The following is a 272,500-nucleotide window of genomic DNA, read 5'->3' on the forward strand; positions in this document are numbered from 1 at the left end:
TCCACTTGACCATCACGACCGGACATAATGAGGTGATAGCCGAGGCTATTTGAACCACCCCACCGCCGGCACTCGGATAGTAATCTTGGGCATAGCATTTTACCAAATCACCTCATTCTTTGGGGCACACGTGAGGAACACAAATGCGAACAAGCCTGAATGGTCCCCAGGACAATATGCAACTGAAAACTCACACCCCAGAAGTGACTCGAACCCATACTCCCAGGAGCCACGCAACTGGTATGTACAAGACGCCTTAATCCACTTGACCATCATGACCGGACATAATGAGGTGATAGCCGAGGCTATTTGAACCACCCCACCGCCGGCACTCGGATAGTAATCTTGGGCATAGCATTTTACCAAATCACCTCATTCTTTGGGGCACACGTGAGGAACACAAATGCGAACAAGCCTGAATGGTCCCCAGGACAATATGCAACTGAAAACTCACACCCCAGAAGTGACTCGAACCCATACTCCCAGGAGCCACGTTACTTACTTAAAAGTAACTATCCGAGTGCCGGCGGTGGGGTGGTTCAAATAGCCTCGGCTATCACCTCATTATGTCCGGTCGTGATGGTCAAGTGGATTAAGGCGTCTTGTACATACCAGTTGCGTGGCTCCTGGGAGTATGGGTTCGAGTCACTTCTGGGGTGTGAGTTTTCAGTTGCATATTGTCCTGGGGACCATTCAGGCTTGTTCGCATTTGTGTTCCTCACGTGTGCCCCAAAGAATGAGGTGATTTGGTAAAATGCTATGCCCAAGATTACTATCCGAGTGCCGGCGGTGGGGTGGTTCAAATAGCCTCGGCTATCACCTCATTATGTCCGGTCGTGATGGTCAAGTGGATTAAGGCGTCTTGTACATACCAGTTGCGTGGCTCCTGGGAGTATGGGTTCGAGTCACTTCTGGGGTGTGAGTTTTCAGTTGCATATTGTCCTGGGGACCATTCAGGCTTGTTCGCATTTGTGTTCCTCACGTGTGCCCCAAAGAATGAGGTGATTTGGTAAAATGCTATGCCCAAGATTACTATCCGAGTGCCGGCGGTGGGGTGGTTCAAATAGCCTCGGCTATCACCTCATTATGTCCGGTCGTGATGGTCAAGTGGATTAAGGCGTCTTGTACATACCAGTTGCGTGGCTCCTGGGAGTATGGGTTCGAGTCACTTCTGGGGTGTGAGTTTTCAGTTGCATATTGTCCTGGGGACCATTCAGGCTTGTTCGCATTTGTGTTCCTCACGTGTGCCCCAAAGAATGAGGTGATTTGGTAAAATGCTATGCCCAAGATTACTATCCGAGTGCCGGCGGTGGGGTGGTTCAAATAGCCTCGGCTATCACCTCATTATGTCCGGTCGTGATGGTCAAGTGGATTAAGGCGTCTTGTACATACCAGTTGCGTGGCTCCTGGGAGTATGGGTTCGAGTCACTTCTGGGGTGTGAGTTTTCAGTTGCATATTGTCCTGGGGACCATTCAGGCTTGTTCGCATTTGTGTTCCTCACGTGTGCCCCAAAGAATGAGGTGATTTGGTAAAATGCTATGCCCAAGATTACTATCCGAGTGCCGGCGGTGGGGTGGTTCAAATAGCCTCGGCTATCACCTCATTATGTCCGGTCGTGATGGTCAAGTGGATTAAGGCGTCTTGTACATACCAGTTGCGTGGCTCCTGGGAGTATGGGTTCGAGTCACTTCTGGGGTGTGAGTTTTCAGTTGCATATTGTCCTGGGGACCATTCAGGCTTGTTCGCATTTGTGTTCCTCACGTGTGCCCCAAAGAATGAGGTGATTTGGTAAAATGCTATGCCCAAGATTACTATCCGAGTGCCGGCGGTGGGGTGGTTCAAATAGCCTCGGCTATCACCTCATTATGTCCGGTCGTGATGGTCAAGTGGATTAAGGCGTCTTGTACATACCAGTTGCGTGGCTCCTGGGAGTATGGGTTCGAGTCACTTCTGGGGTGTGAGTTTTCAGTTATATATATATATATATATATGTATGTATGCCATATACATATATATGCTATGTTGTATGCTACAACTTGGCTGATAATAAAGCCATTCACAACTGCAGGCCTAATAAAAAAAGGAGGTGGCATAGCAATATCTTACAAAGATACCTTCATCTGCAATAGTGTCATTAGTAATAGAGACGACTATTGTGAATATACCTTTGCCAAGTTCTCCAGTAAATCCCTTAAATCCTCCTTGAACAAGAGGGTTTTTACTTGATCGAACCATATTCTTAACCTGCTGCAGGTAATTTTCAAATGGAAATGCTGAACATCTGTCCAAGCTACCAAACTCTTTGGCATCAGAGGATATGTGTGTTAGGCAGTGTACATTGTACACTAAAAAATCCTTACCATACAGCTCACGAGCCTTTAACACAAAGTACAGCAAAAGATCATGTGCATATTGGCTGTAATTTAACTGAATCAATTTAGGTGATACAAGAATAGAAATGGCTACACTCAGAGTCAGGAAATGGTCATACAATTCTTTGGGTAAGATTCCCTTCAGTACAATCTTACCGGTGTAGAGAAGGAGTTGCCTGTATTCAGTCGCTTTCCATCTATCAACCTCTGAAAGACTTCGAGGTTTACCTGTTCTTTTAGGCGTCGCTTTTTGGCCCGTGACATACGCTGCCATCTTGTGTGGTATTCTCTTCTTCTTTCTATAATGTGTGCATACATTCTGAAGGAGAAAGGCCAAGTGCTACATTACCAATTACTATTACAAGATTATTAGTAAAGTATTGTACTGCAAAAAGCAAATAAAATGGGGTAAACTAAACTTTGAAAACAAATAATAATTAAAACAGGTAAATTAGTAAAATAACAAAGGCTTAAGCAGACATGACTCTGCTTAAGCCATGTAAAGCAGACAGATAAGATGGCAATATATAAGGGGAAAAAATTAAAAAGCTAGGATATAAAACTAATTGAGATCAAAAGCATAAATTACTAAAGTAGGGGAAAAAATAACAAATGACTTCATAAAAAAATTATCCAATTGCCAACAGCAACTTGGTAGTACGAGTCAAAGTCTAAGAAACAAAAAAAATTTAAATGCTGTTATCTGCAATGAAACAATACATACTATTGCACGTACCGAAACATTGATGAATGTAAAAAATAGAGAACTATTTGCTGAATGTCCCATAAATGGATTTAAACTATTTTACACAAAGAGGGGGGAGAAGCCATGTATGTTAGGGAATATTTGAAATGTAGTCTCGAAAAGTACACAACTGTGATAGGAAAATTAGGTCACATGGAGGAGTGGGTCTGTATACTATGGAAGACCTTGTATGCTCGGAGCTCCTTAACATTACAAATGAGGTGGTAGAGGTATTGGGATTAAAAATAGAGAAAATAAATTTAGTGATTATTCTAATATACAAACCGCCAGATGCAACGGCCGAGGAATTCACAGAACAGATAAACAAAATGGAGAACTCGATACCTCATATTATCTTCCTAGGTGACTTCAACTTGCCTAGTCTAAGATGGAGAATAGCAAACAATAATATTATACCAGGAAATTTATCGAGACCTACCCACTCAGCTTCCTGGCAATACGTTAGTAATGAATAAATATGATATATTTACTCATTATAATGTTGGTGCTGAATGTACAACACGAAAAAACATAATTTTAATCTGAAAAAGGATCTTTTTATAAAGAAATTAGACGAAAATAAAGAGCTGGTGATGCCAAATCAAGTCGACGATCCAAGCGTCGGTTAGGTTAAGTTAGGTCAACCTAACCTATTATATTTATTCATTACTAACGTATTGCCAGGAAGCTTTGTGAAGCTTGTGTAGCTTGTGGTAGCTTGTGGTAATTAGACGGACCCTCATTTTAACAGAAACTTGGCTAAGTAAAGACTATACCCAACTCTACAACTTAGCTGGTTATAAAGGCATTCATAATTGCAGGCCTAGTAAAAAAGGAGGTGTTATACCAAAACAGATGCAGAACTAGGAAACAGGATTTCTTCAACAGAAATTTTGAAATTGTTCACAATTTTTGTTACACCAAAGTTGGAGTATGCAGCAGTTGTATGGTGTGCCCATATCTTAGAAAGCATATCAACAAACTGGAAACGGTGCAGAGACATGCCACTAAGTGGCATTAACTAAATGCCATTAAATATGCCAAATATACTACATAAATATACATACTACACATGCAGAATAATTGTCCTGGGACCTCTGATATTCATAATATATATATATATATATATATATATATATATATATATATATATATATATATATATATATATATATATATATATATATATATATATATATATGTATGTATATATAGGGCCATCAACACACCTCCAGCCAGGGCCACCAACACACCTCCAGCCAGGGCCACCAACACACCTCCAGCCAGGGCCACCAACACACCTCCAGCCAGGGCCACCAACACACCTCCAGCCAGGGCCACCAACACACCTCCAGCCAGGGCCACCAACACACCTCCAGCCAGGGCCACCAACACACCTCCAGCCAGGGCCACCAACACGCCTCCAGCCAGGGCCATCAACACGCCTCCAGCCAGGGCCATCAACACGCCTCCAGGGCCATCAACACAACACCACCACCAACACACCTCCAGCCAGGGCCACCAACACACCTCCAGCCAAGGCCACCAACACACCTCCAGCCAGGGCCACCAACACACCTCCAGCCAGGGCCATCAACACGCCTCCAGGGCCATCAACACAACACCACCACCAACACACCTCCAGCCAGGGCCACCAACACACCTCCAGCCAAGGCCACCAACACACCTCCAGCCAGGGCCACCAACACACCTCCAGCCAAGGCCACCAACACACCTCCAGCCAGGGCCACCAACACGCCTCCAGCCAGGGCCACCAACACACCTCCAGCCAAGGCCACCAACACACCTCCAGCCAGGGCCACCAACACACCTCCAGCCAGGGCCATCAACACGCCTCCAGGGCCATCAACACAACACCACCACCAACACACCTCCAGCCAGGGCCACCAACACACCTCCAGCCAAGGCCACCAACACGCCTCCAGCCAGGGCCACCAACACACCTCCAGCCAAGGCCACCAACACACCTCCAGCCAGGGCCACCAACACACCTCCAGCCAGGGCCACCAACACACCTCCAGCCAGGGCCACCAACACACCTCCAGCCAGGGCCACCAACACACCTCCAGCCAAGGCCACCAACACACCTCCAGCCAGGGCCACCAACACACCTCCAGCCAAGGCCACCAACACACCTCCAGCCAGGGCCACCAACACACCTCCAGCCAAGGCCACCAACACACCTCCAGCCAAGGCCACCAACACACCTCCAGCCAGGGCCACCAACACACCTCCAGCCAGGGCCACCAACACACCTCCAGCCAAGGCCACCAACACACCTCCAGCCAGGGCCACCAACACACCTCCAGCCAGGGCCACCAACACACCTCCAGCCAGGGCCACCAACACACCTCCAGCCAGGGCCACCAACACACCTCCAGCCAGGGCCACCAACACACCTCCAGCCAGGGCCACCAACACACCTCCAGCCAGGGCCACCAACACACCTCCAGCCAGGGCCACCAACACACCTCCAGCCAAGGCCACCAACACACCTCCAGCCAGGGCCACCAACACACCTCCAGCCAGGGCCACCAACACACCTCCAGCCAGGGCCACCAACACACCTCCAGCCAGGGCCACCAACACACCTCCAGCCAAGGCCACCAACACACCTCCAGCCAGGGCCACCAACACACCTCCAGCCAGTGCCACCAACACACCTCCAGCCAGGGCCACCAACACACCTCCAGCCAGGGCCACCAACACACCTCCAGCCAGGGCCACCAACACACCTCCAGCCAAGGCCACCAACACACCTCCAGCCAACGCCACCAACACACCTCCAGCCAGGGCCACCAACACACCTCCAGCCAGGGCCACCAACACACCTCCAGCCAGGGCCACCAACACACCTCCAGCCAGGGCCACCAACACACCTCCAGCCAGGGCCATCAACACGCCTCCAGGGCCATCAACACAACACCACCATCAACACACCTCCAGCCAGGGCCACCAACACACCTCCAGCCAGGGCCACCAACACACCTCCAGCCAGGGCCACCAACACACCTCCAGCCAGGGCCACCAACACACCTCCAGCCAGGGCCATCAACACGCCTCCAGCCAAGGCCACCAACACACCTCCAGCCAGGGCCACCAACACACCTCCAGCCAGGGCCATCAACACGCCTCCAGGGCCATCAACACAACACCACCATCAACACACCATCCAGCCTACCACCACAAGCTTATAAATATACTACACATGTCTAAGAGCAAATAAAAGAAAACAGTTACCTTAACTATTGAAGATGCAGCAGGATTTTGTGGATAAGCCAGCAGCAGTCCCTCTCGACACGGTTTTAAAATGGCGGCGACTACCACAACATGCAACGAGCCTAAAGAATGTCCAGCGCTAGCATTATCTAAACGCTATTATATATTATCAAGCAATACGGAAATCTAAAATAAAAAAAATGATACAAATAATTGTATTAAATATTTATTTGCAATTACAATACCTCGGGAATATATTTTTGCGTTAGCAAAACATATTAAGTTTGTATTTAGTTTAACTCAAATTAAAAAATTCTTTACAAATTCATTCATGTTGTTCATGTTTTTATGTTAAAATGTTTTTGTTGATTTGTTTGTATATTTTCATAAGTAAAGCATGCTTACCGTCTTATTCCAAGTTTTATGATAACTTTACAAGGTTTAAAACATAAAGTTCAATATATATTCTGGTTTTCACACAGGAATTATACGTTAATATAACATCATAATAACGTAATGATGTCGTGTAAATAACGTTATACTGACGTCATATAAATGTTATATTTATGTTATAAGAACGTAAATTGGATAGCTTTACAGAAAGTAAACAAAAAAAACTAAATGTTGACTGAAAATTATTTATTCTTAAATATAAAGCATGAAAACATTATAATTCCATAGCATTTACTATTATTTTTAAATTTTTACATAAATCTTAAAAAATTGTGTCTCAAGAATATATGTTTTTAGTTATATCCTTTGGTTTTAAGAACGTCAGATATACGTATTTATGTCAAAAGTTACAGTATTACCTTTGTGGGACCATTTAAAAACGTCCACAAACGTTCTGTGTTTGCTGGGAAAAGATATTCTCAGAGCTAACAAAATTATTCTCGAAGTCATCAAAAAGGTATTTTCACGTACTCAAAAGTTAATCTCGGTCATCAAAGTTGTTCTGTAAGATATCTTCGAGACATCAAAATTACTCTTCAATACATAAAGACACAATAAAAATACTTCTCATGTCCACAAAAGTTTATCTCAGAGCTATCAAAAGTTATTCTCAGACATCTTCATCCATAAAAAGTTATTCTCAGAGACATCATAGTCATTCTCTAAGTCATCAAAGTTGATCTCTAAGACATCAAAGTCATTCCCAGAGTCAAAAAAAAGTTATTCTCAGTCATCAAAGGTAATTTCTAAGTCACTTTCCTTCATCAAAGTTATTCTCTAAGCCATCAATAGTGGCTATCCAGTGGTGGGATAGCCTAGCTCCTTGTGTGGCGGGGACCCGGGTGGTGGTGGGATAGTCTAGCTCCTTGTGTGGCGGGGACCCGGGTGGTGGTGGGATAGCCTAGCTCCTTGTGTGGCGGGGACCCGGGTGGTGGTGGGATAGCCTAGCTCCTCGTGTGGCGGGGACCCGGGTGGTGGTGGGATAGTCTAGCTCCTTGTGTGGCGGGGACCCGGGTGGTGGTGGGATAGTCTAGCCCCTTGTGTGGTGGGGACCCGGGTGGTGGTGGTATAGTCTAGCCCCTTGTGTGGCGGGGACCCGGGTGGTGGTGGGATAGTCTAGCTCCTTGTGTGGCGGGGACCCGGGTGGTGGTGGTGGGATAGTCTAGCTCCTTGTGTGGCGGGGACCCGGGTGGTGGTGGGATAGTCTAGCTCCCTGTGTGGCGGGGACCCGGGTGGTGGTGGGATAGCCTAGCTCCTTGTGTGGCGGGGACCCGGGTGGTGGTGGGATAGTTTAGCTCCTTGTGTGGCGGGGACCCGGGTGGTGGTGGGATAGTCTAGCTCCTTGTGTGGCGGGGACCCGGGTGGTGGTGGTGGGATAGTCTAGCTCCTTGTGTGGCGGGGACCCGGGTGGTGGTGGGGTAGTCTAGCTCCCTGTGTGGCGGGGACCCGGGTGGTGGTGGGATAGTCTAGCTCCTTGTGTGGCGGGGACCCGGGTGGTGGTGGGATAGGCTAGCTCCTTGTGTGGCGGGGACCCGGGTGGTGGTGGGATAGTCTAGCTCCTTGTGTGGCGGGGACCCGGGTGGTGGTGGGATAGTCTAGCTCCTTGTGTGGCGGGGACCCGGGTGGTGGTGGGATAGTCTAGCTCCCTGTGTGGCGGGGACTCGGGTGGTGGTGGGATAGTCTAGCTCCTTGTGTGGCGGGGACCCGGGTGGTGGTGGGATAGTCTAGCTCCTTGTGTGGCGGGGACCCGGGTGGTGGTGGGATAGTCTAGCTCCTTGTGTGGCGGGGACTCGGGTGGTGGTGGGATAGTCTAGCTCCCTGTGTGGCGGGGACTCGGGTGGTGGTGGGATAGTCTAGCTCCCTGTGTGGCGGGGACCCGGGTGGTGGTGGGATAGTCTAGCTCCCTGTGTGGCGGGGACTCGGGTGGTGGTGGGATAGTCTAGCTCCCTGTGTGGCGGGGACTCGGGTGGTGGTGGGATAGTCTAGCTCCTTGTGTGGCGGGGACCCGGGTGGTGGTGGGATAGTCTAGCTCCCTGTGTGGCGGGACTCGGGTGGTGGTGGGATAGTCTAGCTCCCTGTGTGGCGGGGACTCGGGTGGTGGTGGGATAGTCTAGCTCCTTGTGTGGCGGGGACCCGGGTGGTGGTGGTGGGATAGTCTAGCTCCTTGTGTGGCGGGGACCCGGGTGGTGGTGGGATAGTCTAGCTCCCTGTGTGGCGGGGACTCGGGTGGTGGTGGGATAGTCTAGCTCCTTGTGTGGCGGGGACCCGGGTGGTGGTGGTGGGATAGTCTAGCTCCTTGTGTGGCGGGGACCCGGGTGGTGGTGGGATAGTCTAGCTCCCTGTGTGGCGGGGACTCGGGTGGTGGTGGGATAGTCTAGCTCCCTGTGTGGCGGGGACTCGGGTGGTGGTGGGATAGCCTAGCTCCTTGTGTGGCGGGGACCCGGGTGGTGGTGGGATAGTCTAGCTCCTTGTGTGGAGGGGACTCGGGTGGTGGTGGGATAGTCTAGCTCCTTGTGTGGCGGGGACCCGGGTGGTGGTGGGATAGTCTAGCCCCTTGTGTGGCGGGGACCCGGGTGGTTGGTGGGATAGTCTAGCTCCTTGTGTGGTGGGGACCCGGGTGGTGGTGGGATAGTCTAGCTCCTTGTGTGGCGGGGACCCGGGTGGTGGTGGGATAGTCTAGCTCCTTGTGTGGCGGGGACCCGGGTGGTGGTGGGATAGTCTAGCTCCCTGTGTGGCGGGGACTCGGGTGGTGGTGGGATAGTCTAGCTCCTTGTGTGGTGGGGACCCGGGTGGTGGTGGGATAGTCTAGCTCCTTGTGTGGCGGGGACCCGGGTGGTGGTGGGATAGTCTAGCTCCTTGTGTGGCGGGGACCCGGGTGGTGGTGGGATAGTCTAGCTCCCTGTGTGGCGGGGACTCGGGTGGTGGTGGGATAGTCTAGCTCCTTGTGTGGCGGGAACCCGGGTGGTGGTGGGATAGTCTAGCTCCTTGTGTGGCGGGGACCCGGGTGGTGGTGGGATAGTCTAGCTCCTTGTGTGGCGGGGACCCGGGTGGTGGTGGGATAGTCTAGCTCCCTGTGTGGCGGGGACTCGGGTGGTGGTGGGATAGTCTAGCGCCTTGTGTGGTGGGGACCCGGGTGGTGGTGGGATAGCCTAGCTCCTTGTGTGGATGGGGACCCGGGTGGTGGTGGGATAGTCTAGCTCCTTGTGTGGCGGGGACCCGGGTGGTGGTGGGATAGCCTAGCTCCTTGTGTGGCGGGGACTCGGGTGGTGGTGGGATAGTCTAGCTCCTTGAGTGGTGTGGACTCGGGAGCTGGAAGGCAATTACATTGTAGAAATCTTCTACGTAACTAATTACAGACATATCTAATAATACGAAATTCATCCTAATATATAAAACGATATATCTGACACTGCAGAGTTCTACAGATATTAATGAACATGAATTCCTAAAATAATTACGGAATATTGTTAGAGAAAACGTACTGGATTTTTGTGTAAATAAATGGCTTAACGACAACTAGCCTAAATATAAACATGTGTACAGCAGTGCTATATATAAGGTAATTAATAGTTGCCGGGCCAAGTGTCCGTTGATGAAGGGAACGACTCCAAGTCCCTCGTCTTAAACTGTTGTTGCTAAGACGTCAACTAAAAAAAAAAAGTAAAATGTTTATTTAGGTAAGGTACATACATACAATAAATATTTACAAGGATTGTTTGACTTATAGGTAGAGCTAGTAAATACAATGCCTAAAGCCACTATTACGCAAAGCGTTAATCGGGCATGATAAACTTAAATGACAAGCTTAATACTAATTGAGCATAATGAGTAGAATGAAAACAAGAAATGAAAACATAGATGAAAAAGCAGCACAAATACAATTATGTCGACAAACAGCGCTCTTTAAAAAAAACAGACATTGGTTGACAATAGAAGGGTAAGGTAGGTTACAGGGAATTTATTACGAGCTGGAGTGGTAATTAGTTCCAGGACACTGCCGTTATGTGCAGAAAGAACGTGGCACCGCTCTCGTGGTTGTAGGAGCGAATAAAATGACACCAAGCAAGTTCCTTGCAATGGCGCCTCTCTCTTGCACGCTGCTTATATGGCATCATTAGTAGGAATGGCGTCTCCTTCCTCCCTGGCTGGGATACGCGCATGCGCAGAAAGTTTCAAAGTATTCTCGAGCGTAAAATATTTCATTTACTTATAATTAACTAGGGAAGTAAGGAATCATGACAAGTACTGATGTCATGGATAAATATATTAAGGTGCACTATAATTTTGCATTGTGCAAGTCAGCTTATTAAGACTGCACAAAATAAATTAAAGGAATATTATATTGAATGGTTTTACATTGCAATATTTTCCACTGTAGTTGTTAATTCAACTAAATAAACGAGTTCAGTAAGCAGTAATATGCTATATAAATAAAACAACTAAATAAACGATTATCCTTAGTAAAGGAGAGTAATTAACTGGACTGTTTAGTTTCAACTGAATGTAGAGTTATTTGCTGTGACTTCCTCTCGCAACACGGAGCTGCGTCATTAATACTACGAGGATATTGTCAAAAATGGCTTCGCAATAGAAAACATTAATTGGATTAATTCTATGAATGAGTAATGTTAGTAATTACTATAGTTAATACAATTATGATATATGAATGTTATATAATTTCCAACATAACTCCGGGAGAGAACTCGGGTCGTAGTTCAGGGTTTTAGTACTAACGTACACCTGTCTCTATCCTGAAGTTATATTCATGGGTTAGTAGGTTAGTACGCACCTAACGAATGTCCTGAATCTATTGTACAGATGTGACTCGATCTAAGTCATTATTGGAACATGAATTAAATACTGGAAATGTTGAATAATTAAGGTATCAGTAATCAAGAACTCTCTAAAGTCTGCAGCAGAATCAATGACTAGGGTCGCCGTGACGTGTAATGGTTGAACTATTCAGTCGCTGAATTGTTCTGCAAACTCAGAAAATGTTCTCAAGAACTGATAACATTATTGTATAAGTTGTATTCTACATTGTTATACAGTAATTAAGAAATATTAATCATTGGGAGCTTCAAGATCAAGGAGACTTCGATACTACAGTAGGGTCGCTGTGTTAGTAACTGTTGAGTTACTAGACAATAACACATCACTCTGCATCATGATCACCCCAAACTCAAATGTATAAATGTCCGCACTAAAGCAGAATTAAATTTGATTTAAATTTGCTCTATGGAGCAGTAGTCATTCTGACTAATATTATAACTAAGTTTCTAGCTAGCTAAAGGTAATGTAATGTTAGAGAACTGAATATTGTTATTCATTAAAATCAAGGAAGACTCTTGAGTCAACAGTGAGATTAGTAGCCTAGTCATTCTGACTTATAAGCTAATTGTATTACAGCTCTCAGGATTATCACTGAAAAACTCATTAATACATCCTCAATTTTAGATGAGACATATATTTGATTAAATCAGTCTCTATAAGTAGTCAACTGTATTTAATTGTGAGCACAGACTAGGCTGGTACTCTGTTGACAATAATTAATGTCCCTAATACCTACCTAAATTGATGGTTTAATTTTTCCTAAACTACTTAAGTAGAGGGCTAAACTAATTGTGACAACTTACTAATTCTTAGTAATGTCACTCTAGTTGAATGTTGAGCAGGGGGTTCTACTCGGTTTATCATGGTGAGCATAAATATTTGCAGGTTATCATGGTGAGCAAAATAAACTCTAAATGTCGCAGTGAGCAATAAAGCGTTCAATTATCATGGTGAGCATTAGGCGTTCTTATTATCGTGGGGGAGCAATGAAGTGTTCAAATGTCATTATGAACAATAAGGGCTCAATTATCACGGTGAACAATAACACGCTCAAATTATCATGGGGAACAATAAAGCGCTCGATTATTACGGTGAGTAAATATGCTCATATGATGGTGAGCAACATGGGGCTCGAATTAACGTGGGGAGCAATAAAGCGTTCAAACATCGCTATGAACAATAAAACGTCATTATGAACAATAAAGCGCTCAATTATTACGTTAATCTTTAGGTGAGCTGTGGAGTCAGCTCAGTTTATTAGTGCAAGATCCTTCTTGAGGGATAGCTGAGCACGAATCTATGAAGTTTCTGGGTTGAGCAGTGATATGCTCGAATTAGCGCGGGGAGCAATAAAGCATTCAAACTAGCTTTATTGTTCATAATGAACAATAAAGCGCTCAATTATTACGTTAACTCACCGGTGAGCTATGAAATGAGCTCGTTAAGCATGTTATGTTACAATGCTTAAGGTTTAATGGTAATGCATTAGACGATGGGAAACCTAAGGTTGCTGGAAATTTAATTGTTGCTACGATTAATCTTATTTGGGAGTTAATTTGTAACGGTTTATCCCAACCAATACGTTTCACGGTTTATTAGTTCTCTGTTGTATGTTCACTTACAAATTGGTAAGTTTGCACTTTTTCCTCGTGCTGCGTTTCTACAATAATAAGCAGAAACGTAATAAAAACAGCTCAAACAAAAATTAATGCAAATAACTCACTAGCTCCTAGTGCGGAAAGCGTTAAATGAATGTTGTAGTCTGATTAAGACTAGTATATGTTATAATCTGGTTAAGACTATTGTAAGGTTTTCTTGGCAGACCTCAATGCGCAGGTATAATGGACCTTCGTCCTGGTGAATTTGCAAGTGTAGAAGTTTCTTGTTAACTTCGTGTTATTACTAAATTCACGAAATGTTGGGTTGCATTGGGTGCTAGATAATCTAGCCTAATATTATTAATTACCTAGAAAGTGCTAGATTCTCTAGCCTAATTTTATTAATTACCTAGGAAGTGCTAGATTCTCTAGCCTAATATTATTAATTACCTAGGAAGTGCTCTAGATTCTCTAGCCTAATATTATTAATTACCTAGGAAGTGCTCTAGATTCTCTAGCCTAATATTATTAATTACCTAGGAAGACTGAGTGTGGTCAAATATTACTTGTCGAGAATAATTCAAGATATGCAGTGGATCCAGTGGCTTGGTCGCCGTGACATGTACCTGTTTAGGTTACGGACCACTTATTTTCCACTGAGAGCTATAAAACATCTCGGCGAATACTAATTGTACTATACTCAATCTGGGTTTATTATTCATCTGTTTTTCTCATTTAGCTTGTTGCTAGATAATTGATTTACTGCTGATTAATTTATTAATGTCATTGTTGGTATTACATTGGTTATTAGTACCCTTATTACCTAATGACTGTGTTACTTTAGGAGTTTCAGGTAAGGAACCTGATGTGGGTACAGTTCCTGTAGGTTCAGAATAGGCATTAAGTGCCTGGTTTGCTTGTTGACTGTTAGTCATATTACGCAAACCCGTAAATATATTCTGCATTGACAAGACAGTACCATTCTGGTATAAATATAATTCATTGAGTATCTCACCAGACAATTTTCTCTGGATGATAATTTTAGTCATCCGCTCAGTAGTAGGGTTGATACCTGGTTGATACCTGGTTGATGGGGTTCTGTGAGTTCTACTACTCCCCAAGCCCGGCCCGGGGCCAAACTTGACTAGTGAGAGTTTGGTCCACCAGGCTGTTGCTTGGAGCGGCCCGCAGGCCCACATACCCACCACAGCCCGGTTGTCCGGCACTCCTTGAAGGAAGTAATCTAGTTTCTTCTTGAAGATGTCCACGGTTGTTCCTGTAATATTTCTGATGCTCGCTGGTAGGACGTTGAACAACCGTGGACCTCTGATGTTCATACAGTGTTCTCTGATTGTGCCCATGGCACCTCTGCTCTTCACTGGTTCAATTCTGCATTTTCTTCTATGTCGTTCACTCCAGTACGTTGTTATTTTACTGTGCAGATTTGGGACCTGTCCCCTCCAGTATATTCCATGTGTATATTATTTGGTATCTCTCTCGTCTCCTTTCTAGTGAGTACATTTGGAGAGCTTTGAGATGATTCCAATGATTTAGGTGCTTTATCTCGTCTATGCGTGCCGTATATGTTCTCTGTATTCCCTCAATTTCAGCAATCTCTCCTGCTCTGAAGGGGGAAGTGAGTACTGAGCAGTACTCAAGACGGGACAACACAAGTGATTTGAAGAGTACAACCATTGTGATTGGATCTCTGGACTTGAAAGTTCTCGTAATCCATCCTATCATTTTTCTGGCTGACGCAATACTTGCTTGGTTATGCTCCCTAAACGTTAGATCGTCGGACATCATTATTCCCAAATCCTTGACATGCTGCTTTCCTTCTATGGGAAGGGTGATCCACCTCTTTGCAGAAGGAACTTAACAGTGACTCAAGCTGAAAACTAAAAGCTTGTAAGGAGTCAACTGATTGATCTGGTTGAGATAAGTCTAGTAATTGGTGTATGAGGTTTATAATAGTCTTCTTATTATCAGCACTTGCTCTAGAGAGCTGGATGGCTTGACTGATGCTAATGGGTTCAGCATCAACTCTAGGAGGCTGGCGTGAGTAATTATGACTATCACTAGTTTTGCTCAAGGCTTCTTGTTTAGCCTCAGCTTTAATTACAGCTTCAGCCTTTACTATAGCTTCAGCTTCTATTCCAGCTTCAGCTGCTTCCTCATCTTCTGTTTCAGTTGCATTGGGAGCTTCATTTGCAACTTCACTTGGTTCTCTAGGTTCATGTGAGAGACTGGTTAATTCAGTAGCCTCATGTATTGAATTTACAGAATCCAGGGAATATTGAGATGATCTGTCTGAAAATTGATCAGACTCTGTGAATGAATCATTACGCGAAGTTGTATTATATAAGACTGTAGAAAATGAAGGTTGAACAATTGCAGATCCAGTGTAAGGATCTAATTTAATTAGAGGAATCTCCTCATTTTGAGGTAGCTCATGTATTTCATCTGAGCTGAGTGCTTGCTTGGGTATAGGATAACTATAAAAATGTCTAAGGATGTCTAATGTCTAAGGATGTCTAATGTCTAAGGATGTCTAATGTCTAAAAATGTCTAAGGACTCTCTAAGGATGGCCTTACTCCGTCATCTGACTTAGAAATGGCGAATGAATTTAATAACTTCTTTTCATCGATTGGTGCTAACCTTGCAAGTAAAATCCCACAGACTCAGACACATATCAACACATATCTCTCAGGCAGCTATCCAAACTCTCTTCTCCTCTCACCAGTCTGCCCGTCAGATGTTGTGTCCATCATACACTCACTAAAAACCAAAGCTGGGAACATCAGTGAAATCCCATCCATTATATACAAGAGCGCCTCCCATGCCCTTGCGCCACCTATAGCTCTGCTGTTCAACAAATCCCTTGAGTGTCATACCTTCCCTGATATCCTTAAAAACGCAAGAGTAACGCCAGTTCATAAAGGAGGTAATCCGTCAGACATAAACAACTATAGACCAATATCGAACCTACCCATACTATCAAAAATATTTGAAAAAATTATCTACAAACAGCTCTACTCCTATCTCGTAAAATTCGACATTCTTAGCCCCTGTCAGTTTGGCTTCCGCTCTCAAAAGAGTACCAACGATGCAATTATTAGTCTCCTTGATATAATTTACTCAGCCCTTGACAAATATGAGCTTCCGATTGGACTCTTCATTGACCTGAGAAAGGCCTTTGATACTGTTAATCACGATTACCTCTTATGTAAACTCCATCATTATGGAATCCGAGGCCATGCACTGGACTATATCCAATCCTATCTTAGTGATAGACACCAATGTGTAGCCATCAATAATATAACCTCTCCCATTCTACCAATAACCGTTGGAGTGCCACAGGGCAGCATCTTGGGACCTCTTCTATTTCTTATATACATCAATGATCTGCCTAATGTCTCTAACATTCTGAAACCTATTTTGTTTGCTGATGATACTACCCTCATCTAATCCAACCCCAACCCACATACACTAAATAATGTTGTTAATAATGATGAACTAAAAAAAAAGTCCACTTATGGATGTCAACCAACAAACTAACACTTAACATAGAAAAGACCTACTACATCTTATTTGGAAGCAAATCTACAAATGCAATTCAGCTTCAGATAGACAATGTAAACATTAGCAATAAAAATGATGGAAAGTTTCTTGGCCTATTCCTAGACAAGAGACTCAACTTCAGTACCCACATACAACACATAACTAAGAAAGTCTCTAAAACAGTTGGTATACTCTCCAAAATCAGATATTATGTACCTAACTCTGCTCTCATCTCTCTATATTATGCACTAATCTATCCCTATCTCAACTATGGTATCTGTGCATAGGGTTCAACCACTGCAAACCACCTCAAGTCCATCATTACCCAGCAAAAATCTGCTATCAGAATAATATCAAATTCTGCTTTCAGGCAACACTCAGCCCCCTTGTTTAACTCCCTAAACATGCTAAACATAATCTCACTCCATAAATTCTCTTGTGTCAACTACATTTACAAAACCCTGTTCTTAAATGCAAATCCTGCTCTGAAACTCTTCCTGGACAGATGTAATAGGACCCATTATCACCACACCAGAAATAAATATCTTTTTGATATCCCCAGAGTTAAACTTAATCTGTGTAAACACTCTATGCAAATAAAGGGACCCAGTTTATGGAACTCACTCCCTATTGAATTGAAAAGCTGTCCAACATTTACATCATTCAAAATCAATACTAAAAAGTACCTAATTTCATCTTCATAGTTTTTCATCTTTTGCCGTAAAATTGCACTGTATCTATTGCTACCCAATCTCCCAACCTTTATGTTCCCAATTTGAACATCTTTACCATTGTGATCATTGCTGTTTTCTTATATGTGCTGCCAATCTGTTGTATGGTGTTTATTAATCTTGTTTATCTGTATCTATTGCTACCCAGTCTCCCAATCTTTATGTACCCAATCTGAACATCTTTACCATTGTGATCATTGCTGTCTTATATGTGCTGTCAATCTGCTGTATGGTGTCTATTAATCTTGTTTAAATTACCAATCAAGCTGTCAATGTAATCAATCAGAGCTTTAATATAACAATATGCTTTAATATACTTACTAAGCTCTCTCATCTCATTTTTCTCTTGCAGTGTATTTGTTATCATTTATCAATTCTGATAGAAATTACCTACTTAAAATTATCTGCTAGATTAAGGACCTGCCCGAAACGCTGTGCGTACTAGTGGCTTTACAAGAATGTAAATACTGTACTATCCAATGTATTCTCACAAACCCAATGTACCTTCTTGTATATATATAAATAAATAAATAAATAAATAATTAAATAAATAAATAAATAAATAAATAAATAAATAAATAAATAAATAAGTGATCTTACATTCAAGTTAATTACAGAGATATTGTGATTATGTGTTAATACATTGTTTACATCATGTGCTGTATAATATCTGCAATTTTGATCATTAAAGTGATGATTGTCATAGATAGTGGATAAAAGGTTTAGTTCTGGGTCTATACTTGTCTGCATAAGAAGGCTGGTTGTAGGAAAACAAGGCAAGAATGGCAATTACAAAACAAAATTTTGATATAAAAGGGGGAAAATTAAAATATAAACAAGACCTATACAAGACAAACACAAAATGAACAAAAATAAAATTGAGGTAGATTGCTTACAAGTTCTCTCAGGTACACTGTAAGTAATAATTTGCATTTTGAGACACAGGCAAAGCCAGGGGTACAATGGAGTAAGGGAGTATGGCGAGGCTAGGCAACCTAGGTAATAAATGAAAGCAAAGAAAAAGTTGAATAATGAACATAGGAAAGTTTAATCTAATGATTATTAACTATAAATACTTTAGTTATGATCCTATAATTAATAAGAACTAAAGAAAATATTAATGCACTCAAATAATTAAGTCCAATAAATGATTAATATACATTAAATTAAAATTTACTTTAAAAAAGTGTAACAAAGAGACTTAGGATACATAGCCCGCACTAGGTGACAAGGGGGTTAATTATGTTGACTCAATGAGAGGGATAATAAGGTGAGACAAACCACATTGGGAGAGGAAAGTGTTGAGGTTATCCTCATTAGCAATTGTAAACATTTTACCTTCTGAAGTCTTTCTCGTTTTAATCACGCCATCTCTAACGAAGCACTGATGAATCGCAGCTGGGTTTTGATGACGGATTTGACGCAGGCGGTGGAGGAGTTGCTGTCTTTTTCTAGTCAAGCACTCGTTGATGTAGATTCCCTTTCGTTGGGCTGCAGCTGTCCGGACAAGATGCGATTTTATGGACTGGGAAGCTAGCTTGAGGCGAATTTTCCGCTGGTTTAGACCTGATGGATTCTTTTTGCCTACTCTGTAGGCAGCAATAATTTGTCTGTTTTGTTTACAGTGAACTGCAATTCGTCTTTTATGAGAGCATGAACTATTTCAATACACTTTTCACCTTCACGTTCCACAGGAATATTTTGCGACGACACAATAACACACTCAAACAGCTTTTTCTGGTCCTGTTCATCCTAGGAGATGTAATGCACGAATGCAGATGCACTAATCTACCCCTATCTTAATTATGGTATCTGTGCATGGGGGTCTACCACTGCAAACCACCTTAAGCCCATCATCACCCAGCAAAAATCTGCTATCAGAATAATAACTAACTCTGCTTTCAGACAACACTCAGCTCCCTTGTTTAAATCCATAAACTTGCTAAATATTAACTCCCTCCACACATTTTCTTGTGTCAACTACATTTACAAAACCCTGTTCTTAAATGCAAACCATGCTCTGAAACTCTCCCTGGACAGATGTAATAGGACCCATTATCACCACACCAGAAATAAATATCTCTTTGATATCCCCAGGGTCAAACTTAATCTGTGTAAACACTCAATGCAAATTAAGGGACCTAGTCTATGGAACTCACTCCCTAGTGAATTGAAAAACTGTAAAACTTTTGCCTTATTTAAAAGCCAAACCAAAAAGTACCTAATTTCATCTTCTTAGTTTCCTACACTGAGCTTTAAATTTGCTCTGTACCTAGTGTTACCCAATCTCCTAATTTTTATGTAATATCAAACAACCTTATCATTGTGTTCATTGCTGTCTTCTTTTATGTGCTAGCCATATGCTGTATTGTGACTACCAATTTTTGTCAACTACCATTCAAGCTGTCATTGCAATCAATCTTATATTGTTTCTGCTGTATTGTGCCTACCAATTTTTGTCAACTACCATTCAAGCTGTCATTGCAATCAATCTTAGCTACCTATGTGCTTTAATATACTGTACCTACAATTTTCTCTCATCTTCTTTTTTTCATTTCATGTAACTGTTATCATTTTTTTGTCTATAAATTTTGCAAGTATTTACCTCCTTAAAATTTTCTTAGATTAAGGACCTGCCCGAAACGCTGCGCGTGCTAGTGGCTTTACAAGACTGTAATTACCATATTTGTATCCTCACATTCTTTATGTACATTCTTGTATATGCACAAATAAATCAATAAATAAATAAATAAATATATTAAAGGTCGGCAAAGATCAGTAACCAAAGAAAATGGGAAGAGCACCGTGGCGGGTAAGCGAGCGAGCGAGTGACGTCATCACAACAAAGGTTGCTATAGACGTCTCCACGATTCGTGAAGTTCGCCTGTCTTAAAGACCTGTGTCCACAATACCCGCCACATTGTCCCTCCCACAGTACTCTCAGGACACTTATGGCAGTGTGTGTGGTGAGGCCACACCACTGAAGACATTGAGGATATACCACGAGGGAGAGACAAAACTGTTGAAGGAAGGAGTCACTGGCTCCACCTGACCACCTTGTTCCTCGCACTCTCATCATCCTCCGTAAGTACTTGAGTGCATTACCTGCTTGATGGGGTTCTGGGAGTTCTTCTACTTCCCAAGCCCGGCCCGAGGCCAGGCTCGACTTGTGAGAGTTTGGTCCACCAGGCTGTTGCTTGGAGCGGCCCGCAGGGCCACATACCCACCACAGCCTGGCTGATCCGGAACTTCTCTTAGAAAACAGTTCAGTTTTCTCTTGAAGATGTCCACGGTTATTCCGGCAATATTTCTTATAGTCATTAGGAGAACGTTGAACAACCGTGGACCTCTGATGTTTATACAGCGAAGAGTTAGGGGTAACATGATAGAGGTTTACAAGTGGATGAATGGACACAACAAAGGGGATATTAATAGGGTATTAAAAGTATCAGCACAAGACAGAACACGAAACAATGGGTATAAATTAGATAAATTTAGATTTAGGAAAGACTTGGGTAAATACTGGTTCGGTAACGGTTGTTGATTGTTGATTTGTGGAACCAATTACCGCGTAACGTGGTGGAGGTGGGGTCCCTCGATTGTTTCAAGCGTGGGTTGGACATGTAAATGAGTGGGATTGGGTGGTTATAGATAGGAGCTGCCTCGTATGGGCCAATAGGCCGTCTGCAGTTGCCTTTGCTCTTATGTTCTTATTTTCTCTGATTGTGCCTATGGCACCTCTGCTCTTCACTGGTTCAATCCTGCAGTTTCTTCCATATCATTCACTCCAGTACGTTGTTATTTTACTGTGTAGATTTGGGACCTGGCCCTCCAGTATTTTCCATGTGTATATTATTTGGTATCTCTCTCGTCTCCTTTCTAGAGAGTACATTCGGAGAGCTTTGAGACGATACCAATAATTTAGGTGTTTTATCTCAACGATGCGTGCCGTATATGTTCTCTGTATTCCCTCTATTTCAGCAATCTCTCCTGCTCTGAAGGGGGGAAGTGAGTACTGAGCTTTCTGCTCCACCATTGTCTGCTCCAACATTGTCTTACACCCCCAACATACAATTGTTAATAATAAAAATAAAAAAAATTATTTAGGAAAAGTACATACATAGTTGCAGAGTTACAGTACAAACATTCTGTTTGATTTAAAGATAGAGGTAGTACATACAATACCTAAAGCCACTAGTACGCATAGCGTTCCGGGCAAGGTGAGGTGGGGAAAAAAAAACACTTAGACTAAAACTTAATAGTAATTGAGCTTAAAGTATAATTGCATTGAAAGAAAAAAATAAAAATAATAAAAGATGAAAAAAGGGGGGGAACATGGTAGAAAATAGCTAATATACAAGTTGGTCAACAAACACCATTTTTTTTTCTTCAACAAAAATGTTGGGGTATGGAAATAGGACTATGGAATTGTTGGAGGTGTAATGTAGGCCAGTAGAATTGTTGGGGTAAATTATATGCCAATGGCATTGTTGAGGTGTGGACATTGGCCTATCGAATAATGATAACTCTTATAATAATAATAATAATGAGAAATTCCACTGGGACTGTGTGGTGTTGCAAACCCATGACCAAGGCATTGCCAGCTGCATACTCTACTACTGTACCACCACTGACTTAATTACAATCGGATTTCTACTGATATCACAAGAAGTCTGTGATATCCTGATATCACAGTTCTGAAGCCAGTCCAAGTTTTATGTAAGACCCCCAAGCACTCAGGTGAAGGATAAAGTACTGTAGTTCAACATTGTATGCACAACTTCAGATACACAGAAAATCACACTAAGATGATATACATCAATGAACAATCCACTGAGGCTGTGAGGTAATGCAAACATTGCAGGTTTGCATCATCTCACAGCCCGAGGAAATTTTCTCATTGATGTATATCACTTTAGTGTAATTTTCTGTGTAAATAATAATAATAATATTATTATTTATTCAAAAGATTGTGTGTACAAAGAACATAAGAATATTGTTCAATTGAAGGGACAGAAGTTACACATACTAATGAAGCCACTATTACGCAAAGCGTTTCGGGCAAAATTAATAATAATATAGAAATTTTTTAATTAAAGTTGTGACGGGATAAAACACTTAATACTATTAGAGAAGTAAGCTAACAAAATGAGAATGTTCAAGGAAAATAAAAAATTAATACAAAGAAGGTGATACTTAAGGATGACAAGCATAGATTATTACATTATGGAGTCAGTAGTTCTAGCAACAGTACAATAGTTTATTTACATTAATTATAGAATGGAAATACAAGGTGTAATTTAGAAAAGCAAGTGAACTATTCCTCATAACATTTTCTTTGAACATATCAGAACATAGAGTAACATACTATAATTTAAGGTTAATTTGGCCAACAGTTTCAAATAACCAAGACCATAAAGGACACGAGTAAACACTTTATCAAAGAAATGCATGAAATTAGATGACATTAAATGTAGACAGTAAATGTAGAAATTAAATGTGTGTACTCGCTTGAATGAACTATATGGGGCATAGCCGATTCATTCCAGTGTGGAATTCATTCCATCCGTTCGGCCCCAGCAACCCCCTTCCCCCCCCCCCCAAAAAAAATACAATCACATTAATGCATATGCCAGTCCACATTTGCCTTATGAAAAATTTAAATAATAAAGAATTTGTATTGCAATGAAATAAATTGATATTGCACGTTACAGTTCTGTACTTACCTTACCAGTTGAGTTTTGTAGTGCAAACTTTGTTAGCCTTAATATCCTGTGAGTGCCACACACATGAATATAAATTGTTTAAAGAACAGTAACTCTTCTAACAAATGTACATTATACACTACAGTCTGTACATAAAGTACAGACCACTAGAATCACACTACTGCAGTACACTTATATCATATAAACTACACTTTGTACATTTAATGTCATTAGAACTGTGCTGTACAGCTCAATTGTTACTCCCAGGTAAGTTATGGCTAGTGCTGGGTGCTGGTCTAGTTGCCTGGACATCCTTGGAAGGTGAGTCCTTGCTAGTGCTGGGTGCTGGTCCTGTTGCTTGAGCATCCTCGGAAGGTGAGTCCTTGCTAGTGCTGGGTGCTGGTCCAGTTGCCTGGGCATCCACAGGTGTGTCCTTGCTAGTGCTGGGTGCTGGTCCTGTAGGCCTACTGTGAAATCGTACCAAAAACTTTGGAATCTTAGTTTGTTTCTTTGTTGTGAGCTTCATTATAATATCTTTCATGTCCTTTAGGTGCAGGTAATAATCTGTCAGCTCTTTATTATCAGTTACAACAACCAAATCAAGCAGATCATTAACCTTTTGCAATGATGCAGCATATGGAATAGGTAACATACTATCATCTTCCTCTTCCACATCTTCATCATTATTACCAGTAACACACTGGATAATCTCATTATCAGTTAATTCACCATAACCTGGATCATCACCATCATTATCTAACCATGCCTTCACATCAGAAAGTTGCACATCTTCCTCACCTGCATCTCTGAATGTCTCAAAAATCACATTATCATAGCCCTCAAAATAATAGTAATCTTCATCTTCATTCTAACCAGGTACCGCACTCAGAATTTTATACCATGCATTCTTTAATGAGGTGACCTTTAACTCGCTCCATTCTTTGGCCTAGTTGTAAATTGCATCTTTAATTGAATATTTCTTGAAGTTTTCTAGTGTTTTGCTAGCCTTTGTATGAACAAATCCACAAGGGGCCGTGACGAGGATTCGAACTTGTGTCCGAGAGCATACTTTGTATCCTTATTAGTCACTGTGTTGATCGGGCTCCAAATATGGCACCCCCCCCCCCCCCCCGCCCCTGTGTGCAGGAAATAAATTCTTGGCAAAATTTTTTTTCTCTTCTAATGTTAAAATAAAGTCTCTGATCACGGGAAACTAAAAAATAAATATTGTACGTGACATACTTTAGCCGTGATGGAGCTGGGAAGTTGAGCTAATTTTGGGCACTAGGCGATGGAGCGCTCGGGGTTCATCGCTATGCTCAAAATTATGGGGCTTATATATGTGACACACATATATATATTATATATATATATATATATATATATATATATATATATATATATATATATATATATATATATATATATATATATATATTTATTTATTTATTTATATACAAGAAGGTACATTGGGTTTGTGAGAATACATAGCATGGTATTTACAATCTTGTAAAGCCGCTAATACGCACAGCGTTTCGGGCAGGTCCTTAATCTAACAGATAATTTTAAGTAGGTAAATTCTAGCAGAATTAATAAAATGATAACAGATACATTGCAAGAAAAAAATGAGATGAGAGAGATTAGTAGGTATATTAAAGCACATTGGTATATTAAAGCTCTGATTGATTGCATTGACAGCTTGATTGGTAATTTAAACAAAGATTAATAGGGACGATACAGCAAATTGATAGCACATATAAGAAGACAGCAATGATCACAATGGTAAAGTTGTTTGGATTGGGTACATCAAGATTGGGAGATTGGGTAGCACTAGATACAGTGCAATTTTAAAGCAACAAGGTAGAAAACTATGAAGATGAAATTAGGTACTTTTTAGTTTTATTTTTGAATGACGCCAAAGTTGGACAGCTTTTCAATTCATTAGGGAGTGAGTTCCATAGACTGGGTCCCTTTATTTGTATAGAGTGTTTACTCAGATTAAGTTTGACTCTGGGGATATCACAGAGATATTTATTTCTGGTGTGTTGATAATGGGTCCTATTACATCTGTCCAGGGAGAGTTTCAGTGCAGGATTTGCATTTAAGAACAGGGTTTTGTAAATGTAATTGACACAAGAGAATGTGTGGAGTGAGATTATATTTAGCATGTTTAGGGAGTTAAACAAGGGGGCTGAGTGTTGTCTGAAAGCAGAATTGGTTATTGTTCTGATAGCAGATTTTTGCTGGGTAATGATGGACTTGAGGTGGTTTGCAGTGGTTGAACCCCATGCACAGATACCATAATTAAGATAGGGATAGATAAGTGCATAATATAGTGAGATGAGAGCAGAGTTAGGTACATAATATCTGATTTTGGAGAGTATACCAACTGCTTTAGAGACTTTCTTAGTTATGTGTTGTATGTGGGTGCTGAAGTTCAGTCTCTTGTCTAGGAATAGGCCATGAAACTTTCCATCATTTTTATTACTAATGTTAACATTATCTATCTGAAACTGAATTGCATTTGTTGATTTGCTACCAAATAAGATGTAGTAGGTCTTTTCTATGTTAAGTGATAGTTTGTTGATTGACATCCATAGTGGACTTTTTTTAGCTCATTATTAACAACATTATTTAGTGTATGTAGGTTGGGGTTAGAGTAGATGAGGGTAGTATCATCAGCAAACAATATAGGTTTCAGAATGTTAGAGACATTAGGCAGATCATTGATGTATATAAGAAATAGGAGAGGTCCCAAGATGCTGCCCTGTGGCACTCCGCACTTTTATTGGTAGAGTGGGAGAGGTTATATCATTGATGGCTACACATTGGTGTCTATCACTATGATAGGATTGGATATAGTCCAGGGCATGGCCTCGGATTCCATTGTAACACCGTAAAGGTGTTTTGTTTTGTTGTATTTAATATATATATATATATATATATATATATATATATATATATATATATATATATATATATATATATATATATAGTTCATGAGTCACAGACAAGGATTTGAAAGGTGCCATTCAGTCGGCCTGAAACTCACACCTCTAAGCGTTAATGACCTCAAGTTGACCTGAGGTCAGCTCAAGCAAATTTCACCTTGCTTCTGCTAATCTGATAATTGTAGCCTGATAGCCTTCAAACAAGCCGCCAGTTTTAGGTGTGGCTTGGTTGAGTGCCTGGGGCTATCTACTTGTGGGCGGAGTTAGCTACTAGGTTTCCCAATATGTACTTGGAGAGCTGTAGATTCGGGAGGATAAGCAATAGGAGAACAGCCAGCAGAGCAGAACAGAGGACAGCATAGCCAGGGAGGCTGTCAGCCGGACGGGGCGGGACTGTTTCTGTCAACTACAGTCCCCCTCTCTCTCTATCCAGCTATTGGCAGACACTTGGTGAGTTGAACATGGAAGGTGACTTAGTCGTGTTTACTAGTGTTGTGTGACTAGCAGGGGCAGACAGTGGTAATGGTCTCAAATTCTTGGGTAATGGCTCACTTTGTAATTTAATAGTGAACCTTCAGTTTGTTTGCTTGAATTATGATATCTATCCTTTTAAATATACTTGATGAATTTATTGAGAAATTCACTTACTTTTAATCTGATTTTAATTGTTCCTAGATTTGGGATTTTTGGATACAATATGCAAACTAAAGTGTAGAGTACTCTTGAGACTATGGGATTAAAGAATCTTGCCTGGAACATGATTCCAGTTGACATATGCTAATAACATCTTTTGATACAGACAAGTTCCATTCCTTGTCATGTATGTACTGTCTAGAATGGATGGTGGCAGCACTACTACTTCTACTATCTACTTTTGTACTTCTACCTACCTACCCTTCTACCTCTACCTCCACTCATCTCCATACTCTCTCTCTTCTCCCTCCGCCCCTCTCCAAACTCTCCCTTTCAACTGACGACCCTCCTCGCTCCTCCCACCTCCCTACCTCTCTCACCCCAAACCCTCACTCATTACTTCATTATCCATTTCTTCCCTTCTGGTTCTCGTATACGTTTGTAGCAGTGAAATGGTTCTGGAGTTTCTCTAGAGTTTGCGGGTAGCTGATCAAGTTACGGTGCCTTGTAGTTGTAGCACCTAGGTAATCAAATACCTGGGTTACAAGGTGTTGAACAAGAGAGGTTGCAGTAGGAACTCTGGGGGGAACTCTAGAATAGTTGACTAACTGGGGGGCGAACTAATGGACTAAAGACAGCTATTTCCCCCACCCTCCGTTACACCATAATGATGGAGTTTAAGTAAGAGGTAGTTGCGATTAACAGTATCAAAGGCCTTTCTCAGGTCAATGAAGAGTCCAATCGGAAACTCATTTTTGTCAAGGGCTGAGTAAATTATATCAAAGAGACTAATAATTGTATCGTTGGTACTCTTTTGGGAGCAGAAGTCAAACTGACAGGGGCTGAGTATGTCAAATTTTACAAGGTAGGAGTAGAGCTGTTTGTAGATAATTTTTTCAAATATTTTTGATAGTATGGGTTATCTTGAGGTTATCTTGAGATGATTTCGGGGCTTTTTTTTTTTAGTGTCCCCGCGGCCCGGTCCTCGACCAGGCCTCCACCCCCAGGAAGCAGCCCGTGACAGCTGACTAACTCCCAGGTACCTATTTACTGCTAGGTAACAGGGGCATTCAGGGTGAAAGAAACTTTGCCCATTTGTTTCTGCCTCGTGCGGGAATCGAACCCGTGCCACAGAATTACGAGTCCTGCGCGCTATCCACCAGGCTACGAGGCCACCGGATGGGTAGGTTTGATATTGGTCTATAATTGTTTATGTTTGCCGGATTACCTCCTTTATGAACTGGCGTTACTCTTGCTTTTTTAAGAATATCAGGGAAGGTATGACACTCTAGGGATTTGTTGAACAGCAGAGCTATAGGTGGCGCAAGGGCATGGGAGGCGCTCTTGTATACATTGGATGGGATTTCACTGATGTTCCCAGCTTTGGTTTTTAGTGAGTGTATGATGGACACAACATCTGTCGGGCTGACTGGTGAAAGGAGAAGATAGTTTGGATAGCTGACTGAGAGATATGTGTCTGAGTCTGTGGAATTTTACTGGCAAGGTTAGCACCAACCGATGAAAAGAAGCTATTAAATTCATTTGCCATTTTTAAATCAGTTGACACTGTGTAGCTATCCTTAGAGAGTATTTTCTGGTTGTGGGAGTGTCGTTTTGTTCCTAGGATATTAGAGATGGTTTTCCATGTGTTTTTCATGTTGCCTTTTGCTTCTTTGAATCTATTCTCATAATATGAAAGTTTAGCTTTTCTTATGATTCTGGTAAGCACTGATGAGTACCTTTTAACTACTTCCTTTGTAACTAGGCCAATCCTAGATTTCTTTTCATATTCAAGTTTTTTGTTGATTGATTTGAGTATGCCACTTGTGAGCCACGGATTCACACACAGAGATCACACTAACGTGATGCATCAAATGAACATATCCACAAGGGTCGTGACGAGGATTCGAACCTGCGTCCGGGAGCATCCCAGACACTGCCTTAATCGACTGAGCTACGACAGGGTAAAAAGGGTTGAAACCAAAGTTCTACTGAACTTACTGGAGCCCATAGCCTCTCCGAGGCACAAACCAGGCTTTTACACCCCCCCCCCCTGCACCCGAGCTATGTCAATAGGCCGTTCTCCCTCTTCGCCCTTACATCATCACACACAGAGATCACACTAAAGTGATGCATCAAATGAACAAATTCACAAGGGCCGTGACGAGGATTCGAACCTGCGTCCTGGAGCATCCCAGACACTGCCTTAATTGACTGAGCTACGACAGGGTAAAAAGAGTTGAAAGGGCTTTTTTAGGGCTTTTTACTGAGCTACGACAGGGTAAAAAGGGCTTTTTACCCTCTCGTAGCTCAGTCGATTAAGGCAGTGTCTGGGATGCTCCAGGACGCAAGTTCGAATCCTCGTCACGGCCCTTGTGGATTTGTTCATTTGATGCATCACTTTAGTGTGATCTCTGTGTGTGATGATGTAAGGGCGAAGAGGGAGAACGGCCTATTGACATAGCTCGCGTGCAGGGGGGGGGGGGGGTGTGTAAAAGCCTGGTTTGTGCCTCGGAGAGGCTTCGGGCTCCAGTAAGTTCAGTAGAACTTTGGTTTCAACCCTTTTTACCCTGTCGTAGCTCAGTCGATTAAGGCAGTGTCTGGGATGCTCCCGGACGCAGGTTCGAATCCTCGTCACGGCTCTTGTGGATTTGTTCAGCCACGGATTGTTTATTCTTTTGTCAGTTACTTGTTTGATAAGGAGGGGACAGTGAGTATTGTAGAAGCTTAGAGTCTTGGAGAGAAAGAGGTTAGTTAATGAGTTTATATCCTGTGTATTCTTGAATTCAGATTCTCAGTTAATATTGTAAAGTGCATTTGAGAGATTGCCTAAAGCTGATTCACTGTGTAGCCTGAATGAGAGTTTGCTTCTGGTGGTGTTATGTCCATGTTTGCTATGAGGAAGGTACGATAGTGGTCAGTTGTTCAATCATAGATTATACAAGATGTAAGGTGTATATTATATTCTACGATCAAACAGTGTTTTTGCTGTTATTACACTATATACACACATTGTATATAACCATTTACATGTGTGTTCACCATAACAAACCACTAAGTTGGTATGGTGAGCCCAAAAAACAAGATTGAGCTGCCACACCCAGCCAGCCCTCCCTCACTTCTCCAACACCTTACTCGCCAACATTCCTCCTCCCACCATACTGTTATTGTTTTTATTACACTATTTACACACATTATGTATAAATATCAACGTGTTTTATTCACCATAACCGTACAACTAAACTGGTATTATGTCCAAACAGAACAGTGGCCACCATACACTGCATGACAAGTCACACAGCAGACGACAATGCTACAAGTACGACGCCACCTCTCTCACCAAAATGGTTCCTCCCAATATACTCCTGTTGCTGTTATTACACTATATACACACACATTATATATATGTATCTACATTTGTGTTCACCATAGTGAACCACTAAGCTAGTATGGTGAGCAAAACAAGAGTGGCTGCCACACACTGACGCTACCTCGATTCCCTCCCTCCCTCACCAAAATTCCACCTCCCACAATACTATGCACAGCACTAATTATCACCACAATCCTGCTATTATCGTCCTATCATGGCTAAATAATACCAGTTACATATATATTTTGACATTATTTGGCAATGCTGTGGTCACAAGCTGAACAGCAGTGCTGTGAGCTCATGCTGCATGCGCCAGCCTTGGTTGCTCACTCAGTACTGAGGCTCTTACACCCGGGAATGTTGCCCACAATTTTTTTTTAAATGACGTCTCTTTATAAGAGCCCTGAGGAGGCTGATGTGAACCCCATGTAGCTGCGGGAGTTTTGAATCATACGCTATACCTATAAGATCCCTGAGGTGTGTTACGCACCACCCGTCGAGCGCCTACAAGCTCGTTGCGCAGTGCAGTGGTTAAGTATCTCGTCTTCCTCAGAGAGCAGAACTTCCATAATGTCTAAATTCATAGCTCAGGCATTAGCCTCAAACATTAGCCAGACAAAGCCTTTTGAGAGCATAGATAACCCTTAATCCATGGGCTGTATTACAGATGTAGTGTTTGGTGGTAAAGCCATACATGTTATTTTGCCATCAGGCGATGTTAATTTAGCAATGGGGTGAGCTGGGGCATTATCTGTCAACAGCATTACCTTTACCTCATCAGGATGAATTCTACACTCATTGATCTGCTGCTTTTTTACTAATTTATAAAAGTGATTCTGGAACCAATCCTCAAAAATAATCTGTGTGAACCAGGCATTTTTTGAGTTGTAGTAGATGACAGGTAGTCTGTTCATGCAGTTTTTCAATGCTTTTGGGTTGGCAGATTTCCCAACAATTGCGTACTTTGTTCGGTGACTGCCATCTGCGTTAGAGCACAATCTTGTTAATGATGCCAAGCCTCTCTTTAAATCGACATTCCCATTCAATGCTAGCCTTGAAATTGTCTATGTTTAACTTTACAGCAAGTCTTTCAGCTGCATTTCTAATAGAATCAACTGAAACAGCAATTCCTTTCGCACCATGCTATGTAAACCATTTAAATACAGACGAGTCCAAACCCGTATACTTTGCAGGCCTCAATTTTTCCTGTTGCCTATTGCATCAGTTTGAGCAAAGAATTTCTTAATATTATCCTCTGCTTTTTTATATCACAAATTGTAGTTTTATCGATGTTGAATTCTTGGGCGAGTCAAATGACAGAGTATCCACACTCTGCTTTCTCTGTGAAGTCAACTTTCTGATCAATTAACAAATGTTTTCTCTTTTGTTTTATACCTTCAATACCATGAATGCTGCTCTGAGACATCTTGACAGATTAAATGATTTCAAACAGTAAAAATTGTTAAAATTTATCACAAAAATCCATCGCACGTGAACCCGATGTTTTTACCCCAGGAAGAGGAGAAGCACATGGTGCCAGCCATCTCATCCAGGTCCAACGCATTGACATGACCTGTGCTTATTTTATAGGCATACTAAAAATTTAATGTACATATTGACTGTTACAAATTGTTTTATTTAAAATATTATTATTGTTATAATTAGAGAAATATTGTTAGTTTTGAAGTTTTATGCATTTTATACAGTACAGTTCTGTATTAACCCTTAAGCTGTGCATGGCATACATATACGACAGGACCTGATGGCAAAGTTCAATTTCTCAAATTTGCTCTAATGCTTTCCAATTTTTTGTGCATACTAGCAAATCCCGCAACTTTGTCTAAATGATCACAAACGTAACTTGAAAATTAAGAAAATAAAAAATAATTATAAAATTGAATATTGAAAACTTCAGATATTGAAATCAGCTGCAAAAATATAAACTATCACTAATTGTTCATTTGGTGTTATTATGCTCTCAGAATAGTATATGATCTTCATTTTCATAGATTTAGAATATATGTTTTCAGTTTAGTTTACTGTAAAAAATATCATCAATGTGGCATTTGAATTATGTGCCAAATTTAGAAAAAAAATTGATAACTACAAATGTTTAGGGTTTGTGAAAAATCCATTCCAATAGGATTGTAGAACAGACAACTGTGCACATTATTTGTAAAAATCGTGAGAATCGGTCAGAAACTGAATTTTTTGAAGCTGACTCAAAGTTTTAGAGATAATTGAAGTTAAATTTATCGACAATGAATAAGGTAGTTCTAATTCATTAATTTACTTATATGTTTTAATAAACGTTGTTTGGCATTCGTACTCAAATATGTGAAAGTTGTAGGTCAATATGTGTTGGAATGATGTCAAGAAAAAATACCCCCCCCCAAAAAAAACAAAAAAACTAAATACTGTATAGGAAAAATTATAATGATTTAGGGGATAAAAATGTATATAGTGGCACCTCGATTAACGAGTTTAATCCTTTCTGGCACCGAGCTCGTTATGTGGAAAACTCGTCTTTAGAAACAAATTTCCCCATATAAAATAAAGGAAATAAATTTAATCCGTTCCACTCACAAAAATATCCATACTTGTATGACATTTTATAATGTAAATATAATACTACACATGTATTTATGAATGTTTTGTTGTACTATTTTCATGTTTACCTTATGAAGAGTCGTTGCTTGCTTGAATGAGACGATGGGGAGGTGGGAAGGAGGAGAGGGGTTATGGTGTGGAAGGAGAATCCACCTCTGAATCAGGGGGGCTCTCTCGGAAATTTCTCCCCACTGGGACTGGATTGTGGTTCACTATCACTGGCTCTTCTTTTCTCTACTTTTCCAAAGAACGTATCTATTGACAATTGCTTTTGTCTTTGTTTTAGGATGTTCCTAAAACGAGTCAGCAAATTGTCATTAAACATGTTCACACACAAGGTTGTCACTGCTTTATCAGGGCAGTTTTTCCAAGAATGCGGTCACCTTTCCAAACATTCCCAACACTTCCCTGATCTCACTGAAAGAGGCAGCATCCTCCCTTACCTCCTCATCCCCTTACTAATGGTGCAAATTGTTAATGAGGATCTGCCATACTCCATTGTGAGATCAGTCACACAGACACCACGCTCATGCTTTGCTATAATTTCCTTCTTCAAATCCATAGTAATTGTGTGTTTCTTCCTCTTGACAAGACTATCTTTAACAAGCAGCTTCTTTGGCGACATCTTGCGTTACAAATTGTTGTCACAAAACCACAAAATACCGAAAGAAAAGCACAAATAAATGCAGAGGGATGCTTGTCGTGCGCGATACAACAACAACACTGGCGTCGGAGGCGTCCGAGAATTTGTGAGAACCCGCAAGACGCTAGGAAGCACCATGTGGTTTTGCTCGTTAACCCTTAAAGTGCGCATCACTTCATATGAAGTGTAAATCGTTTTACCAGTCAACTGCGCTTCACTTCATATGAAGTGTATGGGTACCGCGCACGATTTGAATGGCCCGCGGTGTAGCTGGGGGTCCCATACGCTGCCCAGGGGCTCTAGTAAACAGCGGCCATTTTGAAAAAAAATCCAGCTCACGATCCGATGGCATGGGAGGCCTCAGTTTAGCGAGAGTCACCATGGCGAGCGCACGGTCAAACGCCTCACGGGCACGCACCACTCAGTCCCTCACCCCAGAGCAAATAGCCCACGAATTATTCTCTGAAGGTGAAGAAAGTGTGTTTGACGATTCAGACAACGATGAGGATTATACACAGTTGCCGGGTGATAGTAGCAGCAGCAGTGAAAGTGAGAATGACCGCCATGCCATGGCGAGGCCTATACGCTCTCCCATGCCTCCTCGCCCATTTTCTACCCCAATTCTACCACGACCTCACAGTTCCTGTGGATATTTTCTGTTTGAGGGTGACGAGTCAGAGGGAGGTGACTCCTTTTCTGGGTTTAGTGACTCAGATCAAAGTTTTATTGAGCCTGTGGCTGGTACCAGTGGTGTAACTGGGCGAGAAATTGTCGCGTCAGCAGCATCTCGCCCGGCCAAGCGCCACTGCATGGCACCACATGAGGGACCAAGACCCTCGTGTTCACGTGCACCCACCTCACGTGCACCCACCTCACGTGCACGTAGCCGCCGTGCTTCTCGCAGACGGTATTCAGCTCCTGGTCGCCGGTATGCATCGCTTCCTCGCCGTCTTTCCTCTGCATCTCGCAGGACGCCTGGTGTACTTGAGTGGAGTGATGGTGACGATTTTATTCCTAATATTCCTCACTTTGACGATAAAGATGTAGGGATTACAAACCTTTTCCCTAATCAAGGTGAGGACATGGCTGAGATGGAATATTTTACAGCATTCTATGATGAACCACTCATGGAATACATTGTACACCAAACGAACCTGCATGCTGCTTACCTGATTGAGAGGGATATCACAGAATTTTCACGACTGCAGCGTTGGAAAAATACCACAGTGGCGGAAATGTATGTGTTTTTGGCACTCTGTTTGTTGATGAAGCACTGTCACAAACATGCAATAAATGACTATTGGAGCAAGGACAAGACAATACCAACACCTTTATTTGGGAAATATATGTCACGAGACAGGTTTCAGATACTCCTCAGGTGTCTACATTTTGGAAGTGTTCAGGACCGAACACCTGATGATAGACTGTGGCGAGTGAGGCACTACATGAACGATGTTATTGGAAAATTCAGAGATTTTTACGTACAAGCACAGAAGCTGGTGGTTGATGAATCTCTCATACTTTTCAAGGGACGTGTTCCATTCAAACAGTACATTCCCTCAAAACGAAACCGATTTGGCCTGAAATTTTTTTTTCTTTGTGATTGTGAGACAGGATATGTGTTACACATGATTCTGTACTCGGCTAGTGATGTAGACATTCCCGGTAACGACGAACATGGATTCTCGGGGAGTGTAGTGAAGACCATCATGGCTCCGTGGATGAACAAGGGACACATTTTATACACAGATAATTACTATACAAGTCCCTTGCTAGCTCGGTTCTTGCTAGAAAATAGAACCGGATTGGTTGGTACAGTAAAGCCACAACGAAGGGAAATGCCTGTGTTTGACAACGACATTGCAGTTGGTGAGTGTCAGAGAAGGAAAAGTGATAACATTCTGTCAGTTCGGTGGAAAGACAAAAGAGAGGTGAACTTGTTGACAACAATTCATGATGGAACAATGGTGAACAGTGGGAAAGTGAGCCATAAAACAAACGCACCACTATATAAGCCAGACTGTGTTTTAGACTATAATATCAACATGCGGTTGATTGATAAATCAGACATGATGATTGGCACTGCAGAGTGTGTGCGGAAGACATGTAGGTGGACGAAAAAAGTGTTCTTCCATCTTGTGGACATGAGCATGCTGAACTGTTTCAACATGTACCTTGTGAGAACTGGACGTAAGCCCACTTTCCGTGACTTTGTATTTGATGCTGCAATACAGTTATTAGGAAAGTTTGCAAAAGATGTCCCAGGTATTCAGCGGCCCATCATAAACCCACTGTTGCAGCATGCTGGTACTCCACGCCTCGCTCACACTGAAGGCTTCCTAGCACACAAACTTAAGTATTTGCCACCTGGTGTGAAGCGTGCAATAGCCCAACGTGATTGCTTGGTGTGTAAAACAACGACACGTAGAGACAAGAAACGGAAGCTTGTGCAAACATGGTGTGAAACGTGTGGTATCCCATTATGTGCTGTCGACTGCTTCAATGGCTACCACAGTCTAGAAATCTTCTAAGTGTGCTTCAAAGTGTGTATAGCGTGTGCAAGTGTGTAAATATGTAAACATATAAGCAGATAGCGTGTGCGTGTGTGTAAATATATACAAATATAAGCAGAACATACAATATAATAGACTGTAATGACATATTATATTGCCGTAATTGAAAACATTTGTGTGCGCCTGTGTATACTCAAATATGCAACAATTATTGATACAAAATATGTTCAAACAGTATTTGAAACACAATTAGTGAAAAAAAAATAGATAAAATGCGCTTAGACATTGTAAATAAATAGCGCGAAAATATATTTGTGGCAACTCTGGCTGTTTGAGGACCGCGCGCAACACCTCCCGGGCGTGTACTGCATGAGCGAACATGCAGATTGTGACGTCATCACCGAGCTTCTCGGCTCTATTGCAACAAAAGTAAGTACAATAGAATTTTTTTTTTATTTTTCCCGTGATCAGTGAACAGAACTTAACAGATTAGCAAAAAAAAAAAAAATTTTTTTTTTTTTCAAAATGACATGCGCCTGTGTGGATAGCAGGATATTAGACCCCGAGCACGTTAAGGGTTAATAGAGGTGAAGCTCGTCAATAGACAAATTTGCTGTGAGTGGCTCACTCGTTACTCGAAAGGATCTTAGATACAGCCGCTCGTTAATCGAGGTGCTACTGTACTTTATAAAAGTGATAAAGCCCTGATCATCAAAAACCGCCTAAAGAGACAAAGAAAATAGAATTTGAAATCTGTGAAAAACTCAGTAAAAAAAAATTCAAAGTCCCAAGCTCTGCCAGTTGTGACTGATTTATTGGGTGACCAATTTCATTCTATCTTGACATAGTTAGGGATGGGTATGCACTCTCCAGGATGTAGAGGTTACATCAAAATGAGATAATAAACAAAGGAGATAAAAAATATATATATTTTTTGGATATTGGTGACAGCAACAGATATTAACATTAGGCAATACATTTTTATGATATTTAACAAAATAGAGCATGATAACATGCTCATTATTATTGGTATTATGATGTATTACTCAGCAATGCTATACAGGCACCAGCTGCATATCCACTTTGTGGACACTTCTTGCTACTATTCTTCTTCTTTGTACATTGTACAAGTGCTTGCATCTCTTTATTACTGCATTATCCCTCAGTTCCAGTTAATAGGAGCTGTTCTCCTTATCAACAAAATGTTCTCCTTTTAAAAAAAAATTGTCTAAAATACATTTTTGAAAATATTAGGATGAAACTTGCATGACGCTTATGCCAATAAGTTGGAGATTTGTCTAACATTTAATATTAATTTTCACATAATTCAAATATTTTTTGCCCAGCCCCAGCTTTTACAGCCCAGGCTGTAGCAGCTTTAGGGTTAATGCACGTGGTTTGTATTACCTAGGCTGCTAGAGAGGGAGGGGAGGCATCCGAGAACCTGCCCATACCCCCTTCCCCTTTCCTGCCCCACCCTCCTTACTCCTGCCCACCCCTCCTTACTCCTGCCCACCCTCCTTACTCCGGCCCACCCTCCATACTCCTGTCCACCCTCCTTACTCCGGCCCACCCTCCTTACTCCTGCCCACCCTCCTTACTCCTGCCCACCCTCCTTATTCCTGCCCACCTTTCTTACTCCGGCCCACCCTCCATACTCCTGTCCACCCTCCTTACTCCGGCCCACCCTCCTTACTCCTGCCCACCCTCCTTACTCCTGCCCACCCTCCTTACTCCTGCCCACCCTCCATACTCCTGTCCACCCTCCTTACTCCTACCCACCCTCCATACTCCTGCCCACCCTCCATACCCCTGTCCACCCTCCTTACTCCTACCCACCCTCCATACTCCTGCCCACCCTCCTTACTCCTGCCCACCCTTCTTATTCCTGCCCACCTTTCTTACTCCTGCCCACCCTCCATACTCCTGCCCACCCTCCATACTCCTGTCCACCCTCCATACTCCTGTCCACCCTCCATACTCCTGCCCACCCTCCTTACTCCTGCCCACCCTCCATACTCCTGTCCACCCTCCTTACTCCTGCCCACCCTCCATACTCCTGCCCACCCTCCTTACTCCTGCCCACTCTCCATACTCTTGCCCACCCTCCATACTCCTGCCCACCCTCTTTACTCCTGCCCACCCTCCTTACTCCTGCCCACCCTCTTTACTCCTGCCCACCCTCCTTACTCCTGCCCACCCTCCTTACTCCTGCCCACCCTCCATACTCCTGCCCACCCTCCATACTCCTGCCCACCCTCCTTACTCCTGCCCACCCTCCTTACTCCTGCCCACCCTCCTTACTCCTGGCCACCCTCCTTACTCCTGCCCACCCTCCTTACTCCTGGCCACCCTCCTTACTCCTGCCCACCCTCCTTACTCCTGCCCACCCTCCTTACTCCTGCCCACCCTCCTTACTCCTGCCCACCCTCCATACTCCTGCCCACCCTCCTTACTCCTGCCCACCCTCCTTACTCCTGCCCACCCTCCATACTCCTGCCCACCCTCCTTACTCCTGCCTACCCTCCTTACTCCTGCCCACCCTCCTTACTCCTGCCCACCTGCCTTACTCCTGCCCACCCTCCTTACTCCTGCCCACCCTCCTTACTCCTGCCCACCCTCCTTACTTTTGCTCAAAGTACAATACCTAAAAAATATTATTAAATTTTTCTAAAAATGTACTATGTTTTGGTGGGAAAAATTTAGTAATAGAAACCTTAAATTTGTTTTATTTTGCCTAATAGGTAATACTGCTTCCATCTCTGCTCGGCTCCCAAGGACGATAGCAGACACAACTTCTGCCCATTAATGATGGTAAGGACAATTTTATTCTTACTGTACTACCAGTGTGTGTGTGTGTATCATATTGTTATTAACTAGTGATGGTAAGTATATTTATTATGTTGTCATTAACTAGTGATGCTGAGCGTATTAACCCTTTAAGTGCGCAACACATCATATGATGAGTTAAGTGACTTGCAGTAACTTGCGCTCCACATCATATGATGCATTGGAGTACCGCGCAAGATTTGAAAGGCCCGCGGGTAGAGGGGACTCCCATACGCTGCTTAGGGGTTATAGTAAACAGACACCATTTTGTAAAAAAAAATCCAGCTGACGCTACCATCGCGTGGGAGGCATCAGTTACCCAGCAGCCACCATGTCGAGCGTACGGCCGAACACTTCCCGGGCGCGCACCACGCAATCACTCGCCTAAGAGCAAATAACCAGTGAATTATTTTCTGATGGTGAGGAAAGTGATTTTGATAACTGATATTGATAAAGACTACACACAATTGACCGATGATAGTAGCACTGACAGTGAAAATGAGATACAGCCGCCTCCCATGGCGATGCCTTTATGCTCACCCATACCACCTTGCCCAGTGTTGACCCCAATTCACCCTCGACCACACAGTTCATGTGCTTATTTAGAGTCTGAGGATATTTTCGGTGACAAGTCAGAGGAAGGTGACTCTTTTTCTGGTTTTAGTGAAGTGGAATCAGAACATAGTGTTACAGAGCCTGGTGCCAGTACCAGTGGTGTTACTGGGCGAGAATTTGTCGCGTCAGCAGCGTCTCGCCCAGCCAAGCGCCGCCGCATGGAACAACATGAGGCACCAAGAGTAGTGTAGTGATGGTGATGTTCTCGGGTAGTGTACTCACCTAGTTGTGCTTGCGGGGGTTGAGCTCTGGCTCTTTGGTCCCGCCTCTCAACTGTCAATCAACAGGTGTACAGGTTCCTGAGCCTATTGGGCTCTATCATATCTACACTTGAAACTGTGTATGGAGTCAGCCTCCACCACATCACTTCCTAATGCATTCCATTTGTCAACCACTCTGACACTAAAAAAGTTCTTTCTAATATATCTGTGGCTCATTTGGGCACTCAATGTCCACCTGTGTCTCCTAGTGCGTGTGTCCCTTGTGTCAAACAGCCTGTCTTTATCAACCCTGTCGATTCCCTTGACAATCTTGAATGTGGTGATCATGTCCCCCCCTAACTCTTCTGTCTTCCAACGAAGTGAGGTTTAATTCCCGTAGTCTCTCCTTGTAGCTCATACCTCTCAGCTCGGGTACTAGTCTGGTGGCAAACCTTTGAACCTTTTCCATTTTAGTCTTATGCTTGACTAGATATGGACTCCATGCTGGAGTCGCATACTCCAGGATTGGTCTGACATAAGTGGTATATAATGTTCTGAAAGATTCCTTACACAAGTTTCTAAAGGCCGTTCTTATGTTGGCCAACCTGGCATATGCTGCTGATGTTATCCTCTTGATATGAGCTTCAGGGGACAGGTCTGGTGTGATATCAACCCCTGGTCTTTCTCTCTCTCTGACTCTTGAAGTATTTCATCTCCCAAATGGTACCTTGTATCTGGTCTCCTGCTTCCTACCCCTATCTTCATTACATTACGTTTGGTTGGGTTAAACTCTAATAGCCATTTGTTCGACCATTCCTGCAGCTTGTCCAGGTCTTCTTGAAGTCTCAAGCTGTCCTCCTCTGTCTTAATCCTTCTCATAATTTTGGCATCGTCAGCAAACATTGAGAGGAATGAGTATATACCCTCTGGGAGATCATTTACGTATATCAGAAACAGGATAGGTCCAAGTACAGAGCCCTGTGGGACTCCACTGGTGACTTCACGCCAGTCTGAAGTCTCACCCCTCACTGTAACTCTCTGCTTCCTATTGTTTAGGTACTCCCTTATCCACTGGAGCGCCCTACCAGTTACTTCTGCCTGTTTCTCCAGCTTATGCATCAACCTTTTATGGGTACTGTGTAGTGTGGTGATGTTCACGTGCTTCCACCTTATGTGCACGTAGCGGCCGTACTGTGTGTAGACGGGCTTCAGCTCCTGGTCCACTGTGTACATCACTTCCTCGCCGTTGTGCCCCTGTTGCGTCTCGCAGGACACCAGGTGTACTATTGTGGAGTGATGGTGCTGGTTTTATTCCTCGAATTCCTGCCTTTGACAATAAAGATGGGATTACCGAGCTTTTTCCTGATAATGGAGAGGATATGAGTGAATTTTACACTCATATCCTATTTTATTTTACAGCATTCTATGATGAGCCGCTCATGGAATATATTGTACACCAAACAAACCTTCATGCGGCTCATCTCATTAGAAGAGAGATAACAGAATTTTCACAATTGCAACATTGGAAAACCACCAATGTAGGTGAAATGTATGTGTTTTTAGTAATATGTATGTTGATGAAGCACTGTCAAACACGCTATCACAGATTACTGGAGCAAAGATCTGACTATTTCAACACCTTTCTTAGGGAAATATATATCCCGAGATAGGTTTCAGATACTCCTCAGGTGTCTGCATTTTGCAAGTAATGAGGACCGGACAGAGGATGATAGACTTTGGCGAGTGATGCCCTATATGAATGAAGTGATTGATAAGTTCAGAGATTTTTACGTACCAGCACAGAAGCTGGTGATTGACGAATCCTTTGTGCTTTTCAAAGGACATGTTTCATTCAAGCAGTATATTCCCTCCAAACGAAACAGATTTGGATTGAAATTCTTTGTACTGTGTGACTGTGAAACAGGATACGTGTTACACATGATTCTGTATTCAGCTAGCGATGTAGACATTCCCGGTAACGACGAACATGGTTTCTCGGGTAGTGTGGTGTAGTCACTGATGGCACCATGGATGAACAAGGGCCACATCTTATACTCAGATAATTACTATACAAGTCCATTGCTAACTAAGTTTTTGGTTGAAAATAAAACTGGATTGGTTGGCACAGTAAAGGCACGAAGGAGGGAAATGCCAGTGTTTGATGGTAGACTTGCAGTTGGTGAGTGCCAGTTACGGAAATGTGATCAAATACTCTCAGTTCGGTGGAAAGACAAGAGAGAAGTGAACATGCTGACAACCATTCATGAGGGTACAATGGTGAACAGTGGCAAGGTGAACTGTGTAACGAACGAACCAGTATATAAGCCAGATTGTGTTCTTGACTATAATATCAACATGCGTTTGATTGATAAGGCTAACATGATGGTTGGCACTATCGAGTGTGTGTGGAAAACATTGAAATGGACGAAAAAAGTGTTTTTCCATCATGTTGACATGAGCATGTTGACCTGCTATAATATGTGTCTGGTGAAAACTGGACGTAAACCTAGTTTCCGTGCGTTTGCTTTTACACTTGCAACACAGTTATTAGCAAAGTTTGGTAAAGATGTCCCTGGCATGCAAAGACCAATCATGAACCCAGTGTTGCAGCATGCTGCAACACCCAGGCTTGCTCACATGGAGGCCTTTCAGCAACACAGACTAAAACATTTGCCACCAGCTGGAAAGCGTGCAATAGGCCAACGTGAATGCCTAGTATGTAAAACAACAACAAGGAGAGTACAGAAACGTAAAGTGGTGCAAACATGGTGTGAAGCGTGTGCAGTGCCATTGTGTTCTGTCGACTGCTTCAACGACTACCACTCTCTCCAAGAATTCTAAATGTGCAATAATAGTGCAAAAACCTGTACATAATGCGTGCTTGTGTGTACATATAATGAACATTGTGAATACATAATATAATGACGTAATGGAAAACATTTGTATGCACATGTGTATACTCGATGTATGTAACATTTATTGACAATGACTGTGATGTAACATTATGTGCAACACAATTTGTGACTAATATTGCTAATAAAATAGGCCTAGACACTGTAAATAATGACGCGAAAATAAATTCGTGGCAACTCTGCCTGCTTGAAGAGCGTGCGACGCCTCTGGGACACACCGTGTATGAGTGATCTTGCAGTGTGTGACGTCATCGTTCATCTTGTCGGCTCAATTACGTCGTCGGTAAGTTCAATGGAATTTTTTTTTTCTCGTGGCCAGGGAACATGGCTTAACAGATTAGGAAGAAAAATAATTTTTTTTTTTATTTTGGTATGCGCCTGTGGGTGACAAATGCTAAATAGCCCGGAGGCACACAAGGGTTAATCTTGGTGTTTTCATTACCCAGTGATGGTGAGTATATTCATCATATTGGCATTACCCAGTGATGTTGATTGTATTAGTCATGGTATTAATAACCAGTTTTGTTGAGTGTATTAACCCTCTGAAATGCATTAGTGCCTAATTTCGCTCGATCAAGGGGTGCACATAACACCTTAACCACTGCACTGTGCCAAACGACAAATGCTTTTTGCCAATAACTGTCCCCACCGACAAAAGTTTTTTTTTTCGTACACGGTCAAAACACGCTCGCGGTAGGTTGGATACAAAATGAACTCTTGGGACCTCCAGTGAGAGGCAGCGTCCTTTGAAAAAAAATTCCCAGAATGCCCTAGGGCTGCTGGCTGGGTTAGTATTGAGTGAGTAACCATGGGGTGGTGCACGCGCCTCTGGCTCCCAAGCACCTGTCCGACGCAGTGTTGAAAGATCGCTCTCTGTCGGTGAAATTCAGACCTTATAGCTTGAAGAACATAAGGGTCATGATATTGATGAAGCTAGGCGCAATAAGGACCTAACACAAAGGTCGGATGCAAGTGATACCGCACCTATTAGGATGATACAGCGAGCGTATCCAGTTGTAGCTGTGAACGCCACCCATGCCCACTTATGCCATCGCCAATTTATATAGGTGATACATAGATGAATCGTTTTCTGGGTTCAGTGATGATGCATCTGATACAAGTAGCAATCTCTTCTAGATTGACTGACACTTGCTATAAATGACTGAATCTTCCAGTCAGGAACCTTACAAAGCGATATTTTCAAGACTACCTTACGCATTACGAGCTTGGCTACATACCACTTACAAGTACTAAAGCCAAGGGTGTACGTGAGTGCGTTATTTGCAAGCACACAGAACAAAGAAACAGCGAAAATCTATCTGTACCTGGTGCAACGAGAGCGAAGTCGCGCTTTGTACCATGGACTACTTCATTGATTATTACTCACTTCCGAAGTACTGATTGTGTAATACAGTGTGTTAGTGTGTGAAACTATACATATTGTAATCTTAGTGAATTTTTAGCAAGTAATATTGCAACAATAAACATTGTGGATACATTACTGACACACGTATCACAGTTCCATGGAACATTATGAACGTTCTATTGTATACATATTGTAAATAACAAAAATATGCATCATATACAATAAAAAAACTAATAAAACCGCATTGGAAATACATAGAACAAATAATTGAAAATATATTTGTGGCAACTCACAATGCTTGAATGGCCTGCACGCTTGTTTCTGGGAGTTTCTGGTACGGGCGACCAGCCCCTGATGACGTCACAGCGCACCTTGTCCACGTCCCCACAGCCAAAGTAAGTGGAATTTGGTATTTATTTTTACATAGACATGTTCAGGGTTAAAAAAACATTTTTTGGGGAACACTTGATTTCATGTGCACGGGGAATGTCACAATAAACTCGGCACATCACAGTGGTTAAGGCACTCGTAGGTATATTGTAGGGTTCAAAACTTGGGTAGCAACCATTTTGTATGTATCCATATTGAGCTCCCAGTCTCTAGTTGGCCATGTTTTTGAGAAAACACTCTCTGATGTTGAAATACAGGGCATATTGCTTGAAGATGAGCATGCCAGTGATTTTGATAACTCAAATCTGGAAAAAGACCTAAGACAGGTGTCTGATACTAGTGATACGGATATTGAAGTGAACGATGTGGAGAGTATGTACAGTACACAGCTCTCACAGCCCTGCCATACCGGCCTAGGTCATCACCATCAGTGGAACAACACAAATGAATTTTTGTATGTTCTACTGAACATTTAGCGCCAAATGCAATTTGTTCGGATTATCCGGGAATGCTTTAGAGTAGGGTTCGTTAGAGTGAGGATGCACTGTAATTGAATCACTAATATGCTCACAATACTTTTTGAGTATAGCGATGGATCACATTTTATTATATAAATATATCACACTACACACTATTGAATGATATTACTCGAAAAAAAAACAGAAAAAAAAATCAAAGACATTGAAATAATTAACTAATAATATTTTTGTGGCAACTCCCGCCTGACAGCTTGGGTGGAGCTGACTGCCTCCGATGATTACTCTGTCAACGCCTCACGTTTGCCAGACTTCCTCACCCTATTGTGGTCAAAATATGTCACAAATTATTTTCTATTTTTCCCATGATCAGAAAATACAAATGAACACTTTTATAAGACGTGTTGCAGGCTAAAATCGCAAGAGAGCAGCCCAAGGGTTAACAAAAACCAACTAATAATATCAGGGGTTTCGCGGCCTGATGAGGGTATCGACATCATAAAACCAAAACACGCTGAGTCCCTGATGAAGGTAATGCCATCATCAATTAATGCATTTTTAAAAATCCCATTTATTGTCCGAATATTATGGGACTGGTTTTAAATGTGCCCCTTTATATTGTGAACAGTTTGATAGCAAAATGAATGACATAGCATGAAAATTGAGGTTAGAAAGCTGAAAAGAGTACAGTTCATCCTCACTAACGAACCCCGTTCTAACGAATTCCCAGAAGATCCGAACAAATTGAATTAGGTACTAAATGTTCAGTGGAACATACAAATGTTTGATTAAGCAAGGTTTGTTCATCCAAGCAGTCACCGAGACCGAGCGTCGGAGGTGGCTGTCATCATCTATGATTCGCCAAAGTGTAAACAGTTATACAGTGTTTTATTATGCTTACCCATTGTTTCTAGGGATAAATGGTTGAAGGATGATAAAATGGTATCAAGGGTCATTGGTGAGAGTTGTTGTCATGGGGGCAAGTGGTGTCAGTAGTTAGGGTTTATTGTTAGGGGGGAGGCAGGTGGTGTAAGTTATTCTCATGGAAGGCAGGTTGTCAGTGGTGTAAGTTGTCAGGGAAGCTGGAGTAATAGTGGTGTCAGGGGAGGCTGGTTGTGTCAGTAGTGGAAGTTGTCAGGGAAGATGGAGTAATAGTGGTGTCAGGGGAGGCAGGTTGTGTCAGTGGAGAGCTCTGGCTCGAGTTATCATGTAAATGGCAACACGTGGCTGGCGCCTCCATGCTCCACCTCGATAGTTCACTCACTGTCTGCTTTTCACCAAATTAGCTGAGAAAATGTTACCATTTCAGTTGTTTGCAACACAAAGCTCTATCATATTCCATAGTCAAAATGAACAATTTATAATAAATTGTGGTGTCAGTGGTGAGAGGATGTATTAGGGGGGTGGAAAGGCGTCAGAGAAGGAGGGTGAGTAGATTGTTGACCAGACCACACACTAGAAATTGAAGGGACGACGACGTTTCGGTCCGTCCTGGACCATTCTCAAGTCGATTGTGATGAGGAGGTAGGGACAGGCAATAAATAGGCAAGAGAGAGCTGAGGAGGAAAGTCAGGTGTAGGGGATAGTAGTAATGGAAACTGCAGCAGGCCTATTGGCCCATACGAGGCAGCTCCTATTATAACCACCGAAGGAGAAGTAATAGGAAAAAGAAGAGGATAGCAAGGGAGCGTAGGAGAAGACAATGAACAGAAAAAGGGAGAAGAGAGAAAGAAAAGGAAAGAGAAAGAAAGAAATGGAAGGGGGAAAGCGGCCAAAAAAGCGGTCTACTCTATTTCCTGTTCATCTTGTCCTCTCCAATACTTTGGCGAAACTGGCCGTACACTGAATGACAGACTTAAAGAACACAAGAGAAGTGTTAAGTCTGCAGACACTAACAATGCTCTCTTCTGCCATGTGAGGGATTCTAATCACCCCATTGATTGGTCTTCCTCCAAAATAATCTTTCCTGCCTCTACTCTACACAGACGCCGTCTTGTAGAATCGGCTCTTATAAACAATGTACCCAACATGAACTTAAGTCCTGGCTTTGTTGCTGTGGACTCTTCCCTTTCACAGTATATACTCAAATGCTCTAATCTTTCTAACAAACGTGACTTAACATAAGCTTTCCCCCTTCCATTTCTTTCTTTCTCTTTCCTTTTCTTTCTCCTCCCTTTTTCTGTTCATTGTCTTCTCCTACGCTCCCTTGCTATCCTCTTCTTTATCTTTTTCCTATTACTTCTCCTTCGGTGGTTATAATAGGAGCTGCCTCGTATGGGCCAATAGGCCTGCTGCAGTTTCCATTACTACTATCCCCTACACCTGACTTTCCTCCTCAGCTCTCTCTTGCCTATTTATTGCCTGTCCCTACCTCCTCATCACAATCGACTTGAGAATGGTCCAGGACGGACCGAAACGTCGTCGTCCCTTCAATTTCTAGTGTGTGGTCTGGTCAACATACTTCAGCCACGTTATTGTGACTCATCGCCTGCACAGGGTGAGTAGAGACACCAGCTGACTGCTGCAGCACGTGCCTGCCTCGATACTAAGCTCACTTGCTGCTTTTGACAAAATTAGGAGAGAAAATGTTACCATTTCAGTGGCTTGTAATGCATCGCTCTACCATATTCCGTAGTCAAAATGAAGAATTCATAATAAAGTATGAGGTCAGTGGTGAGGGGATGTATTGGGGGGGGAGGGAGGGAGGGGTAAGGAGGCGGCTAGCCTCTATGCAGTCAACATTGGGTCGAGTTTCGTCGAGGTCTGGGTTCAAGGCCTGGTCTGAGGCCTGGTCTGAGGCCTGGCCTGAGGCCTGGTCTGGCCCAAGGCCTGTCAGTCTGGCTGCCACCCTTCCCCCCCCACTCCTATACCGCCAACATGCTACAACCCCCTCCCCCCTCCCCTCCCGCACCTGACTACCAGCAGCCGGCCCTGACCCTCCTTCCCCTACCACCGGCGGCCCGCCAACCACCCCTACTCTTCAGTTTGTTGAGAAAATTATGTGATTTTGCTTTTTTGGATTCAATAATGCTCATATATGTAGAATTTTTAATCCAAATTGTTTGTAAGTGATTGTTCTATCAAATGCTATAGTGAAAATGAAGACTTCATAATAAATGAATTGTTTATGAATATTTATGTAGACTGATACAGTTGGCTTATGGAAATCCTGGCCATTACATCATATTTGTGGCCACCAATAACAGTCACATAGTTTTGATTTTAATATGGAATTGTTTACAATTGATTGTTCTATCATGTGCCATGTTCAAAATGATAAATACATAATAAATAGATTTTCTGTGATTTTTTTGTTTTGTTGATAGTGGATGTAGGACCTTTGTTTTTTTCACATGAAGGGGAGGGACAGCCTGGGGCTGACGGGTAGAACGAATTCCGCAGTGAAACGAATTGGCCTCGCCTCATGTAACGCCTACGCCTCGTTCGAGTGAGGTCACACTGTATAAACATTTGAGTGTGGTTTGTGCGCTCACGGCCAATGCTCAGCCTTCGTTGCAGTGTGTGCCAGGTCGCTTGCCAGGCCAGCAAAAGAGTTAATCTTCCTTGGAGATTTCAATTTACCGAGTCTAAGATGGAAAATGGCAAACACAAATATCATAGCAGGGAATGACCCGGGAAATAACCAACCACAGGTCAGAGAACTTTTGAGATTCTGTGACAAATTCTCGCTCAATCAACAGATTACAGTACCAACTAGGAACGAAAACACACTAGACTTGTTTTCTAGTGTGTTTTTGTTGTTTTCTAGTTTTCTAGACTTGTTTTCTTGTTCATCATTAGTTCACAAACAATGATGAACTAATCAGAGACATCACAATCTCAGATACTTCATACTCAGTCCATAAGCTCATTGAAGTGCGAGCTAGCATAAATAACGGTAGTAGGTCTAAGAGACCCAACAAGCGAGAAGGAATATTCAATCAATTCAATTTTAACAATAAGAGGATCGACTGGGAAAAAATAAATGTAGACCTTGCAACCATTCAATGGGAGACGGTCTTAAGCGACAAAGCAAGGAAAATAAGCCTAAGCAGGGAGATCGAAGAAATAGAACAAACGTTGAAGCGATCATATGAGTCTGAGGAAATGGAATTGGAACAGAAAGTTATACAAGAGATAAGGAAAAATCCGAAATATTTTTTCACATACGCAAAATCAAAATCAAAAACCTCTACCAGTATTGGACCATTAATTACAAATGAAGGTACGTACACAGAGGACAACAAAGAGATTAGTGAAATTCTAAGAAGCCAGAATGAGGCTATGTTTAGCACACCAATAAACGACATGAAAGTTGATGACTCAGACAGCTTCTTTATGAATGACATTCAAGCTGCAGATAATATAACGGATATTACCACAAACTCGGAAAACTTTGAAAGAGAAATTGACAATATGCCTATGCACTCAGCTCCTGGGCCTGACTCATGGAATTCAATATTCATAAAGAAATGTAAAGTACCAGTAGCGAGAGCACTCAGCGTAATTTGGAGAAAGAGCCTGGATACAGGGGAGATACCAGCAGCACTTAAATCTGCAGATATAGCTCCGTTGCACAAGGGGGGGGAGTAAAGCCTTGGCAAAAAATTATAGGCCAGTTGCACTAACATCACACATAATAAAAGTGTTTAAAACGTTTGCATATAGCGTAATAACACTACAAGCAGTATTGTTGGGGGTGAAACTTTAGTGCGTCTGACCTTGAATGTGTGAAGGAAGCAGCCGCCACCTGACTGTGTGTAGCGACGTCTCTTAGTGCCTGAACTAACTATATCAACTTAGTTGTACAGTTGTGAACAAAACATGTAGATACTTACATATAACATTTGTATATAGTGAATAACAGCAAAAACAGTATTGTGGGAGGAGAATGTGGGTGAGGGAGAGAGGAAGTAGCAGCCAGAGGCGGGCTGCCACTGGTTGCCACTGCCACTCAGCATGCCAACTTAGTGGTTCATTATGGTGAACACGAATGTAGATACTTATATGTAACGTCTGTATATAGTGAATAAAATAAAAAACAGTATGGTGGGAGGAGAATGTGGGCGAGTGAGGTGTTGAGGGAGTGAGTGGCAGCGAGTGGCTGGCTGGTGTGTGGCGGTCACTCCTCGTTGCTTTTTGACTCATATTAGTGACTTAATGGTACGTTATGGTGAACAAAACATGCAGATACTTATATATAACCTGTGTATATAGTGTAATAATCGACAAAGTATTTGTTCACTGATGAACATAATAATTGAATCAACAATATGCACACCATATTTTTGAGTACAGCGATGATTCACTCATTTTATTATATAAATATATCACACTATACACTATTGAATAATATTACAGTAAAAATACTATGAAAAATCAATCAGAGACATTGAAATAATTAGGTAATTATCTCTTTGTGGCCACTCCGGCCTGACAGCTGGCGAGCAACAGACCGCTTGGGACGCACGCTGAGTCAGCGCCTGTTTTTTGCCAGACTTCCCCGCCCTATAGCGGGCAATATATGCCACTTACGATATTTTTTATTATTTTTCCCATGATCAGAGAACACAAATTAACAGGTTTAAAAGAAAAAATAATTTTTTTTTTGTATGCGCCTGTGGGTGACAAATGGTAAATAGCTTGGAGCCACACAAGGGGTTAAACATAATACAGGGTACATAACACAATCAAATTTGCCCATAGTAGGTAAGCACCATGTAAAGAATTTGGGAATAATGATGTCTAACGACCTAATGTTTAGGGAGCATAACCAAGCAAATATTGCGTCAGCCAGAAAAATGATGGATTACGAGAACTTTCAAATCCAGGGATCCCATCACAATGGTTGTGCTCTTCAAATCACTTGTGTTGTCGCATCATGAGTACTGCTTAGTACTCACTTTACCCTTCAGAGCAGGAGAGATTGCAGAAATAGAGGGAGTACAGAGAACATATACAGCATACATAGACCCGATAAAGCACCTAAATTATTGGGATCGTCTCAAAGCCCTCCAAATGTACTCACTAGAAAGACGACGAGAGAGATATCAAATAATATACATATGGAAAATACTAGAGGGCCAGGTTCCAAATCTACACTGTAAAATAACAACATACTGGAGTGAATGATATGAAAGAAAATGCACAATAAAACCAGTGAAGAGCAGGGGTGCCGTAGGCACAGAGAACACTGTATAAACATCAGTGGTCCGCGGTTGTTCAACATTCTCCCGGCAAGCATTAGAAATATTGCTGGGACAACCATGGACATCTTCAAGAGAAAACTAGATAGGTTTCTCCAAGGAGTGCTGGACCAACCTGGCTGTGGTGGGTATGTGGGCCGCTCCAAGCAACAGCCTGGTGGACCAAACTCTCACAAGTCAGAGTTTGAGGAGTAGAGAGTACTCCTCAAGTACTTCCAGTAGAGTAGAAGTAGGAGTAGAACAACTCCCAGAACCCCATCAAGCAGGTAAACTGCCTCTAGATACAATGAAGATAAGCCTTAGGCTACACAATGAAACTTGTAAAAGCAACTGTATTGCTGCTGCCTCTAATATCAACTGGGAGTTTGAAATAGGTGACATAGTGAATATCAACCTTGCAGTGCAAACATTTCTTCACAAAACTTTTAGCCTTGCCTTAAGGCTACCTTGAGGTGTTTTCTGGGCTTAGCGTCCCCGCTGCCCGGTCGTCGACCAGGCCTCCTCGTTGCTGGATTGGTCAACCAGGCTGTTGAATGCGGCTACTCGCAGCCTGACGTATAAACCACAGCCTGGTTAATCAGGTATCATTTGGAGGTGCTTATTGAGTTCTCTCTTGAACATTGTGAGGGGTCGGCCAGTTATGTCTCTTATATTTAGTGGAAGCGTGTTGAACAGTATCAGGCCTCTGATGTTGACAGAGTTCTCTCAGAGTACCTATTGAACCTCTGCTCTTCAACGGGGGTATTCTGCACATGCTGCCATACCTTCCGGTCTCAAATGATATTATTTCTGTGTGCAGATTTGGGACCAACCCCTCTACTATTTTCCACGAGTAAATTACAGTAGTTGCATGTCTCTACACCTTTTCCAGTTTGTTGATGTGCTGCTTAAGATATGGGCACCATACAACCACTGCATATTCCAGCTTTGGTCTTTGAATAGTTGTGAATAATTTCTTTAGTTTTTTGCCATCCATGTATTTAAAAGCAATTCTGAAGTTAGAAAGTGTAGCATTGGCTCTTCACACAATGTTCTTTATGTGGTCCTCAGGTGATAGCTTTTTATCTAGAACCACTTCTTGATCTCTTTCTTTATCCGAATTCTTTAAAGATTTCTCTCATTTCATAGAGGTGTCTGAATATAAAGTGAAAAAAATGCCAAAGGAGCTAAGTAAGAACAAAGCATTTGGTCCAGATGGAGTTTCACCATGGGTTTTGAGAGAATGTGCACTTGAGCTCAGCATTCCACTTAACAGATTTTTTCAGGCATCCCCGTGAACAGGAGTCCTAGCAGATGTGTGGAAAAAGGCTAACACAGAACAAATGTTTGCACTACAAGGTTGATATTCACTGTACTACCTATTTCAGATTCCCTGTTGATATTAGAGGCAGCAGCAATCTACAACAGTGGCAGCAGGGAAGATCCCATCAAATATGGACCTGTATCATTGACAAGTGTTATAGTAAAAATATTGGAAAAAACCAGCGTTGAATGTAATGAAACGCCATTTTCTGGGTGAGACCCGGAGGCTCCCCGGAGCTTTACCAGGCTGATATGCTAATGTCAGACTTTGGCATCAGTCATGTGTATGGAGTTCTAGGGCCTACCGGGGACCACGGCCAGAACCTGGCCCCCTCAGAGAGGCAAGGGGAGCAATGGCCTATAGAATGGCTTATGCATCGTTAATGATGCATAAGCAACAGGGCTCCATTAAGGAACATATAAGCAACAGGGCTCCATTAAGGAACATATAATCTCTTCCCACAACCAGACCATCACCAGAGAAGTCTTATCAAAAAACACGGAAATCATCGATAGATACAGCGATAGCAGGCGGCCTGATATCTGCGAGGCACTACACATTAAGATGTCGATACCAGCAATCAACAGCCAATTAATGCACAACTATATTCTACCCACTTCAAGACTCCGCACCAGTATAGAAGCATCAAGAAATATGGGCCAATAGGCCCATTGCCGTTACTTACATTCTTCCTTTTAACTTACAAAATATTATACCCATTGTTTCGTGTTCTGTCTTGTGTTGAAAATTTGTTTTCACCTCATCCAAAACTGTTGTAACATATCACCTCACCCAAATGCAGGTATAAAATCAAAGCTGTTTAACCCTTATACTGCTCAGGGGTCCTGGGGACATTTACACCCCTGTGCGCAAGAAAAAAAGAATTCAAAATTTTTTTTCGTGTTCTAGACATGTTAATTTGTGTCCCCTGAGCACGGGAAAAATAAAAAAAAAATCGTAGGTGACATATTTTGGGCGCAATTGATCGAGGAAGTCTGGCAAAAAGTGGGCGTTGACAGCGCGGTCGTCAGACCCGTCAGCGTCACCCGCGCTGACAGGTGGGAGTTGCCACAAAGATATTATTACCTAATTGTTTCAATGTCTTCGATTTATTTTTTCTTAGTTTTTTTGCAGTAATATTATTCAATAGTGTGTATTGTAATATATTTATATAATAAAAGTGATGAATAATCGCTATACTCAAAAGTATGATGTGCATATTAGTGATTCAATTATGTTTATAAAACAATAAACAAATAGTTTTGCTGCTATTACACTCTATACACAGGTTATATATAAGTATCTGCATGTTTTGGTCACCATAACGAATCACTAAGTTGGTATTGAGAGTCGAAAAGCAACGACGAGTTACCACCACACACCAGCCAGCCACTCGCTGCCACTCCCTCAACACACGCACTAAACTTTCTTCCCCCAACAATACCATTTGTGGTGTTATTACACTATATACAGATGTTATATATAAGTATGTATATATTTTGTTCACCACAATTGTAAAGCTAAGCTGATATAGTTAGTTCAGGCACTAAGAGTCGTCGCTATACACAGATGGCGGCTCCCTCACTCATTCAAGGTCACACGCACTAAACTTTCTCCCCCAACAATACTGTTTGCAGTGTTATTACCCTATATACACATATTATATATAAGTATCTACATGTTTTATGCACCGTAACTGTACACCTAAGCTTGTAGTGCGCCCAAAGAGCATAGTGGCCTCCCTCTAAACAGCTAGACAAATCGTGCAGACGACGTCACCTCCGTCACCCAAATGGCTCCTCCCAGCATAATCCTTTTGCTGTTATTACACTAATACACACATTATATATAAGTATCTACATTTGTGTTCACCATAGAGAACCACTGACCTGGTATGGTGAATGCAAACAATAACAGGTGGCCACACAGTCAGTAAACGATGCTGTCTCCCTCCGTCTCTCAGCATCACTCCTCCCACAGCGCTAATTATTACAACAATCCTGCTATTATCACAACCCTGGTTATTTATATCACAGTCATGGGTCATCAGTAATATTGTCATCGCTAAATAATAACAATTATATATTTTGACATTTTTCGGCGATGCTGTGGTCACAAGCTGAACAGCAATGCTGTTTGCTCATGCTGCGTGCGCCAGCCTTGGTTGTTTCAAGAGTGCTGTGCCTCTTACACCTGAGAATATTGCCCACGATTTTTTAAAAAAATGGCGTCTGTTTACAAGAGCCCTGAGGAAGTTACTGTGAACCCCGTGTAGCCGCGGGCCATTTGAATCGGGCCTGGCACCCTATGGCGTGTATATACGCCATGCGCACCGTGGGACATGTTACTCAGGGCGTATATATACACCATGAGCAGTTTAAGGGTTAAACTCTGTTTAGTGTTTGCAAGTTATAGTTGTGTGTGTGTAAACTAAAGTCTTTGAAAATGTAATAATTTATTACGAAACGCGTTCACATGTCAAGCCGCCTGCTATCGCTGTATCTATCGATGTTTTCTGTGTTGTTAGATAGATAGTTGTTTGATAATCATCGATAGATACAGCGATAGCAGGCGGCTTGACGTCTGCGAAGCACTACACATCAAGAAGTCAACACCAGCAATCAACAGCCAATTAATGCACAACTATATTCTACCCACTTCAAGACTCCGCTCCAATATAGAAGCATCAAGAAATATGGACCAATAGGCTTTCTACAATTACTTCCATTCAATACCCATTGTTTCGTGTTCTGTCTTGTGTTTGAATTTAATACCCATTCAATACCCATTGTTTCGTGTTCTGTCTTGTGTTGGAATTTAATACCCATTGTTGAAAGTTCGTTTTTTCACCTCATCCACCTCACCCAAATGTAGATATAAACCTCGAAGATGTGTAAGCTCTATTCAGTTTCAGTTGTGTGTTTGTAAACTAAAGTCTTTGAAAATGTAATAAGTTTTACGAAACGTGCTCAAGTGTCGCGTCAGACTAGAAATAAAAATGAATTTTGGAGAATTGATCTTTGAATTACCATCAACAGTGAAAAGAAATGTAAGATAGAGAAAATTCGTGTTAGAATTATTAATCTTACTTTTTCGGTCATATTTAATAATATAAGTCTACAGGAAAGAATGCTACCAAAATATACTAATATATATATATATATATATATATATATATATATATATATATATATATATATATATATATATATATATATATATATATATTAGTATATTTTGGTAGCATTCTTTCCTGTAGACATATATTATTAAATATGACCGAAAAAATAAGATTAATAATTCTAACACAAATTTTCTCAATATTTCTTATGTTTCTTTTCACTGTCGATGGTAATTGAAAAATCAGTTCTCCAAAATTCATTTCTATTTCTAGTCTGACACCACACTTGAATGCGTTTCGTAATAACTTATTACATTTTCAAAGACTTTAGTTTACACACACACAACTATAACCTGCAAACACTAAACAGATTTCTTACTATGCTATAATTCAAATGGCTTTTCATTTTATATACCTGCATTTGGGTGAGGTGATATGTTACAACAGTTTTGGATGAGGTGAAAACAAACTTTCAACACAAGATAGAACACGAAATATTGGGTAAAGTTAAAGGGGAAGAATGGAAGTAAATGCAAACGGCCTATTGGCCCATATTTCTTGATGCTTCTATATTGGTGCGGAGTCTTGAAGTGGGTAGAATATAGTTGTGCATTAATTGGCTGTTGATTGCTGGTGTTGACTTCTTAATGTGTAGTGCCTCGCAGATATCAAGCTGCCTGCTATCGGTGTATCTATCGATGATTTCCGTTTTTTTTGTTAAGACTTCTCTGGTGATGGTATGATTGGGTGGAAGAGATTATATGTTCCTTAATGGAGCCCTGTTGCTTATGTATCGTTAATTGCCTGGAAAGAGATGTTGTTGTCTTGCCTATATACTGAGTTCTTTGAGGCTTACAGTCCCTAAGTGGGTATTTGAAGGCATAGACGACATTGGTCTCTTTCAAAGCGTTCTGCTTTGTGTCTGGAGAGTTTCTCATGAGTAGGTTGGCAGTTTTCTTGGTTTTATAGTAAATCGTCAATTGTATCTTCTGATTTTTGTCTGTAGGGGTAACGTTTCTATTAACAATATCTTTCAGGACCCTTTCCTGCGTTTTATGAGCTGTGGAAAAGAAGTTCCTGTAAAAATAGTCTAATAGGGGGTACAGGTGTTGTGTTAGTTGTCTCTTCAGAGGTTGCATGGCATTTCACCTTCCTTCTTACGATGTCTTCAATGAAACCATTGGAGAAGCCGTTGTTGACTAGGACCTGCCTTACCCTACAAAGTTCTTCATCGACTTGCTTCCATCCTGAGCTGTGGCTGAGAGCACGGTCGACATAAGCGTTAACAACACTCCTCTTCTACCTGTCTGGGCAGTCACTATTGGCATTGAGGCACATTCCTATGTTTGTTTCTCTAGTGTAGACTGCAGTGTGGAAACCTCCGCTCCTTTCCATGACTGTTACATCTAGAAAGGGCAGCTTCCCATCCTTCTCCATCTCGTAGGTGAAATGCAACACAGAATTCCGCTCAAATGCCTCCTTCAGCTCTTGCAGATGTCTGACCTCAGGTACCTGAGTAAAAATGTCGTCAACATACCTGCAGTATATGGCCGGTTTCAAGTTCATGTCGACGAAGACCTTTTGTTCGATGGTACCCATGTAGAAGTTCGCAAACAGAACACCTAGGGGAGAACCCATGGCGACCCCATCTACTTGCTTATACATGTGCCCATCCAGGCTCAAGAAGGATGCCTCTTTAGTACAAGCTTGGAGTAGTTTCCTTAGAATGTTTTCTGATATATCAAGAGGAGTACAGGCCAGATCACGATACACTCTGCCCGCTATATATATAATATATATATATATATATATATATATATATATATATATATATATATATATATATATATATATATATATATATATATAAAATATACAGTGGCACCTCGACATACGATTGCCCCTACTTGCGATAATTTCGAGTTACGATGTGAATTTCATCGAAAAATGCGACTCGACATCTGATGGTGTCGTCGACTTACAATATTTGTTGGTACACGTTCGGGTCGACAGAGCGAGTGGTTCCCAGTCACGCGGCCGACCTGCCTCAGTTTACTACAGCTGCTCGCTTAGTGACGATTGCGCCTATAAGAAATTCCGCTTTTGTAGTGATTTTTTGCATTTTGAACATTAAAGTAATTATTATATACCTTGCCATGAGTCCCAGGAAAGTCAGTGGTAAGGCTCAACATATGAAAACCTATGTAAGGATGAGCATATAGCAGATACAAGAGTACAGAATGTCTCTTCCTCAACAATTAAGAAAATGTGTGCAGCATGGGAAGAATTGCAAACCTTGGCTGAAACGACTCGCCCAAATCAAGCTGCAGTAGGTCGTTGCCTTAACCTATTCAATGACACTGATGCATCATTACAGACAAATGTTAAAATTAAGGGAACAACAAATGCCTCTTGACAAATTTGTAGTGAGACAAACAAGCACTGAATCATAACCAGGTTCTAGTGGTATTCAGACAAAACGTAGGAAAGAGAGTACCCTAGAGAAAACATCACTGCCTGATAGTGATAATGGAAGGGGACTCCCCTTCCAAACAGGTACAACTCTCTTCCTCCCCCCTCATCACCATCTTCCATACGCCATCAAGAGCCCTCCATAAAGGTTAGAGACACTTTGGTACTGTATTGTAGTTAGAAAAAAACATTGTATTCAGTATGAAATGTATTTGTATGTTAATATTTTGGAGGGTGGGGAATGGATTAATTCAATTCCCTTTATTTCTTATGGGAAAAATCGCTTTGACTTACGATCCGTCTCTGGGAACTGATTAGCATCGGAAGTCGAGGCCCCATTGTGTGTGTGTGTGTATATATATATATATATATATATATATATATATATATATATATATATATATATATATATATATATATATATATATATAATATATAAATATATATATATATATATATATATATATAATATATACATTTATATATATATATATATATATATATATATATATATATATATATATATATATACTGTACTTAGTTTATAAATCAAATAGATAAGATTTGGTGGTCTTATCACCACCAAATCAACTCAGCCCAGATTTGTGTGAGACCAATAGTCAATTTATCCATCATGGTTATGTTTGGGGAAGAGTATCACTCAATCTCAACAATCCTGTAATGTAATTGTGTGTTCCCATAGTAAGTGTAAAATAATCCAGAGTTGTTCAATAAAACCCATGTGTTAAGATGTAACCCACAGTGTACTTATTGTCCAACTTAGACTAAGAATACTTGATCCTTCCCCCATTATCACATACGATACATACATTTCCTTCCATTATTCATAATAAAGTAAGGATGGGTTTTGTTAGTCTGTACTCTCAGGTATGGCTTACAAACAGCCCTGCTGCTGCAATATGTTACCAAAATATATTATCCCATACTCCGAGATATGTTTATAAAAAATATTGGCCTTGCTGTGAATGTGTTAATCTGTCAGTAATATTAACCCTGCTTTGAAATAGCTAATGCAAAGAATGTATAAAAATATTATGTAATTTGTATTAGTAAATAAAGTACTGTAATATTAGTTTTAAATGTAAATACATCTAGCAAACTAAATATTCTTTTCCACAGGATAACAAGCCAGAGGAATGTTCAGTGTGTTTTAACGATTATGATGACAATCAGCTACGACCTCGCACACTGCCATGTGGCCACACATTCTGCTCCCAGTGTATTGACAATGCTATCAAGAATGGTCAGCTGACCTGCCCCAGCTGCCGTGCCGAGCACGCTGCCACAGCAGCTACTCAGTTCCCAATTAGCTATGCTGTGGAGGCTTTTGTTAGGAAACTCAAAAATATTCAGCTAACAACTGAGGAAGTAGTGCAAGCAAAACCTTATGAAGGTCCCACCAGAGGCATCAGTAAGACATTACGTTCCCTGGTGCAGGAGCAGAAGAGCATCATCAGCAGCCTCATTACTAGCTGTGAAGAGGTACTGTCCCAGCTGGGGGAGTACCGGGGGCAGCTGGGGGACTGGAAGACTCACCACCTCCAGCTCCAGGACAGACTCTATGCTCTGGTAGAGCAGAACAAGTCAGCAATGAAGCTCTTGGAACTGGAGGATACCAGTGTGGTGGATATGACAACACAAGGAGAGGAAGGGAAGACTCAGCTGCAGGCCATATTGGGGAACCTCGACACAGTCAACACCCCACAGGAGGTTGGCACAACCATAGACACAGCTGATGGGTGCAAGATGAAGGTAGAAAATTGGCTCAAGAAGTGCCAGGAACTCTTCCCAGATGTCAACACTGTCCACACCTCGGTGAAGGTACACTACCGAAGGTCACATTGTTCTCACCCAACTGAGTGTAGTATTGCCTCTATATAAACACTTTTGACATGGAGACACATCAAGATGAGAGTTGACTTAATAGATAGGAAACATTTTTATTAATAAAGTCAACTGTCATCTTGGTGTTTCTCTACACTGTGGTCAGTGTAGAGAAACACCATTACTTATATTGTGAAATTATTTTACTCAGAGCCTGATGCTTCATTATAGTCCAGTTACTTTACTCAGAGCCTGATGCTTCATTATAGTCCAGTTACTTTACTCAGTGCCTGATGCTTCATTATAGTCCAGTTACTATACTCAGTGCCTGATGCTTCATTATAGTCCAGTTACTTTACTCAGAGCCTGATGCTTCATTATAGTCCAGTTACTTTACTTAGAGCCTGATGCTTCATTATAGTCCAGTTACTTTACTCAGAGCCTGATGCTTCATTATAGTCCAGTTACTTTACTCAGAGCCTGATGCTTCATTATAGTCCAGTTACTTTACTCAGAGCCTGATGCTTCATTATAGTCCAGTTACTTTACTCAGAGCCTGATGCTTCATTATAGTCCAGTTACTTTACTCAGAGCCTGATGCTTCATTATAGTCCAGTTACTTTACTCAGAGCCTGATGCTTCATTATAGTCCAGGTTCCACCTTTAATGTTTGTGTTGGTAATGACAGGTGCAGGAAACCATCAGGGAGGCCCTGGAGATGATGACCACAGAGACAGGTGCCACAGCTGACCCCGTACACCTGGGAGACTCAGCCTCTACCATTAATGTTTGTGTTGGTAATGACAGGTGCAGGAGACCATCAGGGAGGCCCTGGAGATGACGACCACAGAGACAGGTGCCACAGCTGACCCCGTACACCTGGGAGACTCGGCCTCCACCATTAATGTTTGTGTTGGTAATGACAGGTGCAGGAGACCATCAGGGAGGCCCTGGAGATGATGACCACAGAGACAGGTGCCACAGCTGACCCCGTACACCTGGGAGACTCAGCCTCCACCATTAATGTTTGTGTTGGTAATGACAGGTGCAGGAGACCATCAGGGAGGCCCTGGAGATGATGACCACAGAGACAGGTGCCACAGCTGACCCCGTACACCTGGGAGACTCAACCTCAAGCATCATGGATAAAGTTCAGGAAATCACTGGAGAGATCCACCAGAAGCAATTAACAGTAAGTTTTTTATTTTCTCTCATAGGTCATACCACAAGATAAAGAGTTGAGTTTTGAGGAGAGGAAGCCTGTTCTTAGATTTATTGGGGTTCCCAAAGGTCAACTACTGACTTTCCTTAACATACAATGCACAATAGTTGCCTAACTCCTGGATAAATATTTACTGGTTGGTGAACAGAGGCAACAGGTGAAAGGCAACAGGAAACATGTTAACCATTTCTGGCCTGCATGGTGATTGAACCCGTGATCCTCTATTGAACCCGCGATCCTGGCCCCCCCCTCACAGAGGCGCAGAGAGCGGGAGACACTCCACCAACCTTTCCAAAAAAAGTATACCTGGTTGATACCTGGTTGATGGGGTTCTGGGAGTTGTTCTACTCCCCAAGCCCGGCCCGAAGCCAGGCTTGACTTGAGAGAGTTTGGTCCACTAGGCTGTTGCTTGGAGCGGCCCGCAGGCCCACATATCCACCACAGCCCGGTTGATCTAGCACTCCTTAGGAGAAACAATCTAGTTTCCACTTGAAGATGTGTACGGTTGTTCTGGCAATATTTCTTATGCTCGCTGGGAGGACGTTGAATCCAGTAAGACAGTGAACCAAATCAGACCACTGCCGGTACGAAGAAAGTGAAGCGTTAAAATTGCCAACGAACTCCACAACAATGCCAGCACCAACCCCATGCCAGTAGAGGGATGGGGGGGGGGCTGGAGCTACAGGTCCAGCACCAACACACTGGCAGTAGAAGAGGGGGGCAGGAGCTATAGGTCCAGCACCAACACACTGCCAGTAGAGGGGGGGCTGGAGCTACAGGTCCAGCACCAACACACTGCCAGTAGAAGAGGGGGGCTGGAGCTATAGGTTCAGCACCAACACACTGCCAGTAGAGGGGGGGCTGGAGCTACAGGTCCAGCACCAACACACTGCCAGTAGAGGGGGGGCTGGAGCTACAGGTCCAGCACCAACACACTGCCAGTAGAAGAGGGGGCAGGAGCTATAGGTCCAGCACCAACACACTGCCAGTAGACGGGGGGCTGGAGCTACAGGTCCAGCACCAACCCACTGCCAGGAAAGGGGGGCTGGAGCTACAGGTCCAGCACCAACCCCCTGCCAGTAGAGGGGGGGGGGCTGGAGCTACACATCCAGCACCAACCCCCTGCCAGTAGAGGGGGGGGGGGGCTGGAGCTACACATCCAGCACCAACCCCCTGCCAGTAGAGGGGGGCTGGAGCTACAGGTCCAGCACCAACCCACTGCCAGTAAAGGGGGGCTGGAGCTACAGGTCCAGCACCAACCCCCTGCCAGTAGAGGGGGGGGGGGCTGGAGCTACACATCCAGCACCAACCCCCTGCCAGTAGAGGGGGGCTGGAGCTACAGGTCCAGCACCAACCCACTGCCAGTAAAGGGGGGCTGGAGCTACAGGTCCAGCACCAACCCACTGCCAGTAAAGGGGGGCTGGAGCTACAGGTCCAGCACCAACCCCCTGCCAGTAGAGGGGGGGGGGGCTGGAGCTACAGGTACAACTCCAACCCCCTGCCAGAAGAGGGGGGCTGGAGCTACTGGTCCAGCACCAACTCCCCCTGCCAGTAGAGGGGGGCTGGAGCTACAGGTACAACTCCAACCCCCTGCCAGTAGAGGGGGGCTGGAGCTACAGGTCCAGCACCATCCCCCTGTCAGTAGAGTGGGGCTGGAGCTACAGGTCCAGCACCAATCCCCTGCCAGTAGAGGGGGGGCTGGAGCTACAGATCCAGCACCAACCCCCTGCCAGTAGAGGGGGGGGGGGCTGGAGCTACAGGTCCAGCACCATCCCCCTGTCAGTAGAGTGGGGCTGGAGCTACAGGTCCAGCACCAATCCCCTGCCAGTAGAGGGGGGCTGGAGCTACAGGTCCAGCACCAACCCCCTGTCAGTAGAGTTGGGCTGGAGCAAAAGGTCCAGCACCAACCCCCTGCCAGTAGAGGTGGGCTGGAGCTACTGGTCCTGCACCGACCCCCTGCCAGTAGAGGAGGGCTGGAACTACAGGTCCAGCACCCACCCCTTGCCAGTAGTGTGGGGCTGGAGCTACAGGTCCAGCACCAACCCCCTGCCAATAGAGCAGGGCTGGAGCTACAAGTCCAACACCAACCCCCTGCCAGTGGAGGGGGCTAGAGCTACAAGTCCAGGGCAAACCCCCTGCCAGTAAAGGGGGCTGGAGCTACAGGTCCAGAACCAACCCCCTGCCAGTTGAGGAGGGCTGGAGCTACAGGTCCAGCGCCAACCCCCTGCCAGTAGAGGTGGGCAGGAGCTACAGGTTCAGCACCAACCCCCAGCCAGTAGAGGGGGGGGGGGGGGGCTGGAGCTACAGGTCCAGCACCAACCCACTTCCAGTAGAGGGGGGGGCTGGAGATACAGGTGCAGCACCTACCCCCTGCCAGTAGAGGGGGGCTGGAGCTACAGGTCCAGCACCAACCCCCAGCCAGTAGAGGGGGGGGGGGCTGGAGCTACACATCAAGCACCAACCCCCTCCCAGTAGAGGGGGGGGGCTGGAGATACAGGTGCAGCACCTACCCCCTGCCAGTAGAGGGGGGCTGGAGCTACAGGTCCAGCACCTACCCCCTGCCAGTAAAGGGGGGGCTGGAGCTACAGGTCCAGCACCAACCCGCTGCCAGTAAAGGGGGGCTGGAGCTACAGGTCCAGCACCAACCCCCTGCCAGTAGAGGGGGAGGGCTGGAGCTACAGGTACAACTCCAACCCCCTGCTAGTAGAGGGGGGCTGGAGCTACTGGTCCAGCACCAACTCCCCCTGCCAGTAGGGGGGGGGGGCTGGAGCTACAGGTCTAGCACCAACCCCTTGCCAGTAGAGAGGGGCTGGAGCTACAGGTCCAGCACCAACCCCCTGCCAGTAGAGGGGGGGGGGGCTGGAGCTACAGGTCCAGCACCATCCCCCTGTCAGTAGAGTGGGGCTGGAGCTACAGGCCCAGCACCAATCCCCTGCCAGTAGAGGGGGGGCTGGAGCTACAGATCCTGCACCAACCCCCTGCCAGTAGAGGGGGCTGGAGCTACAGGTCCAGCACCATCCCCCTATCAGTAGAGTTGGGCTGGAGCTACAGGTCCAGCACCAACCCCCTGCCAGTAGAGGGGGGGCTGGAGCTACAGGTCCTGCACCAACCCCCTGCCAGTAGAGGGGGCTAGAGCTACAGGTCCAGCACCAACCCCTGGCCAGTAGAGGGGGGGGCTGGAGCTACTGGTCCTGCACCGACCCCCTGCCAGTAGAGGGGGGCTGGAGCTACAGGTGCAGCACCAACCCCCTGCCAGTAGAGGGGGGGCTGGAACTACAGGTCCAGCACCTACCCCCTGCCAATAGAGCAAGGCTGGAGCTACAAGTCCAACACCAACCCCCTGCCAGTAGAGGGGGCTAGAGCTACAGGTCCAGCACCAACCCCCTGCCAGTAGAGGGGGGGCTGGAGCTACAGGTCCAGCACCAACTCCCTGCCAGTAGAGGGGTCTGGAGCTACAGGTCCAGCACCAATCCCCTGCCAGTAGAGGGGGGGGGGCTGGAGCTACAGAACCAGCACCAACCCCCAGCCAGTAGAGGGGGGGGGGTGCTGGAGCTACAGGTCCAGCACCAACCCCCTGCCAGTAGAGGGGGGGGGGGCTGGAGCTACAGGTCCAGCACCAACCCCCTCCCAGTAGAGGGGGGGAGGCAGGAGATACAGGTGCAGCACCTACCCGCTGCCAGTAAAAAGGGGCTGGAGCTACAGGTCCAGCACCTACCCCCTGCCAGTAGAGGGGGGCTGGAGCTATAGGTCCAGCACCAACCCTCTTTCAGTAGAGGTGGGCTGGAGCTACAGGTCCAGCACCTACCCCCTGCCAGTAGAGGGGGGCTGGAGCTATAGGTCCAGCACCAACCCTCTTTCAGTAGAGGTGGGCTGGAGCTACAGGTCCAGCACCAACCCCCTGCCAGTAGAGGGGGGCTGGAGCTACAGATCCGGCACCAACCCCCAGCCAGTAGAGGGGGGGGGGGGGCTGGAGCTACAGATCCAGCACCAACCCCCTGCCAGTAGAGGGGGGGGAGGCTGGAGCTACTGGTCCAGCACCAACCCCCTGCCAGTAGAGGGAGGCTGGAGTTACAGGTCCAGCACGAACCCCCTGCCAGTAGAGGGGGGCTGAAGCTACTGGTCCAGCACTAACCCCCTGCCAGTAGAGGGGGGCTGGAGCTACAGGTCCAGCACCAACCCTCTTCCAGTAGAGGGGGGCTGGAGCTACAGGTCCAGCACCAACCCTCTTCCAGAAGAGGGGGGCTGGAGCTACAGGTCAAGCAGCTACCCCCTGCCAGTAGAGGGGGGTTGGAACTACTAGTCCTGCACCAACCCCGGCCAGTAGAGGAGGGCTGGAGCTATAGGGCCAGAACCAACCCCCTGCCAGTAGAGGGGTGGCTGGAGCTACACGTCCAGCACATACCCCATGCCAGTAGAGAGGGGTTGGAACTACTAGTCCTGCACCAACCCCTGCTAGTAGAGGAGGGCTTTAGCTATAGGGCCAGCACCAAACCCCTGTCAGTAGAGGAGGGCTGAAGCTACAGGTCCAGCACCAAACCCCTGCCAGTAGAGAGGGGCTGGAGCTACAGGTCCAGCACCAACCTCCTGCCAGTAGAGGGGGCTGGAGCTACAGGTCCAGCACCAGCCCCCTGCCAGTAGAGGAGGGCTGGAGCTACAGGTCCAGCGCCAACCCCAAGCCAGTAGAGGGGGGGGCTTGAGCTACAGGTCCAGCACCAACCACCTGCCAATAGAGGGAAGGCTGGAGCTACAGGTCCAGGGCCAACCCCCTGCCAGTAGAGGGGGCTGGAGCTACAGGTCCAGCACCAACCCCCTGCCAGTAGAGGGAAGGCTGGAGCTACAGGTCCAGGGCCTACCCCCTGCCAGTAAAGGGGGGCTGGAGCTACAGGTCCAGCACCAACCCACTGCCAGTAAAGGGGGGCTGGAGCCACAGGTCCAGAACCAACCCCCTGCCAGTACAGGTGGGCAGGAGCTACAGGTCCAGCACCAACCCCCAGCCAGTAGAGGGGGGGCTGGAGCTACAGGTCCAGCACCTACCCCCTGCCAGTAGAGGGGTGGCTGGAGCTACACGTCCAGCACATACCCCATGCCAGTAGAGAGGGGTTGGAACTACTAGTCCTGCACCAACCCCTGCTAGTAGAGGAGGGCTTTAGCTATAGGGCCAGCACCAAACCCCTGTCAGTAGAGGAGGGCTGAAGCTACAGGTCCAGCACCAAACCCCTGCCAGTAGAGAGGGGCTGGAGCTACAGGTCCAGCACCAACCTCCTGCCAGTAGAGGGGGCTGGAGCTACAGGTCCAGCACCAGCCCCCTGCCAGTAGAGGAGGGCTGGAGCTACAGGTCCAGCGCCAACCCCAAGCCAGTAGAGGGGGGGGCTTGAGCTACAGGTCCAGCACCAACCACCTGCCAATAGAGGGAAGGCTGGAGCTACAGGTCCAGGGCCAACCCCCTGCCAGTAGAGGGGGCTGGAGCTACAGGTCCAGCACCAACCCCCTGCCAGTAGAGGGAAGGCTGGAGCTACAGGTCCAGGGCCTACCCCCTGCCAGTAAAGGGGGGCTGGAGCTACAGGTCCAGCACCAACCCACTGCCAGTAAAGGGGGGCTGGAGCCACAGGTCCAGAACCAACCCCCTGCCAGTACAGGTGGGCAGGAGCTACAGGTCCAGCACCAACCCCCAGCCAGTAGAGGGGGGGCTGGAGCTACAGGTCCAGCACCAACCGTCTTCCAGTAGAGGGGGGCTGGAGCTACAGGTCAAGCAGCTACACCCTGCCAGTAGAGGGGAGGGGGGCTGGAGCTACTGGTCCAGCACCAACCCCCTGCTAGTAGAAGGGGTCCTGGAGCTTCAGGTCCAGCACCAACCCCCTGCCAGTAGAGGGGGGCTGAAGCTATAGGTCCAGCACCAACCCCCTGCCAGTAGAGGGGGGCTGAAGCTATAGGTCCAGCACCAACCCCCTGCCAGTAGAGGGGGGCTGGAGCTACTGGTCCAGCACTAACCCCCTGCCAGTAGAGGGGGGCTGGAGCTACAAGTCCAGCACCAACCCTCTAACAGTAGAGGGGGGCTGGAGGTACAGGTCAAGCAGCTACCCCCTGCCAGTAGAAGGGGTCCTGGAGCTTTAGGTCCAGCACCAATCCCCTGCCAGTAGAGGGGGGGTTGGGTCAACACATCCAACACCAACCCCTTGCCAGTAGAGGGGGGGGGGAGGTGCTGGAGCTGCAGGTCCAGCACCAATCCCCTGCCAGTAGAGGGGGGCTGGGTCAACACATCCAACACCAACCCCCTGCCAGTAGAGGGGGGGGGGGAGGTGCTGGAGCTGCAGGTCCAGCACCAATCCCCTGCCAGTAGAGGGGGGCTGGAGCTACAGGTCCAGCACCAACCCCCTGCCAGTAGAGTGTGACTGGAGCTACAGGTCCAGCACCAACTCCCTGCCAGTAGAGGGGGGGCTGGAGTTACAGGTCCAGGACCAACCCCACCCTGCCAGTAGAGGGGGGCTGGAGCTACAGGTCCAGCACCAACCCCCTGCCAGTAGAGGGGAGCTAGAGCTACAGGTCCAGCACCAACCCCCTGCTAGTAGAGGGGGGCTGGAGCTACAGGTCCAGGACCAACCCCATGCCAATAGAGGGGGGGGCTGGAGCTACAGGTCCAGCACCATCCCCCCTGCCAGTAGAGGGGGGCTGGAGCTATAGGTCCAGCATCAACCCCCTGCCAGTAGAGGAGGGCTGGAGCTGCAGGTCAAGCACCAACCCCCTGCCAGTAGAGGGCGGGAAGGAACTGCAGGTTCAGCACCAACCTCATGCTATTAGAGGGGGGCTGGATCTAAGAGGTCCAGCACCAACCCCCTGCCAGTAGAGGGGGCTGGAGCTACAGGTCCAGGTCCAACCCCCTGAAAGTAGAGGGGGGCTGGAGCTACAGGTCCAGCACCAACCCCCTGCCAGTAGAGGGGGGCTGGAGCTACTGGTCCTGCACCAACCCCGGCCAGTAGAGGAGGGCTGGAGCTATAGGGCCAGAACCAACCCCCTGCCAGTAGAGGGGTGGCTGGAGCTACAGGTCCAGCACATACCCCATGCCAGTAGAGAGGGGTTGGAACTACTAGTCCTGCACCAACCCCTGCTAGTAGAGGAGGGCTTTAGCTATAGGGCCAGCACCAACCCCCTGTCAGTAGAGGAGGGCAGGAGCTTCAGGTCCAGCACCAACCCGCTGCCAGTAGAGGGGGGCTGGAGCTACAGGTCCAGCACCAAACCCCTGCCAGTAGAGGGGGGCTGAAGCTTCAGGTCCAGACCCAACCCCCTGCCAGTAGAGGGAAGGCTGGAGCTACAGGTCCAGGGCAAACCCCCTGCCAGTAAAGGGGGCTGGAACTACAGGTCCAGAACCAACCCCCTGCCAGTAGAGGTGGGCAGGAGCTACAGGTCCAGCACCAACCCCCAGCCAGTAGAGGGGGGCTGGAGCTACAGGTCCAGCACCAACCCACTGCCAGTAAAGGGGGGCTGGATCTACAGGTCCAGCACCAACCCCCAGCCAGTAGATCGGGGGCTGGAGCTACAAGTCCAGAACTAACGCCTTGCCTGTAAAGGGGGGCTGGAGCTACAGGTCCAGTTCCAACCCCCTGCCAGAGGAGGGTCCTGGAGCTACAGGTCCAGCACCAACCCCCTGCCAGTAGAGAGGGGCTGGAGCTACAGGTCCAGCTCCAACCCCCTGCCAGTAGAGGGGGGGGGGCTGGAGCTACAGGTCCAGCACCATCCCCCTGTCAGTAGAGTTAGGCTGGAGCTACAGGCCCAGCACCAATCCCCTGCCAGTAGAGGGGGGCTGGAGCTACAGATCCTGCACCAACCCCCTGCCAGTAGAGGGGGGGGGGCTGGAGCTACAGGTCCAGCACCAACCCCCGGCCAGTAGAGGGGGGGGGGCTGGAGCTACTGGTCCTGCACCGACCCCCTGCCAGTAGAGGGAGGCTGGAGCTACAGGTCCAGCACGAACCCCCAGCCAGTAGAGGGGGGCTGGAGCTACAGGTGCAGTACCAACCCCCTGCCAGTAGAGGGGGGCTGGAACTACAGGTCCAGCACCCACCCCCTGCCAATAGAGCAGGGCTGGAGCTACAAGTCCAACACCAACCCCCTGCCAGTAGAGGGGGCTTGAGCTACAGGTCCAGCACCAACTCCCTGCCAGTAGAGGGGGCTAGAGCTACAGGTCCAGCACCAACCCCCTGCCAGTAGAGGGGGCTGGAGCTACAGATCCTGCACCAACCCCCTGCCAGTAGAGGGGTCTGGAGCTACAGGTCTAGCACCAACCCTTTGCCAGTAGAGTGGGGTGGAGCTACAGGTCTGGCACCAATCCCCTGCCAGTAGAGGGGGGGGGGGCTGGAGCTACAGATCCTGCACCAACCCCCTGCCAGTAGAGGGGGGGCTGGAGCTACAGGTCCAGCACCAACCCCCGGCCAGTAGAGGGGGGGGGGGGGCTGGAGCTACTGGTCCTGCACCGACCCCCTGCCAGTAGAGGGAGGCTGGAGCTACAGGTCCAGCACGAACCCCCTGCCAGTAGAGGGGGGCTGGAGCTACAGGTGCAGTACCAACCCCCTGCCAGTAGAGGGGGGGCTGGAACTACAGGTCCAGCACCCACCCCCTGCCAATAGAGCAGGGCTGGAGCTACAAGTCCAACACCAACCCCCTGCCAGTAATGGGGGCTAGAGCTACAGGTCCAGCACCAACCCCCTGCCAGTAGAGGGGGGCTGGAGCTACAAGTCCAACACCAACCCCCTGCCAGTAGAGGGGGCTTGAGCTACAGGTCCAGCACCAACTCCCTGCCAGTAGAGGGGGCTAGAGCTACAGGTCCAGCACCAACCCCCTGCCAGTAGAGGGGGCTGGAGCTACAGATCCTGCACCAACCCCCTGCCAGTAGAGGGGTCTGGAGCTACAGGTCTAGCACCAACCCTTTGCCAGTAGAGTGGGGTGGAGCTACAGGTCCGGCACCAATCCCCTGCCAGTAGAGGGGGGGGCTGGAGCTACAGATCCAGCACCCACCCCCAGCCAGTAGAGGGGGGGGGGGGCGCTGGAGCTACAGGTCCAGCACCAACCCCCTGCCAGTAGAGGGGGGGCTGGAGCTACAGGTCCAGCCCCATCCCCTGCCAGTAGAGAGTGGTGGAGCTACAGGTCCAGCACGAACCCCTTGCCAGTAGAGGTGGGCTGGACCTACTGGTCCATCACCAACCCCGTGCCAGGAGAGGGGGGGGCAGGAGATACAGGTGCAGCACCTACCCCCTGCAAGTAAAAAGGGGATGGAGCTACAGGTCCAGCACCTACCCCCTGCCAGTAGAGGGGGGCTGGAGCTATAGGTCCAGCACCAACCCTCTTCCAGTAGAGGTGGGCTGGAGCTACAGGTCCAGCAACAACCCCCTGCCAGCAGAGGGGAGGCTGGAGCTACAGGTCCAGCACCAACCCCCTGCCAGTAGAGGTGGGGTGGAGCTACAGGTCAAGCACCAACCCCCTCCCAGTAGAGGGGGGGGGGCTGGAGCTACAGATCCAGCACCAACCCCCTGCCAGTTGAGGGGGGGGGGGGGGAGGCTGGAGCTACTGGTCCAGCACCAACCCCCTGCCAGTAGAGGGGGGCTAGAGCTACTGGTCCAGCACTAACCCCCTGCCAGTAGAGGGGGGGCTGGAGCTACAGGTCCAGCACCAACCCTCTTCCAGTAGAGGGGGGCTGGAGCTACAGGTCAAGCAGCTACCCCCTGCCAGTAGAGGGGGGTTGGAACTACTAGTCCTGCACCAACCCCGGCCAGTAGAGGAGGGCTGGAGCTACAGGTCCAGCACCAACCCCCTGCCAGTAGAGGAGGGCTGAAGCTACTGGTCCAGCACGAAACCGCTGCCAGTAGAGGGGGGGCTGGAGCTACAGGTCCAGCACCAACCCCCCCCCCATCCTGCCAGTAGAGGGGGCTGGAGCTACAGATCCCACACCAACCCCCTGCCAGTAGAGGAGGGCTGGAGCTACAGGTCCAGCACCAACCCCCCCCCATCCTGCCAGTAGAGGGGGCTGGAGCTACAGATCCCACACCAACCCCCTGCCAGTAGAGGGGGGCTGGAGCTACAGGTCCAGCACCAACCCCCTGCCAACAGAGCAGGGCTGGAGCTACAAGTCCAACACCAACCCCCTGCTAGTAGAGGGGGCTAGAGCTACAGGTCCAGCACCAACCCCCTGCCAGTAGAGGGGGCTAGAGCTGCAAGTCCAACGCCAACCCCCTGCCAGTAGAGGAGGGCTGAAGCTACAGGTCCAGCACCACCCCCCCCCCTGCCAATAGAGGGGGGCTGGAGCTACAGATCCAGCACCAACCCCCTGCCAGTAGAGGGGGGCTGGAGCTACAGGTCCAGCACCAACCCCCTGCCAACAGAGCAGGGCTGGAGCTACAAGTCCAACACCAACCTCCTGCTAGTAGAGGGGGCTAGAGCTACAGGTCCAGCACCAACCCCCTGCCAGTAGAGGAGGGCTGGAGCTGCAGGTCAAGCACCAACCCCCTGCCAGTAGAGGGCGGGAAGGAACTGCAGGTTCAGCACCAACCTCATGCTATTAGAGGGGGGCTGGATCTAAGAGGTCCAGCACCAACCCCCTGCCAGTAGAGGGGGCTGGAGCTACAGGTCCAGGTCCAACCCCCTGAAAGTAGAGGGGGGCTGGAGCTACAGGTCCAGCACCAACCCCCTGCCAGTAGAGGGGGGCTGGAGCTACTGGTCCTGCACCAACCCCGGCCAGTAGAGGAGGGCTGGAGCTATAGGGCCAGAACCAACCCCCTGCCAGTAGAGGGGTGGCTGGAGCTACAGGTCCAGCACATACCCCATGCCAGTAGAGAGGGGTTGGAACTACTAGTCCTGCACCAACCCCTGCTAGTAGAGGAGGGCTTTAGCTATAGGGCCAGCACCAACCCCCTGTCAGTAGAGGAGGGCAGGAGCTTCAGGTCCAGCACCAACCCGCTGCCAGTAGAGGGGGGCTGGAGCTACAGGTCCAGCACCAAACCCCTGCCAGTAGAGGGGGGCTGAAGCTTCAGGTCCAGACCCAACCCCCTGCCAGTAGAGGGAAGGCTGGAGCTACAGGTCCAGGGCAAACCCCCTGCCAGTAAAGGGGGCTGGAACTACAGGTCCAGAACCAACCCCCTGCCAGTAGAGGTGGGCAGGAGCTACAGGTCCAGCACCAACCCCCAGCCAGTAGAGGGGGGCTGGAGCTACAGGTCCAGCACCAACCCACTGCCAGTAAAGGGGGGCTGGATCTACAGGTCCAGCACCAACCCCCAGCCAGTAGATCGGGGGCTGGAGCTACAAGTCCAGAACTAACGCCTTGCCTGTAAAGGGGGGCTGGAGCTACAGGTCCAGTTCCAACCCCCTGCCAGAGGAGGGTCCTGGAGCTACAGGTCCAGCACCAACCCCCTGCCAGTAGAGAGGGGCTGGAGCTACAGGTCCAGCTCCAACCCCCTGCCAGTAGAGGGGGGGGGGCTGGAGCTACAGGTCCAGCACCATCCCCCTGTCAGTAGAGTTAGGCTGGAGCTACAGGCCCAGCACCAATCCCCTGCCAGTAGAGGGGGGCTGGAGCTACAGATCCTGCACCAACCCCCTGCCAGTAGAGGGGGGGGGGCTGGAGCTACAGGTCCAGCACCAACCCCCGGCCAGTAGAGGGGGGGGGGGCTGGAGCTACTGGTCCTGCACCGACCCCCTGCCAGTAGAGGGAGGCTGGAGCTACAGGTCCAGCACGAACCCCCTGCCAGTAGAGGGGGGCTGGAGCTACAGGTGCAGTACCAACCCCCTGCCAGTAGAGGGGGGCTGGAACTACAGGTCCAGCACCCACCCCCTGCCAATAGAGCAGGGCTGGAGCTACAAGTCCAACACCAACCCCCTGCCAGTAGAGGGGGCTTGAGCTACAGGTCCAGCACCAACTCCCTGCCAGTAGAGGGGGCTAGAGCTACAGGTCCAGCACCAACCCCCTGCCAGTAGAGGGGGCTGGAGCTACAGATCCTGCACCAACCCCCTGCCAGTAGAGGGGTCTGGAGCTACAGGTCTAGCACCAACCCTTTGCCAGTAGAGTGGGGTGGAGCTACAGGTCCGGCACCAATCCCCTGCCAGTAGAGGGGGGGGGGGGGCTGGAGCTACAGTGCACCAACCCCCTGCCAGTAGAGGGGGGGCTGGAGCTACAGGTCCAGCACCAACCCCCGGCCAGTAGAGGGGGGGGGCTGGAGCTACTGGTCCTGCACCGACCCCCTGCCAGTAGAGGGAGGCTGGAGCTACAGGTCCAGCACGAACCCCCTGCCAGTAGAGGGGGGCTGGAGCTACAGGTGCAGTACCAACCCCCTGCCAGTAGAGGGGGGCTGGAACTACAGGTCCAGCACCCACCCCCTGCCAATAGAGCAGGGCTGGAGCTACAAGTCCAACACCAACCCCCTGCCAGTAGAGGGGGCTAGAGCTACAGGTCCAGCACCAACCCCCTGCCAGTAGAGGGGGGCTGGAGCTACAAGTCCAACACCAACCCCCTGCCAGTAGAGGGGGCTTGAGCTACAGGTCCAGCACCAACTCCCTGCCAGTAGAGGGGGCTAGAGCTACAGGTCCAGCACCAACCCCCTGCCAGTAGAGGGGGCTGGAGCTACAGATCCTGCACCAACCCCCTGCCAGTAGAGGGGTCTGGAGCTACAGGTCTAGCACCAACCCTTTGCCAGTAGAGTGGGGTGGAGCTACAGGTCCGGCACCAATCCCCTGCCAGTAGAGGGGGGGGCTGGAGCTACAGATCCAGCACCCACCCCCAGCCAGTAGAGGGGGGGGGCGCTGGAGCTACAGGTCCAGCACCAACCCCCTGCCAGTAGAGGGGGGGCTGGAGCTACAGGTCCAGCCCCATCCCCTGCCAGTAGAGAGTGGTGGAGCTACAGGTCCAGCACGAACCCCTTGCCAGTAGAGGTGGGCTGGACCTACTGGTCCATCACCAACCCCGTGCCAGGAGAGGGGGGGGCAGGAGATACAGGTGCAGCACCTACCCCCTGCAAGTAAAAAGGGGATGGAGCTACAGGTCCAGCACCTACCCCCTGCCAGTAGAGGGGGGCTGGAGCTATAGGTCCAGCACCAACCCTCTTCCAGTAGAGGTGGGCTGGAGCTACAGGTCCAGCAACAACCCCCTGCCAGCAGAGGGGAGGCTGGAGCTACAGGTCCAGCACCAACCCCCTGCCAGTAGAGGTGGGGTGGAGCTACAGGTCAAGCACCAACCCCCTCCCAGTAGAGGGGGGGGGGCTGGAGCTACAGATCCAGCACCAACCCCCTGCCAGTTGAGGGGGGGGGGAGGCTGGAGCTACTGGTCCAGCACCAACCCCCTGCCAGTAGAGGGGGGCTAGAGCTACTGGTCCAGCACTAACCCCCTGCCAGTAGAGGGGGGGCTGGAGCTACAGGTCCAGCACCAACCCTCTTCCAGTAGAGGGGGGCTGGAGCTACAGGTCAAGCAGCTACCCCCTGCCAGTAGAGGGGGGTTGGAACTACTAGTCCTGCACCAACCCCGGCCAGTAGAGGAGGGCTGGAGCTACAGGTCCAGCACCAACCCCCTGCCAGTAGAGGAGGGCTGAAGCTACTGGTCCAGCACGAAACCGCTGCCAGTAGAGGGGGGGCTAGAGCTACAGGTCCAGCACCAACCCCCCCCCCCATCCTGCCAGTAGAGGGGGCTGGAGCTACAGATCCCACACCAACCCCCTGCCAGTAGAGGAGGGCTGGAGCTACAGGTCCAGCACCAACCCCCCCCCATCCTGCCAGTAGAGGGGGCTGGAGCTACAGATCCCACACCAACCCCCTGCCAGTAGAGGGGGGCTGGAGCTACAGGTCCAGCACCAACCCCCTGCCAACAGAGCAGGGCTGGAGCTACAAGTCCAACACCAACCCCCTGCTAGTAGAGGGGGCTAGAGCTACAGGTCCAGCACCAACCCCCTGCCAGTAGAGGGGGCTAGAGCTGCAAGTCCAACGCCAACCCCCTGCCAGTAGAGGAGGGCTGAAGCTACAGGTCCAGCACCACCCCCCCCCCTGCCAATAGAGGGGGGCTGGAGCTACAGATCCAGCACCAACCCCCTGCCAGTAGAGGGGGGCTGGAGCTACAGGTCCAGCACCAACCCCCTGCCAACAGAGCAGGGCTGGAGCTACAAGTCCAACACCAACCTCCTGCTAGTAGAGGGGGCTAGAGCTACAGGTCCAGCACCAACCCCCTGCCAGTAGAGGAGGGCTGGAGCTGCAGGTCAAGCACCAACCCCCTGCCAGTAGAGGGCGGGAAGGAACTGCAGGTTCAGCACCAACCTCATGCTATTAGAGGGGGGCTGGATCTAAGAGGTCCAGCACCAACCCCCTGCCAGTAGAGGGGGCTGGAGCTACAGGTCCAGGTCCAACCCCCTGAAAGTAGAGGGGGGCTGGAGCTACAGGTCCAGCACCAACCCCCTGCCAGTAGAGGGGGGCTGGAGCTACTGGTCCTGCACCAACCCCGGCCAGTAGAGGAGGGCTGGAGCTATAGGGCCAGAACCAACCCCCTGCCAGTAGAGGGGTGGCTGGAGCTACAGGTCCAGCACATACCCCATGCCAGTAGAGAGGGGTTGGAACTACTAGTCCTGCACCAACCCCTGCTAGTAGAGGAGGGCTTTAGCTATAGGGCCAGCACCAACCCCCTGTCAGTAGAGGAGGGCAGGAGCTTCAGGTCCAGCACCAACCCGCTGCCAGTAGAGGGGGGCTGGAGCTACAGGTCCAGCACCAAACCCCTGCCAGTAGAGGGGGGCTGAAGCTTCAGGTCCAGACCCAACCCCCTGCCAGTAGAGGGAAGGCTGGAGCTACAGGTCCAGGGCAAACCCCCTGCCAGTAAAGGGGGCTGGAACTACAGGTCCAGAACCAACCCCCTGCCAGTAGAGGTGGGCAGGAGCTACAGGTCCAGCACCAACCCACTGCCAGTAAAGGGGGGCTGGATCTACAGGTCCAGCACCAACCCCCAGCCAGTAGATCGGGGGCTGGAGCTACAAGTCCAGAACTAACGCCTTGCCTGTAAAGGGGGGCTGGAGCTACAGGTCCAGTTCCAACCCCCTGCCAGAGGAGGGTCCTGGAGCTACAGGTCCAGCACCAACCCCCTGCCAGTAGAGAGGGGCTGGAGCTACAGGTCCAGCTCCAACCCCCTGCCAGTAGAGGGGGGGGGGCTGGAGCTACAGGTCCAGCACCATCCCCCTGTCAGTAGAGTTAGGCTGGAGCTACAGGCCCAGCACCAATCCCCTGCCAGTAGAGGGGGGCTGGAGCTACAGATCCTGCACCAACCCCCTGCCAGTAGAGGGGGGGGGGCTGGAGCTACAGGTCCAGCACCAACCCCCGGCCAGTAGAGGGGGGGGGGCTGGAGCTACTGGTCCTGCACCGACCCCCTGCCAGTAGAGGGAGGCTGGAGCTACAGGTCCAGCACGAACCCCCTGCCAGTAGAGGGGGGCTGGAGCTACAGGTGCAGTACCAACCCCCTGCCAGTAGAGGGGGGCTGGAACTACAGGTCCAGCACCCACCCCCTGCCAATAGAGCAGGGCTGGAGCTACAAGTCCAACACCAACCCCCTGCCAGTAGAGGGGGCTTGAGCTACAGGTCCAGCACCAACTCCCTGCCAGTAGAGGGGGCTAGAGCTACAGGTCCAGCACCAACCCCCTGCCAGTAGAGGGGGCTGGAGTTACAGATCCTGCACCAACCCCCTGCCAGTAGAGGGGTCTGGAGCTACAGGTCTAGCACCAACCCTTTGCCAGTAGAGTGGGGTGGAGCTACAGGTCCGGCACCAATCCCCTGCCAGTTGAGGGGGGGGGGGGCTGGAGCTACAGATCCTGCACCAACCCCCTGCCAGTAGAGGGGGGGCTGGAGCTACAGGTCCAGCACCAACCCCCGGCCAGTAGAGGGGGGGGGCTGGAGCTACTGGTCCTGCACCGACCCCCTGCCAGTAGAGGGAGGCTGGAGCTACAGGTCCAGCACGAACCCCCTGCCAGTAGAGGGGGGCTGGAGCTACAGGTGCAGTACCAACCCCCTGCCAGTAGAGGGGGGCTGGAACTACAGGTCCAGCACCCACCCCCTGCCAATAGAGCAGGGCTGGAGCTACAAGTCCAACACCAACCCCCTGCCAGTAGAGGGGGCTAGAGCTACAGGTCCAGCACCAACCCCCTGCCAGTAGAGGGGGGCTGGAGCTACAAGTCCAACACCAACCCCCTGCCAGTAGAGGGGGCTTGAGCTACAGGTCCAGCACCAACTCCCTGCCAGTAGAGGGGGCTAGAGCTACAGGTCCAGCACCAACCCCCTGCCAGTAGAGGGGGCTGGAGCTACAGATCCTGCACCAACCCCCTGCCAGTAGAGGGGTCTGGAGCTACAGGTCTAGCACCAACCCTTTGCCAGTAGAGTGGGGTGGAGCTACAGGTCCGGCACCAATCCCCTGCCAGTAGAGGGGGGGGCTGGAGCTACAGATCCAGCACCCACCCCCAGCCAGTAGAGGGGGGGGGGGGGCGCTGGAGCTACAGGTCCAGCACCAACCCCCTGCCAGTAGAGGGGGGGCTGGAGCTACAGGTCCAGCCCCATCCCCTGCCAGTAGAGAGTGGTGGAGCTACAGGTCCAGCACGAACCCCTTGCCAGTAGAGGTGGGCTGGACCTACTGGTCCATCACCAACCCCGTGCCAGGAGAGGGGGGGGCAGGAGATACAGGTGCAGCACCTACCCCCTGCAAGTAAAAAGGGGATGGAGCTACAGGTCCAGCACCTACCCCCTGCCAGTAGAGGGGGGCTGGAGCTATAGGTCCAGCACCAACCCTCTTCCAGTAGAGGTGGGCTGGAGCTACAGGTCCAGCAACAACCCCCTGCCAGCAGAGGGGAGGCTGGAGCTACAGGTCCAGCACCAACCCCCTGCCAGTAGAGGTGGGGTGGAGCTACAGGTCAAGCACCAACCCCCTCCCAGTAGAGGGGGGGGGGGCTGGAGCTACAGATCCAGCACCAACCCCCTGCCAGTTGAGGGGGGGGGGGGAGGCTGGAGCTAGTGGTCCAGCACCAACCCCCTGCCAGTAGAGGGGGGCTAGAGCTACTGGTCCAGCACTAACCCCCTGCCAGTAGAGGGGGGGCTGGAGCTACAGGTCCAGCACCAACCCTCTTCCAGTAGAGGGGGGCTGGAGCTACAGGTCAAGCAGCTACCCCCTGCCAGTAGAGGGGGGTTGGAACTACTAGTCCTGCACCAACCCCGGCCAGTAGAGGAGGGCTGGAGCTACAGGTCCAGCACCAACCCCCTGCCAGTAGAGGAGGGCTGAAGCTACTGGTCCAGCACGAAACCGCTGCCAGTAGAGGGGGGGCTGGAGCTACAGGTCCAGCACCAACCCCCCCCCCCATCCTGCCAGTAGAGGGGGCTGGAGCTACAGATCCCACACCAACCCCCTGCCAGTAGAGGAGGGCTGGAGCTACAGGTCCAGCACCAACCCCCCCCCCATCCTGCCAGTAGAGGGGGCTGGAGCTACAGATCCCACACCAACCCCCTGCCAGTAGAGGGGGGCTGGAGCTACAGGTCCAGCACCAACCCCCTGCCAACAGAGCAGGGCTGGAGCTACAAGTCCAACACCAACCCCCTGCTAGTAGAGGGGGCTAGAGCTACAGGTCCAGCACCAACCCCCTGCCAGTAGAGGGGGCTAGAGCTGCAAGTCCAACGCCAACCCCCTGCCAGTAGAGGAGGGCTGAAGCTACAGGTCCAGCACCACCCCCCCCCCTGCCAATAGAGGGGGGCTGGAGCTACAGATCCAGCACCAACCCCCTGCCAGTAGAGGGGGGCTGGAGCTACAGGTCCAGCACCAACCCCCTGCCAACAGAGCAGGGCTGGAGCTACAAGTCCAACACCAACCTCCTGCTAGTAGAGGGGGCTAGAGCTACAGGTCCAGCACCAACCCCCTGCCAGTAGAGGGGGCTAGAGCTGCAAGTCCAACACCAACCCCCTGCCAGTAGAGGAGGGCTGGAGCTACAGGTCCAGCACCACCCCCTTTGCCAGTAGAGGGGGGCTGGAGCTACAGGTCCAGCACCAACCCCCTGCCAGTAGAAGGGGGCTGGAGCTACAGGTCCAGCACCATCCCCCTGCCAATAGAGGGGGGTTGGAGTTACAGGTTCAGGACCATCCCCCCTGCCTGTAAAAGTCGCGGATAGAGTTACAGGTCCAGCATCAACCCCCTGCCAGTAGAGGGGGGCTGGAGCTACAGATTCAGGGCCAACCCCCTGCCAGTAGAAGGCAGAGTGGAGCTACAGATCCAGGGCCAACCCCCTGGCTATAGAGGATGGCTGGAGCTACAGGTCCATCTCCAACCCCCTGCCAGTAGAGGTGGGGGGGGCCTAGAGCTTCAGGTCAAGCAGGAACCCCCTGCCTGGAGAGGGGCCTGGAGCTACAGGTCCAGCACCAACCCCCTGCCAGTAGAGAGGGGGCTTGAGCTATAGGTCCAGCATCAACCCCCTGCCAGTAGAGGGGGGCTGGAGCTACAGGTCCAGCACCATCCCCCTGCCAGTAGAGGAGGCTGGAGCTGCAGGTCAAGCACCAACCCCCTGCCAGTAGAGGGGGGGGGGCTGGAGCTACAGGTCCAGCACCAACCCCTGCCAGTAGAGGGGGCTGGATCTACAGGTCGAGCGTCAACCCCCTGCCAGTAGAGGGGGCTGGAGCTACAGGTCCAGCACCAACTCTCTGTTAGTAGAGGGGGGCTGGATCTACAGGTCCAGCACGAACCTCCTGCCAGTAGAGGGGGGCTGGATCTACAGGTCCAGCACCAACCCCCTGCCAGTAGAGGGGGCCTGGAGCTACAGGTTCAGCACCAACCCCCTGCCAGTAGAGGGGGGCTGGAGCTACAGGTCCAGCACCATGCCCCTGCCAGTAGAGGGGGGTTGGAGTTACAGGTTCAGGACCTACCCCACCCTGCCCGTAGAGGGGGCTGCAGCTACAGGTCCAGCACCAAGCCCCTGCCAGTAAAAGGCGGGGCTAGAGCTACAGGTCCAGAATCAACCCCCTGCCAGTAGAGGGGGCTGGAGCTACAGATTCAGGGCCAACCCCCTGCCAGTAGAGGGGGGCTGGAGCTACAGGTCCAGGACCAATCCCCTGCCAGTAGAGGGGGGGGCTGGAGCTACACATCCAGCACCAACCCCCTGCCAGTAGAGGGGGGGGGGCTGGAGCTACACATCCAGCACCAACCCCCTGCCAGTAGAGGGGGGCTGGAGCTACAGGTCCAGCACCAACCCACTGCCAGTAAAGGGGGGCTGGAGCTACAGGTCCAGCACCAACCCCCTGCCAGTAGAGGGGTGGGGCTGGAGCTACACATCCAGCACCAACCCCCTGCCAGTAGAGGGGGGCTGGAGCTACAGGTCCAGCACCAACCCACTGCCAGTAAAGGGGGGCTGGAGCTACAGGTCCAGCACCAACCCACTGCCAGTAAAGGGGGGCTGGAGCTACAGGTCCAGCACCAACCCCCTGCCAGTAGAGGGGGGCTGGAGCTACTGGTCCAGCACCAACTCCCCCTGCCAGTAGAGGGGGGCTGGAGCTACAGGTACAACTCCAACCCCCTGCCAGTAGAGGGGGGCTGGAGCTACAGGTCCAGCACCATCCCCCTGTCAGTAGAGTGGGGCTGGAGCTACAGGTCCAGCACCAATCCCCTGCCAGTAGAGGGGGGGCTGGAGCTACAGATCCAGCACCAACCCCCTGCCAGTAGAGGGGGGGGGGCTGGAGCTACAGGTCCAGCACCATCCCCCTATCAGTAGAGTGGGGCTGGAGCTACAGGTCCAGCACCAATCCCCTGCCAGTAGAGGGGGGCTGGAGCTACAGGTCCAGCACCAACCCCCTGTCAGTAGAGTTGGGCTGGAGCAAAAGGTCCAGCACCAACCCCCTGCCAGTAGAGGTGGGCTGGAGCTACTGGTCCTGCACCGACCCCCTGCCAGTAGAGGAGGGCTGGAACTACAGGTCCAGCACCCACCCCTTGCCAGTAGTGTGGGGCTGGAGCTACAGGTCCAGCACCAACCCCCTGCCAATAGAGCAGGGCTGGAGCTACAAGTCCAACACCAACCCCCTGCCAGTGGAGGGGGCTAGAGCTACAAGTCCAGGGCAAACCCCCTGCCAGTAAAGGGGGCTGGAGCTACAGGTCCAGAACCAACCCCCTGCCAGTTGAGGAGGGCTGGCGCTACAGGTCCAGCGCCAACCCCCTGCCAGTAGAGGTGGGCAGGAGCTACAGGTTCAGCACCAACCCCCAGCCAGTAGAGGGGGGGGGGGGCTGGAGCTACAGGTCCAGCACCAACCCACTTCCAGTAGAGGGGGGGGGGCTGGAGATACAGGTGCAGCACCTACCCCCTGCCAGTAGAGGGGGGCTGGAGCTACAGGTCCAGCACCAACCCCCAGCCAGTAGAGGGGGGGGGGCTGGAGCTACACATCAAGCACCAACCCCCTCCCAGTAGAGGGGGGGGGCTGGAGATACTGGTGCAGCACCTACCCCCTGCCAGTAGAGGGGGGCTGGAGCTACAGGTCCAGCACCTACCCCCTGCCAGTAAAGGGGGGCTGGAGCTACAGGTCCAGCACCAACCCGCTGCCAGTAAAGGGGGGCTGGAGCTACAGGTCCAGCACCAACCCCCTGCCAGTAGAGGGGGAGGGCTGGAGCTACAGGTACAACTCCAACCCCCTGCCAGTAGAGGGGGGCTGGAGCTACTGGTCCAGCACCAACTCCCCCTGCCAGTAGGGGGGGGGGGCTGGAGCTACAGGTCTAGCACCAACCCCTTGCCAGTAGAGAGGGGCTGGAGCTACAGGTCCAGCACCAACCCCCTGCCAGTAGAGGGGGGGGGGCTGGAGCTACAGGTCCAGCACCATCCCCCTGTCAGTAGAGTGGGGCTGGAGCTACAGGCCCAGCACCAATCCCCTGCCAGTAGAGGGGGGGCTGGAGCTACAGATCCTGCACCAACCTCCTGCCAGTAGAGGGGGCTGGAGCTACAGGTCCAGCACCATCCCCCTATCAGTAGAGTTGGGCTGGAGCTACAGGTACAGCACCAACCCCCTGCCAGTAGAGGGGGGGCTGGAGCTACAGGTCCTGCACCAACCCCCTGCCAGTAGAGGGGGCTAGAGCTACAGGTCCAGCACCAACCCCTGGCCAGTAGAGGGGGGGGCTGGAGCTACTGGTCCTGCACCGACCCCCTGCCAGTAGAGGGGGGCTGGAGCTACAGGTGCAGCACCAACCCCCTGCCAGTAGAGGGGGGCTGGAACTACAGGTCCAGCACCTACCCCCTGCCAATAGAGCAAGGCTGGAGCTACAAGTCCAACACCAACCCCCTGCCAGTAGAGGGGGCTAGAGCTACAGGTCCAGCACCAACCCCCTGCCAGTAGAGGGGGGGCTGGAGCTACAGGTCCAGCACCAACTCCCTGCCAGTAGAGGGGTCTGGAGCTACAGGTCCAGCACCAATCCCCTGCCAGTAGAGGGGGGGGGGGGCTGGAGCTACAGAACCAGCACCAACCCCCAGCCAGTAGAGGGGGGGGGGGTGCTGGAGCTACAGGTCCAGCACCAACCCCCTGCCAGTAGAGGGGGGGGCTGGAGCTACAGGTCCAGCACCAACCCCCTCCCAGTAGAGGGGGGGAGGCAGGAGATACAGGTGCAGCACCTACCCGCTGCCAGTAAAAAGGGGCTGGAGCTACAGGTCCAGCACCTACCCCCTGCCAGTAGAGGGGGGCTGGAGCTATAGGTCCAGCACCAACCCTCTTTCAGTAGAGGTGGGCTGGAGCTACAGGTCCAGCACCTACCCCCTGCCAGTAGAGGGGGGCTGGAGCTATAGGTCCAGCACCAACCCTCTTTCAGTAGAGGTGGGCTGGAGCTACAGGTCCAGCACCAACCCCCTGCCAGTAGAGGGGGGCTGGAGCTACAGATCCGGCACCAACCCCCAGCCAGTAGAGGGGGGGGGCTGGAGCTACAGATCCAGCACCAACCCCCTGCCAGTAGAGGGGGGGGAGGCTGGAGCTACTGGTCCAGCACCAACCCCCTGCCAGTAGAGGGAGGCTGGAGTTACAGGTCCAGCACGAACCCCCTGCCAGTAGAGGGGGGCTGGAGCTACTGGTCCAGCACTAACCCCCTGCCAGTAGAGGGGGGCTGGAGCTACAGGTCCAGCACCAACCCTCTTCCAGAAGAGGGGGGCTGGAGCTACAGGTCAAGCAGCTACCCCCTGCCAGTAGAGGGGGGTTGGAACTACTAGTCCTGCACCAACCCCGGCCAGTAGAGGAGGGCTGGAGCTATAGGGCCAGAACCAACCCCCTGCCAGTAGAGGGGTGGCTGGAGCTACACGTCCAGCACATACCCCATGCCAGTAGAGAGGGGTTGGAACTACTAGTCCTGCACCAACCCCTGCTAGTAGAGGAGGGCTTTAGCTATAGGGCCAGCACCAAACCCCTGTCAGTAGAGGAGGGCTGAAGCTACAGGTCCAGCACCAAACCCCTGCCAGTAGAGAGGGGCTGGAGCTACAGGTCCAGCACCAACCTCCTGCCAGTAGAGGGGGCTGGAGCTACAGGTCCAGCACCAGCCCCCTGCCAGTAGAGGAGGGCTGGAGCTACAGGTCCAGCGCCAACCCCAAGCCAGTAGAGGGGGGGGCTTGAGCTACAGGTCCAGCACCAACCACCTGCCAATAGAGGGAAGGCTGGAGCTACAGGTCCAGGGCCAACCCCCTGCCAGTAGAGGGGGCTGGAGCTACAGGTCCAGCACCAACCCCCTGCCAGTAGAGGGAAGGCTGGAGCTACAGGTCCAGGGCCTACCCCCTGCCAGTAAAGGGGGGCTGGAGCTACAGGTCCAGCACCAACCCACTGCCAGTAAAGGGGGGCTGGAGCCACAGGTCCAGAACCAACCCCCTGCCAGTACAGGTGGGCAGGAGCTACAGGTCCAGCACCAACCCCCAGCCAGTAGAGGGGGGGCTGGAGCTACAGGTCCAGCACCTACCCCCTGCCAGTAGAGGGGGGCTGGAGCTAATGGTCCAGCACCAACCGTCTTCCAGTAGAGGGGGGCTGGAGCTACAGGTCAAGCAGCTACACCCTGCCAGTAGAGGGGGGGGCTGGAGCTACTGGTCCAGCACCAACCCCCTGCTAGTAGAAGGGGTCCTGGAGCTTCAGGTCCAGCACCAACCCCCTGCCAGTAGAGGGGGGGCTGAAGCTATAGGTCCAGCACCAACCCCCTGCCAGTAGAGGGGGGCTGAAGCTATAGGTCCAGCACCAACCCCCTGCCAGTAGAGGGGGGCTGGAGCTACTGGTCCAGCACTAACCCCCTGCCAGTAGAGGGGGGCTGGAGCTACAAGTCCAGCACCAACCCTCTAACAGTAGAGGGGGGCTGGAGGTACAGGTCAAGCAGCTACCCCCTGCCAGTAGAAGGGGTCCTGGAGCTTTAGGTCCAGCACCAATCCCCTGCCAGTAGAGGGGGGGTTGGGTCAACACATCCAACACCAACCCCTTGCCAGTAGAGGGGGGGGGAGGTGCTGGAGCTGCAGGTCCAGCACCAATCCCCTGCCAGTAGAGGGGGGCTGGGTCAACACATCCAACACCAACCCACTGCCAGTAGAGGGGGGGGGGGGAGGTGCTGGAGCTGCAGGTCCAGCACCAATCCCCTGCCAGTAGAGGGGGGCTGGAGCTACAGGTCCAGCACCAACCCCCTGCCAGTAGAGTGTGACTGGAGCTACAGGTCAAGCACCAACTCCCTGCCAGTAGAGGGGGGGCTGGAGTTACAGGTCCAGGACCAACCCCACCCTGCCAGTAGAGGGGGGCTGGAGCTACAGGTCCAGCACCAACCCCCTGCCAGTAGAGGGGAGCTAGAGCTACAGGTCCAGCACCAACCCCCTGCTAGTAGAGGGGGGCTGGAGCTACAGGTCCAGGACCAACCCCATGCCAATAGAGGGGGGGGCTGGAGCTACAGGTCCAGCACCATCCCCCCTGCCAGTAGAGGGGGGCTGGAGCTATAGGTCCAGCATCAACCCCCTGCCAGTAGAGGAGGGCTGGAGCTGCAGGTCAAGCACCAACCCCCTGCCAGTAGAGGGGGGGGAAGGAACTGCAGGTTCAGCACCAACCTCATGCTATTAGAGGGGGGCTGGATCTAAAAGGTCCAGCACCAACCCCCTGCCAGTAGAGGGGGCTGGAGCTACAGGTCCAGGTCCAACCCCCTGAAAGTAGAGGGGGGCTGGAGCTATAGGGCCAGAACCAACCCCCTGCCAGTAGAGGGGTGGCTGGAGCTACAGGTCCAGCACATACCCCATGCCAGTAGAGAGGGGTTGGAACTACTAGTCCTGCACCAACCCCTGCTAGTAGAGGAGGGCTTTAGCTATAGGGCCAGCACCAACCCCCTGTCAGTAGAGGAGGGCAGGAGGTTCAGGTCCAGCACCAACCCGCTGCCAGTAAAGGGGGGCTGGAGCTACAGGTCCAGCACCAAACCCCTGCCAGTAGAGGGGGGCTGGAGCTACAGGTCCAGACCCAACCCCCTGCCAGTAGAAGGAAGGCTGGAGCTACAGGTCCAGGGCAAACCCCCTGCCAGTAAAGGGGGCTGGAACTACAGGTCCAGAACCAACCCCCTGCCAGTAGAGGTGGGCAGGAGCTACAGGTCCAGCACCAACCCCCAGCCAGTAGAGGGGGGCTGGAGCTACAGGTCCAGCACCAACCCACTGCCAGTAAAGGGGGGCTGGATCTACAGGTCCAGCACCAACCCCCAGCCAGTAGATCGGGGGCTGGAGCTACAAGTCCAGAACTAACGCCTTGCCAGTAAAGGGGGGCTGGAGCTACAGGTCCAGTTCCAACCCCCTGCCAGAGGGTCCTGGAGCTACAGGTCCAGCACCAACCCCCTGCCAGTAGAGAGGGGCTGGAGCTACAGGTCCAGCTCCAACCCCCTGCCAGTAGAGGGGGGGGGGGCTGGAGCTACAGGTCCAGCACCATCCCCCTGTCAGTAGAGTTAGGCTGGAGCTACAGGCCCAGCACCAATCCCCTGCCAGTAGAGGGGGGCTGGAGCTACAGATCCTGCACCAACCCCCTGCCAGTAGAGGGGGGGGGCTGGAGCTACAGGTCCAGCACCAACCCCCGGCCAGTAGAGGGGGGGGGGGCTGGAGCTACTGGTCCTGCACCGACCCCCTGCCAGTAGAGGGAGGCTGGAGCTACAGGTCCAGCACGAACCCCCTGCCAGTAGAGGGGGGCTGGAGCTACAGGTGCAGTACCAACCCCCTGCCAGTAGAGGGGGGCTGGAACTACAGGTCCAGCACCCACCCCCTGCCAATAGAGCAGGGCTGGAGCTACAAGTCCAACACCAACCCCCTGCCAGTAGAGGGGGCTTGAGCTACAGGTCCAGCACCAACTCCCTGCCAGTAGAGGGGGCTAGAGCTACAGGTCCAGCACCAACCCCCTGCCAGTAGAGGGGGCTGGAGCTACAGATCCTGCACCAACCCCCTGCCAGTAGAGGGGTCTGGAGCTACAGGTCTAGCACCAGCCCTTTGCCAGTAGAGTGGGGTGGAGCTACAGGTCCGGCACCAATCCCCTGCCAGTAGAGGGGGGGGGGCTGGAGCTACAGGTCCAGCACCATCCCCCTGTCAGTAGAGTTAGGCTGGAGCTACAGGCCCAGCACCAATCCCCTGCCAGTAGAGGGGGGCTGGAGCTACAGATCCTGCACCAACCCCCTGCCAGTAGAGGGGGGGCTGGAGCTACAGGTCCAGCACCAACCCCCGGCCAGTAGAGGGGGGGGGCTGGAGCTACTGGTCCTGCACCGACCCCCTGCCAGTAGAGGGAGGCTGGAGCTACAGGTCCAGCACGAACCCCCTGCCAGTAGAGGGGGGCTGGAGCTACAGGTGCAGTACCAACCCCCTGCCAGTAGACGGGGGCTGGAACTACAGGTCCAGCACCCACCCCCTGCCAATAGAGCAGGGCTGGAGCTACAAGTCCAACACCAACCCCCTGCCAGTAGAGGGGGCTAGAGCTACAGGTCCAGCACCAACCCCCTGCCAGTAGAGGGGGGCTGGAGCTACAAGTCCAACACCAACCCCCTGCCAGTAGAGGGGGCTTGAGCTACAGGTCCAGCACCAACTCCCTGCCAGTAGAGGGGGCTAGAGCTACAGGTCCAGCACCAACCCCCTGCCAGTAGAGGGGGCTGGAGCTACAGATCCTGCACCAACCCCCTGCCAGTAGAGGGGTCTGGAGCTACAGGTCTAGCACCAACCCTTTGCCAGTAGAGTGGGGTGGAGCTACAGGTCCGGCACCAATCCCCTGCCAGTAGAGGGGGGGGGCGCTGGAGCTACAGGTCCAGCACCAACCCCCTGCCAGTAGAGGGGGGGCTGGAGCTACAGGTCCAGCCCCATCCCCTGCCAGTAGAGAGTGGTGGAGCTACAGGTCCAGCACCAACCCCTTGCCAGTAGAGGTGGGCTGGACCTACTGGTCCATCACCAACCCCGTGCCAGGAGAGGGGGGGGCAGGAGATACAGGTGCAGCACCTACCCCCTGCAAGTAAAAAGGGGATGGAGCTACAGGTCCAGCACCTACCCCCTGCCAGTAGAGGGGAGGCTGGAGCTACAGGTCCAGCAACAACCCCCTGCCAGCAGAGGGGAGGCTGGAGCTACAGGTCCAGCACCAACCCCCTGCCAGTAGAGGTGGGGTGGAGCTACAGGTCAAGCACCAACCCCCTCCCAGTAGAGGGGGGGGGCTGGAGCTACAGATCCAGCACCAACCCCCTGCCAGTTGAGGGGGGGGGGGAGGCTGGAGCTACTGGTCCAGCACCAACCCCCTGCCAGTAGAGGGGGGCTAGAGCTACTGGTCCAGCACTAACCCCCTGCCAGTAGAGGGGGGGCTGGAGCTACAGGTCCAGCACCAACCCTCTTCCAGTAGAGGGGGGCTGGAGCTACAGGTCAAGCAGCTACCCCCTGCCAGTAGAGGGGGGTTGGAACTACTAGTCCTGCACCAACCCCGGCCAGTAGAGGAGGGCTGGAGCTACAGGTCCAGCACCAACCCCCTGCCAGTAGAGGAGGGCTGAAGCTACAGGTCCAGCACCAAACCCCTGCCAGTAGAGAGGTGCTGGAGCTACAGGTCCAGCACCAACCCCCTGCCAGTAGAGGGGGCTGGAGCTACAGGTCCAGCACCAACCCCCTGCCAGTAGAGGAGGGCTGAAGCTACAGGTCCAGCACCAAACCCCTGCCAGTAGAGAGGGGCTGGAGCTACAGGTCCAGCACCAACCCCCTGCCAGTAGAGGGGGCTGGAGCTACAGGTCCAGCGCCAACCCCAAGCCAGTAGAGGGGGGCTTGAGCTACAGGTCAAGCACCAACCCCCTGCCAGTTGAGGAGGGCTGGAGCTACAGGTCCAGCACCACCCCTCTGCCAGTAGAGGGGGGGCTGGAGCTACAGGTCCAGCACCAACCACCTGCTAATAGAGGGAAGGCTGGAGCTACAGGTCCAGGGCCAACCCCCTGCCAGTAGAGGGGGCTGGAGCTACAGGTCCAGCACCAACCCCCTGCCAGTAAAGGGGGGCTGAAGCTACAGGTCCAGCACCAACCCACTGCCAGTAAAGGGGGGCTGGAGCTACAGGTCCAGAACCAACCCCCTGCCAGTTGAGGAGGGCTGGAGCTACAGGTCCAGCGCCAACCCCCTGCCAGTAGAGGTGGGCAGGAGCTACAGGTCCAGCACCAACCCCCAGCCAGTAGAGGGGGGCTGGAGCTACAGGTCAAGCATCAACCCCCTCCCAGTAGAGGGGGGGGGTGGAGATACAGGTCCAGCACCTACCCCCTGCCAGTAGAGGGGGGCTGGAGCTATAGGTCCAGCACCAACCCTCTTCCAGTAGAGGGGGGCTGAAGCTACAGGTCCAGCACGAAACCCCTGCCAGTAGAGGGGGGCTGGAGCTACAGGTCCAGCACCAACCCGCTGCCAGTAGAGGTGGGCTGGAGCTACAGTTCCAGCACCAACCCCCTCCCAGTAGAGGGGGGGGGCTGGAGCTACAGATCCAACACCAACCCCTTGCCAGTAGAGGGGGGGGGCTGGAGCTACAGGTCCAGTACCAACCCCCTGCCAGTAGAGGGGGGCTGGAGCTACAGGTCCAGCACGAACCCCCTGCCAGTAGAGGGGGGGGGGGCTGGAGCTACTGGTCCAGCACCATCCCTCTTCCAGTAGAGGAGGGCTGGAGCTACAGGTTCAGCGCCAACCCCCTGCCAGTAGAGGTGGGGTGGAGCTACAGGTCCACGGCCAACCTCCTGCCAGTAGAGGGGGGCTGGAGCTACAGGTCCAGCGCCAACCCCCTGCCAGTAGAGGGGGGGGGCTGGAGCTTCAGGTCCAGCACCAACCCCCTGCCAGTAGAGGGGGGGGGGCTGGAGCTACAGGTCAAGCACCAACCCCCTCCCAGTAGAGGGGGGGCTGGAGCTTCAGGTCCAGCACCAACCCCCTGCCAGTAGAGGGGGGGGGGCTGGAGCTACTGGTCCAGCACCAACCCCCTGCTAGTAGAGGAGGGCTGGAGCTACAGGTCCAGCGCCAACCCCCTGCCAGTAGAGGGGGGCTGGAGCTACAGGTCCAGGGCCAACCTCCTGCCAGTAGAGGGGGGCTGGAGCTACAGGTCCAGCGCCAACCCCCTGCCAGTAGAGGGGTGCTGGAGCTACAGGTCCAGCACCAACCCCCTGCCAGTAGAGGGGGGCTGGAGCTACAGGTCCAGCACCAACCCCCTGCCAGTAGAGGAGGGCTGGAGCTACAGGTCCAGGGCCAACCTCCTGCCAGTAGAGGGGGGCTGGAGCTACAGGTCCAGGGCCAACCCCCTGCCAGTAGAGGGGGGCTGGAGCTACAGGTCCAGCACCACCCCTCTGCCAGTAGAGGGGGGCTGGAGCTGCAGGTCCAGGGCTAACCTCCTGCCAGTAGAGGGGGGCTGGAGCTATAGGTCCAGCACCAACCCCCTGCCAGTAGAGGGAAGGCTGGAGCTACAGGTCCAGGGCCAACCTCCTGCCAGTAGAGGGGGGCTAGAGCTATAGGTCCAGCACCAACCCCCTGCCAGTAGAGGGAAGGCTGGAGCTACAGGTCCAGCACCAACCCCCTTGCCAGTAGAGGGGGGCTAGAGCTGCAAGTTCAACACCAACCCCCTGCCAGTAGAGGAGGGCTGGAGCTACAGGTCCAGCACCACCCCCCCCCCCTGCCAATAGAGGGTGGCTGGAGCTACAGGTACAGCACCAACCCCCTGCCAGTAGAGGGTGGCTGGAGCTACAGGTACAGCACCAACCCCCTGCCAGTAGAGGGGGGCTGGAGCTACAGGTCCAGCACCAACCCCCTGCCAGTAGAGGGGGGCTGGAGCTACAGGTACAGCACCAACCCCCTGCCAGTAGAGGGTGGCTGAAGCTACAGGTACAACACCAACCCCCTGCCAGTAGAGGGGGGCTGGAGCTGCAAGTTCAACACCAACCCCCTGCCAGTAGAGGGGGCTGGAGCTTCAGGTCCAGCACCAACCCCCTGCCAGTAGAGGGGGGCTGGAGCTACAGATCCAGCACCATCCCCCTGCCAGTAGAGGGGGGCTGGAGCTACAGGTCCAGCACCAACCCCTTGCCAGTAGAGAGGGGGCTGGAGCTACAGATCCAGCACCATCCCCCTGCCAGTAGAGGGGGGCTGGAGCTACAGGTCCAGCACGAAACCCCTGCCAGTAGAGGGGGGCTGGAGCTACAGGTCCAGCACCAACCCCCTGCCAGTAGAGGAGGGCTGAAGCTACTGGTCCAGCACGAAACCGCTGCCAGTAGAGGGGGGGCTGGAGCTACAGGTCCAGCACGAACCCCCCCCCCCCATCCTGCCAGTAGAGGGGGCTGGAGCTACAGATCCCACACCAACCCCCTGCCAGTAGAGGAGGGCTGGAGCTACAGGTCCAGCACCAACCCCCCCCCCCATCCTGCCAGTAGAGGGGGCTGGAGCTACAGATCCCACACCAACCCCCTGCCAGTAGAGGGGGGCTGGAGCTACAGGTCCAGCACCAACCCCCTGCTAGTAGAGGGGGCTAGAGCTACAGGTCCAGCACCAACCCCCTGCCAGTAGAGGGGGCTAGAGCTGCAAGTCCAACGCCAACCCCCTGCCAGTAGAGGAGGGCTGAAGCTACAGGTCCAGCACCACCCCCCCCCTGCCAATAGAGGGGGGCTGGAGCTACAGATCCAGCACCAACCCCCTGCCAGTAGAGGGGGGCTGGAGCTACAGGTCCAGCACCAACCCCCTGCCAACAGAGCAGGGCTGGAGCTACAAGTCCAACACCAACCCCCTGCTAGTAGAGGGGGCTAGAGCTACAGGTCCAGCACCAACCCCCTGCCAGTAGAGGGGGCTAGAGCTGCAAGTCCAACACCAACCCCCTGCCAGTAGAGGAGGGCTGGAGCTACAGGTCCAGCACCACCCCCCTGCCAGTAGAGGGGGGCTGGAGCTACAGGTCCAGCACCAACCCCCTGCCAGTAGAAGGGGGCTGGAGGTACAGGTCCAGCACCATCCCCCTGACAATAGAGGGGGGTTGGAGTTACAGGTTTAGGACCATCCCCCCTGCCTGTAAAAGTCGCGGCTAGAGTTACAGGTCCAGCATCAACCCCCTGCCAGTAGAGGGGGGCTGGAGCTACAGATTCAGGGCCAACCCCCTGCCAGTAGAAGGCAGAGTGGAGCTACAGATCCAGGGCCAACCCCCTGGCTATAGAGGATGGCTGGAGCTACAGGTCCATCTCCAACCCCCTGCCAGTAGAGGTGGGGGGGCCTAGAGATTCAGGTCAAGCAGGAACCCCCTGCCTGGAGAGGGGCCTGGAGCTACAGGTCCAGCACCAACCCCCTGCCAGTAGAGAGGGGGCTTGAGCTATAGGTCCAGCATCAACCCCCTGCCAGTAGAGGGGGGCTGGAGCTACAGGTCCAGCACCATCCCCCTGCCAGTAGAGGAGGCTGGAGCTGCAGGTCAAGCACCAACCCCCTGCCAGTAGAGGGGGGGGGCTGGAGCTACAGGTCCAGCACCAACCCCTGCCAGTAGAGGGGGCTGGATCTACAGGTCGAGCATCAACCCCCTGCCAGTAGAGGGGGCTGGAGCTACAGGTCCAGCACCAACTCTCTGTTAGTAGAGGGGGGCTGGATCTACAGGTCCAGCACGAACCTCCTGCCAGTTGAGGAGGGCTGGAGCTACAGGTCCAGCGCCAACCCCCTGCCAGTAGAGGTGGGCAGGAGCTACAGGTCCAGCACCAACCCCCAGCTAGTAGAGGGGGGCTGGAGCTACAGGTCAAGCATCAACCCCCTCCCAGTAGAGGGGGGGGGGTGGAGATACAGGTCCAGCACCTACCCCCTGCCAGTAGAGGGGGGCTGGAGCTATAGGTCCAGCACCAACCCTCTTCCAGTAGAGGGGGGCTGAAGCTACAGGTCCAGCACGAAACCCCTGCCAGTAGAGGGGGGCTGGAGCTACAGGTCCAGCACCAACCCCCTGCCAGTAGAGGTGGGCTGGAGCTACAGTTCCAGCACCAACCCCCTCCCAGTAGAGGGGGGGGGGCTGGAGCTACAGATCCAACACCAACCCCTTGCCAGTAGAGGGGGGGGCTGGAGCTACAGGTCCAGTACCAACCCCCTGCCAGTAGAGGGGGGCTGGAGCTACAGGTCCAGCACGAACCCCCTGCCAGTAGAGGGGGGGGGCTGGAGCTACTGGTCCAGCACCATCCCTCTTCCAGTAGAGGAGGGCTGGAGCTACAGGTTCAGCGCCAACCCCCTGCCAGTAGAGGTGGGGTGGAGCTACAGGTCCAGGGCCAACCTCCTGCCAGTAGAGGGGGGCTGGAGCTACAGGTCCAGCGCCAACCCCCTGCCAGTAGAGGGGGGGGGGCTGGAGCTTCAGGTCCAGCACCAACCCCCTGCCAGTAGAGGGGGGGGGGGCTGGAGCTACAGGTCATGCACCAACCCCCTCCCAGTAGAGGGGGGGGCTGGAGCTTCAGGTCCAGCACCAACCCCCTGCCAGTAGAGGGGGGGGGCTGGAGCTACTGGTCCAGCACCAACCCCCTGCCAGTAGAGGAGGGCTGGAGCTACAGGTCCAGCGCCAACCCCCTGCCAGTAGAGGGGGGCTGGAGCTACAGGTCCAGGGCCAACCTCCTGCCAGTAGAGGGGGGCTGGAGCTACAGGTCCAGCGCCAACCCCCTGCCAGTAGAGGGGTGCTGGAGCTACAGGTCCAGCACCAACCCCCTGCCAGTAGAGGGGGGCTGGAGCTACAGGTCCAGCACCAACCCCCTGCCAGTAGAGGAGGGCTGGAGCTACAGGTCCAGGGCCAACCTCCTGCCAGTAGAGGGGGGCTGGAGCTACAGGTCCAGGGCCAACCCCCTGCCAGTAGAGGGGGGCTGGAGCTACAGGTCCAGCACCACCCCTCTGCCAGTAGAGGGGGGCTGGAGCTGCAGGTCCAGGGCTAACCTCCTGCCAGTAGAGGGGGGCTGGAGCTATAGGTCCAGCACCAACCCCCTGCCAGTAGAGGGAAGGCTGGAGCTACAGGTCCAGGGCCAACCTCCTGCCAGTAGAGGGGGGCTAGAGCTATAGGTCCAGCACCAACCCCCTGCCAGTAGAGGGGGGGGGGGCTGGAGCTACAGGTCCAGCACCAACCCCTGCCAGTAGAGGGGGCTGGATCTACAGGTCGAGCATCAACCCCCTGCCAGTAGAGGGGGCTGGAGCTACAGGTCCAGCACCAACTCTCTGTTAGTAGAGGGGGGCTGGATCTACAGGTCCAGCACGAACCTCCTGCCAGTAGAGGGGGGCTGGATCTACAGGTCCAGCACCAACCCCCTGCCAGTAGAGGGGGCCTGGAGCTACAGGTTCAGCACCAACCCCCTGCCAGTAGAGGGGGGCTGGAGCTACAGGTCCAGCACCATGCCCCTGCCAGTAGAGGGGGGTTGGAGTTACAGGTTCAGGACCTACCCCACCCTGCCCGTAGAGGGGGCTGCAGCTACAGGTCCAGCACCAAGCCCCTGCCAGTAAAAGGCGGGGCTAGAGCTACAGGTCCAGCATCAACCCCCTGCCAGTAGAGGGGGCTGGAGCTACAGATTCAGGGCCAACCCCCTGCCAGTAGAGGGGGGCTGGACCTACAGGTCCAGGACCAATCCCCTGCCAGTAGAGGGCGGAGTGGAGCTACAGATTCAGGGCCAACCCCCTGGCTATAGAGGATGGCTGGAGCTACAGGTCCATCTCCAAACCCCTGCCAGTAGAGGTGGGGGGGGGGCCTAGAGCTTCAGGTCTAGCAGGAACCCCCTGCCTGGAGCTACAGGTCCAGCACCTACCCCCTGCCAGTAGAGAGGGGGCTTGAGCTATAGGTCCAGCATCAACCCTCTGCCAGTAGAGGGGGGGCTGGAGCTACAGGTCCAGCACCAACCCCCTGCCAGTAGAGGAGACTGGAGCTGCAGGTCAAGCACCAACCCCCTGCCAGTAGAGGGGGGGGCTGGAGCTACAGGTCCAGCACCAACCCCCCTGCCAGTAGAGGGGGGGGGCTGCAACTACAGGTCCAGCACCAACCCCCTGCCAGTAGAGGGGGGGCTGGAGCTACAGGTTCAGCACCAACCGCTTGCCAGAAGAGGGAGGGGGGGGCTGGACCTACAGGTCCAGGACCAACCGCCCCCTGCCAGTAGAGGGGGCTGGAGCTACAGGTCCATCATCAATCCCCTGCTAGTACAGGGTTGCTGGAGGTCCATGACCAACCCCCTGCCAGTAGAGGGGGCTGGATCTACAGGTCCAGCATCAACCCGGTGCCAGGAGAGGAGGGCTGGAGCTACAGGTCCAGCTTCAACCCCCTGCCAGTAGAGGTGAGGGGGACTAGAGCTACAGGTCCAGCACCAACCCCCTGCTAGTAGAGGGGGGCTTGAGCTACAGGTCCAGCACCAACCTCCTGCCAGTAGAGGGGGGCTGGAGCTACAGGTCCAGCATCAACCCCCTTGCCATTAGAGGTAGCCTGGAGCTACAGGTCCAGCACCAACCCCCTGCCAGTAGAGGGGGCTGGTGCTACAGATTCAGCACCAACCCCCTGCCAGTAGAGGGGGGCTGGAGCTACAGGTCCAGCACCAACCCCCTGCTAGTAGAGGGGGGCTGGATCTACAGGTCCAGCACCAACCCCCTGCCAGTAGAGGGGGGGAAGGAACTGCAGGTTCAGCACCAACCCCCTGCCAGTAGAAGGGGGCTGGAGTTACAGATCCAGCACCAACCCCCTGCCAGTAGAGGGGGGGAAGGAACTGCAGGTTCAGCACCAACCCCCTGCCAGTAGTAGGGGGCTGGAGCTACAAGTCCAGCACCATTCCCCTGCCAGTAGAGGGGGCTGGAGCTACAGGTCCAGCACCAACCCCCTGCCAGTAGAGGGGGCTGGAGCTACAGGTCCAGCATCAACCCTCTGCCGGTAGAGGGGGGCTGGAGTCTTCATTTCCAGGACCAACCCCCTGCCAGTAGAGGGGGGGCTGGCGCTACAGATCCAGGGTCAACCCCCTGCCAGTAGAAGGGAGCTGAAGCTACAGGTTCAGTACCAACCCCCTGCCAGTAGAGGGGGCTGGAGCTACAGGTCCAGCACCAATTCCCTGCCAGTAGAGGGGGGAGGCTGGAGCTACAGGTCCAGGACCAAACCCCTGCCAGTAGAGGGGGCTGCAGCTACAGATTCAGGGCCAACCCCCTGCCAATAGAGGGGAGCTAGAGCTACAGGTCCAGCACCAACCCCCTGCCAGTAGAGGGGGCTGGAGCTACAGGTCCAACACCAACCCCCTGCCAGTAGAGGAGGGCTGGAGCTACAGGTCTAGCACCAACCCCCTGCCAGTAGAGGGGGAGGGGCTGGACTTTACAGGTCCAGCACCAACTCCCTTCTAGTAGAGGGGGGCTGGAGCTACAGGTCCAGCAACAACCCCCTGCCAGTAGAGGGGCTGGAGCTACAGGTCCAGAACCAACCCCCTGCCAGTAGAGGGGGGCTGGAGCTACAGATCCAACACTAACCCCTTGCCAGTAGAGGGGGGCTGGAGCTACAGGTCTACCACCAACCCCCAGCCAGTAGGGAGGAGGCTGGAGCTACAGGTCCAGCATAAACCCCCTGAGAGTAGAGGGGGCTGGAACTATTGGTCCAGCACCATCCCCTTGACAGTAGGTGGTGGGGTGGAGCTACAGGTCCAGCATAATGGGTCTGTCACTGACCACAGGTGATAATGGGGCTGACACTGCCCACTGGTGATAATGGGGCTGACTCTGCCCACTGGTGATAATGGGGCTGACTCTGCCCACTGGTGATAATGGGGCTGACCACAGGTGATAATGGGGCTGACTCTGCCCACTGGTGATAATGGGGCTGACTCTGCCCACTGGTGATAATGGGGCTGACCACAGGTGATAATGGGGCTGACGCTGACCACAGGTGATAATGGGGCTGACGCTGACCACAGGTGATAATGGGGCTGACACTGACCACAGTTGATAATGGGGCTGACACTGACCACAGGTGATAATGAGGCTGACACTGACCACAGGTGATAATGGGGCTGACATTGACCACAGGTGATAATGGGGCTGACACTGACCACAGGTGATAATGGGGCTGACACTGACCACAGGTGATAATGGGGCTGACTCTGCCCACTGGTGATAATGGGGCTGACGCTGACCACAGGTGATAATGGGGCTGACGCTGATCACAGGTGATAATGGGGCTGACACTGACCACAGGTGATAATGGGGCTGACTCTGCCCACTGGTGATAATGGGGCTGACACTGACCACAGGTGATAATGGGGCTGACAATGACACCGGATGATAATGGGGCTGACACTGCCCACTGGTGATAATGGGGCTGACTCTGCCCACTGGTGATAATGGGGCTGACACTGACCACAGGTGATAATGGGACTGACGCTGACCACAGGTGATAATGGGGCTGACACTGACCACAGGTGATAATGGGGCTGACACTGACCACAGGTGATAATGGGGCTGACACTGACCACAAGTGATAATGGGGATGACTCTGCCCACTAGTGATAATGGGGCTGACACTGTCCATAGGTGATAATGGGGCTGACACTGACCACAGATGATAATGGGGCTGACACTGTCCACAGGTAATAATGGGGCTGACACTGACCACAGGTGATAATGGGGCTGACACTGACCACAGGTGATAATGGGGCTGACACTGTCCACAGGTTGAGGACCTCCGCAGGATGAGGGAGCCCGTCAAGAGGCTGGTGGAGGCTGGCCGGGTGTTGGCCGTCCAGGAAGACCAAGATGGCCGCCGCTCCGCCAGGATAACTCTACAAGACGGACAGCTGTACCTCCACCCACTCCTGCGTCAGCCCACGCCCGCCCACGCCCACACCCTCCAGGTTACTTTATTACACCCACTAGTCTTACTGACATTACTGATTTACTGAGTTATCATAACTAATATGATAACATTTTGTTTTACAGTTATCAGCATGATTTATTTCATTTTCTGCAGGAGAGTGAGGTTGTGGGCGTGCTGGACCCCTCCTGCACCCTGGCGTTCCTTGACCTCGGGTGGGCGGGGTCAACAAGAGGGCGGGTCACCATCCGGCTGACCCCTGACACTCCGCTGGCCAGACAGTTTGTGTTGTTGTGTACGGGCCAGCGGGGCCACACCTACCGCAACACTAAACTGCTGTGGGTGTGGGGCAAGGGTGGGCCGGGGGAGTATGTGGAGGGCGGAGACTACGAGAGTAATGATGGTGAGGGAGGAGCCCCACTGCTGCCTGACCTCCAGGGACAGTACAGGAAGTCAGGCCAGGCAGGAGCTGTGTTGTGCTGGGATGATCCGGGGAGTCCCAGGAGTGCCCAGTTCATCACCACCACCAGGGACCGCCAGGATGGTCGCCAGTGGCCAGATGTCTTCGGTGATGTGGTGAGCGGCCTGGATGTGGTGAGGGCAGCAGTCAACCACAGTGACATTACGGAGGTGACTGTGGTGGACTGTGGTGTTGTGCTGCCACTCTAGTTCACTGTACCATCACCATCACTACTGTGGTGTTGTACTGCCACTCTAGTTCACTATCACCACTACTGTGGTGTTGTGCTGCCACTCTAGTTCACTGTACCACCACTACTGTGGTGCTGTACTGCCACTCTGGTTCACTGTACCATCACCATCACTACTGTGGTGTTGTGCTGCCACTCTAGTTCACTATCACCACTACTGTGATGTTGTGCTGCCACTCTAGTTCACTGTACCACCACTACTGTGGTGCTGTACTGCCACTCTGGTTCACTGTACCATCACCATCACTACTGTGGTGTTGTGCTGCCACTCTAATTCACTGTACCATCACCATCACTACTGTGGTGTTGTGCTGCCACTCCAGTTCACTGTACCATCACTATCACTACTGTGGTGATGTGCTGCCACTCTAGTTCACTGTACCATCACCATCACTACTGTGGTGTTGTGCTGCCACTCTAGTTCACTGTACCAACACCATCACTACTGTGGTGTTGTGCTGCCACTCTAGTTCACTGTACCACCACCATCACTACTGTGGTGTTGTGCTGCCACTCTAGTTCACTGTACCACCACCATCACTACTGTGGTGTTGTGCTGCCACTCTAGTTCACTGTACCATCACTACTGTGGTGTTGTGTTGCCACTCTAGTTCACTGTACCTCCACCACCATCACTACTGTGGTGTTGTGCTGCCACTCTAGTTCACTGTACCATCACCATCACTACTGTGGTGTTGTACTGCCACTCTAGTTCACAGTACCATCACTACTGTGGTGTTGTGCTGCCACTCTAGTTCACTGTACCGCCACCATCACTACTGTGGTGTTGTGCTGCCACTCTAGTTCACTGTACCATCACTACTGTGGTGTTGTGCTACCACTCTAGTTCACTGTACCATCACCATCACTACTGTGGTGTTGTGCTGCCACTCTAGTTCACTGTACCACTACCATCACTACTGTGGTGTTGTGCTGCCACTCTAGTTCACTGTACCATCACTACTGTGGTGTTGTGCTGCCACTCTAGTTCACTGTTCCACCACCATCACTACAGTGGTGTTGTGCTGCCACTCTAGTTCACTGTACCATCACCATCGCTACTGTGGTGTTGTGCTGCCACTCTAGTTCACTGTACCATCACCATCACTACTGTGGTGTAGTGCTGCCACTCTAGTTCACTGTACCACCTCCATCACTACTGTGGTGTTGTGCTGCCACTCTAGTTCACTGTACCACCACCATCACTACTGTGGTGTTGTGCTGCCACTCTAGTTCACTGTACCACCACCATCACTACTGTGGTGTTGTACTGCCACTCTAGTTCACTGTACCATCACTACTGTGGTGTTGTGCTGCCACTATAGTTCACTGTACCATCACTACTGTGGTGTTGTGTTGCCACTCTAGTTCACTGTACCTCCACCACCATCACTACTGTGGTGTTGTGCTGCCACTCTAGTTCACTGTACCACCACCATCACTACTGTGGTGTTGTGCTGCCACTCTAGTTCACTGTACCATCACTACTGTGGTGTTGTGCTGCCACTCTAGTTCACTGTACCACCACCATCACTACAGTGGTGTTGTGCTGCCACTCTAGTTCACTGTACCACCTCCATCACAACTGTGGTGTTGTACTGCCACTCTAGTTCACTGTACCATCACTATCACCATCACTACTGTGGTGTTGTGCTGCCACTATAGTTCACTGTACCATCACTACTGTGGTGTTGTGTTGCCACTCTAGTTCACTGTACCTCCACCACCATCACTACTGTGGTGTTGTGCTGCCACTCTAGTTCACTGTACCACCACTATCACTACTGTGGTGTTGTGCTGCCACTCTAGTTCACTGTACCATCACCATCACTACTGTGGTGTTGTACTGCCACTCTAGTTCACTATCACCACTACTGTGGTGTTGTGCTGCCACTCTAGTTCACTGTACCACCACTACTGTGGTGCTGTACTGCCACTCTGGTTCACTGTACCATCACCATCACTACTGTGGTGTTGTGCTGCCACTCTAGTTCACTATCACCACTACTGTGGTGTTGTGCTGCCACTCTAGTTCACTGTACCACCACTACTGTGGTGCTGTACTGCCACTCTGGTTCACTGTACCATCACCATCACTACTGTGGTGTTGTGCTGCCACTCTAGTTCACTGTACCATCACCATCACTACTGTGGTGTTGTGCTGCCACTCCAGTTCACTGTACCATCACTATCACTACTGTGGTGATGTGCTGCCACTCTAGTTCACTGTACCATCACCATCACTACTGTGGTGTTGTGCTGCCACTCTAGTTCACTGTACCAACACCATCACTACTGTGGTGTTGTGCTGCCACTCTAGTTCACTGTACCACCACCATCACTACTGTGGTGTTGTGCTGCCACTCTAGTTCACTGTACCACCACCATCACTACTGTGGTGTTGTGCTGCCACTCTAGTTCACTGTACCATCACTACTGTGGTGTTGTGTTGCCACTCTAGTTCACTGTACCATCACTACTGTGGTGTTGTGTTGCCACTCTAGTTCACTGTACCTCCACCACCATCACTACTGTGGTGTTGTGCTGCCACTCTAGTTCACTGTACCATCACCATCACTACTGTGGTGTTGTACTGCCACTCTAGTTCACAGTACCATCACTACTGTGGTGTTGTGCTGCCACTCTAGTTCACTGTACCGCCACCATCACTACTGTGGTGTTGTGCTGCCAATCTAGTTCACTGTACCATCACTACTGTGGTGTTGTGCTACCACTCTAGTTCACTGTACCATCACCATCACTACTGTGGTGTTGTGCTGCCACTCTAGTTCACTGTACCACTACCATCACTACTGTGGTGTTGTGCTGCCACTCTAGTTCACTGTACCTTCACTACTGTGGTGTTGTGCTGCCACTCTAGTTCACTGTACCACCACCGTCACTACAGTGGTGTTGTGCTGCCACTCTAGTTCACTGTACCATCACCATCACTACTGTGGTGTTGGGCTGCCACTCTAGTTCACTGTACCATCACCATCACTACTGTGGTGTAGTGCTGCCACTCTAGTTCACTGTACCACCTCCATCACTACTGTGGTGTTGTGCTGCCACTCTAGTTCACTGTACCACCACCATCACTACTGTGGTGTTGTGCTGCCACTCTAGTTCACTGTACCACCACCATCACTACTGTGGTGTTGTACTGCCACTCTAGTTCACTGTACCATCACTATCACCATCACTACTGTGGTGTTGTGCTGCCACTATAGTTCACTGTACCATCACTACTGTGGTGTTGTGTTGCCACTCTAGTTCACTGTACCTCCACCACCATCACTACTGTGGTGTTGTGCTGCCACTCTAGTTCACTGTACCACCACTATCACTACTGTGGTGTTGTACTGCCACTCTAGTTCACTGTACCATCACTATCACCATCACTACTGTGGTGTTGTGCTGCCACTATAGTTCACTGTACCATCACTACTGTGGTGTTGTGTTGCCACTCTAGTTCACTGTACCTCCACCACCATCACTACTGTGGTGTTGTGCTGCCACTCTAGTTCACTGTACCACCACCATCACTACTGTGGTGTTGTGCTGCCACTCTAGTTCACTGTACCATCACTACTGTGGTGTTGTGCTGCCACTCTAGTTCACTGTACCACCACCATCACTACAGTGGTGTTGTGCTGCCACTCTAGTTCACTGTACCACCTCCATCACAACTGTGGTGTTGTACTGCCACTCTAGTTCACTGTACCATCACTATCACCATCACTACTGTGGTGTTGTGCTGCCACTATAGTTCACTGTACCATCACTACTGTGGTGTTGTGTTGCCACTCTAGTTCACTGTACCTCCACCACCATCACTACTGTGGTGTTGTGCTGCCACTCTAGTTCACTGTACCACCACTATCACTACTGTGGTGTTGTGCTGCCACTCTAGTTCACTGTACCATCACTATCACTACTGTGGTGTTGTGCTGCCACTCTAGTTCACTGTACCATCACCATCACTACTGTGGTGTTGTGCTGCCACTCTAGTTCACTGTACCATCACCATCACTATCACTCCTGCATCACCATGGACTGCGTGTTTTGATGACAATGTAATTTAAGGACACGCCTTTATCACTATATCATCATAACTTCACTATCTTTGGTATTTATACTTTGGTATCATATGCCTGACAATCACGGCTGTATCACCATCAATGCTATATCTTCTCAGTACTGTAACCTATCATTACTGTATCACTATAGCTTCACTATCACCTCTATATATCACCATCACCTTAGTGCCCACACTTAGGGTCATAGACTGACCATGTTGAGTAACAAATTGTTGGTGTCACCATATGACAGCTGTTGTCACTGTTATATCACCAACAGCTCACTATCACATAACACTGTCACTGCTACACCAACATCATTTCATTTTCACTGCATTATCACCTCACTGATATTTTTCCTCCTTACATTTACTGATATATCACTATCACTGCTACAGCACCACTACCTCACTATCACTGCTATATCACCATCATCACACCATCACTGTCATATCACTATCGCCTCACTATCACAGCTATATCACCATCACCTCACTATCACTGTCATATCATCACCTCAGTATCACTATCACACTATATTATTTTACTCTCACTGCTATATCACCATCACCTCACAATCATTCAGGTGTGTTGTGATATTACCATACTGGTCCATGGTGTGTTGTGATATTACCATACTGGTCCATGGTGTGTTGTGATATTACCATACTGGTCCATGGTGTGTTGTGATATTACCATACTGGTCCATGGTGTGTTATGATATTACCATAATGGACCATGGTGTGTTGTGATATTACCATACTGGACCATGGTGTGTTGTGATATTACCATACTGGTCCATGGTGTGTTATGATATTACCATACTGGACCATGGTGTGTTGTGATATTACCATACTGGACCATGGTGTGTTGTGATATTACCATACTGGACCATGGTGTGTTGTGATATTACCATACTGGACCATGGTGTGTTATGATATTACCATACTGGACCATGGTGTGTTGTGATATTACCATACTGGACCATGGTGTGTTGTGATATTACCATACTGGACCATGGTGTGTTGTGATATTACCATACTGGACCATGGTGTGTTGTGATATTACCATACTGGACCATGGTGTGTTGTGATATTACCATACTGGACCATGGTGTGTTATGGTATTAATATACTGGTCCATTGTGTGTTGTGATATTAGCATACTGGACCATGGTGTGTTGTGATATTACCATATGGGTGTGAGGTGGTGTTATGACCACACATACACCAGTATGATCATACTGTAGCTGGTGTATGATGTGCTCAATAATAAATAAATAAATAAATAAATGTTTATTTAGGTAAGGTACATACATACAAGAGATTTTACAAAGTTTGTTGGATTAATAGATAGAGCTAGTACATACAATGCCTAAAGCCACTATTACGCAAAGCGTTTCGGGCAGGAAAAACATTAATGACTAAAACTTAATTCTAATGGGTATAAAGAATAAAATGTGTTGAGAACAAATAAAAATAGAGGTAAAAGAGGGGGGAACATGGCTGAAAAAGCAGCACAAATACAATTACAAATTATTACAGACAATTACATTCAAACAGCATTGTTTAAAAAAAAAAATCTGTATACTGGTGTCTTGGCTGATTAGCCTAGTATCACGAATATTTATTTATGTAGTTATTCTTCTTTCGACAACACACTAGTATTAACCCCCTCCCCTTCCGGCCCGTTGGCGTCGTGAGGGGGCTTGGTGGACGGCTGCCGGAGTGTGATGCTCCGTTGGGCAGTCCTCTGTCCTTTTCTGGCCTTGCATTCCTGCTGCTGTCTTCTCCAATTGTGCCGGATCGCTTTTCCTTTTCCTTATGTTTCGTTTTTCTCCCCCCTCTTCTCCTATCTGCTTGTCGTTTCCTGCCGACCTTTTGCTTGTTTTGGATTCTTTCTTTGGACTTCTTCTATTTTGACGCCCGGGTGCTTGAGGAGGCATACTCTTGCACCCGTAGAACTGTAGTACCCGACGTCTCGAGCGAGGGGAACCTTTTATTGTCAATCCCCCTTTCGTCGCTGAACCCGATCTCGACGGACTGACGGTTCTTAAGGTGGCGTTTGTGGGGCGTATACTCACGACGCACCCCTAGGGGGCCCCGGCATGATCAGCGATAGCTTCCTGTTGGGTGTCCTGCCTCTAATTGTGGCTCCATGGTGGGTATGGGGGCACATTCGTGGATGAATTTGTCACTTTTCGTCTCTATGTCGTTGAATGTTTCCGTTGTACCCTCTCAGGCTCGTGGGGTGGGCGACCAAGCCCCCGAGTCGGCCTGTATTGGAAGACCAGGCTCTGTAGCTCCCGCTGCGTTGGGCCCCGACCTTGCTCCTCCTTTGACCGTCCTGACTTCTTCCCCCAGCTCCCCTCCCTCCTCTGAGGTTGGGTCGAGCCTCCAGCCCCCGGTGGTGACCACTTCGTCCCCTGGTGTGGCTAAGTCTTTCGTTGTGACTACTGCGCCTTTTGACCCCTCTCTCTCTAGGGGTTCTCACCGCCGTTCGCGCCCCAACCGCACTCGCTCGATTCCTTCCCGTGCTGATGCGTATCAGGCCTTGTTTGGTCCTGCTTCATGGGCCAAATACTTTGATCTCCTCCCTCTTGATTCTGCGCCTCCTGACGATTTCTCCCTCCATCGGCATCTTGTAGATTCCGTGGATGCGTGTGTTACTTTCAACCCCACTCGTCTCGGTACACGTGTTGTTGCTGCTCCTTCTCAGGATGCTGCTTCCCGCTTGGCTGCCTTATCTTGCCTTGGCGAGATCCCTGTTCGGGTCTCCAAGAACGTTCAGATGAATTCCAGTGTTGGCACTATTCTCCTCCCACCCCATGTTGCAACCGGTGTTCGGAATCTGCAGGATTGCCACGATGATATTCGGCATATCCTTGATGCCCAAGGCCATTCTGTCCTCCAGGTTGACTCGTTTACTCGTCCCCCTCGTGGTCGTCGCCGTCAACCCCTTCGCGTTGTGAAGATCACCTTTGATGGTAGGACCCTTCCATCCTCTGTCATTCTTGCTGGTGCTAGGTGCTCTGTCCAGGAGTATATTCCTTCTCCTCGACTTTGTAATAAGTGCTGGAGGTTTGGGCATGGTGCCCTCCGCTGCTCTGGGACTGTCTCTCTCTGTCCCTTGTGTGGGAGTGAGGGTCACTCTAAGTCGGAGTGCACTTCTCCCCAAGCTCGCTGCCTCAACTGCGGTGAGGCCCATCCTACGTTCTCCCGTGCCTGTGTCCATTACAAGCTTGAGGCAGCCGTCCTTAACCTGAAGCACCGGGAGCGTTTGTCTTTTCCTGAGGCGAGGCGCCAGGTTCGCCGGCTCCCGCCTTATACTAACATCTCTTATGCTCGCGTGTTGCGCTCTTCCTCTCCTCGTCCTTCCCCCCTTCCTCAGACTCTCAACCGTTTCCGGGCCTTGGACCCTGATACGCCCACTGCCCCCTCCTCTGTTCCTTTGAGTTCTTTCCCGAGGGGTCCCCCTCCTGGTCCTCTGTCTGGGGTTCCCCTTCTTTCAACCCGGTCTGTCATGTCTCCTGTGTCTTCTTCCTCGTTCCCCTCCGATCCTCCTTCCCATCCTCTTCCTCCATCTATCGGCTCTCCCCGCCGCCTGTCGGTGCAGGCGGATGTCCATCGCTCTCCTAACGGCCGTCGTGTGTGCTCTCGTTCGGCTTCTCCTGTTGAGACACTGGAATCCGTTGCCCGGTACGTAGTTGCTGGGACACCTGTCTCTTTAAGTCAGAAGCGTAAGCCTGGCTCCTCTCCTTCCTCTTCCCCGGCGGGTAAGAAGGCTTCGCTTTCTTCCTTAGCTCCTACTTCGGGCTCTGTTGCTCCTTCCCCTCCCGTTTCAGTGGTTGCGCCCCCTGTTCCTGCTATGGAGGTTTCTTTGGCCCCTGCTTCCCTTTCGGTTGCTGCTCTTGCTGGGGTGCGCTCCCCTCTTTCTACTCCCCCTCTTCCTACTGCTGTCCTTGACTGCTCCTCTCCGTTGTCTCCTCCTCTTCCTCCTCCTCCTCCGGACCCCGCCCGCCCACCTCTGATCTGTTCTCCCGTTTCCTTCCCTCCATCTTTGCTCAGTTTACCCATGCCCCCTAACCCTGACTTTGCTGACCCTGATCCCGACCCTGATATTCTTTAACGTGCTCTGTTGCTCTTTCGCCTTTGTTTCTTCCTTGTTCTCTGTTTTTGTCCTTTCTCTTCCCGTCGTTGTCCATTCTTCAATGGAACGTTCGAGGTTATTACGCCAATTTCCTCGAACTCCAACTTCTGATTTCGCGGTTTTCGCCCCTTTGTGTCTGTCTCCAGGAGCCAATGCTTGGTGCTCGTCCTGGTCGTTTTCGTGGCTATTCCTTTCTCTCCCCCCCCCCCAGCCATTGCTGGGGCTTCTAATTCTTCTGCTCTCTTGATTCGTGCAGATGTTCCCTTTGTTCCTTTACTTTTTCCTTCGCCTCTCCATTGTTCTGCTGCTCGTATCTTTGTGGGGAAATGGTACACAGTTTGTTCCATTTATCTCCCCCCGAGTGTCCCGCTCTCTCTTCCTGATTTGAAACACCTCCTAGACTCCTTGCCGGAGCCTGTGCTCCTGCTGGGTGACTTCAATTGTCGTCATTCTCTTTGGGGTGACGTTCTGACGAATACCCGGGGTCGCCTCCTTGAGCCGTTTCTCCTATCTTCTTCCCTGTCTCTTCTGAATTCTGGTGAGCCCACTCATTTGGACTCTCGGTCTCGCACCCTTTCTTGTCTTGATCTTTCTCTCTGCTCTTCTTCTCTTTACTTAGATTTCACGTGGCAGGTTCTTGATGACCTCCATGGAAGTGATCATTTCCCCATCCTTGTTTCCTTTTTCTCTTTTCGCCCTTCCGTCTCTTTCCCTAGGTGGCAGTTTGCTAAGGCAGACTGGACCCTATTTACCCTCAGTGCTGCTCTCTCTGACCTCTCCCTTCTGCCTCTCTCTCGCGCTCTCCTCCTTTTTCATGACACTGTCTTCAACGCTGCCCTCCGCTCTATTCCTCGCTCTTCCTCTCGGGGTCCACGGAAGTGCGTTCCCTGGTGGAATGCGGACTGTGCTCGGGCTGTCCGCTGTAAGCGTGCAGCCTGGAAGAGGCACCGCCGTCGGCAGACGACCGATTCTTTTCTTTTCTTTCGGAAAGCGAGTGCGGTGGCCCGTAGGACCATCCGTACGGCTAAACGTGAATGTTGGGCATCTTATGTCTCAACAATTACGTCCGAAACCCCTCTGGCCCAGATCTGGAAGCGTATCCGCAAGATAGCGGGTAAGTTCGCTCCCGATGTTTCACCGGTCCTTCGCCTCCATGATAATCTTGTGGCGGACCCGTTGCAGGTCGCTTCCGAACTGGGTTCCCACTTTTCTTCTGTTAGCTCTGGTCTTCATCTTCCCCAATCTTTCCTTCTTCGTAAACCTGTCCTTGAGTCTCGTCCTTTAGATTTCTGCACTCATCTTCAGCTTCCCTATAATGATCCCTTCTCTCTCTCTGAACTTCGTTCTGCTCTGGCCCTCTGCGGTTCTACGGCGGCAGGCTCCGATGGTATTCATTATGAGATGCTTTGCCATCTCCCTCCGAGCACGTCTCAGTATTTACTGAGTCTGTATAATCGGATCTGGGAGTCGTCGTCAGTCCCTGAGGACTGGCTCGATGCCGTTGTCCTCCCTGTTCGCAAACCGGGGTCTCTGGGTACTTCCCCTAAGGACTTTCGCCCTATTGCTCTCACAAGTTGTGTCTGCAAACTTTTTGAACGTATGGTTAACGTTCGTCTGATGTGGTTCCTGGAACACCATCACCTCCTCTCCCCTTCTCAATTTGGTTTCCGCAAGTGCCGCAGCACGACAGATGTCCTGGTGAACTTGGAGGTCTATATTCGTACTGCTTTTGCTGCGAAGACCTCCGTTGTTGCCGTCCTTTTTGACCTGGAAAAGGCTTACGACACCACTTGGCGTTATCATATCCTATCTCAACTTCATTCTTTTGGCCTTCGTGGTCATCTCCCTCTCTTTCTCCGCAGCTTCCTCTCTCGTCGTTCCTTTCGGGTGCGCCTTGGTACCGCTCTCTCTCCCTCTTTTCAGCAATACGAAGGTGTGCCCCAGGGTAGTGTTCTGAGCACTACTCTTTTTCTGGTTGCCCTCAATGGTCTTCTTTCCTCTCTTCCTTCTGGTGTCTTCTCCGCTCTCTATGTCGATGATCTTACCCTTTGTTGTCAGGGTGATGATTCGCCTTTCCTTCAACGCCGGCTTCAACTTGCAATTGATGCCGTGTCGTCTTGGGCCACTGATCATGGCTTCAAGTTCTCTGCTTCTAAGACTTGTGCCATGACATTTACGCGGAAACGGGTTGTTCTTCGTCCCTCTTTGTCACTTTATGGTCATCCCCTTGAATACAAAGATTCCGCGAAGCTTTTGGGGTTATTCCTTGACACTCGTTTGTCTTGGTCCCCCCATATCTCTTACCTCCGTGTTGAGTGCTCTAAGGCCCTTACCCTCCTTCGGGTCTTGTCCCATACTTCTTGGGGGGCAGATAGGCGCACTCTCCTTGCTTTACATTCTTCTCTCGTCCTGTCTAAGCTCGATTATGGTTGCCCTGCTTACTCGTCTGCTTCTCCTTCTACTCTTCGCCGTCTTGATGCTTTGCACCATACTGGGTTGCGCCTCAGTTCTGGTGCCTTTCGTTCGACTCCCGTCCTTAGCTTGTATGTTGACACTGGCTTCCTGTCTCTCCAGGACCGCCGTGATCGCTACTGTCTTCGCTATCTTGCGCGGTCCTTGCAACATCCTTCCTCTCGCCTCTGTCGTGCTTTAACTTTTACCCCTCCTGCGGTTCCTGTTCCTCTTCACCACCTCCCTCTTTCTGTCCGGTTATCTCGCCTGCAGGATTCTCTTTCCGTTCGTATTTCTGATGTTTCTCCTCGTGTTGTTCCTTCTTTGCCCCCGTGGAGGGTCCCTCTTCCGCGGTTTTGTACTTCCTTGACCCGTATCACTAAAGCTTTTACCCCTCCTACGGTTCTAAAACGCCTTTTCCTCGAGCACTTTTCTTCTCACTCCCGCTCCGTTTCTGTCTTCACCGATGGGTCTAAGTCAGCGGACGGTGTTGGCTACTCTGTTGTTTTTCCTGATCGCACTTATATGTGTCGCTTGCCTCCGGAGACTAGCATCTTTACAGCGGAACTTTATGCTATTCTCTTTGCTCTTCGTCTCCTACTTTCTCGTTGTCAGTCTTCCTTTGTAGTTGTTGTTGACTCTCGTAGTGCCCTCATGGCTCTCGGGTCCTTTAATCCAGTTCATCCAGTGGTTGTCGAGATCCAGCATTGGCTGTTTCTCGTTCATAGTAAATTTAAGTCGGTTGAGTTTTGTTGGGTTCCCAGCCATATTGGTGTGTCTTTAAATGAGCGTGCGGATGCTGCCGCCAAGGAAGCTGTCCGCTCTTGTCCCATCTCTCGTAAGGGCATTCCATATTCCGACTTTTACCCGGTTATCCATTCCTCAGTCCTTACCCGTTGACAGGCTTCTTGGTTGTCTGTTACTGGTAACAAGCTACGTACTCTTAAATGTTGTGTTTCCTCGTGGCAGTCCTCCTTCCACCGTAACCGGCGGTGGGAAACAGCTCTGGCGAGGTTGCGTATTGGCCATACTCGCTTAACCCATGGTCACTTGATGGAGCGCCGCCCTGCTCCTTATTGTCCTAGTTGCATTGTCCCTCTTACGGTCGTGCATGTCCTTCTTGAATGTCCTGACTTCCAGGACGAGCGTATGTCTTGCTTTCCGACCGCCCCTCGCGGTCACCTGTCCCTCGATAGAATTCTTGGTGACTCGGATACTTTTGATATCGTTCGCCTTATGCGTTTTTGTTCTCGTATTGGCATCCTTGGTGATATTTAGCGCCCTCTGATTATTTTGCGTATTTGATGGTGCTACATAGCCTTCCCGGTTTGGTGCCTTCTTTTGATAATTACTTACTTACTTACACTAGTATTAAATGTGTATTGTCAATGTATGCCACATATATCTATGTATATTATATTTCTGTACCATAAGTCCTTGCCATGTATTTGTGGATATATATTAGAAGTCTAGTGAATAGCAGTAGCCTAATGTCATCTAGCTTGATAAACATCCGTATATGCTTAAATTATGGAATGCTACATAATGCTGTATAGGAAATATTATGTGAACTATGATGGAGAATGTATAAATTTAGGTCTCGGATGTATTACTGTCATGTATGCTGTGTAATTTCCCTTTCATTATTGTTCATTGCATTGTCCTGTAACATTAAATTAGATTTTGGCACTGTGAGATGTATACCACATAGACATAGTTTTGATACACACATGTATATTTTTACACTGTATATTGTATTCATGTATACTTATGTGTAATGGCTGGTGGGCAGACGTCTTGAAATCCTATCAAAACCCCTCCTCCCCTCTCCCGCCAGTGTTACTAATCTTTAATATACTGTATTATTGATATGTATTATTATGTAAGGTTGTGTATTATAGTCTTTATTTTGTTGATATATGAATTAGAAGTTCTTGATTGAGATATGTGTGTACATGAGCTTGAGATATTTGAAAGAGAGGAGTCAGCTGACTCATAGAGGTGGATACAGTGTCGCTCCCGGCCAGCATGGCTCTGGGCGGTCACTCTTTGATTTTCTCAGTCGAGCGCATGTGTTGCCGCTACGGTCCGGGTTTTGTGACCTTATTTGTGTCATTTGACTGCTAGGATATTTGTCATGTTGCAGTAATGTATACCATGGATCAGTTCTGCCATTGTGCATCCTTTATACCAGGTGATAGGTGCTGTTATATATCTTAGTGAGGTGGGTACCTGAGGATCTTAAGTGATGCCATTGTGCTGTATATGATATTGATTTCTCATACCTCATTTGTTAATGGTTGTGACACCACCACCACCCTGTATTGGTATTAGCAGCATAATAGGCACTAGTGTCCCACTGCGCCACGATAGAGCCTGGCGTCAGCTAGTGCTGATTGTATGCAGTTTTGAGACCTGTTGATGATCATGTCCAGCTTTGAGAAGCTGGATAAATCATTGAGTGTGAGTTTATAGATTGTATTCTTTTTTATGTTATGTTCATTTATGTTAATGCCCAGTAAACTGTAATATTTTTTGTTAGTTTTTCTCTCCCCTAGACACTGATTGATATTTGGCCAGGCTGTGTTTTCCATTGATGCTGTAGGTTACTTCCCCTTAACATACATTATATATATATATATATATATATATATATATATATATATATATATATATATATATATATATATATATATACATACGTACATATGTTGTAACTAGTAGCCAGAACGTCGTACTCGGCTAACTATGCAAGGCCCAATTTTCCTAATAAGCCAAATTTTCCTGAATTTATATGTTTTTCAATATTTTATTCTTATAAAATGATAAAGCTATCCATTTCATTATGTATGAGTTCATTTTTTTTTAATTTGTGTTAAAACTAACGTAGATATATGACCGAACCTAACCAACCCTACCTAACCTATCTTAAAGTAACCTAAACTAACACAATTAAGGTAATAATTTATGTGTTTATTATAATATCATAATAATAAAAAATAAACTAATTGGAAACAATTTATTGAAAATAAAGAAAATAACTCAGCCTATTAGGCAAATTGGGCCTTGCATAGTAAGCCGAGAAGTACGTTCTGGCTACTAGGTGCGACATATGTTTATATATATGTATATATATATATATATATATATATATATATATATATATATATATATATATATATATATACTGTCTCCACTCGACTATCTGGACTATATGGGAAGGACCCCCAGCCGGATTATCACATGTTCCGGATAATAGTACTTTTTCACCTCGAGTCCAAAAGGGACCCTTTTTCACCTCGAGTCCAAAAGGGACCATTTCCGACAATTTTTATACCACACGCATGATTTGAATTGACACACTAATTAGTGTGTGGGGCTGGTGCATGGGTGGTTAGCTGCCTAGCTGGTAGGTTGGCAGGGAAAGTGGGTGGGCCGGCAGGTGGGTTGGTGGGCAGGCAGGGATAGGTGGGTTCAGGCAGGTGGGTTTTGGATGAGTGGATGGCAGGTAGATGGGCTTGGTGGGTGAACAGGTTCGAGCAGGCAGGTGGGTGAGCAGGAAGGTGGGTGAATAGGTGGGTGGGTGAGCAGGCAGGTGGGTGAGTGGGCAAGCAGGCAGGTGGGTGAATAGGTGGGTGGGTGCATTGACAGATGGGTAAGTGGGCGTGCAGGCATGTGGGTAAACAGGTGGGTGGGCAGGGAAGTGGGTGAACAGGTGGGTGGGTGGGTTAAGTAGGCAGGTGGGTGTGCAGGTAGGTGGGTGAACAGGTGGGTGGATGGATTGGTAGGTGAGTAAGAGGGTAAACAGGTGGGTGGGCAGGGAAGTGGGTGAACAGGTGGGTAAGTGGGCATGCAGGCAGGTGGGTGGGCAGGGAAGTGGGTAAATAGGTGGGTGGGTGAACAGGTGGGTAAATTGGTGTGCAGGCACGTGGGTAAACAGGTGGGTGGGCAGGGAAGTGGGTGAACAGGTGGGTGGGCAGGGAAGTGGGTGAACAGGTGGGTAAGTGGGCATGCAGGCAGGTGGGTGGGCAGGGAAGTGGGTGAACAGGTGGGTAAGTGGGTGTGCAGGCAGGTGGGTGAGCTGGAACAAAGACAGATGACACGTGTGATCTGCCTGGTCAAGCCCCTCCCCCACCTCACGCCCGCCTTCCAGTCTCCCCTCCACATGTGTTGACAGACACCTGGGTGTTGACACGCTGTACGATGACTTAACATATGCGTTCTGTTAAATCCCATTTTATTTTATTGTAAATATTTAAATGAATAAATAGCAAACCAAATACTGTACTGTACTGTTCATCTATTATAGTGTTATTTAATTAATATTTGTAACTAGCTCTCCATAGCAATAAAAAAAACAATATAATTCTTGCAACACCGCCAACGCCGGTCTTCCTTCGTTAGGCTTAAGTGAGTCCCATACACACCACAATAGTTTTTCCTCCTTCCGTGACCAACTCCCTTCCTCCCTTCCTGACCAACTCCCTTCCTCCCTTCCTGACCAACCCCCTTCCTCCCTTCCTGACCAACTCCCTTCCTCCCTTCCTGACCAACTCCCTCCCTCCCTCCCTGACCAACTCCCTCCCTCCCTCCCTGACCAACTCCCTTCCTCCCTCCCTCCCTGACCAACTCCCTTCCTCCCTCCCTCCCTCCCTGACCAACTCCCTTCCTCCCTCCCTGACCAACTCCCTTCCTCCCTTCCTGACCAACTCCCTTCCTCCCTTCCTGACCAACTCCCTTCCTCCCTTCCTGACCAACCCACTTCCTCCCTTCCTGACCAACTCCCTTCCTCCCTTCCTGACCAACTCCCTCCCTCCCTCCCTGACCAACTCCCTTCCTCCCTCCCTCCCTGACCAACTCCCTTCCTCCCTCCCTCCCTCCCTGACCAACTCCCTTCCTCCCTGACCAACTCCCTTCCTCCCTTCCTGACCAACTCCCTTCCTCCCTTCCTGACCAACTCCCTCCCTCCCTCCCTGACCAACTCCCTTCCTCCCTCCCTCCCTGACCAACTCCCTTCCTCCCTCCGTCCCTGACCAACTCCCTTCCTCCCTCCCTCCCTCCCTGACCAACTCCCTTCCTCCCTCCCTCCCTCCCTGACCAACTCCCTTCCTCCCTCCCTGACCAATTCGCTTCCTCCCTGACCAACTCCCTTCCTCCCTACCTCCCTGACCAACTCCCTTCCTCCCTCCCTGACCAACTCCCTCCCTCCCTTCCTGACCAACTCCCTCCCTCCCTCCCTGACCAACTCCCTTCCTCCCTCCCTCCCTGACCAACTCCCTTCCTCCCTCCTCCCTGACCAACTCCCTTCCTCCCTCCCTCCCTCCCTGACCAACTCCCTTCCTCCCTCCCTCCCTCCCTGACCAACTCCCTTCCTCCCTCCCTCCCTGACCAACTCCCTTCCTCCCTCCCTGACCAACTGCCTTTCTCCCTCCCTCCCTCCCTCCCTGACCAACTCTTTTCCTCCCTCCCTCCCTCCCTCCCTGACCAACTCCCTTCCTCCCTCCCTGACCAACTCCCTACCTCCCTTCCTGACCAACTCCCTCCCTCCCTTCCTGACCAACTCCCTTCCTCCCTCCCTGACCAACTCCCTTCCTCCCTCCCTCCCTGACCAACTCCCTCCCTCCCTTCCTGACCAACTCCCTCCCTTCCTGACCAACTCCCTTCCTCTCTCACTGACCAACTCCCTTCCTCCATCCCTGACCAACTCCCTTCCTCCATCCCTGACCAACTCCCTCCCTCCGTTCCTGACCGTATTCCCCCATGTGGTCCCTCCCAACGCTCCCCCCTCTCCCGACACCACCCACCCACCCTACCCCCTCCAACACCATGGCCTTGAGCCACAGCTGTACGGGATTAATAGGTACGGCCCACCGGCTCAGATTTTTAACCGGCCAAACCGGCTTTTATCCGGCTCCCATGGACATTTTGGCCGGATATTGAGATAACTTTATCCGTTCACGATTTTGGCCGTATAAGGGCGTTTTCCGGATGTTTGAATCCCGGATAATCGCGGGGTTACAGTATATATATATATATATATACTATGTTAAATATGACCGAAAAAGTGAGATTAATAATTCTAACACCAATTTTCTCAGTTGTGTGTGTAAACTAAAGTCTTTGAAAATGTAATAAGTTATTACGAAACGCGTTCAAGTGTCGCGTCAGACTAGAAATAAAAAGGAATTTTGGAGAATTGATTTTTCCAATTACCATCAACAGTAAAAAGAAACATTAGAAATATTGAGAAAATTCGTGTTAGAATTATTAATCTCACTTTTTCGGTCATATTTAACAACATATGTTTACAAGAAAGATTGCTACAAATGTATACTAATATATATATATATATATATATATATATATATATATATATATATATATATATATATATATATGCGAGCAAGCCTCAATGGTCCCCAGGCATATATCCATCCGAAAACTCACACCACAGAAGTGACTCGATCCCATACTGACAGGAGCACTATGCATCTGGTGTACAGGACACCGTAACCACTCAACCATCACGACCGTTCAAAAGATGATGGTAGCCGAAGCTATTTACCCCACCTTACCAACTGTGTCCAATGGATATATGGGACACCGATACACCAAAATAAATAAATAAATAAATAATATATATATATATATATATATATATATATATATATATATATATATATATATATTGTGATGGGAAAGTGTTGGGGTGTTGATGTTCGGCAGTCCTCCAATGGCAGGTGTCAAAGCCTGGTCACACTTTAAACAAATTATAGACTGCTTGCCTGTTGTCTGTGATAAGTTAGAGGGAGGAACACGTAAAACACAAAATATGAACAATGAAACTTTAATATATTTAAACATAAATGAAAATAAAGAGAAATCTCGGGAAGTTAAATTACAGTTAAATAATAAAGAAAATGTAAAGACAATGTGAAATACAAAATACAATGTTAAAATGGTGCTGAGAATATCGGCTATGGTTGAAACCTCCCTTCGTATACGAGCTAATGAGCGAGTATGCCAGAGAGAGATGTCAACCTTAAGAGCACAAGGAATATTCTGAAGTGGATTGCTGGTCAGGCTCAGACGTCGATTCGTGTAGAGGGCGCTGAGGTGCTGTGTGCAGGTGCGTGGCTCGCGAGTCGCCAATCAGAAGCAGGCAAGCTGGTGAAGGGTAGTTAGCTGGTTTGATGACGAGCCGGCGCGTGGAGGGTGTGTGGAGTAGGGGGATCTTGGATACGTTTTGCCTCCTGGTCAAAACGTTTTGTGCTACTGGTGACGTATCTTGAATGTAGCATCTCATACTTGTGTTTTTTGCGTAACTTAAAGTAGGGAAGAGCAGGCTCAATCTCTCTAGAAAGAGATTATCGTCACAATATATATATATATATATATATATATATATATATATATATAGTTATATATATATATATATATATATATATATATATATATATATATATATATATATATATATATATATATATGCGAACAAGCCTGAATGGTCCCCAGGACAATATGCAACTGAAAACTCACACCCCAGAAGTGACTCGAACCCATACTCCCAGGAGCAACGCAACTGGTATGTACAAGACGCCTTAATCCACTTGACCATCACGACCGGACATAATGAGGTGATAGCCGAGGCTATTTGAACCACCCCACCGCCGGCACTCGGATAGTAATCGTGGGCATAGCATTTTACCAAATCACCTCATTCTTTGGGGCACACGTGAGGAACACAAATGCGAACAAGCCTGAATGGTCCCCAGGACAATATGCAACTGAAAACTCACACCCCAGAAGTGACTCGAACCCATACTCCCAGGAGCAACGCAACTGGTATGTACAAGACGCCTTAATCCACTTGACCATCATGACCAGACATAATGAGGTGATAGCCGAGGCTATTTGAACCACCCCACCGCCGGCACTCGGATAGTAATCTTGGGCATAGCATTTTACCAAGTTTTCAGTTGCATATTGTCCTGGGGACCATTCAGGCTTGTTCGCATTTGTGTTCCTCACGTGTGCCCCAAAGAATGAGGTGATTTGGTAAAATGCTATGCCCAAGATTACTATCCGAGTGCCGGCGGTGGGGTGGTTCAAATAGCCTCGGCTATCACCTCATTATGTCCGGTCGTGATGGTCAAGTGGATTAAGGCGTCTTGTACATACCAGTTGCGTTGCTCCTGGGAGTATGGGTTCGAGTCACTTCTGGGGTGTGAGTTTTCAGTTGCTTATTGTCCTGGGGACCATTCAGGCTTGTTCGCATTTGTGTTCCTCACGTGTGCCCCAAAGAATGAGGTGATTTGGTAAAATGCTATGCCCAAGATTACTATCCGAGTGCCGGCGGTGGGGTGGTTCAAATAGCCTCGGCTATCACCTCATTATGTCCGGTCGTGATGGTCAAGTGGATTAAGGCGTCTTGTACATACCAGTTGCGTTGCTCCTGGGAGTATGGGTTCGAGTCACTTCTGGGGTGTGAGTTTTCAGTTTTATATATATATATATATATATATATATATATATATATATATATATATATATATATATATATATATATATATATATATTATTAAATATGACCGAAAAAGTAAGATTAATAATTCTAACACGAATTTTCTCAATCTTTCGTACATTACGCTTCACTGTTGGAGGTAAATAAAAAATCACTTCTCCAAAATTCATTTTTATTTCTAGTCTGACGCGACACGGGCGCGTTTCGTAAAACTTATTACATTTTCAAAGACTTCACAAATACACAACTGATTAGAACGTATCTCTGATTTTATATCTACATTTGAGTGAGGTGGGAAGGGTGATGTGGCATTAACACAAGACAGAACAGGAGGGGATATTAATAGGGTATTAAAAGTATCAACACAAGACAGAACAGAAACAATGGGTATTGAATAGAAGTGTTTGTAGAAAGCCTATTGGTCCATATTTCTTGATGCTTCTATATTGGAGCGGAGTCTTGAGGTGGGTAGAATATAGTTGTGCAATAATTGGCTGTTGATTGCTGGTGTTGACTTCTTGATGTGTAGTGCCTCGCAAACGTCAAGCCGCCTGCTATCGCTGTATCTATCGATGATTTCTGTGTTGTTTACTAGGATTTCTCTGGCGATGGTTTGGTTATGGGAAGAGATTATATGTTCCTTAATGGAGCCCTGTTGCTTATGCATCGTTAAACGCCTAGAAAGAGATGTTGTTGTCTTGCCTATATACTGGGTTTTTTGGAGCTTACAGTCCCCAAGTGGGCATTTGAAGGCATAGACGACATTAGTCTCTTTTAAAGCGTTCTGTTTTGTGTCTGGAGAGTTTCTCATGAGTAGGCTGGCCGTTTTTCTGGTTTTACAGTAAATCGTCAGTTGTATCCTCTGATTTTTGTCTGTAGGGATAACGTTTCTATTAACAATATCTTTCAGGACCCTTTCCTCCGTTTTATGAGCTGTGGAAAAGAAGTTCCTGTAAAATAGTCTAATAGGGGGTATAGGTGTTGTGTTAGTTGTCTCTTCAGAGGTTGCATGGCTTTTCACTTTCCTTCTTATGATGTCTTCGATGAAACCATTGGAGAAGCCGTTATTGACTAGGACCTGCCTTACCCTACAGGCAGAACTCTGTAGGGTAAGGCAGGTCCTAGTCACCTAGGACCTGCCTTGTTTTCACCTCATCCAAAACTGTTGTAACATATCACCTCACCCAAATGCAGGTATAAAAAATCGAAGATGTTTAAGCTCTAAACAAGCCCGGTCAAAGTTCATGCAAACAGACTCCTAGAATGCCCAAATGTCACAACGGCGGAAAGATGCAAGCACAACAATATCGAAACGAGACAGGTTCTTGTAACAATAAAAGGACCTCACATCAACACTCTGAGTGCTGGAATCTATGGTCAATTCAGGCTGAGACTGTACAACCCAGAACCCATGCGCTGTTACAGGTGTCAGCGCTTTGGCCACCACAAAGATGGCTGCAGAGGCCTGGAACGATGTGTATGTAGCGAGCTCCATAATGCCGACATATGCAAGAATCTGCACAAAGAAGGCAGACAAACGAAAGCAAAATGCCCGAACTATGCCCGAAACGCATTGCGTAATAGTGGCTTTAGGCATTGTATGTACTAGCTCTATCTATATATCAATCCATTAATGTAACATCACTTGTATGTATGTACCTTACCTGAATAAACATATTTATTTATTATTTTATTTAACTGCGGGGATACACATCACGCCTGGAACAAACGATGTCCAGAAAGGGTAAAAAGAATACTAGCTTTCGGATCAACCCAGCAACCCAAAGTAACAACTTCGAGACCCCAATCGACCAGACCCTCGGTAAAAAGCCAGTGGTACACCCCTCGGCAAGTCCGAATAAATGAAGATCAGCAACAGTCTGGCGCGCCGGGTCCTTCTGGTCTGGGCAAGGACGGGGCCTCCAACAACTGGAGGGGGCAGGGGGGCGCTGCTCCACTGGGAGACAGCAACAGAATGGATCGGGGCGGCAGGACGAACATACCTGCCGTTGCCTCCAAGCCCTCCCAAGCAGAAATGATGATCCCTACATCAAATGCCCCAGTAGCTGGATGTAGCAAAGACGCTTCAACCCAACCAAGAGTCTCCTCACCCACCAAGAAGAAAGTCTCCACTCCAGCCAAGAAGACACAAACGGTCGGGAAAACCAGTACTATAAAAACCATGGACTCAATGATTCCACTATAACGGAAAAATGGACAATCTCAAAATTATACAATGGAATATTCAAGGATTCAAAAGCAAAGCACAAACACTCAGAGCAGTGCTTCTCAAGGATAGCATTGATATTGTTCTACTCCAAGAAACAATCACCAGGACTGGCAGATTAATCAATATTCCAGAATATCAAGGATTCCACTGCCCCATGGCACAAGGTGGCACCAGAGGCATTTCAATTCTGGTAAGAAATCATATCAATGCCACGGCAATCACAGACCTGCCCAACTGTGGCGAGAACGTCGAAATTATGGGAGTCAAGCTCACTATGAGGAACTCAACGCTGTCCATTTTCAATGTATACAAGAGCCAGAGAGAACATGACATGGATCTCTCAACAATCTTTGAAATAGCAGTCACTACACTTACTATCATCTCTGGTGACTTCAACGCTCATAGTGACTTACTTCTTGATTCACCAAGAACCGACGCCAACGGAAGACATATTGAACATCTTTTGGATGAAGTGCCAGAAATCAGTCTGCTTAATTCGACGGAACCAACCCACACTGGTGGGGGAAAGTTGGATCTCACGTTTGTTTCCACCAGTGTTTATGAGTTGTGTCATTGGTCAGTGGATCATGTTCTGACTAGTGACCACTGTGCTACAAAAACAGTTATTAATATAGCACTACCTCCTAGACCTCCAGCTCCCGAGCCCGGATGGGACTTTATCAAGGCAGATTGGACGAAGTTTCAGGAAGCTCTCGAAACTTGGCACCAAAACTACACTCCTCCTGACAACATGGAAGAAATGGAAAAAAAATTAGTAAATGCAATACATAGAGCAGCAAATCACGCCATCCCCAAGAGGAAAACAATTACTCAACAACACAAGGACCATTGGTATTACTGTGATAGGATCAAAGAGCTATATAACAGACTAAATCGTGCACGAAAGAATTTCAGAAGAGATAGAACCGAAGCTAATCTAGGACTTCTTAGAGCTGTCCGAGATCATGTGCACGAAGAAACAGCAAAAATCAGAGAAGAAAAATGGCCCGAGTGGTGTGCCAAGCTAAATCGGCATACGTCGATGTGGGCGACATCTGGAGGCAGATCAACAAGGCCAAAGGAAAATCGCCTCCTGCTCCGCCGCACCATGTTCATCCAGAGCAAGAAGCAGAAAGGCTAGCAAATCTATTTGCTTCAAGAGCCAGTTCCACTCAACTTCCTCAAGCAACTCTGACTCACCAACAAAGACTTCAAGCAGCAAGATGGAAAAAAATAGATGATGCTTTAGCCTTACCTGTCGAACTAGACCAACCTTTCAATCTGAAAGAACTCAGAAGTGCTACAAAGAAAACTAAAAATACAGCTCCAGGCGAGGACAAAATCACTTACAACGTGCTGGCCAAGCTAGGAGAAAAGGGTGAAGAAGCCTTCTTGAATCTCATCAACAGAGTATGGGTGACAAGAACTCGACCACTCTGTTGGAACAGTGCAATTATAGTTCCCATTCCAAAACCTAAAGACCCAGGAAATCCAAGACATCATCTCATTAACAAGCTGTCTGGCCAAAACTGCAGAAAGAATGGCCCTTAATCGAATTGAATGGAAAGCCAATCCACTACACCAAAATATGTTTGCTTACAGAAAAGGTGTTGGAACCACAGAATGTCTTACCTCCCTCCTGGATCAAATCAATGACAAACCTGGAATCCTTATTTTTCTAGACCTTGAAAAAGCCTTCGAGTTAGCCAGTGCTCCAGCTACACTGAGCTGCCTCGTGGATAAAGAAATCAAAGGACACGCTCTTGCCTTTGCCAAAGGAAGCCTGCTTAACCGAGAAGCTAAAGTCGAATTCCAAGGAAAAACATCGACTTCAAAGAGGCTGGAAAATGGAACTCCGCAGGGAGGAATACTAAGCCCCTTCCTCTTCAACTGTCTCATGGAACAATTCATGAAGCTCAAGCTACCAAAAGCCAAACTTCTTAACTATGCAGACGACTTTGTGGTCATCATCAGTGGCAAAGGTGCAAGGAACCATGCACAAAAATGCCTAGATATTATCAGCAGGGAAGCGGAACGCATAGCAGTGAAAATAAACAGCAATAAAACAAAAGCAATGGCCGTTAAAATGAGAACTCAAGACATCAGACTGGCAATACAAGGACAAGAAATTGAGTGGGTTACCTCTTTTCAATACCTAGGAGTCATAATAGACAACCAGTTGAAATTCACTCAAGAAATTGAATATCTTCGGCAACGCTGTAAAGCCAGAAACTCAGCTTTGCGCTCTCTGACCAGTCTTAGAGATGGTGCATCTCTACCAGTACTCAAAATGTACTACGTTCAAGCAGTTAGGTCACTCATCGACTATGCTGCTCCTGCTCTTACATCCCTCAGTGATAACCAATGGGAGAAACTGGAAGTGTCTCAAAATGATACTCTGAGAACAATGCTTGGAGCACCTATATGGACGCGTAGAGAGAACCTTAGAATGGAAACAAATTTAGCAGCATTAGAAAACAGGATGAAACAAAGGATAGCCACCATAATAGGAAAACTTACTGGAACAACCGCCAGGCTGTCAATCAAAGAGAGCATACAGAGATCCTTTCAGAAAAACCTACAGTATAGAACAAGCTCATGGTCAGGCTGTGGTCAAGATTTTAGAGAAAATGGACCTGAAATGGACCATTAAAAACAAAGGGGAAGATAGACCATATCAACACTTTCGAAAGCCTCCTCCATGGGAAGAATCAAATCTAAAGATAATCATTGAAAGATTACCAGTTAAAAAATCAGCATGTGACCCGCAGAGGCTCAAGGAAGTAATAGAACAACAAATGGAAACTATCTCTAGACCTACAACGACTCACATCTTCACAGACGGATCAGTTGATCAAGAAAGAGGTTCTGCTGAGGCAGCAGTTTACACTACCAACCATGAAGCTTACTGGAGCATGAATAGTGGGTGCTCAACATTGCAAACAGAATTATATGCCCTGAAGGAGGCAATAAACTATGCAATTGAGAATAATTTACATGATGTCATCATTCATACAGACTCTAAATCTTCGCTCCAGGCGTTGTTATCCAGTCAGCACAGAGATAATATACAACTCCTCACAGAAATTCAACGTATGGGAAAAGATGCCCATAACCGAGGGCTGTCAATCACCCTAAACTGGATACCAAGTCACATTGGCATAGATGGTAATGAAAAGGCAGACTCACTAGCAAAAACTGCCACTGCTCTACCTGTTGTACAGGTTCAAATACCTCCAAGTTTCTCACAGATTAAGGAGCAAATCATGAAGAAAATATTCTCAGCCATCAAGAGTCGCCACAGAGCCAAAGTAGCGAAAGGAAGATCCACTGCGATATGGTACGAACAAGCCACTGGTTACTCTTTCAAGCATGGCAAAAAGATATCCAGAGACATTGCAGTAGCCATACACAGACTCAGACTTGGTTACAAGTGCTGCTGGGAGGTAATGAACCCAATAGTTAAAGAGTGTCACATCTGTGAAACTGAGGCAGAGGCGCCACTATTGCACTACTTACTGGAATGTGAAGCTACTGAAGCCCTGCGCATCAAACTCAACATTAATCCAACGACAGCAGCTGCATTAGATGCACATTCCACCGCGACTACAATGATTAGAAAAGCTGATGAGGAATGGGACTCATTAGTGAGCATTCTGCATCTACATCTGCCACCAAGATAATGTTAATAAAACAAGATTAAAACCAGTGCACTAAAACATAAGCGATAAATAAGCAGGGAAAAAGGAGAAGTCCCCGCCTCCATTTTAAACTTAGACCCAAATATCACAGGAAAAAGGTTATCATGTATAACCAAACTCAATTACGGGCTCACCATAGCCTGTGCTACATGGATACTTCGTCCTGAGTAGCTAAATCTTTAACAACAACAACAACCTTACCTTACCTTACCTTACCTTACCTTACCTCACCTCACCTTACCTTACCTTACCTTACCTTACCTTACCTTACCTTACCTTACCTTACCTTACCTTACCTTACCTTACCTTACCTCACCTTACCTTACCTTACCTCACCTTACCTTACCTTACCTTACCTTACCTCACCTCACCTTACCTTACCTTACCTTACCTTACCTTACCTTATGTTACCTCACTTTACCTTACCTTACCTCACCTCACCTTACCTTACGTTACCTCACCTTACCTTACCTTACCTTACCTTACCTTACCTTACCTTACCTTACCTTACCTGACCTTACCTCACCTCACCTTACCTTACCTTACCTTACCTTACCTTACCTTACCTTACCTTATGTTACCTCACTTTACCTTACCTTACCTCACCTCACCTTACCTTACGTTACCTCACCTTACCTTACCTTACCTTACCTTACCTTACCTTACCTTACCTTACCTTACCTTACCTTACCTTACCTCATCTTACCTTACGTTACCTCACCTTACCTTACCTCACCTCACCTTACCTTACCTCACCTTACCTTACCTTACCTTACCTTACCTTACCTCACCTCACCTTACCTCACCTTACCTTACGTTACCTCACCTCACCTTACCTTACCTTACCTTACCTTACCTTACCTTACCTCACCTCACCTTACCTTACCTTACGTTACCTCACCTTACCTTACCTTACCTCACCTCACCTTACCTTACCTTACCTTACCTTACCTTACCTTACCTTACCTTACCTTACCTTACCTTACTTTACCTCACCTTACCTGACCTTACCTCACCTTACCTTACCTTACCTTACCTTACCTTACCTTACCTCACCTTACCTTACCTTACCTTACTTTACCTCACCTTACCTCACCTTACCTTACCTCACCTTACCTTACCTTACCTCACCTTACCTTACCTCACATCCTCACAGATATTTTTCCCGTAGTGATTTTCTCTCATCACGCCTCATGAATCAGTTGAAGATGTATGATGAAGTGGATGAATGTATGACTGTTGAGTTCTTCATTAAGCAGGAAGAGTCGTGGCCAGACTGGGAGGTCGGACCCGGTGTTCACGCTGTCACCAGTTGGACCCGGTGTTCACGCTGTCACCAGTTGGACCCGGTGTTCACGCGGTCACCAGTTGGACCCGGTGTTCACGCGGTCACCAGTTGGACCCGGTGTTCACGCTGTCACCAGTTGGACCCGGTGTTCACGCGGTCACCAGTTGGACCCGGTGTTCACGCGGTCACCAGTTGGACCCGGTGTTCACGCGGTCACCAGTTGGACCCGGTGTTCACGCGGTCACCAGTTGGACCCGGTGTTCACGCGGTCACCAGTTGGACCCGGTGTTCACGCGGTCACCAGTTGGACCCGGTGTTCCCGCGGTCACCAGTTGGACCCGGTGTTCACGCTGTCACCAGTTCCAACTCCTTGAATCCTTCCTTCTTTTTTTTCATATATTGCCTAAAAAATACTTTAATTGGAATTATTGGGTTCTATTTTTTCATCTATTTAATCCCCTTTAATATTTATTCACTTTTTATAGATCTATTCCAGCACCTTTTACATATCTATTTATCACATTTAAATTAATTCTTTAATCATCATGTACCTATTATTCCATTCACATTTTTACATACCTAGTCACTTGTATTTATACACTTAACCATCTTCAATAACTGTTTATTTGCATATATTTAATTTATTCTTTCCCGTTTTATTTGTTTAATTATTTAATATTTATCTATTTATAACTTTGTTATTTTTCAATCACCTTTTATCTATCTTTTCAATCTCTTATCATTTGTAATTGACATATTAGCAATGAACAATTTATATGGTGCAAGAACACAACGTTTAACGCTTGATGGTAAAACGAGTTGAGTGTTGCATCACATTGCTAACGTCTTATGAGTGTTGCAACACAACAATAACATGTTGTGAGTGATGCAGCGATGCAACACAGGAATAACGTGTTGTGAGTGTTACAAAACATAAATGACATTTTGTGAGTAGTGCAACACAGAAATGACGTTCTGTAAGTGTTGCACGCATAAATTATAGATTGGGAGTGTTGTGTTACGTCATTGCAACACAAGATTAGCGTGTTGTGAGAGTTACACCACACAAATAACCCGTTGTGCGTGTTGCAACTCAGGGGTGACATGTTGTGACTGTTGCACCACAGAACAGAAGTGTTGTGAATAATGCAACGCAGAAATAAAGTGTTAGAAACGCTGCAACACAGGAATAATGTGTTGTGAGTGTTGCAACGTTGTAATACAGGAATAATTACTTGTGAGTGTTGCAGCGGAAAGAAATAACGTCTTGTGTATGTTGCGTGCAACGGACAGGTAAAAAGTGTTGCGAGAGTTGCAACACAGAAATAATGTGGTTTGAGTGATGAAACACAGGGATATTTTGTTGTGAGAAATGCAGCATTGCAACACAGGGGTAATACGTGGTGAGTAAGTGCAGCATTGCAACACATAAATAACGTGATGCATCACTCACGGTATAGTTTTTTGTTGCAACATTCACAACAAATATGTTATCCCTGTGTTGCAACATACACATTATTTCTGTTTTGCAACAATAACACCCCATTCTTGTGTTGCAACACTTACAACAACTCATTCCTGTATTGCAACACCCACCACAACTCATTCCTGTATTACAACGTACAGCACGCTATTCCAAGGCTTTACAAAGCTTACAACATGTGTGAGTCCATTAGTGTTATGTATGAATATTTTTTGTTTGTGTTCAAGTAGATTTCCGTTCATACCATCTCCTTCTGCATTCATGAATTAGTCTCTACAATCAATATAAAAATATGATCACTAATATGATGAAACCCGTAACATATTGAGAAGTATATACATATACTTACTATATACATAAAAGGAATATTCATGTATTTACAATAAATATAACCATAATGCCTTAACTATTACTATAATATTACCATAATTACCGTAGCTAATTATTATATTTATACATAAGTTAGTGGAAACACCTAATTTCTCTGTCATAAAATTTATATTCATTGAAGTCTTCAGTGTAGAAAAGTAACTTGAAGGACATTTTGTTTAAGGTTTACGGCAAATATTTTAATGTTATGAGTTTAAACACACTATAAAGTCAAGTTCCATCGATCTGTTGCTTCTTTCTTTCAACACTTCCATAAAATAAAAGTAAAATATAAATCAAACATTTATACTCCAAATACACTGTTTAAATTTTTATCTAATCATACAGATAAAATTCCTACCATGTGACTATTACTAAAGAAACTAATTTAAAAGTAAAAAATTGGCTTTAGTTATCGGTAATAATTAACGCTGATAACTAGGGTGACCACATCTAGGTGAGCTCTTCTAGGTGAGCACATCAATGCCTTTAAAAAATCTATCCCAAAAATTATTAATTTATTAAATATATATTAAGTGTAAAAACACCTTGATATACCTTAAAGAATTCAAGAGAAAAACTATATACAGTTTCCTTTGTGTAAATAGATACAGATCTTTGCTGTGTATAAAATATGTTTATGTTCGATCCCCGAAGTGGAAGTGGTTGGGCAGCGTTCCTTCACTCCGTCCTCACATCCCAGCTCATCCTTATGTCCCTTCCAAGTGTTATATAGGCCTACTGGCCTAGCGCTTTCACCTCATAATTCCCTTGCCTTACCTTACATCTTTTCCTCAGATTTTTTTCCTCACAGATTTTAGCTTCTCAGACCTCAATGTCAATTGAAGATGTACTCACCTAATTATAGTTATGATGGCTGGGGTTGAGCTTCGGCTCTTTGGTCCCGCCTCTCAACTGTCAATCAACAGGTGTACAGGTTCCTGAGCCTATTGGGCTCCATCATATCTACACTTGAAACTGTGTATGGAGTCAGCCTCCACCACATCACTTCCTAATGCATTCCATTTATTAACAACTCTGACACTTTAAATTATTTCTAATATCTTTATGGCTCATTTGAGCACTCAATTTCCACCTGTGTCAACTTGTGCTTGTGTCCCTTGTGTTAAATACTCTGTCTTTGTCTACCCTATCAATTCCTTAGAGGATCTTGTATGAAATGATCATGTCCCAGGTAACTCTCCTGTTTTTCAGCGAGGTTAGGTTTAATTCCCATTGTCTCTCCTCATTGCTCATGCCACTCAGTTCGGGCGCTATAGTCTGGTGGCAAACCTCTGAACCTACTCCAATTTAGTTTTATTCTTGACTGGAAATGGACTCCATGCTGGAGCTGCATACTCTAAGATTGGTCTGAAATACGTGGTATACAAGGTTCTGAACGATTCCTTACACAAGTTTCAAAAGGCCGATTTTATGTTGGACAGCCTGGCATTTGCCGCTGATGGTATCCTCTTGATGTGGGTTTCGGAGGACAGGTCTGGCGTGATATCAATCCCCAGGTCTTTCCCTCTCTGTGATTCTAGAAGAATTTCATCTCCCAAATGATACCGTGTATCTGGCGACCTGCTCCCTACACCTATCTTCATTACATTACATTTGCAAGGGTTAAACTTTAACAACCATTTGTTAGACCATTCTTTCAGTTTGTCCAGGTCTTCTTGAAGCCTCATACTGATCTCCTCTGTCTTAATCCTACTCATAATTTTGGCGTCGTCAGCAAACATTGAGAGAAATGAGCCTATACCCTCTGGCAGATCATTTACGTATATCAGAAACAGGATAGGTCCGAGCACAGAGCCCTGTGGGACACCGCTTGTGACTTCACACCAATCTGAGGTCTCACCTCAGATTGGCAGATTCATCTCATCAACTTCATCATGTGTGATGAAATGGATGCATCTATCCACGAAGGTCCAAGTGGTTTTGCACCATTTTTCCACTTCATACTATCGCTTCTTGCAGGGTCGGCGTTCGATCCCCGATGGTGCAAGTGGTTGAGCACCGTTCCTTCACTCCGTCCTCACATCCCAGCCCATCCTAATGTCCCTTCCAAGTGTTATATATTCATACTGGCCTGGCGCTTTCACCTCATCATTTCCTTACCTTACCTTACATCCTCTTCTCATAAAGATTAATTTTCCTTCCCGACTTTCTCCTTCACTCGCCTCAGTTGTCAGTTGATGATGTATGATGAAGTGGATGAATGTATGACTGTTGAGTTCTTCATTAAGCAGGAAGAATCGTGGCCAGACTGGGAGGTCGGACCCGGTGTTCACGCGGTCACCAGTTGGACCCGGTGTTCACGCGGTCACCAGTTGGACCCGGTGTTCACGCGGTCACCAGTCGGACCCGGTGTTCACGCGGTCACCAGTTGGACCCGGTGTTCACGCGGTCACCAGTTGGACCCGGTGTTCACGCGGTCACCAGTTGGACCCGGTGTTCACGCGGTCACCAGTTGGACCCGGTGTTCACGCGGTCACCAGTTGGACCCGGTGTTCACGCGGTCACCAGTTGGACCCGGTGTTCACGCGGTCACCAGTTGGACCCGGTGTTCACGCTGTCACCAGTTGGACCCGGTGTCCACGCGGTCACCAGTTCCAACTCTATATATGACATGTTAGCTGCCGTTTTTCCATATATTACGCAGATAAAACTTTAGTTTTAATCTAAAACTGTTTTTCATCTATTTAATCAAATTTTACAAATTCAATCACGTTTTATTTACGAATTCTAGTAACTTTTATATATATTATAAAATCTGTTATTATTATAGCATTACGAAACAGTTAAAACTTGGGGTGAGTGTTGCAACACAGCAACAACGTAGTGTGAGTGTTGCAACACAGCAACAACGTAGTGTGAGTGTTGCAACACAGCAACAACGTAGTGTGAGTGTTGCAACACAGCAACAACGTAGCGTGAGTGTTGCAACACAGCAACAACGTAGTGTGAGTGTTGCAACACAGCAACAACGTAGTGTGAGTGTTGCAACACAGCAACAACGTAGTGTGAGTGTTGCAACACAGCAACAACGTGTTGTGAGTGTTGCAACACAGCAACAACGTGTTGTGAGTGTTGCAACACAGCAACAACGTGTTGTGAGTGTTGCAACACAGCAACAACGTAGTGTGAGTGTTGCAACACAGCAACAACGTAGTGTGAGTGTTGCAACACAGCAACAACGTGTTGTGAGTGTTGCAACACAGCAACAACGTAGTGTGAGTGTTGCAACACAGCAACAACGTGTTGTGAGTGTTGCAACACAGCAACAACGTGTTGTGAGTGTTGCAACACAGCAACAACGTAGTGTGAGTGTTGCAACACAGCAACAACGTGTTGTGAGTGTTGCAACACAGCAACAACGTAGTGTGAGTGTTGCAACACAGCAACAACGTAGTGTGAGTGTTGCAACACAGCAACAACGTGTTGTGAGTGTTGCAACACAGCAACAACGTAGTGTGAGTGTTGCAACACAGCAACAACGTAGTGTGAGTGTTGCAACACAGCAACAACGTAGTGTGAGTGTTGCAACACAGCAACAACGTAGTGTGAGTGTTGCAACACAGCAACAACGTGTTGTGAGTGTTGCAACACAGCAACAACGTGTTGTGAGTGTTGCAACACAGCAACAACGTGTTGTGAGTGTTGCAACACAGCAACAACGTAGTGTGAGTGTTGCAACACAGCAACAACGTGTTGTGAGTGTTGCAACACAGCAACAACGTAGTGTGAGTGTTGCAACACAGCAACAACGTAGTGTGAGTGTTGCAACACAGCAACAACGTAGTGTGAGTGTTGCAACACAGCAACAACGTAGTGTGAGTGTTGCAACACAGCAACAACGTAGTGTGAGTGTTGCAACACAGCAACAACGTAGTGTGAGTGTAGCAACACAGCAACAACGTAGTGTGAGTGTTGCAACACACCAACAACGTAGTGTGAGTGTTGCAACACAGTAACAACGTAGTGTGAGTGTTGCAACACAGTAACAACGTAGTGTGAGTGTTGCAACTCAGAAATGACATACTGTGAATATGTCAAGAAAATACCATATTGTGATTGTTATAACGCAGAACAATGTGTTGTGAGTACTGCAACATACTAATAACATGTTATAGGTGTTATAGGTATATGTGCAACGTTACAACACAGGAATAACGTGTTGTGAGTGTTTCACCAGTCAGGAATACCTTATTGCAACCACAGAATTTCCATAATATCAGTGAGTGTTCCAAAATGTTTTCTTATGTGTTGCAACACTCACAACTCCTCATTTCTGTGTTACAACACTCACAACTCCTCATTTCTGTGTTGCAACACTCACAACTCCTCATTTCTGTGTTGCAACACTCACAAAACACCATTCACATATGTTGCAAAACTCACAACATGTGCAGATGCATTCGTGTATGCTAAATAAAAGACAAATCTTAACCTAATGTATTCGTCATATATACTGATGTATACCTGTCTTCTCTAATCTTTCAACTGGGGTTCCTACCTTGCGATCATTACTAAAACAAACATGAACATTTCAAAATCAGCTTAAGGTATCAGTAATACTTAAGTAATAAACAAGATGAAAGACTGATAATTAGAGTGAGAACAACTAAATGAGCACATGAAGGTACTCACCTATTTGTGCTTGCGGTAGTGTACAGGTGCCTGAGCCTATTGGGCTCTATCATATCTACACTTGAAACTGTGTATGGAGTTTGCCTCCACCAAATTACTTCCTAATGCATTTCATTTGTCAACCACTCTGACACTAAATAATCACTACACACGACCGTGGTATGATATGTGATCACGTCTAGGTGAGCACATCTAGGTGAGCACATCTAGGTGAGCACATCTAGGTGAGCACATCTAGGTGAGCACATCTAGGTGATCATCTATGCCTATAAACAGTAAAATTATAGGCATAGTTGATGTGCTCACCTAGATGTGCTCACCTAGATGTGCTTACCTAGATGTGCTCACCTAGATGTGCTCCCCCTAGATGTGTTCACCTTGATGTGCTCACCTAGATGTGCTCACCTAGATGTGTTCACCTTGATGTGCTCACCTAGATGTGCTCACTTAGATGTGTTCACCTTGATGTGCTCACCTAGATGTGCTCCCCCTAGATGTGCTCACCTAGATGTGCTCACCTAGATGTGCTCACCTGGATGTGCTCACCTAGATGTGCTCACCTGGATGTGCTCACCTAGATGTACTCACCTAGGTGTTCTCACCTAGATGTGCTCACCTAGGTGTGCTCACCTAGATGTGCTCACCTAGATGTGCTCCCCCTAGATGTGCTCACCTAGATGTGCTCACCTGGATGTGCTCACCTAGATATGTTCACCTAGATGTGTTCACCTAGATGTGCTCCCCCTAGATGTGCTCACCTAGATGTGCTCACCTAGATGTGCTCACCTGGATGTGCTCACCTAGATGTGCTCACCTGGATGTGCTCACCTAGATGTACTCACCTAGGTGTGCTCACCTAGATGTGCTCACCTAGATGTGCTCACCTAGATGTGCTCCCCCTAGATGTGCTCACCTAGATGTGCTCACCTGGATGTGCTCACCTAGATGTGTTCACCTAGATGTGCTCAACTAGATGTGCTCACCTAGATGTGCTCACCTGGATGTGCTCACCTGGATGTGCTCACATAGATGTGCTCACCTAGATGTGTTCACCTTGATGTGCTCACCTAGATGTGCTCACCTAGATGTGTTCACCTTGATGTGCTCACCTAGATGTGCTCCCCCTAGATGTGCTCACCTGGATGTGCTCACCTAGATGTGCTCACCTGGATGTGCTCACCTAGATGTACTCACCTAGGTGTGCTCACCTAGATGTGCTCACCTAGATGTGCTCACCTAGATGTGCTCACCTAGATGTGCTCCCCCTAGATGTGCTCACCTAGATGTGCTCACCTGGATGTGCTCACCTAGATGTGTTCACCTAGATGTGTTCACCTAGATGTGCTCCCCCTAGATGTGCTCACCTAGATGTGTTCACCTAGATGTGCTCACCTAGCTGTGCTCACCTAGCTGTGCTCACCTAGATGTGCTCACCTAGATGTGTTCACCTTGATGTGCTCATCTAGATGTGCTCACCTTGATGTGCTCACCTAGATGTGCTCACCTAGATGTGCTCACCTGGATGTGCTCACCTAGATGTGCTCACCTAGATGTGTTCACCTTGATGTGCTCATCTAGATGTGCTTACCTAGATGTGCTCACCTAGATGTGCTCACCTAGATGTGCTCACCTAGATGTTTTCACCTTGATGTGCTCACCAGTAAGACACATGGTGGTGATGTACCATGGGAGAGTGTGCCTGTAAGACACATGGTGGTGATGTACCATGGGAGAGTGTGCCTGTAAGACACATGGTGGTGATGTACCATGGGAGAGTGTGCCTGTAAGACACATGGTGGTGATGTACCATGGGAGAGTGTGCCTGTAAGACACATGGTGGTGATGTACCATGGGAGAGTGTGCCTGTAGGACACATGGTGGTGATGTACCATGGGAGAGTGTGCCTGTAAGACACATGGTGGTGATGTACCATGGGAGAGTGTGCCTGTAAGACACATGGTGGTGATGTACCATGGGAGAGTGTACCTGTAAGACACATGGTGGTGATGTACCATGGGAGAGTGTGCCTGTAAGACACATGGTGGTGATGTACCATGGGAGAGTGTGCCTGTAAGATACATGGTGGTGATGTACCATGGGAGAGTGTACCTGTAAGACACATGGTGGTGATGTACCATGGGAGAGTGTGCCTGTAAGACACATGGTGGTGATGTTCCATGGGAGAGAGTGCCTGTAAGATACATGGTGGTGATGTACCATGGGAGAGTGTGCCTGTAAGACACATGGTGGTGATGTACCATGGGAGAGTGTACCTGTAAGACACATGGTGGTGATGTACCATGGGAGAGAGAGCCTGTAAGACACATGGTGGTGATGTACCATGGGAGAGTGTGCCTGTAAGACACATAGACATTCACCCATAACGCTATGCGTGCTATTGGCTGTACAAGAATGTAAGAACCCTTGTATACAAAAATAATAAATAAAATACAGTAATATATCATAATATATTACTGTATTATATCACAATTATGTAAAATATAATAATTCCTATTGTTTAGCTTTCTAAGTTTTCTCAAGCATTACAGGGGTTACTATGTGCATGTGTTAAACATTAAGGGGGGGGGGGGGCAGGGTGCATACAGGCTTCACATACAGCTGTAATTAGGTCAGTTTCAGTCTCATCTGTCCTGCACCTCGCAGTGTTCTACAATGTTAAATATTTTTCTTTTAAACCATTTCATAAATTAATGGGCCCCGGAGACATCATCCGTAACTTTTGTTACTCCTCTGCATGATCCTTTTTTTTCAAATTTCACCCAAAAAATCATAAAACTTTTTCCTTTAAAGATTATCGGCTACTTTTGATCTCACAATATTATTTTTCTCTTTCTTAATCCTCTTGCTTGATATTGAGCCCTGGTGCAACACCTGAGCTGGGGCCACCAACCATCTCTGGGGCCCCCTGCATCTTTCCGTGGGTAATGCCAGAAGGTCTAAAGCTACAGACGAAAATTCCGTGACCATCTAAAGGCAAGTACCACCACCTTTCTAGAATTTGCCAATACCAAGAAAAGATATTTCATGAAAAGGCTGGAAGCAGCACATGTCTCTTCATTTTCAGAACTCATCAACCTCATGCTAGTTGAGGAATTCTTGAGACGTGTTCCCCCTTCCGTCCGTTTATATCTAGCAGCTAAAGAAGAAACCGACTACATCAAATGTGCGAAGTCGGCTGAAACCTACAGCCTCATCCACCGGCTGACACCATCACCACCTTCCAGTAAGAAGTCTTGGTACAGTTACGATAAAGTGAGTACTGATGAAGCGAGCTCACAATTGTATTGTAAGTATTGCAAACTCTATGGACATACCATAGATAGATGTGTGAAGGCTCAATACAAGAGCAATGAATCTACTAAACCCAAACAGACTCCTCCTAAGTCCGGTAAGCCTGTGATGAATGTTGGTGTTCATGTTAATGATCTTTCTCTCTTCAGTAAACACCTGTATCCTGGAACTGTCTCTACCAACGGCACATATTCGGAGGGAAGTTTCAAATTGAAGATCTTGAGGGACACAGCAGCTCTTCAGTCTATTATATTGAAATCAGCTGTGCCTAACATCACCTACACCGGAGAAACCGTCCTTATCACTGACCTCACTGCTACTACTCCATATCCACTAGCCAGAGTCCACCTGGATTGTCCCTTCGTGACCAGTGAAGTCCAAGTCACCATCAGGGAAAAGCCTTTTCCCATGCCTGGAGTGCAACTTCTCCTGGGCAACGACTTGGCAGAAGATCTGCAACCGTCCAACCTGATCATCACGGAAAACCCCAGATGTGTACCTCTGTAATGGATAATCCCATCTTTGAATATGTTACAGCAAAGGTTCAAGAAAGTGATAAAGTTTCTCCTCCGGTTTTGGTGACCACCCGTGCACAAGCTGCACGACCGCCACCAGCTGACTACTACTACCTCTGTCCCTCAAGACCCTCAGAATCTACCTCCTAATCTTACCAGTTTGGAGTTCCGTAAGTTACAGAGGGAAGATCAATCATTAACACCATTATTCTTCCAGGCTGAGAATCAACCTGACAGTATCCCTGGGTTCTTCCTAGAGAATGAATTGCTCTACCGCAGATACAGACCCAGCAAGCTGAAGGAGGATGACGATTGGCCAATGTCGAACAACTAGTGGTTCCCACCAGCATACTGCCCGATATTCTACACCTGGCCCACGGAGCTCTTTCTCACTATGGTTTTAACAAAACCTACCACGGAATCAGACAAGACTACTACTGGCCAGGTATGGTTAAAGACGTTAAAAAGTACGTACAACAGTGTCATACATGTCAGATGGCAGGTAAACCTAACATCTCTATTCCCCAGGCTCCACTAAAACCCATCCAGGTGCCTGCGGAACCTTTCCACAGACTCATCATAGACTGTGTTGGTCCTTTACCCCGGACCAGTTCTGGCAACGCCTATATACTAACTATCCAGTGTCCTACCACCAAGTTCCCCATAGCAGTTCCAGTAAAGAACATTACGGCTGCTACTGTGGTGAAACACCTATTGAAGATCTTCACCCAGTATGGATTTCCAAGAGAGGTTCAAAGCGACTGTGGCACCAACTTCACCAGTGATCTCTTCAAGAAGACACTGGAGGAGTTCAACATCACACAGGTATTGTCCAGCCCCTATCATCCTGCTTCACAGGGTTCTCTTGAACGTAGTCATCAGACTATTAAAGCACTCCTAAAGAAATTCTGCAATGACACCTTGAAGGACTGGGATAAACAACTTGATCTCATTATGTGCATTTTCAGAAGTCTCCCCAATGAGTCTCTAGGAGTATCTCCTTATGAGATGCTCTACGGACGTAAGTGCCGTACTCCTTTCAAAGCTTTCAAAGACTCTCTACGTAATGCCACCTTCAGTGACCCTCAGAATGTGCCCCAGTTTCTTCAAAACTTAAAACACATTCTAGAGAGAGTACGTAAATTTGCTAATGACAACCTATCGAAAGCCCAGGAGAAGAAGAAGACTCATTTTGACCAAAGCAGCAAATTAAGGAAATTTAAACCAGGAGACTTCGTGTTGGCATATTTTCCTATCCCAGGTTCTCCATTGGAAAACAAGTTTTCAGGACCCTACCGCATCAAGGAGTGCAGGAACAACCACAACTACGTTCTTGAGACTCCAGATAGGCGGCGGAAGACCCAGTTGTGCCACGTCAACCTCCTGAAGCAGTATCAAGGTGTTGATAGCAGTCTCCACATTTAAAGGTCCATACCTCCACAGTGAAACCTTCGCTGCTTCTCTCGAAAGTATTAACACTGAGACGGTGCTTTCCAAATCAGAAATCCTACCTGATCTTCATCCCAATTTACAGGACTATAATAGTGCTCCTTTGCCATGTTCTAATACTATTCTCGCCTCGCCAGATATCACGAAGCCTTTCATCCTCCATGTCGACGCCAGTGGTACCGGCATCGGGGGTGACCTGATGCAACAATGAGGCGAGGAGATTCGACCTGTTAGCTACTGTAACGGGGGGTGGGGGAAATAACTATATCTTGGTCATTATTCCACCCCCCAGTTGACTAACGAGGCCGGGGGAAACAGCTCTCTCTAGTCCGTTATCCCGTCCCCAGTTAGCTAACTATTCTAGAGCGCTCCCAGAGTTCCTAAGGCAACCTCTCTCGTTCAACACCTTGTAACCTAGGTATTTGACTACCTAGGTGCTAAGACTACAAGGCGCCGTAACTTGATCAGCTACCCGAAACTCTAGAGAGAACTCTAGAATACATTTCTCTGCCACAAACGTATAAGAGGAAACGAAAGGAAAGAAATGAATAGTGAAGTAATTAGTGAGGGTTTGGGGTGAGAGGTAGGGAGGTGGGAGGAGCGAGGAGGGTCATTAGTTGAAAGTAAGAGTTTAGAGAGGGGTGGAGGGAGAGGTGTAGATAGGTAGAAGTAGAAGAGTAGATAGTAGAAGACGAAATGCTGCCACCATCCATTCATGATCATTACATACAAGACAAGGAATGGAACTTGTCTGTATCACAAAATTCTCAAAAGATGTTATCAAAGTCATTATTAGTATGTCCCATCTTTCATGTACTCAGTAAAATCAGGGAACCAATAATCCCAGAGGCTTTCTCACCTCAACTCAACTCTAGGGGACACAAAGGCAATTTAAATAATAAATTCAATTATATTTCACATACTAAGTATCATAATTTAAGCAATGTTCAAGATCTATATATGTAAAGTGAGTCATCCTCCAAGAATCTGAGAACACTACAACTGACTGCCCCTGATCATCACACAACACTTGTAAAACACGACCAAGTCACCTTAATGTTCAACTCACCAAGTGTCTGCCTATAGCTGGATAGAGGGGGGGGGGTCTATAGTTGAGCAGAGATTGTCCCGCCCTGCCGGCCGACAGCCTCCCTGCTAGGGCCGTCTTCTCTGCTCTGCTGACTGCCGTTCTGTCTGTCTTGTTAATGCTCTCGAATCGATAGCTCTCCGAGTATATATTGGGGAACCTAGTAACTAACTCCGCCCACAAGTAGATAGCCTCCGGCTCTCTACCAAGCCACTCCTTAAACGTTGGCATGTTTGAAGGCTACCAGGCTCCAATTATAAGATTAGTAGAAGTAAGGTGAAATTCGCATGATCTGACCTTAGGTCACTTGGGGTCATTAACTCTTAGAGGTGTGAAACTCAGGCCGACCAAGCTGGCGCCTTCCCAAATCCCTGTCTGTGACTCATGTACTCTATGTATGTATTAAATACAACTAAACCAAACACTTTTACAGTGTTACTCTACTACAGCTACAAGGAACTACAGCACGATCGAAAGGGAGCCACACTCCATCGTCCTGAACATGCAGCACTTCGAATCGTCCCTGCAAAGTGCTCGGTCTACCACCATCTACTCGGACCACAATCCCCTACGCTTCCTGCAGCAAGCCCAACTCAACAATCTATGGCTTCTACGATGGGCTTGATATCTGCAGAATTTCAACCTGGAGACTAAAGCCATGAGGGCACTACGAGAGTCAACTACTACCACGAAGGAGGATTGCCCCCGGGAAAGCAGGAGACGAAGAGCATAGAGAATAGCATAGAGTTCTGCTGTGAAGATGCTAGCCTCCGGAGGAAGGCGACACATGTAAGTGTGGTCAGGAAGAACAACAGAGTAGCCCACACCGTCAGCAGACTTTGACCCGTCGGTGAAGATGGGAACGGAGTGGGAGTGAGAAGAAAAGTGCTCAAGGAAGAGGCGTTTCAGAACTGTAGGAGGGGTAAAAGCTTTAGTGATGCGGGTCAGAGAAGTACAAAATTTAAGAAGGGGGACCCTCCACAGGGGCAAGGAGGGAACAATACGAGGAGAAACATTAGTAAGACGAACCAAAAGAGAATCTTGTAAGCGAGACAAACGGACAGAAAGAGGAAGGTGGTGAAGAGGAACAGGAACTACAGGAGGGGTAAAAGTCAAAGCACGATAGAGGCGAGAGTGAGGATGCTGTAAAGATCGCGCAAGATAGCGAAGACTGTAGCGATCACGGCGATCCTAGAGACACAGAAAGCCAGTGTCAGCGTACAAGCTGAGGGTAGGAGTTGAACGAAAAGCACCAGAGCTGAGGCGCAACCCAGTATGGTGCAAAGGATCAAGACGGCGAAGAGTAGAAGGAGAAGCAGAAGAGTATGCAGGGCAACCATAATCGAGCTTAGACATGACGAAAGAGGAATGCAAATAGAGGAGCGTGCGCCTATCCGCTCCCCAAGAAGTATGGGACAAAACCTTAAGTAGGTTAAGGGCCTTAGAGCATTCAACACGGAGGTAAGAGACATGGGGCGACGAAGACAAACGAGTGTCAAAGAATAACCCCAAAAGCTTTGTGGAATCATTGTACTCAAGGGGATGACCATAAAGTGACAAAGAGGGACGAAGAACGACCCGCTTCCGAGTAAAAGTCATGGCACAAGTCTTAGTAGTAGAGAACTTGAAGCCATGATTGGTGGCCCAAGATGACACAGCTTCAATCGCAAGTTGAAGCCGCCGTTGAAGGAGAGGCGAATCATCACCTCGACAGCAAGGAGTAAGATCATCAACATAAAGAGCGGAGAAGATGCCAGAAGGAAGGGAGGAAAGGAGACCATTGAGGGCAACCAGAAAAAGAGTAGTACTCAGAACACTACCTTGGGGCACACCTTCATACTGCCGAAAAGAGGCAGAGAGAGTGGCACCAAGCCTGACTCGAAAGGTACGACGAGAGAGAAAGCTTTGAAGGAAGAGAGGGAGATTACCACGAAGGCCAAAAGAACGAAGTTGGGACAGAATATGGTATCTTCAAGTCGTGTCATAAGCCTTTTCCAGGTCAAAAAGGACAGCAACAACGGAGGTCTTCGCAGCAAAAGCAGTACGAATATAGGCCTCCAAGTTCACCAGGACATCAGTCGTGCTGCGGCACTTGTGAAAACCAAATTGAGAAGGAGAGAGGTGGTGATGGTGTTCCAAGAACCACATCAGACGGACATTCACCATACGCTCAAACAGCTTGCAAACACAACTCGTGAGAGCAATAGGGCGGAAGTCCTTAGGGGACGTACCGAGAGACCCTGGTTTCTGAATAGGGAGTACAACGGCATCGAGCCAGTCCTCAGGGACGGACGACGACTCCCAGACCTGGTTATACAGATTCAGTAAATACTGAAACGTGCACGGAGGGAGATGGCGAAGCATCTCATAATGAACGTCATCCAAGCCCGCTGCCGTAGATCCGCAGAGGGCCAGGGCAGACCGAAGTTCAGAAAGAGAGAAAGGATCGTTATAGGGAAGGCGGAGAAGAGTGTAGAAATCTAAAGGATAAGATTCAAGAACAGGCTTACAAAGAAGGAAGGATTGAGGGAGATGAGAACCAGAGCTAACAGAAGAAAAGTGGGAACCCAGTTCGGCCGCGACCTTCACTGGATCCGATACAAAAGTCCCACGGAGGTGGAGAATCGGCAAGACATCTGGAATGAACTTGCCCGCAAGTTCAAATAATATGTTGTGAGTGTTGCAATACAACAATAACATTGTGTTGCAAAACATAAATAACTTGTTGTCTGCGTTACAACTAAGAAATAATGTATAGCAAGTATTTCAGGACAGAAATAACGTGTTGTGAGTTTTGCATCACAGAAAAAAATATGATGCAACACTCACTCACAACACGGTAATTATGTGTTACAATAAATTATTCCATACTGGTGCAACACTCACAACACGTTATTCTTGTGTTGCAACGTTGTGACACCTACAACATGTTATTACTGTATTGCAGTACTCACAATACATTATTCTGGGTTATAACTCTCAAAATACGTTATTTTCTTTGTTGCAAAACAATATTTTTTTATTTCTGCAGTTGAACAATCACAATATTTTATTTCGGTGTTGCATCACTCACAACACGTTATTTATATTTTACAACACTCACAATTTGATATTTCTGTGTTGCAACACTCACAACACTTCATTCCTGTGATGTAACACTCACAACACTTCATTCCTGTGATGTAACACTCACAACACTTCATTCCTGTGATGTAACACTCACAACATTTCATTCCTGTGATGTAACACTCACAACACTTCATTCCTGTGATGTAACACTCACAACACTTCAGTCCTGTGATGTAACACTCACAACACGGTGTTCCTTTACGTTGCAACACTCACATTTGCACTCGTGTTATGTCTGTGTATTTTTCCTTCTCTATATATGGACTGTCATTTACAGCAAGGTTGTCATTCAGGATTCTTTCCTCTCTAGCATCAGTAAAGAAATATAACGAAAAATATGTTAAATGCCGTAACATATTGAAAGGAATTGACCATAATTACCTTAACTATAACTTTAATAACAATCCCCGTGGCGCAGTGGTTGTTTTTGCACTCACAAAATTGATAAATTTTGCTCAACACTCACAACAAGTTCTGTTTTGCAACACTCGCAACACCTCCTTCTTGTGTTCCAACACTTATAACTTCTTATTTCAGTGTTGCAAGACTCAACACTTTATTCCTGTGTTGCAACACCCAAAACATGCCGTTCCTGAGTGTTGCAACACTAACAACATGTCTGTGTGCATTCGTTATAAATCTGTGTATTTTGGACATGAATATGACAAGTTTTAACTTCAGTCAGGTTTTCATTCACGATTCTTTAATTTCTTGAGTCAATAAAGTTATGTAATAAAAACATTATAACTGCCGTAAGATATTGACAGCAACAGGATAATTACCTTCACGAATACTATAATATTACCATAATTACCTTCACGAATACTATAATATTACCATAATTACCTTCACGAATACTATAATATTACCATAATTACCTGAACTATTACTATAATATTACCATAATTACCTTAACTATTACTATAATATTACCATAATTACCTGAACTATTACTATAATATTACCATAATTACCTGAACTATTACTATAATATTACCATAATTACCTGAACTATTACTATAATATTACCATAATTACCTGAACTATTACTATGATATTACCATTGTGACGATAATCTCTTTCAAGAGAGATTGAGCCTGCTCTTCCCTACTTCAAGTTACGCCAAAAATACAAGTATAAGATGCTGCATTCAAGATACGTTACCAGTAGCACAAAACGTTTTGACCAGGAGGCAAAACGTACCAAAGATCCCCCCACTCCACACACCCTCCACACGCCGGCTCGTCATCAAACCAGCTAACTACTTTTCACCAGTCTGCCTGCTCTTGATTGGTGACTCGCCAGCCACGCACCTGCACACCGCACCTCTGCGCCCTCTACCCGAGTCGACGTCTGAGCCTGACCAGCTATCAACTTCAGAATATTCCTTGTGCTCTTAGCGTTGACATCTCTCTCTGGCATACTAGCTCATTAGCTCGTATAGAAGGGAGGTTTCAGCCATAGCCGATATTCTCAGCACCATTTTTACATTTTCTATTTTGTATTATTGTGTCTCACATTGTCTTTGCAGTTCTTTATTATTTCATTGAATTTTTAATTCCCCCGAGATTTGTCTTTATTTTTATTTATGTTTAAAGTAAATATATTAAAGTTTCATTGTTCATACTTTGTGTTTTACGTGTTCCTCCCTCTCACTTACCACAGACAACAGGCAAGCAGTCTATATTTTTATTTTAAGTGTGACCAGGCTTTGACACCTGCCATTGGAGGACTGCCGAACATCAACACTCCAACACTTTCCCATCACACCATAATTACTTGTATGTCCATAAACAACCAATGTAAACATATTTGTTGATTAAATAAATACTAAGTAGAATATCTCCTGGTTGAATATATATTTACCTTAATAAATTTGAAAAAATAACTTCGAATTGTTCGCTTTGTTTAACTTTATTGAGATCTATGATGTCTATAAAGTATGTTTTCTGTTCGATCTCCGATGGTCCAAGTGATTGGGCACCGTTTTTCCACTCCATACTTTTGCTTCTTGCTGGGTCGGTGTTCGATCCCCGATGGTGCAAGTGGTAGAGCACCGTTCCTTCACTCCGTCCTCACATCCCAGCCCATCCTAATGTCCCTTCCAAGTGTTATATATTCATACTGGCCTGGCACTTTCACCTCATCATTTCCTTACCTTACCTTACATCCTCTTCTCATAAAGATTAATTTTCCTTCCCGACTTTCTCCTTCACTCGCCTCAGTTGTCAGTTGATGATGTATGATGAAGTGGATGAATGTATGACTGTTGAGTTCTTCATTAAGCAGGAAGAGTCGTGGCCAGACTGGGAGGTCGGACCCGGTGTTCACGCGGTCACCAGTTGGACCCGGTGTTCACGCGGTCACCAGTTGGACCCGGTGTTCACGCGGTCACCAGTCGGACCCGGTGTTCACGCGGTCACCAGTTGGACCCGGTGTTCACGCTGTCACCAGTTGGACCCGGTGTTCACGCTGTCACCAGTTGGACCCGGTGTTCACGCTGTCACCAGTTGGACCCGGTGTTCACGCTGTCACCAGTTGGACCCGGTGTTCACGCGGTCACCAGTTGGACCCGGTGTTCACGCGGTCACCAGTTGGACCCGGTGTTCACGCGGTCACCAGTTGGACCCGGTGTTCACGCGGTCACCAGTTGGACCCGGTGTTCACGCGGTCACCAGTTGGACCCGGTGTTCACGCGGTCACCAGTTGGACCCGGTGTTCACGCGGTCACCAGTTGGACCCGGTGTTCACGCGGTCACCAGTTGGACCCGGTGTTCACGCTGTCACCAGTTGGACCCGGTGTTCACGCTGTCACCAGTTGGACCCGGTGTTCACGCGGTCACCAGTTGGACCCGGTGTTCACGCGGTCACCAGTTGGACCCGGTGTTCACGCGGTCACCAGTTGGACCCGGTGTTCACGCGGTCACCAGTTGGACCCGGTGTTCACGCGGTCACCAGTTGGACCCGGTGTTCACGCGGTCACCAGTTGGACCCGGTGTTCACGCGGTCACCAGTTGGACCCGGTGTTCACGCGGTCACCAGTTGGACCCGGTGTTCACGCGGTCACCAGTTGGACCCGGTGTTCACGCGGTCACCAGTTGGACCCGGTGTTCACGCGGTCACCAGTTGGACCCGGTGTTCACGCGGTCACCAGTTGGACCCGGTGTTCACGCGGTCACCAGTTGGACCCGGTGTTCACGCGGTCACCAGTTGGACCCGGTGTTCACGCGGTCACCAGTTGGACCCGGTGTTCACGCGGTCACCAGTTGGACCCGGTGTTCACGCGGTCACCAGTTGGACCCGGTGTTCACGCGGTCACCAGTTGGACCCGGTGTTCACGCGGTCACCAGTTGGACCCGGTGTTCACGCGGTCACCAGTTGGACCCGGTGTTCACGCGGTCACCAGTTGGACCCGGTGTTCACGCGGTCACCAGTTGGAACTCTCTAGGATCGTTCATTTGAGCTAACCTCCCCCTCCCCGCTCAGCTCGTTGTCGCCGTCTGGGGGCTTAGTGGGCGGCTGCCGGAGTGTGATGCTCCTTGGGACAGTCCTCTGTCCTTTTCTAGCCTTGTGCTCCTGCTGCCGTCCTCTCCAATTCTGCTGGGCATCTTTTCCTTTTCCTTCTGTTTCGTTTTTCTCCCCCCTCTTCTCCTATCTGCTTGCCGTTTCCTGCCGACCTTTTGCTCGTTCTGGTTCTTCCCTTGGACTACTTCTACTTTGACGCCCGGGTGCTTGAGGAGGCATACTCTTGCACCCGTAGAACTGCAGTACCCGACGTCGAGAGCGAGGGGAACCTTTTATTGTCAATCCCCACTTCGTCACTGAACCCGATCTCGACGGACTGTCGGTTTCTTAAGGTGGCGTTTGTGGGGCGTATCTCCATGATACTCTTGTGGCGGACCCGTTGCAGGTCGCTTCCGAACTGGGTTCCCACTTTTCTTCTGTTAGCTCTGGTCTTCATCTTCCCCAATCTTTCCTTCTTCGTAAACCTGTCCTTGAGTCTCGTCCTTTAGATTTCTGCACTCATCTTCAGCTTCCCTATAATGATCCCTTCTCTCTCTCTGAACTTCGTTCTGCCCTGGCCCTCTGCGGTTCTACGGCGGCGGGCTCCGATGGTATTCATTATGAGATGCTTCGCCATCTCCCTCCGAGCACGTCTCAGTATTTACTGAGTCTGTATAATCGGATCTGGGAGTCGTCGTCAGTCCCTGAGGACTGGCTCGATGCCGTTGTCCTCCCTGTTCGCAAACCGGGGTCTCTGGGTACTTCCCCTAAGGACTTTCGCCCTATTGCTCTCACAAGTTGTGTCTGCAAGCTCTTTGAACGTATGGTTAACGTTCGTCTGATGTGGTTCCTGGAACACCATCACCTCCTCTCCCCTTCTCAATTTGGTTTCCGCAAGTGCCGCAGCACGACAGATGTCCTGGTGAACTTGGAGGTCTATATACGTACTGCTTTTGCTGCGAAGACCTCCGTTGTTGCCGTCCTTTTTGACCTAGAAAAGGCTTACGACACCACTTGGCGTTATCATATCCTATCTCAACTTCATTCTTTTGGCCTTCGTGGTCATCTCCCTCTCTTTCTCCGCAGCTTCCTCTCTCGTCGTTCCTTTCGGGTGCGCCTTGGTACCGCTCTCTCTCCCTCTTTTCAGCAATACGAAGGTGTGCCCCAGGGTAGTGTTCTGAGCACTACTCTTTTTCTGGTTGCCCTCAATGGTCTCCTCTCTTCCTTCTGGTGTCTTCTCCGCTCTCTATGTCGATGATCTTACCCTTTGTTGTCAGGGTGATGATTCGCCTCTCCTTCAACGCCGGCTTCAACTTGCGATTGATGCCGTGTCGTCTTGGGCCACAGGTCATGGCTTCAAGTTCTCTACTTCTAAGACTTGTGCCATGACTTTTACGCGGAAACGGGTTGTTCTTCGTCCCTCTTTGTCACTTTATGGTCATCCCCTTGAATACAAAGATTCCGCGAAGCTTTTGGGGTTATTCCTTGACACTCGTTTGTCTTGGTCTCCCCATATCTCTTACCTCCGTGTTGAGTGCTCCAAGTCCCTTACCCTCCTTCGGGTCTTGTCCCATACTTCTTGGGGGGCAGATAGGCGCACTCTCCTTGCTTTACATTCCTCTCTCGTCCTGTCTAAGCTCGATTATGGTTGCCCTGCTTACTCGTCTGCTTCTCCTTCTACTCTTCGCCGTCTTGATGCTTTGCACCATACTGGGTTGCGCCTCAGTTCTGGTGCCTTTCGTTCGACTCCCGTCCTTAGCTTGTATGTTGACACTGGCTTCCTGTCTCTCCAGGACCGCCGTGATCGCTACTGTCTTCGCTATCTTGCGCGGTCCTTGCAACATCCTTCCTCTCGTCTCTGTCGTGCTTTAACTTTTACCCCTCCTGCGGTTCCTGTTCCTCTTCACCACCTCCCTCTTTCTGTCCGGTTATCTCGCCTACAGGATTCTCTTTCCGTTCGTATTTCTGATGTTTCTCCTCGTGTTGTTCCTTCTTTGCCCCCGTGGAGGGTCCCTCTTCCGCGGTTTTGTACATCCTTGACTCGTATCACTAAAGCTTTTACCCCTCCTACAGTTCTAAAACGCCTTTTCCTCGAGCACTTTTCTTCTCACTGCCGCTCCGTTTCTGTCTTCACCGATGGGTCTAAGTCAGCGGACGGTGTTGGCTACTCTGTTGTTTTTCCTGATCGCACTTATATGTGTCGCTTGCCTCCGGAGACTAGCATCTTTACAGCGGAACTTTATGCTATTCTCTATGCTCTTCGTCTCCTGCTTTCTCGTTGTCAGTCTTCCTTTGTGGTTGTTGTTGACTCTCGTAGTGCCCTCATGGCTCTCGGGTGCTTTAATCCAGTTCATCCGGTAGTTGTCGAGATCCAGCATTGGCTGTTTCTCGTTCACAGTAAATTTAAGTCGGTTGAGTTTTGTTGGGTTCCCAGCCGTATTGGCGTGTCTTTAAATGAGCGTGCGGATGCTGCCGCTAAGGAAGCTGTCCGCTCTTGTCCCATCTCTCGTAAAGGCATTCCGTATTCCGACTTTTACCCGGTTATCCATTCCTCAGTCCTTACCCGTTGGCAGGCTTCTTGGTTGTCTGTTACTGGTAACAAGCTACGTACTCTTAAATGTTGTGTTTCCTCGTGGCCGTCCTCCTTCCACCGTAACCGGCGGTGGGAAACAGCTCTAGCGAGGTTGCGAGGTTGCGTATTGGCCATACTCGCTTAACCCATGGTCACTTGATGGAGCGCCGCCCTGCTCCTTATTGTCCTAGTTGCATTGTCCCTCTTACGGTCGTGCATGTCCTTCTTGAATGTCCTGACTTCCAGGACGAGCGTGTGTCTTGCTTTCCGACCGCCCCTCGCGGTCACCTGTCCCTCGATAGAATTCTTGGTGACTCGGATACTTTTGATATCGTTCGCCTTATGCGTTTTTGTTCTCGTATTGGCATCCTTGGTGATATTTAGCGCCCTCTGATTATTTTGCGTATTTGATGGTGCTACATAGCCTTCCCGGTTTGGTGCCTTCTTTTGATAATTACTTACTTGTGGGGCGTATACTCACGACGCACCCCTAGGAGGCCCCGACAAGATCGGCGATAGCTTCTTGTTGGGTGTCCTGCCTCTAATTGTGGCTCCTTGGTGGGTGTGGGGGCACATTCGTGAGTGAATTCGTAATTTCGTCAAGATGATAACCCCTGTTTCGGCTGCTTCTGGCTTACCTTTTCAGGCTCGTGGGGTGGGCGACCAAGCCCCCGAGTCGGTCCGTATTGGAAGACCGGGCTCTGTAGCCTCCGCTGCATTGGGCCCCGACCTTGCTCCTCCTTTGGCCTCTCTGACTCCTTCCCCTGGCTCCCCTCCCTCCTCTGTGGTTGGGTCGAGCCCCAAGCCCCCAGTGGTGACTACCTCGTCCCCTGGTGCGGCTCCTTCTCTAGTTGTAACTGCTGCGCCTTTTAACCCCTCTCTCTCTGGGGGTTCTCACCGCCGTTCTCGTCACGGCCGCCCTCGCTCGATTCCTTCCAGTTCTGCTACCTATCAAGCCTTGTTTGGTCCCGCTTCGTGGGCCAAATATTTTGATCTCCTCCCTCTTGATTCTGCGCCTCCTGACGATTTCTCCCTTCATCGACATCTCATTGATTCCGTGGATGCCTCCATTACTTTTAACCCCACTCGTCTCGGTACGCGTGTCGTTGCTGCTCCTTCTCAGGATGCTGCTTCCCGCTTGGCTGCCTTATCCTGCCTTGGCGAGACCCCCGTTCGGGTCTCGAAGAACGTTCAGTTGAATGCCAGTGTTGGCACTATTTTGCTCCCGCCCCATGTTGCGACCGGTGTTCGGGACCTACGCGACTGCCACGACGATATTCGACATATCCTCGCTGCCCAGGGCCATTCTATTCTCCAGGTGGACACGTTTACTCGTCCCCCTCGTGGTAGTCGCCGTCAACCCCTCCGGGTTGTGAAGATTACCTTTGATGGTAGGACCCTTCCACCCTCTGTCATTCTTGCTGGTGCCAGGTGCTCTGTCCAGGAGTACATTCCTTCTCCTCGGCTCTGCAACAAGTGCTGGAGGTTTGGGCATGGTGCCCTCCGCTGCTCCGGGACTGTCTCTCTCTGTCCTTTGTGTGGTGGCGAAGGTCACTCTAAGTCGGAGTGCGCTTCTCCCCAGGCTCGTTGCCTCAACTGCGGTGAGGCCCATCCTACCTTCTCCCGTGCGTGTGTCCATTACAAGCTTGAGGCAGCCGTCCTCAACTTGAAGCACCGGGAGCGTTTATCTTTTCCTGAGGCGAGGCGCCAGGTTCGCCGGCTCCCGCCTTATGCTAATATCTCTTATGCTCGCGTGTTGCGCTCTTCCTCTCCTCGTCCTTCCCGCCTTCCTCAGACTCACAACCGTTTCCAGGCCTTGGACCCTGATGCGCCCACTGCCCCCTCCTCTGTCCCTTTGGGTTCTCTCCCGAAGGATCCTCCTCCTGGTCCTCTGTCTGGGGTTCCCCTTCCTTCTACCCGGTCTGTCGTGTCTTCTGTGTCTCCTTCCTCGTCCCCCTCCGATCCTCCTTCCCATCCTCTTCCTCCATCTATCGGCTCTCCCCGCCGCCTGTCGGTGCGGGCGGATGTCCATCGCTCTCCTAACGGCCGTCGTGTGTGTTCTCGTTCGGCTTCTCCTGTTGAGACACTGGAATCCGTTGCCCGGTACGTAGTTGCTGGGACACCGGTCTCTTTAAGTCAGAAGCGTAAGCCTGGCTCCTCTCCTTCCTCTTCCCCGGCGGGTAAGAAGGCTTCGCTTTCTTCCTCAGCTCCTCCTTCTGGCTCTGTTGCTCCTTCCACTCCCGTTTCAGTGCTTGCACCCCCTGTTCCTGCTATGGAGGTTTCTTTGGCCCCTGCTTCCCTTTCGGTTGCTGCTCTTGCTGGGGTGCGCTCCTCTCTTTCTACTCCCCCTCTTCCTGCTGCTGTCCTTGACTGCTCCTCTCCGTTGTCTCCTCCTCCTCCGGACCCTGCCCGCCCACCTCTGATCTGTTCTCCCGTTTCCTTCCCTCCGTCTTTGCTCAGTTTACCCATGCCCCCTAACCCTGACTTTGCTGACCCTGATCCCGACCCTGATATTCTTTAACGTGCTCTGTTGGTCTTTCGCCTTTGTTTCTTCCTTGTTCTCTGTTTTTGTCCTTTCTCTTCTCGTCGTTGTCCATTCTTCAATGGAACGTTCGAGGTTATTACGCCAATTTCCTCGAACTCCAACTTCTGGTTTCGCGGTTTTCGCCCCTTTGTGTCTGTCTCCAGGAGCCGATGCTTGGTGCTCGTCCTGGTCGTTTTCGTGGCTATTCCTTTCTCTCCCCCCCCCCAGCCATTGCTGGGGCTTCTAATTCTTCTGCTCTCTTGATTCGGGCTGATGTTCCCTTTGTTCCTTTACTTTTTCCTTCGCCTCTCCATTGTTCTGCTGCTCGTATCTTTGTGGGGAAATGGTACACAGTTTGTTCCATTTATCTCCCCCCGAGTGTCCCGCTCTCTCTTCCTGATTTGAAACACCTCCTAGACTCCTTGCCGGAGCCTGTGCTCCTGCTGGGTGACTTCAATTGTCGTCATTCTCTTTGGGGTGACGTTCTGACGAATACCCGGGGTCGCCTCCTTGAGCCGTTTCTCCTCTCTTCTTCCCTGTCTCTTCTGAATTCTGGTGAGCCCACTCATTTGGACTCTCGAACTCGCACCCTTTCTTGTCTTGATCTTTCTCTCTGCTCTTCTTCTCTTTACTTAGATTTCACATGGCAGGTTCTTGATGACCTCCATGGAAGTGATCATTTCCCCATCCTTGTTTCCTTTTTCTCTTTTCGCCCTTCCCTCTCTTTCCCTAGGTGGCAGTTTGCTAAGGCGGACTGGACCCTATTTTCCCTCAGTGCTACTCTCTCTGACCTCTCCCTTCTGCCCCTCTCTCGCGCTCTCCTCCTTTTTCATGACACTGTCTTCGACGCTGCCCTCCGCTCTATTCCTCGCTCTTCCTCTCGGGGTCCACGGAAGTGCGTTCCCTGGTGGAATGCGGACTGTGCTCGGGCTGTCCGCTGTAAGCGTGCAGCCTGGAAGAAGCACCGCCGTAGGCAGACGACCGATTCTTTTCTTTTCTTTCGGAAAGCGAGTGCGGTGGCCCGTAGGGCCATCCGTACGGCTAAACGTGAATGTTGGGCATCTTATGTCTCGACAATTACGTCCGAAACCCCTCTGGCCCAGATCTGGAAGCGTATCCGCAAGATAGCGGGTAAGTTCGTTCCCGATGTTTCACCGGTCCTTCACCTCCATGATACTCTTGTGGCGGACCCGTTGCAGGTCGCTTCCGAACTGGGTTCCCACTTTTCTTCTGTTAGCTCTGGTCTTCATCTTCCCCAATCTTTCCTTCTTCGTAAACCTGTCCTTGAGTCTCGTCCTTTAGATTTCTGCACTCATCTTCAGCTTCCCTATAATGATCCCTTCTCTCTCTCTGAACTTCGTTCTGCCCTGGCCCTCTGCGGTTCTACGGCGGCGGGCTCCGATGGTATTCATTATGAGATGCTTCGCCATCTCCCTCCGAGCACGTCTCAGTATTTTCTGAGTCTGTATAATCGGATCTGGGAGTCGTCGTCAGTCCCTGAGGACTGGCTCGATGCCGTTGTCCTCCCTGTTTGCAAACCGGGGTCTCTGGGTACTTCCCCTAAGGACTTTCGCCCTATTGCTCTCACAAGTTGTGTCTGCAAACTCTTTGAACGTATGGTTAACGTTCGTCTGATGTGGTTCCTGGAACACCATCACCTCCTCTCCCCTTCTCAATTTGGTTTCCGCAAGTGCCGCAGCACGACAGATGTCCTGGTGAACTTGGAGGTCTATATACGTACTGCTTTTGCTGCGAAGACCTCCGTTGTTGCCGTCCTTTTTGACCTAGAAAAGGCTTACGACACCACTTGGCGTTATCATATCCTATCTCAACTTCATTCTTTTGGCCTTCGTGGTCATCTCCCTCTCTTTCTCCGCAGCTTCCTCTCTCGTCGTTCCTTTCGGGTGCGCCTTGGTACCGCTCTCTCTCCCTCTTTTCAGCAATACGAAGGTGTGCCCCAGGGTAGTGTTCTGAGCACTACTCTTTTTCTGGTTGCCCTCAATGGTCTTCTTTCCTCTCTTCCTTCTGGTGTCTTCTCCGCTCTCTATGTCGATGATCTTACCCTTTGTTGTCAGGGTGATGATTCGCCTCTCCTTCAACGCCGGCTTCAACTTGCGATTGATGCCGTGTCGTCTTGGGCCACAGGTCATGGCTTCAAGTTCTCTACTTCTAAGACTTGTGCCATGACTTTTACGCGGAAACGGGTTGTTCTTCGTCCCTCTTTGTCACTTTATGGTCATCCCCTTGAATACAAAGATTCCGCGAAGCTTTTGGGGTTATTCCTTGACACTCGTTTGTCTTGGTCTCCCCATATCTCTTACCTCCGTGTTGAGTGCTCCAAGTCCCTTACCCTCCTTCGGGTCTTGTCCCATACTTCTTGGGGGGCAGATAGGCGCACTCTCCTTGCTTTACATTCCTCTCTCGTCCTGTCTAAGCTCGATTATGGTTGCCCTGCTTACTCGTCTGCTTCTCCTTCTACTCTTCGCCGTCTTGATGCTTTGCACCATACTGGGTTGCGCCTCAGTTCTGGTGCCTTTCGTTCGACTCCCGTCCTTAGCTTGTATGTTGACACTGGCTTCCTGTCTCTCCAGGACCGCCGTGATCGCTACTGTCTTCGCTATCTTGCGCGGTCCTTGCAACATCCTTCCTCTCGTCTCTGTCGTGCTTTAACTTTTACCCCTCCTGCGGTTCCTGTTCCTCTTCACCACCTCCCTCTTTCTGTCCGGTTATCTCGCCTGCAGGATTCTCTTTCCGTTCGTATTTCTGATGTTTCTCCTCGTGTTGTTCCTTCTTTGCCCCCGTGGAGGGTCCCTCTTCCGCGGTTTTGTACATCCTTGACTCGTATCACTAAAGCTTTTACCCCTCCTACAGTTCTAAAACGCCTTTTCCTCGAGCACTTTTCTTCTCACTCCCGCTCCGTTTCTGTCTTCACCGATGGGTCTAAGTCAGCGGACGGTGTTGGCTACTCTGTTGTTTTTCCTGATCGCACTTATATGTGTCGCTTGCCTCCGGAGACTAGCATCTTTACAGCGGAACTTTATGCTATTCTCTATGCTCTTCGTCTCCTGCTTTCTCGTTGTCAGTCTTCCTTTGTGGTTGTTGTTGACTCTCGTAGTGCCCTCATGGCTCTCGGGTGCTTTAATCCAGTTCATCCGGTAGTTGTCGAGATCCAGCATTGGCTGTTTCTCGTTCACAGTAAATTTAAGTCGGTTGAGTTTTGTTGGGTTCCCAGCCATATTGGCGTGTCTTTAAATGAGCGTGCGGATGCTGCCGCTAAGGAAGCTGTCCGCTCTTGTCCCATCTCTCGTAAAGGCATTCCGTATTCCGACTTTTACCCGGTTATCCATTCCTCAGTCCTTACCCGTTGGCAGGCTTCTTGGTTGTCTGTTACTGGTAACAAGCTACGTACTCTTAAATGTTGTGTTTCCTCGTGGCCGTCCTCCTTCCACCGTAACCGGCGGTGGGAAACAGCTCTAGCGAGGTTGCGTATTGGCCATACTCGCTTAACCCATGGTCACTTGATGGAGCGCCGCCCTGCTCCTTATTGTCCTGGTTGCATTGTCCCTCTTACGGTCGTGCATGTCCTTCTTGAATGTCCTGACTTCCAGGACGAGCGTGTGTCTTGCTTTCCGACCGCCCCTCGCGGTCACCTGTCCCTCGATAGAATTCTTGGTGACTCGGATACTTTTGATATCGTTCGCCTTATGCGTTTTTGTTCTCGTATTGGCATCCTTGGTGATATTTAGCCCCCTCTGATTATTTTGCGTATTTGATGGTGCTACATAGCCTTCCCGGTTTGGTGCCTTCTTTTGATAATTACTTACTTACTTGAGCTAACCTTTTTTTCCATATATTGGCCACAAAATACTTTAGCGTTAATACAATACTATTTTTCATCTAATTAATCAAATTTAAAATTGTCAATCACGTTTTATTTACGAACTTTAGAAAGTTTTATATAATTTATTATTATTTATATTATAGTATTAAGAAACAGTAATAACGTGTTGTGAGTGTTGCAACACAGCAACAATGTAGTGTGAGTGTTGCAACACAGCAACAACGTAGTGTGAGTGTTGCAACACAGCAACAACGTAGTGTGAGTGTTGCAACACAGTAACAACGTGTTGAGTGGTGCAACACACCAACAACGTAGTGTGAGTGTTGCAACACAGCAACAACGTAGTGTGAGTGTTGCAACACAACAACAACGTGTTGTGAGTGTTGCAACACAGCAACAACGTGTTGTGAGTGTTGCAACAGAGCAACAACGTGTTGTGAGTGTTGCAACACAGCAACAACGTGTTGTGAGTGTTGCAACACAGCAACAACGTGTTGTGAGTGTTGCAACGGAGCAACAACGTGTTGTGAGTGTTGCAACACAGCAACAACGTGTTGTGAGTGTTGCAACACAGCAACAACGTAGTGTGAGTGTTGCAACACACCAACAACGTGTTGTGAGTGTTGCAACACAGCAACAACGTGTTGTGAGTGTTGCAACACAGCAACAACGTAGTGTGAGTGTTGCAACACAACAACGTAGTGTGAGTGTTGCAACACAGTAACAACGTAGTGTGAGTGTTGCAACACAGCAACAACGTGTTGTGAGTGTTGCAACACACCAACAACGTGTTGTAAGTGTTGCAACACAACAACGTAGTGTGAGTGTTGCAACACAGCAACAACGTGTTGTGAGTGTTGCAACACAGCAACGTGTTGTGAGTGTTGCAACACAGCAACAACGTAGTGTGAGTGTTGCAACACAGCAACAACGTGTTGTGAGTGTTGCAACACAGCAACAACGTGTTGTGAGTGTTGCAACACAGCAACAACGTGTTGTGAGTTTTGCAACACACCAACAACGTGTTGTGTGTGTTGCAACAACGTGTTGTGAGTGTTGCAACAACGTGTTGTGAGTGTTGCAACAGAGCAACAACGTGTTGTGAGTGTTGCAACACAACAACAACGTGGTGTGAGTGTTGCAACACAGCAACAACGTAGTGTGAGTGTTGCAACACAACAACAATGTGTTGTGAGTGTTGCAACACAGCAACAACGTGTTGTGAGTGTTGCAACACAACAACAATGTGTTGTGAGTGTTGCAACACACCAACAATGTAGTGTGTGTTGCAACACAGCAACAACGTGTTGTGAGTGTTGCAACACACCAACAATGTAGTGTGAGTGTTGCAACACAGCAACAACGTAGTGTGAGTGTTGCAACACAGCAACAACGTAGTGTGAGTGTTGCAACACAGCAACAACGTAGTGTGAGTGTTGCAACACAGCAACAACGTAGTGTGAGTGTTGCAACACAGCAACAACGTCTTGTGAGTGTTGCAACACAGCAACAACGTGTTGTGAGTGTTGCAACACACCAACAACGTGTTGTGAGTGTTGCAACACAGCAACAGCGTGTTGTGAGTGTTGCAACACAGCAACAACGTGTTGTGAGTGTTGCAACACAGCAACAACGTGTTGTGAGTGTTGCAACACAACAACAACGTAGTGTGAGTGTTGCAACACAGCAACAACGTGTTGTGAGTGTTGCAACACAGTAACAACGTGTTGTGAGTGTTGCAACACAGCAACAACGTAGTGTGAGTGTTGCAACACAACAACAACGCGTTGTGAGTGTTGCAACACAGTAACAACGTGTTGTGAGTTTTGCAACACAGCAACAACGCGTTGTGAGTGTTGCAACACAGTAACAACGTGTTGTGAGTTTTGCAACACAGCAACAACGTAGTGTGAGTGTTGCAACACAGCAACAACGTGTTGTGAGTGTTGCAACACAGCAACAACGTAGTGTGAATGTTGCAACACAGCAACAACGTGTTGTGAGTGTTGCAACACAACAACAACGTAGTGTGAGTGTTGCAACACAGCAACAACGTGTTGTGAGTGTTACAACACAGCAACAACGTGTTGTGAGTGTTACAACACAGCAACAACGTGTTGTGAGTGTTGCAACACAGCAACAACGTGTTGTGAGTGTTGCAACACAACAACAACGTAGTGTGAGTGTTGCAACACAGCAACAACGTGTTGTGAGTGTTGCAACACAGCAACAACGTAGTGTGAGTGTTGCAACACAGCAACAACGTGTTGTGAGTGTTGCAACACAGCAACCACGTGTTGTGAGTGTTGCAACACAGCAACAACGTAGTGTGAGTGTTGCACCACAGCAACAACGTAGTGTGAGTGTTGCAACAACGTGTTGTGAGTGTTGCAACACAGCAACAACGTATTGTGAGTGTTGCAACACAGCAACAACGTGTTGTGAGTTTTGCAACACAGCAACAACGTGTTGTGAGTTTTGCAACACAGCAACAACGTGTTGTGAGTTTTGCAACACAGCAACAACGTGTTGTGAGTGTTGCAACACACCAACAACGTGTTGTGAGTTTTGCAACACAGCAACAACGTGTTGTGAGTGTTGCAACACAGCAACAACGTAGTGTGAGTGTTGCAACACAACAACAACGTAGTATGAGTGTTGCAACACAGCAACAACGTGTTGTGAGTGTTGCAACACAGCAACAACGTGTTGTGAGTGTTGCAACACAGCAACAACGTGTTGTGAGTGTTGCAACACAACAACAACGTAGTGTGAGTGTTGCAACACACCAACAACGTGTTGTGAGTGTTGCAACACAGCAACAACGTAGTGTGAGTGTTGCAACAACGTGTTGTGAGTGTTGCAACACAGCAACAACGTGTTGTGAGTGTTGCAACACAGCAACAACGTGTTGTGAGTGTTGCAACACAGCAACAACGTAGTGTGAGTGTTGCAACAACGTGTTGTGAGTGTTGCAACACAGCAACAACGTAGTGTGAGTGTTGCAACACAGCAACAACGTAGTGTGAGTTTTGCAACACAGCAACAACGTAGTGTGAGTGTTGCAACACAGCAACAACGTAGTGTGAGTGTTGCAACAACGTGTTGTGAGTGTTGCAACACAGCAACAACGTGTTGTGAGTGTTGCAACACAGCACCAACGTAGTGTGAGTGTTGCAACACAGCAACAACGCGTTGTGAGTGTTGCAACACAGTAACAACGTGTTGTGAGTTTTGCAACACAGCAACAACGTGTTGTGAGTGTTGCAACACAGCACCAACGTAGTGTGAGTGTTGCAACACAACAACAACGCGTTGTGAGTGTTGCAACACAGTAACAACGTGTTGTGAGTTTTGCAACACAGCAACAACGTAGTGTGAGTGTTGCAACACAACAACAACGTGTTGTGAGTGTTGCAACACAACAACAACGTAGTGTGAGTGTTGCAACACAGCAACAACGTGTTGTGAGTGTTGCAACACAGCAACAACGTGTTGTGAGTTTTGCAACACACCAGCAACGTGTTGTGAGTATTGCAACAACGTGTTGTGAGTGTTGCAACAGAGCAACAACGTGTTGTGAGTGTTGCAACACAGCAACAACGTGTTGTGAGTGTTGCAACACAGTAACAACGTGTTGTGAGTGTTGCAACACAACAACAATGTGTTGTGAGTGTTGCAACACAACAACAACGTAGTGTGAGTGTTGCAACAACGTGTTGTGAGTGTTGCAACAGAGCAACAACGTGTTGTGAGTGTTGCAACACAGCAACAACGTGTTGTGAGTGTTGCAACACAGCAACAACGTGTTGTGAGTGTTGCAACACAGTAACAACGTGTTGTGAGTGTTGCAACACAACAACAATGTGTTGTGAGTGTTGCAACACAACAACAACGTGTTGTGAGTATTGCAACAACGTGTTGTGAGTGTTGCAACAGAGCAACAACGTGTTGTGAGTGTTGCAACACAGCAACAACGTGTTGTGAGTGTTGCAACACAGCAACAACGTGTTGTGAGTGTTGCAACACAGCAATAACGTGTTGTGAGTGTTGCAACACAGCAACAACGTGTTGTGAGTGTTGCAACACAGCAACAACGTGTTGTGAGTGTTGCAACACAGCAACAACGTGTTGTGAGTATTGCAACACAGCAACAACGTGTTGTGTGTTTTGCAACACAGCAACAACGTGTTGTGAGTGTTGCAACACAGCAACAACGTAGTGTGAGTGTTGCAACAACGTGTTGTGAGTGTTGCAACACAGCAACAACGTGTTATGAGTGTTGCAACACAGCAACAACGTGTTGTGAGTTTTGCAACACAGCAACAACGTGTTGTGAGTGTTGCAACACACCAACAACGTGTTGTGAGTTTTGCAACACACCAACAACGTAGTGTGAGTGTTGCAACACAGCAACAACGTAGTGTGAGTGTTGCAACACAGCAACAACGTAGTGTGAGTGTTGCAATACAGCAACAACGTGTTGTGAGTGTTGCAACACAGCAACAACGTGTTGTGAGTTTTGCAAAATAATGTATTGTGAGTATTTGAGGGTAGTAATACTGTATTGTGAGTACTGCAACATATTAATACGTGTTGTAGGTATTGTAATGTTGCAACACAGGAATTACGTAATGTGAGTGTTGCACTGGTCAGGAATCACTTACTGCAACATATAATTACGGTGTTAAGACTGAGTGTTCCAACATGTTTTTGTTCTGTCTTTCAACTCTCGCAACACATCAGTCCTGTGAAGTAACACTCACAACACCTCATTCATGTGTTGCAACACTCACAAAACGCTATTCCTATACGTTGCAAAACTCACAACACGTGTGTATGCATTCATGTTATGAACAAATGCTCATGGGCCGTAATGAGGGTTCGAACCTACGCAGGAGATGTTCCCAGATGCACCTTAGTCAACTGTGCCACGACATGGTATAAGAATTGCAGCCTGGAGTGCTGCTGCCCTCACGAGGATTCCGAAGCACAATCGGTGTTTCACACAACCCCCCCCCCCCCATGCACTCTGGCTCTGTCAACCAGATACTCCACCTCTACGCCCGTACTTCAATACACACAGGAATCACAACAGTGGAGTTGTTCATATGATATATCACGCTGTTGTGATGTCTGTGTACATTCGTGTTATGTCTGTGTAGTTCTTGTTCCTCTATATGTTGACTATTATTTTAATTATGTTTGTCATCCAAAATTCTTTTCTCTCTAGAATCTAAAAATAATTAAAATAATATTATGTTGAAAGGAATTTACCATAATTACCTGAACTATTACTATAATATTACCATAATTACCTGAACTATTACTATAATATTACCATAATTACCTGAACTATTACTATAATATTATTATAATTACCTGAACTATTACTATAATATTACCATAATTACCTGAACTATTGCTATAATATTACCATAATTACCTGAACTATTACTATAATATTACCATAATTACCTGAACTATTACTATAATATTACCATAATTACCTGAACTATTACTATAATATTACCATAATTACCTTAACTATTGCTATAATATAACATAATTTAGTGAAAATACGTAATTTGTCTGCCACTGAGAACATATTCACTAAAGTCTTCACTGTAGAGAGATAACTTCAAGAAAATCATTGACAAAGTTTAGTGCAAGAATTTACAACTTGTAAGTTTGTACAACCCGTCCTCCTGTTTACACAGTAGTTTTGTAACAATTTATTTATTTATTTATTTATTTATTTATTTATTTATTTATTTATTTATATATATACAAGAAGGTACATTGGGTTTGTGAGAATACATTGGATAGTACAGTATTTACATTCTTGTAAAGCCACTAGTACACAAAGCGTCTCGGGCAGGTCCTTAATCTAGCAGAATTTCAATCAGAATTGATAAATGATAGATACATTACAAGAGAAAAATGAGATGAGAGAGATAAGTAGGTATATTAAAGCATATTGTTATAATAAAGCTCTGATTAATTACATTGACAGCTTGATTAGTAATTTAAACAAGGTTAATAGACACCAAACAGCAGAATGACAGCACATATAAGACAGCAATGATCACAATGGTAAAGATGTTCAGATTGGGTACATAAAGATTGGGAGACTGGGTAGCAAAAGATACAGATAAACAAGATTTATAAACACCATACAACAGATTGGCAGCACATATAAGAAAACAGCAATGATCACAATGGTAAAGATGTTCAAATTGGGAACATAAAGGTTGGGAGATTGGGTAGCAATTGATACAGTGCAATTTTAAGGCAAAAAGTGAAAAACTATGAAGATGAAATTAGGTACTTTTTAGTATTGATTTTGAATGATGTAAAAGTTGGACAGCTTTTCAATTCAGTAGGGAGTGAGTTCCATAAACTGGGTCCCTTTATTTGCATAGAGTGTTTGCACAGATTAAGTTTAACTCTGGGGATATCAAAGAGATATTTATTTCTGGTGTGGTGATAATGGGTCCTATTACATCTGTCCAAGAAGAGTTTCAGACAAGGATTTGCATTTAAGAACAGGGTTTTGTAAATGTAGTTGACACAAGAGAATGTGTGGAGTGAGATTATGTTTAGCATGTTTAGGGAGTTAAACAAGGGGGCTGTGTGTTGTCTGAAAGCAGACTTTGATATTATTCTGATAGCACAATGTGCACCATAGTACATAGGTTGACGTACTAAGCAATTAGAATGAAGAATATTGTACTATTCCCTATATAGAGTCCGAAAAAAGAGGCAAAAAACAAATTCCAAGTAAACATTCCAAGTAAAGTCTTGGAATGGTCCTACAAACTTTTAACTTTATAAGTAAACTCTGAGCGTCTGGAGAAGACTTCAAATGTACCTTCCAAATGATGCTCTAGAGCAGTCTCCACTCTAGTGTTAAGGAACCAGAGTGCTCACCTGGCTGGAAACGTCTAGACTCTTCTAGAGAGCTTAAAGCGTCCAGAGTCCAACAGAGGCAACAGTCCGCAACATCTGCTTCAGTGTCTGGTGAAATCTTTCCAAGACTCTGGGGAATTGGTATTTTATGTTATACCTCTGAACAAATTGTTGGAACTCAGCTGAACGAAAATTACTACCATTGTCAGACTGGATCACACGAGGCAGTTAAAACAAGGTATAAAACTTCACAAGATGATTGATGATTGTCTTAGCTCTAATATTACGTACAGGATAGGCTTCAGGGAATTTCGTTGTAGCACACATTAAGGTTATTACAAATATATGACCAGACTTGGTCCGTGTCAAAGGGCAAGGGCCTACACATTCTACTATGATGTGGGAAAAAGATTCAGGTGGAACTTCAATTGGATCAAAGGGAGCTCTAGGTACAGTTTGGCTGGGTTTCCTCACCACTTGACAGGTTATACCCTGTCGACAATATTTTGCAATATCTTACTTAAGTTTAGATTGTGACGGGAAAATGAAGGAGTGTAGATGTTCGGCAGTCCTCCTAATGGCTGGTGTCAATGCCTATCACATTAAAGAAAAATAAGATCGACTGCTTGGCTGTTGTCTGTGGTAAAGTAAGGGAATACACGCAAAACACATAGTATGAATAATGAAACTTTAATTTAATTGAAAGCAAATTAAAAACAAAGACAATTCCTTGGCTATGTACAGTGCAAACAAACAAGTCAAAAAATATAACATAAAAATTAAGAACAGGGATGACGTTACTCTATAATATAAAGACAAAATGAAATAAGCAGATGCTGAGAATAAAGTGCTAGCTGAGAAACATCCACCTGATAGACAGAACGTATATCAGTTAGTTGTTCACAGCTTGAGAGCACAAGATATTCTAACTTCGATGACTGGTTCATGCCCAGACATCGACTAAGTAGAGGACGCTGAGGTGCAGGTGTGCAGTCAGCGGGTCACCAATCAGAAGCAGGCAGGCTGGGAGTGGTAATTTGCTGGTTGATGATGGTGGCGAGCCGGCATGGAGGGAGTGTGGAGTAGGGGGGAGTTTAGGGTACGTTTGCCTCCTGGTCAAAACGTTTTGTGCTACTGATAGACGTATCTTGAAGGTAGCATCTTATTGTTGTATGTATATAAGTAACTTTATGTAGGGAAGAGCAGGCTCAATCTCTCTTGAAAGAGATTATCGTCACAAGATTAATACGAGTACTTTGTTACCTGAAACAACATTCGGCTGATCCCTTGGCGACCACTTAAAGGACCGTCATGAGCAGCTGTGAGGACTTGTTCACGGTATGCTTTGGGGACCACAAGTTGGGTAACACTCTCACAGTCCTCTGAAGAGCGAGATATCTTAGATCTCCATCGTCTCATCATCATCTGATCTCTGAGAAAGTATCCAACATCATCTGCCAAACCATTCTCCTCTGGAATGACTTGAGAAAACATACATACAAACTATGGTCATTCTTTTCAAGTTGGGCCAAAGTGTGGGATTCAACATCAGTAAAATGTTCATGAATATTCATGAACATTCCTAAGTTATGAACAGTAACAATTCTATAAACAAAACTCATAAACATTATACACAGACATCACAATAGTGTGATGCATCAAATGAACAAATCCACAAGGGCCGTGATGAGGGTTCGAACCTACGCCTGAGAGGATCCCAGACGCGCCTTAATCGACTGTGCCACGACATTGTCAAAAGAATTGCAACCGGGAGTGCAACTGCCCCTCACAAAGACACTAGAATTTATTTGTCTTCTTAGATTCTTGGTGTTTATGCAAGATAAGATCTGTGTTTATGAAAGAGTAATCAGAAGCCGTCGTAGCCCAGCTGTGGGAGCGTCCTCCGCGGCCTCGTAGCCCAGCTGTGGGAGCGTCCTCCGCGGCCTCGTAGCCCAGCTGTGGGAGCGTCCTCCGCGGCCTCGTAGTCCAGCTGTGGGAGCGTCCTCCGCGGCCTCACAGTCCAGAGTTCCACCCACTCCTGAGCAGCTGCTTTTTTCACTGTTCACGTAATAAATATTTTTTCTTGTTTTCTTTATTATTAAAATATGAGTATTAATTTGGAAATAACCTAGTAAATTATCACTTTTTATAAGACAATCTAAAGAGAAAATTGGAGATCAAACAAATACGGATGTGACTGTGGAACATTAGTAAGTCTGGGACACTGCGTTGCCTAGATAATAGTCTTTTGGTCACCTAAACGTTTCTCACAACTTTGATGTAAATTATCTGTCCATGTGCGTGTGTACCATCCTAGCAGTCTTCACCTTGTTGTGTTAACAGAGTCATGAAATAGCTTTCTTGCCTATACTATTCCTGGTGCCTTCTCTTCGTCTCACCTATGTTTAGTGCATTGCATTTGTCAGTGTTAAAGGAAAGTGACCATCTGTCCGACCACCACTTGAGTGCATCTAGATCTCTTGGTACTCTCCCTCAAACGTCTTCGATTGAAAATCTCAGCAATTATGCATAATCCCCAAGTAAGGATACTTTAGACTATCTTCTATCAGTTTGATGACATATATCACAATCTGAAAGACCCCAAATCGTACACTACTTGCGTTTTTTAATACTTGCAACTGTTCGCTGCTGATTTATCTTCTTTCAGCATTACCCGCTGTTTTCAACCAATGATATGATCTCTCTTTCACACCAACACTCCTTTAGTTATGAAATCCTGGTCTTTAATTAAGGGATGGAGACCTACTAAATGGGACTGAGTTACACGTTTGTTGATTATTAATGAAATTACAGGCAGCGTACCCGTGTTTTTTTTAGTTTTATAATTTTTATTTGAGCATAACACTTATGAAGTCGTAATGCATTATCTGCCTTAACTGATTACATGCTGATGTTTAGTTTAGTTCATTTATTATGCACCCCATACCCATCTTGTGGGAGGCAATGGAAAGGGTTACAGAGGCACATAATGGGCTCAGGGACTGAACCCCACAATTCAGCTAAGCGAATTACAATCTTGATGAACTAGTTACAAAACTAAATGCACATCATCACATCAACAACGTGATCGAGACCGACCACAAGTACAGTTTCTAAATTAAATTAGGCAACTGACATATGTGGGGAGCTAGTATCACAATTGATATGTTTATCCTGCACACCGCCCCCCATCCAGTGGGCAGCGGTGGATAGGTTACAATCACTTAGTTACTACCTACAGTTAGCTAACTGGGGATATTTGACTAAGATTTCTGGTTGCAGATAATTTTGATTTAAATATTTACACATCTCTGGAACATTGTTATAGAATTGTCTCTACTTTCATGTCAATTTTCGCACTCCATCACATAGTGACGGAGGGTGTGCGAATAATTTTGTTGACACAGTTTACATTTGGTCAGGTCTACATCAGCAGATAATGGGAATTCCCAGAGATACTTGTAACCGAGTCTAAGCCGAACAGTAGTAACATCTAGAAGTCTGCTGATTTTATTGGATGAACCATAGATGTGTGGCTCCTCTTGCATGATAGTATGATGATAGATGGAATTACTGGTGTCAATTTCACTTTTCCTCAGATCTACAAGATCTTGTTGAAGTTCTCGGTGTACTGCTGCTCTCAGATTGCTCATTGACAATCCAAGGTTACACTCAACGTCTCCTTTAAAGGCAGATTCTTTGGCTAACTTATCAGCTCTATCATGCATTCGGAGGCCAACATGAGATGGAGACCACATGAAATGGACTCTGTTGCCATCATTAATAATTTTGTTGTATTTGTGTCTAGCTTCGGACACGAGAATGTTACAGTTAGGTCTTAAAGAGTTGAGATCATTTAAGGATGATGAAGAGTCACTTACAATTAATGTATCAAGTTTGGAGACTTGTACACATTTCAGTGCAAGGATCAAGGCAAATAGTTCGGTCTGAAGGGTAGAGGCCCAGTTGTTTATACGGACTCCCCACTCAAAGTACAAGCCATCGCCCATTGTCAGGACAACGTACTGCACTTCCAGCTGCACCCGTGGGGCGGTGTAGGGAACCATCAGTGTATATGATTTAAGAGAGAGAATGTTCTGTGGACAGAGCATCAATATGCAGGAAAGTGCCGTAGTTGTTTCTCTTGGTACAAACCATAAGCCTGATACATTCTGAGTTGAGTTCCAGTTTTAGTCATCCATTTGGAACAATGTTGATCTTCAATAAAGAAATTCTGGAGGGCTTCTGTGCAAGGGTTAGGATGAGTTAGCCTAAGCATTTTTATACCAATTTGACAGTTAATTTCATTAACACAATCAACATCGCTCAGAATATTAAGTTCCTTTCTCATGTTAAGTATCTTTGTGGTACGAGGGCACCCAAAGATAATCTTCAAGGCTTCGTTCTGCAGTTTTTCAAGCCCCTCAAGCTTTCTTTCAGGCATCAAAACAAGCAGAGGTGCAGCATAATCCACTAAAGATCTGATGTATGCAAGGTACATCATTTTGACAATTACAAAAATACAAATACAAATATTTATTCAGGTAGAGTACATACATACAAGGTGAGATACAAAAGTTGATGGATTTATAGATAAAGCTAGTACATACAATGCCTAAAGCCACTATTACGCAAAGCGTTTCGGGCAGGAAAAACACTAAGACTAAAACTTAATACTAATTGAGATTAAAGTATAAATTGTGTTGAGAAAAATAAGATAAAATGAAAAAGGGGGGGGGGGAACATGGCAGAAAAAAAAACAAAAATACAATTTGGTCAACAAACAGCATTGTTTAAAGTAGTAGACAAGGGTTGACATTTAGGGATGAGGTAGGTTACATGGAGTTAATTAGGTGGTACTTAGTTTTTATCTTAAACTGGTTGGGAGTGGTACAGTCCTTAACATAGTTGGGAAGGTCATTCCACATTCGAGGTCCCTTGATTTGTAAAGCATTTCTAGTTTGACTAAGTCGTACTCTTGGAATATCAAATAAGTATTTGTTTTTGGTGTGGTGCTCATGGGATCTGTTACAACCTTCTAGGAAGCTTTTAAGGTCAGGATTGACATTACAGTTCAGCGTTTTATATATGTATAATACACATGAGACAATGTGCAGTGACTTAATGTCTAACATATTCAGAGATTTGAGTAAGGGTACCGAGTTCTGTCTGGGACCAGAGTTGGATATTGTCCTAATAGCAGCTTTGTGTTGAGTAATTAGAGGAAGCAAATGATTTTGGGTAGTAGAACCCCAAGCACAAATACCATAGCTGAGATAAGGATAGATGAGAGAGTGATAGAGTGTCACCAGGGCAGGGCGAGGTACATATTATCTGATCTTAGGAAGAATGCCAACAGTTTTTTATTTTTGGGGGGGATATATTTAGAATGTGTCCCTGGAAATTCAGCTTGCGATCAATGAGAACGCCAAGGAATTTGCCATCTACTTTGTTACAAATTTGGGTATTGTTAATCCTGAGATTTATTTGATTTGAGGATTTATTGCCAAACAAAATATAGAAAGTTTTGTCAATATTGAGGGTGACTTTGTTGGCAGTTAGCCAGTGATGGACTTTATTTAGCTCAGTATTCACTGTGACATTTAGAGCAAGGGGGTCAGGACTGGAGTAAATGAAGGTCGTATCGTCAACAAATAGAATTGGTTTGAGATGTTGGGAGGCATTTGGAAGGTCATTAATGTAGATGAGAAAGAGGAGAGGGCCAAGTATGCTGCCCTGGGGAACACCAATGTTGATGGGTAGGGTGGGAGAAATTGAATTATTCACAGAAACATATTGGAGCCTGTCAGTAAGGTAGGATTTGAGGTATTGCAGGGAGTGACCTCTGACTCCATAATGTTGTAATTTAAGAAGAAGGTTTTGGTGGTCGACAGTGTCAAAAGCCTTACACAGGTCCACAAATAACCCAACAGGGAACTCATTTTTATCAAGAGCTGCATGTATCAAGTTAATCATACAAACCACCAAAACCTTCTTCTTAAATTACATCATTATGGAATTATGGAGTCAGAGGACACTCCCTACAATACCTCAAATCCTACCTTACTGACAGGCTCCAATATGTTTCTGTGAATAATACAATTTCTCCCACCCTACCCATCAACATTGGTGTTCCCCAGGGCAGCATACTTGGCCCTCTCCTCTTTCTCATCTACATTAATGACCTTCCAAATGCCTCCCAACACCTCAAACCAATTCTATTTGCTGACGACACAACCTTCATTTACTCCAGTCCTGATCCCTTTGCTCTAAATGCCACAGTAAATACTGAGCTAAATAAAGTCCATCTGTGGCTAACTGCCAACAAACTCACCCTTAACATTGACAAAACTTTCTATATTCTGTTTGGCAATAAATCCTCTAATCAAATAAATCTCAAAATAAACAATACCCAAATTTGTAACAAATTAGATGGCAAATTCCTTGGCATTCTCATTGACCACAAGCTGAATTTCCAGGGACACATTCTAAACATATCAAAAAAAGTTTCAAAAACTGTGGGCATTCTTTCTAAGATCAGATATTATGTACCACGCCCTGCCCTGGTGACTCTCTATTACTCCCTTATCTATAATTATCTCAACTATGTATTTGTGCTTGGGGCTCTACTACCCAAAATCACTTACGTCCTCTAATTACTCAACACAAAGCTGCTATTAGAACAATATCCAATTCTGGCCCCAGACATCACTCGGTACCCCTACTCAAATCTCTGAATATGTTAGACATTAAGTCACTGCACATTCTCTCATGTGTATTATACATATATAAAACGCTAAACTATAATGCCAATCCTGATCTCAAAAGCTTCATAGAAGGTTGTAACAGAACCCATGAGCACCACACCAGAAATAAATACAGTTTTGATATTCCTAGAGTACGACTTAATCAAACTAGAAATGCTCTACAAATCAAGGGGCCCAGAATGTGGAATGACCTTCCCAATCACGTTAAAGACTGTACCTCTCTCAACCAGTTTAAGTTAAAAACGAAGCTATACCTAATAAATTCCCTGTAACCTACCTTACCCTTCTATTGTCAACCAATGTCTGTTTTTCTTTAAAGAGCGCTGTTTGTCGACATAATTGTTTTTGTGCTGCTTTTTCATCTATGTTTTCATTTCTTGTTTTCATTCTACTCATTATGCTCAATTAGTATTAAGCTTGTCATTTAAGTTTATCATGCCCGAAACGCTTTGCGTAATAGTGGCTTTAGGCATTGTATGTACTAGCTCTACCTATAAGTCAACCAATCCTTGTAAAAATTTATTGTATGTATGTACCTTACCTAAATAAAATTGTATTGTATTGTATTGTATTGTATTGTATAGATGACACATTTACAGATGACACTAAGATCTATGATAAAGAAGGAAGTGAAAGTGATATTGAGACCTTACAAAGAGATCTACATGAACTCCACCAATGATCAGATGACTGGCAAATGCTCTTTAATGTCGATAAATGCAAGACCTTGCCTGTAGGGCATAACATTCCACGTCACAACTACCAAATTGCCAGCTTTACCTTACAACAGATAGATGAAGAATGCGACATTGGAATCAGAATCCATCATTCACTAAAAGTTGCACAACAAGTGGGAGCGGCAGTAAAAAAAAGCGAACCAAACCTTGGGAATAATCAAGCGTGCCTTTACTTTCAAGGAAACTAAAGTAGTCCTTCAATTGTATAAGTCTCTGGTGCGCCTGACCTGGATTATTGTATACAGGCATTGAGACCTTATCTTCAGAAAGACATAGTTGCTCTGGAGAAGATGCAACACCGGGCAACAAAAATCATACCAGAGCTTAGTCATCTCTCGTATCAGGAAGGGTTGAGGGCCACTGGCCAAACAACACCGCAAACCAGGCATGACAGGGCGGAGCTCATCGAAACACTTAAAATACTCAACAATTTGGACGATGTTGATCCGGACACTTTCTTCAAAAGGTCAGATGTAACACGAACGAGGAGCAATGGGTTCAAGCTCAACAAGCCACAATGTAGGACAGAAAACAGGAGAGGCTTTTTCTCCCGTATGGTGGTAAACCCGTGGAACAGCCTACCAGCCAAAGAGTAGGTAAGGTAAACGCCAAAACTCTACTGGGTTTTAAAATACAGATAGAAAAGATCGTCCAGGCAAATGGGTAGGACCTTTGACAAGTCGCCAACTTCCTGTCCTCGTTGAGGCCACCAATATTAGTGTCTCAAGTAAATTAAACGTCGGCAAAGATCAGTAACCAAAGAAAATGGGTAGAGCGACGTGGCGAGTAAGCGAGCGAGCGAGTGACGTCATCACAACAAAGGTTGCTATAGACTTCTCCACGACTCGTGAAGTTCGCATGTCTTAAAGACCTGTGTCCACAATACCCGCCAAATTGTCCCTCCCACAGTACTCTCAGGACACTTATAGCAGTGTAAGTGTGTGGTGAGGCCACACCACTGAAGACATTGAGGATATACCACGAGGGAGAGACGAAACTGTTGAAGGAAGGAGTCACTGGCTCCACCTGACCACCTAGTTCCTCGCACTCTCGTCATCCTCCGTAAGTACTTGAGTGCATTACCTGCTTGATACCTGTTTGATGGGGTTCTGGGAGTTCTTCTACTTCCCAAGCCCGGCCCGAGGCTAGGCTCGACTTGTGAGAGTTTGGTCCACCAGGCTGTTGCTTGGAGCGGCCCGCAGGGCCACATACCCACCACAGCCCGGCTGATTCGGAACTTATCTTAGAAAACAGTCCAGTTTTCTCTTGAAGATGTCCACGGTTGTTCCGGCAATATTTCTTATAGTCACTGGGAGAACGTTGAACAACCGTGGACCTCTGATGTTTATACTGCGAAGAGTTAGGGGTGACATGATAGAGGTTTACAAGTGGATGAATGGACACAACAAAGGGGATATTAATAGGGTATTAAAAGTATCAGCACAAGACAGAACACAAAACAATGGGTATAAATTGGATAAATTTAGATTTAGGAAAGACTTGGGAAAATACTGGTTCGGTAACAGGGTTGTTGATTGATTTGATTTGTTGATTTACCGCGTATCGTGGTGGAGGTGGGGTCCCTCGATTGTTTCAAGCGTGGGTTGGACATGTAAATGAGTGGGATTGGGTGGTTATAGATAGGAGCTGCCTCGTATGGGCCACTAGGCCGTCTGCAGTTGCCTTTGCTCTTATGTTCTTATGTTCTCTGATTGTGCCTATGGCACCTCTGCTCTTCACTGGTTCAATCCTGCATTTTCTTCCATATCATTCACTCCAGTACGTTGTTATTTTACTGTGTAGATTTGGGACCTGGCCCTCCAGTATTTTTCATGTGTATATTATTTGGTATCTCTCTCGTCTCCTTTCTAGAGAGTACATTCGGAGAGCTTTGAGACGATCCGAATAATTTAGGTGTTTTATCTCAACGATGCGTGCCGTATATGTTCTCTGTATTCCCTCTATTTCAGCAATCTCTCCTGCTCTGAAGGGGGGAAGTGAGTACTGAGCTTTCTGCTCCACCATTGTCTGCTCCAACATTGTCTTACACCCCCAACATACAATTGTTAATAATAAAAATAATAAAAATTTATTTAGGAACAGTACATACAGTACATAGTTGCAGAGTTACAGTACAAACATTCTGTTTGATTTAATGATGGAGGTAGTACATACAATACCTAAAGCCACTAGTACGCATAGCGTTCCGGGCAAGGAGAGGTGGGGAAATAAAAACACTTAGACTAAAACTTAATAGTAATTAAGCTTAAAGTATAATTGCATTGAAAGAAAAAAATAAAAATAATAAAAGATGAAAAAAGGGGGGGAACATGGTAGAAAATAGCCAATATACAAGTTGGTCAACAAACAGCATGTTTTTTTTTCTTCAACAAAAATGTTGGGGTATGGAAATAGGACTATAGAATTGTTAGAGGTGTGGACGTTGGCCAGTGGAATTGTTGGGGTAAATTATATGGCTGGCATTGTTGGGGTGTGGACATTGGCCTATCGAATAATGATAACTTTTATAATAATAATAATAATAATAATAATAAGAAATTTCACTGGGACTGTGTAGTGTGTCAAACCCATGACCAAGGCATTGCCAGCTGCATACTCTACTACTGTACCACCACTGACTTTCTTACAATCGGATTTCTACTGATATCACAGGAAGTCTGTGATATCCTGATATCACAGTCCTGAAGCCAGTCCAAGTTTTATGTAAGACCCCAAGCACTCAGGTGAAGGATAAAGTACTGTAGTTCAACACTGTATGCACAACTTCAGATACACAGAAAATCACACTAAGGTGATATACATCAATGAACAATCCACTGAAGCTGTGAGGTAATGCAAACATTGCAGGTTTGCATCATCTCACAGCCCGAGGAAATTTTCTCATTGATGTATATCACTTTAGTGTAATTTTCTGTGTAAATAATAATAATAATATTATTATTTATTCAAAAGATGGTGTGTACAAAGAACATAAGAATATTGTTCAATTGAAGGAACAGAAGTTACACATACTAATGAAGCCACTATTACGCAAAGCGTTTCGGGCAAAATTAATAATACTGTAATATAGAATTTTTCTAATTAAAGTTGTGACAGGATAAAGCACTTAATACTATTAGAGAAGTAAGCTAACAAAATGAGAATGTTCAAGGAAAATAAAAAATGAATACAAAGAAGGTGATACTTAAGGATGACAAGCATAGACTATTACATTATGGAGTCAGTAGTTCTAGCATCAGTACAGTAGTTTATTTACATTAATTATAGAATGGAAATACAAGGTGTAATTTAGAAAAGCAAGTGAACTATTCCTCATAACATTTTCTTTGAACATATCAGAACATAGAGTAACATACTATAATTTAAGGTTAATTTGGCCAACAGTTTCAAATAACCAAGACCATAAAGGACACGAGTAAACACTTTATCAAAGAAATGCATGAAATTAGATGACATTAAATGTAGACAGTAAATGTAGAAATTAAATGCGTGTACTCGCTTGAATGAACTATATGGGGCATAGCTGATTCATTCCAGTGTGGAATTCATTCCATCCGTTCGGCCTCAGCAACCCCCTTCCCTCCCCCCCCCCCCAAAAAAAAAAATACAATCACATTAATGCATATGCCAGTCCACATTTGCCTTATGAAAAATTTAAATAATAAAGAATTTGTATTGCAATGAAATAAATTGATATTGCACGTTACAGTACTGTACTTACCCTACCAGTTGAGTTTTGTAGTGCAAACTTTGTTAGCCTTAATATCCTGAGAGCGCCACACATATGAATATAAATTGTTTAAAGAACAGTAACTTTTCTAACAAATGTACATTATACACTACAGTCTGTACATAAAGTACAGACCACTAGAATCACACTACTGCAGTACACTTATATCATATAAACTACACTTTGTACATTTAATGTCATTAGAACTGTGCTGTACAGCTCAATTGACACTCCCAAGTTATGGCTAGTGCTGGGTGCTGGTCTAGTGGCCTGGGCACCCTCAGAAGGTGAGTCCTTGCTAGTGCTGGGTGCTGGTCCAGTTGCCTGGGCATCCTCGGAAGGTGTGTCTTTGCTAGTGCTGGTCCAGTTGCCTGCGCATCCTCGGAAGGTGAGTCCTTGCTAGTGCTGGTGCTGGTCCAGTTGCCTGGGCATCCTCGGAAGGTGAGTCCTTGCTAGTGCAGGGTGCTGGTCCAGTTGCCTGGGCATCCTCGGAAGGTGAGTCCTTGCTAGTGCTGGGTGCTGGTCCTGTAGGCCTACTGTGAAATCATATCAAAAACTTTGGAATCTTAGATTGTTTCTTTATTGTGTGCTTCATTATAATATCTTTCATGTCCTTTAGGTGCAGGTAATAATCTGTCAGCTCTTCATTATCAGTTACAATAACCAAATCAAGCAGATCATTAACCTTTTGCAATGATGCAGCATATGGAATAGATAACATACTGTCATCTTCCTCTGTCACATCCTCATCATTATTACCAGTAACACACTGGATAATCTCATTATCAGTTAATTCACCATAACTTGGATCATCAGTATCATTACCTAACCACTCATTCACATCAGAAAGTTGCAAATCTTCCTCACCTGCATCTCTGAATGTCTCAAAAATCGCATTATCAAAGCCCTCAAAATCATAGTCATCTTCGTCTTTATTCTAACCAGGTACCAGACTCAGAATTTTATTCCATGCATTCTTTAATGTGGTGACCTTCAACTCGCTCCATGCCTTGGCCTAGTTGTAAATTGCATCTTTAATTGAATATTTCTTGAAATTTTCTAGTGTTCTACTAGCCTTCGTATCCTTATTAGGCATCTCGTCTTCCTCAGAAAGCAGAACTTCCATAATATCTGAATTCATAGCTCTTTTATAAAGCCTTTGAGAGCATAGATAACCCCTAATCCATGGGCTGTATTACAGATGTAGTGTTTGGTAGTAAAGCCATACATGTTATTTTGCCATCAGGCGATGTTAATTTAGCAATGGGGTGAGCTGGGGCATTGTCAGTCAACAACATTGCCTTTACCTCAGCAGGATGAATTCTGCACATATTGATCTGCTGCTTTTTTACTTCTTTACAAAAGTGATTCTGGAACCAATCCTCAAAAGTAATCTGTGTGAACCAGGCATTTTTTGTGTTGTAGTAGATGACAGGTAGTCTGTTCATGCAATTTTTCAATGCTCTGAGGTTGGCACATTTCCCAACAATTGCGTACTTTGTTCGGTGACTGCCATCTGTGTTACAGCACAATAATGCTGAAATTCTTTCCTTCTTTACCTTGCAACCAGGAATTCTCTTCTCAAGCCTGAAGGCCAAGGTGTTTCTTTGAAGGCATTTCCAGTTAAAGCCTGTTACATCTGCATTGTACACTTAAAACCAGCTTAGATTATTAGATATAATGGGCTGAAAAAGTTTATGCTTATATGCATTAGCACTTCCAACATCTGCACTTAATGCATCGCCACAATTTTTCTTGTTAATGATGCCATACCTCTCTTTAAATCGACATACTTATTCAATACAAGCCTTGAAATTGTCTATGTTTAACTTTACAGCAAGTCTTTCAGCTGCATTTCTAATAGAATCAACTCAAACAGGAATTCCTTTTGCACGATGCTGTGTAAACCATTTAAATACAGATGAGTCTAAATCCATATACTTAGCAGGTTTCATTGTTTTCCTGTTGCCTATTGCATGAGTTTGAGCAAAGAATTTCTTAATATTATCCTTCTGCTTTTTTATATCACAAATTGTAGCTTTACCGATGTTGAATTCTTGGGCGAGTTGAGTGACAGAGTATCCACGCTCTACTTTCTCTATCAAGTCAACTTTCTGATCAATTGACAAATGTTTTCTCTTTTGTTTTATACCTTCAATACCATGAATGCTGCTCTGAGACATCTTGACAGATTAAATGTGTTCAAACAGTAAAAATTGTTCAAATTTATCATGAAAATCCTTCGCACGCGAGTCCGACGTTTTTACCCCAGGAAGAGGAGAAGCACATGGTGCCAGCCATCTCATCCAGGTCCAATGCGTTGACATGACCTGTGCTTATTTTATAGGCATACTGAAAATTTGATGTACATATTGACTGTTACAAATTGTTTTATTTAAAATATTATTATTGTTATAATTAGTGAAATATTGTTAGTTTTGAAGTTTAAAGCATTTTATACAGTACAGTTCTGTATTAACCCTTAAGCTGTGCATGGCATACATATACGACAGGACCTGACGGCAAAGTTCAATTTCTCAAATTTTTCTCTAATGCTTTCTAATTTTTGTGCATACTAGCAAATCTTGTAACTTTGTCTAAATGATCACAAACATAACTTGAAAAATAAGAAAATAAAAAATAATTATAAAATTGAATATTGAATACTTCAGATTTTGAGATCAGCTGCAAAAATATAAACTACTGTATCACCAATCGTTCATTTGGTGTTATTATGCTCTCAGTATAGTATATGATCTTCATTTTCATAGATTTAGAATATATGTTTTCAGTTTAATTTACTGTAAAAATAATCATCAATGTGGCATTTGAATTATGCGCCAAATTTAGAAAAAAAATTGATTACTACAAACATTTAGGGTTTGTGAAAAATCCATTCTAATAGGATTGTAGAACAGGCAACTGTGCACATTATTTGTAACAATGGTGAGAATCGGTCAGAAACTGAATTTTTTTAAGCTGATTCAAAGTTTTAGAGATAATTGAAGTTGAAGTTATCGACAATGAATAAGGTAGTTCTAATTCATTAATTTACTTATATGTTTTAATAAACGTTGTTTGGCACTCGTACTCGAATATGTGAAAGTTGTAGGTCAATATGTATTGGAATGATGTTAAGAAAAAATAACTCCCCAAAAAACTAAATATAGGGAAAATTATAATGATTTAGGGGGATAAAAATGTATATTTTATAAAAGTGATAAAGCCCTAATCGGGTCCCTAATCATCAAAACCGTCTAAAGAGACAAAGAAAATAGAATTTGAAATCTGTGAAAAACTCAGTAATAAAAAATTCAAAGTCCTAAGTTCTGCCAGTTGTGACTGATTCATTTGGTGACCAATATCATTCTATCTTGACATAGCTAGGGGTGCATAGTATGCACTCTCCAGGATGTAGAGGTTACAACAAAATAAGATAATAAACAAAGGAGAAAAAAAATGGACATTGGTGAAAGTAACAGATATTAACATTAGGCAATGCATTTTTATATTTAACAATATAGAGCATGATAACATACTCATTATTATTGGTATTATGATGTATTACTCAGCAATGCTATACAGACACCAGCTGCATATCCACTTTGTGGACACTTCTTGCTACTATTCTTCTTTGTACATTGTACAAGTGCTTGCATCTCTTTATTACTGCATTATCCCTCATTTCCAGTTAATAGGAGCTGTTCTCCTTTTCAAAAAAAAATTGTCTTAAATACATTTCTGAACATATTGGAATGAAACTTTCATGATGCTTATGCCAATAAGTTGGAGATTTGTTTAACATTTAATATTAATTTTCACATAATTCAAATATTTTTTGCCCAGCCCCAGCTTTTACAGCCCAGGCTGTAGCAGCTTTAGGGTTAATGCACGTGGTTTGTATTACGTAGGCTTTTTTTTTATTATTATTATTTTTTCTACCACAGACGTGGCCACACATTTACAATGCTAACCAGCATATATACATTTTCTTCTGTCCTCCATGGACAGGGTTAGAGATGTGTTAAACATATAGTTCAAGGGTTTATTGAACAATCAACCACAGAAGGTGATTCGATGCTTTTAAAATGCTAAGCTAACCTACATACGTAAATACATAGATACACAGATTTACGTATGCCCTACATAAAGTGTTCGATGTGTCTTTTACTTAGTGTCATTAATGTACATTTACAAAGGTGAAATGTAATTCTGATCAGCTTCCATATATACTTTATACACATATATATACATACACACACACACACATATATGTACATATACATATATACACACACATGCATTCACATACATTTATCTCTTTTACTCTGACAGGGTGAGATAACTGATAGAGAAACTAGTGTGCAATTAAGCACTTAATCACTGAAGGTGATAAAGGTGCTTTTACAAGCTCAGGTTATATAGTTGCATCACATACATACATTGTATAATTGATACATTACATGGTTAATCTTGGGTACAGTTGGCTGTTAGAGAGGGAGGGGAGGCAGCCGAGAACCTGCCCATACCCTCTTCCCTTTTCCTGCCCACCATCCTTACTCCTGCCCACCCTCCTTACTCCTGCCCTACCCTCCTTACACTTGCCCACACTCCTTACTCCTGCCCTACCCTCCTTACTCTTGCCCACCCTCCTTACTCCTGCCCATCCTCCTTATTCCTGCCCACCCTCCTTACTCCTGCCCATCCTCCTTATTCCTGCCCACCCTCCTTACTCCTGCCCATCCTCCTTATTCCTGCCCACCCTCCTTACTCCTGCCCACCCTCCTTACTCCTGCCCACCCTCCTTATTCCTGCCCCACCCTCCTTACTCCTGCCCCACCCTCCTTACTCCTGCCCACCCTCCTTACTCCTGCCCACCCTGCTTACTCCTGCCCACCCCTCCTTACTCCTGCCCACCCCTCCTTACTCCTGCCCACCCCTCCTTACTCCTGCCCACCCCTCCTTACTCCTGCCCACCCCTCCTTACTCCTGCCCACCCTCCTTACTCCTGCCCACCCTCCTTACTCCTGCCCACCCTGCTTACTCCTGCCCACCCTGCTTACTCCTGCCCACCCCTCCATACTCCTGCCCACCCTCCTTACTCCTGCCCACCCTCCTTACTCCTGCCCACCCTGCTTACTCCTGCCCACCCCTCCTTACTCCTGCCCACCCCTCCTTACTCCTGCCCACCCTCCTTACTCCTGCCCATCCTCCTTATTCCTGCCCACCCTCCTTACTCCTGCCCACCCTCCTTATTCCTGCCCACCCCTCCTTATTCCTGCCCATCCTTCTTACTCCTGCCCCACCCTCCTTACTCCTGCCCACCCTCCTTATTCCTGCCCACCCTCCTTACTCCTGTCTACCCTCCTTACTCCTGCCCACCCTCCTTACTCCTGCCCACCCTCCTTACTCCTGGCCACCCTCCTTACTCCTGCCCACCCTCCTTACTCCTGGCCACCCTCCTTATTCCTGCCCACCCTCCTTACTCCTGTCTACCCTCCTTACTCCTGCCCACCCTCCTTACTCCTGCCCACCCTCCTTACTCCTGGCCACCCTCCTTACTCCTGCCCACCCTCCTTACTCCTGCCCACCCTCCTTATTCCTGCCCACCCTCCTTACTCCTGCCCACCCTCCTTACTCCTGCCCACCCTCCTTACTCCTGCCCACCCTCCTAACTCCTGCCCACCCTCCTTACTTTTGCTCAAAGCACAATACCTAAAAAAATTATTTAATTTTTCTAAACATTTACTATGTTTTGGTGGGAGAAATTTAGTCATAGAAACCTTAAATTTGTTTTATTTTGCCTTAATAGGTAATACTGCTTCCAGTCTCTGCTCGGCTACCCAGGACAATAGCAAACACAACTTCTGCCCATTAATGATGGTAAGGACAATTTTATTCTTACTGTACTACCAGTGTGTGTGTTTATCATGTTGAAGTCAATATCTAGTGATTGTGAGTGTATTAATCAAGATATTTTCATTAACTAGTGTATTAATGTTGGTGTTGTCATTTACCAGTGATGGAGAGTGTATTGATTATAGTCATTACCCAATGATGTTGAGTGTATTAACCCTTGTGTTGCTAAGGGCTGTTTGCCCCTTGTCACCCACAGGCGCAAAACAAAAAATAAACAAAAATCTTCCTAAACTGTTAATTTGTGTTCCCTGACCACAAGAGAGAGAGAAAAAATTAATCGTACATACAAATGACATAAATGAGCCGACAATATGAGCGATGACGTCACACCCTGCATGCTTGCTCAAGCAAGGTGCGTCCCAGAGGCATTGCGCGCAGTCCTCAAGCAGTCAGAATTGCCACAAATTTATTTTTGCTGCATTATTTACAGTGTCTAGACATTTTATCACAAATATTATTCACTAATTGTGTTGCATATAATGTTACTTCATGTTCAGTGGTAATAAATGTTGCATACATTGAGTATACAGATGCGCACAAAAATATTTTCCCATTATGCCAATATAATATGTATTCACATTGTTCATTATTATATTTACACACATGCACACACTATTTACAGGTTTTTGCACTATTATTGCACATTTAGAATTCTTGGAGAGAGTGGTAGTTGTTGAAGCAGTTGACAGCACACAATGGGACTGCACACGCTTCACACCATGTTTGCACAAGTTTACGTTTCTGATCTCTTTTATTGTTCTACAAACTAAGCAATCACGTTGGCCTATTGCACGCTTTCCAGCTGGTGGCATATGTTTTAGTCTGTGTGCTTGAAAGCCCTCAATGTGAGCAAGCCTGGGTGTAGCAGCATGCTGCAACACTGGGTTCATGATGGGCCTTTGTGTGCCAGAAACATCTTTGCCAAACTTTGCTAATAACTGTGTCCCAAGTGTAAAAGCAAACAAACGGAAATTTGGTTTACGTCCAGTTTTCACCAGATACATATTATAGCTGTTCAGCAGGGCCTCGTAGGGCCTCTGCAGGGCCTCTGCAGGGCCTCGTAGCCTGGTGGATAGCGCGCAGGACTCGTAATTCTGTGGCGCGGGTTCGATTCCCGCACGAGGCAGAAACAAATGGGCAAAGTTTCTTTCACCCTGAATGCCCCTGTTACCTAGCAGTAAATAGTTACCTGGGAGTTAGTCAGCTGTCACGGGCTGCTTCCTGAGGGTGGAGGCCTGGTCGAGGACCGGGCCGCGGGGACACTAAAAAAAGCCCCGAAATCATCTCAAGATAACCTCAAGCAAATAGGGAGTGAGCTAGGGAACAGTGATCACAAAGAAATCAGATTTAGCATAGAATGGAATAGACCTGTAGGAGAAAATTCTGTTAAAGTGCCAGATTTTCGAAAAGCTGATTTTAATAGCCTAAGAAATTTTTTGGGTCAAATTGATTGGAAAGTCTTGGGTATGGGGTGGGGGCCGGTCTTGGAGCGAGACATGTACCCAGCGATAGGTGACGTAAATGGGGATTTCGATGTGGATTCAATATATAACTTATTTAAGAATATTCTAAACAAAGCACAGGAACGTAGTATACCATACAAATTGAATAGATCGAATACTAATGACCCAAAGTGGATAACAAAGAATTTGAAGAACCTTATAGGTAAAAAGAGAGCTTGATACAAAAGGATTAAAAATGGGGAGGTCACTTTAGAACAGGAATTCGTACAACTGGTTAGAAATGTTAAAAAAGAGATAAGGAAAGCAAAAAGAAACTATGAAGTTCGCATAGCAGGGCAAGCAAAGACAAATCCTAAAGGGTTTTTTCAGTTATATCGTACTAAGACTAGGGAAAGGATAGGTCCATTAAAAACTGAGACAGGTCAAATAACAGATAGTGATGAAGAGATGAGTAGTATTTTTAATAAATATTTTGTATCTGTATTTACTAAAGAGGAACTTAACAATATGCCTTCAGCCGAACAAGTCTATGTGGGTGGGGACGAGGACAGGTTGACGAGTTTAACAGTTACCAGGGAGGATGTTCTTAAACAAATAGTAAAACTCAAACCAAACAAATCCCCAGGGCCGGATGAAGTGTTTGCCAGGGTGCTTAAAGAATGCAAAGAGGAGCATTGTGACCCACTGTCAACCATATTTAATAAATCAATAGAGTCAGGCAGAGTGCCAGAGTTTTGGAAAGTTGCTAATGTGATACCAGTTTTTAAGAAAGGAGATAGATCACTTGCGTCTAACTATCGACCAATTAGCCTAACGTCTATTGTGGGAAAGTTACTCGAATCTATAATAGCAAATAAAATTCGTCTTCATCTTGAAAAACATAAATTAATAATTGAGTCGCAACATGGTTTTATAAATGGCCGTTCATGTTTAACATAAGAACATAAGAACATAAGAACATAAGAACAAAGGTAACTGCAGAAGGCCTATTGGCCCATACGAGGCAGCTCCTATTCTATAACCACCCAATCCCACTCATATACTTGTCCAACCCGTGCTTGAAACAATCGAGGGACCCCACCTCCACAATGTTACGCGGCAATTGGTTCCACAAATCAACAACCCTGTTACTGAACCAGTATTTACCCAAGTCTTTCCTAAATCTAAACTTATCCAATTTATATCCATTGTTTCGTGTTCTGTCCTGTGTTGATACTTTTAATACCCTATTAATATCCCCCCGTAACAAATTTGTTATCTTTTTATTCTAGCATTGTTGAGGCAGTTGATAGTGGTAAGGATTGCGATGTTGTATACCTTGACTTTAGCAAAGCTTTTGATACAGTGCCACATGAAAGACTGATTAAAAAAATAGAGTCTCATGGTATTGGGGGTGCTATATTAAGCTGGATTAGGGCATGGCTATACCAAAGGAAACAGAGTTAGTATAAATGGAATCAAGTCAGAGTGGGAAAATGTTGTAAGTGGAGTGCCTCAAGGCTCTGTCCTGGGACCTCTGTTGTTTATAATATATATAAATGATTTAGATTCAGGTTTGAGTAGCAACATTTGCAAATTTGCCGATGATACGAAAATCGGTAGGGAAATTAATTCGGAGGAGGACTCACTATCACTTCAAGTTGATCTAGATAGGGTTTTGAAATGGTCAAAGGATTGGCAGATGCAGTTTAATGCTGATAAATGCAAAGTTCTGAGGTTAGGTAATGATGATAGAGTTACAAGATACGAGCTAGATGGTGTTGTGATTGCGAAGTCGGATTGCGAAAGGGATCTGGGAGTTATGATTAGTAAGAATTTAAAACAAAAGGATCAATGCATAAATGTTCGTAATAAGGCAAATCGGACACTTGGATTTATTAATCGCAGCGTTAGTAACAAGACACCTGGTGTGGTTCTCAAGCTATATCTTGCTCTAGTTAGGCCCCATTTAGATTATGCAGTTCAGTTTTGGTCGCCATATTATAGAATGGATATAAATTCACTTGAACGTGTCCAGCGTAGGATGACTAAGTTAATTCCCCAAATTAGAAATCTTTCATATGAAGAAAGATTAACAAAGCTTAAGTTGCATTCACTGGAAAGGCGAAGAGTTAGGGGTGACATGATAGAGGTTTACAAGTGGATGAATGGACATAACCGGGGGGATATTAATAGGGTATTAAAAGTATCAACACAGGACAGAACACGAAACAATGGATATAAATTGGATAAGTTTAGATTTAGGAAAGACTTGGGTAAATACTGGTTCAGTAACAGGGTTGTTGATTTGTGGAACCAATTGCCGCGTAACATTGTGGAGGTGGGGTCCCTCGATTGTTTCAAGCACGGGTTGGACAAGTATATGAGTGGGATTGGGTGGTTATAGAATAGGAGCTGCCTCGTATGGGCCAATAGGCCTTCTGCAGTTACCTTTGTTCTTATGTTCTTATGTTCTTAAGTTGCATTCACTGGAAAGGCGAAGAGTTAGGGGTGACATGATAGAGGTTTACAAGTGGGTGAATGGACATAACAATGGACAATGGACGTAACGTGGTGGAGGTGGTGTCCCTCGATTGTTTCAAGCGCGGGTTGGACAAGTATATGAGTGGGATTGGGTGGTTATAGAATAGGAGCTGCCTCGTATGGGCCAATAGGCCTTCTGCAGTTACCTTTGTTCTTATGTTCTTAACAAAGGGGATATTAATAGGGTATTAAAAGTATCAACACAAGACAGAACACGAAACAATGGGTATAAATTGGATAAGTTTAGATTTAGGAAAGACTTGGGTAAATACTGGTTCAGTAACAGGGTTGTTGATTTGTGGAACCAATTGCCGTGTAACATTGTGGAGGTGGGGTCCCTCTATTGTTTCAAGCATGGGTTGGACATGTATATGAGTGGGATTGGGTGATTATAAATAGGAGCTGCCTCATATGGGCCAACAGGCCTTCTGCAGTTGTCTTTGTTCTTATGTCATTATGATGTTGGAGTGAGGGAGACTGGCTGGGTGTGGCTGCTCTCACTCGAGATGTTCTGAATGTGTTCATGGCCAAATGCTCCTATTGGCCCATAAGAGGCAGCTGCTATTGGCCCATACGGGGCAGCTGCTATTGGCCCATACGAGGCAGCTGCTATTGGTCCATATGAGGCAGCTGCTATTGGCCCATACGGGGCAGCTGCTATTGGCCCATACGAGGCAGCTGCTATTGGCCCATACGAGGCAGCTGCTATTGGCCCATACGAGGCAGCTCCTATTGGCCCATACGAGGCAGCTGCTATTGGCCCATACGAGGCAGCTGCTATTGGCCCATACGAGGCAGCTGCTATTGGCCCATACGCGGCAGCTGCTATTGGTCCATACGAGGCAGCTGCTATTGGCCCATACGAGGCAGCTGCTATTGGTCCATATGGGGCAGCTGCTATTGGTCCATATGGGGCAGCTGCTATTGGCCCATATGGGGCAGCTGCTATTGGCCCATATGGGGCATCTGCTATTGGCCCATATGGGGCAGCTGCTATTGGCCCATACGGGGCAGCTGCTATTGGCCCATACGGGGCAGCTGCTATTGGCCCATACGGGGCAGCTGCTATTGGCCCATACGGGGCAGCTGCTATTGGCCCATACGAGGCAGCTGATATTGGCCCATACGAGGCAGCTGCTATTGGCCCATACGAGGCAGCTGATATTGGCCCATACGAGGCAGCTGATATTGGCCCATACGAAGCAGCTGCTACGCGGTGTTCTGAATGTGTTGATGGTGAATGTATATAGTGTGTAAATAGATTGTATATATACACAAATTAGCATGATACATAGTAAATATGTGCTGCATATGTGTACACAAGTTTCATGCACGTAACAGTGTTTACGGACAGTACGGATGTTGTACTGCGATATTATAGTGTACGTGTTCATTATACATTGGATTGGCACATAAAAACAATGAAAATGTATTTGGAAAGGTGCGCAAAAAATGAACGAAAATATATTCGCGGCAACTCGCGCGCCCCGCCCCGAGCGCCCCACCGCCCCCGAGAGCTTACGGCACGGGCGCACGGGGAATGATGCCGTCACGCCCCAACTTCCGGACCCCATAGCAGCCAAAGTAAGTACAATTTCGACTTTTTTTTTACATACCCATACTGAGGGAAGGGTTTTTGACACTTTAAAAAGAAAAAAGAATTTTTTCCAGAGAATTTATTTCCTGCGCACTGCGGGGGTGTCACATTTGGAGGCAACGCAGTTAAGGGGTTATCCCTCTGAAATGCCAATAGCGTATAATTTTGCTCCATCAGGGGTGCGCATAACACCTTAACGACTGCACTGTGCCAAACGACAAATGCCATTCGCCAATTACTGCACCAACTGACAAAATTATTTTTTATTTCTTCGTACACAGTCGAAGTGCGCTCGCGGTAGGTTGGGTACAAAATGGGCTCTTAGGACCTCCAGTGAAAGGCAGCCATCTTGGAAAAAATTCCCAGAATGTCCTAGGGCTGCTAACTGGGTTAGTACTGAGTGAGCAACAATGAGTGGCACATGCGCCTCTGGCTCCCAAACACCTGTCCAACGTGGTGTTGACTTGGGTACAAGATGGATTCCTGAGGTGTTTGCCAGATTGAAAAAAATTCCCAGCATTCCCCACAGTCATGGGTAGGCTCATATTCAAGGTAGCAACCATGTCGTATTCATCCATATCGAGCTCCCAGCCCTAGTCGGCCATGTTTTTAAGAAGGCATATTGCTTCAAGATGAGCATGCCAGTGATTTTGATAACCCAAATCTGGAAAAAGACATAACACAGGTATATGCTACTAGTGATATGGATATTGAAGTGAACGATGTGGAGAGTGTGTACAGTACACAGCTCTCACAGCCCTGCCATGCCGGACTAGGTCATCACCATCAGTGGAACAACACAAATGAATTTTTGTATGTTCCACTGAACATTTAGTGCCAAATGCAATTCATTTATACCATCCGGGAATTTGTTAGAGCGGGGTCTGTTAGAGAGATGATGCACTGTATTTGAAAAGAAAAAATGCAAGAATAGAGAAGTGATTGCAAATATTATTCAGCAGATATGTAAGTAATAAAATTTAGCAGATACTGTATATAAGTAATAAAATTTACCAGATATAAAAGTAAATATAATAAAGAACAGAAGAGTGGGAAATTAAATAATTAATCAATTAAGATTTCTAGAGTAAACGAACTGAGATTCTAATAATTAATCAAATGGAATACAAATAATTAGCTAAGTTAAGAATTACATTAATATTGTAATACAGTGATACCTCGGTTTAAGAGTTTAATCCGTTCCTGGAGACAGCTCGTAACCCGAAGCTAATTTCCCCATAAGAAATAATGGGAAATGAATTAATCCGTTCCAGACTACCCAAAAACCTCGCTTCAAACTAAATTTTATACTTAATTCAACTAAATCTACACTACAAACCCTCTGAAATACAAATAGCGTATAATTTTGCTCAATCAGGGGTGCGCATAACACCTTAACCACTGCACTGTGCCAAGCGACAAATGCCATTCGCCAATTACTGCACCAACTGACAAAAGTATTTTTTGTTCAAGTTATTACTTACCATTGGTGATGAATGCTGTAGGTGTATGGACGATGGTGAGGAGGGGAGAGGAGGAGAGGAGTTACTGTTTGGAAGAAGAGTCCCCTTCTATTATAACATCAGGCAGTGAGGACCTCTCAGGGGTGCATTCTCTGGCACATTTTGCCTGCATAACACTAGGTCCTGGTTGTGGCTCACTGCTCGATGTTCTCACAACATATCTGTCCATGGAAGCTTGTTTTTCCCCATCTGTGCAAGATGTCTCTGTAGTGAGGCATCTCATTGTCATTGAAAAGATTAAGGCAACGGCCTACTACAGCTTTCTCTGGGTGAGTCTTTTCAATAAAAGTTTGAATCTCTTCCCACATCTGACACACCTTCTTAATTTCTGCAGAAGGGACACTCGCTATTGCCTCATCCTTCTCCACTGGAGAATCATCAGCTCGGTTGTCTTGCTGTTCCTTTTGAAGGGCTTGGAGTTCTTCGGTGGTCAGTTCTTCGTTGTTTTCTTCCACCAACTCCTCCACATCACCATCCAATTCCAAGCCCATTTGCCGGCCCAGAGTAACAATTTCCTCAACAATAGGCACATCATTTACAGGCTCAAACCCCTCAAAGTCTTGTTCTGTCACACATTCAGGCCACAATTTTTTCCAACCAGAGATCAGGGTTCTTTGAGTCACTTCTTGCCAGGCTTTGTCAACGAGTTTTAAAGCACTACAAATGTTAAAATGGTCTTTCCAGAACTCTTTGAGAGTGAGGTTTGTGGCTTCAGTCACTTCAAAACATTTCCGGAAAAGTGCCCTTTCATAAAGTTTCTTAAAATTCGCTATGATTTTCTGGTCCATAGGCTGAATTAGAGGAGTGGTGTTAGGCGGAAGGAACTTTACTGTGAGAAATTTATTGTATCTGGGCAACAAATCATCTTCCAAGCCTGGAGGATGAGCAGGAGCATTGTCGGGGAGAAGCAGGGCCTTGAGTGGCAAATGTTTCTCCTGCAGATATTTTTCTATGGCAGGGCACACCACTTCATTCACCCACTCCATAAAAAAAATCCTTGTCACCCATGTCTTATTATTAGCCTTCCACATCACATACATTTGGGTTTTCTGCACTTTATACTGTTTGAAAACCCTTGGATTTTCAGAATGATACACTAGCAAGGGTTTAATTTTCAAATTGCCACTCGCATTTCCACACAGCACAAGCGTAAACCTATCTTTCATAGGCTTGTGTCCGGGCAATGCTTTTTCCTCCTTGGTAATGTATGTCCTCTTAGGCAATCTTTTAAAGAACTTTGTAGTAATAGTTATAAGAGGGTAAATTATATGTATTTAAAGCCATTAATATAAAAAATAAGTATTTAGTAAATAATATATATATATATAAAAAACAAAATTTAGATATGGTTAGGCTAGGTAAGGCCTGATCACTCATGTGTTACTCTCAGTAATGACATTGGAAGTTCGCTGACTTCCAGTTATGTCACAATCAACAAAGAAAGCCAGCAATTGTTGGACACTTTTGATTTCATGTCTTTTGCTGTTCTTTCTTAGCAATGATCGTTCCATTCCTGGTGTAGCACTGCTTGATAAGATTTGGGTTTTGTTTGTGAATATGATGCCGTCTGTAGAGGAGGATCAACGCTGCTTGGTAAGGCACTCATTATTATAAAGATTGGTTTTATATTTGTAGCTGATTGAATGAGGTCTTACTTATCATTGAGATAAGCTAGTTTAGTGAGCATCTGCCTGGTGCTGTGGTGATTGTTTTTATCTATTCTGATAGATTTAATAGTACAGTATCATTAACCCTTAACATGCTCGGGGTCTAATATCCTGCCATCCGCACAGGCGCATGTCATTTTGAAAAAAAAAAATTTTTTTTTTTTTTTTTGCTAATCTGTTAAGTTCTGTTCACTGATCACGGGAAAAATAAAAAAAAAAATCTATTGTACTTACTTTTGTTGCAATAGAGCCGAGAAGCTCGGTGATGACGTCACAATCTGCATGTTCGCTCATGCAGTACACGCCCGGGAGGTGTTGCGCGCGGTCCTCAAACAGCCAGAGTTGCCACAAATATATTTTCGCGCTATTTATTTACAATGTCTAAGCGCATTTTATCTAATTTTTTTTCACTAATTGTGTTTCAAATACTGTTTGAACATATTTTGTATCAATAATTGTTGCATATTTGAGTATACACAGGCGCACACAAATGTTTTCAATTACGGCAATATAATATGTCATTACAGTCTATTATATTGTATGTTCTGCTTATATTTGTATATATTTACACACACGCACACGCTATCTGCTTATATGTTTACATATTTACACACTCGCACACGCAATACACACTTTGAAGCACACTTAGAAGATTTCTAGACTGTGGTAGTCATTGAAGCAGTCGACAGCACATAATGGGATACCACACGTTTCACACCATGTTTGCACAAGCTTCCGTTTCTTGTCTCTACGTGTTGTTGTTTTACACACCAAGCAATCACGTTGGGCTATTGCACGCTTCACACCAGGTGGCAAATACTTAAGTTTGTGTGCTAGGAAGCCTTCAGTGTGAGCGAGGCGTGGAGTACCAGCATGCTGCAACAGTGGGTTTATGATGGGCCGCTGAATACCTGGGACATCTTTTGCAAACTTTCCTAATAACTGTATTGCAGCATCAAATACAAAGTCACGGAAAGTGGGCTTACGTCCAGTTCTCACAAGGTACATGTTGAAACAGTTCAGCATGCTCATGTCCACAAGATGGAAGAACACTTTTTTTGTCCACCTACATGTCTTCCGCACACACTCTGCAGTGCCAATCATCATGTCTGATTTATCAATCAACCGCATGTTGATATTATAGTCTAAAACACAGTCTGGCTTATATAGTGGTGCGTTTGTTTTATGGCTCACTTTCCCACTGTTCACCATTGTTCCATCATGAATTGTTGTCAACAAGTTCACCTCTCTTTTGTCTTTCCACCGAACTGACAGAATGTTATCACTTTTCCTTCTCTGACACTCGCCAACTGCAATGTCGTTGTTAAACACAGGCATTTCCCTTCATTGTGGCTTTACTGTACCAACCAATCCGGTTCTATTTTCTAGCAAGAACCGAGCTAGCAAGGGACTTGTATAGTAATTATCTGTGTATAAAATGTGTCCCTTGTTCATCCACGGAGCCATGATGGTCTTCACTACACTCTCCGAGAATCCATGTTCGTCGTTACCGGGAATGTCTACATCACTAGCCGAGTACAGAATCATGTGTAACACGTATCCTGTCTCACAATCGCAAAGAACAAAAAATTTCGGGCCAAATCGGTTTCGTTTTGAGGGAATGTACTGTTTGAATGGAACACGTCCCTTGAAAAGTATGAGAGATTCATCAACCACCAGCTTCTGTGCTGGAACGTAAAAATCTCTGAATTTTCCAATAACATCGTTCATGTAGTGCCTCACTCGCCACAGTCTATCATCAGGTGTTCGGTCCTGAACACTTCCAAAATGTAGACACCTGAGGAGTATTTGAAACCTGTCTCGTGACATATATTTCCCGAATAAAGGTGTTGGTATTGTCTTGTCCTTGCTCCAATAGTCATTTATTGCATGTTTGTGACAGTGCTTCATCAACAAACAGAGTGCCAAAAACACATACATTTCCGCCACTGTGGTATTTTTCCAACGCTGCAGTCGTGAAAATTCTGTGATTTCCCTCTATCAGGTAAGCAGCATGCAGGTTTGTTTGGTGTACAATGTATTCCATGAGTGGTTCATCATAGAATGCTGTAAAATACTCCATCTCAGCCATGTCCTCACCTTGATTAGGGAAAAGGTTTGTAATCCCTACATCTTTATCGTCAAAGTGAGGAATATTAGGAATAAAATCGTCACCATCACTCCACTCAAGTACACCAGGTGTCCTGCGAGATGCAGAGGAAAGACGGCGAGGAAGCGATGCATACCGGCGACCAGGAGCTGAATACCGTCTGCGAGAAGCACGGCGGCTACGTGCACGTGAGGTGGATGCACGTGAACACGAGGGTCTTGGTCCCTCATGTGGTGCCATGCGGTGGCGCTTGGCCGGGCGAGATGCTGCTGACGCGACAATTTCTCGCCCAGTTACACCACTGGTACCAGCTACAGGCTCAATAAAACTTTGATCTGAGTCACTAAACCCAGAAAAGGAGTCGCCTCCCTCTGACTCGTCACCCTCAAACAGAAAATATCCACAGGAACTGTGAGGTCGTGGTAGAATTGGGGTAGAAAATGGGCGAGGAGGCATGGGAGAGCGTATAGGCCTCGCCATGGCATGGCGGTCATTCTCACTTTCACTGCTGCTGCTACTATCACCCGACAACTGTGTATAATCCTCATCGTTGTCTGAATCGTCAAACACACTTTCTTCACCTTCAGAGAATAATTTGTGGGCTATTTGCTCTGGGGTGAGGGACTGAGTGGTGCGTGCCCGTGAGGCGTTTGACCGTGCGCTCGCCATGGTGACTCTCGCTAAACTGAGGCCTCCCATGCCTTCGGATCGTGAGCGGGATTTTTTTTCAAAATGGCCGCTGTTTACTAGAGCCCCTGGGCAGCATATGGGACCCCCAGCTACACCGCGGGCCATTCAAATCGTGCACGGTACCCATACACTTCATATGAAGTGAAGCGCAGTTGACTGGTAAAACGATTTACACTTCATATGAAGTGATGCGCACTTTAAGGGTTAAAGTTTATCTCTGATGTAATCAGTTGATGGGTTACACTCGAACAGTTTTGAACTTCTTGTTCTTCAGGCAGTTCAGTAGAGCTGATGATGAGCAAATCATGGAGTTTTTGTTGATACTGTTGTCTGGAGAACCTGAAACACTTATAAATTCAGTACTACCTACCTAACTACACATGCTGTATTGCATATTAATGGGTTATAAGGCAGTCCAAACATGGTATAGTTATGAAATACTATAATTCTCATACTGGGTGGGGTGGATATTATGAGGGACTGGTGGCTCATAACAGTTGTGACTAACCGGTGTTGGTGAGTGTATTAATAATTATCACTTTCACGCTCCGATGTCGCTTTCCGGTGACATCAGTTTTTCTCCTGGGCTGTCTCGGATGACGCGGTCTGAAATCTTCCATTAAAATATGTATTAAAAATTAAAATTTTAACTGATCAATCTGGGTGTGGTTTCAAAATGAGCACCTTTAGATTGCACACAATTTGATGCCAAAATGATAGACGTCACATGAAAATTGATGTCAAAACACTGGAAAGATATAAATAATTATGTGGTGATAAGCGTCAAAAAGTGTCCAAAAGTTAAAATATTTGTTAAAATTCTATTTATTGTTTTATTATTATGGGGCTAGTTTTAAAATATGCGCCTTTAGATTATGCACAATTTGATACCAAAATGAAAGACGTAACACAAAAATTGATGTCAGAACACTGGAAAAAATATTTAGTATTCTAGTATTTCTTTTGTTTTTGGCTATGATGAATTGTTCTAAAATTATTGGTAATTACTGTACTGTAGTGTATAGGTCGCTCCACATCCCCCTTATCCCCCCAGGTGGTCCCTCGCAACGCTCCCCTCTCTCCTGACACAACCCACCCACCCCACCCCCTCCTACACCATGCGCCTCGAGCCACAGCCATACGGGATTAATACGGTACGGCCCGCAGCCTGGTTTTCATATCCGGACAATTCACTCCTTGTCTGGCTGACTGTCCGGATATTGCAACATCGGCAGCAAGTTAACCGGCCCAGATTTTTATCTGGACAAACACCTGATTTTCCGGCTCCTATGGACATTTTGGCCTGATATTGAGATAACTTTATCCATTCACGATTTTGGCCGTATAAGGGCATTTTCAGGATATTCAAATCCTGGATAATCAAGTGTCCACAGTAATTATTTTGTGTGACATGGCGTTGGAATTGAGCTGTGTTTTTATCATACCATAAATTTTGTGAGTATAGATTGTTTTTTTTTCATTTTGTTTTTTAACTATTTTTCTTATTATTTCAGTGATGGGAACATCAGATCATTTGATGTTCCTAATTTTCTAATGGGAACATCAAATCATTTGGGAATGCATGGGACGAGGGAGTGGGGAATGGTGGGGAAGACGAGGGGACGGGAGTGGGGGGATGGTGGGGACGAGGGAACCGGGGAATGGAGAATGGTGGGGAGGACAAGGGGACAGGGGAGTGGGTGATGATGAAGAGGATGAGGAGACGGGGGAGGGGGGTAATGGTAGGGAGGTTGAGTTGACAGGGGAGTGAGAGATGGTGTGGAGGACGAGGGGATGGTGGAGTGGGGAATGGTTAGGAGGAGATGAGTGGGAGGACTAGGGGACGGGGAAGTGGAGAATGGTTGAGGGGATGTGGGAGTGAGGAATGGTTGGGAGGATGAGGGGACTGGGGAATGGTGGGGAGGACTGAGAGACAGGGGAAGGTTGCTGTGGCTCAAGATCGCACATGCGTTGTTGAGCCACAGTAACGTGTGGCCAAGTACAGCTAGTAAGGAATAATGTATATTGGATTAATCAGTTCCAAACCACAAAAATAAATACTGTATAGTTATACAATAATTAAATGGAATAAATGCTAACACACTACACTTTACCTGTACTTCAGAGAGTTGATGGCATATGTGGAAACTAGTGAGGCAGAGAAAGAGAGATGTTCTTTGGCAGGGGAGTTCCCTAACATTAAAACTTCTGGAAGTTGTGCTTCTGATGTTCTTTCTCTTTCTCTTTTCTGTCTTTTTCTGTTTCCCTCATTACACTCACTGAATGCTTTCCTTACAAGAAACTTGTCCAAGGATGATTGTTTTTGCCTGTGCATTAAAATGTTTTTAAAGTGAGACATAGCATTGTCATTCAACAGTTTGTCAAGGTGATAATTTCAAGAAAAGGTTTGCACTTTCCCTCATTTTGTGCACATTTCTTTTAATAGAGAACTAGATTTTGGCATATCAAACTCTGTAACAAGAGGTACTCAGGTACCACTCTCATATTTAGCTATGAGTTCTTTCTTCATCTGTATCGTGATTCTAACCATTTTTCTTTTTGATTGGCTCATATCACAAACTTTCATAGGTGACTTATTTACAATATGAATATAAAAAATATCCAAGAGAAAAGTGTAGTAGGTTGTGCACTGAACAACCACTGCTATGGTGAAACTGATGCATCAGGGATGCGTGTTTACATCTGAAAGCCAAGCAAACAGATGAATACCGAACATGAACACAGCATCTGAATACCGAAAAGTGCGAATTATGAGCAGTACAAATACCGAGGCTCATCTGTAAAAAGAAATTATGTAAATATTATGTAATTTGTGTTTGTAAATACAGTACAATATTGTATTATTACTTTTGTTGTAAATTCTTCTAGCTTAAACAAATATTTTTTTCCACAGGATAACAACCCAGAGGAATGTTCAGTGTGTTTTAACAATTATGATGACAATCAGCTACGGCCTCGCACACTGCTTTGCGGACACACATTCTGCTCCCAATGTATTAACAATGCTATTAAGAATGGGCAGCTGACCTGCCCCAGCTGCCGTGCCCAGCATGCTGCCACAGCTGCTACTCAGTTCCCAATTAATTATGGTATGGAGGCCCTTATCAGGAAACTAAAAGGTATCGAGGTTGTACCAGGAAAACCCATTAAAGCTCCTGCGAGAGGAATCAGCAAGAAGTTACATTCCCTGGTGCAGGAGCAGAAGAGCATCATCAGCAGCCTCATTACTAGCTGTGAAGAGGTACTGTCCCAGCTGGGGGAGTATCGGGGGCAGCTGGGGGACTGGAAGACTCACCACCTCCAGCTCCAGGACAGACTCTATGCTCTGGTAGTGCAGAACAAGTCAGCAATGAAGCTCTTGGAACTGGAGGATACCAGTGTGGTGGATATGACAACACAAGGAGAGGAAGGGAAGACTCAGCTGCAGGCCATGTTGGGGAGCCTCGACACAGTCAACACAGCACAGGAAGTATTCATGACCATCAATGAAGTTGACCAATGCAACATGGAGGTAGAAAATTGGCTCCAGAAGTGCCAGGAACTCTTCCCAGATGTCAAGACTGTCCACACCTCAGTGAAGGTATGCTGCTGAAGGTCACATTGTTCTCACCCAACTGAGTGTAGTATTGCCTCTATATAAACATTTTTGACATGGAGACACATCAAGATGAGAGTAGACTTTATATATAGGAAACTTTTTGCTCTAACACCTGAAACATTTTTATTAATAAAGTCAACTGTCATCTTGGTGTTTCTCTACACTGTGGTCAGTGTAGAGAACTTTACTTAGAGCCTGATGCTTCATTATAGTCCAGTTACTTTACTCAGAGTTTGATGTTTCATTGTACTGCAGTTACTTTACTCAAAGCCTAATGTTTCATTATAGTCCAGTTACTTTACTCATAGCCTGATGTTTCATTATAATCCAGTTACTTTACTCAGAGCCTGATGTTTCATTATAGTCCAGTTACTTTACTCAGAGACAGATGTTTTATTGTAGTGCAGTTACTTAGAGCCTGATGCTTCATTATAGTCCAGTTACTTTACTCAGAGCCTGATGCTTCATTATAGTCCAGTTACTTTACTCAGAGCCTGATGCTTCATTATAGTCCAGTTACTTTACTCAGAGCCTGATGCTTCATTATAGTCCAGTTACTTTACTCAGAGCCTGATGCTTCATTATAGTCCAGGTTCCACATTAACCCTCAAACCGCTTGGGGCCCAAATGGAATTCACACCCACAGTCGCAACAAAAAAAAAAAAATCCAAAAAAATCTTTCGTCTTACAGAAGTGTTCATTTTTGTTCCCTGATCACGGAAAAAAAAAAAAATCGTAGGTGGCATATTTTAGCCGCAATAGGGTAGGGAGGTGTGGCAAAAAAGGGGCGTTGGCAGAGCCTTCACCAGACGAGGTCTACTCCGCCCGAGCTGTCAGACGGCAGTTGCCACAAATATATTATTACCTAATTATTTCAATGTCTCTGATTTTTTCTTAGTTTTTTTGCAGTAATATTATTCCATACAGTGAATTGTGGTATATTTATATAATAAAATGTGTGAACCATTACTGTACTCAAAATTATGGTGTGCATATTAGTGATTCAATTATTATGTTCATAAAAAAATAAACAAATAGTTTTGCTGTTGTTACACTATATACACAGGTTATATATAAGTATCTGCATGTTTTGTTCACCATAACGAACTACTAAGTTGGTCTTGTGAGTCAAAAAGCAACGAGGAGTGACCGCCAAACACCAGCGAGCCACTCGCTGCCACTCCCTCCCTCAACACCACCTCACTCGCCCTCATTCTCCTCCCACAATACTGTTTTTGAATATTTATTCACTATACATAGACGTTATATATACGTATTTACATGTTTTGTTCACCATAACTGTATATCTAAGCTTGTATGGTGAGTAAAGGCACAAAGACGTAGCTACTCACACAGTCAGCTGATCGGCGGCCGCCCTCAAGGCCAGATGCACTAATATTTCTCCTCCAACAATATTGTTTGTGGTGTTATTACGCTATATGCACATATTATATATAAGTATCTACTTGTTTTATTCACCATACCTGTACAAATAAGCTGGTATGGTGCCCAAAGACCATAGTGGCCATCAGTTAACAATATGCCAAGTCGTGCAGACGACACTCCTCCCTCACCAAAATGGCGGCTCCCAACCTATTCCTCTCGCTGTTATCTCACACTATACACACGTTATATATAAGTATCTACATTTGTGTTCACCATGGCGAACCACTAAGCTGGTATAGTGAGTGCAGTCAATAAATGGTGGCCATACACAGTCAGAAGACGACACCACAACCCTCCCTCCACAGCCTTACTCCTCCCTCCATGGAGCACAGCGCTAAATATCACCACAATCCTGCTATTTTCAGAATCCTGGTCAGTTTTATCACAGTCAGGGGGCTTCAGTAATACTATCACTGCTAAATAATAGCATGAACAAGTATATTATGGCATTTGTAGGCGATGCTGTGGTCACAAGCTGAACAGCGGTGCTGGGAGCTCGTGCTGCGTGCGCCAGCCTTGGTGGCTTGCTTAATACTGACATTGTAACACCCAAGAATGTTGGCCTGGATTTTTTTTCTAGGTGGCATCTGGCAACTATCGGTCATGGCTGTACTATTGCTGCCCCTATCCCAGGCGGGGCGTTTAAATTATAGTGCTAGACACGAAATCATATATAAATGATGTGCGCGGTTTCGGTTTTGTCACTGATATCATATATATATGATATGCGCGGTTTGAGGGTTTATGTTTGGGTTGGTAATGACAGGTGCAGGAGACCATCAGGGAGGCCCTGGAGATGATGACCACAGAGACAGGTGCCACAGCTGACCCCGTACACCTGGGAGACTCAGCCTCCATCATTAATGTTTGTGTTGGTAATGACAGGTCCAGGAGACCATCAGGGAGGCCCTGGAGATGATGGCCACAGAGACAGGTGCCACAGCTGACCCCGTGCACCTGGGAGACTCAGCCTCCACCATTAATGTTTGTGTTGGTAATGACAGGTGCAGGAGACCATCAGGGAGGCCCTGGAGATGACGACCACAGAGACAGGTGCCACAGCTGACCCCGCACACCTGGGAGACTCAGCCTCCAGCATCATGAATAAAGTTCAGGAAATCACTGGAGAGATCCCCCAGAAGCAATTAACAGTAAGTTTTTTATTTTCTCTCATAGGTCATATCACAAGATATTGAGTTGCGTTTTGAGGAGAGGAAGCCTGTTCTTAGGTTTATTGGGGTTCCCCAAGGTCAACTACTGACTTTCCTTAACATACAATCTAAAATAGTTGTCCAACTCCTGGATAAATATATTCTGGTAGGTGAACAGGCTCATCAGGTGAAAGGAAACATCGGATCCATTTCTGGCCTGCATGGTGATTGAACCCGTGATCCTCTATTGAACCCGGGATCCTCGCCCCCTCACAGAGGCATAGAGAGCGGGTGACACTCCACCAACCTACCGGGAAAGCATCCAGAAAGACAGCGAACCACAGACCACTGCTGGGTTCCAAGAGACTGAAGCCTTGAAACTGCCAACAAACTCCTAAACAATACCAGCACCAACCCCCTGCCAGTAGAGGGTGGCTGGAGCTACAGGTCCAGCACCAACCCCCCTGCCAGTAGAGGGGGGCTGGAGCTACAGGTCCAGCACCAACCCCCTGCCAGTAGAGCGGGGGCTGGAGCTACAGGTCCAGCACCAACCCCCTGCCAGTAGAGGGGGGGCTGGAGCTACAGGTCCAGCACCAACCCCCTGTCAGTAAAGGGGGCTGGAGCTAAAGGTTCAGCACCAACCCCTTGCCAGTAGAAGGGGATGGAGCCACAGGTTCAGCACAAACCTCCCTGCCATTAGAGGAGGGCTTGAGCTACAGGTCCAGCACCATCTCTCCTGCCAGTAGAGGGGGCGGGAGCTACAGGTTCACCACCAACCCCTTGCCAGTAGAGGGGATGGAGCTACAGGTTTAGCACAAACCCTTTGCCAGTAGAGAAGGAATGGAGCTACAGGTCCAGCACCAACTCCCTGTCATTAGATGGGGCTAGAGCTACAGGTCCAGCACCAACCTCATGTCAGTAAAGGAGGGATAGACCTACAGGTCCAGCAACAACGCCCTGCCAGTAGGGGGGGGGAGGCTGGAGCGACAGGTCCAGCACCAACCCACTGCCATTAGAGGAGGGCTGGAGCTACAGGCCCAGCACCAACCCCCTACCAGTAAAGGGTGGCTGGAGCTACAAGCCCAGCACCAACCCCCTGCCAGTAGAGATGGGTGGGAGCTACAGGTCCAGCACCAACCCCCTGTCAGTAAAGGAGGGCTGGAGCTACAAGCCCAGCACCAACCCCCTGCCAGTAGAGGGGGGGCTGAAGCTGCAGGTCCAGCACCAACCCCCTGCTAGTAAAGGAGGGATGGAGCTACAGGTCCAACACCAACCCCCTGCCAGTAGAGAGGGCCTGGAGCTACAGGTTCAGCACCAACCTCTTGTCAGTAGAGGGGGGAGGGTGAAGCTACAGGTCCAGCACCAACCCACTGCCAGTAGAGGGGGGCTGGAGCTACAGGTCCAGTACCAGCCCCCTGCCATTAGAGGAGGGCTGAAGCTATAGGTCCAGCACCAACCCCCCCCCCCACCCAACCAGTAGAGGGGGGCTGGAGCTACAGGCCCAGCACCAACCCCTTGCCATTAGAGAGGGTGAGAGCTACAGGTCCAGCACCAACCCCCTGCCAGTAGAGGGTGGCTGGAGCTACAGGTCCAGCACCAACCCCCTACCAGTAGAGGGGGGCTGGAGCTACAGGTCCAGCACCAACCCCTTGCCAGGAGAAAGGGGGGCTGAAACTACAGGTCTAGCTACATGTGTTATACCACCAAACAACATTGACCACAGGTGATAATGGGGCTGACACTGTCCACAGGTGATAATGGGGTTGACACTGTCCACAGGTGATAATGGAGCTAACACTGATCACAGGTGATAATGGGGCTGACACTGACCACAGGTGATAATGGGGCTGACTCTGTCCACAGATGATAATGGGGCTGACACTGACCACAAGTGATAATGGGGCTGACACTGACCACAGGTGATAATGGGGCTGACATTGACCACAGGTGATAATGGGGCTGACATTGACTACAGGTGATAATGGGGCTGATACTGTCCACAGGTGATAATGGGGTTGACACTGTCCACAGGTGATAATGGGGCTGATACTGTCGACAGGTGATAATGGGGCTGACACTGTCCACAGGTGATAATGGGGCTGACACTGTCCACAGGTGATAATGGGGCTGACACTGACCACAGGTGATAATGGGGCTGACACTGCCCACAGGTGATAATGGGGCTGACACTGCCCACAGGTGATAATGGGGCCGACACTGTCCACAGGTGATAATGGGGCCGACACTGTCCACAGGTGATAATGAGGGGACACTCTACAGGTGATAATGGGGCTGACACTGACCACAGGTGATAATGGGGCTGACACTGACCACAGGTGATAATGGGGCTGACACTGTCCACAGGTGATAATGAGGGGACACTCTACAGGTGATAATGGGGTGACACTGTCCACAGGTGATAATGGGGCTGAAACTGTTCACAGATGATATTGGGGGGACACTGACCACAGGTGATAATGGGGCTGACACTGTCCACAGGTGATAACGAGGCTGACACTGACCACAGGTGATAATGGAGCTGACACTGTTCACAGGTGATAATGGGGCTGACACTGACCACAGGTGATAATGGGACTGACACTGACCACATGTGATAATGGGGCTGACACTGACCACATTTGATAATGGGGCTGACACTGTCCACAGGTAATAATGGGGCTGACACTGACCACAGGTGATAATGGTGCTGACATTGACCACAGGTGATAATAGGGTTGACACTGTCCACAGGTGATAATGGGGCTGATACTGTCGACAGGTGATAATGGGGCTGACACTGACCACATGTGATAATGGGGCTGACACTGTCCACAGGTGATAATGGGCTGACACTGTCCACAGGTGATAATGGGGCTGACACTGTCCACAGGTGATAATGGGGTTGACACTGTCCACAGGTGATAATGGGGGGGACACTGTCTACAGGTGATAATGGGACTGACACTGTCCACAGGTGATAATGGGACTGACACTGTCCACAGGTGATAATGGGGCTGATACTGACCACATGTGATAATGGGGCTGACACTGTCCACAGGTGATAATGGGGCTGACACTGTCCATAGGTGATAATGGGGCTGACACTAACCACAGGTCATAATGGGGCTGACACTGACCACAGGTGATAATGGGGCTGACACTGTCCACAGGTTGAGGACCTCCGTAGGATGAGGGAGTCCGTCAAGAGGCTGGTGGAGGCTGGTCGTGTGGTGGCCGTCAAGAGGCTGGTGGAGGCTGGCAGGGTGATGGCTGTCCAGGAAGACCAAGATGGCCGCCGCTCTGCCAGGATAACTCTACAAGACGGACAGCTGTACCTCCACCCACTCCTGCGTCAGCCCTCGCCTGCCCACGCCCACACCCTCCAGGTCACTTTATTACACCCACTAGTCTTACTGACATTACTGACTTACTGAGTTTTGATAACTAATATGATAACATTTTGTTATATAGTTATTAGCATGCTTTATTTCATTTTCTGTAGGAGAGTGAGGTTGTGGGCGTGCTGGACCCCTCCTGCACCCTGGTGTTCCTTGACCTCGGGTGGGCGGGGTCAACAAGAGGGCGGGTCACCATCCGGCTGACCCCTGACACTCCGCTGGCCAGACAGTTTGTGTTGTTGTGTACAGGCCAGTGGGGCCACACCTACCGTAACACTAAACTGTTGTGGGTGTGTTACAAGGGTGAGCCGGGGGAGTGGGTGAAGGGCGGAGACTACGAGAGTAATGATGGTAAGGGAGGAGCCCCAATGCTACCCGACCTCCAGGGGCGGTACCGGAGGTCAGGTCAGGCAGGAGCTGTGCGGGCCTTGGGTGGGCCTAGGGGTCCCAGGTGTGCCCAGTTCATCATCACCACCAGGGACCTCCAGGGTGGTGGCCAGTGGTCACGTGTCTTCGGTGATGTGGTGAGCGGCCTGGATGTGGTGAGGGCAGCAGTCAACCACAGTGACATTACGGAGGTGACTGTGGTGGACTGTGGTGTTGTGCTGCCACTCTAGTTCACTGTACCACCACGATCACTACTGTGGTGCTGTGCAGCCACTCTAGTTCACTGTACCATCACCACTACTGTGGTGTTGTGCTGCCATTCTAGTTCACTGTACCACCACCATCACTACTTTGGTGTTGTGCTGCCACTCTAGTTCACTGTACCTCCACCACCATCATTACTGTGGTGTTGTGCTGCCACTCTAGTTCACTGTGTCATCACCATCACTACCGTGGTGTTGTGCTGCCACTCTAGTTCACTGTACCACCACCACCACCATTACTGTGGTGTTGTGCTGCCTCTCTAGTTCACTGTACCACCACCATCACTACTGTGGTGTTGTGCTGCCACTCTAGTTCACTGTACCACCACCATCACCATCACTTCTGCATCATTATGGACTGCATGTTTTAATGACAATGTAACTTAAGGACAGACCTTTATCACTATATCATCATAACTTCACTATCTTTGGTATTTAACACTTTGGTATTTATACTTTGGTATCATATACCTGACAATGACAGCTGTATCACCATCAATGCTATATCTTCTCAGTACTGTAACCTATCATTGCTGTATCACTATAGCTTCATTATCACCTCTATATATCACCATCACCTTAGTGCCCACACTTGGGGTCATATACTGACCATATTAAGTAACAAATTGTTGGTGTCACCATATGACAGCTGTTGTCACTGTTATGTCACCAACAGCTCACTATCACATAACAATGTCACTGCTACACCAACATCATTTCTCTTTCTCCGCATTATCACCTCACACTGATAGATTTCCTCCTTACATTCACTGTTATATCACTATCATTGCTACAGTACCACTACCGCACCATCACTACTATACAGAGCACCACTTGGTTTCCGAACTTTAGTTATCCGAAACTTCCAGTTTCCCGATTGGGGTTGGGGAGTCATGCTACCCGAACAAAGTTCGGGTAGGAAGTGGTCCGCCCAGCGTCACGACGGCTTGTGGTGGTGGGTGGAGATGGTCCAGGGTGCCCACTGTGACTTCACAGATTCACGGCCTATTATTCCTATTACAGTATTTTGAATTGCCATAAGGCTGGAATGTTCATTCTGTGCTTTTGTTTTACATATCTGCACAATCAAGAAACATCTGTGCACCATGTTGGCTCCAAATGGACGCATTGCGTCATTGATGGCTGACTGGTGGGTGGATGGACGATGGAGCTCAGGTGGGAGGCAGTATGAGAGGGGGGGGGGAGAATCAGTGAGAGAGGGGGATAATTAGTCAGAAAGGGAGGGAGAGAGAGATGCTAGGAGGGAGGGGGAGGTAGGGAGAGATGTTAGGAGGTAGGGAGAGATGCTGAGAGGGAGGGGGAGGGAGGGAGAGATGCTAGGAGGGAGGGGGAGGTAGGGAGAGATGTTAGGAGGTAGGGAGAGATGCTAAGAAGGAGGGGGAGGTAGGGAGAGATGCTAAGAGGGAGGGGGAGGGAGGGAGAGATGCTAGGAGGGAGGGGGAGGTAGGGAGAGATGTTAGGAGGTAGGGAGAGATGCTAAGAGGCAGGGGGAGGTAGGGAGAGATGCTAAGAGGGAGGGGGAGGTAGGGAGAGATGTTAGGAGGTAGGGAGAGATGCTAAGAGGGAGGGGGAGGTAGGGAGAGATGCTAAGAGGGAGGGGGAGGTAGGGAGAGATGCTAAGAGGGAGGGGGAGGTAGGGAGAGATGCTAGGAGGTAGGCAGGAAGGGACGGAAGTAGTGAGAATTAGGGAGGGAAAGGCAAGCTGGCAGGCACAGGCAGACAGGCACAGGCAGACAGGCACAGGCAGACAGGCTGGGAAGGAGGCAGGCAGGCAGGCTCGGGTAAGGAAGCGGTCAGCCAAGCGTCGTGCCGGCCCGTGGTGGGTGGGTGGGGGGGTGGGTGATGGTTTAGTTTGCTCACTGACCGTGTCGGGCGCCGCCTGCTACCCTGTGACGTCACAGACTCACGGCCTATTGTTCCCATTGTTTGAATTTGTCACGAGACTTGAGTGTTCATTCCGTGACTTTGTTTTACATATCAGCACAATCAAGGAACATCCGTGCACCATGTCGGCTCCAAATGCACGCATTGTGTCAGTGAAAGCATCTACAAGCGGGTTACGTAAAAGAAAGAGGTCAGTGATGACATTTGAAAAGAAAGTTGAAATAATTAAGAAGGTCGAAAGCGGTGTCCCGAGAAGTGTCGTGTGCGCTGAGTATGGCATTAGTAAAAGTACTGTTTTTGATCTTCTTAATGCTAAACCTATCATTTTTGACTATTTCTCTAGAAGTGAAAGTGATAAAGCAATACGAAATAGAAAGGTAGTAAGTAAAGCAAAAGTGGAGAGTGTTGATAACGCAGTGTGGGAGTGGTACAAACAGAGACGTGAAGTGACGAAGAAGCCAGTGGCAGGCTGAACTCCTAGCCTATGTCAAGGGGATTAAGTCCCCTGAGATCAGAGCAGAACTGGTGACTGAAACAATCGAAGATGACATAGATGGATAGATTTTGATGAAGAAGCCCCAAACAATCGAAACATGACTAATGATGAAATTATAGAATTAGTATGTACAGCAAAAAAGCCAGACGAGTGCAATGAAGAAGATGGAGAGGAAGAGGAAGAGGAAGAGGATGAAGAAACGTTAAAGGAAAAATATGATATGGAAAAAGTTCAGCAAAATTTTGAATACATTCTGGCATTTATGGACACGAGTTACAGCGAGTTTGAAATTAAGGACATGATGACTCAGTACAATTTGTATATGAAGTTTTTAAAAACAAGAGCCAAGGGAATGAAACAAATGTCAATTACAGTCTTTTGCAATGGCTTCCAAGAAAGCTCGCATTGCATCACCAGCACCTGACTCATCGCATGTTGACCCAGTCAACCCAACAACTTCAGTCAATCCAACACCATCAATATCCACCACCACCTCTTCCATGTAAATAACTATGCTTCATCAACATCGATCATCAACATAAGCGGATCAGGACTTCAATTATTGGTGAGTACAAACAAAATACGGTCACGCATTTACGCTATGAACCTGTCGATTTTTTCCCCTAGATTTTTTTCAAATTATTTTTTTATTTTTTCCTCCATTTCTCGTATACGAACTTACATGTTAACCGACGGGTCTCGTCCCCAAGGGTTCGGAAACCAAGTGGTGCTCTGTATCACCATCACTGTCATATCACCATCACCTCACTACCACTACTATACTACCATCACTTCACTATCACTGCTATTTCACTATCACTCGGGTGTGTTGTGATATTACCATACTGGACCATGGTGTGTTGTGATATTACCATACTGGACCATGGTGTGTTGTGATATTACCATACTGGACCATGGTGTGTTGTGATATTACCATACTGGACCATGGTGTGTTGTGATATTACCATACTGGTCCATGGTGTGTTGTGATATTACCATACTGGTCCATGGTGTGTTGTGATATTACCATTCTGGTCCATGGTGTGTTGTGATATTACCATACTGGTCCATGGTGTGTTGTGATATTACCATACTGGTCCATGGTGTGTTGTGATATTACCATACTGGTCCATGGTGTGTTGTGATATTACCATACTGGACCATGGTGTGTTGTGATATTACCATACTGGTCCATGGTGTGTTGTGATATTACCATACTGGTCCATGATGTGTTGTGATATTACCATACTGGTCCATGGTGTGTTGTGATATTACCATACTGGACCATAATGTGTTGTGGTATTGCGATATGGGTGTGAGTTGGTGTTATGACCACACATACACCAGTATGATCATACTGTACACTCCCTTTCTCACTCCCTTTCTCTCTCTTTCTCTCTCTCTTCCTCTCTCTCTCCCTCCCCCATCCCAACAGGGTCAAGCATGGCAGCCAGAGGTCCCAGGGGAGCAGGAAAGAGCCAAGGTGACGAGATGAAGGAAATGTTCGCCCAGTTTCTGGAGGACATCAAGAGTGAGATGCAAGAAATGATGCAGGAAATGAAGAACGAAATAAGCAACCTGAAAAGAGAGCTGACAGCAGCAAAGGAGGAGATTAGAACCCTCAAAGAGAATGGTATCGGGGCTGAAAATCAGAAAACCACCCAGGGAGAAAGTGGTAATAGTTTTCTGGATGAGAATGCCACAATAAAAGCAACGTTTGCGGAAATACTAAAAAAAAATAACTCTGAAGTAATGACTGCAGTGATGGAGGTGGCCATGAAAGCAGCCACCTCGCAGGAGGCGGCACGCTCCACTAGCCAACTGCTGGAAAGGAACAGATCAGTGGTTGCTGTGGGTATTAAGGAGCAGGAAGGATCTAATAGGACAGAGTGGAATGACAAGGACAAAGCAGCAGTGAATGAAGTACTAAAGGCACTAGACATGGAAGGGGCTGAGCATAGCATTGAGAAGGTTTTCAGGCTAGGCCAGTACAACAAAGACCGAGACCGAATGATAAAGATAGTGTTTGCAAACGAGAACACAAAGGAGAGGATCCTATCAAGGAAGAGCTCCCTGAAAAACGTGGGAAAATTAAAAAATGTATTCCTCCAGAGAGACATGACAAGGGAGGAGAGAGCCGTGGCGGCAGAAGCAAGGAAGAGGCACAGGGCGAGAGGGGAAAACCAGGAAGTCACAGCTCCCAACACAACACCCCCAGAGGCGAGGGGGGAACCCACAACCAGCTACCCAGTAACACCAGAAGGGAGGACAACCCCGCCTCCCTCCTCTGCATAGAAAACCCCCCTACCCCAAACCCTCCCTGCCCCCACTCAAATGTTCAGCCAAATCTCCCTCCCCCCACACCCAATCCCCACCCTTCTACCCCTCCCCTCCTCCCGAGTCCTCCCTCCCCCCTTTCCTTCCCGTCCTCCCTCCCCTTTCACCCCATACCCTCCCTGTCCCTCCCCCTTCACTGGATCCCCCGCCCCCTCATCCCATTATCCTCTGAGACCCTGTTATCCACCTCACAGGTCCTCACACCCATGGAACAGCCTCCCCACCAGCAGAACACTCACCAAGGAGGCGATCTGAGAAGGGACAGAAGAAAGTGAGCCTCAAAGCGATGTACACTAACATAGATGGAATTACAATTAAAGCAAATGAGCTTGGAGAACTGGTACTAGAGGAAAACCCAGACATAATAGCCCTCACAGAAACAAAGATCACGAAAACGATAACAAATGCAGTGTTCCCACAGGACTATTATGTTATGAGGAAAGAGAGGGAAGGAAGAGGTGGGGGTGGTGTAGCTCTGCTGGTAAGAAAAGGCTGGGATTTTGAGGAGATGGATATTCAGGGCTGTGAAGGTTTCAGTGACTACATAGCAGGTACTGTAACAAATGGAGGGAAAAAAATTATAGTCGCAGTCATATATAATCCACCACCAAATGACAGAAGACCTAGACAGGAATATGATAGAAACAACATGGCCACCATTAACATAATAGAAAGAGCAGCTTCTGTTGCTAGCAGGAATGGATCTGGACTACTAATTATGGGAGACTTCAACCATGGGAAGATAGATTGGAAGAACAGAGACCCGCATGGAGGACCAGAAACATGGAGAGCTAAGCTGCTGGACGTGGCAACAAGAAACTTTCTAAGCCAGCACACCAAAGAACCAACAAGAATGAGAGGAGAAGATGAACCAGCAATGCTTGATTTGATATTTACCCTAAATGAATGGGATATAAGGGAAGTTAAGATGGAAGCACCCTTGGGAATGAGTGACCACAGTGTATTGAACTTTGAGTACCTGGTAGAGCTAGGACTTATCTCACCCCAAAAAGAACTAGGAATCAAAAGGCTGGCATACCGAAAGGGGAATTATGAACAGATGAGAAGTTTCCTAAGTGAAATACCTTGGGACACGGACCTCAGAGACAAGTCTGTACAGGGTATGATGGACTATGTTACCCAAAAGTGTCAGGAGGCAGTAAACAGGTTCATCCCGGCCCAAAGGGAAAAATCCGAGAAGCAACAGAAGAATCCATGGTATAATAGGGCATGTATGGAAGCGAAGAAACTGAACAAAAAGGCGTGGAGGAACTTCCAGAATAACAGAACACCAGAAAGCAGAGAGAGATACCAGAGAACCAGGAATGAGTACGTCAGGGTGAGAAGAGAAGCAGAGAAAAATTTTGAAAATGATATAGCAAACAAAGCCAAGACCGAACCAAAGCTACTCCACAGTCACATCAGAAGGAAAACAACAGTGAAAGAACAGGTATTGAAACTTAGAACAGGCGAGGACAGGTATACAGAGAATGACAGAGAGGTGTGCGAGGAACTCAACAAGAGGTTCCAGGAGGTCTTCACAATAGAACAGGGTGAGGTCACTGTGCTAGGAGAAAGGGAGGTAAACCAGGCGGCCTTGGAGGAGTTCGAAATTACGAGAGAGGAGGTCAAGAGACACCTGCTGGATCTGGACGTTAGAAAGGCTGTTGGTCCAGATGGGATCTCACCATGGGTACTGAAAGAGTGTGCAGAGGCACTTTGCTTGCCACTCTCCATAGTGTATAGTAAGTCACTAGAGACGGGAGACCTACCAGAAATATGGAAGACGGCGAATGTGGTACCAATATACAAAAAGAGCGACAGACAAGAGGCACTGAACTACAGGCCAGTGTCCTTGACTTGTATACCATGCAAGGTGATGGAGAAGATCGTGAGAAAAAACCTGGTAACACATCTGGAGAGAAGGGACTTCGTGACAAATCACCAACATGGATTCAGGGAGGGTAAATCTTGCCTTACAGGCTTGATAGAATTCTACGATCAGGTGACACAGATTAAGCAAGAAAGAGAGGGCTGGGCGGGCTGCATTTTCTTGGATTGTCGGAAAGCCTTTGACACAGTACCGCATAAGAGGCTGGTACATAAGCTGGAGAGACTGGCAGGTGTAGCTGGTAAGGTGCTCCAGTGAATAAGGGAGTATCTAAGCAATAGGAAGCAGAGAGTTACGGTGAGGGGTGAGACCTCCGATTGGCGTGAAGTCACCAGTGGAGTCCCACAGGGCTCTGTACTCGGTCCTATCTTGTTTCTGATATATGTAAATGATCTCCCGGAGGGTATCGATTCATTTCTCTCAATGTTTGCAGACGATGCTAAAATTATGAGAAGGATTAAAACAGAAGAGGACTGTTTGAGGCTTCAAGAAGACCTAGACAAGCTGAAGGAATGGTCGAACAAATGGTTGTTAGAGTTTAACCCAACCAAATGTAATGTAATGAAGATAGGTGTAGGGAGCAGGAGGCCAGATACAAGGTATCATCTGGGAGAGGAAATTCTTCAGGAGTCAGATAAGGAGAAAGACTTGGGGGTTGATATTACGCCAGACCTGTCTCCTGCAGCACATATCAAGCGGATAACATCAGCGGCATATGCCAGGCTGGCCAACATACGAACGGCATTCAGAAACTTGTGTAAAGAATCATTCAGAACTTTGTATACCACATATGTCAGGCCAATCCTGGAGTATGCAGCCTCAGCATGGAGTCCATATCTAGTCAAGGATAAGACTAAACTGGAAAAGGTTCAAAGGTGTGCCACCAGACTAGTACCCGAGCTGAGAGGTATGAGCTACGAGGAGAGACTACGGGAATTAAACCTCACTTTGCTGGAAGACAGAAGAGTTAGGGGGGGACATGATCACCACATTCAAGATTCTGAAGGGGATTGATAGGGTAGATAAAGACAGTCTATTTAACACAAGGGGAACACGCACTAGGGGACACAGGTGGAAACTGAGTGCCCAAATGAGCCACAGAGATATTAGAAAGAACTTTTTTAGTGTCAGAGTGGTTGACAAATGGAATGCATTAGGGGGTGATGTGGTGGAGGCTGACTCCATACACAGTTTCAAGTGTAGATATGACAGAGCCCGATAGGCTCAGGAATCTGTACACCTGTTGATTGACGGTTGAGAGGCGGGACCAAAGAGCCAGAGCTCAACCCCCGCAAACACAACTAGGTGAGTACTGTAGCTGGTGTATGATGTGCTCAAACTGTATAGTGATGTCTTGGCTGATTAGCCTAGTATCACGAATATTAATTTATGTAGTTATTCTCTTTTCGTCAACACACTAGTATTAAATGTGTATTGCCAATGTATTCCACATATATATCTATGTATATTATATATCTGTACCATAAGTCCTTGCCATGTATTTGTGGATATATATTAGAAGTCTAGTGAATAGCAGTAGCCTAATGTCATGTAGCTTGAAAAACATCCGTATATGCTTATATTATGGAATGCTATATAATGCTGTATAGGAAATATTATGTGAGCTATGATGGAGAATGTATAAATTTAGGTCTTGGATGTATTACTGTCATGTATACTGTGTAATTTCCCTTTCATTATTGTTCATTGCATTGTTCTCTAACACTAAATTAGATTTTGGCATTGTGAGATGTATACCACATAGACATGGTTTTGATACAGATGTATATATTTACACTTTATATTGTATTCATGTATACTTATGTATAATGGCTGGCGGGCAGACGTCTTGAAATCCTCCCTTAACCCCTCCCCTCTCCCGCCAGTGTTACCATGTCTTGCCAATATGAATTCTTTGTTCACTTTTTTTTATATCATGATATAATCTTTAATGTACTGAATTACTGATATGTATTATTATGTAAGGTTGTGTATTATAGTATTTATTTTGTTGATATATGAATTAGAAGTTCTTGATCGAGATATGTCTGTATATGAGCTTGAGATATTTGAAAGAGAGGAGTCAGCTGACTCATAGAGGTGGATACAGTGTCGCTCCCGGCCAGCATGGCTCTGGGCGGTCACTCTGATTTTCTCAGTCGAGCGCATGTGTTGCCGCTACGGTCCGGGTTTTGTGACCTTATTTGTGTCATTTGACTGCTAGGATATTTGTCATGTTGCAGTAATGTATACCATGGATCAGTTCTACCATTGTGCATCCTTTATACCAGGTGATAGGTGCTGTTATATATCTTAGTGAGGTGGGTACCTGAGGATCTTAAGTGATGTCATTGTGCTGTATATGATATTGACTCCTCATACCTCATTTGTTAATGGTTGTGACACCACCGCCACCCTGTATTGGTATTAGCAGCATAATAGGCGCTAGTGTCCCACTGCGCCACGATAGAGCCTGGCGTCAGCTAGTGCTGATTGCTAGTGCTCCTCTTGGCGTCAGCTAGTGCTCCTCTTTTAATACACAGAGTAATGACACTAACATGTGATTACCCCCCATGCACTTTGTCAGAGTGCATGGGGGGGGGGGATTGTGTGAAAATCCTGGTCTGGCTTCAGTGGAAGCCTCAGGAAACCCTCGTGTGTTCAGCAGAACTCCAGATTGCAGTCCTTTTCTATGTCGTGGCCTGATTGTCTGGGGCATGAGCATGAAAATACCCACCACATAGGTTCGAATCCTCATCATGGCTCCTAAGGATTTTCTCACTAATTTAATTATTCCCATTCTAATTAGTAACAATATATATTCGAGAAATAGTGATGGGCTTTAATTACTCTCGGTTCACTTTCACACCTGCAGAAGTAGGAAATAAACTCCTAAGTCAAAAAATAGAACATTCAATACAAATAAATGACAATGGCAAATATTGATATTAACTGAGGCTGGACCCACAACCCCTCAGTGTACTCTTCTTGAACTCTCCTCAACACTCCCGTTACACCATGTCACAAACATGTTGTTAATTGTCTTGTATCACACGTGACTGTCTCCTCTGTAACTGAGGTGAACCTTTGGTCAAAACTGTACATATATCTAATGTGTTCATGTGTTCAATATCTTCACCACATAACCTTCACTTCCTGGACAAAAATATTTACCAATAAATAAACATATGGTCAAACACTCCACATAATGGACAACAATAAATGGGTACACTAACTTGCACATATATGTCTAATATTGGTAAGTCCCATGACGATTGTTCATCAATAACATTCCCTGAGGTAATTAAGATCAGTCATTCTCGACACCAAGACAAAAGAATATTACATGCATGGAAAGGTATGAGCAGTTGGTCATAGGAGACACTGCTAACGACCCGTTGTTGAGTGCCTTAAACACTCCACTGGGATGTTGGGGCAATGTTTACACTGATGCATCTGGCAGCGTGGCGCCTCCCTTGCTGGCTGAGACCCAGTAACAGTCTGGGCTTCACACTCTCCTCCAAATATATCAACCTAGGTTAGGTTAGGTACGTCCACATGTCAACTCCCCATATGTGTATGTTTCAAAAGAGAGAAGCAGCAGGTTGTGGAGGCTCTTCTACAAGGGGAAATAGGTGATGTAAAGCTCTCCCCTCTAGATAATCCAATACAGAACAAGAAGATGGATGAATACCTAGTCTACAGATACAGTCACGGGTATCCACTAGAGTGGACCTATGAATTAGATGGGATACACAGAGTACGAAGATTGACCAAGAATGGTAAGCCTACTGATCAAATAGTCATAGTCTGGAAAAAGCCTGACCTGCCACCTGACCAGTATTGGTTTGGTGGGTTGTATGCGCGCCCCAGCACGTTCAGGGTGTGGGAGCCGAACTCTGTGGAGTGTTACGAGTGCTGTGGCAGTGACTAAATAGCTAAGTACTGCTGGTGCCCCACACCCAAGTGTGCTCTCTGTTCCGGTCCTCGTGCACTGAAGGACTGTCAGTATAAGAAGACCAGAGACCAAAGAAAGCAGGAACAGGAGCAACAGAACACTGCAACAGAAGCAGGGCAACAACCTGAATCTGTGGCTCCGTCTAAACCGCCGCTGAAGTGTTTCAGATGTGGTATGGAAGGAGTAACCATCTGGCACTCAGACTGTACCAACCGGCCAGCCTCCCTTGGCACAAGGAGGCAAGTGCCCGAGACACAAGTGCCTACTGATGCCAGCTCTAGTACTGTTGACCCACCCCATAGCGGTGGCAGTACCAGCAACGCCCCTGACAACACACAACAGCCTGAGACAACAGTTGAAGGACAGTTGGCAGCCTTGCAAGTGCAGGTAGCAGAACTGACTGAAATTATACAGACGCTACATCGGGCTCCTTCACAAGAGATACAGCAGCCTCCACACTACTGTGTAACAGCCGTGGCCCGCGCTGGTAAAGGTTCCTGTGGTGGTGGTGACGGCGGCGGCGGCAGAAGCGGCGGCGGCAGCAGAGATGAGAGCGACAACGGAGGCGGTGGTAGGGACATCTTCAGTCAACTCAGGAATGACAGCAGTGTTAGTGACACAGAAACATAACTAGAAAAGGAAGTCGATCTGCATCAGCATATTTTAAAATGATTATTGACCTTAACGAACCCGCTCAAGCCAAGTACGAGAATGAAAAAGATAATACTCTGAGTGACAGTAATTAATCCATGCGACTTACAGAGAACATTCACTCGCAGACCATCCAGAGTTGCTCAGTGATCAAGAAACTGATGATGTCACCGGATGTTCCTGACGACACCAAACGCCAGGTTGGTGCAGCTCTTTACGTCATAGAGTCACTTACTGATACATTGTGGAAGTGGGACGAGGACAACAATGGGACCACCAGTTCCAGGGAGGAACAACACCAACACGATGGCTGCTGTTGACACAAGAACCATTAGGTTTCTCAGTTGGAACATTCGTAGCATCAACAAAAGACTGAATGACCTAACACTTTCGAGCACTGGGCGCGGGACCTCCCCGCTACCCCAGGTGGGCATTCCACGGGAACGCGAGGGAGAGCGCGGTAAATTCTGAAAAGTGTATAATCTTTTAAACTTTGTCAGCTCAATTCTCGTCCTAAGATATTAAATTTGGTATCAATATGTTCGCAATAAAATTCTCTACATGACTATGTAAACATATAAACTCCAAAAGCCCGGCTTACCATCCGCAAATAACAGAGAAAATTACCCGGGAGCGCACAAGAGTGATAAAATGTTTACACTCTTTTCAGTTTTGTCAACACAATTCTCGTCCTAGGTCTTTTATTTTGGTATCAATGTGTTCGCAATAGAATTCCCAACAGGCCTATATGCATATAATATAAAAAAACAGCAGCGATCTCCACCCGCCGACATGATAAAAACAGGCCGTGGTTACAAGAAAGAGAGAGCTGCGCCACCCCGAGGCGCTTCTCGCTATGAAAAGTGAATATTCTTTTCAACTTTGTCATCTCAATTCTCGTCCTAGGTTTTTCAATTTGATATCAATGTGTTCGCAATAATATTCTCTACAGGACTAAATGCATATAAAGCCCAAAAGCCAGGCGAGAAAGTGAAAGCGTGTTACCCGGGAGCGAGCCAGAGCAATAAAATGTGTACACTCTTCACTTTGGACATCTCAATTCTCGTCTCAAGTCTTTCATTTTGGTATCATTGTCTTCGCAATAGAATTCCCTACAGGAGTATGCAAATGTAAAATCCAAAAGCCCGGCGTACCATCCACAACAAGCAGAGAAAGTGACAGAGCGTTACCCCTGTGAGCACTAATAAAGAGCAATAAAATGGGTATTCTGTTTTCAACTTTGTTACCTCAATTCTGGTCCTAGGACTTAAATTTTGGTATCAATGTATTCGCAATGAAATTCCCTACAAGAGTATATGCATATAATGTCCAAAACCGCAGCAAGACCTTCCCAAAAAAGACGCTACTGTTGCCGCAATTAGGACTCAATGCAGAGTCCTCGCCGGACTTGCCCCTATTTTGCGGAGGACTCAATGTTGAGTTATCGCCGGGCGAAAGTGCATATGTTACCAGTAACAACATAGATATAATTGCTTTACAGGAGCCCTACATGTCCAACATGATAAACAAAACCCCACCAAAGACCAGAGGGTATGCATCCTATAATAACAGTAACGCCACAGGCCTATTAACATATATCAGAAGTGATTTACCGCACATTCTTGTGAGCACGTCACACAATGTACACACAGTACCATCACTTTCATGTACAAACTACAGCAGGCCACTTCTCATTCCTCAACGTATATGCCAGAAGCCAGAAACTCAATGTAACATTGCTCCCAGATCTAGACAATCATGGGACAATATACATGGGAGATTTTAATGCTAGACATATTACGCTGGGAGACATTACTAACAACGATAATGGATGCAAATTTATCAAATATGTTTATGACAACAGATTAACCGTGTATACTACGGATACCCAAACTCATTTATTGGGAGGCAGACTTGATTATGTAATGGGTAGAAACCTTGTGCAAGATAGGATGGAATGTTCGTTGGTAAATCACTTAGTTAGTGATCACTATGCAGTTTCTGCTCCTATGAGGTACAGTGTGATGTACCTAATAGACATCAGAGACGGAAAATGAATATTGCCTATTGACATAGCTCGAGTGCAGGGGGGAGTTGTGTAAAACCCTGGTTTGTGCCTCGGAGAGGCTGCAGGATCCAGTAAGTTCAGTAGAACTTCGGTTTCAACTCTTTTACCCTGTTGTAGCTCAGTCGATTAAGGCAGTGTCTGGGATGCTCCCGGATGCAGGTTCAAATCCTCGTCACGGCCCTTGTGGATTTGTTTATCTATTAATATCGTACTTTGCATAATAATATATTAGCAAAATTGGCTGTAATCTAGGGTGGAATGGGAGCTGGGAATAGATATTAACAGCTCTTAACAGTCAATTCGTGCTCTGGATGTGATGTGCATAGGTACATTTAGTAGAATTTGGGGGTTTTGGTTTGATACAATAAGGAAAAATTTAGTGGAACTGACACAAATTCGGATAATTTGGATGAATTTACCTAATGCTGTGTTAGGATAGGTTAGGTTAGGTCTGATTTGGTAGGTTTGTTGATGGTAAACGAATCTGGAAAATTGGAAATAGTTAGATGAACACAGCACTAGCTCTATGAAAATGGGGGAGGTCGTGCCAAGACTGGATGTTGGATATTGGAAGTTTAGATGGAATAGGTAAAAAGGGAGTAAAAATGGGCTTTGGCTGTGCTATGGTACAAAACATTTTGGGTATATTTGGTAGAAATTGTCCTTAATTAGGTTGAATTTAGGTGGGATAGCTTAAATTTCCCCAACTTTAATCAAATCTAGCTTTGGATATATTAGGTCAGGTTACGTTAGGTGAGGTTGTCTAGGGTAGGTTTGAATAGGCGAAAACTTGGCTAAAATGGGCTTTGGCTGTGCTATGTTACAAATTTTTTTTGGGTATATTTGTGGAAATTATCTTAAATTAGATTACATTTAGATGGGATAGTACAAATTTTGCCAACTTTAATCAAATCTAGTTTTGGATATGCTAGGCCAGGTTAGATGAGGTTGTGTAGGGTAGGATATATAATATCTTATGGGTAATGTACTAGTATGTTTATAAAATAGTGTAAATTTACTTATTTTGGGGGTTTCAAGCTATAACTAACTCATGTATTGACAGAGGTATCATAAGCTTGTATGTATCATATGGGATGCTCATATTTAGCTTTTGCTAGGTTGAATTTGGTTAAATTTCTATAGTATAAGTATAATTTTTGATAGATTTAGATGATTTAGGTTCTAATTGGTTTCATTATTGTAGGTTTCAATATTATAGGTGTCATTTTCATTATTATAGGTTTCATTATTTCATGATAGGATATAGTAAATTTGCTAAAAATTATCATAGAATTTTCCCGACTTCACCTAACCTCGCCTGACCCTAACATAACTAAGGCTATAACCAATAGGTCTGTTAGTTGGTTTGCAGAAATAAATATGGGTGGCATGATTGAAGAGGATGTAACGAGGGGGTTATTATTAAGACATTAAAAACAATGGATATATGGACAATATAGTTAATTTTCGTGATTTGCTCACATATGTTAGATGAATAGTTTAGCACTAATAATGTTGAAACATTTATGATAAATGTGTCTTTATATTGAGCTCATTGGAAGTCAGATTAGCCTAACGTCTATTGTGGGAAAGTTACTTGAATCAATAATTGCAAATACAATTCGTCTTCATCTTGAAAAACATAAATTAATAATTGACTCGCAACTTGTTTTATAAATGGCCGTTAATGTTTAACAAATTTGCTATCTTTTAATTCTAGCATAGTTGAGGCAGTGGATACTGGTAAGGATTGTGATGTTGTTTACCTTGACTTTAGCAAAGCTTTTGATACAGTGCCACATGAAAGACTTATTAAAAAAAATAGAGGCTTATGGTATTGGGGGTGCTATATTAAGATGGATTAGGGCATGGCTATTCCAAAGGAAACAGAGAGTTAGTATAAATGGGGTCAAGTCAGAGTGGGATAATGTTGTTAGCAGAGTGCCTCAAGGCTCTGTCATGGGACCTCTGTTTATAATATATATATATAAATGATTTAGATTCAGGTTTGAGTAGCAACATTTGCAAATTTGCCGATGATACAAAAATTGGTAGGGAAATTAACACAGAAGAAGACTCACTATCACTTCAAGTTGATCTAAATAGGGTTTTGAAATTGGTCAAAAGATTGGCAGATGCAGTTTAATGCTGATAAATGTAAAGTTTTGAGGCTAGGTAATGATGAAAGAGTTACAAAATACGAGTTGGATGGTGTTGAGATTGCAAAAGGGATCTGGGAGTTATGATTAGTAAGAATTTAAAACTAAAGGATCAATGCTTGAATGTTCGTAATAAGGCAAATAGGACACTGGGATTTATTAATCGAAGCGTTAGTAACAAGACACCTGTTGTGGTTCTTCAGCTATATCTTGCTCTGGTTAGGTCCCATTTAGATTATGCAGTTCAGTTTTGGTCGCCGTACTATAGAATGGATATAAATTCACTTGAACGTGTCCAGCGTAGGATGACAAAGTTAATTCCCCAAATTAGAAATCTTTCATATGAAGAAAGATTAACAAAGCTTCAATTGCATTCACTGGAAAGGCGAAGAGTTAAGGGTGACATGATAGAGGTTTACAAGTGGATGAATGGACATAACAAAGGGGATAATAATGGGGGTATTAAAAGTATCAACACAAGACAGAACGCGAAACAATGGGTATAAATTTGATAAGTTTAGATTTAGGAAAGACTTGGGTAAATACTGGTTCGGTAACAGGGTTGTTGATTTGTGGAACCAATTACCATGAAACGTATTGGAGGTGGGGTCCCTCGATTGTTTCAAGTGTGGGTTGGGCAAGTATATGAGTGGGATTGGGTGGTTATAAATAGTAGCTGCCTCGTATGGGTCAATAGGCCTTCTGCAGTTACCTTTGTTCTTATGTTCTTAATACACAACTGCCCAAATATGAACAATACATAACTAGCACATATACATTAAATACACAACTACACAATTCCAAAAATACACATACAAAACAGGTACAATTAATACACAACTTGCACAAACAGTACACAAATTGTAGGAATATAATCAATGCATAATTGCAATAATCATACAACTTATGCAAAATACTTAAATAAGTTATATTTTGAATCCACATCGAAATCCCCTTTTACGTCACCTATCGCTGGGTTCATGTCCTGCTCCAAGACAGGCCCACCCCCCATACCCAAGACTTTCCAATCTATTTGCCCCCCAAAAATTTCTTAGGCTATTGATTTCAGCTTTTCGAAAATCTGACACTTTAATAGAATTTTCTCTTACAGGTCTATTCCATTCTATGCTAAATCTGATTTCTTTGTGATCACTGTTCCCTAGCTCACTCCCTATTTCGATGTCATTAATTTCTGTTTCCCTGTTAGTTAACACTAAATCTAAAGTATTACTTTCCCACGTTGGTTCCTTAATGTGTTGCGTAAGAAAGCAATCGTCAATTAATTCTATAAAATCTTCAGCTTCGTTATTCCCTGTTCTGTTAATCCAGTTTATTCCACTAAAATTAAAGTCACTTATGACACAAATACTTTTAGACCTAGATGCTCTAGATATTTTATCCCATAGATCCGTTGCTTCCATTCTGTCTAAATTTGGTGGCCTATATATAACTCCTATTATAAGATTATTAGATTTTTTGATTAATTCTATCCAAATAGTTTCTGTGTGTGGCTCAATTTTGATTTCCTCTTTGAGACTACATTTCAAATTGTCCCTAACATATATGGCTACTCCCCCTCCTCGTCTAATATATCTATCTATGTGAAATAGTTTAAATCCATTTATTTTATATTCAGCTAATAGTTCTCTATTTTCTACATTCATCTACGTTTAAGTAGGAGCAATAATATCTGTTTTTTTCTGGGCAGACAAGAGCATTTAATGTACTGCCAAAACGATGAAGAATGGGTGGTCAAATATAATGCTCAATATTTAGAATATATAATGAGGGAAACGAGTGTAATAGGACGAAATAACCAGAGGAAAAAATGGAGGGCGGACCCAACCCGAATGCACTGCAACTAGCGTACCCTAGCTGAAATTAACTTAATGGCGCAGAGGCAAAGCAATAGATTAATACAAATCCTAATTGAAAGTCCCTTAATATAACAAATTAAACGTGAAACTTAAGCAAAGTGTAAATTGCGGGAAAAAATTGCCGTGTTAAATACGAATCATAATTGCGAGTCCAATAATAAAATTTTTAGGCATGAGGCGTAAGCAATGCTATAAATTGCGGAAGTAATACAACTCATAACTGAAAGTCTAGCAATCATAAGATATATTTTAAAAATGTTCACAAATAATATAAATTATAAATCACCAAAACGGCGTACCGCACGACGCCAGGGTGTCAAAGCTTAAGTTAGAGATAACTGAGACGGCGAGTAGCAACTCGCTCAGCCTAACTGGCCTTACCTAACAACTTAAACAAAGTCGAGCGAACAAGCATAAATTTCCACCGGGAAGTAAAACCTGCAGCTGGTGTTGGGAGGGCATCAATTGAAGAATTAAATTGTGATAGGCTAAATGTAAACATTTAGGCCGTAAATGATAAACCACATAACGTAACCAGGAGAAACAACAAATATGCCGCAAGGGCTACCCGTAATAACAGTAATAATTTACAGAGGAAACTAAATATAAATGCAGGGCCAGAAACTTAAAGCAGGAGGCAAGGGCCCGTAACACCGCGACTAGCACATCGACTGACTTTACTTAATAACTTAAGGCAAAGCAAAAGTTAAACAAACATACTGTAAACACAGTAAAAGTAAACATGCAACAAGACAAAGCCTCCTGAGCGGAAATAAAGTGAGTAGGCTAGTGGTAAATGTGAAGCCAGGGAAACTGAAGCAAGAGGCTTCAGGCTAGTTGCCTGTGACACGGCAACTAGCACAACCTAGCTGGCTTAGTTAATAACTCAAATACAAAAAGCACGGGTTTTATAAGTTAAAGAATTATGCACGTGGGTAGTACCTGGACCTTAAACCCATATTAACGTAGCGTGTATAACACAAAAACCAATAGTCAAAATTGTGCAAAATAATGGATTAACTTAACGACCGTTGCCGAATGTTGAACTGCAAAATCCTGCCATCAGCGGTTGGAGCATCGGAGCTGGGCACCTGCAGCTGGACATCGACAGCTGGAGCATCAACATCTGATAAAGGGTGGAAAATAGCGGCAACTGGCCACCAGGGAAGACCTTAGTGGTAAGTAGAAGGCCAGCTGCAAGACAATTTAGGCTAAAGACTGGAATATAACTGTCATAGAGAATAATGGGAACAATTCATGAAGCTGGGAAAGCGAGAATTACAAAACTGAAAAGAGTGATAAATTGATGGGCGCAACGTCGGGTGGAACGCTTCAGCTGGAGCTTCATGACTGAAGCATCGGCTGCCGGGAAGCCTAAGATGGAACTGGGGCGTTAGCAGCTGTAACATCGTCTGCTGAAACTAGCTGAGTCTGTGAGGGCGCCCGCTGCAACAGCTTGGAACAACACCGGCTGGGACAACGATGGCTGGGACGACGTCGTTGGAAAAAAGCCTAACAATGTAATAAATTATATTAATATGAATAATCGTAAATAAATGGTGTAAATAATAAAATTATAAACCAATTATAACTATAATTAATTATAATTATAATTATAAATTAATAAATATAAATAAATATGTTTATTCCGGTAAGGTACATACATACAAGTGATGTTACATTAATGGATCGATATATAGATAGAGCTAGTACATACAATGCCTAAAGCCACTATTACGCAATGCGTTTCGGGCAGGAAAAACATTAATATCTAGAACTTAATACTAATTGAGCATAAAGAATAAAATGTGTTGAGAACAAATACAAATAAAGATAAAAAAAGGAGGAACATGACTGAAAAAGCAGCACAAATACAATAGGTTGACAGTGTTGATTAAAAAAAATAACAGACATGGGTTGACAATAGAGGGGTAAGGTAGGTTACAGGGAATTTATTAGGTAGTGTTTAATTTTTATCTTAAACTGGTTGAGAGAGGTACAGTCTTTAACATGGTTGGGAAGGTCATTCCACATTCTGGGTCCCTTGATTTGTAGAGCATTTCTAGTTTGATTAAGTCGTACTCTTGGAATATCAAAACTATTTATTTCTGGTGTGGTGCTCATGGGTTCTGTTACAATCTTCAATGAAGCTTTTAAGGTCAGGATTGGCACTACAGTTCAGCGTTTTATATATGTATAATACACAAGAGAGAATGTGCAGTGACTTAATATCTAACATATTCAGAGATTTGAGTAGGGGTACCGAGTGATGTCTGGGGCCAGAGTTGGATATTGTCCTAATAGCAGCTTTGTGTTGGGTAATTAGAGGACGTAAATGATTTTGGGTAGTAGAACCCCAAGCACAAATACCATAGTTGAGGTATGGATAGATGAGGGAATAATAGAGAGTAACCAGGGCAGGGCGGGGTACATAATATCTGATCTTAGAAAGAATGCCAACAGTTTTTGAAACTTTTTTTGATATATTTAGAATGTGTCCCTGGAAATTCAGCTTGTGATCAATGAGAATGCCAAGGAATTTGCCATCTAATTTGTTACAAATTTGGGTATTGTTTATTTTGAGATTTATTTGATTAGAGGATTTATTGCCAAACAGAATATAGAAAGTTTTGTCAATGTTAAGGATGAGTTTGTTGGCAGTTAGCCAAAGATGGACTTTATTTAGCTCAGTATTTACTGTGGCATTTAGAGCAAGGGGGTCAGGACTGGAGTAAATGAAGGTTGTGTCGTCAGCAAATAGAATAGGTTTGAGGTGTTGGGAGGTATTTGGAAGGTCATTAACGAAGATGAGAAAGAGGAGAGGGCCAAGTATGCTGCCCTGAGGAACACCAATGTTGATGGGTAGGGTGGGAGAAATTGAATTGTTCACAGAAACATATTGGAGCCTGTCAGTAAGGTAAGATTTGAGGTATTGTAGGGAGTGTCCTCTGACTCCATGATGATGTAATTTAAGAAGAAGGTTTCTGTGGTTGACAATGTCAAAAGCTTTACGCAGGTCCACAAATAACCCAACAGGGAACTCATTTTTATCAAGAGCTGCATGAATTAAGTTAATCATACTAATAAGTGCATCGGTAGTGCTTTTTTTTGGGTCTGAAGCCATATTGGCAAGAGCTAAGTATATTGTGCTTGGCTAGATAAGAGTAAGCTGCTTAATTTTAGTTTTTCAAAAATTTTTGATAAGTTAGGCAGGATTGAAATAGGTCTGTAGTTAACATCTGTGAGATCACCACATTTGTGGACAGGGGTTACTCTCGCTTTTTTTAGAATGTCTGGAAAGGTTTGGAGTTCAAGTAACTTGTTGAAGAGCAATGCAATTGCAGGGGCTAAGGATCTGGAGGCTTTTTTGTAAATTAAAGTTGGTATCTCCTCAAGGGCACACTAGACTTGGTTTTAAGGGAATGGATTATCTCATTGACGTCAGTGGAATTAGTAGGCTTTAGGTACAGAGACTGTGGATAGTTACCTGTAAGATAGTCCTTAACGTCAGTACTTGAAGATGGAATATCTTTTGCAAGGGATGACCCAATGGAAGAGAAGAACCTATTGAACTCAATAGCAGAATCAGAGGCTGAAAGCTGACCATCATTATTGGACAGGAGTGTTGGTTTGTTGCTTAAAATCTTCTTTGATCCCAATATTTGTGAAATTGTGCTCCAAGTTTTTTAATGTTGCTTTTTATTTGGGTAAATTTATCTTCGTAGTATTTAGTTTTGGCTCGTCTAATTATCTTAGATAGCAGTAACGAGTAATTCTTTGAGAATTCTTTGGAGACGGTTCCTAACCTATACTTCTTCTCAAGGTCATGTTTTTTATTAATGGATTTTAGTATTCCCTTTGTAAGCCAGGGATTGTTAAGCCTTTTGGTAGTGACTTGTTTTGTAAGCATAGGACATTGGGTGTTATAAAGGCTAAGAGTTTTTTGAAGAAAAGATCGCACTGCTAGGTTGATGTCCCCTATGTTACCTAACTCGAACTCCCAGTTGACATTATCAGCAGCAGTTATAAAATTGTCTATAGCAGATTCGTTGTGCAGCCTAAAACTTATCTCCCTTGACTCTAGAGGTGGTTTGTTAATGTTAGTTAAGAGAAATGTGGGGTAATGGTCTGAAGTGCTATCGGTGATTATACCTGAAATAAGCGGAGAGGTTATGTTGGTCCAGATGTGATCTAGAGTCGTAGCAGTACTATCAGTGATTCTAGTAGGTCTAGTGATTAAAGGTATGAGGAAGCAAGAATTCATACAGTTGAGGAAGCTAACAGCAGTAGGATGTTCAGGCTCGCAGAGGTCAATATTAAAGTCCCCTGCGATAATTAGATGGTTTTTGTTCAGTCTGTTATCAAGTATTAGATTACTAAGGTTTGAATTGAATTCGGACACATCAGTGTTAGGAATTCTATAGACTGCACCCACAGACAGGATAGACTCGGCACCCTTGACTCTGAAACTGGCAAAGATATACTCCCCACAGCAGTCTCTAGTTCTAATTACTTTTAAGCATGTTAGTTCTTGGTGGTAGTAAAGAGCAGTACCACCACCTCTCTGAATTTGACGACAGTTGTGAATTGCCGAGTAGTTAGGCATGTTAAAGAGTTGAGTAGTATCCTCTTTCAACCACGTTTCAGTAAGTATAATAAAAGTGAATTTGTTGTCAATAGTTTCAATCAAGGCACTAACATCATCGAAGTGTTTACCTAGGGATCTAACATTTAAGTTGATTACAGAGATATTGTGATTATGTGTTAATACATTGTTTACATCATGTGCTGTAAAATATCTGCAGTTCAGATCATTAAAGTGATGATTGTCATAGATAGTGGATAAGAGGTTTAGTTCAGGGTCTAAACTTGCCTGCATAAAAAGGCTGGTTGCAGGAAAACAAGGCAAGAATGGCAGAATACAAAATATATGATATAAAAGGGGATAAAATATATAAGCAAGTCTATACAAAACACAAACAAAATGAACAAGAAAAGAAAAAAATGAGGTAGCTTACAAGGGGCTTACAGGTACTCTCAGGTACACTGTAAGTAATAATTTGCATAATTGAGACACAGGCAAAGCCAGGGGTACAATGGAGTAATAGAGTATGGCAAGGCTAGGCAACCTTGGTAATAAATGAAATCAAAGAAAAAAGTTGAATAATAAACATAGGCAAATTTAAGCTAAAGGTAATTAACCAAAAGTAGTTTAGTTATGACCGTATACTTAAAAAGACCTGAAGAAATATTAAAGCACTCGGTTAATTATGTCCAGAAAATGACTAGTAAAAGTTAAATTTAAAGGTAATTAAAAAGTGAAACAAAGAGAAATTAGGATACCTAGCCCGCACTAGGTGACAAGGGGGGTTAATTATGTTGACTTATTGGGAGTGATAATAAGGTGAGACAGACCACATTGGTTGAGGAAAGTGTTGAGGTTATCCTCATTAGCAATTGTAAACATTTTACCTGTTGATGTTTTCCTAACTTTAATCAAGCCATCTCTAACGAAGCACTGAAATTGCAAAACAAAGTATGCTCAAAATAAAGCTGGACTATAACTCGTTAGAGAAACGGGATTAACACTTTGAGCCGAAGTAAATACAACCAAATACAATAACGAAAAAGAGTGAAAATAGGCACAACGTCAGCTGGAACGCTTCAGCTGGGACTTCGCGACCAGCGGCCTAGGAGGCCGCTAGTCGCGCTGGTCGCTGGTCACAGCGGCCTAGGAGGCCGCTGTGACTCCCGGGCTACACTGGGCAGACAACACGTCTGGGTAAACCTGCGGCCTGTGAGGCCGCAGTGACATCCGGGCTACACCGGGCAGACAACACGTCTGGATAAACCAGCGGCCTGGGAGGCCGCAGTGACATCCGGGCTACACCGGGCAGACATCACGTCTGGATAAACCAGCGGCCTGGGAGGCCGCATATTTATATGACCAAATAAATATAAAACTGAAAACATCGCCGGCTTAACTCGTCACAGGAAGGACGTCGGCTGGGAAGCCGCGGTACCTTCCGGCTAAATTGAGGAATAAACTGAAAGTCTTTAATACACGTTGTGACTGAAAGACACCATAGTATAACCTAACTAGCACATCCTAGCTGATTTAACTTAAACTCAATGACAAAAAGCGACAGTTACACAAACAATTGCGGCACAAAAAGTTAAATAAAACGTGGAGCAAACGCAATGCATAAATTGCAGTAACAAATTGCTGAGGGTAATTGACTCATAAATCAAGTGCAGGAATAATCTAAAGCCGGAGGCTTGCTCAATGCTAAATTGAGGAATAACTTTAGTCTTAATACACATCATGACTGAAAGACTAAGGATATATATATTATATATATATATAACCAGTTATTTAAGTAAGCGTTTAGTTAATGATGGAGGAACGTAAATCACCAAAACAGGAGCGGGCTCCCGTTCACTAAATTGACATGAAAAACGAATACCTAATTACCTCTAAAACTAAAGGATCTAAATCCAGAGGCTTACGCAATGCTAAATTGAGGAATAAATGAGGCAAGCTTAATATGCGTCATGACTGAAAGACTAAGAATATAACAAGTTATTTAAGTAAGCGTATAGTTAATGATGGAGGATCATAAATCACAAAAACAGGAGCGGGCTCCCGTTCACTAAATTGACATGAAAATACGAATTCTTTTACGAAAATAGAATTTTTTTAAGGCAAGAGGTGTAAGCAATGCTATAAATTTCCTAAATTTGCCACGTAATGAAACTAATCAAGCTGAAAGTAAATAAAGGAATGTATTAAAATTGAACAGAGTTAAATAATAAATGACCGCAATAATTAGAATTAAATCCATCACTCTTTGTAAAATCTCTTGTATGTATGTACTTTACCTAAATAAACATTTGATTTGATTTGAAGTCGCTCAAGCGGCAGACCGCACGGCCAGGTGTAGGGCTGGACGCTGAAAACTTGTGATGGGGAAGGGGCCACATAACCGGGCACTCCAGGCAGACAAACATCTGGTACACGCAACCGAGGAAAACCACGGGAGTACTGTGCTACAGCGTTCGAACGAAACGTGGTGGGATTGACGTACCGGGCTACACCAGCCAGACGAAAACTTCTGGGTACGAACGTGCCGGCTATACCAGCCGGACGAAACGTCTGGGTACGAACGTGCCAGGCTACACCGGCCAGACGAAATGTCTGGGAACATATGTACCGGGCTGCACCGGCCTCGTCTGGGTACAAAAGTGCCGGCTAAACCGGCCAGGCGAAAACATCTGGGTACGAACGTGCCGGGCTAAACCGGCCAGACGAGACGTCTGGAGACAAACAAACCTGTAGGTATGTTACCATACCTACCATACAAACATACCTGCATACCTGATGAGCGCAAAACACGCCTGAGCGCGCCCTGGCTCACCAAGACACCCCCAAACAGAACAGGGGACCATAGAACGGTGGATAGCCTGGGCCAAAACAGCAGGGGACGGGGAGGCACGCGGCTAAGCCCAACCTGACGACGAGGCAGCCCCTAGGCAAAGAAGCCTCAGGGCCTGCCGACCGGGACACCGCCACCAGGCGTGGGCGTCTCCAGCCCGTGGGCGTGAGGCAGGCCCCCCACAAGCGGGCACGCCAGGGTACGACATGAATGCAGACAGACCCCCGCCCTGGGGAAGGCCACGCCGCTAATCCGCATGGCTTAGCACCCAAGAGGGACAGGAAGGAAGCGAGACACAACCCAGGGCAAGCGCTCCTCTGAGCGCCATGCCACGAGGGCGACACCGACCAGGCATGGGCCCCAAAGGTCGGGCCCAAGGAGCATAGGACCACTGCAACCTGGCCTCGTGGCGCCCCCGCCAAGCGCCTTGAGGTGCTTCCGGGGCTTAGCGTCCCCGTGACCCGGTCGTCGACCAAGCCTTCTGGTAGCCGGACTGATCAACCAGGCTGTTGGACGCGGCTTCTCGCAGCTTGACGTATGAGTCACAGCCTGGTTGATCAGGTATCCTTTGGAGGCCACCAGGCCACTCACAGGGAGCCCGTTGTGCACGCACGTCCGGGCGCGGCACGCACCATGGCCCTTGGCATAGGACCACAGCAACCTGTCCACGTGGTGGCGCCTCCAAGGGCGACGCCGGGCAGCTCGCATGGGGCCCGGCCAGGCATGCACGTCCGAGTGGGGCACGAACCGGGGCCCCTAGGCGCACGCCTAGGGAACACAGCTGACCAGTGCCCTTAGTGCACGCCTGGGAGATAACACTACCAGGGCGGTCCACTCGGGACACGGCGCAAGCACACGCCGACCCAGGGCATTGTGGCAGCAGCAAAAAGCAGCAGCTGCAGCACCTGGCACAGACTGAAAGGCGCGCCTGCATACCTCAAGACAGGCGAACGTGCAGAAGGCACTAGGGAACTAAGGCGGCCCACACGGACCGCGGGGGGAAGGCGCCAACACACGCCAGACACTGGACAGTCCTGACTAAACTTTAACAGAAAATTTTTACATTACCTTAGAGTAGGATGAGTAGGGCAGGGGGCCCCTGCCGTATCGACAGACTGATGAATGCAGGACTGGTACTGGTCCACGTGTCGTTGAGGCGCAGCGCGGCGCAGTTTCGAGTGCTGCGACGGTCGGGTGGAGTGAGAGAGAGCCCCTCTCTGCCCCGGAATTTATATGGCCCCAGACTTCCCGCGCATCTGCGCGGGGCGCACTGCGCAACTGTTTCTTTGTCCCCTCTTCAGAAACATCTCCGATTTGTATTTCAAATCAGAGGCCATTTCAGTGTTACAACACTCACAACTCCTCATTTCTGTGTTGCAACACTCACAAAACACCATTCACATATGTTGCAAAACTCACAACATGTGCATATGCATTCGTGTATGCTAAATAAAAGAAAAATCTTAACCTAATGTATTTGTCATATATACTGATGTATACCTGTCTTCTCTAATCTTTCAACTGGGGTTCCTACCTTGCGATCATTACTAAAACAAACATGAACATTTCAAAATCAGCTTAAGGTATCAGTAATACTTAAGTAATAAACAAGATGAAAGACTGATTATTAGAGTGAGAACAACTAAATGAGCACATGAAGGTACTCACCTATTTGTGCTTGCGGTAGTGTACAGGTGCCTGAGCCTATTGAGCTCTATCATATCTACACTTGAAACTGTGTATGGAGTTTGCCTCCACCAAATTACTTCCTAATGCATTCCAGTTGTCAACCACTCTGACACTAAATAATCACTACACACGACCGTGGTATGATATGTGATCACGTCTAGGTGAGCACATCTAGGTGAGCACATCTAGGTGAGTACATCTAGGTGAGCACATCTAGGTGATCATCTATGCCTATAAACAGTAAGATTATAGGCATAGTTTATGTGCTCCCCTAGAGGTGCTCACTTAGATGTGCTCACCTAGATGTGCTCACTTAGATGTGCTCACCTAGATGTGCTCACCTAGATGTGATCACCTAGATGTGCTCACCTGGATGTGCTCACCTAGATGTGCTCACCTGGATGTGCTCACCTAGATGTGCTCACCTAGATGTGCTCACCTAGATGTACTCACTTAGATGTGCTCACCTAGATGTGCTCACCAGTAAGACACATGGTGGTGATGTACCATGGGAGAGTGTGCCTGTAAGACACATGGTGGTGATGTACCATGGGAGAGTGTGCCTGTAAGACACATGGTGGTGATGTACCATGGGAGAGTGTGCCTGTAAGACACATGGTGGTGATGTACCATGGGAGAGTGTGCTTGTAAGACACACAGACATTCACCCATAACGCTATGCATACTAGTGGCTGTACTATAATGTAAGAATCCTTGTATACAAAAATAATAAATAAAATACAATAATATATCATAATATATTACTGTATTATATCATAATTATGTAAAATATAATAATTCCTATTGTTTAGCTTTCTAAGTTTTCTCAAGCATTACATGGGTTACTGTGTTCAGGTGTTTAACATTAGGGGGGGGGGCAGGGTCCATGCAGGTTTCACATACAGCTGTAATTAGGTCAGTTTCAGTCTCATCTGTCCTGCACCTCACAGTGTTCTACAATGTTAAAGATTTTTCTTTTAAACCATTTCATATAATAATGTACCCCAGAGACATCATCTATAACTTTTGTTACTCCTCTGCATGAACCTTTTGTTTCTAATTTCACTCAAAAAATCATAAAACTTTTTCCTTGAAAGATTATCGGCAACTTTTGATCTCACAATATTATCTTTCTCTTTCTTAATCCTCTTTCTTGATGATATTGAGCCCTGGTGCCACACCTGAGCTGGGGCCACCAACCGTCTCTGGGGCCACCTGCATCTTTCCGAAGGTAATGCCAGAAGGTCTGGGCCCCCCCCTGCATCCTTCTATAGATTATGCCAAAAGGAATGGGGCTCCCCCCTGCTTCTTTCCGTAGGTCATGCCAAAACGTCTGCAGTACCACGCATCTTTTTGTGGGTTAGGCCAAAAGGTCTGGGACACTGCATCTTTCCATAGCTTATGTCAAATGGTCTGGGATACCCAGCAACTTTCCAAAGGGTTTTCCAAAAGATCTGGGGCACCCTGCATCTTTCTGTAGGTTATGCCAAAAGGTAGATCTATTTTGAAATTCCCTAACATGATTATTCCAACCTGGCATACTACTTCTTTTATTGGTTATAAGATAAATACTCTCTTCCCCTGCACTATCAAGCACTGACATGACAGATGTGAAAAAGTCCTTGAGATTGTTCTGATGCAAATTGCACTGAATAATATTGCAAGCAATTGCATCACCTGTTATTTGAGTATTCGTTAAGCAGGCATTTAAACTTATCCAGGTCAGCAAGAGTGGCCTTCCTACGTTTAGGTGTGTTCTAGGGAGGTTTATGTTATCTTTGGCAGCAGCAACTTGTGAGTGAGGTATATTGGAGGTGGCCATGGCAGGATGATACCAGGACAGGTTGTCATCACTGACAGCCTTATACTTAAAGGTGTGACCAGTTATATCATCAATAAGAAAATGATCAATATGAGACCTTCCATTCCTATCTCATGACATAAAGCTATAGTAATAGTAAATAAATCATTAATAGCAGGATTATGTAAATTTTCAGCATCCATGAATTCATTAAACAAATTTAAGTATACATCTTGGCAGGTAAAATCAGTGTTAAAAATCACCTACCACCCCATGAGTTCAGCATTATGATACAAATTAGTCAATTGATATATTTCTGATCATATATTTCCATACTCATCTGCACAGTTGATATTGCTTGTGGAAACCATGCATATACACACACACATAATCAAATACTGCTGAGCACCTTTCAGGCCCCTGAGCAAAGGGGCCTGACATCTGAGTGGACAGCACATCGGATTCGTAGACCTGAGGTTCCGGGTTCGATCCTTGGTGGAGACGGAAACAAATGGGCAGAGTTTCTTTCATCCTGATGAGTCTGTTCACCTAGCAGTAAATATGTACCTGAGAGATAGACAGCTGCTACAGGCTGCTTCCTTGGGATTGTGTAACAAAAAGGAGGCCTGGTCGAGGACCGGGCCGTGGGGGATGATAAGCCCCGAAATCATCTCCAGATAACTATAGGACACAAGTATAGCAGGAGTGAGCCCTGATACAATATTGACAACCTCAACTTTACATTGCATATTGTTATGCCCAGGATAGCAGCAGCACCATAGGGTCTTCCAGGACCTGACCAGTCAATAGACATGTCAATACTGGCAGTGGAAAAAGAACTATCAATAAATTTGAAGTGGTTTTGAAATTCATAAGATGTAAGCCAGTGTTCTTGCAAGACAAGAATATTTTGCACATATCAAAATGCTTTTAACGTTCATACATTCAGGGTTTGTTATTTCTCTAATTACCTTAATAACCGGGAATTATAACTTTACAAATACTGAAGCATTGTCATGGGGGTAAATAAACCATATTACGTGAAGATCATTTATGTGCTAATTAAAACAACACTTATAGTAAGAGGTCAGTAAATTGGAATGTTGAGACAATTGTCAAGTAATAATAATATAATAATTAACAGGTTTTAAGAGCCATCTATTGCACATTATTCTATCTATAAATAATCTGAACTAATAATAGAGCCTAAATAAATAATAATTAAACATCATTCACATCCATCAAGAAATTAAACGACCAATCAAAACCATATAGGTTACTCCTACACCTCATAATACAGGCCAATAATGATCATAAATATACTTATCAATTAAACAATATTCAAACTAAGGACTTTACATCAATTTTTTTAAATCACTAATTTAAAAGCAGACATTCTTTTATATTAATAAATTGTCAGATTAAGGCATCTGTAAACAAATGAAATAAATACAGTATTAGTATTTAAGCCTTCGATGAAATACTCCGCATTATAATACAAATTCTGGAGTCACTCATATAAATGCAAAGTTTTGGTTTATAAAATACCAGATTTAAGATAATACAAATATCAGAATCAGGCTAATATTATTGCCAGATTCATATACAGTACTGTATATATATATATATATATATATATATATATATATATATATATATATATATATATATATATATATATATATATATATATATATATATATATATATATAGAATTGCTTGCTACTTATATATATATATAATTGCTTGCTACTTATATATATAGAATTGCTTGCTACTTATATATATAGAATTGCTTGCTACTTATATATATAGAATTGCTAGATTCATATATACATATATTGAATTGCTAGATCCATATAAATATAAAACTGCCCGATTCAAGGTAATGTAATTAACATATTTATGCTATTTATATATATATATATATATATATATATATATATATATATATATATATATATATATATATATATATATAATACAATAAAGTTATAACTTGAGACTAACCTCTCTTTAGAACAAAAGATCACTTGTCAGTCTAAATGTTGACAGCTACTGAAACTGAAATATTCTGCATTACTGGATCAGGTTATATATATATATATATATATATATATATATATATATATATATATATATATATATATATATATATATATATATAGTGTTTCATTGAATATGACCGCATATTCTGTATTTATTATTTTCTGGTTTAGGGCTTCTATCCCTCTAACTATTTTCTTAGCATCAGGGCTTAATTGAAATAGGAGTTCTCCAAAACTCATTTTCGTACTTTTAAGGTGAAGAAAAGAAGTGATTTACTATAGAGTGTATTACACTTATTTGTATAATTTGCACGACGTTTCGAACCTCCATGGTTCATTCTCAAGTGAACAGATCTTACAATACTAGTTGATTTTATACCCGCATTAGGTCAGGTGATAATACAATGAAGGTGAAAACATGGGGGGATACATAAGGGATAAACATAGGGGCTGCAGAAGGCTTATTGGCCCATACGAGGCATCTCCTATCTAAACACAAAGATTAATCCAGTGTAATTGGCCTGTTATGTTGGACATTGTCTTCTGTGTTGGCATCGATATGTTCTTGTCTTGTCCTTACTCTCATGGTGGGTAGAGTAAATAGTTCCGTGATTTGGGTGTTCATGGTAGGTCGCTCTATTCTTATGTGAATTGCCTCAAGAATTTGTAATCTTCTTGAATCTTGGGTTTTGTCTATTATGCAAGTATTCTTGTTCAACATTTCTCTTGTTAGAGTAATGTCATGGGCTTGTCTCATGTGATTCCTAGGGGCACCAGATTGAAGATGGCATGTCAAACGCCTCGTCAGCTTGGTCGACGTCATACCTATGTACTTACATTGAAGGTTACATCCTTCGTGGGGGCAAGTGTACATGTATACAACGCTTGACTGCTGTAGAGGGTTCTCCGTCGGCTTCGGGCTGTTTTTGATAAGGAGTTCTGAAGTCTTCTTGGTTTTGTAGAATATTATCAGGTTTATGTTTTGGTTAGGAGTAGTGCTTTTTACTCCTTTACGGATTATTTCTTTCATTATTCTTTCCTCTTTTATATGTTCACTGTGCATGGTTGATTTGTAATATAATTTTATTGGGGGTGTTGTGGTTTCTGTTCTAGGTTGAGAACAGAAGCTAGCAGCACTTTTACCCCAGGCACCAAGTGTCTCTGAGGCAATGGGGACAAAATTGTAGTGGTGCTCAAGGTCTCTGTATTTACGTGACTTGGCCGCTTCCCGGTGATTGGCAGCTCCTCCTGCTTGTGTAGCACTGAAGTCAACATAGGTATTGGCTAAAGTTGAAACGCAAGTGTAGTCCCACACCAACTGTCTACCATTCTTCCAGGGGTTCACCGTAATTCCGTCTGGGCGACCGACAGGCTCATCAGAGTTGCGGGACATTAGGTAATGGGGCTCTCTCTCTGCTGGACAACCGGCTGTGGTAAGGCTTCTCTTAATAATGTCATTAACCTCACCGTGTCTTGCATGCCATCCTCCCGTCCTTTGGCAAAGAAGGCCATGCCGTCCATATCTGTCGGCCTCTGCCTCGCCGCAAATACACCTGTATTCGGTGTGGATTGGGGCAGCGAGGCGGAGAGCCACGGCAATTCGGAGGGCCTGCGGTGTGAGACGGGTGCCGGTTGCTGACATTGGGGTTGCTAATAGGAAATCACCTGCATGGGGAGCTGCTACAGCTCTAAGTCGGGCAGTGTCATGTGGTGTTGTCGCAGCTTCTTGGTCGGTAATGGGGCGATCCCAGCTGGATTGCTTATGGGCTTCAGAAGGCGGTGGTTGGGGTGCTGGTCCTGCGTGCAGTCTGTGAAGCTGGGATCATGCACCCCTGCCTGTTGAACTAGGTGCTCAGGTAGGATTTCCTTCACCAAGTTGTCAGACCCCACTGAAGAGGACAGGAACGCTGGTACAGCAATTTGTGTTGCTGTGCGCACGCCAAGGCCCCCGAGTCTGACAGGAAGGGAGGCCTGTTTCCACTGTGAGTCGCTGAGGGAAAGATTGAGGGCTTTTTCTAGTGTTGATTTCAGCAAGCTGTCATACTCTTCTAATTTAATATTGTTGAAAGATGGCGAACATCTTAGAAAGTAGGTCAGCCTGGGGAGGGACAAGCATCTGGTGATGAGGTAAAGTGCATCATGAGCATCGATGTCTTCAATCCTCTCGTTCATCCTCTTCAGGTCAGCGATCTTCTTATTGAGGACCCCGTCGATGGCATTTCTTCCAAGAGGAGCACCTAGGAGTGTGCTGTCCTCAGGGTTGGTTGTATGAATGTCAGGCAAAACAACCTTTATTTGGTCTATTATGTGCTGGTTGGTGGAGGTTATTTCGCACTTGGAAGGGTTCAGGGTGAGGCCTAGGCTTGCTCCTTGCTCCTGGATTATTCTTATGTCGTCCAAGAGTGAGGCTGGGGAGCCGGCTAGAGTACCATCATCCAAAAACCAAATGTTGAGCTCACTGGACAGGTTATCGGTGACTTCCTTGATAACTAGGCAGAACAGAAAAGGAGCAAGGGGGTCACCTTGTTGGACACCTTCTTGTGATTCAATTTCATGTTCCCCAAAAAGCAGAGTTAGATTCTTGCTGTAGCATGAGTTTACAAACGGGTAGAGGGAATGAAAAAAGCGATGAACTGCGCTGAGTACTGCATCCCTTCTAACCAGATTGAAAGCATTTTTGAAGTCCAGCTTTATCAGGGCTTTTTCATTCGTAATGTTGGCAATGTAGGCTCTAGCTGCATGAGCCGCTGCCTCACACCCTTGGGGAATGCCAAACCCAAGCTGTTTTGGCTTCAGCATGTCGGCTGCTGCCTGACTAACTGCTCTAGCAGCAGCCTTAGCGACGATTATATATATATATATATATATATATATATATATATATATATATATATATATATATATATATAGGGGTACCACCACTGGTTTAATTAAAGGGACCCACATCCTCGAAGAAGAAAATAAATAGTGTTCAGAGAAGACCTTGTGGATTCTCACTGAATACTTTAATCTTTTCCTCTCCTACCACCCCTATTATTTTTTTTATTTATATATATATATATGAGTTTTATATATATATATATATATATATATATATATATATATATATATATATATATATATATATATATATGAGTTTTATAATTGCCAGTCTTAGGATAATATAACTGCCAGATTCAGGTTAATATAATTGACAGTCAGGCTTTGATACTGTAAGCCATACCTACCTTTTACTTAAACTTAATCATTACAGAATCTGAGGCCTTCCTGATAACTATATTCTATCATATCTTAATGATAGACACCAATATGTAGCCATTAAAGACATAACCCCCCCCCCACATCTCTACTGTAACCGTAGGAGTGCCACAGGGCAGCATCTTAGAACCTCTCCTATTGCTTATATACATCAATGATTTACCAAATGTCTCTAACATCCTTAAACCAATACTATTTGCTGGCGATACTGCCTTCATCTATTCAAACTCCAATGCATCACACAATAAGTAATATTGTAAACAACAAATTGAAACAAACTGGATGTGGTTGGATGTCAACCTACAAACTAAATATAGAGAAGACCTATTACATTGTATTTGGAAGTAAATTATCAAATGAAATTCACCTTCAAATAGATAATGTCAACATTACCATTAAAAAGATGAAAAAGATCCTTGGCCTATACATAAACAAGAGACTAAATTTGAACACTCACATACAGTACACAGGCAAAGTCTCAAACTGTTGGTATATTCTAAAAAATCACATATTATATTCCCCATTCTTCTGTCCTTTCACTATACTATTCCATAAGCTATTCCTGTTTAACATAATGATAATGCTAAAGATGATAATGTTTTTTGAGAAACATACATAGAAAATGGGTTACACGCACAATGTTGGATGTCTAGATAAAGCAAGAATATACTATGCCTAAAGCCACTAATATGCACAGTGTTTCAGACATGCTGTGGATAAACACTTAAAATTAATTGTTAAAAATAATTGAGATGAAAAGCAAAAGTTGAACAAAAGTAGAAAAAATAAAAAGAATGACAATAATTACATGTTGAACGGAACAGCAAAACTGCAACAGAACAGCCGATGGTAATTTTAACTAAATAAACATGGTAACTTTTTTTGTTTACTTGGCATATAGCAGTATTACAAGTTCAGTCATTATTCATTATTGTTTAATAATAGCAAGACATAGGTTGACAATCAGTAGGTAAGGTAGGTTACATGGCATTTATTAGGTAGTACTTAGTTTCTCTCTTAAACTGGTTGAGAGAGGGACAGTCTTTGATGTTATTGGGAAGAACATTTTACATTTTGGGACTCTTGATTTGTGGAATATTTCCACTTTGGCTAAGTCGCACTCTTGGAATATCAAATAATTATTTGTTTCTAGTGTGGATTTCAAAGATTCTGTTACAGCCCCCTACCATGTATTTAAGAACAGGTTTAGCATTGCAATTCAGTGTTTCATATTATATTATATTATATTATATTATATTATATTATATTATATTATATTATATTATATTATATATATACATATATATATAGTGCACTTGACAGGGTGTGAAGTGACTTAGACTTAATATCTAAAATATACAATGATTTAGATTTAAGAAAGGGGGGGGGGGAGGGGTGAATGCTGTCTGTGGCTTCAGTTTGTTATTGTTCTAATTGATGATTTGTCTTGAGTAATTAGAGATCATAGATAATTTAGGGAGAACCCCAGGCAATGATACCAAAATTGTGATAAGGAAAGACGAGAGGCCAATAAAGCTTAACCAAGGTAGAGGGTGACGTACATAATATCTGATTTAGAAAAGAATGCCAGGTGATTTTAAAATATTTTTTAGTTATAATTTGTATGTGACACTGGAAATTCAGCTTTTTATCAATGAGAACATCATGGAATTTACCATCTACTTTATTACCAATCTGGATATTGCCAATTCTTAGGATTGGAGAAAATGAGGGTTGTGTAAACAGCAAATAAAACTGGCTTGAGGTATTGAGAGGCATTCGGAATGTCATTAATGTGGATGAGAAAGAGTACGCAAGTAATTATCAAAAGAGGGCACCAAGCCCGGAAGGCTACGAAGCACCATCAACTGTGTGGGATATAAAAAAACGGTAAATATCACTAAGGATGCCAATTCGAGAACAAAAGTGCATAAGGCAGACAATATCAAAGGTATCTGATTCCTCAAGGATTCTATCGAGGAACAAGTGACCACGAGGGACAGTCAGGAAACAAGACACACACGCCTCCTGGAAGTCAGGACATTCAACAAGGATATGCTTGACCATAAGAGGGACAATGCAGTTTGGAAAATAAAGAGCAGGGCGGCACTCCATTAAGTGCCTATGAATTAAACATTTATGGCTAATACGTAATCTCATCAGAGCCATTTCTCACCACCAATTATGGTGATGGGAGGAGGGCCACGGGGACACACTACCTTTAAGAGTATGCAGTTTGTCACGAGTAACAGAAGACCAACAATCCTGCCAATGGGTAAGGATGGAGGAATGAATAACTGGGTAGAAGTCAGAATAAGGAACACCTTTAAGGGAGATGGGGGCAAGTGTAGATAGCCTCGTTAGTGACAGAGTCCGCACGCTCATTTAAGGACACACAAATATGGCTGGGAAACCGGCAAAATTCCACTGTCTTAAACCTACTGTATTGGAGATAAGAAACAGCCAATGTTGAATTTCGACTACAACCGAATGAACTGGATTAAAGGGCTCCAGAGCCATGAGGGCACTGTGAGAATCAACTACAACAATAAAGGAAAATTGATAACAAGAAAGCTGTTGACAAAGAGCATACAAAATAGCACAAAGTTCTGCTGTGGAGATGCTAGTCTCTGGATGCAGGCGACACATAGGTGTGGTCAGGAAAAACAACAGAGCAGGCTACACCATCTGCAGACTTTGACCCCATCTGTGAAGACGGAAATGGAGCGGAAGTGTGAAGAAAAGTGCAAGGAAAAGTACGACATAAGCGAGAGTGAGGAGGGTGTTGTAGGGACTGTGCAATGTAGCAAAGACAGTAGCGATCATGGCGATCCTGTAGATACAGTATGCCTGTTTCATCATACCGGCTTAGGGTAGGAGTCAAACGCAAGGCACCAGAGCTGAGGCATAACCCATTATGATGCAGAGCATCAAGACAGCATAGAGTAGAAGGAGAGGCAGACGAGTAAGCAAGACAACCATACTTGAGTTTAGACAGCACGAAGGTGGAGCGTGCTCGTATCAGCTCCCCAGGAAGTATAACTTACCTTAAGTAAGTTAAGGACCTTAGAGCATCCAACTCAGAGGTTAGAGATATGGAGAGACTAAAACAAACGAGTTTCAAAGATTAACTCATAAGTTTAGCAAAACCTTTGCACAAAAGGGGATTACCATAAAGCGACAAAGGGGGATGAAGAACGACCTACTTCCGAGTAAAAGTCATCACAAAAGTTTTAGTTGTAGAGAACTTGATGCCATGATTGGTGTCCCAGGATGACACGGCATCAATCGCAAGTTGAAGTCGCCGTTGAAGGAAAGGCAAGTCATCACCTTGACAGCAATGGGTAAGATTGTCAACATAGAGAGCTGATGAGATTCCAGAGGGAAGGGAGTAAAGAAGACCACTGAGGGCAACCAGGAAAATTAGTAAGGGTTCAGAACACTACTGTGGGGTACACCTTCATATTGCCGTAAAGAGGCAGAATGGTACAAACCATCACTAAAGGAACGATTAGAGCAGAAGCTTCGTAGGAAGAAGAGGAGATTACCACGAATGGAGTTGGGACAAAATATGGTATCTCCAGGTGGTGTCATATGCCTTTTCCAGGTCAAAAAAAGGACAGCAACAACAGAGGTGTTTGCAGTAAAAGCAGTACATATATATCAGATCAGATCAAATCAGCATGAAAATTACCTCTGCTGAAGACATTGAAAAACTACAAGCAGATGTCAACAAAGTTTTTGATTGGGCAGCAGAAAATAACATGATGTTTAACAGTGATAAATTTCAGGTACTCAGGTACGGCAAAAATGAGGATCTGAAACATAAAACAGGATACAAAACACAATCGAATCTTCCCATAGTAGAAAAACAGCATGTCAAGGATTTGGGAATAATGATGTCCGACGATCTAACGTTTAGGGAGCATAACCAAGCAAATATTGCGTCAGCCAGAAAAATGATCGGATGGATTACGAGAACTTTCAAATCCAGGGATCCCATCACAATGGTTGTACTCTTCAAGTCACTTGTGCTGACCCGTCTCGAGTACTGCTCAGTACTCACTTCGCCCTTCAGAGCAGGAGAGATTGCTGAAATAGAGGGAATACAGAGAACATATACGGCACGCATAGACGAGATAAAACACCTAAATTATTGGGATCGTCTCAAAGCTCTCCAAATGTACTCTCTAGAAAGGAGACGAGAGAGATACCAAATAATATACACATGGAAAATACTGGAGGGTCAGGTCCCAAATCTACACAGTAAAATAACAACGTACTGGAGTGAACGATATGGAAGAAAATGCAAGATTGAACCTGTGAAGAGCAGAGGTGCCATAGGCACAATCAGAGAGCACCGTATAAACATCAGGGGTCCGCGGTTGTTCAACGTCCTCCCAGCGAGCATAAGAAATATTGCCGGAACAACCGTGGACATCTTCAAGAGAAAACTGGACGGTTTTCTAAGAGAAGTTCCGGATCAGCCGGGCTGTGGTGGGTACGTGGCCCTGCGGGCCGCTCCAAGCAACAGCCTGGTGGACCAAACTCTCACAAGTCGAGCCTGGCCTCGGGCCGGGCTTGGGGAGTAGAAGAACTCCCAGAACCCCATCAACCAGGTATCAACCAGGTATAGACCATGTTCACCAAGACATCAGTCATGACACTTGTAAAAGCCAAATTGAGAAGGTAGGTGGTGGCGATAGTGTTCTAAGAACAACATCATAAGGACATTGAACATACGTTCAAAGAGTTTGCAGACGCAACTCGTGAGGGCAATGGGGCAGATGTCCTTAGCAGCTATCCCTAGAGACCCTGGTTTCTGAATAGGAAAAACCACCACCTGAAGCCAGTTCTCAGGGACAGATGATGACTGCCAGATAAGGTTAAACAGATTAAGTATATACTGAAACCATGCATTGAGAGAGGTGACATTCATTAGGAGATGTTCGCTTTCTGAGCCCGCTGCCATAGAACCGCAGAGAGTCAGGGCAGACTGGTGTTCGGAGAGAGAGATCATTATAGAGAAGCTGGAGATGCATGCGAAAATCTATAGGACAAGATTCATGAAGGTGCTTACGAATAAGGAAAGATGGAGGAAGACTAGAACTGGAGCCACCAGTCGAAAAAGGGGAACACAGTTCGGTGGCGACTGACACAGGATCCGCCACAATAGAATCATGGAAGTGAAGGACTGGTGAGACATCTGGAACAAACTTACTCACAATCTTACGGGTTTTCTTCCAGATCTGGGGCAGAGGAATATCAGACGTAACGGTGGAGACAAAAGATTTCCAACTCTCAAGTTTAACCGTACGGACCGCAGTCACCTTATAAAACAAAAGAAAACAGCCGTCTGTCTGCATCTGTCTTTCTTCCAGGCTGCACTCTTACAGAGGACAGTCGAAACACCCAGCATTCCACCTGGGAACGCACTTCCGCATGCCCCTGGAGGTAGAGCAAGGAATAGAGTGGACGGCAGCGTCTAATATGGTGTGATGAAAAAGAAGTAGGGCTCGACGGTGAGGCAGATAGGAGAGGTCAGAAAGAGTAGCATGTAGAGTGAATAGATTCCAGTCAGCCTTGGCAAACTGCCACCTAGGGAAGGAGAGAGAAGGGTGAAAAGAGAAAAAGGTGACAAGGATGGGGAAATGGTCACTGTTATGGAGTCACGAAAAACCCACCACGTGAAATCTAAATAAAGAGAAGACGAAAAAGAGGGAGGTGGTGATGATGAAGAGGAACTACAGGAGGGGTAAAAGTCAAAGCATGACAAGAGGCGAGAGGAAGGATGTTGCAAGGACCGCGCAAGATATCAAAGACAGTAGCGATCACGGCGATCCTGGAAAGATAGGAAGGCAATATCAACATATAAGTTGAGGGTGGGAGTTGAACGAAAGGCACCAGAGCTGAGGCGCAACCCAGTACGGTGCAAAGCATCAAGATGACAAAGAGTAGAAGGAGACGAGTAAGCAGGGCAACCATAATCGAGTTTAGACAGGACGAGAGACGAATGTAAAGAGAGGAGTGTGCGGCTATCAGCTCCCCAAGAAGTATGAGACAAAACCTTAAGGATGGTAAGGGTCTTGGAGCATTCAACTCGGAGGTAAGAGATATGAGGCGACCAAGACAAACGAGCGTCAAAGATTAACCCCAAAAGCTTAGTGGACTCCCTGAACACAAGGGGATGACCATAAAGCAAAAGAGGGACAAAGAATGACATGCTTCTGAGTAAAAGTCATAGCACAAGTCTTAGACATAGAGAACTTGAAGCCATGATCAGTTGCCCAAGATGACATGGCATCAATCACAAGTTGAAGCCACCGTTGAAGGAGAGGCGAATCATCATCCCGACAGCAAAGGGCAAGATCGTCGACATAGAGAGCGAAGAAAACGCCAGAAGGGAGGAAAAAAGACCATTGAGGGCAACTAGAAAAAGAATAGTGCTCAGAACACTACCTTGGGGTACACCCTCATATTGCCTAAAAGGGGCAGAGAGAGTGGCACTAAGCCTAATTCGAAAGAAACAAGAGATAAAGCTTTGGAGGAAGAGAGGGAGATTACCACGAAGGCAAGATGAATGAAGTTGTGACAGAATATGATATCTCCAGGTGGTGTCGTAAGCCTTTTCCAGGTCAAAGAAGACGGCAACAACAGAGGTCTTCGCAGCAAAAGCAGTACAAATATAGACCTCCAAGTTTGCCAGGACATCTGTTGTGCTGCGGCACTTGCGAAAACCAAATTAAGAAGGGGAGAGGTGGTGAGTGTTCTAAAAACCACATCAGACAAACATTAACCATACGTTCAAAAGAGTTTGCAGACAACTCATGAGGGCAATAGGGTGGAAGTCCTTAGGGAATGTCCTGAGAGACCCTGGAAACATAACAGGGAGGACGGATAGGACAACAGCATCGAGCCAGTCCTCAGGTACTGAAGATGACTCGCAGACCCGATTATACAGACTCAGTAAATATCGAGACATGCACAGAGGGAGATGGCGAAGCATCTCATAATGAATGCCATCGAACCCACTGCCATAGAACCACAGAGGGACCGGGCAGACTTAAGTTCAGAGAGAGAGAAGGGATCGTTATAGGGAAGGCTGAGATGAGTGCAGAAATCTAAAGGACGAGATTCAAGAACAGGCTTACGAAGAAGGAAAGATTGAGGACGATGAGAACCAGAGCTAACAGACGAAAAGTGGGAACCCAGTTTGGTCGCAACATGCAACGGGTCCACCACAAGAGTATCACGGAGGTGGAGGACCGGCGAGAAATCAGAAGCAAACTTACCCACTATCTTGTGGATACCCCTCCAGATCTGCAGCAGAGTATTTTCGGACGTAATGGTGGAAACATAAGACCTCCAACACTCACGTTTACCTGTACAGATGGTCCTACAGACCACTGAACTCGCCTTCCGAAACAAAAGACAAAAATCAGCCATCTGCCGGCGGCGGTGTCTCTTCCAGGCTGCACACTTATAGCAGACAGCCCAAGCACAGTCCACATTCCACCAGGGAACGCACTTCCATGTTTCCTGAGAGGTAGAGCGAGGAATAGAGTGGAGGGCAGCATTGAAGACGGTGTCATGAAAAAGGAGTAGGGCGCGAGGGAGAAGCAAAATGGAGAGGTCGGAGAGTAGCACAGAGGGTAAATTGATGCCAGTCAGCCTCGGCAAACCGCCACCTAGGGAAGGAGAGGGGAGGGTGAAAAGAAAAAGGTAACAAGGATGGGGAAATGATCACTGCCATGGAAGTCATCAAGAACCTGCCATGTGAAATTCAAGTAAAGAGACAACGAGCAAAGAAAAAATCAAGACAGGAAAGGGTGCAGTCCAAGAGTCCAAATGAGTGGGGCTCATCAGAATTCCTTAGAGACAGGGAAGAAGACAGGATGAACAGTTCGAGAAGGCGACCCCGGGTGTTTGTCAGAACATCACCCCAGAGGGTATGTCGACAACTGAAATCACCCAGCAGGAGCACAGGCTGTGGCAAGGAGTCCACTAGGTGTTTAAGATCGGGAAGAGAAAGAGGCACATTTGGGGGGAGATAAATGGAACAAACTGTGTGCCATTTACGCACAAAGACACGGGCAACAGAACATTGGAGAGGTGATGGAAAAAGTAAGGAGATGAAGGGAACATCAGAATGAATCAAAAGCAGAAAAGTTATTGGCCCCAGCGAAATCTAAAGGGGGGGGCCATGGGGGTAGAGAGAGGAATAATCACAGAAGCAACAAGGATGAGCACCAAGCATCGGCTCCTGGAGACGGACACAAAGGAGTGATAACTGTGAAATCAAAAGTTAGAATTCATGAAAATTGGCGTAATATCCACGAATATTCCATTGAAGAATAGACATCGACAAAAAGAGAAAGGACAGGAACAGAGAACAATGAAGAAACAAAGGTTAAAAAGGAACACAGCATGTCAAAGAAGTGCAGGATCAGGCTCAGGGTCAGCGAAGTCAGGGATAGTGGGCATGGTAAACTGAGTAAGGATGGAGGGAAGGGAGTGGGAGGACAGACCAGAAGCAGATGGGCAGGGTCCAGAGGAGGAGGCAACCGAGAGGGACTGTCAAGGACAGCATGAAAGGCAGAAACCGGGAAGCACACCTCAGCAAGGGCAGGAACCGAGAGGGTAGCGGGGGTCAAAGAAACCTCCATAGCAGGAACAGGGGGCTTGACCACCGAAATGGGAGGGGTGGAGCGATAGAGTCAGAGGTAGGGGGGCGAGGATGAAAGTGAAGCTTTCTTACCAGCCAGGGAGGAGGAAGGAGATAAGCCAGGCTTTTGCTTCAGACTCAGAGAGACAGGTGTTCCAGCAGCAACGTACTGGGCAACAGACTCAAACGTCTAAACAGAAGAAGAACGAAAGCGAACAACACGATGATCGCTAGGAGAAGGATGGATATCAGCTCGCACAGACAGGCAGCGTGGAGAGCTAAGAGACAGAGGAGAAGGATGGGAAGGAGGATCAAAGGGAGATGAGAAAGAAGACACAGGAGACATGGCAAACTGGGTAGAAAGAAGGGGAACCCCAGACAGAGAACCAGGAGGGGGACCTTCGGGTCAGAATGTAAAGGAACAGGGGAGCAGGCGGTGGGCGTATCTGGGTCTAAGGCCTGGAAACTGTTGAGACTGAGGAAGGTGGGAAGGACGAGGAGAGGAAGAGCGCAACACGTGAGCGTAAGAAATCCCAGCGAAAGGGGGAGGAGGGGGATGGTGAACTTGGTGCCTCGCCTCAGGAAATGACAAACGTTCCCAGTGCTTCATGTTGAGGACGGCTGCCTCAAGTTTGTAATGGATACACGCGCGAGAGAAGGTAGGGTGGGCATCACCGCAATTGAGGCCGCGAGCCTGGGGAGAAATGCACTCTGACTTAGAGTGACCTTCGTTCCCACACATAAGGCAGAGAGAGAGAGAGAGAATACTGGAGCATTTGAGGGCACCATGTCCGAACTTCCAGCACTTATTACAAAGCCGAGAAGAGGGTATGTACTCCTGAATGGAGTATCTGGCACCAGCAAGAATAACAGAGGGCGGAAGTGTCCAACCATCAAAGGTAATTTTCACAAGCCGAAGGGACAGATGGCGACAGACACGAGGGGGTCGTGAACATGTAAACCTGGAGAACAGAATGGCCTTGGGCCTCGAGGACATGTTTAATATCCTCGTGGCAGTCCTTGAGGTTCCTAATACCGGTTGCAACATGGTGTGGGAGGAGAACAGTGCCAACACTGGCACTCAACTGAGCATTCTTGAAGACCCCAACAGGGGGGTCACCTCAATGCAGGACAAAGTCGCCAAGTGGACAGCTGCATCCCGAGAAGAAGCAGCAACAACATGCGTACCGAGATGGGTGGGGATAAAAGTAACAGAGGCATCTACTGAACCAACAAGGTGCCTATGGAGGGAGAAATTGTCAGCAGTAGAATCTAAATGATGGAGGTCAAAGTACTTCAAGGGAGTAAGTCAAAGTATCAAGGGACCTAGAATGTGGAATGACCTTCCCAACCATGTTAAAGACTGTACCTCTCTCAACCAGTTTAAGATAAAAACGAAGCTATACCTAATAAATTCCCTGTAACCTACCTTACCCCCTCTATTGTCAACCAATGTGTTTTTTTTAAATGACGCTGTTTGTCGACCGAATTGTATTTGTGCTGCTTTTTCAGCCATGTTCCCCCCTTTTTATCTCTTTTTTTTTATTTGTTCTCAACTCATTTCATTCTTTATGCTCAATTAGTATTAAGCTTTAGTCATTTAAGTTTTTCATGCCCAAAACGCTTTGTGTAATAGTGGCTTTAGGCATTGTATGTACTAGCCCTATCTATAAATCCATCACTCTTTGTAAAATCTCTTGGATGTATGTATCTTACCTAAATAAACATTTGATTTGATTTGATTTTGACTTAGTCCACGTAGCAAGATCAAACAAGGCATGGTACGAATTGGTATGGGAAGGAAGCATGCGAGAGCGGCCATGGCGGGGACGGTGGTGAGAACCCCTTAGAGAGAGAGAGAGAGGGGGGGGGGTCATAAGGTGCAGTAGTCACAATGAGAGATGGGAGTCGTACTAGGGGACGAGGTAGTCACCACAGGGGGCTTGGGGCTCGACCCAACCACAGAAGAGGAAAGGGAGCGGGGGAGTAGTCCAGTCTGGGCCCAATGTAGCGGGGGCTACAGAGCCCGGCTTTCCATCACAGTCCGACTCGGGGCCCTGGTCTCCCACCCCACATTTGAGAAGTTAAAAGTAAGTGTCAGATATCAGCATGTAAATGAACAGGTAATTATTTCATCAACAAACAAGCCCCTATACCCACCATGGCGCCACAATTAGAAGATAGGACACCCAATAAGACGTGCCCCCCCCCCCCCCCCCAAGGGTGCATCGTGGATATATGACCTGCAATCACCACTTTAAGAACCATCAGTCCATCAAGATTGGGCTCAGCAACGAAGAAAAAGAGTGACAATAAAAGTGTCCCTTTGCTCAACAATTTTGGGTACCACAGTTTTACGGGCGAGAGACTGTGCCTCACCTAACACCCAGTGTCAAAACAGAAGATGACATCTAAAAGAATGATCAAGAATAGCAAAAAGTCGCTGGGAAATAGCAATTAAAAAGGAGAATTGGGAAGGAAAAATTAAACTTAGTAGGAAAAAGCATTCACCACAATTAGTGAAGAAGGCAGCAGGAGCATAAGGCTTCAAAAGGACAGAGGACACTGTCCCATGGAGCATCACACTCTAGCATCCGCCAACCAAGCCCCCTCATGATGGCAACGAGCTGGAAAGGGAGGGAGAGATGAAAAAGACGAGAGGGTGAAGAATACTGCCCGGTGAGACACCAGTGTTTATGGGTAGAGTGGGAAAATTGGAATCATTCACAGAGACATACTGGAGCCTGTCACTGCATGAGGTAAGATTGTAGGTATTGGAGGGAGTGACCTCTTACTCCGTAATGTTGCAATTTAAGAAAGTTAATGTGTTTACAGTGTCAAAACGTCTTATGTAGGTCAACAAATAAATGAGTAAGTTTTCCAAGGGCTGCATAAATGAAATTAATCATACTAACTGGGCATGATTGGTCCTTTTTTGGGCCTGAAGCCATTATGGGAAGAACTAAGTATAAATAGGAGTAAGGCTGAGTGTAAATTAACTTTAAAAAAATTTAGACAAAATCTGCAGAATTGATATTGGTCTATAATTGTTGACTTCAGAGAGATTGCTGCTTTTATGAACTAAGGTTACTCTTGCTTTTTTTCTCAAAATATCAGGAAAGGTTTAGAGTTCAAATAATTTGTTGTAGAGCAATGCAATGGCTGGAGCTAAAAATCTAGAGGCTTTTTTTTGTAAATTAGGGGTGGTATCTCAACATACAGTATCTATGCATGAGGTTCATTCATCCACTGCAAACTACCTCAAGCCCATCATCACCCAACAAAAATATGCTATCAAAACAATAAAACTGTCTTCAAACAACACCCAACCTCTCTGTTTAAAATCCCTGAACATGCTACATATACACTCGCTCTACACATTCTCTTGTGCTATTTACAAGTACAAAACCTTGTTCCTAAATGCTAACCCTGATCTGAAACTCTCCATTGATAGACGTAATAGAACCCACAAGCACCACAACATAAATATCTCTTTGATATAATTTTTTTATATAAATTGACAGTCAGGATAATATAATTGCCAATCAGACTAATATAACTTTGAATCAGGCTTTTTCACCCACAGGGTTATTGATCAATGGAACTGCCGACCCACCAAACCCATAACTGTTAAAACTGTGCTGAATTTCAAAATATACCTGGAAAAAATCATGAAGGCAAACTGGGAGAGGGGTCCGTCTAATTACCACAAGCTACACAAGCTTCAGAATGCTTCCTGGCAATACGTTAGTAATGAATAAATATGATATGTTAAGTTAGGCTGACCTAACCTAACCCAACCTAACCTATCCTAACCTAACCTTACCTAACCTAACTTACCTAAACCAAACCTAACCTAACCTAACCAAAGCTTGGATCGTCGACTTGATTTGGCATCACCAGCTTTTTATTTTCGTCTAATTTCTTTATAAAAAGATACTTTTTCAGATTAAAATTATGTTTTTTCGTGTTGTACATTCAGCACCAACATTATAATGAGTAAATATATCATATTTATTCATTACTAACGTATTGCCAGGAAGCTTTCTGAAGCTTGTGTAGCTTGTGGTAATTAGACGGACCACTGGGAGGGGGAAGGGAACCTTCAACAAGCCGACGACTTCCTGTTCTCAATGACGCCACTCGGGTTAGTGGCCCTCAGGTAAATCGGGTAAAATATTATTCCCAGACAATTACAGCATAACTGATAAAGTTAGGCTAGAGTAATAAATTTCTGGTAAATTTAGAGTGATAAATTTCTAGAGTAATATAAATTTAAATTTCATATTACCTTGACTGACAGCTATAAATGCCAATCAGCCTTCAATATACTCTTCGGTGAAATATTTATAATCAAGAATGAAACTCATAAATACGCCTAACAAAAAATAAAAAATGGATATCAGTTTACATATGAATCTGATGAGAAAATTCCTTGATTAATATACATTTCTTTACCAATCAAATGGTCTCACCTTAAGTATATCTCAGATTGTCTTCTTCACCAACTCCAATGCTAAATAATATTACAACAAAAATGTCCATAACTTAGCTACAGAGTATATTACATTTTAAATAAATTTCCACAGAAAGCTAAAAAAGGAAGCACATTATTTACATAAATATGAAGAAAAACATTTAAAGCTTTGTTTTACCTTTGCTAAATTAAAGAGATATTTCTATACTTATAAGCAATTTTGAGTTTTCCTAGCGACAGCTTCTATAGTTCTTGCTTGGTCATCTAACTTTCATAAAAGAACAATATAATAAAATATCTTCAGATCTTTACCTTTTCATTGTGAAGTGTATTTCTCAAGCAAAATATAATTACCTCTGAAGAACATCCAACTGACATTGTGATAGCACACTGTTAGATTAAAGGTAAGATAATATACCATTATGTGCCTCATTATCCTTCAACATTCTCTTAATTATCTTAATTATCAAAGTGTTTAGCCTATTATCTGCATGTATCATCTTGTGCCTCTTCATACTTCCACGCTGAGTGAATCTCTTCCCACACTCTGGACAATCGTGAGGTTTATCACCTGAATGCACTAACATGTGCCTTATTATAGTTCCACGTTTTCTAAATTTTTTGCCACACTCGGCACATTGAAAAGGTCTCTCATCCACATGCACCATCCTGTGAGTCTTCATATGTCCAAGATGACTGAATCTCTTCCCACACTCTGGACACTCATGAGGTTTGTCACCTGAATGCACTGTAGAGGTGACCCACGTGTTACAACAATAGTACAGTAATTCACCTGGAACTGTCGTCGTAGGGAGAGGAAGGGCTGGTAGGGTAGGTGGAGCAAGTCTAGGCTCCTCAGGAAGGGTAGGACAGAGGGAATCAATGCCTCTTAGGGGTCCTATGGGCACATATCCTAAGTGCCAGTGGTGCCGGGCAGGCGTCGTCCGCGTTGGGTCACATGCAGTTCAAATCTGGCCCACTCGGCCTGCGCGGGCTGCCGCGCGGGTAGGCCGGTCGTCGTCCACCAATCAGGGCACAGCCCTGCCTATACTGTAAAATGTCTCCTTGGCGGGCACTTTGAATGTGGTTCCCTCTACACTCCTCCCGTCCCTATAGAACAACGGGTATGTTGGAGGGAAAACGTTTCACTATATACAACATGTCTTTTTTGTAAAAAAGTCTATTTTCATGAATGGGTCCTATTACAATTATTACCCGTATTGTCTTTGCACTATACACGAACTGTTTCAACATTGCATACACTACACTATTCCCTTTCCTTTTTTATTTTTTCTTTTTTTCTTTTTCTGCTCTTATGGCTCACACCGAGGACATGCATACTCTGGTTTTGACCGTACACTCGCCAGAGTCACTCCCACGCAGACCCCATGGAACCACTCCGCGCACATATCGCATTGCACCATAAACTTTCCATCGTATGGTTGCCGACACACACAGTAAAGGTCCTTATATGGCCCTCCCACTGGGTCCTGAACCTGTGACATATGATGTTTAAACTTCTCAATCCAGCCCGGGCATGTACGGTCCTTGCACTTCTTTAGTTTATCATGATTTGCTGTGATGTTGTCATTCTGGAGCTTGACCCTAAATAAACAAGATGAGAACTTGTGGATGATGACGCCTGGGCCCTTCCACTGCGGTGATAGCTTCCGGCACTGCCCCTTCACCTGTGCCGTGTCTAGCAGGTAAACCAGGTCCCCTTTCTCATAGACCTGTAGCCGTGCCCGTAGGTCATAATCTCTCTTCATTCGTTCCTGGTTCGTGGATAGAGACTTCCGTGCCAGTCTATGCGCCTTCTCAATTTCCTTCTGCAAATTTGCTAGGTAAGGTACTGCATCTGATTGAAGTTGCACCTCCCGGGGGTACATTAAATCTATTGGCTGGTTGGTTTCCCAACCGAGCATTAACTTGTTGGGCGTGAACCCCGTCTGTCGGTTCACACTAGACCTGATGGCCCCTGCTATGTGTTGGATATAGGTGTCCCAGCTGTCATGTTGGGAACTGGCATAACACCGCAATGCATCCATGATGGTTCTGTTATACCTTTCCACCTGCCCATTCGCCGACGGCCTGTAGGCGGTAGTACGGGCCTTGTGGATGTGCATCAATTCGCAGAGCTTCGTAAACAAGTCACTTTCAAAATTCCTGCCCTGATCGGTGAAGATTTCAAACGGATACCCGAACCTGGTGAAGAACCCATCGAGTGCTGCTCGGGCGGTGTTCTCTGCCGTCTGGGACGGTAGTGGCACACACTCAATCCATTTAGTGAACTGATCTACCATTACCAGGAGATATTCGTTGCCTTTCGGAGTCTTAGGCAATGGTCCCAGAATGTCCAAGTGTACCCTTTCCATTGGTGCACCCGCCTGGTACTTAAGCAGCTCATGCCTGCTGGTCTTGGATGCTTTTTTGTTCATACTACAGTGGTGGCATGATGCCACGTAATTTGCGACATCCGTTGATAGCCCGTACCAGAAGTACCTTGCTTTGACCCGCTCCATTGTGCGATTCCGGCCCTGGTGGCCCATATCAGGTATATCATGGCACAGATTCAGTACCTCCTGCCTCAGGCTGCTGGGTACATACAAAAGCTTCTGGGCGGCTCCCCCCTGATCTACTTTGTGCCACCACCAAAGCCCATTTTCCATGAGGAGTGCTTCTTTGTTTAACCAGTAGTATTTTGTTGCAGGGCTGGCCCCGAACAGGTCCCCTTCTGTTGGCTGACGGCCTCCCACCCATTCTCTTACCATTCTCATGTCCGGGTCTCTCTCCGTCCGCTCCTGTAACTCGAGTAAATGCAACCCTAGCCTGTCCGCCGTTGTTCTGGTGATGATCCTAATGTCTACTACTTCTGGGGCCACTGCGTCTTCTTCCTTATACAGCGTCTCGGCAGGCTTTCTTCGGCCATCTTCACCAGGGTCCCATGGGAAGACAGCCAAGTTGGAATCCTCCGACCACCAGTCTTGAATAGGGGCTATAGTGCTCACGCGTCTAATCGTCCCCCGGATCTGAACGTTACATGCACATCTGAACGACCCCGTAGCCAGTGGGACGACGTCATCTACCGTCTCCTGGAAGGTTGCCCAGTTCTGATGTGCCCTGCGACAGTATGAGCATCCTCCACACGGCAGGTCCTGCACTGGCACGTCCTGGCGAAAGTGGGTACATGCCTGTTGAGTGCCTCCCTCCCTGGATAAAGAGTCTGCATTGTTGTGTTTTTTACCTGCTCTATGCTGGATTTTTAGATCAAATTGGCTCAGCTCCTCCAGCCAACGTGCTAGTTGGCCCTGGGGGTTCTTAAACCTAACCAGCCAGACCAGGCTGCCATGGTCAGTGCGTATGGTAAAAGGCCGCCCCAAGAGATAGTGCCGGAACAGCCTGGTAAACCTGACTACTGCCAATAGCTCTTTCCTCGTGGTGCAATACCTTCTCTGTTCTGGGGTCAATGCGAAGCTGGCATAAGCAATTACCTTTTCTTTCTTCTCTTGAACCTGTAGCAGCTCCGCTCCTATCGCCCAGTCGGAGGCGTCGGTGTCCAGGATGAAGGGGTCATGTCCATTAGGTAATCCCAGCACCGGAGCTGTAGTTAAGGCCATTTTGATAGCTGCAAAAGCCTCCTGATGCTTGTCTCCCCATTCGAATCTGTTTCCGCCGGTCAGTGCGTATAAGGGTGCGGCTAACTCTGCAAATCCCTTTATGAAGGTCCGATGGTAGTTGGCCAGTCCCAGAAATCTTTCCACGTCTTTGGATGATCCCGGCTTCTGCCATTTCACCACTGTGTCTATCGCCTCTTTTCCCAGTTCTAGTCCTGCCCTGCTGACCATCCTGCCTAAGAACTCAACCCGTTTCTTAAAGAGGGCGCATTTTTGTGGTTTCAGGCGTAAACCATAGGTTCTGAATCTCGCAAATACCTGTGCTAGGTTGGAGAGGTGGCTTTGGAATGAATCGCCCAGCACCAGGATGTCATCCAAGAATGCTAGCACAGTTTCCCAATTTAGCTCCCGCAACACCAAGTTCATAACCCTGGCGTAGGTAGCCGGGGCATTACAAAGACCAAAGGCCATTTTCTTAAATTCAAACAGTCCGTATTTCATTATGAATGCCGTCTTCTTCCGATCTTCTTCTGCTATGTTGATCTGATAATATGCCGAGTTGGCATCTAGCTTGCTAAACCATTCGTTTCCCGCCAAGGTGTCCAGGCACTCATCGACTAGAGGGAGTGGGTACACGTCCTTTATGGTGCGAGAGTTCAACCCTCGATAGTCTACACACCACCGAACTGACGCATCCCTTTTCCTTACCAGAACTGGTGCCGATGCCCACTCAGATACTGACGGTTGGATGATGCCCGCATCGAGCATGCGCTGAAGGTGTCCTTTCTCCTCCTGTGCGAAGCATGCGGGTGTTCGTCGTATTTTTTGCTTCACAGGTCTTGCATTACCCGTGTCGATGCGGTGAGATACCTCCTTGAATGATCCCAGGTCAAATTCACTTGCGGCAAAGATGTCCTGGAAGTTCCATAACAGGTGGGTCAGTTGGCTTGCCTGCTCTGCTGACAGCGTTTCCTCGACGTCCTGTACCATGGTCATCATATGGGGAGGTAATTTGACTTGAGTTTCACTTCGTACCCTCCCCACTGCCCTTGCTGCTACCGCTGGGCCCGGCCCCGGTAAAATTTCCCATACTGCCTCTGCATTGGCCACATGCATCCGCCTCTTTAATGTGATATTCTGCCCTGTTACGTTGAGTACACATACCTTCAGGAATTCTCCCTCCTGATGGAGTGTGCGAACCACTGGCACCTGCCCATCCTCCAGGGGCTCCACTATACACTGGGGCATACTTTTGTCCATTTCACATTTGACCCTGGCCACTGAATGTGGTGGGATAACAGTGTATTGGGACACTGCTACCTTAGCGATGCACGGAGCTAGGTTAGGGTCAGGCTCCTCTTTCGTCTCTAGCTTCATAGGAATCACCTGTCCCTGTAATATCATTTGAGACTTGTCTAGGGCTATACTAACACCGTATCTTTTCATGAAATCGAGCCCTAGCAACATGTCGTCTGCAATAGGCGCCACATACACTCCCACAGTGTATTCCCGTCCCGCAACCAGCAAGGAGATGGGGCCCACCAGTGTTCCCGTAAGGTGCATTTGTTTCCCCGCCGTGCTTAAGGTTATGTGTTGTATCACCTGGGGTGGTGGGTTCAACCGTTGATGGATCTCCTGGGAGATAATGGTGACCTCGGCCGCTGTATCCACAATCGCCTTGACCTCCACGTCCCCGATCTGGACTGGGATCCAAAACATAGAGCTGGATCTGAGCTGTCTGATGGTTATGTGATCTCTTCCCCCGTCCTGCTCTTCCGTGCCCGACGTCCCTTGGCCCGCCCCTATCGTGCTCTCCCTTTCTAGGCCTGTTGTACATTGGGTCGGAGTTAGGCTGACTGGACCGACCCATCCGTGTTTAAAGACTCTTTCTCGTCCTCAAATGAAACGCGCAGCTTGTTGCCCAGGGGGTCCCTGAGCCGGCGGCTTCCCTCCCCATCACTTCCCGGTTCCAGACAGTCCCGAGCCACGTGACCCTCTTTCCTACATCTGAAACACTGCAGCGGTCGCCTGGGAGATGGGGAACGACGAATATGCGGCGATATGATGGCCATCGTGAGACGCTTCAAACTCTCACACACCTGATCCAATTTCCCGCTGAGTTCTGAGACACCTGCTACCAAGACGTCCAGTTTCGCCTCCGTGTCCATGGAAGATGAAGGACCCGAGCCTGCACTCGACGGGTGGTGAGTACCGGTTCCACGGCCTGCGGGACTGGTAGCCGGCGAGGCACCTGGTGTCGAGCGCCGAGAAGCGTCCTTACTCCTGGGTGGTTGCTCATACCGAGAGTACCTGCCTACTGCATTCACTCTTACTGCTGGCCCCTGGGACCCGCGGCGGTGGGAGTCGTGCCTGCTTGAACTTGCGGAGCCGTGGATTGCTACGGCATTGTGCTGGAAGGTTTGGGCCCGGTCGATGGCCTCTTCCATTGACGAATTCCTTGCCTTGGCAATGTATTCCGCCAGAGTCTTGTCCTGTAATCCCTGGCCGAATCTCATTACTGCGATTTGTTCCACTTCCCATCGTGGCACATGTTTGTAGGCCCGATGAGCCAAGTGGTGGGCCCTATCTGCCCAATCAGCAATATCTTCTTCTGGTTCCTGCTGGGCCTGGTTAAACTTCATCATGGCTACATCCAGAACTTCCCTATCGCCAAATCGCTTGATCATCTTATGCATCATGCGATTATAATCGATCGACGGTTCTCTGTCCAGTAAGCGATTGTAAAAATCACTTGCCTTACCCTTGAGGCACCATCCTAACTGTGTCAATAACGTAGGCCCGCTCCAGTCCTTTTCCGAGGCATAAGACGTGAAGCGGCGGTAGAAGGTGGCCCAATCTGACTTCCCGTCATAGTCCAACGCCCGAGGTGGTGTGCGGAAGGTCTCTTTCTGTTGGCGATAACCTGTCCGCCTGCTGCGGGATAGAGAGGCATCCGAATCGGAAGTCAGAGAGCTGTGTGACGAGTGTCGAGCTGTCCGTCTCCTTGATTGAGCCGATCAATGGTGGGAGGGGCTCCCCTGCCGAGTACCTTGCTGGCCACTAGCCCTGGAGTAAGCTGGTGACTGAGGTCGACGTCCACGTTGGCTGCTGCTGGCGGCACCCCTAGAGGAGTGGCGGGTTCCCGTTTCGCTGGACGAGGACGATGAACGACTTCCTGCCCCCTGACCTAAGGGCCCGGGGCCCTGTTGGGACGGGTCCACCTCAAACGATATAGCAGCCAACAACTCGGGTCTGGCCCGAAGGTGGTTGATATCATAAATGTTGTCCTCCGTGATCACGTGGCGATGCCGAAACTTGATAATGCGAGCGGCCAATTTATCTCCTACACCCGGTAGCAGCTGCAGCTCAGCAGCCGAAGCAGAGTTTATCTTGATTTGGGCCATTGTGCTGGTGTCGAAAGTTAAAGCTCCGATATATCGTGCCACACCTGGTAATAAGCCTTAGATCTGGGGCCAGGCACCTCACATGTATACCACCCCAAACAGAAAAAAAAAAACACAGACACCAATAGCCACACTTAAGGTTCCAATGTTCAGAGATAGAGATAAATGTTCCACAAGGAAAAATAAGCACTGCACAGTCAATAATGTAAATGATGGGGCCAGGTGGGTTTCAAGCAACATAAAACACTGCACACTTAATTGGTACCTAAATCACTTGAGGCTTAGACAAAAACTGGGCACTTACTGCACTTGCAAAGCTGGAAAATCTGATATGGCAGGCACTTTGAGGAACTTTGACAAGCAATGTGCCTGATTTTCATAAGCACTGGGCTGAGGGTTCTCAAAAACACTTTTTTCAGGTGAACGTGTGGAACTGTGTGCAGGGCGGATCACCATCCACCTTAAATCTGGTATGAACACAAACTCACTGGCTCACTTAATGTATCTCTTCCCCTTGAGCCGTTACTTCTGTAGAAAGCCTAGAACAGGTTACGTCTAGTTAACAGTAGAAATGAGAAAATGACAGACCTGTAGCAAGCACCCTGCAGAACTGGGACCAGCGTCGCTGTAGTAAACACACTGGAGACGGATGCGCTCGGGAACGACAGCCTGAAATCCTCCGCGAGCGGATTCGTAAACAATACAGGTCGGGTATGCTCATGAACGGTGGCCCGTATGCCGTGTGAATGGCGGTACTAGTCTCCCCTTCTTCAAAGAACTTGGGGACCGCGGGAATCGGTGCTTGGGGGACAAGACAATAAAATGCAACAAATCCGGGGAAATAATCCGTATAAAACACTGATAACTGGAACTTATGGAGAATCTTGGGGGATTGCACGAGATGTGGAATAAAACATATGCACAAAAAAAACAGGGGTCGAAATATCTTGGGCACCGCTATTGAACAACAAACCGAAGAACATCTATGGTGCAACCAAAGCCAGTAATTCGAGACTGGAACCGTTGAACACTATCTAAGACGTCTTGACTGAAGTCGGCAGAACGATGATGCAGATATCTTGGCGAGGTCCTCTTGATCACCGCGTGGGAACGTTTACTCACTGCGCCAATGTAGAGGTGACCCACGTGTTACAACAATAGTACAGTAATTCACCTGGAACTGTCGTCGTAGGGAGAGGAAGGGCTGGTAGGGTAGGTGGAGCAAGTCTAGGCTCCTCAGGAAGGGTAGGACAGAGGGAATCAATGCCTCTTAGGGGTCCTATGGGCACATATCCTAAGTGCCAGTGGTGCCGGGCAGGCGTCGTCCGCGTTGGGTCACATGCAGTTCAAATCTGGCCCACTCGGCCTGCGCGGGCTGCCGCGCGGGTAGGCCGTGCGCCGTCGTCGTCCACCAATCAGGGCACAGCCCTGCCTATACTGTAAAATGTCTCCTTGGCGGGCACTTTGAATGTGGTTCCCTCTACACTACTAACATGTGAGTCTTCATATGTCCACGTTGACTGAATCTCTTCCCACACTCTGGACATTCATGTGGTTTGTCACCTGAATGCACTAACATGTGAGTCTTCACATGTGAAGGACGGGTGAATACCTTCGGACACTGTGGACACTGGTGAGTCTTCATCATCTTTATGACAGGTGCAGTTTGTGTGAAGGTTTTCTCCCCCGGATGTTGGGAGAAGCGTCAAGGCTTGAGTGTTGTTTCTTAGAGTTAATCTTGATGTGAGCACTTGGCGGTCAATGGTGGTGCTTCTTCTTTATGATAGGTACAGTTTGTGTCAAGGTTTTCCCTTAATGCTCGTGCTGGACATCACCGGCGGGCGCTACTAAAATGGCGGCGGTTGTTTACCCTCTCATCACCTGAGCTTTCCAATGTTTTTGTTTGGTTCCACATATCATTTTTCCTACTTCTTATTTTTGTTTATAACTGGTCATTTACAATTAACACTTGTATTTATATTCATGTTTTTCAATCAAAGAATGTACTTGAAATGGTTTCTTTAAACATAATGCCACACGATTATACTTTTTGAAGGAAATAGCTGTCCCATACTGGATGCACTACATGCGCAGATTGACCAACAGGAGTTTCATATTCACTTTTATTTATTTATATATATATATATATATATATATATATATATATATATATATATATATATATATATATATATATATATATAAACTATATCTTAAACTTAAGTATCAACTATCTTAAACTTAAGTATCAACTATAGTAGCGCCCGCCGGTGTGGGAAGAGAACCAAACTCATATATATATATATATATATATATATATATATATATATATATATATATATATATATGAGTTTGGTTCTCTTCCCACACCGGCGGGCGCTACTATAGTTGATACTTAACTCTCGTGTTTAGGAGAGTTGTGCCTTAAGCAGAGACACTGTGTCTTCCCATATTAACAGGGACTTGATGAAATTAACGTATAAATGACCCCTCACTTGCTCTGGTGCTCTTGGGAGGTGTTGATCTTTGGGGTATTTAAATACTCCGAAATTACGATCTCTTTTAAGGGTCTGAGCAGGTGGTGGAGAGGGTTAAGGCGTACCTGTTATGCCAGTTGCTGGAAGGCTTCTGTGCTGGCTAGGGTTCGAGTCTCCTGGTGGGAAAGTGTTCTAAAGTTGTATATATATATATATATATATATATATATATATATATATATATATATATATATATATATATATATATATATATATATATGTTGTACCTAGTAGCCAGAACGGCGTACTCGGCCAACTATGCAAGGCCCGATTTGCCTAATAAGCCAAGTTTTCCTGAATTAATATATTTTCTCTAACTTTTTTCTTATGAAATAATAAAGCTACCCATTTCATTATGTATGAGGTCAATTTTTTTTAATTGGAGTTAAAATTAATGTAGATATATGACCGAACCTAACCAACCCTACCTAACCTAACCAACCCTACCTAACCTAACCTAACTTTATCTTTATAAGTTAGGTTAGGTTAGGTAGCCGAATATATATATATATATATATATATATATATATATATATATATATATATATATATATATATATATATATATATATATATATATATATATATATTATTAAATATGACCGAAAAAGTAAGATTAATAATTCTAACACGAATTTTCTCAATCTTTCGTACATTACGCTTCACTGTTGGAGGTAAATCAAAAATCACTTCTCCAAAATTCATTTTTATTTCTAGTCTGACGCGACACGGGCGCGTTTCGTAAAACTTATTACATTTTCAAAGACTTCACAAATACACAACTGATTAGAACGTATCTCTGATTTTATATCTACATTTGAGTGAGGTGGGAGGGGTGATGTGGCATTAACACAAGACAGAACAAGAGGGGATATTAATAGGGTATTAAAAGTATCAACACAAGACAGAACAGAAACAATGGGTATTGAATAGAAGTGTTTGTAGAAAGCCTATTGGTCCATATTTCTTGATGCTTCTATATTGGAGCGGAGTCTTGAGGTGGGTAGAATATAGTTGTGCAATAATTGGCTGTTGATTGCTGGTGTTGACTTCTTGATGTGTAGTGCCTCGCAAACGTCAAGCCGCCTGCTATCGCTGTATCTATCGATGATTTCTGTGTTGTTTACTAGGATTTCTCTGGTGATGGTTTGGTTATGGGAAGAGATTATATGTTCCTTAATGGAGCCCTGTTGCTTATGCATCGTTAAACGCCTAGAAAGAGATGTTGTTGTCTTGCCTATATACTGGGTTTTTTGGAGCTTACAGTCCCCAAGTGGGCATTTGAAGGCATAGACGACATTAGTCTCTTTTAAAGCGTTCTGTTTTGTGTCTGGAGAGTTTCTCATGAGTAGGCTGGCCGTTTTTCTGGTTTTATAGTAAATCGTCAGTTGTATCCTCTGATTTTTGTCTGTAGGGATAACGTTTCTATTAACAATATCTTTCAGGACCCTTTCCTCCGTTTTATGAGCTGTGGAAAAGAAGTTCCTGTAAAATAGTCTAATAGGGGGTATAGGTGTTGTGTTAGTTGTCTCTTCAGAGGTTGCATGGCTTTTCACTTTCCTTCTTATGATGTCTTCGATGAAACCATTGGAGAAGCCGTTATTGACTAGGACCTGTCTTACCCTACAGAGTTCTTCGTCGACTTGCTTCCATTCTGAGCTGTGGCTGAGAGCACGGTCGACGTATGCGTTAACAACACTCCTCTTGTACCTGTCAGGGCAGTCGCTGTTGGCATTTAGGCACATTCCTATGTTTGTTTCCTTAGTGTAGACTGCAGTGTGGAAACCTCCGCCCTTTTCCATGACTGTTACATCTAGAAAAGGCAGCTTCCCATCCTTTTCCGTCTCGTAAGTGAAACGCAGCACGGAACTCTGCTCAAATGCCTCCTTCAGCTCCTGCAGATGTCTGACATCAGGTACCTGTGTAAAAATGTCGTCAACATACCTGCAGTATATGGCCGGTTTCAAGTTCATGTCGACTAAGACTTTTTGCTCGATGGTACCCATGTAGAAGTTTGCAAACAGGACACCTAGGGGAGAACCCATGGCGACCCCATCTACTTGCTTATACATGTGCCCATCCGGGCTCAAGAAGGGTGCCTCTTTAGTACAAGCTTGGAGTAGTTTCCTCAGAATACTTTCTGGCATGTCAAGAGGAGTACAGGCTGGATCACGATACACTCTGTCGGCTATCATTCCGATTGTCTCGTCCACAGGTACGTTGGTAAACAGCGATTCTACGTCCAACGAGGCTCTTATCCCTGTGGCCCGTGTGCCCCGCAGTAAGTCCACAAATTCCTTTGGAGACTTCAGGCTGAAGGCGCAAGGAACATAAGGAGTCAGCAGGCCGTTGAGTCGCTTTGCCAGTCTGTACGTGGGTGTGGGTATCTGGCTAATGATTGGCCGAAGTGGGTTTCCAGGCTTGTGCGTCTTGACATTTCCATACGCATATCCAGGTTTATATTCCCCAATGATCTTTGGCAGGTGGAGTCCGGATTTCTTGGCGTTTACAGTTTCGATCAGTTTGTTGACCTTTGCTTTTAATTCGGCTGTAGTGTCCTTCGTTACCCTTTGGAACTTAGTTTGGTCAGAGAGTATGATGTTCATTTTCGCCAGATATTCGTCTTTTTTAAGAATGACATATATTGGCGACTTGTCACCTCTCTACTCATGAGAAACTCTCCAGACACAAAACAGAATGCTTTAAAAGAGACTAATGTCGTCTATGCCTTCAAATGCCCACTTGGGGACTGTAAGCTCCAAAAAACCCAGTATATAGGCAAGACAACAACATCTCTTTCTAGGCGTTTAACGATGCATAAGCAACAGGGCTCCATTAAGGAACATATAATCTCTTCCCATAACCAAACCATCGCCAGAGAAATCCTAGTAACACAGAAATCATCGATAGATACAGCGATAGCAGGCGGCTTGACGTTTGCGAGGCACTACACATCAAGAAGTCAACACCAGCAATCAACAGCCAATTATTGCACAACTATATTCTACCCACCTCAAGACTCCGCTCCAATATAGAAGCATCAAGAAATATGGACCAATAGGCTTTCTACAAACACTTCTATTCAATACCCATTGTTTCTGTTCTGTCTTGTGTTGATACTTTTAATACCCTATTAATATCCCCTCTTGTTCTGTCTTGTGTTAATGCCACATCACCCCTCCCACCTCACTCAAATGTAGATATAAAATCAGAGATACGTTCTAATCAGTTGTGTATTTGTGAAGTCTTTGAAAATGTAATAAGTTTTACGAAACGCGCCCGTGTCGCGTCAAACTAGAAATAAAAATGAATTTTGGAGAAGTGATTTTTGATTTACCTCCAACAGTGAAGCGTAATGTACGAAAGATTGAGAAAATTCGTGTTAGAATTATTAATCTTACTTTTTCGGTCATATTTAATAATATATGTCTACAGGAAAGACTGCTACCAAAATATACTAATATTAAAGTGCACGACCCAGCAGCAAGGAATCAAGCCTTCACGATAAAATATCGCCAGGATCTGATTCGTGATCAGATATACAAGGCAGAGAATGAAATCAAAGACAACAAAACGCAACTACTTCATGCTACAAACGAGTGGAGAAATAGCAACATCGACCATAGTATCCGTACCCGCATTGAACAACACCTCGACATCCTCACAGACCAACATCACCTCAGCACTGAAACAAGGATTATCAAGAAACTAACAACATTATATGGAGGACCTATGGCAATTCCACGACCAAGAGATGGCTTCCTGAACTTTGCAGGAATTAACCTCACTGAGGACCAAGTCACTCTCCTAAATCTGGGCATAAACTGTCATGTTATGTCCAGACCGAGTGAAATGGCCCGGAAAGTAGAGTTGGAAATTCTGTTGGACGACATATTCGACCTCGAGACACAAAAGAAGGTCACTACCAAAGATACCTTACAAGCAGAACTTACTGCAGAAGGAGGAAAGAATCGAGGCAACTACAGAAGCACCATACTGTCCCCCGAGCTTAAAGCGGCAGCTAAAAGCCTTCGTGAGAACAAGGAGATAGTTGTCAGGAGAGGTGACAAGTCGCCAATATATGTCATTCTTAAAAAAGACGAATATCTGGCGAAAATGAACATCATACTCTCTGACCAAACTAAGTTCCAAAGGGTAACGAAGGACACTACAGCCGAATTAAAAGCAAAGGTCAACAAACTGATCGAAACTGTAAACGCCAAGAAATCCGGACTCCACCTGCCAAAGATCATTGGGGAATATAAACCTGGATATGCGTATGGAAATGTCAAGACGCACAAGCCTGGAAACCCACTTCGGCCAATCATTAGCCAGATACCCACACCCACGTACAGACTGGCAAAGCGACTCAACGTCCTGCTGACTCCTTATGTTCCTTGCGCCTTCAGCCTGAAGTCTCCAAAGGAATTTGTGGACTTACTGCGGGGCACACGGGCCACAGGGATAAGAGCCTCGTTGGACGTAGAATCGCTGTTTACCAACGTACCTGTGGACGAGACAATCGGAATGATAGCCGACAGAGTGTATCGTGATCCAGCCTGTACTCCTCTTGACATGCCAGAAAGTATTCTGAGGAAACTACTCCAAGCTGGTACTAAAGAGGCACCCTTCTTGAGCCCGGATGGGCACATGTATAAGCAAGTAGATGGGGTCGCCATGGGTTCTCCCCTAGGTGTCCTGTTTGCAAACTTCTACATGGGTACCATCGAGCAAAAAGTCTTAGTCGCATGAACTTGAAACCGGCCATATACTGCAGGTATGTTGACGACATTTTTACACAGGTACCTGATGTCAGACATCTGCAGGAGCTGAAGGAGGCATTTGAGCAGAGTTCCGTGCTGCGTTTCACTTACGAGACGGAAAAGGATGGGAAGCTGCCTTTTCTAGATGTAACAGTCATGGAAAAGGGCGGAGGTTTCCACACTGCAGTCTACACTAAGGAAACAAACATAGGAATGTGCCTAAATGCCAACAGCGACTGCCCTGACAGGTACAAGAGGAGTGTTGTTAACGCATACGTCGACCGTGCTCTCAGCCACAGCTCAGAATGGAAGCAAGTCGACAAAGAACTCTGTAGGGTAAGACAGGTCCTAGTCAATAACGGCTTCTCCAATGGTTTCATCGAAGACATCATAAGAAGGAAAGTGAAAAGCCATGCAACCTCTGAAGAGACAACTAACACAACACCTATACCCCCTATTAGACTATTTTACAGGAACTTCTTTTCCACAGCTCATAAAACGGAGGAAAGGGTCCTGAAAGATATTGTTAATAGAAACGTTATCCCTACAGACAAAAATCAGAGGATACAACTGACGATTTACTATAAAACCAGAAAAACGGCCAGCCTACTCATGAGAAACTCTCCAGACACAAAACAGAACGCTTTAAAAGAGACTAATGTCGTCTATGCCTTCAAATGCCCACTTGGGGACTGTAAGCTCCAAAAAACCCAGTATATAGGCAAGACAACAACATCTCTTTCTAGGCGTTTAACGATGCATAAGCAACAGGGCTCCATTAAGGAACATATAATCTCTTCCCATAACCAAACCATCGCCAGAGAAATCCTAGTAAACAACACAGAAATCATCGATAGATACAGCGATAGCAGGCGGCTTGACGTTTGCGAGGCACTACACATCAAGAAGTCAACACCAGCAATCAACAGCCAATTATTGCACAACTATATTCTACCCACCTCAAGACTCCGCTCCAATATAGAAGCATCAAGAAATATGGACCAATAGGCTTTCTACAAACACTTCTATTCAATACCCATTGTTTCTGTTCTGTCTTGTGTTGATACTTTTAATACCCTATTAATATCCCCTCTTGTTCTGTCTTGTGTTAATGCCACATCACCCCTCCCACCTCACTCAAATGTAGATATAAAATCAGAGATACGTTCTAATCAGTTGTGTATTTGTGAAGTCTTTGAAAATGTAATAAGTTTTACGAAACGCGCCCGTGTCGCGTCAGACTAGAAATAAAAATCAATTTTGGAGAAGTGATTTTTGATTTACCTCCAACAGTGAAGCGTAATGTACGAAAGATTGAGAAAATTCGTGTTAGAATTATTAATCTTACTTTTTCGGTCATATTTAATAATATATGTCTACAGAAAAGACTGCTACCAAAATATACTAATATATATATATATATATATATATATATATATATATATATATATATATATATATATATATATATATATATATATATTGTCGGGGGTCTACAGCTTGTGAGGGGGGCGAGTAACAGTATATAAGATATCCTAGTACATTATCCTGGAGCGAACTGCGGCCCGGACGGCAATCCTCAGGTCGCTAACCTCCCTTTCTGGAGGAGCCAAGCTGTAAGTCCTTTGCACATACTATGTATAGGCAGTTAGATCAGTGATCGATTGTGCCGCACCTGCACTCACAAATCTATCACACCAACAGTGGAAAAAGCTTGAAGTTGCCCAAAACAATGCTATGAGAGCTGCACTGGGAGCCCCCATGTGGACCAGGCTTAAAACTCTTAGACTGGAGACGGGTTTGCCCTCTCTACAAGAAAGAATATCACAAAGGACAGCTACAATTGTCAGTAAGATAATTATTTCTTCTGATCCAATCCCAGTACGGCAGGCCTTGGTGGTTGGACTAGGCCAAAACAATGGAAACTCTTGGGTTGCAAGAGCAGGAAAAGTCGTAAACAGACTACATTTAAAAAGCATGATTCTTGATAGAGAGGGTGATCATCCACACCCAAATTACACTCCTTCCGCACCGTGGGAAGAGCCTACTTTCAAAATAGTAATAGAAAGTCTCCCAATGAAAAAGGCTGCCTATGATCCGACAATCCTAGGGCGCATAATAGAAGCTAGAGCAAATGTATAGCATAGCAGGAGCCACTCACATCTTCACAGACGGATCGGTGGACACAGAATATGAGAGTGCTGGCGCTGCTCTTTGCACGACCAGCGTACACCCAGCAAACACAGAACGTTTGTGGACGTTTTTAAATGGTTCCACAAAGGTAATACTGTAACTTTTGACATAAATACGTATATCTGACATTCTTAAAACCAAAGGATATAACTAAAAACATATATTCTTGAGACACAGTTTTTTAAGATTTATGTAAAAATTTAAAAATAATAGTAAATGCTATGGTATTATAATGTTTTCATGCTTTATATTTAAGAATAAATAATTTTCAGTCAACATTTAGTTTTTTTTGTTTACTTTCTGTAAAGCTATCCAAATTACGTTCTTATAACATAAATATAACATTTATATGACGTCAGTATAACGTTATTTACACGACATCATTACGTTATTATGATGTTATATTAACGTATAATTCCTGTATGAAAACCAGAATATATATTGAACTTTATGTTTTAAACATTGTAAAGTTATCATAAAACTTGGAATAAGACGGTAAGCATGCTTTACTTATGAAAATATACAAACAAATCAACAAAAACATTTTAACATAAAAAACATAAACATAACATAAATTAATTGCATGCATGGGAGTTAACTGGAACTCTGTAATATTGCATACATGAACCTTAAGGTACAAACCCAGTGTATTTACTCATGCAGTTCTTTCCTAAATCTAAATTTTTCCAATTTTTACACTTTGTTTCGAGTTCTGTCTTGTGTTGCTACTTTTAATACCCCATTAATGTCCCCTTTGTTATGTCCATTCATCCCATTGTGCACCTCTACCATATGTCACTCCTAATTCTTTGCTTTTCTAGAGAATGTAATATAAGCTTTGACAATCTTTCTTCATATGACAGGTTAACAGGTAGAACAAAGATTACCATTTATATATGGATAACTATTATAAGTCGGTTTGAATGAGTGAATTGCTGCTTGAAGATAGGTATATACACGTGTGGTACTATCAGATTGCATCGTGGTGAGCCTAAAACCCTTCAGATCCAAGCAAAGGGTAAAATGCCAGCAGATACAATTGCGAACACATTGATACCAAAATGAAAGACATATGACGAGAATTGAGGTAACCAAAGTGAAAAGTGTGTTCACATTACATTGCACTAGAGTGCTCCCAGGTTACTTTCTCTCACTTTCTCTGTTTTGTGTGGATGGTCCGCCGTGCTTTCATCACGTCAGCGGGTGGACCACGCTGCTGTTTTTGACATTTCATGCATAAATTCCGGTTGGAAATTCTATTGCGAACACATTGATACCAAAATGAAAGACCTAGGATGACAATTGAGGTGACCAGAATGAAAAGAGTGTATACATTTTATCGCTCTTGTGCGCTCCCTGGTAACACGCTCTCGCTTTCTCTGTTTGTTGCGGATGGTAAGCCGGGCTTTTGGAGTTTATATGCCTTTAGTCCTGTAGAGAATTCTATTGCGAACACATTGATGCTAAATTGAAAAACCTAGGATGAGAATTGAGGTAACAAAGTTGAAAAGGGTATACACTTTTCAGTATTATCACGCTCAGCTTTCTTTTTCTGGTACCCTTGGCCTACATTCATCTTGTCGGCGGGTGGAGCGCGCTGCTGTCTTTGACATTATATTCACATAGTTCTGTTGGGAATTCTATTGCGAACGCATTGATACCAAAATGAAAGACATAGGACGAGAATTAAGGTGACAAAGTTGAAAAGAGTATACACTTTTCAGTATTTCCGCACACTACCAGGGAATGTCTAAAAAAAAATGGAGAGAGTGGAGGGGTAACTTGCCCAAAACGCGAAATTGTTTGGGGAGATTAACTTTCGTTCAATACTATTATGCAAGAGGAGCGACACATCTATGGTTCATCCAATAAAATCAGCAGACTTCTAGATGTTACTACTGCTCGGCTTAGACTCGGTTACAAGTATTTCTGGGAATTCTCATTATCTGCCGATGTAGACCTGACCAAATGTTAACTGTCAACAAAATTATTCGCACACCCTCCGTCACTATGTGATAGTGAATTCAGAGACAATTTTATAACCAATGTACCAACGATGTGTCAATATTTCATTCAAAATTATCTGGTACCAGAAATTTTAGCCAAATATCCCCAGTTTGCTAACTGTAAGTAGTAACAAAGTGATTGTAACCTATCCACCGCTGCCCACTGGATGAGGGGCGGTGTGCAGGACAAACATATCAATTGTGACACTAGCTCTCCACATATGTCAGTTGCTTAATTTAGAAACTGTACTTGTGATCGATCTCGAACCCATTGTTGATGTGACGACTTATACTGAATTTTGTAACTAGCTCATCAAGATTGTAACTTGCTTAGCTAAATGAATTGTGGGGTTCAGTCCCTGAGCCCATTATGTGCCTCTGCAACCCTTTCCACTACTGCCCACAAGATGGGTATGGGGTGCATAATAAATGAACTAAACTAACTTTAAGGCATCCTGAAAGAAAGCTTGGAGGGCTTGAAAAATTGCAGAACGAAGCCGTGAGGATAATCCTTGGGTGCCCTCGTACCACAAAGATACTTAATATGAGAAAGGAACTTAATATTCCGAGCGTTGTTTATCGTGTTACTGAAAATAACTGTCAAATTGGTATAAAAATGCTTAGGCTAGCTCATCCTAACCCTTGCACAGAAGCCCTCCAGAATTTCTTTATTGAATGTTGAAAACAACCCTCAAGTTGACTATTTCCGTAACAGCATGCACTCCTGTATGCTAATCCCCACAATCACCAAGCCCACCCGAGTCACTCAAACATCTGCCACTACCCTGGATCACCTTTGGACTAATATAACAGCTCCCCTTACATCTGGGGTAATTTATGACAGAACAACTGACCACTATCCTACTTTCCTCATAGCAAACACTGACACATCACCACCAGAAACCAAAAAACTTTCATTCAGGCTACATAGTGAATCAGCTTTAGGCAATCTCTCTAATGCACTTCACAATATTAACTGGGAATCTGAATTTAATAATTCACAGGATATAAACTCATCAACTAACCTCTTTCTCTACAAAACTCTAAGCCTCTACAACACTCACTGTCCCCTCCTTACCAAACAAGTAACTGATAAAAGAAAAAATAACCCGTGGCTCACAAGTGGCATAATTAAATCAATCAACAAAAAACATGAATACGAAAAGAAATTTAGGAGTGGCCTAATTCCAATGGAAGTAGTTAAAAGGTACTCGTCAGTGCTTACCAGTATCATAAGAAAAGCAAAACTTTCATACTATGAGACTAGATTCAAAGAAGCAAAAGGCAACATGAAAAGCACATGGAATACCATCTCTAACATCCTGGGAACTAAACAACACTCCCACAACCAGATAACACTCTCTAAGGATGGCCTTACACTGTCATCTGACTTAGAAATGGCGAATGAATTTAATAGCTTCTTTTCATCGATTGGTGCTAACCTTGCAAGTAAAATCCCACAGAGTCAGACACATATCAACACATATCTCTCAGGCAGCTATCCAAACTCTCTTCTCCTCTCACCAGTCAGCCCGTCAGATGTTGTGTCCATCATACATTCACTAAAAACCAAAGCTGGGAACATCAGTGAAATCCCATCCATTGTATACAAGAGCGCCTCCCATATGCCCTTGCACCACCTATAGCTCTGCTGTTCAACAAATCCCTTGAGTGTCATACCTTCCCTGATATCCTTAAAAACGCAAGAGTAACGCCAGTTCATAAAGGAGGTAGTGGATTATGTTGCATCTCTGCTTGCCTTGATGACTGAAAGAAAGCTTAAAGGGCTTGAAAACTTGCAGAACGAAGCCTTGAAGATAATCCTTGGATGTCCCTAGTACCACAAAGATACTTAACATGAGGAAGGAACTTAATATTAACTTAATAATAGAATATGAGTGCATATTCTACTGCATTACTATTTGTAATGATCCTCATATTGTGCTTCAGTAATCCAATGTATAACCCTGAGATGTTTTCCTAATTGTACTTAGGATTCCTTGTTCATTATTGTGTATTGTTCTGATCTGCTTTTGTGTCGAAAATTCTTGCATCGTACCTGTAAACAATTTTTTGACAATTTTACTGTAATTATCCTACTTAAAATCATCTGTACTTGTAAAGTAAAGCTGTAATGTACCTGTTAAACACTTTTTATCAATTTTACATTTAATTATTTCTCTAAAACTCTGTTTAAGAATTTGCTCAAAGATTAGTTTAAGGACTTGCCCGAAACGCTATATATGCAAGCTAGTGGTTTTACAAGATTATAATTCTAACTTAAGCTCTATGTTGTCTCTTAACCCCCCAATGTACGTTCTTGTATATATATAAATAAATAAAATAAATAAATAACGAGGGATCGAGGCATTAATGCGCAGTACGTGCTTCCCTCATCTGTGACGTCACAGCGCCATCTGACGACAGCATAAACACAGGCGGCCATTTTATGTTCCACCAAGATTAAAAAAAAAAATAATTTTGCCCCGAGGGGCGAGTTTATTGGGCAGCGCCCAATGTGTTCGCAATAGAATGTTCTACAAGAACATGTATAAAATAAGTGACACAGAGATTATTGATGTGTGTATTTGTGTGGGTGATTATAAATATGCATGTGTATGTATATATGTATACGTATATATATATATATATATATATATATATATATATATATATATATATATATATATATATATATATATATATATATATATATATGTACATGTATGTATGAGAGTGTGTACATGTATATATAACATTAATAATTTTGTAACTAGCGTCAAAAATTGTTATTTGCTTAGCTAAACAAACTAGAGAGTTCAGTTCCTGAACCCATTATGTGCCTCTGTAATCCTTTACACCACCGCCCACGGGATGGGTATGGGGTGCATAATAAAGAAAGAAATTGAAATAATAAGGGTATGAAATGTATCAACATAAAACATTAATGTTAATGGCCATCAGGTAAAATCAGGTTATTATTTGTAAAGAATTTAAATGAGTTAAACTAAATACGAACTTAATATGTTTTGCTAACGCAAAAATATATTCCCGAGGTATTGTAATTGCAAATAAATATTTAATACAATTATTTGTATCATTTTTTTTATTTTAGATTTCCGTATTGCTTGATAATATATAATAGCGTTTAGATAATGCTAGCGTTGGACATTCTTTAGGCTCGTTGCATGTTGTGGTAGTCGCCGCCATTTTAAAACCGTGTCGAGAGGGACTGCTGCTGGCTTATCCACAAAATCCTGCTGCATCTTCAATAGTTAAGGTAACTGTTTTCTTTTATTTGCTCTTAGACATGTGTAGTATATTTATAAGCTTGTGGTGGTAGGCTGGATGGTGTGTTGATGGTGGTGTTGTGTTGATGGCTCTGAAGGTGTGTTGGTGGCCCTGGCTGGAGGTGTGTTGGTGGCCCTGGCTGGAGGTGTGTTGGTGGCCCTGGCTGGAGGTGTGTTGGTGGCCCTGGCTGGAGGTGTGTTGGTGGCCCTGGCTGGAGGTGTGTTGGTGGTGGTGTTGTGTTGATGGCCCTGGAGGCGTGTTGATGGCCCTGGCTGGAGGTGTGTTGGTGGCCCTGGCTGGAGGTGTGTTGGTGGCCCTGGCTGGAGGTGTGTTGGTGGCCCTGGCTGGAGGTGTGTTGGTGGCCCTGGCTGGAGGTGTGTTGGTGGTGGTGTTGTGTTGATGGCCCTGGAGGCGTGTTGATGGCCCTGGCTGGAGGTGTGTTGGTGGCCCTGGCTGGAGGTGTGTTGGTGGCCCTGGCTGGAGGTGTGTTGGTGGCCCTGGCTGGAGGTGTGTTGGTGGCCCTGGCTGGAGGTGTGTTGGTGGCCCTGGCTGGAGGTGTGTTGGTGGTGGTGTTGTGTTGATGGCCCTGGAGGCGTGTTGATGGCCCTGGCTGGAGGTGTGTTGGTGGCCCTGGCTGGAGGTGTGTTGGTGGCCCTGGCTGGAGGTGTGTTGGTGGCCCTGGCTGGCGGTGTGTTGGTGGTGGTGTTGTGTTGATGGCCCTGGAGGCGTGTTGATGGCCCTGGCTGGAGGTGTGTTGGTGGCCCTGGCTGGAGGTGTGTTGGTGGCCCTGGCTGGAGGTGTGTTGATGGCCCTGGCTGGAGGTGTGTTGGTGGCCCTGGCTGGAGGTGTGTTGGTGGCCCTGGCTGGAGGTGTGTTGGTGGTGGTGTTGTGTTGATGGCCCTGGAGGTGTGTTGGTGGCCCTGGCTGGAGGTGTGTTGGTGGCCCTGGCTGGAGGTGTGTTGGTGGCCCTGGCTGGAGGTGTGTTGGTGGCCCTATATATACATATATATATTGGTGTATACTGGCAGCAGGTTTTCTTTCAAACATGTTTCATTGAATATGACCGCATATTCTGTATTTATTATTTTCTGGTTTAGGGCTTCTATCCCTCTAACTATTTTCTTAGCATCAGGGCTTAATTGAAATAGGAGTTCTCCAAAACTCATTTTCGTACTTTTAAGGTGAAGAAAAGAAGTGATTTACTATAGAGTGTATTACACTTATTTGTATAATTTGCACGACGTTTCGAACCTCCATGGTTCATTCTCAAGTGAACAGATCTTACAATACTAGTTGATTTTATACCCGCATTAGGTCAGGTGATAATACAATTAAGGTGAAAACATGGGGGGATACATAAGGGATAAACATAGGGGCTGCAGAAGGCTTATTGGCCCATACGAGGCATCTCCTATCTAAACACAAAGATTAATCCAGTGTAATAAAAGAGGAATAAAAAAAGAGGAAAGAATAATGAAAGAAATCATCCGTAAAGGAGTAAAAAGCACTACTCCTAACCAAAACATAAACCTGATAATATTCTACAAAACCAAGAAGACTTCCGAACTCCTTATCAAAAACAGCCCGAAGCCGACGGAGAACCCTCTACAGCAGTCAAGCGTTGTATACATGTACACTTGCCCCCACGAAGGATGTAACCTTCAATGTAAGTACATAGGTATGACGTCGACCAAGCTGACGAGGCGTTTGACATGCCATCTTCAATCTGGTGCCCCTAGGAATCACATGAGACAAGCCCATGACATTACTCTAACAAGAGAAATGCTGAACAAGAATACTTGCATAATAGACAAAACCCAAGATTCAAGAAGATTACAAATTCTTGAGGCAATTCACATAAGAATAGAGCAACCTACCATGAACACCCAAATCACGGAACTATTTACTCTACCCACCATGAGAGTAAGGACAAGACAAGAACATATCGATGCCAACACAGAAGACAATGTCCAACATAACAGGCCAATTACACTGGATTAATCTTTGTGTTTAGATAGGAGATGCCTCGTATGGGCCAATAAGCCTTCTGCAGCCCCTATGTTTATCCCTTATGTATCCCCCCATGTTTTCACCTTAATTGTATTATCACCTGACCTAATGCGGGTATAAAATCAACTAGTATTGTAAGATCTGTTCACTTGAGAATGAACCATGGAGGTTCGAAACGTCGTGCAAATTATACAAATAAGTGTAATACACTCTATAGTAAATCACTTCTTTTCTTCACCTTAAAAGTACGAAAATGAGTTTTGGAGAACTCCTATTTCAATTAAGCCCTGATGCTAAGAAAATAGTTAGAGGGATAGAAGCCCTAAACCAGAAAATAATAAATACATATATATATATATATATATATATATACAGTATATATATATATATATATATATATATATATATATATATATATATATATATATATATATATATATATATATATATATATATATATATATTATATTATGAATATCAGAGGTCCCAGGACAATTATTGTGCATGTGTAGTATGTATATTTGGCATATTTAATGGCATTTAGTTAATGCCACTTAGTGGCATGTCTCTGCACCGTTTCCAGTTTGTTGATATGCTTTCTAAGATATGGGCACACCATACAACTGCTGCATACTCCAACTTTGGTGTAACAAAAATTGTGAACAATTTCAAAATTTCTGTTGAAGAAATCCTGTTTCCTAGTTCTGCATCTGTTTTGGTATAACACCTCCTTTTTTACTAGGCCTGCAATTATGAATGCCTTTATAACCAGCTAAGTTGTAGAGTTGGGTATAGTCTTTACTTAGCCAAGTTTCTGTTAAAATGAGGGTCCGTCTAATTACCACAAGCTACCACAAGCTACACAAGCTTCACAAAGCTTCCTGGCAATACGTTAGTAATGAATAAATATAATAGGTTAGGTTGACCTAACTTAACCTAACCGACGCTTGGATCGTCGACTTGATTTGGCGTCACCAGCTCTTTATTTTCGTCTAATTTCTTTATAAAAAGATCCTTTTTCAGATTAAAATTATGTTTTTTCGTGTTGTACATTCTGCACCAACATTATAATGAGTAAATATATCATATTTATTCATTACTAACGTATTGCCAGGAAGCTGAGTGGGTAGGTCTCGATAAATTTCCTGGTATAATATTATTGTTTGCTATTCTCCATCTTAGACTAGGCAAGTTGAAGTCACCTAGGAAGATAATATGAGGTATCGAGTTCTCCATTTTGTTTATCTGTTCTGTGAATTCCTCGGCCGTTGCATCTGGCGGTTTGTATATTAGAATAAACACTAAATTTATTTTCTCTATTTTTAATCCCAATACCTCTACCACCTCATTTGTAATGTTAAGGAGCTCCGAGCATACAAGGTCTTCCATAGTATACAGACCCACTCCTCCATGTGACCTAATTTTCCTATCACAGTTGTGTACTTTTCGAGACTACATTTCAAATATTCCCTTACATACATGGCTTCTCCCCCCTCTTTGTGTAAAATAGTTTAAATCCATTTATGGGACATTCAGCAAATAGTTCTCTATTTTTTACATTCATCAATGTTTCGGTACGTGCAATAGTATGTATTGTTTCATTGCAGATAACAGCATTTAAATTTTTTTTGTTTCTTAGACTTAGACTCGTACTACCAAGTTGCTGTTGGCAATTGGATAATTTTTTTATGAAGTCATTTGTTATTTTTTCCCCTACTTTAGTAATTTATGCTTTTGATCTCAGTTTTATATCCTAGCTTTTTAATTTTTTCCCCTTATATATTGCCATCTTATCTGTCTGCTTTACATGGCTTAAGCAGAGTCATGTCTGCTTAAGCCTTTGTTATTTTACTAATTTACCTGTTTTAATTATTATTTGTTTTCAAAGTTTAGTTTACCCCATTTTATTTGCTTTTTGCAGTACAATACTTTACTAATAATCTTGTAATAGTAATTGGTAATGTAGCACTTGGCCTTTCTCCTTCAGAATGTATGCACACATTATAGAAAGAAGAAGAGAATACCACACAAGATGGCAGCGTATGTCACGGGCCAAAAAGTGACGCCTAAAAGAACAGGTAAACCTCGAAGTCTTTCAGAGGTTGATAGATGGAAAGCGACTGAATACAGGCAACTCCTTCTCTACACCGGTAAGATTGTACTGAAGGGAATCTTACCCAAAGAATTGTATGACCATTTCCTGACTCTGAGTGTAGCCATTTCTATTCTTGTATCACCTAAATTGATTCAGTTAAATTACAGCCAATATGCACATGATCTTTTGCTGTACTTTGTGTTAAAGGCTCGTGAGCTGTATGGTAAGGATTTTTTAGTGTACAATGTACACTGCCTAACACACATATCCTCTGATGCCAAAGAGTTTGGTAGTTTGGACAGATGTTCAGCATTTCCATTTGAAAATTACCTGCAGCAGGTTAAGAATATGGTTCGATCAAGTAAAAACCCTCTTGTTCAAGGAGGATTTAAGGGATTTACTGGAGAACTTGGCAAAGGTATATTCACAATAGTCGTCTCTATTACTAATGACACTATTGCAGATGAAGGTATCTTTGTAAGATATTGCTATGCCACCTCCTTTTTTTATTAGGCCTGCAGTTGTGAATGGCTTTATTATCAGCCAAGTTGTAGCATACAACATAGCATATATATGTATATGGCATATATATATATATATATATATATATATATATATATATATATATATATATATATATATATATATATATATATATATATATATATATATATATATATATATATATATATTCAAAATTCGTCAGTGTACTACATTTTTGTTGTTGCTTTTAGGTGATGCTTTTAACCAGTGTACGTGGGTCTGATTGTGCAACCACGGTTCGAAGAATAATGAAGATATGAACAAACGGCCTGTGGTCACTATACAGTCTGGAAGGGCAAAAGAAGAAATTGGCATTTCTACAAAAACAAGAACTATATAATGTTATTTTAAGTAAGTAACCAAAAAATTAAATAATTTTTTTAAAGTTTAAAATTCACTTAAAAATTTAAATTTTAAATTAAAAAATTTTAACCAAAAAACTTAATATTTTTCATATTTGGAACCATTCCATAATATTTTCCCAAGCATAAATGATTATATTTCTATCACTTGCTCTTAAGATTGTTTCATTTAATAGAGGTTGGGCATAATTGTTCTCTGCTGCTAATAGAACTGACTGACTTAGCTATAGGAAAATGTAAACTTAATTGGTTTATCCATTACAGTATTTTGCAGTTTATTTCATGATCCTGTGCTTAATACTTGCATAAATAGTAGATTACAAAATGCATTTTTATATCATTAGTA

The 272,500-nt window shown here is 45.9% G+C and overlaps 1 protein-coding gene across 2 annotated transcripts; it reads left to right on the forward strand.

Moving 5' to 3' along the window:
* Window positions 1–20,377: 20,377 nt before the first annotated feature.
* Window positions 20,378–199,466, forward strand: LOC123765944 (E3 ubiquitin-protein ligase TRIM32-like). 2 transcript variants are annotated; one of them, XM_069337363.1, is made up of 6 exons: window positions 20,378–20,619; window positions 176,677–176,747; window positions 191,271–191,957; window positions 194,426–194,572; window positions 197,743–197,958; window positions 198,075–199,466. In XM_069337363.1, exons 2-6 carry the CDS (start codon window positions 176,742–176,744, stop codon window positions 198,585–198,587), a joined length of 1,569 nt encoding a protein of 522 aa, XP_069193464.1. In that variant the 5' UTR covers window positions 20,378–20,619; window positions 176,677–176,741; the 3' UTR covers window positions 198,588–199,466. The 2 variants fall into 2 exon arrangements, with proteins under 2 accessions (XP_069193464.1, XP_069193463.1); XM_069337362.1 differs by lacking the exon at window positions 20,378–20,619 and adding an exon at window positions 167,927–168,175.
* Window positions 199,467–272,500: the final 73,034 nt, after the last annotated feature.

Source organism: Procambarus clarkii, chromosome 37 (genome assembly GCF_040958095.1).
Source record: "Procambarus clarkii isolate CNS0578487 chromosome 37, FALCON_Pclarkii_2.0, whole genome shotgun sequence".
Classification (NCBI taxonomy): Eukaryota; Metazoa; Arthropoda; class Malacostraca; order Decapoda; family Cambaridae; genus Procambarus; species Procambarus clarkii.

Excerpts from the sequence above, each read along its gene's own strand:
- LOC123765944 (XM_069337363.1), top strand. Across the intron at positions 191,958-194,425 it reads CTGTCCACACCTCAGTGAAG|GTGCAGGAGACCATCAGGGA; the intron begins GTATGCTGCTGA and ends TGGTAATGACAG. Across the intron at positions 197,959-198,074 it reads CCCACGCCCACACCCTCCAG|GAGAGTGAGGTTGTGGGCGT; the intron begins GTCACTTTATTA and ends CATTTTCTGTAG.